The 213,988-nt window shown below is 42.6% G+C and overlaps 2 protein-coding genes across 13 annotated transcripts; one reads left to right on the forward strand and one right to left on the reverse strand.

Moving 5' to 3' along the window:
- Positions 1 to 18,721: 18,721 nt before the first annotated feature.
- Positions 18,722 to 112,682, forward strand: R3HCC1L (R3H domain and coiled-coil containing 1 like). Of its 9 annotated transcripts, XM_081268712.1 has the most exons (10): positions 18,742 to 18,807; positions 41,136 to 41,198; positions 52,162 to 52,288; positions 74,568 to 74,660; positions 77,124 to 78,926; positions 94,297 to 94,472; positions 99,592 to 99,662; positions 101,425 to 101,520; positions 101,967 to 102,107; positions 111,883 to 112,682. In XM_081268712.1, exons 5-10 carry the CDS (start codon positions 77,139 to 77,141, stop codon positions 111,948 to 111,950), a joined length of 2,340 nt encoding a protein of 779 aa, XP_081124838.1. In that variant the 5' UTR covers positions 18,742 to 18,807; positions 41,136 to 41,198; positions 52,162 to 52,288; positions 74,568 to 74,660; positions 77,124 to 77,138; the 3' UTR covers positions 111,951 to 112,682. The 9 variants fall into 9 exon arrangements, 8 of the variants coding, with proteins under 8 accessions (XP_081124837.1, XP_081124842.1, XP_081124844.1 ...); XM_081268711.1 differs by lacking the exon at positions 41,136 to 41,198 and having other exon boundaries at positions 18,722 to 18,807; XM_081268715.1 differs by lacking the exon at positions 52,162 to 52,288 and having other exon boundaries at positions 18,752 to 18,807.
- LOXL4 (lysyl oxidase like 4) lies at positions 23,821 to 133,845 on the reverse strand. 4 transcript variants are annotated; one of them, XM_081268722.1, is made up of 16 exons: positions 133,484 to 133,845; positions 129,325 to 129,623; positions 128,517 to 128,695; positions 127,454 to 127,659; positions 125,765 to 125,803; positions 125,415 to 125,634; positions 124,704 to 124,890; positions 124,384 to 124,538; positions 123,506 to 123,673; positions 122,293 to 122,455; positions 119,876 to 120,119; positions 118,689 to 118,804; positions 118,110 to 118,246; positions 117,635 to 117,746; positions 110,737 to 110,817; positions 23,821 to 23,918 (listed from the first exon to the last, which is right to left on the reverse strand). In XM_081268722.1, exons 2-15 carry the CDS (start codon positions 129,602 to 129,604, stop codon positions 110,768 to 110,770), a joined length of 2,256 nt encoding a protein of 751 aa, XP_081124848.1. In that variant the 5' UTR covers positions 129,605 to 129,623; positions 133,484 to 133,845; the 3' UTR covers positions 23,821 to 23,918; positions 110,737 to 110,767. The 4 variants fall into 4 exon arrangements, with proteins under 4 accessions (XP_081124848.1, XP_081124847.1, XP_081124845.1 ...); XM_081268721.1 differs by lacking the exon at positions 23,821 to 23,918 and having other exon boundaries at positions 109,752 to 110,817; XM_081268719.1 differs by lacking the exons at positions 23,821 to 23,918; positions 110,737 to 110,817 and adding an exon at positions 112,809 to 115,641 and having other exon boundaries at positions 133,484 to 133,843.
- Between the last annotated feature and the right edge of the window lie 80,143 nt (positions 133,846 to 213,988).

A 213,988-nucleotide genomic window follows, 5' to 3' on the forward strand; every position in this document is an offset into this window, starting at 1 on the left:
ATAGCCCAATGACCTGAGGATTTTTTTTGATTGGTTTGGTTTGGTATTGGGGATCGAACCCCGAGATGCTTGCCACTGAGCTACAGCCCAAGCCCCTGCTCCCAGCTTTTAATGTCTATTTTTTTTTTTAATTTTAAGACAGGGTCTCGCTTAAGGCCTTGCTAAGTTTCTGAGGCTGGTCTTGAACTTGTGATCCTCCTGACTTAGCCTCCCTCATGGCTGGGGTTATAGGTGGTGCCACACAGCCAGATTTGGGCTTGTGTCTTTTACTAACTAGCTGGACAGCCTAAAACAAGTCTTTAAAAATTTTTCTGGGAATGTATTCCTTTTTTACCTGGTAAACACTTGGGCTGGGGTGCAATGTTTCTTAAAGTGTGACCCTCAGAACACCAGCATCAAATTCACCTGAGTGGCTGTAAAAGATACAAATTCCCTGGACAAAAGTGACAAGTAGAAAGGCGAAGTGAGTCTCGGGAGGTCAAGGGTCATACGTTTTCTCTCATACGTGGAAACCAGAGAGTAAAAAAGGAAAAGGTGCGGGTGGATATCTTGAAAATCGAAAGTTGGTCAGCAGAGGAAAGGGACCAAGGGTGGGAGGCGGGGAGGGAGGGGGGAGTGCTGGGGGGCGATATTGCCAAATTATATTTCTACATTGTGTGTTGTGCACACGTGGGGATATGTAACAACAAACCCCATCAGTTTGTACAACTATAGTGCACCAATAAAAAAAAAAGTGGGAAAAATGGACAAGTGAGTAGTCCAGGCATATTTTGCCCTAACAGAAGTCTCTAAAGAGAAAGGTAAAGGGTTTGTAGTCCACGGTCAGGAGCCTGGGCCATAGGTCTGGGGCCATGCTGCAGCCGTATGCCTGTCCACCTGCGGGCCTTTCTCTCATCCCTGCTCCTTCTCTCCCTTTCTTTTTTTCCTTTCTCTGCTTCTCTTTCCCTTTCCTTTCCTCCTCCCCCTCCCTACCTATCCAATTCCTTCCTTTTCCCCATTACTCTATCTTTTCTCTCCCTTCCTTCTATCTTTTCCATCCCCCAATCCCATGGCATCTGGGTAAATACACCATCATCTGCACATTCATCTGCACTTACTAATATACTTTTCTATACCACCAGGTCTTTCAGGCTCCCTCCTTCAGATGGAAACGTTTCCTGCTCAGAACTCTCACAGCACTCTGAACTTCTCTCACGCCATTAATCATACTTTGCCATGTAATATTTCTAGGACTGCTCTATTGTGCGCCCCTGAAGAAAAAGGCTATTTTATTCATCTCTACGTGCCTCCTTCTACGGGGCCGAGCATGGCGCCTTGCATGTGATGATAATATTTTACATCAATGTGGTACGTATGAGTTTAAGAAGTATTGTCACAATCATTAGAGAAAAGCAGACACTAAGTGTTTTCTGAATGGATCAGTGAGTGAATTCCTCACTGTCTCATCTCCTGTCCAGGAGGTAGGGTTGTGCAGAAGTAAGGGCACTGACCTTGGAGTTAGAGGCCTAAATTTGAAGCCTTGTTCCACCACTTTTTTGGGGGATTGAACTCAGGGGCACTTGATCACTGAGCCAAATCCCCAGCCCTATTTTGTATTTTATTGAGAGACAGGGTCTCACTAAGTTGCTTAGTGCCCCACTTTTGCTGAGGCTGGCTTTGAACTTGTGATCCTCCTGCCTCAGCCTCTTGAGCTGTTGGGATTACAGGTGTGCCTTGTTCTACCTCTTAATAGCTGGTGGTTTGGAACAAATTATTGAACCTCTCTGAACCATGATTTTATCTATAAAGTAGACATGAAATACCTTCTTTTCAGGGTCTGTGGTAATTAGCTGTTATTACCTGTGAAAATGCCTGGCCCATAGAAGATTATTTAAAAATAATTGCTAAATGGAATTATTTCCTTCTCCCCAAACTTCACCTCCATTAAAATGTACCTTTAAGGACAAACACTGGCCTTTCTAATTCTTTTTCTCCAGATTTTATGCTGTGCCTTGGTACACAGCATACAAAGTGGGCAGAATACATTTTGTGGACTCAAAAATAGCCAATGTCATAAGGTGAAGCAAGTATGGAAAACATTAAAACTGAAAAGAACAAACTGTATTATTTGTCAGAATTATTTGTTGCAAGGTTCAATTCAAACCAGCTTAAGGGGAGAAGGTGGAAAGAAAGAATTTATTGACTCTCATAATTTGGAAGTACTGGAACAGATCTGGCTTTAGGCACAGATGCATCCAGGAGTTAAATACTGAAGTTTGGCTGCTATTTCTTTGTCTCCAGCTCTGGGTCATCACTGTGGCTTCATTCTCTGGCATGTTCTCTTCAGCTGGTGGGAAGGATAGTTGGCTGGTTAAAAGGGAAAGTTCCTTTCTATCTTTTCATCTATGCACAAATCTCATGGGAGGATTCTCATCAACCCTGCTTGAGTGCTATGCCCACATTCAAGCTAGTAAGTGGGTGCAAGGGGTATAGATTGTAGTACTATGGTTTAGTCAGCATGGGTCCCATGCCAGTGGGCATGATGCAGTGGTGGACAGCCACTCAGACCTCAAGGAATGAGGGAGAAGTAGTTCCTTCAGAAGAAGGGGTCCTGGCACACAGAACTAACTCGTTCGGTGCATAAGTAGAAAATAACACTCCTTTTCCTGTGAGATCCTTCTATTAGTTTCATGGTGCTATTACAAAATGCCTGAGGTAATTTAACTTTTAAAGAGAAAAGTTTTATTTATCTCATGATTCTGGAGGTTCCAGATCCAGAGACTCCCTTAGTTTTGGGCCTCTAGTGGAGGGACACATGATAAAGCAAACTGTTTACACCATGATTCAAAATGGAAAGAGGAAGAGGAGGAGCTTGAGATCCCACAATCCTCTTCAAAGTCATGCCCCTAATAACCTAAGGATCTCCCACTGACCCCCACCTCCTGAAGATTCCACCACCTCCCAATAGTGCTACCCTGGGAATCAAGTCTTGAACACTTGAGACTTTGGGGACATTCGACACTTAAACAATCACAATGCCTTATAAGGCAACTGCCTACTCTGTGTGATTTGGTAGGCCCAGCTTCTCTTACTCATGAATTCATTCGTTTAAAATAAATCCCTTTTCAGTGTCTCCTAATTCTCAGACCAAGACTTGGGGTAAAGGCATCCTGAAGACAAACACAGACTTCCTCCCAAGAACTTCAGCCAAGGAAGGCTCAAAACCCTGTAACTACTCGGACTGCCACCATTCCTAAAGTCCCCTCTACTAAATAGGGTTCTAAATAGATTCCTTTTGTTTCGAGACACAATTTCCAGAAGATCCTGATTCCAGCATATTGCTGGGCAGAGCTTCACTTTATTGTGTTATCACCCATTTGGCACAATAGGTTGTCAGCTGCCCTGGCCTCTCCCAGAAGATCATAGCATCAGACTCAGATGAAGGAGGTGGAAAAGTAACTCCCTTCAGAAGCCTGTGCCCAGTTCTGGCACTGGCACAAGGGTAAAATCGGGGCTTGGGCTTTGTTTCTGTTTTTGTATTTTTAAAAACTTATTAATTGTGGTGAGATACACATGACATAACATTAATCATTTTAAACCATTTTTAAGGGTATAGTTCAATAGTGTGAAGTATGCTGACATTGCTGTGCAACCAATCTCCAGAACCTTTTCATCTTGCAAGACTGAAACTCTACTCCCGTGAAATAACAGTTCCCCACTCCTCCCTCCTTCTCTCCCTTGAACCCCTGGCAACCACCATTCTACCTCTGTCTCTATGAATTTAACTACTGTGGGTACCTCCTATAAGTGGAATCGTAATAGTGTTTGCCTTTCAGTGACTGGCTTATTTCACTTCAAATAATGTCCTCAAGGTTCATCCATGGTGTAGCATTTGTCAGAATTTCCTTCCTTGTCAAGGATGAGTGACATTCCATTGCTCATGTACACCACACTGTGTTGTATCCATTCATCTGTCAATGGATACTTGGGTTGCTCCACATTTGGGATATTATGAGTAATGCTGCTATACTCGTGGTGGGGGGAAGATCAGGGTTTTTAAACTGTATTTTATTTATTATTATTATTTTGTATATGGTGCTGAGGATGGAACCCAGTGCCTCACACATGCTAGGAAAACACTCTACCACTGAGCTACAATCCCAGCCCAGAAGATCAGTTTTGATGGCAGAAGCCTGAGTACTCTAGAGTGCTCAGCAGAATTCAGATAAGGCTGGGACCTCACAGGACCCCCCAACAGACAATCCCTGAGTTAGGAGAGCTCAGGGTACCCTCTTCTGGGGTAGACTGGGATTAGAGGAGGAGACAGTTTCCTGGGCCTGAGGGAGTATCCATGCACAGGGGAGAGGATCTGAGAGGAAGAGAAATGCCAAACTTTATCTAGTTTACAATTTGTCCAGCGCTGGGCCTGATTTCACACTTTGTTGACCAATCTTTGGAATTCTTGTCAGGTCGTTAGAGGTGACTTCCAAACTCTAACATTGCACTAATTACATTGGGAAAGGTCTTTGCTCTTTCTTTAAGACCCACCTCCTTCCTTTGCTGAACCTTTCATCAAAGCACCCCTCCCCCAAATGCTGTCACCAGCCCCATCCCTCTCTTCCCCCAGCAAAGCTTGGCCTCCCGCCTCTACCATCTCCCAGCCCTAATTTCACTTCTCTTTACAAGCATCACCTATGTCAGGCTGGCTAGTTTTACTTGTTTATCATTTGTCCACAGCAGACTGAGGTGAGAGGCCAGCTTCATCCAAGTGCCCAGCTGTTCCCAGCACTGAAGAGGTTGACACTCAGTGCAGTAAAGGACAGTGACATGGATTGAACTGAGGCTGCTCACTGGTACCCAGCATAAGTAGACTGTTAGCTGGAGGCTGAGCCAAATAGAAGCAGAGTGTCCAGGGGACTTTGAAATGGCTGCTGAAGACAAGGGAATTGCTTGTTGGAACTAGGAGACCCAGGAGCAGGTTTCACGGTACAGTAGATCAATACTGTTCCTTCTAAGGAAACAAACAGAATCAATGCCAGCTGCCCAGGTCTCAAAGCAGATCTGAAAGCCACAGGGCCCATGGACAAAAGCGCCATGCTGTCTTTGTAGAATACAACCATCTGTACCTGTATGGGAGACAGAAGACACTTGATTGAATTTCATACCAACAACTGTACCTGGACCACCAAAGGCCCAATGTGCAAGCATACAGCCACAGAGGAACATAGGATCCAACAGTTGAAAGGGTGCTTAGATATTGCACACCGCATTCCCTGCTGTCGTTTTCTGCTCCTCTAACCATAGCAGACATCACTCATTGACACCTACACGCTTGCTTGCTGAGCACAGATGCAGGTTCCAGACATTCTCACCACTGTGTCAGGCGGTGAAGAGTCATGCTTGGCCTTCAGTGTGAAAACTCGCTGCCTTTCCAGATCTAATTCAATCTAACATCATTCCAGAAGGATTCCTCTCTATGGCTTTCTGGAGAGTGGCTCTGAAGGTTTTGCTGTTGAATAGCTCAAATTGTTCAACCTCCAATTCAATTAAAACACATTGTGTTCCTGTCATTGGAAAGGCCCTGGGCTGGGTGCTGAGAGGGCACTTCCTTAAGTGGGACAGAAACCTTCCTCCTTGTAATTCCTTCCCATTGGTCCTACATGTGCCTTCTGGACAGCACTTAAGGCCCGCCCTATGCACCTGACAGCCCTTTCCAATACCTGAAGGTGACTCTGGTGGCTTCTACCCCCTCCCACCTTTGTCTTTCTTTTTCCTAGAGGAAGTCTTTGAAGTGGTTCCAATGGCTCCTTATAGTATTTGGTTCTCAGGCTCTCTGGTTAGCCTCCAGACCTATGGTCTTGACCCAAAATGTCCATATTCCCTGAAACTGGAGGACACAGAATGCACACAGTGCTTCATCTGTGATTTAACAGATTAGCACATGGGGACCTTTATGTGAGTCTTGAAGAAGAAAAGAGTTTACTGAGTTGACAGGGTACATCAAGACCTTTCTAGGCAGGGAGAAGTCTGGAAGTGTGGCTGTGACTTGTTTGGGCTGGAGTACACAAATTCTTACATGAACAAAGTCCTATTGTATTAAACAGTTTAAAAACTGTTCCAAGAATTATAGAAGCTCAGAGTTACAAGGATACTTAAAAGCATGATCACCCATCTAATGATTGAATAATCAGGCTACATCATTTCCTAGTAAAATATTAGGAGTCTTGAGTATCTTCTATAATGGGGAACTCAGTTCACTTGAAGGCAGGCCATTCAACTTTTTTGACTCCGCTGTTTGTAACTTCCTCCATTGGAGTCAAAACCTGCCTTGTTGCAATGTTAGTCATTTTTTCAGAGTTATTGGACATTTCACTTGCTCAGCACTATTCTAGGCATTGTGGTGGGGGAACATGAGTGCTCTATAAGGGTCATCGAGGTGGAGGAACAGGATAAATAAGCTCAGACTTTTGTCTCCAAAGAGCTTACACTCCAGTGAGGCAACCCACCCCCAAACAAACAAACAAACAAACAGATAAATAAATGAAACAAATGCTATAATCAAGATGTGCTAAATAATGTGTTAGAATAGAGAAAAAGTTATTTACCTCCCCTGAAGAGATCAGAGATGACCTGTTCTCATGTCTATGCAGCAGCCAGAGTTCTGTCTTTAAAGATCAAATCAGATACATTACTTCCTGCTTCAGGGCTTCTCACCACACTCAGAAATGAACCTGAGTTCCTGATAGTGGCCTATGGGACCCTGCACAACCTGGCATCTGGCCACCTCTCGTCGCTCATGTGAACTTTTGGATCTCTTCATGCTATCCTGCTATCCTGTCTATCTAGCAGATTCCTAACTTGGGGTTTTACACTGGCTCCTTCCCTTGGGCCTCCCCATGGCTTCCCCCTTCATACCACTCAGTCTCAGCTGCACAGAGAGACCTCAAGTCCCCCTATCCCATGACTCATTGCTTGTTATCCACTGACCCTTCTTTACTTACCTGCTAGCATCCATCACTACCTAGACCTTAATACTTATTTATTATTTGTCAGTCTCTTGGTAGAACATGAGCTTAAGAAAGCAAGAATGTTGTCTGTTTTGTTCACTGTTGTGTCCTCAGTGCCCAGCACATAACAAGGACCCAACAAATATCGGTGGAGTGAACGAATGAGTTGATCTTTTTGATAACCTATTCTAGAATACTAGCAGCAGTGGACATTAACATCCAGTATACTTTGTAGTTTCGAGAAAACTACAAAGTAGTTGAAAATGAGCCCAAATAGTTTGAAATCTTATGGAATTTCCTTTTTTTAAAAATGATTTCTCAGTGATTCTGATTGTGGCTCTAAGATCTGCAAGTTTTTTCCAGTTATCTGGGAGATTTTCTACATAGGCCGAGATGCCGACAAATTGCACGCACAGAGGATTCTCATCTAGCAAGAGGTTTCATTTTCAAGTCAGCGTGTGGAGGTAAAATTGACATATCACCAGAATTTTCCTTGAACATCCCTAGCATCACAACAGATAACTGATTCTGTACTCGGGCACCCAGGGAATTGCTTTATTTGCATTAGGAGCTCTGTGGTGTAAAAAATACGAATCCCTGAACACCTGACTCGCTCTTAGCCTGGCTAGGTGCTTTTTCTATGGGAGACGTTTGGGAAGTAAGGCTGAGAGAGCAGCAATTTACATCCTTTGGTATAGCCAAGTGGTTTTGAGTGTGGGCACTGGAGCTAGACTGTCTAATTTTGAATCCCAGCTCGAACACTTACTTACAGGCTGAGTGATTACAGGCAAGTTACTCACCGCTCTGTACCCATTTCCTCATCTGTGAAGTGGGATAATAATAGCACCTGCCTCAAAGGGTAATATTGAGACCAAACTCCTCAAAGTATATGAGTTCCTAAGAATAGCACCTAGCACACAGTAAGAATTTCCATCAGCATTGGCAAGCATTATATCCCATCTCATGTCCATGCTGGGGTGTACACTCTGTGGGTGGAAAGTCAGGCAGAATGTACTAGGTTAGCTCCATTGTAATTGCTTGCTTGTTTTCTCTCCTCCTTTTTATTTCTCTATTTCCCCAAATGCCAAGAGTTGGGTTTGTATGATGTGACCTTGCCATAAGTTGCTCAGGTGTTTTTCCTCTGATGGACTTTTATGCATTCTTATATTATCATATGGTTTCTAGTTTGAACACCTTTCTAAAGATGGAGGAAGATGAGAAAAAAAAATGAACACGGACTAGTTAGATCTCTTCATCTGTGACACACACATTGCCACATTTTCCACCAACAGTGGGTTTGGCCTTTTCTGGATGGCCTCCTCCCTCTGTGGCTATTGAGACCTTTGGCTGCATCTAGCTCTACCTGGGGCACTGGTTCACGCTCTGGCTTCAGCCGTTGGACACTTTTCTTATAGATTCATGCTCTTCCCTTTCTTTTAATACCAAGAAAGTAAAAAAGTCAGGAGGAAGGGCAACACTGCAGAAAATGCGTGAAAAATGGCCAGCCAGGCTTTTCTTTCTTTCTTTCTTTCTTTTTATGTGAAGAACAGAAAAGAGCGAGGCCTGAGAAGTTGGCATGAGGAGAAAGGAGCATTTGCTGTTATATACAGCAGAAGCTGCTGTCCTGCTCCAGGTGATGAATTCCCCAGAGCTGCTGGAGATGCACAGGCCTCTCAGGGGCAGCCTGCCTGGCGTTCGAGCTGACTGCCAGAGGGTATGAGCCAAGTTTTGGCCACATCTTGAAAGTTCAGTTATTACAGGTATTTGTTTTCCTTCTAAGCCCTGGCACAGAATCCCTTGTTCCTGAGCTGATATTGAAATTAGTGAAAGAAATGTTACATAAGGCTCAATACATACCAGATATTATTAATATCATTCTTTGGCTTCATATCTGACTTATTCATTCATCAATGCATTCATTCAACAAATATTTTCTGAGAATTTATATTCCGGGCATAATGCAAAACATTAAGGATAAAAAGGTGAAGTCACTGCAGTCTTCTGTCTGGAGTAGTTCATGTCGAGGGAGAAGGAGAGGCACAGATAACTCTCCTCCAGGTAAGTCACCTCCTGTGCAGTGCCCCCAGAAGCAGTTACAAGCAGTTATTCCAGGAATAACCTGTAGAGGAGTGAGAAGCTGAGACAGGGAAGGAAAGGAAACCCACACAAGTATGTTAGCCAGCAGATTATTGCTCTGGGTGACTGGGGTGCAGTAGGATTGGGGGGTCACTCAGATGCAGCAAAGAAGCTCTCTCAGGGTGAGAATCTGAGGGATTTGCTCATTAACTCCAACCTCTGGCCTTCCCTGACCTCTGGATCAGCATGTGGTTGGCCACAGGCAGCAGAAAGTCATGGGTGAATAGGTGACACTGGTGCCAAGAGAATGTGGCAAGAGTACTGAGTGTCTGTTCCATGCACAGAGCATTATGGAAGCCTTGAAGGGGAGCTCGCAGCTCAACCTGGCTGAGTCCAAGAGGTCTTCCTGGAAGAGGTGACTGTGGAGCAGTCCCCTGAGGAATACCTTACTCCAGAGTTCAGTGATGGATGACACAGGGACAGAGACCCTGATGTCTGGCCACACTAAAGATTTCAGACTGTGAGTTCTGGCAAAGGTTAATAACATGTCTACTGATTACCCTACCTGTGGGGGTCAGGAGGTTGACAGCAGGACAAAAACTCAGATGGCTAACAGATCCTTACAAAGCTGTCCTCCACAACACTGGGGGGGGGGGAGAGAGAGAGAGAGAGAGAGAGAGAGAGAGAGAGAGAGAGAGAGAGAGAGAACAGCCAACAGTGAGCCTGTGTTTGCTCATCATAAAGAAACCCAAGGACTTTTCTGGGTTTGCCCATGACCCACTCTAGGTTTCTGTCTATTTGTGGATTAGGTGCTTCCTCAGATCATCCTTCCTTCCAGGGCCACTGTCCTGCAGCCCTGCCCCACCCCCAGATATCAGTGGTACTTATCCTCCCTCACCAGCACCACCTTCCAATTAGACCAAGGATGTGGCAATCCGGCTGCCCAGAATTGCTCCCCCCACCTTCAGCTTGCCCTGAGCAGAGTTCAGATTGCACATTTCCCGACACTCAGAAAGACCCATTAATATTTAGCATGTTACATTTCCAAAGCACTTTGCTAACACAAATTGATCTTTTCAGCACCCCCTTGTGAGGCACTTCAGTACTGCTACCCCTACTGAGTAAGGCTTCAAGAAGATAAGCTACTTAGGCTGGGGCGATGGCTGGTGAGCAATGGATCCCGATTAGAACCAAAGGTCGATGACACCAATTGTCTGAGTCTCCAGACAGAACTCTAGAGTGGCCACGACACCCCTCCCTGAGCAGGATGTCCTGGAACAAATCCAACCCTCAGAAGGTTTAAATAGAACAGGTTTGTCATCTTTAAGATTGAACTGCTTACAAACCAGCTACCATTTATGGAACATTTATTGTGTACCAGGAGCTGAGCACTTTACATGAATTGTTTCATTTAATTCTCATGATCTTGCCTATCTTCTGTGATGTCACTATTATTTTTTGCATCAGAAAACTAAGGCACAGAGAGATTAAGTAACTTGCTTAAAGTTGCTCAGCTAGTAATTAGTAGAAGTAGGCTTTAAACCCAGGCTATTCAACTTTGGACATCTTAACTATTGTGAACCAGCTTGGGTGTGGGTAGGGGAACAAGGTCAAGTGGAGTTACTCTTTCTGAAGTTCTGCTTGCTTACTCCCAGGCAATTCATCATATGCTTTGCAAGATTATTTCTGGAGGTAAAGGTATTAGGGAGGGGGGAAGCTGCCTGCAAAAGTGTTCTTGAAGAATGAGAGTGTAAACTAGAGCTGTTGGTTTCTTGATTTCCTCTGATTTTTCCTTTGCCTGTCCATTCTCAGCCCTCTCTGAAAAGTCAGAGAGAGGAACAGTTCATCCAGTAAACAAGTGTGGGGTCCAGACGACGTGCATCGTATTTAATGACGACACTCGTTGTGGTGGGGTAGAGACACATAAGTAATTATGATTAGTGGGGAGCAATGTAACCAAGGGTTATGAGCGCTCACTGAGGAAGGAGGAGGGAGGAAGGAGGAGGGAGGAAGGAGGAGAGAAGAGGAAGGAGCAACTTGTTAGTCCAGGGAAGTTGGAGAAGTTTTGTAGAGGCGACATCAGTTGGATCCTGATGGAGGTGGAAGAAGGGAAGGAAGAGAGAACACCAGCAAAGGAAGGGAAGTGTGAAATAACATGGTCTGGAGACCAGCAAGAAGTCCTGTCTGCCTGCAGTGGTGCTTCTTGATTTCTTGGGGTCAGTAGGTCAGTGTGGGGCCCTGCAGTCCTGGAAGAGGGACTGGGTTATAAATTCTATGGTACCCCTGAAAATGTAACTCTTGTGAAGGTCTAGCTAAATTCTCATTTTGGGATTCTGCAGTTGAATAGAGTAAGCAATTGTCTAATAGATATTTAACAAGTTTTTACTCTATGCAAGGTACTGTCCTAGGAGCTCTTAATAGGGAATCATACCTTTTTGAATGCTATGGGGGCATGGGAAAGGGCTGGACAGAGGGACTGTATCCTGAGAAGGAATGCTGAAGGTCAGTCTACCACTCCCTCAAGGGAAAGAAGAATTAGCATTGAAATAAAAAATGTCTATTTGTTCCTTAGGCATATCTATCCCTTATGAGCAAAACTTTGCACAATGTATACCTCCATTTCCTTTTATCTCCTTATAGTTTTCCAAACCATTTCCCACCCACCATATAACTTGGCATTTATTCACAGTTGCCTGATGAGGTAGATGGTCTTGGTGGATCTCCATTTTACAAATGAGGAAATTGAGTTTAAGTGAATCATCTAGGATAATATGCATTATAATAGAAGTTTTGGGGGCCCTGGTCTCAAGTTTGTTCCCTTACACATACCACCTTGCTTTTCAACTCCTTCTAGGTGCTCAGCACAGCCTCTGATAAATGCTGGAGGCCTCTGAAGCACCCTGGAGTAGGAGGTGTGGCTCGCTGTACATCGTAAGTAGGCGTCCAGGGTGTCACAACCAGGGCATAGATAATGCCATGTTGGAGTCAAAATGTCCTGAGTACTTATCAATTACAGCTCTCCGGAGCCAAGTTATTTTCAGATGATGCAGAATAAATGTGGGCATAATATCACCAAGCCCTTCCCTCCAAGTGGGTATTGTGGCATTGGAGAGTTTTGCCATATAAGCCTTAAGATCAAGAGGCAGGTGAACAGCTTGGTGAAGAAAAGCTAATCACAAGGGTGTGGGTGTGCAGTGGTGTGGTGGTGGGTGCTGGCACCACCCATGCTTTTAACTCAGAGCCCAGAGATTCAGTTAAAATAATGCTGCTGTTATATCCTTTCTATGGTTGGCTTCAGTTAGAGCTGGAGAGTCCTCTGGGTTCCTACGTTAGGTTTTGGAGTCATTTCCACGAGTCAGAGTTCCACTTTTCTTCATGAATTAAATGGGAACCATCTATTGATGCTCTTTCCTCCTATTGTCCTAAAAAGATTCCAGTGGATGCCTGAAACCCATGCAATTCTAAATAGAAGCACATACTGATGCTAGTCACCAGGGAAGAGGCCAATGCTCAAAAGCCCAGTAAAATCTGGATCCTCTGTGCTTAGGAGTTGAAAGTCACAAAAGGAAAGAATCCTCAAGTTAGAAGGCACCAATCAGGACTCTCGTTTCCCAGGGGAAAATTTATTTAGTCCTTTCCTGGTAACATATTCTCCTCCATCTTCCATACCCTATGGGTAATTATGGTATTATGTTGGGAGAATATTGAAACTCATAGGAGATTGTGAAATGCCCCTCACAGGGCTCTTTATATGTTTTTCTCCTATTTACCTTATATATGCCCCATCTCTTAGACATGCCTTGTTCCAACTGCTCATTTGAAACCTAGACTAGAGATAACCATGTCCTAATCACTGAGCAGATAGGCAACAGGGAAACCCCTGAGTCTGAGAACCAGATGGCTCCTATGAGTCATCCTAGGACTTCATGGGGTCACACTATCTAACATGGAGGACATGGCATCAGGAACATCTTAGAGGAACTTAGAGGTGATATCATATAGTAGTTGGAAGTTCAGATGCTGGAACTAGATTGTCTTGGTTTAAATCTTAGGTTTGTCACTTATTAGCAGCATAGCTTTGGGCATGATATGCTATCTGGACCTTATTTTCTTCCAGTGTAAAATGATGGCACATGTGAGTCTGATCAGAGGATTGACCCAGATCAAGCATGTAAAGGGTTTAGCACAGCTCTCACACACATTAAACACTTGTTAACTGCTGCTGTTGTTATTATCATTATTAGTAGTACTGGGGATTGAACCCAGGGGCGCTTAACCACTAAGGCACATCTCTCCAGCCCTTTTTATTTTTTGATACAGGGCCTTGCTAAGTTTCTGAGGCAAGCTTTGAATTTGTGATCCTCCTGACTTAGCCTCCTGAGCTGCTGGGATTTTAGGTGTAGGCCACCACGCCCAGCTAAATGCTCTTCTTTCCTATTGTCCTAAAAAAAGGTTAAAGGAAGAGGATTAAAGGAAGAGGACTTCTGAGCTGGGAAGGGTGACACGTGTCTGTAATCCCAGCTACTTGGGAGGCTGAAGCAGGAAGATCAAATGTTCAAGGCCAACCTGGGCAACCTTAGTGAGATTCTGTCTCAGAATAAAAAATGAAAAGGGCTGGGGATGTAGCCCAGTGGTGGAGTATCCCTGAGCTCCATCCCTGTACTGCTAAACAAACAAACAAACACCTTTCCTCTTTCAGGGTGTTTTTTCCTTGTCCTTATGTCCTTGACCTCCATCCCTGACTCCCTAGCTTCCACTTCTGGAGCCAGATGTTTCAATATCCCATCCTTCTGGTTGGTAACAAAAGAAAAGCAGCTTGCATATCAGTGGTTTTTGTCTCATTTTATTTTTTTGATATTGTTTACAGAGTCCCCTTAAACCAATATACTACAGCTGATTTTCATCCAAAAGCTAAGGGCTCTTTAAACCAGCCATTCCTTATTTGTTCTGTTTTTTTTTTTTTTTAAATCAAGGTCTTTTGGTTTCATGTTCCCTTATTGTATTTTGCAAGGCACCAAGCACATATTGGATACTATGTAAATGTAAAATACTCTAACAATAGTAACCAAGACAGATGAGAAACTCAAGGAAGCAAAGTCACCATTTTGAATTTAGCTTTTTATTGATGGGCTGAATGATTTGGGAGAGACAATGTGGCTCCAAGACTAAAGAGACCTCAGGGATTCAAAGGGCGAAGGTTTGAATTTCAGTCAAAAGAGATGCTCTGGTGACCCTAGGCAAGTAGCTTCCTTCCCCTGGAACTCAGATTCTCCACATGAATACTGGTTTTGATGCCACAAAACCATCTCCCAGGGATGTTAAATTAAGCTGGGGCCACCCCATGTGGTTACACAGGCTGCCCTGAGCAAGGACACTAGCTGGGGGGTAGGTGGGGGATGGAGTGGGATCCACACTCTGCTCATCAGTCTGCACTCTGCATGTTCCTCTGAAGGAGGGGGTGCTTTTTCCTAATTTGCACAATAGTGCTATGTAGGCTGATAGAGGCACTGTATTAAATATAATTTGACAGTGATGGGGCACAGAGATTGGCATAGTGAACGGATAAAATCATTCAACACAGCTATTTAGTATCTACTAGGTGCCAGGCCCAATTCTAAGAGCTAAAGTTAGGGAGAAGGATATAACCAATTACTGTTTGGGGGTCCTAGTCTTTCACCAGTCCATCCCCCACTATATTCAATCCTGTTGATTCAATATGCCAGACCCACACACTTTTCTCCATCCTACTGCAGAACTTTGTTTTATTCCTACTTACTCTGGTCCTCCAAACATTGTATTAAAATGCGAATCAGATGATATCACTCCCTTGTTTATATAACCCCCTTTGGTGCCTATAATTTAATTTAGGGTCCTCATCATGGCCTCAAGGATGTGTATACCTAGCCCTATGTACCTCTTCAAATCATCCAGACCAAGTAACCCACACTCTTTCCAAAACTGACCAGCTCTTTATAGTATATTGGTTTAAATCAAGGTCTTTTGGTATGATTCTTTTGGCTGGAACACTCTTTTTTTTTTTTTGGTTCTCCCATTCACCATCTCTTCCTCATCCTTCAGTGTTTAGTGGAAAGGTCACCTCCTCAGAGAAGCTTTCCTGGATGACCTTGTTTAAGTAGTGTAGCAGTCTATGTCCACCACAATTCATTGCCAAGACCCACCCCAGCTAAAATTGAAAGTATAGAGTTATTACTTCATATTTTTTTACTTCTCTGCTAGATTATAAACTCCACTATGGAAGGGACCATATTTGTTAGTTCGTACTGTGTAGCCCCTCAGCACTCTGCTTAGTCTCTGATTTACAGTGATAAATGCCAATAATATTTGCTAAATGAAGTTGATGAATGGAATGCATCTAAGAGGGGTGTGGTCATGACAAAGGCAGTGGTGTGCTGGTAAAGCAACTCTCCAAAAACAAACAAAACGCTCCCATATGTCATTTGCTGATATACCATTATAGCTGCTCTCAAGCTACCAATGGTTTAAAAGCTGACTTGAGAAATTTCTGAATCTCACAGCTGGCTCTGAAGTAGTCTACTCTGGAAGTGAGGTCATCAAAGGTCAGCATACTGACCTCACCAGTTCATGGGTTGGGGAATGCTAAGCAAAGATTTCCTGGAGGGAGTGATACTTAATCTGTGTTTTGAAGGATCTGTGGGGTTTTTTGGCTCAAGCTGGATATATCTTTTTTTTCTCTTTTTCCTTTTTAAAAATTTTTTATTTTTGGTACTGAGGATTGGAGCCACATCTCCACACCTTTTTATTTTTTATTTTGAGACACGGTTGCTTAGGGCCTTACTTAGTTGCTGAGACTGGCTTTGAACTTGGAATCTTCCTACCTCAGCCTCCTGAGTTGCTGAAATTACAGGTGTGTGACACTATCCATCCCACCCCCAGGCTGGCCTAAACTGGCTAACACAGCACACATTCAGCAGTATCTGGTTCCCCCACTAAGGCCTCTTCTGCTTGCCTGGAAATTATTACACAACTCAGTTCAATCCTCTTAAAATCCCCTCATGTGGCTGGTATTCTGCTGGGTTTGTCTTGAATCCCAAAAAGGAGAATTGGGCAGGACAGAAGTTAGTCAAGGAAGAAGGGGGAGGATTTTCCAAATAGAGGGACAGCTGTATAAAGCTAAAAGAGCTGCACAATCTGCATATATGTGGGGTGGGGGATGTGGGGTGGGGCAGTGATTAAGTTCTTGATAGGCTTTGTTTGATAGGATGAGGGACATATATTAATTCCCAACCTGGGCTGGGGCTTGTGACAGACAGAAGGGGAAAGGGACTGATTACATTTCCTTCATAATTCTTATTACACCTGATAATTGTATTTTTTGGTGTTGTTTGGTATACGGTCATTTAATGGACCTTTTTTTAAAGTTGTAGATGGACACACTACCTTTATTTTATTTATTTATTTTTATGTGGTGCTGGGGATCCAACTCAGTGCCTCACACATGGTAGGCAAGCACTCTACCACTGAGCCACAACCCTGCCCCCATGGTATAGGATCATTTGATTAATATCTCTCTCTCTTGCAAAAAAAAAATGTAAATTCACAAGTGCAGGGACCATTCCTTATGTTATTTTCTCAGTACCAGTGCTGGTACATAGTAAGTAATAAAATACATTCTTATTGAGGCTGGGGCTGTGACTCAGCGGTATCGAATTTACCTTGAACTTGTGAGGTACTGGGTTTGATCCTCAGTACCACATGTAAATAAATAAAAGTCTATCAACAGAGGCTGGGGATGTGGCTCAGTGGTAGAGCGCTTGCCTCACACATGTAAGGCCCTGAGTTCGATCCTCAGCACCACAAAAAAATAAACAAACAAAATAAAGGCTAAAAATAACTGCCAAACTTTAAAGAAAAAGTCTATCAACAACTAAAAATATTTAAAAAATATATTCTTGTTGAATGATTAAATCACCTGGAAAACTTTTAAAAAATGTCCATGGTCACCCAACTTACAATAAGATCTGATGTAAATCCTCATTTCCTGAGTCTTCCACCCCACAATACGAGAGGGAGTGGTGGGTCTGGGATTCATATTTTGTAAAAGCCATTCAAGGTATTCACCTTCATTTCTTTTCTCAATCTCAATCGAATGAAGCCCTTTAAAGGATTTTACCACAAATGTGACCTGATTAAATTTACTATTTACGTAAAATGGCTTAAGGGAAGTAGGGAGTGATACCGCTGTTGACCGGTGACGAGTCCTTGCTTCCCCGATGTTGAAGAATAACACCAAAGAAGCACGCCGAGGCAAGGTCAGAGTAGAAATTAGAAGTTTATTAAAGGACAGCAGAAAAGACTTCTCCCGGAGGAAGAAGGGGACCCAAGAGGTGGAATCCGTGGAAGTGCAGTTGTCTCCCCTTTTTATAGTTTTGCTGATGAAGGGGGAAGGGTTGGGACACAGGTGGGCCAAACAAGTAATCTGGGCAGGAAGGACTTCATTATCACTTCTTTGGGATGGGCTATCTCCAAATCTGTTGGGGGCTGTTATAGGGTGGACTTTGGCCTAGGGCCTTTCCGGGACTTCATTAACATTCCATGAGTTGTCCTGTGTTTTCCCTGAGTCATTCCCAGCATGGCCTCCATTTTAGATTTCACTCGGTATTAGACCCGATTTACCTAACTACACTGACTACCTAACTTTAAATCTGGCTTCAGGAGGACCCTATAGAGGTTGCCAGAGCAGTAAGGAAGTTCACCAAGTAATCAGCCAAGAAATGGTGCGGGTGGGAATTAAATCACTGGCATTTTGTGTGAAGAGGGAACAGATTCAAGAGTGAGAATAAGGGAACTAGAACAATGGAATCTACTCAAATCGGTGACCATCTGTACAAGGGTGGAAGAGGAAGAGAGAGAGAGATAAATCCGGGAAGAGGGGCAGTAGTTCACTTTATAAGTTTTGTTTGTTTTGGGGTGCTGGGGCTTGAACCGAGGGCCTCATACATGATATACGAGTGCTCTATCATGGAGCTACATCTCCAGCCCCCAATTTTCAAGTACTTTGTAGATGCCTGTGAGAGTCGTCTAGGAAGTTGGAAGTACAACTTTGAGCTCAGGAGAGAAGGGGTAGGAATCTCCCCTCCCTCACCCCAGTATCAAGAGCTCAGGAGAACACCAACATTTAAAAGATGAATTAGGAAAGGAATTCTTGAAAGATATTGAGTTGGATGCCTTGAAAGGAAAAGGCAAATCTGGACAGTATTACAGAAAATAAGCGATAACGTCCATTAACGTCAAATGACTAAGGTTTAAGTTGAGCCTGGAAATACCTCCGGTAAATTGGCAACAGGGACTGACAGCGACAAAGGACATTTTCTACGGGGGCGGAAGCTGCAGGGCAGAATGGAGTACGCCCTGGGAGGAAATCGAGACACCGAGTGTATATTATTTTTTCAAGAAACTTGGCTGTGAACATGAGAGAAAACGTACAATCGAGGGGGACGGGCACAGATGTGAGCCGGTTTACAGATGAGGGCAACTAGGGAGGCTTCTAAGGACAGGAGCGTAAACACTCTCCCGCCCCCGTGATTTGCCAGCCCCGTCCACGTGACCCAACGAAGTGGGCGTGGCCAGGCCTCGCACGGACTACAGCCACCAGAAGGCCTCGCGGCGCGGGGGCGGTGCTGAGACCTGGAGCGCGCTCCCACGGCGCGAGCGGAAGAGCCTGAGCTTCGGGAAGGCGGCGGAAGCGGAGAGCCACTGCGTCCCGGTAACCACGAGCCCCACTTCCCCTCGACCCCTTCGCACTCCAAGCTGGGGCTCGTTGACTCCACTTTTCCCCTCGCAGCCCGGGACGCGACTTTGTTTTTGTCTTGTGTTTGTTACCGGTATTTTCTTCCTCACGTGACGTGCAGGTCCGGCCCCCGCCCGGGGCGGAGGTTACTGAGAAACTCTTGCCCTTCGACCCTGCTGGGCCCTGGGTCGACCGAAACCCTCTGGGGAACCTTTCTGCCTTTTCAGGGGCCACATACCCGCTTTGGGGCCTCACCCTAAGCGCTCCCAGCGTGTGGGTCGTCCCTCTCCCGCGTTTCAACAGGTAGTGAGCTGGGGTGTGTGGCGTCCCCCGCAGAGCTGTGGGGGCGTGGGCGGCCTAGGCAACCCCGCGACCACCTGGGGCTACCGGTGATTTCCACGCCGCGAGCCTTGTGACAGGGTCCGGGGCTATGGGCTGGGAGTGAACGGTTTGTAAGGGAGGATGCACTTCCTTCTCTTGTGGGGCTGCCCTGGGAAAACTGTAGTCCTGTCGTCCAAGTTTTCTGCACCTGTACAGCTGCCTCTGTGTTGTCTAAGAGTAGGAGCTTTGGGTTTGGAGTCTGATGTCACGGGAGGAGTCTGGGTCTGTTGCTTACTGGACCTGTGGTCTTTTGTTGTACAATGTTTCCTGTCGCCTCGTTTTCTTTATCTGAAAAATGGGAACAGTAATCTTTCTTCCTTGTTCAGCCTTCCAGGATTTTGGGGTTCAGCAGAAGGTGATATACGTGCGAAAACTTTGGGCTATAAATTATAGCATGTTTAAGAAATTTACAGTATAATTCAGTTTCCAGTTCAGGTCAGTTAAATTTTAAGAACTACATCTTTATGAAGTAGAGGAGTTAATAAATCGAGGGAGAGTCTCTTTGGAAACTAATATGAACCACACAAATGGTCTTGTGCTAGGTTCCCAGTGAAGAAGTGACATTAGGGCCTTACCACCTGTGGAGTCAATTTTAAACTTCATCTGGATTTTTAAGGCCCACGGGGATTTGAACTTCCCTCTCTCCAGTGCGCACACAAGTATCTGCCCCTCTTGGTCTTTTAATCTTTATCAACACCACACAGGTACCAGCATCTGAGAAAGCACTTAAAGATCCACAAGTATGGTGTTGAACCAATGACCAATCTCTAGCAATTCTTGTGTCTTTTGCCCCTGCTGCTACTCATGCACTAAATCTAGCTCTGCTTCTTTTTTTGGCAGGAACAAGGCGGGGGTGCCAGGAATTGAACTTGGGGGGAGGGCACTTGACCACTGAGCCACTCCCCAGCCCTATTTTATATTTTATTTAGAGACAGGGTGTCACTGAGTTGCTTAGGGCCTCCGTTTTTTTGATGAGGCTGGCTTTGAACTTTCCATCCTCCTGCTTCAGCCTCCCAAACTGCTCCTGGCTGTAACTCTGCTTCTAACACAGTCCCATTAATCTGTGTGCCTATTATTCTAAATATTGTTATTTTCACCTGTCATTGGTGTATGTGCTAGGAGTTTCCTTAGAGTTAAATTCAGAATATCAATAGCCAATATTTCAGTCAGTTTTCTGACTATTGAACTCTGAGACTTAAGCAGGTTGCTCATTGACTTATTTTTTTTCCCCTCTTGTAGAGAATAGAGATTTTGCAGTCAATTCTAAAAGGGTTTTGGGTTGTAGTAATTAGATATGTTAGCTTGTATTTGTTCCAAAATTATTGATTGGAAAATACTTGAATATAGGTCAGAAAACACAGGATGGCAGTAAAGTGCTTTAGAACCGTGTACAAAGTAGAACAAATATAAGTTCAAATCCCAGTGTTGTGACTTACCAGTTTTCAACTTGTATGAATTAGTTGACCTCTCTGAGACTGTTTACTCGTTTTTAAAACAGGGGTGATAACATTTGCTTCATAATGTGTCTGTAAGGATTAAATGAGGTGTATCTTTTAAGGGTTTAGTAATAAATTCTTATTATTTTGTTGCTGCTTTTATTAATTATTATGATAATAAGAAATGATGAAAACTTTAGGTATTTTCTGGAGAATAATTATCCCTAACCTACAGACTTAAAAAAAAGTACTTTTAATAGCTAGTGCAGTGGTACTTGTTTGTAACCTCAGCAGCTGGGGAGGCTAAGGCAGGAGAATCGGAAGTTCAAGACCAGCCTTAGCAAGACCCTGTCTCAAAATAAAAAGTACAAAGGACTGGGGATGTAGCTCAGTGGTAGAGCACCCCTGGGTTCAATCCCCAATACTGGCAACAAAACAAAACAACACAACTACCACCACCATCACTACCAACAACAAAAACTTCTAAATAGGGTATTTAGATTGTAGGCTTTTTTTTTTTTTGCAGTGTTATTTTATATAAAAAGAATTATAGGGGTTAGGGGTGTAACTCAGTGATAAGGTGCATGAAGCCCTGGGTTCATTCCCCCCCCCCCACTTTTAAAGACTTCTTTAATGCTGTTGTGAAAAAGTTTTTGGGCTGTGTTGTGATTTCTATGTTTTTAGAGATTCCAAATGTTGCTTTGTACATACTTAGTTGAAATTGGACTGGTGTTTCATTTATGATCTGTAGTGAGAATGCACTTCTGTGCTTGTAGCAGAACAATAACATTTGTGACTCAGATATTGACTACGGTAGAATTTTATAGAACGTTTTTTCTATAAAAACTTTTATTATTTATTTTTTTAAGTTAGGCTATTTGACTTTAAATGGGTAGAGGTTTTTTTTTTTTTTTTTTTTTTTTTTTTTTTAAATTTGGCATTAGGAATTAAACCTAGAGTGTTCTACCTCTGAGCTACATGCTCAGCCCTTTTTAAAAATTTTTTTTTTGAGACAGGATCTCATTATATTGCCCAGGCTGGCCTTGAACTCATGATCCTCCTGCCTCAGCCTCTTGTGTATGAATACTGGTGTATGTCATGGTGCCCAGTGACCTCATTTTGTAAAAGTGGAAACTTAGTGTCTGCTGTTGCTGTTGGCATGGAAGTGTATAATTATAAGGAGTTAGTTTAGAGAAATCAGAGAGGAAAACTTTATAGAGAAAAATGATTTGTTGGTTAAGGCAAAGTCTTAGGGTTAAGAATTGAAATATGTACTTTTACTTTCTTCAAGTGCTGCAATGGAATCAGCAGAAGCCTGTAGATTTAGATGTTCAAGAAGTCTTTGTTCTTTTTTTTTTATTTTTTTTTTTATTTCTGTATCCCCTGGCTATATTCTTTTTCAGTTTCAGTTTAGTTATGAATTAGCAAGAAAACTTTTTTCCACAGCAGAATTTATAAAAAGCTATGACAATAGACAGTCATTTTCATTAGAATCTACTTTGTGTGCTATAATGTGTTTTTTTTTAAACTATTTTTTTTAAAGAGAGTGAGAGAGGGAGAAGGAGAGGGAGGGAGGGAGGGAGGGAGAGAGAGAGAGAAATTTTTTTTAATATTTATTTTTTAGTTATTGGCGGACACAACATCTTTGTTTTTATGTGGTGTTGAGGATCGAACCCAGAGTCTCACGTTTGAGGCGATTGTTCTACCACTGAGCCACATCTACCCCAGCCTATCTAATGTGTTATTTTTTCCTTAGTTTTAAAACACTTTTGCTCTTTGACTCGTTTTTACTTACAAGGAATTTGGAAGGTAGACTTCATTCTCAACTGCAGAATCTGAGTAGGCATAATGAATTTTCAGTAATGACTGTGCTAGAGAGTTCTGAATAGGTGCATTCTCTTGATATCCTATGTCACTGAGGCACAGGATTCAGGAGAGGCCACACTGTATTGTGAAAATAAATTAAGCTTTGAAGTCAGTATGAGACTAGGTACTGCTGAAGTAGTACTGAAGATCATTTTGAATTCCACTTCTCATCATCTATAAGATGGAAGCATGGCTGAAAAAATTTGAGATTATTTGAACTAGGCATATTCTAGTTAAACTTGGTAAAAAAATAGGGATTGTTATTACTATTTTAAAGTCACAGATTTTGGTAATGCTTCACAAGATTAGTGTTTACCCAAGATTAAGGTTGTTGACTGTGACTGTGGAACATGAAATACTGAAAAGCTAATTGGCCAGCATTGAATCTGTGACCTTGTCCTCATTATTTTCATGAGCTAACTATTCACAAATATCTCACCAATAAATTAATTAAATGAAATGAATAAATGAAGAGGCTGGTTTATTTTTTATTTTCAGCTTGCAGCTCATTAGTCATAAGAAAATTAACTAGGGTTAAGGGAGTACAAGTATAGATTTTTAATTAATTTATTAAGACTAACCCTCATACTGTGTGTAAAACTGGTGACCTACAGGATGATCTTTGACAGCTGCTAACTAGAACTATAAGTTGTTGAGTTATGTTTGTTACAGACTTCCTACCTATAGGAGAAATGAGAAGAAATAGAAGTAGGCTATTCATGTGTTGAAAGAGTACCCTACACCTCTATGCTACCTACCTAAAATGTGCTTTAGAGTTCTCTATTAATGAGCCCAGGAGGATGGATGAAGCTTGAGTGACTCCTGAGAATTTAACTGAATTACAGAGAAATTCCAGTTGTCAAGCATTAGGTAGGGGTAAAGTATAGTGTGTTGCTCAGCAGCAGTACTCTTGCATTTGAATAGAATTTTTCTCCTCTATCAATAAAACATAGACCAGTTTCTTGTTTGGTGTGTATTACTCATTGCCATGCTAGTCTGTATAGTTTCGCATTCTTCAAATTCATTCTTAATTTTATTAATATTTGTTGTTCCTCTTGTTTGTTTGTCTCTTTTAATGCCAAACCTGGCAGATTTGGGACAAGGGATAAAAACAGAAGCAAAGAAGTATTGTTAGAAACAACAGGTTCTGGTGTCTAGTATTGTGAAATTTCCAAATAATATGGGCTTACCTATGAACATGATATGAATTTCTGGAATAGGAAAGTGGCTGACAGTCAAAAACAGGCCAAGGGTCTGGGGCTGGGGCTGGGGCTGGGGCTCGGGCTCGGGCTCGGGCTCGGGCTCGGGCTCGGGCTCGGGCTCGGGCTCGGGCTCGGGCTCGGGCTCAGCGGTAGTGCACTTGCCTGGCATGTGTGAGGCATTGGGTTTGATTATCAGCACCACCTATAAAGAAATAAAATAAAGGTCTATGAACAACTAGAAAAATATTTTTAAAAATGTGGGCCAAAGATGTATAGCATTCCTTAATATCAAATTTGCTTCTTAGAAAAGAGTCTGAATGTGTTAATTTTTTTTTAAAGAGAGAGTGAGAGAGGAGAGAGAGAGAGAGAATTTTTAATATTTATTTTTTAGTTCTTGGCAGACACAACATCTTTGTTGGTATGTGGTGCTAAGGATCGAACCCAGGCCGCACGCATGCCAGGCGAGCGCGCTACCACTTGAGCCACATCCCCAGCCCTGAATGTGTTAATATTGGCTATATTTGGGCTGTTTCAAGTTGTTTGTGATGGAACATTAGAAGAGTAATAAAGAAGGGAAGCACTTGGCTTTAAATCCTCTCAAATTTATACTGGTGGTCCTGTTTCCATTTCTTAACTATAAAATAGGGATAATACTAACTCTTACTTCTAAAAATTAAAGGAAAAAGTAAACAATAAGGATGTCTTGAAAGTGGGGTGGGTAACTGTAGGGGAAAGAAAGAAAGGTAGATTCCAAAAACACTGTCATACAGAAAAAAAACACCGTCATACAGAAACGGAAAAATCAGAAACATTGAGTGCAACAGTTTCATAGGTAGTTAGAAAGTAAGGTGATCAGATGTAAAGAGAAGGGTGGATTTAGAAGCTCAGGGTAAGAAATTAAAAACTGAAAGAAAATGAATGAGGGAAAAGCAGGAAGGTTTGATCAAGAGAGAGAGCGTATTCATTTGGTTTTGGTTATAAGAGGAGAACTTGTAAATACTTATAGTTAGGAAAGAAAAGCGGATATTAATAGTAAATCAAGTAAAATGCTTATGCAGTTTTTATTACACTATCATTTTCCCTTTAATATTAAACTTGTATATTCAACATGCAACTACCAAACCAGATTTTTACAGTCCTGTTAACTACTTATTTGACCCCTCATAGTATATTTTTAATACATTTAAAGAAAAATAAGTCAGTGTTATTTCCTTTTTGAAATGATTTTTCTCAAAATCTAATACATGCTCACTATAGAAAACTTGGAAAATATAGAAAGCTTTAAAGGATAACAACAGAAAATACTCTTAATCTCATAATGTAAACATAAAATAACAAGTCCCACCTTTTCAATGTTTTCCTCCAATCTTCCCCCTCCCCTCACCAGGTGTTTACTAAAGTTGTGCTGTTTATAAGTCCAAAATTATACTATAAATTAACCATTTATGGTAGAGTTATCTTTACATATCTATTTTGGCACTTATATACTTTCATAAATATTTGTATAACTCTTTATTTCCTCTCCCTATATTGTAAACTATGTAATCCATCCTATGTCTTATACTTTTAGCATAGTATTGCATATAATAGGTTCTTAGAATATACTTGAGATGAATTATTAAGCCCTCTAAGTAGAATTATCCTAGTAACAGGCTGCCCAATTGATAAAAGCTTGATATTTAGGGAGTTATGTATGTTTTAATATGAAGCCGTTGAACTAGAATAAGGGTGCTTTTTCTGGTTAGATGTTTTTTTTGTAGCAAGCCATGCTAATACAACATATTAATGCAAAGCAACTGTTTTATTTTGCTTTTGGATTTTGTCAAGAATCAGGACACTGTGGAGATGCTGTACTTAATTAAGCCTTAACTGGGTAAGATGGAAAGCTGGTTCTGACTTGATAACTGGGAGCTAGAATCTTGTGGCTTCTTTACTGACATGTCTGGTGGTTGATGTTGGCAGATCTCTCCGCAAAGGCTTGGTGATAGCTTTTTTCCCAGAGTAAGCACCCTGAGAGAACCAGGTGGAAGCTGCATTACCTTTTTTTTTTTTTTTTTTTTTTTGGTGGGGTGTACTAGGGATTGGACCCTGGGACACTTAAATATTGAGCCACATCCACAGCATTCTTCCCATTTTAAAAATGTTTTTTTGAGACAGGGTCTTGCTAAATTGCTATGGCTTTGCTAAGTTTCTGAGGCTGACTTTGAACTTGTGATCCTCCTGCTTCAGCCTCCCTAGCTGTTGGGATTACAGGTGTGCACCACTGTGCCTTGCTTGCATTGCCTTTTTTGAGCTAGGCTTGGAAGTCATAATAGTGTCTGTCACAACTTGGCAGATCCAAGGAGAGCAGCAGTTACATGGAATCTGCTTCTTGTGGGAGAAGTACCCAATTAACCTGTAATCTCACCTCTTAGAATTGACTAGTTTCAGATGTATAGTTTTTTATTTATGATTCCTAAATTATACTGTTTTGAAAATGGAAAATCTTTTTTAACAATTTTGAGGCTAACTCAGATGGTAGCAAAAGCCAATCTGTACTATGGTAAGGCTATTCATGGTGTTTATCCTTTGTAGTATAACAATTCATACTTTCACAGAAATGTTAATATTATTTTGTTTTTGCTGGTTCTGGAGATGTAATCCAATGCCTGGGCAAGTGCCACTAAGCTACATCCTGAGATTTTAATGTGTTTAATTACAAAGTGTTTTCTACACCCTGGTTGGATGTGATCCAATAGATGACAGTACTTCTGTTGAGATTCATATGGTGATAACAGTGTTTGAGAAAGGTGGTCTTGGTGGTTATGTGTGTGAAATAACCTCAAGCAGGAATACCTGAAAGTGTTTAGTAGTTGTGTCATTGATAGTGAGTAACATTGGAAAAGGGCCTCAGATAGGTGTAGGAGAAAGATAATGAGTTCAATTTCTAATGTTAAATGCCAGGTATTATATAACTTAAGTGGTTTAAAAAATCTGGTGCTTTAAACATTAATTAATCTCAATGAGTGCTGTCCCTTTTAATCTGTTTTTGAGGTGACACATTTATTCTAGCAAATAAATGTTCTGTGGAATTTGTCTTTTGGAACTACTTTTAGAAACAGTAGAGCCATTTAAGAAAATCAGTCTCATTACCTGATGGTCCTGTTCCTTTTCTCCCAAAGAGTATTATTTTGCTTGACCACCTATCTTATTTCCATACTTCTACCTAAGTGATTATTGGCAGTTTCTAAAAATTAATCTGCAAAGACATAAAATTTATTACCATGGAGGATAGTTAAATGATTATTGCAGTTGCTGAAGATAGTAAAAAGTCTTAAGCTGTGTTAGCATCTTTGAACAAGGTTGCTAGTTATGTGCACTGGCTAAAGGGTGTGTTGTAGGAGCCAGGTTTTAATGATCTCTTTAGTACATTAGTTGTGTATCTTGAGCAAGTAATTTGGGTCTCATTTTCTTTATTTGTAAAATGGGGATGGTGATAATACTTTTGTATTGTGGAATTGTGAGGACTAGTTCTTAGATTTAGAACAATGTTTGGTATTTATACCTATTTATTACCACCACAACTGTTGCTACTATTGCTACCACTACCATTTCATCTGTTTATTTCTCTCGTTTTAAAAATCAGCTGTATTCCTTTATATTATTTTTTTTTCATGTCGGTAGAATGATAGGCTGTTGGAGGTAAAATTGGAGCTCCGATGATCAGAGATATGGTCTTTTTTAAAAGACTATTTTGTCGTAGAGGTTGGTGGGAGAAGAGAAGACTAAGGATGGAGTATTCAGAAATACTCACAGTCGGGGAGTGGGAAGCAGAAAAGGAGCCTACAAAGGAACAGAGGTTGTTTAGAGAAAGAAAACGAGGAGTGTATAGTAACATAGAGGTTAAATTAATTAGGATTAATTTGATTGCAACCAAGTAGCAGAGACTTAAACAGAATAGAAGTTTATTTCTCTTGTGGTGAAGAGTTCCAGCAAGTCAGTTTAGGGCTGGTATGGTTTGCCATGGATTCTGTCCTTTTCCAAAGTCTCTTTAGGGTCTACTAGAGCTCTAGCCATTTCATCCACATTCCATCCATCAGAAAGGAGAAAAAGAACACATCTGCCTCCCTTAAAAAATATTTCCTGTGAAATAAATAAATAAATGAATAAATAGTGTGTGTGTGTGTGTGTGTGTGTGTATCTTATATAATAAATACACACAACTTTTGTTCATATTCCATTGGTGAAATTTAATTACATAGCCATAGCTTGGACAATTTGGGAAATGTATACTTTATTTGAATGGTCAGTGCCTGGGAATAAAGAATAGGAATACTCAGATAAGTGTAGCTAGAAGAGGAATACAGGGTAGATAATAGTTCATTGTCTTTAGGACAGTTTAATTCATTATTGGTAATTCTCAATAGAACTTCTGTAATTTTGAAATTGAGTACAAATTTATTCTTAAATTGCATCAATAGTACAGGTGAAACATCCCTAATATGAAACTCCGAAATCTGAAACACTTCTGGTCCCAAGCATTTTAGATAAGGGACACTCAACCAGTGGGTTGTTTTTAGGGTATAATCTCTTTATGAGTCCTGTGTGTATGTGTGTGTACATATGTGTATATTTCCATTTAACAATGTTGAACAAAATTACTTCACATGGCAACAATGTGAAAAATTGATGATAAGTAAGCCTCTGGTATCCCTCTTCGGTTGATTTAAAGCCTGCAATTTTTACTCAGTCCTCCATTCATTCTCCAATTTGGTTGGTTTTTGGCCAATGTTTTTAATCCATCTCTGTCTTTTTATATTACTTCTGTCACTGCTGTTAATCGTATTTCCCAAAATAGTTAAATGAGTAAATTTAATTAAATGTGTTATTTGCACTGTCTCCTGATCATTAATGAATTTGTAAGTAAGGTCAGACTTAGTCTTCATAGTATTACAGTTACTGAATTGTATCCATTAAAGTGGTACTTAAATTTTATTTTATTTTTAAGGCTTCTGTATTTTGTGTTTATACGTTTTCAATGTTAGAAATATGAAGCTCTTCCAACAAAAAGATAACATTTTCCTTAGAATTTTTTGTCACTTTCATCTGAAAATGTTATAACAAGTTTGAGTGAAAAATCCTTTTTTTAAGATAAAAAGAAGAGGGGCTGCGGTTGTGGCTCAGTGGTGGAGCGCTCGTCTAGCATGTGTGAGGCACTTGGTTCGATCCTCAGCACCACATAAAAAAATAAACAAAATGAAGGTATTGTGTCCATCTACAACTAAAAAAGAAATCTTAAAAAAAAGATTATATATTGCTATTTGACTTTTGTTTTTTTGAAATGATTTTCTAAATTCTTTTATCAGTAGACATAGTTTATAATAGACGTAATTTAAAAAGTAAAATAGTAAAAAAAAAAAAAAGAATTCATAACAAAATACAGGGAGTAGTTTTTTCTACCTTCCCTATTTTCTCTAGTCCCTAAAGGTAGCCACTCTCAACTTCTTAAGCTGTTTCTTCTGGCATTACATATCTCTGCATTTTAAAATAATGTTTTTATAATGCTGTCTTGTAATTTACTTATTTATTCATTATGTATTGCGTTTTCATTATGGCATAGAAAGTTTCACTCTCTTAAATAACAATTTCCACTGTTACCTTGGCCCTAGCCTCCCAATTTGTTTTTTTTTTTTTTTTAACTGTTAAATGGACACAGTATCTTTAATGTGGTGCTGAGGATCGAATCCAGTGCCTTACTTGTGCGAGGCAGATGCTCTACCACTGAGCTGCAGCCCCAGCCCCTAATTTAGTTTTATTATAATGTTTGGTTAAAAGAAATAGTTAATGTTATATTTATACTATCATGCTTGTACAAATATTATTTGCTGATAATCCTTTTTTTTTTTTTTTTGGTACCAGGGATTGAACCCAGGGCCACTTTACCACTGAACCACATCCCCAGTCCATTTTGTTTCTTATTTTGAGACAGGGTCTCACTAAGTTGCAAAGTTGCTGAGGCTGCCCTTGAACTTGTGATCCTGCTTCATTCAGCCTCTTGAACCACTGAGATTACAGGTGTGTGCCACCATGTCTGGTCAAGACTAGAATATTCTTATGTGAAATTATACTATGTGATCATTATTATTTTAATAAGTAAAGGTGAAGTAATAATACGGTACTCAAATGTAGTAACTAAACATCGGTCTCTAGACAGGGCATTGCTGTAGAAAAGGAAGACTGTCACATTTTTCTTGATTGTGAGCTATCGCTTGAATTTCTAAAAGTAATTTTTGGAAAAAACACAAAAATCTTGTTTATTATATTAATACTAGAAAATACTGAGCTTGAGGAAGAAAATGAGAATCACTTTAATTCCATATCTAGAGGTAACCACTGTTAATAGTGTAGTGTATATTTCTAGTAATTTTCTATGTCTTTACCTGTGTATTCGTACATGTATATTTAAAAGGGACATACTACATTTATTTTTCTTATTCCCCCTTCTATTTTTTTCACCATAAAAGTATATATTTTTTGAGAATTTTGTTTTGCACAGAATCCTAAGGGATTATATTTTCATTAACAACATCTGACAAGTGCTATTTATTTGATTGTATCTTTTGTGCCGTGCACTGTGCTGATATTTTTGTTTTTTAAACAGTTTTATTATGTTGACATTATTTCAGACTATAGAAAAAAGTCTAAGAATGGTAGGTAGAATTCACCCAGATATCCCAAATGTTAGCATTTTAGTGTATTTCTTTTCTCCCTTTTATAATGTAGGTGTATACAGCTAGGTGGTGTTAAATGATGGGGATACATTCTGAGACATGCATCCATAGGTGATTTAGTCATTGTGTATACATTATAGAGTACTTACATAAACCTAAATGGTATAGGTCAATCACTTGATGTTAACTATTGAAGCAATCAAAAGACATGGTAAACTTAATGAATGAGGTTGCTGCCTATATAATTTGCCGTGTTTTACAGTAAAGTTTTTTAAGAATGTACTCTAAAATGACGAAAAGTATAGTAAATATACTACATATGTATGTACCATATATAATATAGTAAACCAGTAACAGTTGTTGATAATCATCATCACATAGCACATTCTGCACATAATTGTGCACTATACTTTTGTACAACTGGCAGCCCAGTAGGTTTGTTTACACCAACATCACCACAAACACACAACGCTGACACTAAGTGATAGGAATTTTTCAGTTCCATTTTTATCTTATAGGACTACTGTCCTATATGCAGTCTGTGGTTGACCATAACATCATTATGTAGTACATGACTGTTGCTTGTGAAAGAAAGATATAGACCTTTTCCCCTACTTTATGCCTAAATCTTTCAGCATGCATTTTCTAAAAACAGGGACATTTTTATGTAATGCTGTCAAAATCAGTAAATTAACATTGATTTAGTAATAATAATTTAATTGTTATTATAATCCACAGACTTGTTTACATTTTACCCATGGTGCCAATAATGTACTTGAGAATAAAAGGAAATTCCAGATCATGGAGTGTATTCATTTTTTATTATTTCTGTAAATCTAGAGCAGTTCCTCAGTCTTTGTTTTTTCATGACATGGATGTTTTTGAAGAGTGCAGGCTAATTGTTTTGTAGAATGTATCTAGTTTGGGTTTATCTGATATTTTCTCATAATTAGATTCAAGTTATCCAGTTTTGTCAGGAATACCACAAAACTAGTATTGTGCTTCTCAGGGCATAAGCTCAGGAGGTCCAAAATCTTGAAATATTGGTAATGTAATCTTGGATCACTTCATTAAGGTTGAATCTCCCAGGCTTTTCATGATAAAGTTACAGTTTTTCCTTTCATAATTTTTTCCCAGTTGTTTGGTATCGGGAATTGAATCCAGGGATGCTTAACCACTGAGCCACATCCCCAGCCCTTTTTATTTTATTTTTTAAATTATGAAACTGGGTCTTGCTAAGATGCTTAGGTCCTTGCTGTTTCTGAGCCTGGCTTTTAACCTGTGATCCTCCTGTCTCAGCCTCCCTGCTGCTGGGATTAACAGGCATGCACCACCACGCCTAATTCCTTTTGTAAATCTTTTTTTTTGTGTGTGGCAAAATGTATATGACAAAATTTATTTTCATATTTTAACCATTTTTAAACATATAGTTCAGTGGCATTACATTCCCTTTGTAATCTCAAAATATCTCAGGAAACATACATTGAGATTTCATAAAATATCTTGCTACTCTTGATTTTAATATCTATTGATGAGGTCTGCTTGAATAATTTTCAAAATGGTTCCTAAATGGTGATTTTCTGATTGTATCATTCTTTCTCATTTATTTATAATAGTACTATATTTATTTTTTTACTCTTTCTCTGATTTGGCCATTTGGAGCCCCTTCAACTGATTCCTGTCTCCATTTGATATGCCAGTCAGTCATTCTTTAAGCACTTCTTGCTTCCACAAGAGGTATTTTAGGGTCACATTTGCACTCTCCCAGGCACAGCCCTGGAATGAGTGCTTTCTTAAAGGATCCCTTGTTCCTTTTGAGTAATGAATAGCTTTGTAAGCTATAGTCTAAATTCTGAAAATCTTAGCTGCTACTGGATATCATTGCTTCAAAGCCCTCTCAGCAGACACCTAGGAAATACATGTATGTGATTTGTGTGTGTTTATATACACACCCATAGAACTTTTCTTGTCTACTAAATGCAGTGAGTTTATACTGATACCTTTGATTTTGATCTAACAAACACTAGGATTTTATTTTGTCTTCCCCTTCTTTCATATTTATGGCTCCATCCAACAGTGAAAAATTTTTGCTTATTGGTTCAATCCTAGAATGTAAAAAAATAGTTTAAGAATTGCTAACTCCTACCATTATTTAAAGGTACCTAGTAAGTAGAGTTCAGTTTGGTTATAGTTTTTATTTTCTTTAGCTTAGGGCATATAGTCCAACCCTTCATTGTATAGTAGGGTAGCTACTTTTACAACATGGATTGAAATGTGTTCTAAGTGTAAAATATGCATTGGATTTTGAAAACTTGTTACAAAACAAGGAGTGTGAACTCTGTCTTTAATATTATAATCTTTTTTGCAAACTGATTGTTCTAGTAAGACCAGTTTTCCTCAGTGATTTTGAGATTTCACCTTTATCTTATGTACAATTTTTGTATGATCTATTTCTGGACTTTTTATTATTTTCTCACTGTTGCTTTTATAGAGGTTTAATAGTATATAAAATTTTTAATGTTTTCCTGATTATCCTTACATGGTTATTTTCCTGTTAAATTTTGTTATCACCTTGTCTGTCTCCATTTAAAAAAAAGTTTTCCAGTATTTTTATTTAATTTGCTGACTTGATGATATTGAATTATTCTGAGTTTTCTATTCAGTAACAAGAAATATCTGTTTGCCCAAATCTACTTTTGTGTATTTTAGGAATGTTTTAAGTTTTCTTCATTTTGTTTTTGTACACTTCTTGTTAAACTCTCCATTTTAAAAAAACTCAGTAATGATTTTTATCATGTCAGCATTTATAGAGCTATGTCATTCCTTTTATTGTCTGTAGTTTCCTGTGGTCTGTATATACCATAATGTATTCAACTTTGCTCATGTCAGTGGACCTTAAATTTGCTTATAATTTTTCACTATTGTAAATAGCCCTGGAATAAGTATCTATATACAAGTTCTTTTATTTCATTAGATTACATTCCTTGAAGGAGAATTGCCTGGTCAAATGCCCTTTGATTTTAAAGTTTCTGAAGCATTGCTAAAGTATCTCCTTCCCTTCCCTTCCATTCATTCAAAGCAGGTAGATACAGATTAAATTTTAAATGGCAGGAGTGCCCAAATAGTGGATTTTTTTTTTCATCTGAATGGTGTTGAATACAAATGGCAGAAAGGTAAAAAATTTCATTGACTGTTTTATATATTTAATGTCCAGATACAATGTGTGTTATATAAAAGAGACCACTTATTGATTACCTTGCATGTATTAAATCTAGGTGCCTTTTTTTTTGAGAGAGAGAGAGAGAGAGAGAGAGAGAGAGAGAGAGAGAGAGAGAGAGAATTTTTTTTTAATATTTATTTTTCAGTTTTTGGTGGACACAACATCTTTATGTGGTGCTGAGGATCGAACCCAGCGCCCCGCGCATGCCAGGCGAGCGCGTTACCGCTTGAGCCACATCCCCAGCCCCTAGGTACCTTTAATCCTACAAATTCACCTAACATTTAGACAAAACTCAGATACTCCACATGTTTAGCACTCAGATGTAGACATATCTCTAGATATAGATACATAATATCAAGCATACTACAACCTAAAATAACAGTTGCTTATTTAACAAAAGAGTTATAAAGTGATCATTTAAAAGCCTTTAAACACATCTAAAATGCTTTCTATAGTAATAAAATGTATACCTACACTAACAGTGTACTTGAACCTCATTCTGTTGGCATCATCAAAACAAGATGTCACCATTCATTTTTTTTTTTTTACCTGAAAAATAGGCAAGGATAAAACCATCTTTATTTTTCATTTCTTTGCTAACTGATGAGGTTTGTTTTTTTGCCCAACTAGCCTATGTGTTGGAACTATAGATGACAGGGTATAGTTGAACATCTTTTTGTGTTTTCAGTCATTTATACTATTGTGTTTCTTATCTGTTTTGATGACAGAAGTAATTTCTGATCAGTTTCTAGATCAGTCCTTAGATGTCATTTCCTGTTCTGTTTTGTTAATGAGCTTCTAAAAAGTATTTGTTTTCATTATACATTCTATGGTAATCACTATTAAACTATTAAACTCTTAGTACTTACAAAATTAGAAAATGAAAATTAAATGCCCATTTGTCAAAAGAAATACTGTATATTTATATAAAAGTAACTTTTGCTGTTATTATATCCAGATGAGGCTGCTGTCTGAGGGAATTTTGTACAATTTGCCTTCACACAGAGTCTGTTTGCATGGTGTAGACTTTTTTTATTCAAAACATCAATGTGGCAAATTAGTAGTCTATACTTAGGCACATTTTATAGAAATGTGTTTATTTAAACATTTGCTTACATTTTGTTACTTCAGTGTTATCTAGTTACTCCGGTGTAAAACAAGTTTGAAAGTGTTAATTTCCTGAAAGACTTAGGATCTTTTGAAGATTTTCTTTCTTCTGTTGTCTTTGTCTTTCTTAATTTTGGTGTTTGTTGTGGAGATAGTAAAAATTGGTTAAATTTTGGAATTAGTTTTCAGAGTTAATTACTAGCTTTGTCGGTTTACTCTCTTTCCATTGTAACAATTGAGCTTATTAAACTCTAACTTTCCTATAATTCACATAGGGAACAGCAAAGATGCAGTTTTATTGTAGGGATTACAATAAAATAAATGTTATAGGGATTTAATTAATTTATTCAGAAAGAATAGGTGATCATTTAAATCTTCAGTAAAATATAGGAGTAAAAAAACAATTAGATAACTGTTTTTGATTTTTATATTACCCTGTAGGTATTTATTTTCAGTCAACATTTTTTCTTTTAAAGACAGTCAATATGACTTGCTGTTTTGTGAGAGGTTTTCTTACCCATTCTCTGATATTTTCAGTATTTTCCAGCTTCTGACTCTTGTATGTTGCCAGTGGCAACTGGGAAGCTGATGTACAGGGTGAAGGCTTTAGTGGTAATCAGAGGGTCAGTCACAGCAACTGTCAGAAGAATAATTGTACTCATGTGCTGCTGAAGCACATGGCAAAAATTGAATGGAAATTGTAATAACATGATACTGGTGATTTGCAGAATTCATTTTAAATTGTTTAGCACAGCTAGATATGGTGAGAAATAAATGTTGATGTTGAGACCCGAGTTTAAACAGTGTTCTCAAAAAGAATACAAGGTTAAGTAGTCATGGGCACAGATAAAAGGGGGACATAAATTTCTCCTTTGTTAAGTTTTTTTGGGTAGTTTTTTGCTTTGGTTAGCACCAGAAAGCTATCTTCAGACATTTCTAAATGTTATGCTTGGCTCATATAAGTAGATGCATGGGATTTCATTGTACATAACTGAAATAGCCTAGATCTCAGAGCAAACCAAAGTGAGTTTTTTTTTTTTAACTTATGTTTTGTTGTATGTGGACACAATAGCTTTATTTTATTTTTATGTGGTGCTGAAGATCGAACCTAGTGCCTCATGCATGCTAGGCAAGCGCTCTATCTCTGAGCCCCAGCACCAAAGTGAGTTTTAATCTAGGTTATTTAAAATCTCCTTGTACCTGTCTTATTAGGAGTATTATTTTTTTTTAAGAAGCTAATTTGCAACTAGCCATAAAGAGTGACATTGTGTCCAGGAAAATGCTATACTCACACACTGTACTGTCCCACAAGAGTACTTCTTAAGTCCCCAAACACAGTGCTGACAATCTGTGGCAGCCTATGAATTGTTGAATAGCAGTTGGGGAAGGTGGACAGCAGGGTAAAGTGATTGTAAGTTAAAGAGGAGATGGGAAAGGGAAGAAATGAGAAAAGAGCAGGGCAACTCTTAGGTTTTGTGGGCAGTTTGAATGCAAGCTATTCTAGTTGTTAAGATCTGCTGATAAAACTGAAACAAAACATGCAGAGGTGTTTGGAGGCATAAATACTTATCATTTCAAGATGTTATTGTTTAATTCTGTTATCAAAACTGTAAGGTAAGATTAGATGGAATTAAAAATTTTGGCCAAGTGCTGTGGCACATACCTGTGATCCCAGCGGCCAGGCTTAGAAATTTAATGAGGCCTTAAGTAACTCAATGAGACCCTGTCCCTAAATTAACATTTCAAAAGGCTGGGGATGTGGCTTAGTAGTTAAACATCCCTGGGTTCAATCCTTGGTGCCAAAATTAAAAAAAAAATTATTTTGAAGAGACTAGAAATATTACTTTGTACCAGGGAATGAAACTATAAAGGGTTGGGGTAATGGAATTGGGTCTTCTCCAGGAATTATTGTAGTGATATTAAGGACAGTCTCTAGAATATCTACATCCCAAATGATTGACTAGGTTTTTATCTCAGGCAAATGTATCTTATGTATTTATACATCTTTTGATTTGATTTATAAACATATATGTACATTTACCACCAGCTGGTTTCATTTCAGAAATATATGACCAACTAGAGCCATCTGTGTCAGACATCAAGGAATAAATTTCTGGCTTATTATTTGAATTACGTAGAATAATTTAATCTAGGGCAAGTTATGATTCTGATCTTTCTCGGATTTTAAGGATGATTATACAAAGTACAAGTTGAACACTCAAAAAGTTTTTCATTTCAGATTTCAAAATTTTGAATTACGGGTACTCAGACTTTATTTAAGTCTAAGTAAATATTCCAGAATCCCCAAACTCTGAAATCTGAAACTTTCTGATTCCAAGCATTTCAGCTAAGAGAAACTCAACTAGTAAATGTATTTGATTGTTTCCTAAGTATAAATGTGGAATTAGGTTTGGGACCCATTGTTTTTGACCCCATTCCTTCTGTTAATTCTATTACTAGTTTTAGGTTAAATATGTTACTGTTTGTTCATTGATGAAATTGGATTTAAGTAATCATGAGAAGAGGTTTTAGTCAAGGATACTTGTTATCTCCTCTACATCATTGATACATACTGAAAAAGATACCAGGGCTAAATGGAAAGGCAAATGTAGTGATAAAGGAAAGGTGTAGACACTGTAATAACTTCTCAGGACTTACCTGTAGAGTCTAGACTCAATTCTCCACCTTATCCTAGTGTTAAAGGCCTTCCAGGCTGAATATAATCTTTCTGACAATGAACCTTTGGCTTTACCGAAACTAGTTTTATGGACTAAGTGTTTGTGCAACCCCTCCTTTCATAAGTTGAAATCTAATCCTTAATGTATTGGTATTTTGGAGGCAAGGCCTTTGGGAAGTAATTGGATCATGAGAATAAAGCCCCTATGAATGGGATTAATGACCTTATATGATGGTGCCAAAGAGCTGTCTCACTTACTTTCTCCCTTGTGAGGATATAAGTAGGAGTTAGCTATCTGCAAATTATAATAGGGCTCTCACCAGAACCTGACCATGGTGGCTCTCTGTTCTTTGACCACCAGCTGCTATAACTGAGAAATTTCTGTTGTTGATAAGCTACATACTGATACTTTTTGATAACATCTTGAACTGAAATAAAAGTTTCTATTAACTATTTTCAAAATAATGCTTTCTAACTTACTGCTTCTTCACATACTCAGCCTCTTTTTTTCTATATCAATTCTGTCTGAATGTCAGCTTCTGTAGTTCTGGCCTCAATACCATTGCTTCATGACATTTTCCTTAACCATTTCAGACCTTTAGTGATATCTCTGTCCTCTGGTTTTCTGTCATTTACTGTTTTTCTTGTTTACTTGGCAATTACAATAACAACAACAACTACTACTACCTTTCTGTTTTTAAAGTATCTTTTCTTTTAGATATATCTTAAGTGGGAAAACTTCATTTTTATTCATGTATTGTTTGATGTGAGAAAAAGCCATTACATATTATTAGCTCATATCAAATTTAACATTTATCTTTCTTTTTGAGTCATAAGAATAATAGACTAGAAAGCAATTTAAAAGTTTGAGCAGTAGATCATAACTTCTTTTTTTTATATTAACAATTTTTAATCTGTTATAATTCAATGTTTTGTATATCACCTGTGTTTAAAAAAAGGTTGAAGCATTTAAAGTGCTATTAGACAGTAAAAGTTTTAAATGTTTTTTTAATTTATTTTTTGAATTTTTTTTATTGGTTGTTTAAAACATTACAAAGCTCATGATATATCATCTTTCATACATTTGACTCAATTGGGTCTTGAACTCCCATTTTTACCCCAAATACAAATTGCAGAATCACATCGGTTACACACTCACATTTTTACATAATGGCATATTAGTGACTGTTGTATTCTGCTACCTTTCCTATCCCCTACTATCCCCCCTCCCCTCCCCTCCCATCATCCCTCTTTACCTCATCTGCTGTTGTTCAATTCTCTCCCTTGTTTCCCCCCCATTTCCCCTCACATCCTCTTCTATGTAATTTTGTGTAACATTGAGGGTCTCCTACCATTTCCATATGCTTTCCCTTCTCTCTCCCTTTCTCTCCCACCACTCGTCTTTTTTTAATGTTAATCTTTTCCTCATGCTCTTCCTCCCTGTTCTGTTCTTAGTTGCTCAATTTATATCAAAGAAGACATTTGGCATTTGGTTTTTAAGGATTGGCTAGCTTCACTTAGCATAATCTGCTCTAATGCCATCCATTTCCCTGCAAATTCTATGATTTTGTCATTTTTTATTGCTGCGTAGTACTCCATTGTGTATAGATGCCACATTTTTTTTATCCATTCATCTATTGAAGGGCATCTGGGTTGGTTCCACAGTCTAGCTATTGTGAATTGTGCTGCTATGAACATCGATGTGGCAGTATCCCTGTAGTATGCTCTTTTAAGGTCCTCAGGGAATAGTCCGAGGAGGGCGATAGCTGGGTCAAATGGTGGTTCCATTCCCAGCTTTCCCAGGTATCTTCATACTGCTTTCCAAATTGGCCTTACCAATTTGCAGTCCCACCAACAGTGTACAAGTGTACCCTTTTCCCCACGTCCTCGCCAACACTTATTGTTGTTTGACTTCATAATGGCTGCCAATCTTACTGGAGTGAGATGGTATCTTAGGGTGGTTTTGATTTGCATTTCTCTGACTGCTAGAGATGGTGAGCATTTTTTCATGTACTTGTTGATTGATTGTATGTCCTCCTCTGTGAAGTGTCTGTTCAGGTCCTTGGCCCATTTGTTGATTGGGTTATTTGTTATCTTATTGTTTAATTTTTTGAGTTCTTTGTATATTCTGGATATTAGGGCTCTATCTGAAGTGTGAGGGGTAAAAATTTGTTCCCAGGATGTAGGCTGTCTATTTACCTCTCTTATTGTTTCCTCTTGCTGAGAAAAAACTTTTTAGTTTAAGTAAGTCCCATTTATTTATTCTTGTTATTAACTCTTGGGCTATGGGCGTCATATTAAGGAATTTGGAGCCCGACCCCACAGTATGAGGATATTGTGAATGGAGTGTTTTTCCTCATTTCCATTTCAGAAGTTTTGTTGCTGATATACAGGAATGCCTTTGATTTATGCGTGTTGATTTTAAATCCTGCCACTTTGCTGAATTCATTTATTAACTCTAGCAGTTTCTTTGTAGACCCCTTTGGGTCTGTTAAATATATTATCATGTCATCCGCAAATAGCGATAATTTAAGTTCTTCTTTTCCTATTTTTATGCCTTTAATTTCTTTTGTCTAATTGCTCTGGCTAGTATTTCCAGAACTAAATTGAATAGAAGTGGTGATAGAGGGCATCCCTGTCTTGTTCCAGATTTTAGAGGGAATGCCTTCAGTTTTTCTCCACTTAGGATGATGCTAGCCTGAGGTTTAGCATATATAGCTTTTACAATGTTGAGGTAAGTTCCTGTTATCCCTAGTTTTTCTAGTGTTTTGAACATAAAGGGATGCTGTACTTTGTCAAATGCTTTTTCTGCATCTGTCGAGATGATCATATGGTTCTTGTCTTTAAGTCTATTGATGTGGTGAATAGTATTTATTGATTTCCGTATATTGAACCAGCCTTGCATCCCAGGGATGAATCCTACTTGATCATGGTGCACAATTTTTTTGATATGCTTTTGTATTCGATTCGCCAGGATTTTATTGAGAATTTTTGCATCCAAGTTCATTAGAGATATTGGTCTGTAGTTTTCTTTCTTTGAAGTGTCTTTGTCTGGTTTCTTGATCAGGGTGATGTTGGCCTCATAGAATGAATTTGGAAGAGCTCCTTCTTTTTCTATTTCTTGAAATAGCTTGAAAAGTATTGGTATTAAGTATTGGTATTAACCTTTGAAGGTTTTGTAAAACTCCTCTGTATACCCATCCGGTCCAGGGCTTTTTTTGGTTGGTAGTCTTTTGATGGCTTCTTCAATTTCTTCCTTTGTTATTGGTCTGTTTAAATTGTGTGTGTCTTCCTGACTCAATCTGGGCAGATCATATGACTTAAGAAATTTATTGATATCTTCACTATCTTCTATTTTATTGGAATATAGGGTTTCAAAATACTTTCTAATTATCTTCTGTATTTCTGTAGTGTCTGTTGTGATATTGCCTTTTTCATCCCATATGTTAGTAATTTGAGTTCTCTCTCTTCTTCTCTTCGTTAGCATGGCTGAGGGCCTGTTGATCTTATTTATTTTTTCAAAGAACCAATTTTTAGTTTTTTCAATTGTTTCAATGGTTTTTTTGTTTCAATTTTGTTGATTTCTCCTCTGATTTTAATTATTTCTTGTCTTCTACTACATTTGCTGTTGTTTTGCTCTTCCTTTTCTAGGTTTTTGAGGTGTAGTGTGAGTTCATTTATTTGTTGGTTTTTTCTTTTTTTGAGGAAAGAACTCCAAGAAATGAATTTCCCTCTTAAAACTGCTTTCATTGTGTAACATAGATTCCGGTATGTTGTGTCTGTATTGTCATTTGTCTCTATGAATTTTTTTATCTCCTCCTTTATGTCTTCTGTAACCCATTGATCATTCAGTAACATTGTTCATTTTCCATGTGATGTAGGATTTTTCCTTCCTTCTTTTATCATTGATTTCCAGTTTCATTCCATTATGATCAGATATGGTGCATGGTATTATCTCCACGCCTTTATATTTACTAAGAGTTGCCCTATGGCATAATATATGGTCTGTCTTTGAGTAGGATCCACGTGCTGCTGAGATGAACGTGTATCCACTTGATGATGGTTGATATATTCTATATATGTCGGTTAAGTCTAGGTTATTGATTGTGCTATTGAGTTCAATAGTTTCTTTATTCAGCTTTTGTCTAGAGGATCTGTCTAATGGTGAGAGTGGTGTGTTGAAGTCACCCATAATTATTGTGTTGTAGTTGACTCTTGAACTTGCGGAGAGTTTGTTTTATGAACGTTGCAGCTCCATTGTTTGGTGCATACAAATTGATAATTGTTATGTCTTGTTGGTGGATGGTTCCTTTTATCAGTATATAGTGTCCTTCTTCATCCCTTTTGATTAACTTAGGTTTGAAGTTGATTTTATTCGATATGAGTATGGCCACTCCTGCCTGCTTCCGAGGGCCATGTGAGTGATATGATTTTTCCCAACCTTTTACCTTCAGCCTATGTATGTCTTTTCCTATCATGAGTCTCCTGAAGGCAGCATATTGTTGGATTTGTTTTTTGATCCAGGTTACTAGCCTATGTCTCTTGATTGGTGAGTTTAGGTCATTAACATTTAAGGTTACAATTGAAATATGATTTGTACTTCCAGTCATGTTTGTTTATTTATTTATTTTAGTTTGGCTAGTTTTTACTTTTTGGTTATTTTCCTCCCCCTTTACTGAGATACCTCCTGCTGTTAGTTTTGGGCACTATTTTTCAATTCCTCTTCTTGTAGTATTTTGCTCAAAATGCTTTGCAGTGCTGGTTTTCTGGCTGCGAATTCTTTTAGCTTTTGTTTATCGTGAAAGATTTTAATTTCATTGTCAAATCTGAGGCTTAATTTTGCTGGATACAGTATTCTTGGTTGGAATCCATTATTTTTCAGCGTTTGTTTTTCAGCGTTTGAAATACATTGTTCCAGGATCTTCTCGCTTTCAAAGTCTGTGAAAAATCAGTCGTTAACCTAATTGGTTTACCCCTGAATGTAATCTGCCTCCTTTCTCTCGTAGCTTTTAATATTCTCTTCTTGTTCTGTATGTTGGCTATCTTCATAATTATATGTCTTGGAGTTGGTCTATTACGGTTTTGAATGTTTGGGGTCCTGTAGGCTTCCGGGATTTGGCAATCCATTCCATCTTCCATCTCTGGGAAGTTTTCTAGAATTATTTCATTTAATAGGTTCCCCATTCCTTTGGTTTGATTCTCTATGCCTTCTTCTATCCCGATGACTCTCAAATTTGGTTTTTTTATGACATCCTATATCTCTTGAATAGATTGCTCATGGGATTTAAGCATCTTTTCTGTGTTGACTATATTCTTTTCAAGTTGATAAACTTTGTCTTCATTATCTGATGTTCTGACTTCTACTTGATCTAGTCTATTCGTAATATTCTCGTTTGAGTTTTTAATTTGGTTTATAGTTTCCTGCATTTCTAGGATTACTGTTTGATTTTTTTTTTTTAAGATCTCTATGTCCTGGTAAAGCTCGTTCTTTGCCATTTGAATTTGTTTGTTTAATTCATTTTCAAAATTTACTTTTATTGCTTGGACTTGCTGTCTCATGTCTTCTCTAATATTCCTTTCCATCTGAGTTAGGTATGCCTTGAGTTCTTTCCCTATCCCTGTTTCCGATGCTTCTAGGTCCTCCTGTAGATTTAAGTTGTCCTGCATTGTTTGTACTCCTTTTTTCCCTTGTTTTTTTCATGATGTTCACGCTATTTTCCAGCTCTATTTGATTGCTGTGTTTCTGCTCTCTTCTATAAATTTGTTTTGGTTTTTTATGTTTCTGTTGTCTCTCCTTTGTGTTGGTAGACTATGCTTGCTAAAGTGGATTCCGCTGGGAAGGAATTCCGACGGCCGAGCTTCAGTGATGTCACCTCTTTGCTATGGTGGGCCCCAGGCTCCTTACTGGGGTGTTCCAATGGAGGGGTGGGACTGGACTGTCTCTGGTTGGTTTTAGCTCCCGGTTGCTGGCGGCTGGGCGGTCTCCAGCCACCCAGTCGCGCTGGCAGCCGGTGGGCGATCGGTCGCCTGCGGGCAGGTGGACTCCAGCCGCCCAGTCACAGCGGCAACGGGCTGGCTGTCGCTGGTGGGCGGGCGATCTCTAGCCGCCCAGTCGCAGGGGCAATGGGCCGGCTGTTGCTGGTGGGCGGGCAATCTCTAGCTGCCCAATCGCTCGGTCAGTCGCTGGCGGGGGGCGGACTCCAGCCGCCCAGCTGCCCAGTCGCGCGGGCCTGGCCTCTAGTCCCTTGGTTTCTCTTGCTAGTCCTGGTTTCTCCTGCTAGACCAGATTTTCCCTGAGTGATGCCTCTCGGCAGTTCAAACTGTACTCTGGGCCTGTCGTTTGTTGGGCGTAGAGGGTGGCTATTGAGACACCCCCCCACACTCTATTGTTTTGATTTTTTTCCGCTTGCCCCTTCCCCGCGCTGGCAATACAGGTTTCGTTTTCCCCGCTGATGGGAGGAGGAGTTGAACGTCGGGTGTCTCTAGTTTTCCCCGTGTCTTTATGCAGGCTTGCTCTGATAATCCCACCCCTGAGAGCCTAGGAAAGATTTTATGCGAATTCCCCACTGTATGGGAGATGAGCTGAGTAACATCCACCTGTTTTATTGTTGCAATCTGTCGGAGAGTGGTGATGGTTACTTCAGCTCTCCAAGATGGTGGCCGCTGGTTTCCTTGGTGGAGTTTCCGTTGTGGGGGATAGAACTGTCCCGCTTCCTTCCCCGTCGGAAATCCCGAACTCAGCCTGGGGCTCCGTGAGTGCTCAGGCGGCAGGATTCCACAGAATCTGCAGCAATCTCCCTGCTTGCTGGTCGCTACTCAGCGGCTCCCTGCTGTCTGTAGCCGCGGGGCAGGCCGGGTGGATCAGTCAGCCCGGATCTCCGGTCGCACAGTTGGCTCGTGTATGAGACTCAATTACCGGACCTCGGTGCTGGAAATCCTTCCTCTAGGTTTCGGTGCACCCCCATTTTGCTGTAATTTCCTAACAAGATAGTTTTTTGTCGTTCTAACTCGTTATTCACCCGCGCAGTGGTGCGGTACACGGGGTGTGATGCACTCTATTTGCAGCCATCTTGGGAATCCGATCATAACTTCTTTGAAAGCCTTTTGCAGTCTGCTATATAGGCTTGCTGATCCTTAAAGTAACATAGCTCTGAAAATGTTATTTATTCTAAGGTAATTTTTATTGAAACTCTTAATTAGCAAATTTCAAACTATAGAAGCTATTATCATTAACTTCCTAATGTTTTCTTTGCCTGCCTTGAAGTGTAACTTGCTTTTTTGGTTTATTTTTCACTGGGAAACATATTGCTGATATATAGACTCTATATAGTTATTCCTTTTTGTTGCTAGTTCACTTTGGTGTTTAATATTCTCTGCTATTGTTTTACTTAATAGTTTTTAGAAGGTATGCATTCTAGTCTAATGTAGTAGTTATATCAGGGACTTTTAACTGTTAATTAACATTTGGAAGCTCTGGGATCTTAAGTAATATAATTTTCAGTTTTCTCATCTGTGAAGTTCGAATAATAATAGATACCCCTTAGTATTATACTTGGGATCAAACAAGATAATATACATATATACACATACATACGTATAGGTGTTTAGACACTAAGCACAGATTAAGTGTAATAGTCTTTAACTTTTAAAATTTTCTCAGTGGTTTATTAGCTTTAGTCTGCATCTTAAAGAGAGGAAAAAAATCAAATAGTAATGTATATCTTGGTTGAGGTATAGTCCCCAAGGCCTTATCCATTTAATCTCCTTTATTGTCAACTATAGTCTGTCAGTTTAACTCAGGAAAGGCCCAGGAGAGAAACTAATTTCAAATAACTCTAAAATACAGACTACCCTTCCGATGTTTAGTTAGGGGAAGAAGTTTTATGAGGATTTTCTTTTCTTTGATCCCTACCAGCAGATACACACACACACACACACACACACAGCAGAAAGCAGGCTTTTCCCTATACCTTTTTATTATATATTATATTGCTATTGTTCAGTTATATTAAGGCTTTGATCTTACTGCCTTTAGTGATAATCAATAATAGGTGCTAACATTAAACATGGAATAGTTAACTTGGTGAACCATGGGGTTCCCATGTCATTGGATTGTGAAAGAGATTAAGCTGCAACCTGTTTCCTAGCCTCTAAAGTGTGAAATCAGTTGGTGTTAATTCATGGTGACTATATATATCCAGTTGAGTGTAAAATAAGTTTGGGGCATTAATTGTGTTATGTTTTGAGAATAACTTTTTAATGCTATAATTTGTGTATTTTAGGACTCCCAAGATCCTCCTGGAATTGTGTATCCTTTATACACTCATATTATACTCATATATAATATGAGTATCTTGTCCAGATACTCATATTTTTCATGAAATGTTTCTTCCCATTGTGTAGGCTACATTTTTTTGTCCAACTGCATGCAGAGGCACAAAGGTTATAAATGCTCAAGGAAAGCTAATATTTAATACTATAATTTTTCTGTATAATATTGCATGTAAAAAAAACCATTTGCAGTTGGTGTTTGATGTACAAATGTCTTCTAAGACTCAGATTTGAAAGTATATATTGTACTTTAAGGTTTCTATTACTCTAAGAACTGTGCTGTCAGTTCCACTGGTTGTTATTCCCATGTTCACATGTGCCTCTAGATGATTTCAAATGCTTGGGGAAGTTGCAGGGAAGAAGTATATAAATTATTCTCTTGGGGAATAATAGAAGAGAGGGAGATCCTTTCCTGACACCTGGTGAGGTTCTTTACCATATGGCTTTGAGGTGAGGCAAGGTGAATGAGGAAGTTTCAGAGACGATAGTGAATTATTATTGTCAGCACTTTAAGTCTAGAAGGTTATTGGAAATTGATATGCTATGAAAGCTTTAAAGTTCTTTCATTTTTATTCTGGTTGGTTTTCTCATTTTACTGAAGCAATCTTTGAGCTCTCTTCAGTTGCTTTACGTTTACACAGATTCTAAGCGAATTGCAAATATTTACGAAATTAATACATTATTGTGAGACAGAATGTACTATGTTAGACCATCAGACATTCTAGCATAGTAGTTAAGTGTGGGGACTTTTTGAAATCCTAACAAAAGATCACCCACTTAGAAGAAGCTGGGTGATCTTGAGTTATTTAAGCTTCCTAATTCTCATCTGTAAAATTGGGATAATACTAGTTACCTCATAATATTTAGTTGGAATCAAATGAGATAGTATATATATGGTATTTAGCACAGTCCCTGTGACATAGTAAGCATTCATTAAATATTAGCTGATTATTATTTTTTATTTTCCTTCTACTACTCTTATTGTTACTATTCTACTACTATTTGACTTCTGTTTAGGGCTTAAACCTTAATGAACCAAAAAAAATATAACTGGACATGGTTCACAAGAACAGATTTTGAAAACTATGTTATTATTCTTTTAGGCATGGGTTAATAGTCCTTTCTTAACCAAACTAGAATCTCAAAATAGCTTTTCTAAATGAAAGTTAGGGATCTTTGTATTGATTTAAGATAGCTGTGCAAATGAATATAAAAATTGATTATTCTAAAATGTATTTGGTTAATGCAAATAAAACAGCCTTTCTGTGAACTCTTATGGATTATATTGAAATAAGACTTCAAAACAGTCATTGCTTTTTTTTTTTTTTTAAAGGTGGAGGGGAGGGAATCTTTTTTGTAGATGGACACAACACAATGCCTTTATTTTTTATTTTTTATGTGGTGCTAAGAATCGAACCCGGGTCCCGCCCGTGCTAGGTGAGTACTCTACCACTGAGCCACAATCCCAGCCCCGAGAAATGATTTTCTTCTGGTGCTAAGAATAGTTGTGGTAGAGGTTTTGTCCAGTGTATGAAACATATTTTTGTGGGAATGAGATGGAAAAGTCATCCTGATCATTTACACTAATGGAGATGAGCATTAGTGTGGATAATATATTTGAATTTGATGTGCATTATGTGATTATTTTTGTAGCACAATTAACTTCCTGATTAAACTTTACTCAGCATATATCCTGATCATATACTGGGTAGAAACTGAGTGATATAGCTATAATGGTGACAACATTACTGATTTAGTTTAGATAGGTGATCTGGATTCAGGTCTCAGTTTCCAGTCAAATAAGTGTAAGTCTTAGATACACTCCCCAACCAGTTTTCTCATCTTTAAGATGAGGAGGTGATACAGCATGATTTTTGAAGGTTCTTAGCTATAAGACTGTAAAATCTGAATGGAGGTAGGTTGGGAATGAGGAAATATAGCAGTGACACGTTCTGGCCACCAGAGGATGAAATCCAGTCAGTCATCTTGTGTTGTATTGTTGGCATTCTTGGAAATGAAGAGGACACATTGCTTCCCTGTCCATTTAGGCTAAGTCAACACTACTTGCATTCAGTATCTTTTTTTTTTTCCTTTTCTTTTTCAACCTTCTGGATAGGACTGGGGCAAATAAAGGAAAAGAGAAGAGTAGTGGTTTCTAATGATCCCGGCTTCACTGACATCTGGTTTTGTTCTCTAAGATGGTGAATGACTATCAGATAACCTATGTGCAACTTCAGTGGGAAGCCCAGTAGTTTAGGTGACCATATTTAATTATTTGTAGCACTCTTGTCACGCATATAAACACATAAGCACTTCTCAACTATCATTATCCACCCTCTCTGAAATCCCAGGATGAAGACAAAATGTCTAAGAAATACAGTAGAATGAGACAGTATTTGTAATTGTAATCTTAAATTTCAGCTTTCTTTGCTATTTAATATCTCTGTAACCATGAAGAGTAAAACCTTGGATCCTTGGTATTCTTATCTGAAAAATTAGGATGTTGTGGCCTATACTATCCCTTCCAGTAGTCTACGGATACTGCAAAAAATTCTTTGATATTTATAAGGGGAATTCTTTTTCTTAAATACAGAACTATAATAAAAAAATGGTTACTCCCCCCACCCCCACTCGTTTTTGCAGTAATGGGGATTGAACCCAGGGCTGCTGTATCACTGAGCTACGTCCCAGCCTTTTTTATTTTTTATTGTGAGACAGTGTCTCATTAAGTTGCCTAGGCTGGCCTCAAACTTGTGATCTTCCTGCCTCAGTCTCCTGAGTCACTGGGATTACAATCATGAACCACTGGGCCCTGCTAAAGAAGGATCTTTTAAACATAGCATATTATTTCTGTTTTGACAGAAACAGATACAGATGTTGTTAAGGCATAAATGTTAAAACATTAACATTTATTAACAACAAGAAGAAAGACTGTTGCTATTCCATTGAATCATTTTTCTTACCCCACAAATATAAAGGTTCTCTACTTATAGGTTTAGGGTAGCAGTAGTTTAGTCAAGAGAATGTTTTCTCTTGATATGTGGATGCTAATTCACGATAAGGGGGGTGGCTATGGAAGAATAGAGTTTCTTTGAATTAGGCAGAGAGGAATGAAGGGAGGGGAGGGGATTTGGTGCTAGGAAGGATAGTAGAATGAATTGGACAATATTGCCATATGTGCATATATGACTGCATGACTGGTGTGATTCTACATTATGTAAAACCAGAAGAATGAGAAGTTAAACTCCATTTATGTGTGATGTGCCAGACTTCATTCAACTGTCATATATAACTAATTAGAACAAATTAAAAAAAAAACAAAAACGAGTTGGTCAATACTAGGAACCAAGCTGACCTGATTGGGATGTAGGAGATAAGGAAGCATTTAGAGGAGGTCTTTATTTGGGAATAAGTGAGCATAGAAAAAGAGAGAGTATGTGGGTACTAGGAGTTCATATCACAGTATCCATTTCTTCTAGCCACACCAATGGAAATAACTTTGATAGAGTCTAAGTTGTCTGAGAGCTCAGGATAGCATGGAAGGAACAAAGAAAGGCATGGAGTCTAATACAGATGAGATGACTAGAAAAAGGCAAAGCAAAGGGACATAAGAATGTGCTTTGGAAAGTAGGCAAGGATTAGTACTTACACTGATATGTACTCAGGGAAGTAAAAGTGAACTAGATAGAAACAGGATTTTAGCATTATGTATAGAAGACAGATTTTTTTCCCCTTTTTTGTACCAAGGATTGAACCCAGGAGCACTTTACCACTAAGCCACATCCTCAGCCCTTTTTAATATTTTATTAGAGACAGGGTCTCGCCAAGTTGCTTAGGCTGGCTTTGAAATTGGGGTCCTCCTGTCTCAGCCTCCTGAGCTGCTGGGATTACAGGTATACACCACCAGGCTGGGCCAGTTGATAGAATTTAATTGTCCTGTTTTTAATCACCATCCTTGGTGTTGGTAGACAGGACTCTATATATGTTTGAGGACAATGATATATCACTGGGAAACTCAAGGTGGTTTGATAATTCTAATAGCATCACACTCCACTGGATACACATACTCACAGATCTGCTTACCAGTACTGTAGAGTTCATTCCCAGAAACGAACTGGCTAGTAAAAAATTTGGCAAACAAGCTAGCTTTTCAAGTACTGCTAGGAATGGAGCCCAGCTGTTCCCTTTGGGCTTTAAGCTGTTGGAATTCATTGTGTTAGCAGCTAGAAAGAATGAAACTGTAACATGTTTAGCCTAGTTCATGACAGCAAAGCAGAGGTGTTAGGGTTTCTGTTCTAGAGGTTTACACTGCAAGTAACTTAACCTGATTGTGTGTCTTAATATTACTGGGCTTCTGACCGCTGAAATATGGCTTGGATCGATGGTGGTTTGGAGAAAGTAGAAAGAGGGCTATCCATCATTTAGAGGCTCCATAGAAGCTGGCTGATAATGCTGCTTTCACCAAGCAGCCATCTGTCCATCCATCCATCAGTAGGATGAAATGAGATTTAGCGGAACAGGCAGCCGTAACTCTGAGACACTTTCTAACCAACAATTGCAGCCCTGGCCTGAGTCTCACCACAAAGCACAGCACTGGGGTTTGGCGGGATGTGGCAGCAAGCAGTCTCCTTCCCGTCACTGCCAGCCTAGAGTGTATTCAATATGAAGCCATTGGCCAGCCTTACTTCCCATACAGAAATTTGGCTATACTTTTGATGATGAGTAGACAGTAACTCTCTTTCAACTCCAGACTGTTTAACAAGTTGAGCAGACCTTTTTGATGTTAATATTTTTTTAACACTTGTAGATATTTCTGCTGGCAATTCCCTAGTCATCATGGTAATAAGGATGATGTTGAATTAAATTCAAAGATAATTCATTGATTTTATTTTATACAGGTTCTTTTTATTCTTAAATTAAAATTTCTGCCTATATTCATAGGTGGTAAAAATTGAATTTTCATCCTTATTTCTTTCTACATTAATGGTGCTAATGTGAAAGGAAAGAAAGTATGGATAGGAAAATGGGTAAAAGATTAAAAGCAAGAACCTAGGTGATCCCTAAAGTGGATTATCAAGCTGTGAATAGATGAATAATAACTATATCTTTATGGTTCCTCTACTTTTCCTATAACTGAACATTTTGAGAGACCCTGTTGGTCAAAATAGCACTTTGTACTCATGTTGACTATCCTGGTATCTTTCCTAGGCATGAACAGTTTCCTTGACTGTTTTCTTACAATGGTCACTTCAGACCTCAGCTCCTGCTCTTTGTTCTGAAGCCTTGGTTTTCACCTCAGATTGAGGGAGGGGTTAAGGGAGCCTAATGTACCGGAGATGCCTCGGAAATGAGAGCCTTGGATGAATTCCTGGGCCTATTGATCCACCGGCAGTTTATGCATCCTGACATTCATAATCTCAGTAGGCTGCTGATGTTCCTGATTAATGGGCCCAGGGGCTGTCCATCCGTCACTTCACATTAATTACTGAAGAGGTGTTTTTCCAGTGATTTACCTGACAGTGGGCTGTGATAAATACCTCTAAGCAGAGTGGGCAGTGATTAATCACAGGGCTATACCCCTCCCCCCACTTTTCCTTTCCCCTAACCACAGGCCAGCATTGGGACCTGACCAAAGAGTGCCCCCTCCCCATAAGCTATCTATCTCCATAATTGCTTGTGGATGCATATTTATTGGGGCATGAGACCTGGCAGATAGCATTTAAGAGTTTGTGCCAAAGATGATGAAAAATAAATCTTTCCAGTAGGAAGAGTAACTAACATGTTTTTACATGGGGCAGATAAGTATATAAGAGCTGCCTTTATGTTACCTTTAAAATTTTGGGAGGAATATTGTCTTCTTACTATGTCTGTACTTAGTGCTGTGGTAGTTATGTTGCAGGCTTTAAAAAGAGGAGACAGTACAACTTTTGTCTTTGATATTTGTAGTCTATTCAGGGAGAAAATGAACAAATAGAATGTAGACTATTTCAAGATATTGGTAAAATCTGAGGAGGACTGGAATAGAACTCTAGGGTTTCATTTTTTTGTGGCCTTAGAAGATGAAATTTAGTTAAATATTTAGCTATTTTATTATTTTCCATGTGTCAGTTAATAATTTCAACTTCAGAAATTGGAAGATAAGTTTAATGTAGCTGCAGATCTCAGCAAAAACCAATGCCATTTGCCTCAGTTTCTCAAAGTATGAACTTTCCAGAGATTTGTTGAATTAATTTTTGCATTAATGTTTCTCTGAGTATATATTTAGTAATTGTGTTCACAAGGATACAAGGAACACATGAGGAATTATGTCTGTTTTCAAGAAACTTATAGAGTATGAGATAATATTCATAAATGCAACTTTTTTTTTTTTAAGATGGGGTTGTATTTCTGTTTTTCCCAGATTAATCCTGAATTACTGGACTCAATTGATCTTTTTCTACATCAGCCTCCTGAGTAGCTGGGACCATAGGTGTGCATCATCATCATCATGCCTGGCTATAAATGCAACACTTAAACAACAGTATAAGGTGCCGCAGTCTTGGCTGGGCACAGAATCACGAGCCACCACAGCTTTGTAGATTCAAACAGCAATTCTTTATTCCCGAACTCACACCGGCCTCCACACACGTTCTGGGGCAATCCCAGTTCTGCTGCCACCCAATTCACCTACTCCACGAGGCTTATTCCCCAAAATGCTCTCTGAATCTCACGAGAGTTCAACAGGAGCTTAGGCAGCAGGAACGCCCTAATTCCAGCAGCAATAATCCTCAACATCGAACTTCCCTAAAATCCAAGGTCTTAAACTGGGAACGCCTTAAACTTGTCTTAAACCGGGAACGCCCTAAACCCAAGGATTGGGATACTTCCTCAAACTGCAGGATACACCCTAATCCTGGATCCACCCTCGTCCTTGGGCAGGGTCACCTAACATGCAATGTCAACAGCGAAATTAACATGGGGTACGCTGGCAAGGAAATTTCCTACTTGGTAATGGCCCTCAGCATAAGGTAGTATCTAATGACATGAATACCACAGATAATGAATGTATCTGAATTCACAGAAGGATGAAAGCAGTGTATCTTCAAATGGTTATAGGAAAAAGCCAAATTTGATATACGTCTTTTGAATGAATAGTAACTAGGGCTGTTTAAAATGAGATAATTCTAGGGGGATATTTCAGATGTTGAATGAAAGAGGCTGGGAGGCCATCCTGCTTAGAATGGAGAATTTTATTTGTGAGTAGCAGGAATCTGATTGAAACAGTACATTGACACCAAGTCATGGTGAACTTTAAATTCCTTATTTTATATCTTGTAGGTTCTGGTGAATCACTAAGGGGTGCAGGTGTGTGTATGCTAGAGTTTGACTAGAGAGCTTACGCATGCTAGGCAAGCATATTTCTGACTACTGTACCTTCACCCTGCCAGAGGGATTTTCTTAATGTCTCCTCTACCGCCACCTTTATGTCTTCCTGCTGAACTTGCATCTTAAAGAGGGTATTTCTCCATGCGCTAGCTCTTCTCCCAAGTAGGTGTTTGTTGATACCATTGGTATGGTTCAGTCTTCGTTTTAGGTAGGTGTCTTACTTTCCCTTGGAACTCACTTGAGACTTTTTTAGTGGTTCTTTAAGGGTAGAGGACTTTGGTTTGGTTGGTTTTGTTTCATTTCCCTTAATCAACTACAGTAGGTCTTTGTGTTTTTCCTGAGGGCAATAGCATTTACTGCCTTTTTTCCCTCATCACTTAAGACTTTTCCTATAGGAGAGGTGGGCAAGAAGAATCCAGGTAGGTCTTGGTATTTTTCCCAAAGGAACTTCCATTCTCTTCCAAATGTACCATCGTCGTTTTTTTCAGACTGCATTGAGGTCTTTGGAGAAGATTCCTATGGGTGAATGAGAATCCTATTGTTTCTGTGGTTACCAAGGGTTTTATATTGTCATAGTAGCCCATGTTTGGCCTGTAGTAATTTTATAATAATTTTAATTTTGATTAAAATTCTTCTGACTGACTTGTATGATATCCATTGTTTACTATAGGTAAGGAAGTGTCCTCATGTCCCATCTTTCCTTTGAGAAGTCTTGTCTTTCCTTAAATTTGAGGTAGTTGTTTGCCCTTAAAATTATAGGTATATTGCCGTGAAATGTGTAAAAATCACAAAATTTCCTGAACCCAGCAAGAAACTAAGGGTTCAGGAAATTTTGTGATTTTGCACATTATCCACCCACCATTCATTCGTTTAGTAGTGCAGAAGATTAAATAGTTAAGTAATTTACTAATTTTACCAAAGTATTGATAAGAACTGCAATAGGAGTATATAGAAGAATATATATAATCTTAAATAATTAATGTTATGGTTTGGATCTGGAATGTCCTCCATAGACTTAGGTGTTAATAGTTGGTGCCCAGTTGGTTCTTTGGGAGGTGGCTACTAACTGGAAGGTGTCGATCACTGGTGGTATATCCTTGAAGGATCCATTTTTTTGCTTTCTTCCCTCCCCAGTTCCTGGCAGCTGTGAGATAAGCAGCACCTGCTCCACCTTGCATTCTTCACTGGGTAATGTTATACTTCACCAAAGGCCCAAAGTGACAGGACCAAGTAATCATGGTGTGAAATCACCAGCCAAAAATAAAATCTTTCCTAAGTTGATTTTCTCAGGAAATTTGTGAGAGAGAGAATAGAGATTAGTAAAGATGGGAAGTTGTAGGAAAGTAAAATAGGTAGAAGGAAGAGACCATGTGGTGGCTAATATGTAAAACAAACAAACAAAAACCCTGCAAAACAGACATGGAGAGTTTGAGAAGCTGAAAGATGCCCACTATGGCTAAATGGTATACAAGGACAGAAGTGACAGAAAGTGTAAGAGTGGAGAAAATTGACCAGAGCCAGGGTAAAACAAGTCTTGTAAACCATGTTAAGAGGTTGATTGTTATAAAATTATAGGGGAGACGTTGAATGGTTTTTAGGGAGGGGGATAGCTAAGCAGGGAATTATTTTTAAATGGTCATTCTGGATGCAAGGTGAGGAGTGATGGAAAGGAAGCCAAGACAGAGAGATGGCCTATTACCACAATATAGGGATTTGTATGTGTTGGTTTAACCTGGAGCAGTGACATTAGGGATAGGGAGAATTAACCCAGGTTAAAGAGATATTTAGGTATGACGGTCAGTAGAACTTGTCCATTGATTGAATATGGAGGTCAAGGGAGAAGGAAGACTTGCAGTGTACTCAGTAAAAGTCTTGGTATGTTGCTTCAGTTTTCCTTTCTTCCTTGAGAGAGAGACTAGAATAAAAACGTCCTTGGTTGACTTCACCATTCATGACCCATGGTTCAAAATTTATTGAGGTTTTGGGTGGAAGTAAGTCAGAAAAGGAAAACAAAACATTTAAATAATTTGTAAAGTCATTTGAATACAGGTCTTTTGCCTGATTATCTTTCAGTGTTGAGAAAAACAGAAGACAGTTTGGTTCTTTCAGTTTTGATGTTTAGCCACTTGGCTTGTAAACATATAAAATCTGGAAAATGGCTTCCTTACCCTTTTTGAACAAAAATAGCATAAAATTGATCTTTTCAAATAGCTATTCCATTTAGATAGATACTTAACACATTTAATCACATAACTTCCTTGTTTTTCCCAGATGGTTTTATTCAGCATTTGGTGTGGTGAATATTACATAAATGTTTACAACCTGTGTTTGAGAGTTCTAGTCTTCCAAAACTCCAGTCACCTAAGATCATGACCACTGCCACTGACAGCTGTGACAAGTTTTATACAGAACACAGCTGTGGATGCCAGCAGTATTTTTATGGTGTGGGGGGGTCAAAATACAATTTTCAGAAAACGAAATGTCAGTTATAAACAGCCCTCAGTGGTCAAGATGGGGAAATGTTTAGAACTTAAGAAGATGAACGATTTTCTCAGTGATAGAGTTAGAAACAAATATGGTATTTTGTTTCAATATTAGGTGGTTATGAGTGAGAAAATTTAAGAGTTGCTTTGCTGAGGGTGTACTATAAGATAGAATTGTGAGTAGTTACTAGCATGGATGTTATATTAGAACTGTATGGGTATCAGTTGTGATTTCTGTACTTATTAACTATATGTGTGTCCTCCTCATCTGTAAAATGGTGGCAGTAATAATGTTCCTGAAGGAGTAATTTTGATGGTTAAATGAGATGATGTTCATGAGCACTTACCCTAGTGCTTCATTCACTGAATTCTTTGGTGCAACACAAATTTAAATGATATTGCCATGTTTCCTGAATCCACAAGATCTTTATATGCTCAGAAACAGTCGAAGTCTTAGTGCTTTTGAGCATTTCTCATAACTAGAATATGTCTATATATTACCCATCTATAAAAATATGTGGTGTTTTAAAAATACAGAGTATTATTTCTTTGATGGTGGCATAAAATTGTGATTTTCAAGAGTGAATCAGGCATTGATTAGGGAAATCCTTTAAATCTGGATCTGGTTTAGTTTTATTATTATCATTAGTGTGCACCTAAGGTCTCTTTCTGTAAATTTTTTTTTAAAACACCTGTCATATCTGCTTTAGTAGGAAAATAGTTAATGAGTTGAGTCAAAGAAATAACACAATAGAATTTTTAAATTTATTAAAGAATATACAGACCTTTAAAAAATGTACATACAGTCTAAAAAGGAGCAAAAATTTGATACTGCTTTTGTTAAACACATTGCTTCGTACTCATTTGTTTACTGAATGTATAGTTACAGCCATTCATGTGTCAGGAAGGGGCCAACTATTGAGAATGTAAAAATCATAAGATATTTTATTTGCTTTCAAGGAACTCAAGGGATAATTGGGAGTCAGGCCAATATTTTGTTATGTCAGCAGGGAACAGAGAAGACCTAACCTACATATACTCAAGGAATATTTGTTGAAAACCACTATACCCAAGTATTCTATAAGTAGTCAAAGATTGTTTGGGACTTCATCTCAGAAGGAGCAGTGCCAATGTCTTGGCTTGGCACAGAATCACGAGCCACCACACAGCTTTGTAGATTCAAACAGCAATCTTTATTCCCGAACTCACACCGGCCTCTACACACACGTTCTGGGGCAATCCCGTTCTCCTCCGCCCCATTCCCCTACTCCACGAGGCCTTTTTTCCCAATACTTTCTTAATCTCAAGAGAACTCAACGGGAACTCAGGCAGCAGGAATGCCCTATTCCCAGCAGCAATAATCTTCACCTCTAACTTCCCTAAAACCCATATTGTCTTAAACTGGGAACGCCCTAAACCCAGGGAGCGGGATACTTCCTCAAACTTCAGGATACACCCTAATCCTGGATCCACCCTCGTCCTTGAGCAGGGTCACCTTTCTCAAACACACATGCAATGTCAACAGCGAAATTCCAAGGCAAGTCCATTTAACATGGGGTACGCTGGCAAGGAAATTTCGATGCGTCATTCCTACTTGGCAATGGCCCTCAGCAGAGCAGTCTTAAATATCTTTGGTAAATAGTCTTCAAATGGCAATGGAAAGTCTAGGGTTTCGATTCAGAATAGGATAGGCATGCTATAATCTTCCCTAAGACTGGACCTCTGAATCTTGGCACAGTGGCACATGCCTGTATTTCCAGGCATGTACCACTGGACAGGCTGAGGTAGGAAGGTCGCAGGTTAAAGGTCAGCAATTTCCTTTGTCTCAAAGTAAGAAAGGGCTGGGGATATTGTTCAGTTGTAAGGCACCCCTGAATTCAACCTCCAGTACCCCCTGCCCCAAAGGGCTAAACCCCTGAAAACTTCTGATCAGCATTTGTTTACTCAGTGGTGTTTCTCTGGCTTTCCACTCGTGGCTCAGTCATGTCTCTTAGAACAGCTTTTAAAGATGTGAAAGGGGAGAAATTAGGACTTCTGATCACCTAGGTTGCCGCAGTCCAGCTGCAGCAGAATAACCTGGGGGGGGGGGACACGAACAACTTGTGTACATTGATACAGCAGGAGTGGGAGCCATTTATTGTAGGACAGGAGGGGTATATATGCATTACACACAGCTTATCTTAATTAACATAAACTAGATACAGCAGTCAACTAATAGGGAATCTCCACACTTAATGGCTCGCTGGCGTTACTTCACAAACCACTCCCTCTTGCAAAATGCCAGGCGCCATCTTGACTTGTTTACACACCCTAACACTAGGTATCAACTAGTTGATGTAGTTACTCCTCACTCTTGTTTTTCCAGAGAATTGCCAAAGGTATTAAAGTAAAGGGTACTCAACAAACTGTTATTTATACATTGCCATAATGCATTTAGGAACACAAACATGGGTATCAAATTGTCAGTATTAGAATCGAGATAATCCTCTGCCATATTCTACCACTTCAGCTCTGGACATGTTATTTAATATCCTCTGGTAACTCTGTTTCCTCAATTGTAGAATTAGAATAGTAATAATACCACCTCATAGTGTTTTCGGGAGGATAAAATGATACTGTTTTGAATGCAACCAAGATCATCAAGTGAGCAAATAAAATCTGGTTAAGTGGCAAAAATAGGTATCATAAAGTTAATATGTTAAAGTTCACATAATTTGCTGAAATAAGAAATCCCTCAGATTCTCACATAGAAGCCTTTTATTTTATATAATTTGAACATACTGGAATTTGCATTAGATTGAGAAAAGTAGATTGCTACTTGGCCTTTTGGTTAAGATAAAATATAGATTGAGAAAAAATAGAAATGCTTAGAGTAACAAGAAATTACAGGTGGTAAAGAGAAAAAAATGATAAAAATTAGGTATTATTCTAAAAAATAGTAATATTTTTACTATTTTTACTGGTCAAGGTGGAGCACACCTATAATCCTAGCTACTTGGGAGGCTGAGGCAGAAGGATCCTGAGTTTGAGGGCAGTTTGGGTAACAGTAAGACAGCCCCCTGTCCAATCTCAAAAGTAAAAAAAAGGAAAAATACAAAATCCATAATGGTATCTAGTATAAGGGGTAAGGGCAGCTTTTTGCAGTGAATAATGCCTGGAGCATTACTTTATAAGTGGACCGGTTTGGCAGTTTGCATAGAGCTGTTGAGTTTTCGTTTTGCTTTCTATTTATTAATCTACTTCTTGCATGCCTTTGAGAAAAGTCTGTGAAAGGATTTTAAGAGTGTCTATCTCACTTATTTCTCCTCAGTCCAGATATGTTAAAGAGAAGGCCTAGAGTAATTTCTTCTACTACAGACTTAACATTACAGATTATTGTCTTATTCTGTTAATTTAAATTGTATGTAGTACATGTTTTGTACAATCTGGTTTGAAGAGAAGTGAGAATTATTTTGTGTCTTCAAGTGTGAAAGTGTAAGTACATTTATGAAAGAATGCATTAAGAAAACTGCAGCATAGTCGGTTATGGTTCATTAGCAGATTTTATAGATTTTAAAATACGAAGGCATTTCTCTGTTGTCCAACAATAATTTTTTATATTTTATATAACACACAAGTGTTTCTTTGTTATGTTTTGGTTGTGTGCCCCCCCTCCAGTACTGGGAATAGAACCCTTGGGTACACTACCACTGAGCTATACTTAGCCTCTTTTTGTTGTTGTTGTTAGATATACATGACAGTAGAGTGTATTTTGACATATCATACATACATGGAGTATAACTTCCCATTCTTGTGGTTGTACCTGATGGTGAATTATACTGGTTGGGTATTTATGTATGAACATAGGAAAGTTATGTGCGATTCATTCTACCGTCTTTCCTATTCCCATCCCCTCTCTCTAGCCTCTTTTTATTTTAAGAGAGAATCTTACTTAGTATCCATATCTGGCCTCACATTTGCTGTCTTCCTCCCTTAATTTCCCAAGTAGCTGGGATTACAGGCATGTGCTACTACAATCAGCTTGGAAGGAGATTGGTTACTTGCAAATACTATGTAACTGGGAGTGGAATGCCTTGAGAGTGTAGAAGCACTGAATGTATACCTAATTTTATTATTGTGCTAAAGAATAATTCTGATCAGTTGATAAAATCTGATTTTTTTTTACTCATGTGTAACTTTCCCTTGTATTTACAACTAGAATTCCATATCATTTGAAATAGAGAATAACTTCTGTGTCTATTGTATAAGTTTTTCACTTGAAGATGCTATTGGTAGTATTTTTTAAACTCTGTAAGTGAAATCATTTTAATGAATTGATTTTAAATATTAAGAATTTTAAATTTAAAAAATGAAATAAAGTAAATAAGAAATAAAGAGTAATGCATATATTGAGGGTAAGTATTTATTTCATGGACCACATCAAACTGAAAACCTTTTGCTCAGCAGAGGAAACAGTTATAAGAGTGAAAACACAACCTGCAGAATGGGAGAATATATTTGTAAACCATTTATCAGATAAGGGGTTAATATCCTGAATATGTAGGAACTCCTACAACTTAATAATAACAAACAGCTCAATTAAAATATGGGCAATGGATTCGAATAAACATTTCTCCACAGAAAATACTCAGATGACCAACAATTACATGAAAAGATGCTCAGCATCACTAATCATTCAAGGAAATGTAGATCAAAACCCCAGTGAGATATCATTTTACACCTGTTAGGATAACCACTATTAAACAAACAAAAAACCCAGAAAATAAGAAAAGTTAGGAAAGATGTGGAAAACTGGAACCCTTGCATTGTTGGTGGGATTGTAAAATGGTGCAGCTATTATAAACAGTGTAGAAATCATTCAAAATATTAAAAACAGTAGTATGTGATTCAGTGATCCCACTTTTGAGTAAGTTTCACAAAAGGATTGAAAACAGCATCTGGAAGAGATGTCTGCAGCCCCATATTCATTGAAGCATTAGTCACAGTAACCAAAATATGGAAGGAACCTAAATGTCCATCACCTAAGAATGGATAAAGTAAAGAATGCATTTTGGAATATTATTCAGCTTTAAAAAAGAAGGAATTACTATTAGGCTACATCATGGTTGAACCTTGAGGACATTAATATGTTAAGTGAAGTAAGACAATCACAAAAAAAGAAATGCTACCTGATTCTACTGATATGACATAGCTAAAGAAGTCAAACTCATAAAACAAAGCAGAGTGGTGGTTGCTAAGGCCTACAGGAAGGTAGAAACAAGGGGTGGCTGGTCAGTGAGTATAGAGTTGCAAGATGAAAAAGTTCTAGGCTGGGTGTGTTGGTGCATGCCTGTAATCCCAGAGCCTACAGAGGCCGAGGCAGGAGGATTGCAAGTTCAAAGACAGACTCAGCAACTTAGTGAAGCCCTGTCTCAAAATTAAAAAGTAAAAAAGGGGATGTGGCTGATTGGTTAAGTGACCCTGGGTTCAATCCCCAGTACCAAAAATAAAAAAGAAAAAGAAAAAGTTCTAGAGATACGTTGTACAACAGAGTGCACATAGTTAAAAGTACTGTACTATATGGTTAAAAAATCAAGAGAAAATTTATTATGTATTTTTAACCATGGTTTTGAAAATATAAAAATCATTAGAAGTGTATATGACAAAATGTTATCATTGTTCTTATCTCTGAAAGGTGAGATCACACATTTAAAAAATTTTTAGATTTATTGTGTAAACCTTTTATACTGAGAAAAAAATACAAAAACATCCTTACTTTTTATTAGCTTTATACTGCTTTAATTTTTTTTCTTAAAAATTTCCTCTTTTTGTAGACCTTTGATATGGGTTTTGTATAGAGAAACACTATTTTTTCTATTAGGGGATCTTATTTCTTAAGTAATAAATAGCCCATAGTGATGAAGAAAAAGAACTTGGTGGGCTGGGGCTGGGGCTCAGCAGTAGTGCTCTTGCCTGGCGTGAGGCACTGGGTTTGATTCTCAGCATCGCATGTAAATAAAAGTCTATCAACATCTAAAAATATATTTTTAAAAAACTTGGTAATGTAGTTCAGTTAACAGAACACTAAGCACTGTATAAATGTTTACCAACATTAACTGCTACATTCGCAAGGGTGCCTAGTACTCCGAAGACATATATTGCTGCTAAAGAAGTATATGTGCCTTACTGATTGAATTCAAATGACTAAAGAACTATTTTGCAGAGGCTTTAATCCTGAACTTTTCTAAATCAAAAATAACTTTTAAATGGATTTTGAATATGTGGGCTTTATTGATGTACAAATAATGAAGCTAAAAGTGCTTTTATTGGCCCTCTGGGGAGTAATTGAATGGTACAGAATATCATATTTATGTAATATGCCCCTCATGTTTCTAAAAAATGATGAAGCAGATATTGTTAGAATTTCTAATCTCATAGTTGGTAACTTTATGTTCTAGGATTTAAAACCTGTTTATGCCTTTCTTATAATTAACCTCCCATCCCCCATTTGCATCACCAGTTTCTTCCTCCCCATTGGATCATTTTTCCTTACCTCATACTTGTTTCCTAGCCCTTTCCAGTGAGATGTTTATCTCCCTAACTCCACTGAAGCTATTCCAATGTTACTAACAACTTCTATCCTGCCAAATCCAGTAGAGATTTTTCTGTTCTTCCTACTTGACCTTTTACCAACCTTTAAAGTAGTTGTTACTGTTGCCTTTTAAAAAGTATTTTGTGTACTTTCCATTTGGCATCTTACATGCTCCTGTTTACTTTCTCTGTGTGTGTTTATTCAGTCTTCTTTGATGGTAGTACCTCCTCTTCCTCTTTACTTCTAGGTGTTGGAGTCCCTCTCAACCCTAAGCACCAGTGGCTCTTTTTGTCTCCAATGCTTACACCTCCCATCAGCTCTTCAGAATTATATGCTAATTGCTTCCTTAACAACTATACCAGAATGTCCAGTAGGCAAATTTAACATGTCCAAATCAAAACCCTTGGTTCCTCTTTTTTTCTTTCCTTGTTCAGTCTTCCCCCATTTTAATAAAATTTAATAAATATTATAATAAAATATAATAAATATTATCACCCAAATTAATCATACCAAAAATCTCAGAGTGATTCGTTTCTTCTCTTCATACCCACAATGAATTCACCAAGTTTTATTTGTTTTGGTTTTAGAATCTTCATTAATTTGACTACTACTTATAACTTCCTATGTGTCTATCCTAAATATGGTACAATAACTTCCTAACATTTCCCTTATCCCCCTATAACTTACTTGTTATTAGAATGATCTTCAGTTAGATCATGTCAGTTCTCTTGCTGAAACCTCTGAGTAATTTCCCAACACATTGATAATAAAATCCAAGGCTCTTGCCTACAAAATCCTACTTTTTTAAAAAATTTGTTCTTCTTAAGTATATATGACATTGCAAGTATTTTGACATATTATACATACATGGAGTACAACTTACTCTAACTAGGATCCTATTGTGGTTGTATACAATGTGATTTTTTATCAGTCATGTATTCATATATGAACACAGGAAAGTTATGTCCCATTCATTCTACTGTCTTTCTTATTCTCATCCCCTCTCCTTTCCCTTCATTCCTCTTTGTCTAATGCAATGAACTTCTATACTTCTGTTCCCCACCCCTTTATTGTGTATTAGCATATTGAGTACTGCATATCAGAGAGAATATTCTGCCTTTGTTTTTTTGGGATTGGCTTATTTCACTTAGCATGATAGCCTCCAGTTCCGTCCATTTACTGACAAATGCCATAATTCTTCTTTATGGCTGAGTAATATTCCATTTTGTATATATACCACATTTTCTTTATTTATGTGTTGAGGGATACCTAGGTTGGTTCCATAGTTTAGCTATTAGAGTTGAGGTGCTATAAACATTGATGTGGCCGCATCACTGTAGTATGCTGATTTTAAGTCCTTTGGGTATATACCAAGGAGTGGCATAACTGGGTCAAATGGTGGTTCCATTCCAAGTTTAGGAATGTTTGTACTTCTTTCCAGAGAGATTGTATCAATTTGCAGTCCCATCAGCAATTTATGAGTGTACCTTTCTCCCCGCACCCTCACCAACATTTATTTGTATTCTTGATAATTGCCATTCTCAGTGGAGAGAGATGAAATCTCACTGTAGTTTTAATTTCCATTTCTCTAATTGTTAGAGATGTTGAACATTTTTTCATATATTTGTTAACTATTTGTATTTCTTCTGTAAAGTGTCTGTTCAGTTCCTTTGCCCATTTATTGATTGGGTTATTTATTTATTTTTGATGTCAAGGTTTTGAGTTCTTTATATATCCTGGAGATGACTTTCTATCTGAGGTGCAGGGAGGGAAGAACAGTGGAATTTTTTTTTGAGGATATGGCTATAATTTAAAAGCATTTAATTATCTTAGTGTAGAATGCAGAAGTCTTTTGGTTTGCTTTTGTTATACAATATATTTTACATTTAATTGTAAATATATTGAATTTCCTTTAAGACACTTTCATTTCCTTACAAGTGGGCATTTATACTGATGAACCAGGCATCTCTTAATTTTGCTGGTTTGTAATTAGACCAATGAGGATAAAGAATGCTCTTGAGGCCTGGGGTTGTGGCTCAGGGGTAGAGTGTTTGTCTACCATGTCCAAGGTCCTGGGTTTGATCCTCAGCACCACATAAAAATAAATAAAATAAAGGTATTGTGTCTAACTACAACTAAAAAATAAATATTTTTTTAAAAAGAATGTTCTTGATAGTATAGTAAAACAAAAACAAAACCTATTTATTTATTTATCTGTTGTTTTTGGTACTGGGACTTGAACCAAGGGAAACTTGACACTGAGCTACATCCCCCGCCCTTTTTTTTTTTTATTTTTATTTATTTTTATTTTGAGACAAGGTCTCATTAAGTTAGGGCCTCACTAAATTGATGAGGCTGGCCTTGAGTTTGAAAAGTTGCTGGGATTACAAGGGTGTGCCTAGCATGGAAGTTGCTTTCTTTTTCTAAATCTAAGGCACTCCACTATTTCAGATAATAAGCTCAAAACCCTCACTTTCAGGGGGAGAAAAAGTTACATTGGAAAAAAATGCTCCTAAATTTGTTGAGGACAACTTTTATCTCATGGGAGTGTTGTCGAATTGGTCTTTTGGATTTATGAAGCATTAAAGACTTTTTTGAAACCTTTAAAAAATCATTATGAATTTAGGGAACATTAAAGTGTTTAGAGATAAGCTTGTCTATCTATATATATGCTTATGCTTTGGTTGATTTTCTGATTTGGTGTATTCCCATGTTTTTGAGGCCAACAAGACGAGGAAAAGCAGATTGTGTTTGTTCCTGTGGCATCAGGGATACAGCAAGATCTTAGTGTTATAATATTAGAAATGTAACGTGGGCCACAAATGTGAACCACATATGTAATTTTAAATTTTCTAGAAACCATTTTTAAAAGTACATAAGTAAACAGATGAAGTTAAAATTTTAATGTTTTATTTGACCTAGTATATCCAGAATTGTATCATTTCAATATATAAAAATGAGATTTTTAAATCCCCCCCCCCCCCGTTTTTTTTGTACCAAGTCTTTAAAATCCAGGTATGCTTCATATGCACAGCACATCTCAGTTCAGGCCATCTACATTTCCAGTGCTCAGTAGCTGCTTGTGGATAGTATATTCAACAGTGTAGTCCTAGATCATTCTTAGACCAAGAAGTAGAGATTGCTCAGCATTCTGAAATATTTTAGGGTAATTTCCATCATCGGGTATTGTGTGCTGCTGGTTTTATTATGCTGTCAGGTACATTAAAAAGTTCCCCTCCTTTCTCCACTCATCATTTCTCTACTTACAGTAATTTTACCCAATAAAGATCTGTTTATCAGTGTTCATTGCTTTTGCTTTCTCTTGTATCAGTTTACTGTAATGTCCTAGTTTACCAAAATAAATTGTCTATAAATTTTAGTGATTTTTGTTTTTAATTGCAAAATTAGTCCATGTTAGTTGTAAAAAAATTAAACAATACTGTGATAAAGGTAGTATAAAAAATAGTAATCCTTGGGCTGGGGCTATATCTCAGTGGCAGAGCACTTGCCTAGCATGTGAGGCACTTGGTATGATCCTTAGCATAAAAATAAACAAATAAAGGCATGCTGTCCATTTACAACTACAACATTTTTTTAAAAATAGTAACTCTTTAAAATTATTTTTTCCTCATTCATTTATTGCTCTCCAAGTTATAACCCCTGTTAGCAGTTGAAATAATCTTTTTCTCCTTAGGAATGTACATTTATGAGAAACTCTTGCCAGTTGAGAAAATTGGTACTTGGAAAACATTTCTTAAAAATTGGCCTATTTAAAAGTGGAGACTAATGTTTTTTGATTATTAGCTTTAGAAAAAAAATTTATTAGAGATGACCTTCAGAAATGGAAACATTTATTTTACCATATAGTTCACAAAATGTAGGTTGTAGTTGTAGCTGTGCTGATTCTCAGAATTAATAAAGAATGGGGCCTGGGGGTTGTGGCTCAGTGGGTACAGTGTGTGCTTAGCATTTGTGAAGCTCTGGATTTAATCCCCTGGGTGAATAAAAGAATGATATGATATTTTCTGGGCATAATTTTTCCAATAAAATTGGTGATAGTCTGATAGCATACTTTATTTTGTCTTCAGTTTTCCTAGCATTCATCATATGGACCAAGCTAGTGCATCAGTTTTTTCAAAAGTGTTAAAGGATTTACCAGTTTCTCAAGAGATTTTCTTAATCCCTTGTTATTTCCTTTTTTTTCTTGATTCCTGTTGTAGCTTATTCTGTTGAATTTCCCCTTTTAGCTGTGAGATGAGTATCTTTTTCAGTATTTTCATAGTCTTCATGAAATTTCACATTCTTTTCAGGATTGAATTTTCATGTTACAATTGGTTGCATTGAATTTACTTTGTATTATTACATGTTTACAACATTGATCTATTATTGGGAGAAGGATGGATAAAGCTAGGATATATAAGCAAGTAGATGTTAGTGTCCAGTAATGGATTTTACAAGCAGCCAGTACACGTTGTAATATTTTAAGTACTTTTGACTCCCTTGGAAACTTAAAACTTATGGAATTCAATTGCCTACTGAATAGCTAACTTCTATAGAGACTTTACCATGCCTGACAAATTTTTATACATGTACAATCTTATTTAATCTGCTTGAAATACGTTTTTTTATTCTCATTTTATGTTTTGAGTAAACTTGAGGCTTAGTAACTTACACCACACCTGATTACTTTTCTTTTTTAAATTGGTGCATTATAGTTGTCATGATGGTGGGATTTGTTTTTATGTATTAGTATGTGCATACAATATAACAATACGGTTTGGCCAGTATTACTCCACAGCACTTCTTAGCCCCAGCCCCTTTCCTCTGTTCTACTGATGATACTGGTGTTGAGTCAGGTTGGAATCCCATTTCAAGATTGAACACCCAAGAAACGCTGAGGCAAGAGCAAAAGTTTTATTTGAAAGATAGAACACACAGAGAGACTCCTGCAGAAGAGGGGACCCAAGGTGTTGCCTGAGAGAGTGGAGATGTCCTGCCCCTTTTATATATTTTTGATTTCCTTTGTTCTCTCTCCACCCATCCTGCCTATTTGACCCAAAAGATAAGAGTGACCTAAGAGCAGGAATGAAGCCACCCACAGGTACAGGCGGGAAGGGAGCCAACCAGAGGCTACTCGTTAACAACCCCTTGCAGGGAGAAACTGTTCTCTGGAGACATGTAACCTTGGCAATGGATTGGAGGAGGAGAAGAGTTCTGAAGGTATTAGTACTTTATTTTCTCTTGGATCAGCCCTCATCTTCCTGACCCAATCATTCATTACCTACACTGACTGTCCTTTTGCCCCAGCCTCACAGATCTCCCTTTGCTTTTTTTTTTTTTTTTTTATTGGTTGTTCACAACATTACAAAGCTCTTGACATATCATATTTCATACATTAGATTGAAGTGGGTTATGAACTCCCAATTTTACCCCAAATGCAGATTGCAGAATCACGTCGGTTACACATCCACAATTTTACATAATGCCCTATTAGTAATTGTTGTATTCTGCTACCTTTCCTATCCCCTACTATCCCCCCTCCCCTCCTCTCCCATCTTCTCTCTCTACCCCATCTACTGTAATTCATTTCTCTCCTTGTTTATTTTCCCATTCCCCTCACAACCTCTTATATGTAATTTTGTATAGCAATGAGGGTCTCCCTTCATTTCCATGCAATTTCCCTTTTCTCTCCCTTTCCCTCCCATCTCATGTCTCTGTTTAATGTTAATCTTTTCTTCCTGCTCTTCCTCCCTGCTCTGTTCATAGTTGCTCTCATTATATCAAAGAAGACATTTGTTATTTGTTTTTTAGGGATTGGCTGGCTTCACTAAGCATAATCTGCTCTAGTGCCATCCATTTCCCTGCAAATTCTATGATTTTGTCATTTTTTATTGCTGCATAGTACTCCATTGTGTATAGATGCCACATTTTTTTTATCCATTCATCTATTGAAGGGCATCTGGGTTGGTTCCACAGTCTAGCTATTGTGAATTGTGCTGCTATGAACATCGATGTGGCAGTATCCCTGTAGCATGCTCTTTTAAGGTCTTCAGGGAATAGTCCGAGAAGGGCAATAGCAGGGTCAAATGGTGGTTCCATTCCCAGCTTTCCCAGGAATCTCCAAACTGCTTTCCAAATTGGCTGCACCAATTTGCAGTCCCACCAGCAATGTACAAGTGTACCCTTTTCTCCACATCCTCGCCAGCACTTGTTGTTGTTTGACTTCATAGTGGCTGCCAATCTTACTGGAGTGAGATGGTATCTTAGGGTGGTTTTGATTTGCATTTCTCTGACTGCTAGAGATGGTGAGCATTTTTTCATGTACTTGTTGATTGATTGTATATCCTCCTCTGAGAAGTGTCTGTTCAGGTCCTTGGCCCATTTGTTGATTGGGTTATTTGTTTTCTTATTGTCTAATTTTTTGAGTTCTTTGTATACTCTGGATATTAGGGCTGTATCTGAAGTGTGAGGAGTAAAAATTTGTTCCCAGGATGTAGGCTCCCTATTTACCTCTCTTATTGTTTCTCTTGCTGAGAAAAAACTTTTTAGTTTAAGTAAGTCCCATTTGTTGATTCTTGTTATTAACTCTTGTGCTATGGGTGTCCTATTAAGGAATTTGGAGCCCAACCCCACAATATGTAGATCTGAGCCAACTTTTTCTTCTATCAGACGCAGAGTCTCTGATTTGATATCAAGCTCCTTGATCCATTTTGAGTTAACTTTTGTGCATGGCGAGAGAAAGGGATTCAGTTTCATTTTGTTGCATATGGATTTCCAGTTTTCCCAACACCATTTGTTGAAGATGCTATCCTTCCTCAGGTAAAAGTACCTGATAACATAACTTTTAAAAATCACATAAAAGTTTGGCAAAATTAGGAGGAGAGGTCAAATCCACAAACAGTAGATAGTTAATTAAGGATATGATTTGAATAATACTTTTTTTTTTTTTTTTTTTGGTGGTGCTAAAGATGGAACCCCAGGGACTTGTGCATGCTAGCTAGGCAAATGTTCTGCCACACTGTTAAACCCCTACACAGTACTTTAGCTCATTTATATGATTTTTTTTAAGACAAAGATGAGATATTGACCAAAATTAACCATTTACTAGACCATGAAAACAAAAGTCAACAAATTTTAAAGATCTGGTCTCATTTAGACTACAGTGTAATCAACTTGGAAATCAAGTTAATATATACAAAAAAAAAATCAGAATTAACAAGAAACAGTGAAATGTCTTAGTGCCCAGATTGTGATTTTAAAATAACTATTTTTCACTGAAATGAAACAGGGCTTTGTGAAATGACTGATTCCAACTTTTAGTAATCTTACATAAGATGTCATACTGGAAAGCATGAAACTATAAAAAAAAAACCCAAAACACTGGGGGTTATGTCAGAATTGAAGGGGCTGCCATTAGCCAAAGATAGTTAATGGATTGAAACAGAGCAAATATGTAAAAATCCATAAGGGATTTTTTGTTGTTGTTATTTGCTTTGTTTTGTTAAGACAAAATAATTATATTTTTCATCTTTGGAGGATTCCAAATGACCAGTTCATTCAGAAACTGCTTAAGAAACATTCTGTCTTACCTATATAAGATCTACCTTTGAGTCACAAAATAGTTTATGAAAGTTCATTCTGAAATCCCAGCTAACATATCCAGAAAGTGGGAGTTCATAACCCACTTCAATCTAATGTCATAAGTTTGTAAAACCTGATGAAATATCTGTCATAAGTTTGTAAAACCTGATGAAATAGTCTATCTTGGCATTTTTTTTTCTTTTCTTTCCTTTTTTTTAAAAATCAGCATTTTTCATCAAAGGTTGCTAAAACTTTTAGGTGAAAGGTTGGTGGGCAGTTTTATAATGGTAGTTCAGGCTAACAGTGCCTGGGTCAACTGATCAATGTTAGCATTACAAAAAGGAGACAATCAGGTTTTGTGCTCCCTGATGTGATACAATAGGAAGTTTATAGCACCAGCTATGAAGAATGCTTGCTATAAAAACATTGAATCCAAGTCCAATTAAGCTTCTAGGATCAAACACCACTTTTCTAAAAGTACAGAAACTGTAAGAACTTAATTTAAAAACACCATGAACATGCAGTCATCAAAATTCAGAATGTGGGACATTAGAACAAATAACATTTTCTTAAGTGTCAGTACTGGAAAATACAATAGATTGGTGGACATCAGTAGATTGAAAGGTCAGAGCAACCTGTAGTTCCTTTTGGATCCTGATTTTAAAAAAACTGAGCTTTCAAAAAAATAATGAGAGGCAATTGGTAGAATTTGAATGCTGGATATACGACACTAGAAAGAATTCTTTCTTTTTTAAAAAGGTGAAATTTGGTATTCTAATTTGGTTGTATTTTTAAAACTTTTATTAAATATATATACTGAAATATTTAAAGGTGAAATGAAATAATATCTGGGAATTACTTAAAATAATACAGTAGTTGAGAAGTGTGCATAGATAAAATGAAGAAACATTAACTGTAATTTGAACCTGGGTGATGGGTGTTTGGCAGTTCATTGTAATATTTTCTCTATTTTATGTTTGAAAATCTTTTGTAATACAAATAAAAGTAGCAATTACAAATAACTTTGGGTTATAGCCAGTGAAATCACTGACTGAAGAAGGTAATAAAACATAAATAGAATAATCCTAAGGAAAACTGAAGGAAGAAAATAAATATGAGAACAGAAATTAATGAAGTAGAAAAATAAATAGTAGAGATGATCTATAGAACCCAAATTTGGCCCTTTGAAAGATTTATAGGAGAGATTTCTGGCAGGATTGATCAAATACAAAAGAATGAAAATACAAATGAATACTATTAAGAACCAAAATAGAGAACATAATGGCAACTATAGCAAAGATAAAGCAATATATAGCAAGGAAGGACTGTGAGCAACTTTTGTATCAATTAATGTAAAAACTTAGGTCAAAAGGCAAATTTTCTAGAAAAACAGATTTGCCAAACTAGGTCAAGAAGAAAAACTTATCTTTGACATTAAAAATGAGTCATTTTTAAACATCTTCACCAAAAATGTTTCCACGACAGTGCTGCATGTGAGTTCTGCTCACATGGAACAGTAAGCCTTGCTTTACATATAAATACTTAACTAATTTCCTATGTCTTGCAGGAACTTTGATAACCCAATTATGTCATATTCAATAGGAGGAAAAAATCATAGACCAATCATAGACTTGAGTATAGTGTAAAATCCTCAGTCTTGACAAGCCAAATAAACAGCCAGACATTTTTCCTAGCATTGAATGCTCCATGTTTTCCCATTGTTTTGAGATGCCACATTTATTATAAAATGAGTTCCCGTATAGATTTTTGTCCATTTCTGAGGCTTGTGCTTAGATTCTTCTGTTGAATCTTACATTCAAGATAGATTGGTATTTTAATAATGAGAATTGTAATGGTCTGGTAGTATATACTTTATATAAATATCTTTATATTGCATAGTTTGTTGCAAACTATTTTAAAGATGATGTCATCGATAGAACTCAATGTGTACGTCATTTGAGGTATTTCTTTATCCTAAAATTTTTAAAAATATTTTTTTTAAACTTTTTTAAGCTAGTTTTATTAATTAATTTATTTGAGAGAGAGAGAGAGAATATAATATTTATTTTTTGGTTTCGGCAGACACAACATCTTTGTTGGTATGTGGTGCTGAGGATCGAACCCGGGCCGCACGCATGCCAGGCGAGCGCGCTACCGCTTGAGCCACATCCCCAGCCCCTTTTAAAATAATTTAAACAAATTTAAGTTGATGAAGCTTAAAGATATCTTCTGAAAATAGATTTGAAGTAAATATATTGCCTAAATATTTCCCTTGCCTTTATATTTTGTTTATTAATATGTATAAATTAATTGTGTCTTGATTCCTCCTCAAAGGAATTTGAGATGACTTTAAAAAGTGACAGAGGAGTAAATACTACCAGATATGCAGATATCTGGAATGGATTAATCTTTACATTTGAACACCAAACTAAATTTTTATTTTTTGTAGAAAAGAGAGCAGAATGAGACACATTCTTGATCTACACAAGGGACCGCATAACTTTGGGAGACATGCTTTTATTCTTTGTTGTTATAAATGGAACACTGGATGATATTTGCCTTACTTTTGATTTTGTAAAAGTTAGAAAATATTTTCCAGGTAGACATTTCTTGTATTGACCAGCCATGGAGAGCTGAGGTTATAACAATGAATCTTAGCATCCATTATAAGTAAATTTTTCTAAAAATTTTATTTATTTTAGTTGTAGGTGGGCACAGTACCTTTAATTTGCTTGTTTATTTTTATGTGGTGCTGAGGTTTGAACCCATTGCCTCACATGTGCTAGGCAAACATTCTACAACTCCAGCCCTTATGGTTTACTTTTGTTTTCAGAATAAGGCCTAGGACTGACTGGTAAATGTAGAGGGACTGCTGGATTTGGAAAAATCATTATTTTGCAACCATCATAATAAAGATTGGATTAGATAAAAATCATCAGATTTAGCATATGGAGTGCTAACTGTAGGGGGATATTTTGATGAAAAAACAGGATATTTGCTTGCTTTGGAAGTGCCACCCCACAGACTGCTTGTTTTCTTACAAGGGAGAAAATGCACAGTAATTTAAGAAATTGGACAACACTGTGACTGGATGATAAAAGTTAAGAGCATCATTGAAGGACAGATGGAAATCATGTGTCTCCAGATGTGATTCCCTGAGTACATATCACCACCTTTGTAGTGTTCTAGTTGAGTATATATAATCTCGGGTTTATCATGGGACATAAGACAAACCTTAAGTGAATAATGTTTTCAAAAAGGGTGGATAGGGGAGCTGTTATTCCAAAATGTCAGTGTCCTAACAGGCTATGGAAATGTTCCCAGAGTATAGGAGGCTAGAGGCTTGAAAATTAGTGTAGCACCTAACCCTAAACTGTATTCTGTATTGGAGAGGGAAATATGCAATAGAAGATATACTTATATTTGATGCAGTAACATTGTATTACATCTGTTTTTTATTAGAACTTTCAATGTTAAATTTGTTGACCTTGATAACTGTATCGTGGTTATAAAAGAGGATATTCCTATTTATAACAAATCACTGTGAAGTATGTAGGGCAAAGGCCCACGATATCTATACTTTGCCATTAAGAATGTTGAGAAGAAAAAAAAATGGCTTTGGTGGAAAGAGGAAGAATGCGTCATAAAAATTTCAACAAAATTTCTTGCAAAAGAAATTTATAAAAATTCAACAAAGCTGTAATAAATTGACAATATCTTTAAAGTCCACAAGATGGTGATACTTCTCCTTTTTTTGTGTCTGTAAGTTATGAAAAAAATGGTCACATCTAGTGGTATATTGGAGTTATCTCCTACTGGCCTGAGAGCTGATAGTTAAAATTTTAGGAAATTTGCACAGATTGTTAAACACAGCTATTATTAAAAATTAACTACATAGGTTTACAATTAAACATTTTATTTTTAAGGGAATAAATACCTAAAACTCATTACTTCTGCATTTTATTTTGATCTGTGCTCTTGAAGTTATTATGTATCTTGTATCGCTGTGGTTGATAATCCTGTATAATAATGTGATTTTATACATCTTTTCCCAACTCCATGTTCAATGATGTCATATCAGTAGCTTGAAAGTAAGCCATATTAAGAATATTTACAGTGCAGACAATGGCAAACACCATAAATCAGGGCTTGATTTATTATTCATTGATTGTCTAGACTTAAAGTGACGGAGAAAATGCTACTAATATAAATGTATCATATCTTTACTATATTGTGAAGAGCTCAAAAATCTGAGGATATATTCTTCCATTATTCAGAAACAATTATGCATCTTAACAAAGAAGTCACATTGTTGACATAATTGACATAGATAAAAATATCAGCCAGTACTCCAAAATACCCTGGGTGAGTTGGTTGATAATTTACCAACCCACTGCTGATCCTGGCACAGTTGAATTCAGTGTTTTGGTAGAAAATAGACAATATTGAATTAGACGGCTGTTCAGCTTTATGAGCATTAAGAAAAAAAGTTTGAGTTTTGAAAGCCATTAGTCATAGCACATAATAATAATTTTAAAATATATAATTTGAAGCCTTTGGTAGGTCTGTTGCAGATTTGAAATAGAATCAAAGAATTTAGGGTTTGATGAATGCTTAAAATTTATCTAGAGCACTTGTCTATAATTATAGATAGAAATTCTGTGTCTTATGTTTGATCATTCATTTATGCTTTATTTAAGTTCTTCTAAAAACAACTCATTATCTGATAATAGCATTGAAGAACTTTAGAAGTAGAGTATTTTCTTATATTGAATTAACCTTTTGTTTTCCTTTAATTTATTCCAGTGGGTTCTGGCACGGAGTTCTGGAGAATCATACAAGTATAGAAATATATAGAAGAGAAATTTTGGCTCTTCCACAGAGCAACCAATTCTTCAGGTATAAAGTTAACTGTAATGTTTTTTTATTTAGTTCTTTAAATCATATTTTTGTACTCTGTAATCAAAGACCATGTTGATTTTTTAAATGTCCTCTTTGCAATTTTTGGTTTTTCTTGGTCTTGTGGACAAAATAGAAGTCTTTAAGTATTTCTTTGTGTAAATTGTACCAAAGACAACTCTTCTGTGCTGTTTTTTTTTTTTTTAAACCCTAAAACAGATTATTGTGTCTGTTGTGTTTTGCCTTCATACTGCCTTCAGCATAGCATTTCAATTTATAGGAATGAGAGTGAATTATAATTTTCTCATTTTTGGTATTTATGAATCCCATCAGTTTTGTGTCAGTTGTGTATTTTATAAATATTTAGTATGTATTGTCTGCATCCATATTGGTAAAATATTGACTCTCAAGGGCTGTGGTCCTCCTTTAAATAACATCCTGCACATTTATTTTTACCCATTATCATTACTGTATTTAATCAGTTGTGAGCCCACTTACTAGTTCTATTACATAGTCTACAATGTACCGTTTTATCCAGAAGTGCGTCAGTGTTTTGTACTGGGAATCCAAACCACAACCTGAGGGATATATTCTATGATCAAGTTAAATATTAGGGATCTAATATTGAATAGGATTCATTAGCCTTTCTATCCCTCTTCCTTCTCTTTCTTTTGAAATATATGTTATAAAATATTAACAGTGGGTTCATATGTGTGTGTAGGGGTGTTTCTTTGATAATATAAAGTACTTCTCTCTGCTCTGGACAAACTGATACCTTCCCACTTCAGAGCATTATTTTGAAGATTAAAGAATAACTCAACATGAAATTACCTAGCATGATTCCTTATATTTATAAAGTTTATTTAATCTTTGTTTAATTTCTTGTTCAGTTCTCTTGATCAGCCATGGTAGCAATTCCAGGCAGTTTTTACTAGTGTGAGTTGTCTCATAATTTTATTATTCTCCACCCTTCTTCTTTTTACCTGGATCTGTTTTATTATGCTGGAAACAAAGATTTGTAGTAGGTCTCTTGACTAAATAGTGCTATGGGCTATGTTTTTTTTTTTTTTTTTAATCTGAAATATTGGGACATGGAAGTGCTTCAAATTTCAGAGCTTTTCGGATTCTTAAATGTTTGTATTGTCTTTATTGGTTAACCATCACTAACTGAAAAATCTGAAATCCTAAACGCTTCAAAATCCAAAACCGAGTTGCTGAAACTCAATAGGTTTAAAATTTTGGAGCATTTTGAACTTTTTAGGATTGAAGATGCTTAACCTTTAATAGAATAATAGTACCTTTCCCCCTTTATTTATTTGTTTGTTTTTTTATTTGTAGTGCTAGGAATTGAACCTTTTCTAGCCTTGCATCTGCTAGAAAAATACTCCACCACTGAGCTACATCCCTAACCCTTTCTTTTCTTCTTTTCCTTTTGAAATAGAATTTTTGCTAAAATGCCCAGACTGGCCTCCAACTCACCATCTTCCTGCCACAGCATCCTGAGAGACTGGGATTACAGTTGTATGCCACCCACCTTGACATATTTTTACTTTTAATTGACACAGAGGAATTGTACATATTTTGGAGGGAAGGTGTGAGATTTCAGTACGTATATACAATATGTAATGATCAAGTCAGGGTAATTGAATGCCCTTCTCTTTTCTGCAGTCTTTTTCTTTCTACAGAATTATAGTTCAAATTGGGCTGGTAGCACAAGCCTCTAATCTCAGTGACTTGGGAGGCTGAGGCAGAAAGTTTGCAAGTTTGAGGCTGGCCTCAACAATTTAGTGAGACCCTGTCTCAAAATCTTAAATAAAATGAAAAGAACCAGAATGTAGCTCAGTGGTAAAGTGCCCTGGATTCAATCCCCAGTACCAAAACAAAACAAAACAAAAACAAACAAACAAAAAAAAACAGGTCAAAAGCCATTTCTTGTAGGAAATGTTCCCTCATTTGTTGTTTATCTTATAGCTGACATTCAAGTTACTCTTTAAAATTATTTTTTATTTATTTGACAAATATGGCTTTTTGGTATCATTCTTGAGTATACTCTTCAAAATAAAAGTCTAAGCTCCTAGAATATGAAAATGGTTGTGTTTATAAGTATTTGATAGGTGGCAGTTACTGATTCATATATCTTTTTTTAAATTCAGCTTAAGACAAAACTACTTGTTAAAAACATAGAGAAGAATTTGGAAGGTAGAGCTCAATGGTTCAGAGATTGAATACAAAAAAAGGGTATTTGTATAGAATTCATGATCTCATGAGAATTTTTTTTTTAATATCCTTAGTGGTACACCTGATAGCATTAATTATTTTATGGCAGGTTTTATTTTATTTTTTTAAACTTGAGGATTTCTACAGGATGGATTACTAGGTCCTCTACCTAATCTTTTAGAATCTCTAAGTTCAATACATTGTAATTAGTTTTTGGTAATTAAATCACTCTCTTTTTTCTTTCAGATTGAAGTTGGTACCATGCAGCAAGAAACAGAGAGATGTAGAGTTCGAGCCAAAAGGCCTGACATGGCACTTTATGTACCTAAAGCTCGAAGGGGTACAGTGCTCCTCAATACATGTGATAAGGAAAAAAGCCATGGTCCTTCTAATTCTGTGATAAAAGAAGAACAGAGAGAAGTTTGTCTGTCCCAAAAGGAGATCTTTGGAGACAAACCTGGAGCTCAACAATTAAGTATTAATCCTGATAGAAAGGAGCATAGTTATAGGGAAGGAAGAAAATCTTCAACAAAAAGAAAAGATACATACCTTCAAAAAAGGAAAAAAGATAAGGTTTGTACTAAGAGAGGAGCCACAGAATCCAGTGAAGTATTATCCCCAGAACATCAGCAAAGAGTTCCAAATACAGAGATTATACCCACTTCCCCTTTACAAAGACAACCAAAGAGCGTGGAGTGTTTGGAGGTTCAAACTACAGTTGTGACAGGACATGAAGGGATACTTCTATCACAGTCTTGTTCAGAAATCACCGAGGCTCAGGTTCTAAAACAACCATTCCAGAATGTAGACTTATGTAACTTCAGTAGACTTGAATCAAGTGGGGAAACTTTTGAAGGCAGAGATTCAGAAAGCGGAATTGAAACTGATGCCAAAGTTGTAGAGATACTATCCCAGTTTCCTAGAGTTTTTACTACTCTATTGAAACCTGAGAATATGAGTATACCAGTAAAACTAAGCTCTGATTCAGAAATTGTACTAGAAGGTTTGCAAACATCAGATGGAATGCTGAAGCTCAGCAATGGAAGCATCCCTACTGTTCCTGGAAGTCCAGATGATGTCATTGATCAAACTTGTATAGACTTTGAAGTTGAGAATATAGGAGATAAAGCCAATGGTACAAATTTCATCTTGTGTCAGAAAGGTATAGATTCCATTCCTGAGACTGTGGGTCTCATCTCTCATAAAATGACTATGGCCAGCAAGTCAGATAGCACAAATGGCATTATGGATCCAGCAGTGATTAGAGAGTATGAGAAGAATAATGTCACTGCTGATGAGTTATGTGTAAAGTGTGAACCTTCTGATACAGTTGTCCTTACTCATGAAACAGATACAGATAATGGATCCAAGAGTATAGGTGATATTACCAGTAAGTCTTGTATGATGGACACTACAGGTGCCATACATGATTATATAACTGTAAGCAGCCCTTGTGTAGTTGGAGTTACACTACCTGATGAAACTTGTAGCAATACAAATAGTTTCTCAAAATATATAGATATAAGTTCAGATGCATCCCCTTTTCATGCTAAAAGTGAGAGTGACTCAGAAAATTTCAGCAGCCTGACTGCTTGCTCTGATATTTATGTTGAGAGTATTTCATCTAGTTTTACAGAGTCAACAGGAAAGTTGATAGAGAGCTTGTCAGATTGTGCTTCCTCCTTACCTATAAAGAAGATTACTGGTAGTAATTGTAACATTTTTTTGGACTCTGAACTCAGTTTGTCAAATGGGACAAAAGTACTTTTAGAGAATGCCTTGGGCAATGATCTGGATAGTATTGGTGATATAACAGAGGCATTACATGAACTAAGAACTGCTGAAGAGTTCAAAACAAAAGAGCAGGATGACTCAGAGAATATAGGCTTTGGTGTATCAGTTCCTGGTGGAGAATCATCTATGGAAACATCCATGGATTTTAACGTAACTGAAACTTCTCAGATAGAGGGAAATACTGCTACTGAAGAGAGCTGGGAATCTATGTTTAACGATGATGGTGATTGCGTGGATCCACGTCTTCTACAAGAGGTATGTTTAATTGAAATTGCTTGATTCTCCGACACTATAAATTGGATAAAACCTAGATTTGGAGATTTTTTAAAAATTGCTTCTAATTAGTTATACATGACAGTAGAAAGCATTTTGACATATTATACATAAATGGAGTATAACTGCTGCTTCTGGTTGTACATGATGTAGAATCACACGAGTCATATAATCATATATGCACTTAGGGTAATAATGTCCAGTTCATTCTACTATCCTTCTTGCTCACATGCTTCCTCCCCTCTCTTCCTCCCCTCTGTCTATTCCAAAGTACCTGTTTCTTCCCTACCCCCCTACCGCCTTAATTATGAATTAGCATCCACATATCAGAGAAAACATTCAGCCTTTGTTTTTTGGGGGGGATTGGCTTATTTCACTTAGCACAATATTCTCTAGTTTCATCCATTTACTGGCAAATAACATAATTTTATTCTTCTTAAAGGCTGGCTGATAGTCCATTGTGTATATACATATACCTCATTTTCTTTGTCCATTCTTCTGTTGAAGGGCACCTAGGTTAGTTCCATAGTTTAGCTGTTGTGAGTTGAGCTGTTATAAACATTGAAGTGGCTGCGTCACTGAAGTCTGCTGATTTTAAATCCTTTGGGTATAAATCAAGGAGTAGGATAGCTGGGTCAAATAGTGGTTCCATTCCAAGTTTTGTAAGGAATGTTCATACTGCTTTCCGTAATGGTTGCACCAATTTGCAGTTCCACTAGCAACGTATTGAATATACCTTTTTTCCCCACATCCTCACCAGCATTTCTTCTTTTTTTTTTTTCATGATGACAGTGTAGGATATTATCTCTCTTTTTTTTTTTAAGCATTTATTCTTGCTTGTATTCTTGATAGATGCCATTCTGACTGGAGTAAGATGAAATCTTAGAGTGTTTTTTATTTACATTTCTTTGGAGGTAATTTTGATAAGACATTTGTGTGTGTTGACACATTCATTCACATTCAATTTAATGTTTTCTGCAGTAACCTAATAGGATTGTATATTGAGAAAAGAGTATCTTGATAGATATTTAAAATTTAACACACAGAATTGAGCTGTATTTGTAATAGCCAACTTCTAAGAGATCTTACTGCATAAACAGAATAATGGATTCAAGCTGTGCATTTAGGAAAGACAGGGAAACTTTCAGTGAGATTTTGGGTGTGTATTTTACATGAACTCATTTGGGGGAAGGAGAATTACAACTGTTATTCATATTTATCTTTTAGTGGATGTTGGAATGTTGTTAGACACTTTGAAGGAAAGGAAGTAGAGAAGGGAAGGGTAAAAATAGTAAAACCACTTCTTTTTTTTCTTATTGTGGGTTCACATAACCTTTGCCGGGAGGGGATAAAATGATTTCCCTGTAACATTCCCACTTATATAAATGAAGACATTTTGCAGAGGGGCACTCAGGAGCACTTGACTACTGAGCTACTTCCCCAACCCTATTTCATATTTTATTTAGAGACAGGTCTCACTGAATTGCTGAGGGCCTCACTGGATTGCTGAGGTTGGCTTTCAGCCTCCCAAGCTGCTGGGTTTACAGGTGTGTGCCGTTGTACACGCCAATGAAAACATTTAAGCTTAGAGATCATACCTTTAGGAAAGGCAGAATCAAGACTTCAGTCTAGTTCTGTCTTAAATCCATCATTTACATTCTTTCTACCAGATCATTTCTCCACCTGAAGGGTTTTGTTTGAACTATTCCAAAGAGACTTTTACATTCTAAGTGATGATCCTTTTGTCTGAGAATTAAACTAGAAAAGTATGTAAGTATAGAAAAATTACCATTTGCCTGTGAAAGAGCCACATGAAACTAAAGAGGCCAACTTGTTGAACAGAACTGACCAAGCAGTCCCAGCTCATTCTTTTGACATTTTAAAAATGTCATTCAAAAGAATGTCCTGTGTTACCTATTGGTCAGATAATAGAGACCATGTCATCCTAAGGATACTGAAAATGACCAGACCACCATAACAATCTTGAGATCACTCTATATCCTTCTCATACCTACCCCTCAGCAAATTTCTTTTAAAAGAAGAGCTGGAGATTCCCAAAATGTATCTCTCATTCTTGAGATGGTCCAAGTTCTCTCTTGAATGTGTATTTACTTTTTAAAATAAACATGTATTCTGACTGGTGCTACATAGCTAAGACCTCTGCTAGTCCTGAGTTGAGTTCCCCCCTTCTCTCTGGGAACTCTTTGGACTCTTCTCCGAAGACAACTTTTCTTCCATGTTATCTTGTGAGAGTTAGAAAATCACTGTTAGGCAGACTTTTGAGATCCAAATCAGGTAAAAAAAAAATACCAATAATGGAGGAAGTTGGGTGAATATAGAGAAGTTATTAAAGGTCAAAGCATTGGGAGAGGACTTAGTTAAGAAAGGAAGCAGTGTTGACAAAAGGGCTTCCTGAGTAGAGAGCACATGTATATATAGGAGAGAAGGAACACCTTCCTGCATTAGAAAGGCATGGCATGCAGAGCATTTTACACATTTTTTATTCAGCAAATATTTATTGAACAGATGGAGATAATAGGGCAGAACTTGGGCTCTCTTTTTTTTTTTTTAGGGGCTTGAAATTACTTGTATACTAGAGGGAAGAGATCAGATGTACAACTCAGTTTTTCAGGTCTAGGTGAAAAAAATAATTTAGGTAACAACTCAGTACTTAAGGAGCATAATAATAGTTAGAGAGAACATTGTCATGACTTAAAGCTGGGAATGGCATGAAAACAGAGTATGTAGCATTTGAAAATGAAGATAGCCAGTGCCTGGATGTCTTTGGAGATGGAGTGAAGTTTCTGTTGAGGGATGAGGATGGATGAAAGCAGAAAAGAGGGAGTTGGGTAGACTGCAGGTAGCACATCCAGTTCCAAACTGGGTTCTCTTCTGCTTTGAGTTTTAGAAAATGTAATAATAGTAATGTTATTAAAAGATGTCACAGATCCATTAACATTGATAGCTCTTTGGTGAGTTTTACTCTTAGTTTATTATTTATATTGTTCCATATATACTAGAGTGCCTACATTAAAATTTTCCAAAACTTAAGAAGTTTGCGCAATTTTCCCAGCTGGCCTATGTTTTTCTTGATAATGGCTAAACTATGGAGTCATATCTAATACTTCTAATAGGTGGGAAGTTATACTGTAGAGTATGTTGTGGCAACTATTGTAAAGCAATTTCCTGTGATATTTGAACTTCTAAAACTGACAAAGGGGGATAGAGCTTAGTTAAGCCATTATTAAACTCCCTAAACTAAAACTCTGGATCAGAGGCTCTAGAGATCACCCATATCTCTTAAAGCCGTGATATGGAATGCTCAGAAAGTTAAGTTGGTAATTGATAAAGGAGATGTTGTTGACATGACTTCTTTTAACCCTCCAAAAACTTGGTACAGGATCACAGGAATTTATTGTTCCATAGAGAAAACTTTGATAGTCCTTGCCACTTCCAGTATTGACCAGCAGATATATTGGTGGGAGAGTTTGTGGGGGTACCAGTAACACTATCAACTGATGATCAGTATTAGCATCTGGCTCCTTATTAGCTAAACATATTGACTTGAGTTTATTTTATTAATTATTTAGTTAATTAATTAATTTTGAGTTTTTAGATAGAGGTACTACTGTACTTTAAAGGCTTCCATTTGGAAAAATCCTTTTGTTACTGAAAACCACTAACATTGTGTAACCATGGGGAAGAAAAGTAAAGTAATAGTACTCATTCCCTACCCATCTTTCTTTTCTATGTGTACTTACATTCTCATGCCCACTTTCTCTATCTTCTGCAAAAGTGTCCATTTTTAAGTGGAAAACCCAAAATAGGAAAAATTGGTAACCCAATCACTTAAAGCAAATTATATGAAATACAAAAGGAGGAAAGCCCTTTGTATACCCTCCCCTGGAGGCCTTTATAAGTAGTTGGCATCTGATTGCTTTTCAGCTGAATAGCAAATACTGAGCACTTAAGAGTTTGACGAACTATAAATTGTAAACAACAACAACAAAACCCTATACTAAAGGCATTGTGCTACATGCCAGCCTTTCCTCTAAAGGTGTTTATATTATTTGAAGAGACAATATATAACCAAATAAAGATTTGTGTCCACCAAAACTAAAAAAAAATAAAATAAATTTTTTTTTAAAGGATGTACTAAAACTGTTTGGTTGTCTGATGAGTGACATAAATAGCAGCTCCAAAAGGAGATTAAATCCCCCCAGGATAATAAACTGGTTGGCATAGTTTCATGTTGGTGACACCATAGAGTTAACCCATTGAGTCACAAGCTTTCAATTCTGTGAACATAATAATTGTTTCTAATTTACCACAAGTGTATATTTGTTGCTTAGTTTAAGTTTTTACAGATGTTGCCTATCTAGGATGATGGAAAAAATTGGATTAATAAAAAAGAGATTATGATTGTAATTCTCATTCTGTATTTTTTTGTGTTCCTAATTTTTTTTAAACTAATAGACTATTTTTGCACAATTTTGTTTACAGGAAAAATGAATAAAGTATGCAGTTTCAGTGTATCTTACTTTCAGTTCATTTTAATAGGTTCATAGTTCACATTTTTATAAAAATTTTTGAATTGATATACAATTGACTGCCTAAGTGTGGGGATTTATGGACTTATCTTCCAGATCCTGTGTATTTTAATGAAGTCACTTGGGCCATCCAGTGAAAAATCTGATTGATTCTTGCATTCTGTTATTCAATCCATTAGTGAATGATAGCTCGATCTCTGGTTCATATAGAAAGAGAACATTAAGAAGATTCCATTGTTTTGTTTTGTTTTTTAAAGCTAAGTGACTGCTAAAAATAAAAACCTACCTTTTGAACTATTAGATTTGTTTCATAATATTTTTTCTTCTGAGTCAGCATACACGTCTGCATTTTAATTCTAGTTCCCTTTTAAAACTAAAGAAAAGTCAACAGTTTGGGGCCTATATTGTCAACACAATGGAGGCTTTTATTTAAGGATCCTTTTCTGAAGCTTCAGAGATTGTTGGTGTGCTTTGTCCTGTCTTTAGCATTGCTTTTGTTTCAGTGAACTCCATGAGATGTGGTATGTGGACCATAGTTGGGGCAGGTGGAAGAGGAATAATAAATGATGTAACTCATAATGTTTATTCTATTTAATTTATTACCTATTTCATGACAATAGTGGGGAGGGAGAAGGCTAGGGTCTATATAGAAAACCAGAATATATGCCCTACCCTGGTCAGGAAAAAACAGACAACAGCAGTTCTCACCAAAAATTAAAGATTTGCTCATGTTAAAAACTTTGGTTAAAGGCAAAAACATATTTTTGGGAGACTTAAATCTTATCTACACTTTGATTTGAATTAATTTTATCATTTTGTATCATAAGATACTAATATGCTGGTTATTCTGTTGGCAGGGATTTCAAAAAGAGTGCTGAAAGGGAAAGGAGGACCCAGGTTTTTAGGCCTGACTGCTAAAATGGATAGCCAACAGTCTAAATACACTCAAATTCAGAATTCTTGTTTGTTGTGATGATTGGGGTTGGAGTGTGGGAAGATATAAGTTTACAATAAGGCCTAGAGTCAGTACAGAGGGAATGTAAGTACTATTCAGTGTAGATTGGCCAGAGGCTGAGATTATTAAAGAAAAACCCAAAGGATACCCAGATATACAGGATACCAGGCTTAAAACAGCAAGACTAAATTTCTGATCCTTCAGATTGTGGGTCATGCTATTATATTTCTTACCTGGGTCAAGAATGGCTTCCTTCTTAAACCAGTGGGTCTGAGTCTGCTATTGAAGGTCAGAGGTACATATCTACTACCTGTTGCTGAGAAGGATAGATAGCAAGGGACTAATACTTTCTTAAGTAATTAAGAAGGATAAATCTGTTAAGAGAAAACAGGCCCGCATATGAGGCCTTTATAGGTAGCTCAAGGTAGCATAAGGAAAAAGTGGATCAGGGCCTACAGAAATCAAGCAAGGAACAGAATGACAATAAATTCCATCTTTGTCTGCTTTGCAATTTTTCTTATGTCTTATAGACAGCTTTTGTCACTGAATATCCTATCAGTTACTTGAGTAAAACCAGCAGGACTAGTTTGTAAGATTCAAACTTTTTAGCATTCCTGTGTTTGATTTCATTTTACTGTTCCAGCCTACTCTAGTCTTACCATTCTTCTTCATCAGTAATATATCTTCATCTAGTCCTTTCAAGTATTTTGGGAAGAGGAAGAAAAAAGCAGATGTTTTTCTGCCTTCTCAGTCTTTCTCTTAATTTTAAATATAATCTATTCTACTATTGTGTTTATACGGTTAGTGAATATGTACAGCGTCTTGCCAAGAATGCCAAGGTTGGTCTGCCATGTTAACCTGTCTGAATAGGAGCCAGGTCCAAATTCATGTTGGTTCAGTATATTTACTTGGTCTCTTTTTGTAATTCATTTACCATATACTATCATTCATGTTAAAGGACTAGTCTCTCAAATTTGACTTCTGGCACTAGGATCAGTAAATGATTATCTGAAACATTTGGGACAGTCAGTATACATGTGTCAGTATTGTAGCTCTTTTCTTCTTGTTTCCTATTTGTTTTTTCTGATTCTCTCACTTTCCCCTTTCTTGCCTATGCCTTTGTCCCAAGCCTTGAGAATAACCTACTGATGATAATCAGAGATATTGTTGATGACTATTCTAGAGACATCTCTAGGTGACATGTGGTATGACACGTGGTCAGAAATTTTATGAAGCTGAAGTTTGCATTTCTGACCTTGGTTTCTTGATAAGGTCGGTAGAAACATAGCCTAGATATATTAGATAATTTTATTTGCACATAGGGATAAACATTGGAGACCTTATCTACTTTTACACTTAAAATATAAAATATTAGAGTAGAAATGCCTGAATTTATCCCCTATTGAAAAGGATTTATTTTCATAGCAGTATAAGACTAGATATATAACTTATGCCAAACATTATACACTATAGTATCACAGTCTGTTTTAGGGAACTTCTTTTTAGGGAACGTTTTTGAATTTAGGTCATGAAAAAGTTGAAAAGATTTAAAATATTTTTTCTTTTAAATAAGTTATGTTATTTCCCTGTTTGCCAAAGATAAGAAAGTTAAATGAGTAAAATTTATTCACAATATTAATATAAACAAACATGAGAAATTCTTGGTAGTTATTCTCAATATTAATTATTATTCTCAATAATAATAATCCAAAAGCTTCCATGTTTTGGTTTATAATTAAGTGTTCTCTAGCCAAAATTTTATCAAAGTTTATAGTAATTTATAAAATTTAAAATGAATTTTCTTCAATAGAAAATTGTTAATTAGCAGGCAGGTAAGTAGTCACAAGTATAGAAGAAATAAATAGAAATAAAGGGATGGAATAAGCTAAGCTACATAATTGATTGTATGGGTTAATTCCATATAAATAGTACTTTTGAATCAGCTGTATTGATTTTATAACTACCAACTTATGATCAAGTCTCACTGTCCTTATCCCTGATGCCTCTCATATTTAAATTGGTATAGCCATGACTGTAGTTTTTTTAAAACTGAGTTTAATTAAAAGTACTCACAAAGTGTTCTATTCCTACCTTCTAAGATGTGAGCCAGCAGCATTTTAAGTTATACCATTTAAAACTATGAGGGTTAGGAACCAAAACTTTATATTGTGTTAGAGATGAGACTGCACAAGACTTTAAAAAAATGGAATGTTAGTATTAAAAGTAATTTCTGAACTGTAAGATCCAACTGTCCCACTTCTGGATATGTATCAAAAGGAAATGACATCATATCGAAGAGATACCTGCACATCCATGTTGTTAATTGCTGCACCATTCACAATACTAAGATATAGAGTCAGCCTAGATGTCTATCAACAGATAAATGAATAAAAGGAATTATACACTATCCATGGGATATTATTCAGCCATAAGAATGATATCCTTTCATAAGTCAGACATGGAAAGACAATGTGTGTTCTTTCTCAAATATGGTTGCTAAAATAAATTTGGTCTGAATGTAGACCAATGATTACTAGAGGCTGAGAAAGCAGGGGAGAGGAAATAAAGGGAGGTTGAATAACAGGTGCCAAAAACACAGTTAGATAGAAGTAGTAAGTTTTAGTGTTCCACAACATAGTGGGTGACTAATTTATAATAAACTATTACATATTTTATGAATAACTAGAGATTGAAGACTCCAAACACAAAGTAATAAGGAGATAGAAATGTTAATTACACTGATTTGTTCAGTACACATTGTATTCCTGTATTGAAAGATCACCCTGTACTTGATAAGTATGTACGATTGCTGTGTGTTAATCAAAATATATATTTAAATGTTTAAGATGATGGAAGTGTTAATTTGATTTTATTATTAAACATTGTATACATATGTTATTATTAAACATTGCGTACATATGTCAAATTATCACACTGCATCTCATAAGTAGGTACGATTAAAATAATTTTTAAAACAAAAGCCATTTCTGAGAATAAGTCTCATTAGTACCACAAGACTATAAATTTCCTTTTGTGGGAGAACTGCTGAGGATTGAAACCAGGGGTGCTTTACCACTGAGCCACATCCCCAGCCTCTTTATTTATTTATTTATTTATTTATTAGAGGAGAGAGAGAGAGAATTTTTTTAATATTTATTTTTCAGTTTTTGGTGGACACAACATCTTTTTTTTATTTTTATGTAGTGCTGAGGATCAAACCCAGCGCCCCACGCATGCCAGGCGAGCGTGCTACTGCTTGAGCCACATCCCCAGCCCATATTTATTTATTTTTTTGAGACAGGGTCTCACCAAGTTGTTTAAGACCTTGCTGAGTTCCTGAGGCTGGCTTTGAACTTGCAGTCCTCCTGCCTCAGCCTCCCAAATTGCTGGGATTATAGGAGTGTGCCATTGTACTCAGCTAAGACTATAAATTTCTTAACCATTGTTTAAGGGGTCTACTCTAGCCTATAATCTAACTGGCCCCCTCTTATTTTATAGATTAGGTAACTCAGAAAGATTATACTTACCCAGCTAAGGGTTGGTTAGATGTCAGAATTGGTACTAGAATCCATGCCTCCTAGTTTCTATCCCTGGAAGCTTTCCAAGTCTTTGAGCTTATGCCACTACCTGACAGTTCTTAGCCAGTCAACAGATATTAAGTATCTGTTCCGTGCCTGGCTGTGATCTTGGTGTTGTTAGAAGTAAAAGAAAACAATGTTTAAGGAGCTTATGGTCTTGTGTAGCTCATGAGACTCATTCTCAGAAAGGACTAGAAAAAAATAAAGTAGTATTCTGTTTCATTGTATTGAAAATGCTGTTGATTGTGAAATGCACCATTATTTTATATGTATCATTATGAAAAAAAATTTTAGACATAGTACTTTTCCCTAAAGTTTTTGATTTTATACATACTGAAAAAATTTTTAGGCTTAATTGGACATAAATTTTTATCCTGTATCTCTTTTATATACATCCAAAGGTGAATATAGTAAAATGATCATAGTTGCTCTCATTATATCAAACTATGATCATTTTACTATATTCAGGGAGGAAGAGTAGGAAGAAAAGAGTAACACTAAACAGAGACATGAGATGGGAGGGAAAGGGAGAGAAAAGGGAAATTGCATGGAAATGAAGGGAGACCCTCATTGCTATACAAAATTACATATAAGAGGTTGTGAGGGGAATGGGAAAATAAACAAGGAGAAAAATGAATTACAGTAGATGGGGTAGAGAGAGAAGATGGGAGGGGAGGGGAGGGGGGATAGTAGGGGATAGGAAAGGTAGCAGAATACAACAATTACTAATAGGGCATTATGTAAAATTGTGGATGTGTAACCGACGTGATTCTGCAATCTGCATTTGGGGTAAAATTGGGAGTTCATAACCCACTTCAATCTAATGTATGAAATATGATATGTCAAGAGCTTTGTAATGTTGTGAACAACCAATAAAAAAAAAAAAGTAAAATGATTAAGATTTTGCTAAGTCAGTGCTGGGGTCACTGGTTGGCACAGCAGTCCTGTGCAGGATGTTTGTTGTCAGTATCACTTATTCTGTCTCCCAGAGGAGATGCAAAAGTAAGGCTCAAAATAATCCAGCTGGTTGAACTTGGGACCCCTGCTGGGAAAGAGGAGCTCCAGACATGAGAATGTCTCCTGGGTACCTGCGTTTGGCACTCCATGGGCACTTTTTCCTGATGTAGGTATCAGCCTTTCTTTAGTCTATTTAATCATTAAATTTGTTGGTGATATATTAAAAAAAAAAAAGATTTTGCTAAAACTTCCTGTTCACTGTCTACCTCTTTATAATAATTTCTTGATTGAGTCATTGACGCTTTTTTCATCCAGTATCATTCACTGTGCTATCAAGGACTTTGACGCATCATTTCTTAAAAAGACTACATAAAAGAATGAGGGTCATCATTGCTGGGATTATGAATCACCTTTGCACTTACAACTATTTTTACATCTGGAATTTCCTTCCACACTGCTGACCATTGTCTGCTGGTTTTGGTACAGGTGCTTTTGATGCTTAATGCATGTGTGTAGGCAAGCAGTAATAATACGTGTGATTATAAGATATATTTCAATGTCAGGAATGTTAAAATGTGAAGAAAGGTGCATCTTAGAACTGATAAGATATATATCCAATAGGAAAAGAAGAAACCCTAGGGACTGGGATTGTAGCTCAGTGGTAGAGCGCTTCCCTGGCATGTGTGAGGCACTGCATATAAATAAATAAAGTAAAGGTGCATCAACAACTAAAAGAAATATTAAAAAAAAAAAAGAAGAAGAAACCCTAAGTTAGAGTTGATAGGGAAAACCTCAAGAGGAGGTAAAAATTAAGGCTGGGTCTTGGGAAAGGAAGGATCATGAGGAGAAAAGGCATTCCAGGCTGTGAGAAAAACTTATAAAACACAAAATACTCCTGGATAGATCCTCCATTGACACTATCAGAAGTTTAGATTATTTGTTATTTGGATTTTCTTCATGATTTATTTAACAGAGCAATTAAATTTATTGGCAAAGGTAAAGAAAAGAGTATCATTTTCCCCAAAATTTCAGAGTGTTATTCAAAAATCATTTTAAAAATGTGTTGTATAAATCAAATCCTTATCGACAAAGAGCTCTTGATAGATTCAGTCTTGTTAAGTAGGCATTTGGATAATTAGTTAACTTAGGTCATATGTGTTTATTCATTCCATAGATATATATTGAGTATTTAGTTTGTGCAAGATTATGTGTGTGGTAGAGAAATATAGAGCTAGAGATATGTCCCTTATGATTGAATTATAGAGTCAGAATGTTGGTGAAGTCAGAATGTTGTTCTGTTTAACATGAGTAGTTGGAATCATATTATGGGAGCTTTAGTACAGCATTGAAGACTTGGGGGGAAGCTTAATCTGAAATCTATTCTATGGTCAATATGCTGTCTAGAATATAAGTTAGAAAAAAATTGGTTGTCTTTTCAGTTTTGCCACTGATATTTTTCTTTCCTTTCCTTCATCTCTTCCATAACAGTTTGTATCCATAGGTCTTTATCAGAGGGAATTAGTTATCACAAATGTTGTTACAGTCACTACTTTTGATTGTCTTCTATAATGACATTTTGATATGATATTGAAGTAGTACTAGATAAACAGAGGACTAGAGTTGATATTCAAACATTGTCAGTAATTTGGTTTGTAACTTTAAGGGTATCCTTTAATCTCTCTATGATCCAGTGTTCCCTCTGTGTAGATCAGGATAATTATAATAGCCAATCCAACATGCCCATCTGACAGACATAAAGATAACCTTATTCCAAAATAATGTAGTGTTTTTATCTATGGGGAAAATAATTCAGGACATTTTGTTTTCCTTTTATATCTTAATGAACAAGGAATTAAACAAAAACTTAAAAAGTTCAATGATCCATGCCTCAGTGACTTTGTATTCTCCCCCATTATTTTCCCTCCACTACATACCCGCAAATAGAAATCAGGGCAATTATGTCGTGTCATAATTGAAGACTTATAGTCTTCAAGGCCTTACTTTGAGAAAGTTAATTTAGTTGAATGGTTTTGTGTAAGTTAGTTATACATATGAGTAATACTTGGCCATCATTGATGTTTTATAAATAGAAAGACCACTGGTAAAAATCCTAAAATGTTTGTGATTCATGACTCAAAATGATTTATTCTGAGTCTTTTGCAAACTTCTCCTTGGTCTGTAATAGATACATCACAATGAATCATTCTAAACCTCTCACCTCTATTGTTGCTCTATCAAACATTCCTTAGCCATAATAATGGATATGAGTGTGTGTGTGTATGTGTAACTTACAGTATGAAGGTTTCACCTTGATTGTATGAAATATTGTCTCATGTAACAATGTTTTAGTTGTCTATAGTAGAATAGTAGAAGCTATAAATGTGAACCACGTGTATAATTTTGAATTTTCTAGTAGCCATATTAGAAAAAAATAAAAACAAATAGGTGGAATTAATATATTTTAATCTAATATGTCCAAAATATCATTTCAACATGTGATCAGCATAAGAAATTATTAGTAAGATATATTTTGCATTTTTTGCATTAAATCTTTGAAATCTGATTTATATTTTGTACTTAAAGCACATCTCCATTTGGATTGCATGGCCACTTGTGCCAGGCAGCTACTGTATTAGACCGTCCAGGCCTACTACAAAAATATCTATACAATCAGTACCTCAGATCTCAGAACCTTTCCTTGAAGTTCTACACTACCATACCTAGGCATTCTATGTCAGTGGTCCAACCTTCCCATCCCTTTTCACAGTCTCGCTCTGATCCTCACTTCCATCTTCACACCATTTTATCCTCTGAGATTTCCCTCCTTTTATGCCACATATTCCTCTTTCCTCCTCTCTATCAGATTCGCTTGCATGTTTTGCTGAGATCCTTAGGATAAAAAGTGCTCTTAACAGTTTGACCTCCTACCTCCGCATACACACACACACACACACACACACACACACACACACGTTACCAGTAGAAATGTAAACCGCTCCTGATAATATCCATACCTTGGGGGAAATGAAAAGTTCTTTCTCCTGTTAGGAAAAGTTAGGAGTCCCTGGTGATAAATAGTTTGTGTTATAGGAAAAACTTGCCAGAGGTATGTAACTTTTAGGCTTCCTGTTCATTGTTTCATGAAATGTACAATAAGAATTACGTATTTGCTATTTTTAACATATTCTTTTTAATCAGCCTTTGGATCCAGAGAGCTCAGTATTTACCTCCGAAATGAAATGTAGGTGTACAAATTTAATATTGTTGACCAAGTTAGAGTAAGGAACCATGATGATTTTCTTGCCAGATTTTGTTTTCCTTCCTCTTGGTAATCCGTTCTTAGGATTAGTATTTCCAAAGTATTTTATAGTCTGCTTTGTACCTTTCAGATTGTACTATTACAAATGCTCAAATATGCAGTGCTTTTTTTGGTTTGGTTTCTGCAAAATAACTCAAAAAGTCAATGCCAGCAGTCAAAAAAATAAAATGAAGACAACAGTTGCATTTATAGTAGAATCAAAAAGAATAAAATACTTAGAAATAAATTTAACAAAAGAAGTATAACACTTATACTAGGAAAGCTAGAAAACATTATTGAAAAAAATTTAAGAGTGCCTAAATTAACAGAAAGTCATCCATGTTCATCTCTTCCTATTGTTAAGATACTTCCCCAATTGGATAATATGTTCAATGCAGTCCTAGCTACCCATTTTTGCAGAAATTAATAACCCGATCCTCAAATTCCTATGGAAATACAAGAGGCCCCAAGTAGCCAACATGGTTTTAAAAAGGAACAAAGTTGTAATACTTCAATTTTTTTATTTTAAAATTTGATATAAAGCTATGATAATAAAGATAGGGTGGCACTGGCATAAGGATTGACGAGTGACTGCAGACTCATCTTGTCTGTGGAGCTCTGAATTCTAAAATGTTAACACTAGCTGCCCCAGACTTAAGAATTTGTTGAAAGTTTAGCTGATACCCTTTTGTCCACTTTTATGATGGTTATTTCTTTCCATGGTCTGCCAAAGGGAAAACTATTTGTGTTTTCTGTTTCTCCTTGGAAGAACTTGTCATTCTATGAATTTCAGTTCCCTTGGTTGTCTGGCAAACAGCTGTCTTGTGAACTCAAGAAAAAAAATAATTTTATAGAACAGTTGGTCTTTTTTTCTTATTACAGTGGAAGGAACTGTCTTTTCCTGCCTCTACCTCTTAAGTAGAGTGGAACTAACATCAGGTGCTTAGGATGTGGTAGAGTTGGCACTTTAAAACTTGTTTAAAATAGATTCATTTTTTTGAATGCTAAGCAGTATGGTAAGTATTTACTACATCATCTCATTTAGTGCATATACTTGTCTATGAAGTGTAGATAATATTGTTATTCTCATTTTTTAGATGTAAAACTGAGGCTAAGCAGAGAAAAGGAACTGGAATTACAGAAATAAATACTTTTATTGGTATTGTCTAATTCATATTTTTCTTCCTTCCTCCCTAATAAAATAAATCTATTTTTCACTTCTCCAAGATGAGAAGATGTATCCTTAGCATTGTAAGTTCTCATTTTCCTTATTTGATTAGAAAAGAGGTACAGCCTAAAAGAGGGAAAACTTGAAGGGAGCTAGTTAGAATTTTGATTAACAAAGAGCAGATACCCTAAGTAGTTGCATCTAGGTCTTATAACAAGTGAGTGAGCAGTGATTGTCATGATCTTACTACCACTTCCTCCTTTTCCTTTCCCCTTCTGTTTTAGTGTGAAATAATTAATAGCCTTCAGGTTGGTGTATGTGTGTGTGTGTGACAGAGTTTTAATAGGATAGTAGAATTTTAGATACTTTACATTATCATTACCTCCTTCACTAGCCCACTGTTGTGAGAAATCCCTTAGGTAACTCTTAAGGTAGAAATTTTTAGTATAATTACTTATATTAATTACATTTGTCTTAACAAATTCCTTTCTTTGTGGTACTGGGAACTAAACCGAGGGCCTTGTATGGTAGATAAACACTATCACTGATCTACATCCCCAGCCCCTGGATGAGTTTGCTTACATACTGGTTGATAGGTACAAGTTTCGTGCATTGTTCATCTGCTGGAATTTCAACACCTTTTCAGCTATCCCATGTTTGTAACATAAACTAGATGGTAAACATCTGGTCATTATTGTATTATGAATAACATTAATACAGAGACAGTGTGAAAGGTTAAAGAATGGAAACTTGGAGACAGGGAATCAGGATTGTTTATATATAGGAGGATGTTTTATAATACCTTGATTTGATGTCAGCAGTAACTTATATGCTTCTTCCTTCTAGTTATCAGGGAATATGAAGAACAGGGAAAGCATCCAGGAACCTAGATTTGATTATTACAACCATGAAGTTCCTGATATTGATCTCAGTGAATGTGAGTTTCCACATGTCATTGAAATTTATGACTTCCCCCAAGAATTTCGTACAGAAGACCTTCTCCGGGTTTTCTGCAGTTACCAGTAAGTATTTGCTAGTGATTACAGATATTAGGGAAAGTGGGATGAAGTCTTTTTAATGTGTCTTCTGAACAATCATCTTGTTTTCATATTCCCTTTTGTTTATTTTAGCATCAGATTTTTTTATTTTATTATCCATGTCCATTAGAAATCTTTTATTTCCAACTACTACTCTTCTAAGTTCTTTAAAAATGCCAGGTTGCTTTTCTAAACTATATTTTATCATTTTAGAAAATCATCATCATTGACTTCTGAAACTGTCTTCATGGTACATATATCCCATTTATTTTTATTGTAATTTTGATATATTTGGATTTATGTCCAAATATATATCTTATATTTACTTACCATTTTTTTCAATGTGTTTACTTATCCTTTTTCTTTTTAGCCTTCTTTTGGATTGAGTAGGTATTTTTTATACCCCCTACCCCCTTTTTTTAATGATAATCAGTTTCTATTCTTGGTTACTTTAGATTATAAAATACATGTTTAATTTATCAGTGGCTAAAGCAAATTTTCTGCCCTCCATCTAAACACTATAAGAACTTTTGATTTGATTTCCCACTTCTCCCTTCCTCAACTTATTACAACTGTTTAATTCCTTTTTGTTTTTTCTCTAAGTTCTATTTGACATTGTTTTTATTTTATATATCAGCATTTAGATTTATCTCCTTATGGTATCATTTGTATCTTCCATCCGAAATTATTAACTTCTTGAAAGATATTTTGGCTGGATATAGAATTCTACATTGTCAATTTATTTTTCTCTCAGAAATTTGAAGATGTTCTACTGTCTTCTGACTTCCTCTTAATGATAAGTCAGCTGACATTTTGACAACTGTCACTTCTGCTTGTGATTTTTCTTTTCCCTTTGTATGCTCTTAAAAGTGAGGCACTAAGCAACTTGGTGAGACCCTGTCTCTAGATTAAAAAAATACAGAATAGGGCTGGATTCAGTGGTTGAGTGCCCCTAAATTCAATCCCTGGTTCCTACCGCCCCTACTCTGCCAAAAAAAGAGTTTCTCTTTATTTTTGTTATTCTTCATCTTTACTGTGATGTAGGTTTCTTTTTATTTATCCTGAGTTTATATTATTTGGACTTATTTAATCAGTGGATTAGTGTTTTTCATTTATTTTGGAGAACTTTTGGAGTAGAAATCATCTCTTCAAATATTACCTTTACTCCAGTCTTTCGTTTACTTCCTCTAACATGCTGCCAATTACATATATATTAGACCTTCTCATTTAATCCTTATGTTCCTTCTTTCATATGTTCTTTGTTGCATTCTGAATAATTTCTTTAGTTTTAGTTTCCAGTTCACTCATTTTTTTTCAGTTATGCTTTAATTGCTATTTAGTACATCCATTATGTTTTAAAATTTCATTTATTATTTTTTCCAGTTCTCAAAATTTTTCATTTTTTTAAATCTACATGGCATTTTTAAAATTTGCTTTTTTGATTGATTGATTGCAGTTCTGGGGGGTTGAATCTAGGGCCTCACAAACTGAGCTACATCCCCAGACCTTTTTATTTTTTGTTTTGAGACCAGAGTTTTATCTAGACTGGCCTCTTCCTGCTTCAGCATCCTGGGTTGCTGGGATTACAGACATACATTATCATACCCGGTTGCATCTTCATTTTTTCATAGTTTGTTTTCTCCAAATTCTTCCAATTTTTTTTTCATTTTAAGTAAATTAAACATAATATATTAAGTACGTAAATGTTCTGAAGTGTTTTTTAACCTGAAGTTTGACATGTAGTTTTACTTTACCTGAAGTCCTTTTAGTTCAATTTTTGTTATCTTTCTTTGGTGGTACTGGGGATTGAACCTGGATCTTGCTTATGCTAGGCAAGTTCTCTACCACTGAACTATACCCATAGCCCCTGTTTTAGTATCTTTTGTTTCTGCAAATCTTTGCTCACAATGACTTTATTTTCTTTTTTTCTTTCTTTTTTTCTTTTTTTTTGCAGGGGGGCATGTGTCTTAGTTATTTTTTACTGTATGCTAATAATTCTTAGAATTTTATTTATGGGAATTGAGGCCTACAATGAAAGAAGAGGATTTCTCCTGAGAAGGATGTGTTTTTTCCTGCCAAGTGCCAAGGACACTTGGAGACCTCTAAATTAAATTATTGATTTGAGGTTTTTCTGGCCACTTAGAAATAGTCAAATGGAGAATGTTTTTTAAAAATTGTTATATGTCACAATTATTTTAATTTAATACATAAATTCCATTTATGGAATTCACTCACTTGCCAGTCTTTTGATGTGGTTCCAACCCCCCACCCGCCAGCCTTTTAAGTCATTGATGTGTTGATAAAAGAGTTCTTTCCTTTAAGTTACTCTCATAATGCCTCATCTGCAATTTATAATTTGATTTCTTTAAAGTGAAGCAAGAACTTTATATCTTCATAGTTACCTAAGTGCGTATTCTTTATAGACTAAACTTTCTTTTATAACTCTTTTTACCCAAACATAATTGATAATAGTTTTTTTTCCTTAGTGACTTTACCTTTCTTTAGTCTTCAAAAGCATTCAGCAGTTTTTATAGATATAACTATTCTTAACATTCATATTATATAGATTTATTATAATTTAAATTATGTGATGAAAATATTAAGTCTAGCTGAGAACATTTTTGCTAACTCTTGATATGTGTATAGTTGATATATTTATAGGAGAAGATAGCTGGGAGAGATAATGTATACTTGTAATCCCAGCTACTCAGGAGTCTGAGGCAGGAGAATTGCAAGTTTGGGGCTAGCCTGGGCATCATCGATTGTCTCATAAAAGATAAAATACAGTAAATAGGGTTGGGGATGTAGCTCAGAGGTAGAGTGCTTGCCTACCACATGAAAGACTGGGATTCAATCCCTAGTACTATAAAAGTGGGGCTGGGGGGACATGAGGGAGAAGATAAAGGAGTCAGAAGTATACCTCTGTACATCTAGCTTACAAGAAAAAAAATACGTTGTAGGAATAAAGAGGTAATCCAGGAAAAAAGTTATTGTGATAAAGATGGTCAAGGTCTTAAGAAAAGTCAATATCAAGAAGTAAACACTTTAATATTTCAGTACTCATATGTGTCAAGACTGTTGTCTGATGTTATAAATTTAAAATTAAATTTATTTACATCTAGAATTCATAAGATTATACATTAGGGTAAAGTACCTAAGACTTTATTAAAGGACTCGATAGTAAATATTTTAGGTGATGCTATATTGTTTCTTTACAAGCAGCCATACACAATATGTAAACAAGTGAATGTAGCTGTAAAATATAAAATAAAACTTTGGTTTTTACATAAAATTATAGAATGCACAAAACCGGCAAGCAGCTACATGCTTGTTTAATCAGTTAAACTTGGCTGGGGGCGATCTCTGGTTCTGTAACTGAAAGAAAGAAGGGATCAATGGATCCTGCGGGACAGTTACTCTCTGGCATAAACCTGACTCTAAATGGGTAGTGTAGGTCAGTCAATTTAATTGATTGCAATCATGTTAAGACCCAGTATCAGAAGTCAATGAAAGTCCAAATTAGAACTACCTTAGGTTGTCATTAATAGTAACAGTTTGTAAAACCAAGGATCATTTTGTTGATGTCTAGAATTTCCTCAAAAATAATTAATTTCTGTGAATTGAATTCTTTCCTTTGTTTTGTTTCTTCCTAATCTTACCTATAAAACCATTTTTTCTGTCAAATTCAAAATTATTCCCCCCAAAGAGAAGAATTTTAAGGATTATGAAATCTCAAAGTCTGAAAGGCCCTTCAAAATTCATCTGTTTTGTAAACTATCTTATAGTATAGATTTACTATTGAACTTTTTCAATTTTCAACCCTTGTGATCATTTTATGCCATAGTTAATCTTACCTTTATTCAGGAAATTCTCTGACTAATCTTCAAAGCATTCTTTATTCATTTTCCCTTAAAGGATTTTTTTTTGACTCATTAAAGAAGGAAAATATTTAAGCAATTTTTTTTATATTTTCATAAAAATTTTTTAAAAGGGGTCATGGTGCAAATGCCTCAGATACCAGAGCCAACTTCATATTTTCATTACTATCTTCATCAGTGTTAATAATCTTTCTGATGATCATTGCTATTAATAATAATAATGTACATCATTCATTTATAAGATGCCCACTGAGTGCTATACACCACGTTCTTGGTTTTGTCAGGGATGATCTCATTTCCGTTTTCACAACTCAGTGACAAAGATACTGCATTTACATTTACAGATGAGCAGACCTAGCCTCGAGAGATGGTCCATGGTCTCAAGGTGGAAACATTGAATCTATTTATGCTTGACCCTCAAAACCCATATTCTTTCCAATGAACCTTTATTGATTCTACAAACAGCTTCTAGATGAAAAAAATATGAAGTGTATGTCATCATTTTGATATTCTTTGTGTGCACTATGTAGGTCTGTTCCAAAATAAAAGTACTTTTCTAGTATGTAAATGTTCATTCTTTTGATTGTAACCTGGTTTGATATTTCTTACCATGATTTCTTTTTTCTCCATTTTTCTGATGTTGCCACCATCTTTCCTATATTCTTTCTTACCTCCCTTCTACAAGTAAAAAGATAATTTATAAGCTATATGATTATAGCTGTCTTTTTGCCCATTACTTCCTTATTTTAGAATTTTAATGACATCTTGCATAATACCCTCCTCTGCCTACCACTTGTGGCAGAGTTTATATTTGCATTAAATCTAGGTGACCTTCTGACTACGTCTTCCTCCTCTTATATTATTCTACCTTTCCTGCTTGCTCTTTACATCTTTTCTCATTCTTTCCCCATAAGAACAGCTCCTATAAATAGGGCATTAAATACTTTAACTCCCCAAGAGACTTGTGAGGATTAATTAGTTGATGTCTATAAAATGGCTGGGGATGTAAAATACTCTGAGATAATTCTTTATGATGGTATTATTGCTTTTAAAATTCAATGGCTTCTTCTGTCCTCCAAACTATTTTTTTGTCATTATCTCCATTCCACCTGTGTTCTCATTGAGTGTTTCTTTCTCATAAAATGTTTTATACAACTCTATTTGAAAGATGTTTTACAAAAGGAAAATTTATTTTAAGAAATAATTTTTTGTTGTTGTTGTTACAGAAAGAAAGGATTTGATATTAAATGGGTGGATGATACACATGCCCTAGGAGTATTCTCCAGTCCAATTACAGGTATTCATACCCAGTCCATTTCAGTGTTCCTTTTTTAAAAACTTCATATATGACAGCAGAATGGCATTACAAATCTTATTACACATATAGAGCACAATTTTTCATATATCTGGTTGTATACAAAATATATTCACACCAATTTGTGTCTTCATACATGTACTTTGGATAATAATGATCATCACATTCCACCATCATTTCTAACCCCATGCCTCCTCCCTTCCCCTCCCACCCCTCTGCCCTATCTAGAGTTGTCTATTCCTCCCATTCTCCCTCTATGAATCAGCCTCCTTATATCAAAGAATACATTAGCATTTGGTTATTTGGGATTGGCTAACTTCACTTAGCATTATCTTCTCTAACTCCACCCATTTACCTGCAAATGCCATGATTTTATTCTCTTTAATTGCTAAGTAATATTCCATTATGTATATATGCCACATTTTTTTAAATCCATCTACTGAAGGCATCTAGGTTGGTTCCACAGTTTAGCTATTGTGAATTGTGCTGCTATAAACATTGATGTGGCTGTGTCTCTGTAGTATGCTATTTTTAAGTCCTTTGGGTGTAGACCGAGAAGAGGGATAGCTGGGTCAAATGGTGGTTCCATTCCCAATTTTCCAAGAAATCTCCATACTGCTTTCCATATTGACTGTACCAATTTGCAGTCCCACCAACAGTGTATGAGTGTACCTTTTCCCCCACATCCTCACCAACACTGATTGTTGTTTGTCAATAGCTGCCATTCTGACAGGAGTGAGATGAAATCTTAAGAGTGGTTTTGATTTGCATTTCTCTAATTGCTAGAGATATTGAACATTTTTTCATATGTTTATTGTTTGATTGTACATTATCATCTGAGAAGTGTCTGTTAGGTCCTTGGCCCATTTATTGATTGGGTTATTTGTGTTTTTTTGATGTCAGTGTTCCATTCTTATTGTCCATTTTCATCTGCTACTTTTTTTTTATTTCTCTATTCCAACCAGTTGGTATTTTACTCAGCCAGCTCCTATAGATAACAGAATTGATAAAGATTTTTAAGGCATACCTGTTTTCCCCCTATCTCTTTTCACCTTATTCAGTGGTATTTGGAGAGATGGTCAACTCCTTCCAGGGTTACTTCACATAGTGCATGAACAGATTACAGATTGAGATTTAAGAAGACAGTGGCACTGAATCTTATAGTATTTATTTATTTTTCTCAGACAAATGAATTTGAAGTATCCCTTTAACTTATCCAGTGAGAAACTTTAATACCTACTTTTTGGATATGTGATTAGACCTTTGCACATGTGTCATGGAGTTCATGTTAGGTTTGATGCAGAAACATTCAGAGAAGTTAGAGATGTTGGAAGGCTGGTTCATGTCTGGACCACCTAGATCATGAGCTCAAAAACTTATTTTATAAAATAAGTAATAATAGTAAACTAAATTATAGGCATTGTGAGGCAGAAAGTTTTTGTCACTACTTAACTCTGCTGTTGTAGCAAGAAAAAGCAGCAACAAACAATATGCAAACAGATGGGCATGCCTCTGTTTCATAAAATTTTATTGACAAAAACAGGTGGGTTGCCTGGATTTGGTCATAGAGCCATAGTTTATGTAAAGTTAATTCTTTACAGATTGTGTATATCTTATATGTATTTTTTGCTTTGAAGAAAAAAAGTAACATCTATGAAATACATTCTAAGAACTAGTCCTAAATTTCCTTCTGTATCGCTTCACTTCACATCTTCTTCTTCTTTATATTTATTCCTCCTTACAGCTCGTGATGCTCTGGGTATTAAACATACGATGGTGAAGATCAGGCCCCTGTCACAGGCCACAAGAGCAGCCAAAGCCAAAGCTAGAGCTTATGCTGGTGAGCTTTTAATTCTGAATGCTTTCCTTGGTGATGGTGATGTTATTCTTTCCAGCCAAGTATGCCATCCAGAGTTCTAAAGAAATTACTTCTATTTTTCATGTTAAAGAAAGTATAATTAAGGACAAAAGAAAACCACTATGTTGGAAATATGCCATCTGAATGGTAACTTGGAGAATGGGAGATACTTCCTGAAAGCAATGCAGCAACCAGTTTCTGATGTCAACCTTAACTAGTTTATGTCTGTTTTAGCTGTTTGATAGTCACTGTAAGAAATTATGTTAATGCAGATAGTGAAACCAAGATTGTGCTTTGCCATGTTAATTTCCTCTGTCATCTGCTTGATGCTAGTATATTTTGTGTGTTAATAACTGAGTTAAATCACATGGTGCTGCAGTTCTTTCTTTTCCTTACTCCCTCCTACTTCCTCCCTTTCTCCCATTTAGAGTTCCTGCAGCCAGCAAAGGAGCGACCTGAGACTTCAGCAGCCCTAGCCAGAAGGTTAGTTATCAGTGCTCTTGGGGTCCGAAGCAAACAGAGCAAAACAGAACGGGAAGCAGAGCTAAAGAAACTGCAAGCAGCCCGAGGTGAGCTAAGGCAATAGTGTTCTTCTCTAGTCCCCTTACAGTTCACTGTAAGGCATGTGTGGGGTTTTGTTTGTTTTGTCATTTCCATTTTCTAGAAGCCTCTCACATGTAGAGAAATTGTTTTCAAGCCTTATATTCAGGAGGAAGATTTTTAGGATCAAGATTTGTTTCCTATTTCATACACCAAGGCACCCTAATCCATGTTCCTACTGTTGTTTTCCAAGAGATTGTTTAGCTCATTCTTGGCTTTTTCCTACAGTTTTTGCTCCAAACTCAGAAAACTTTTCCTCTGAAGACATTTCAGTTACCCAGACAGAAAAACGTGTTTGCCATGGTTTCATTGGACTGTAATTGCCATGAAATCACCATGCTATTATCACATGGCTTCAGTCTTAGGTAAAAGACAAATTAAGGAAAAATCAGCAATCAACATTGGTAGTAATATGTGTAAGAGGAAGTTTTGTCTTTTTAAGGTCATCCTGAGTGGTTCAATTAGAGGACATCTAGATTCACCTGTCTTCTAATGATTTTCTGGTACCTAAGATTTCTCAGAAAATATTTTCCCTGATCCATAAGAAGGATTTTTCTTATAGTTTGGAGTTGAGGTTAAAATGCATCTCCTCTTTATAGGCTTTTGAATTGTATGTAAAGACTTAGGCCTTGGGTTTGGCACTTAAGTACTTTTTATCAACCTTCAGGCTTTAGACACTTTCATTGCCTTAGCTCCAGATCTGTGGAATCTGTGGAGGCAATTTATTCTGAAAATTCCACTTACTGAAAAGTAACTTCATTTTTCCATTAAATGAATTGAAGTTTCAGACTGCTTGTTTATTGCCAGTCTTAACAAGGCCATTAATACTTCCTGTCCACTCTGCTTTGGTGATAGCAGGCAGCTCGAAGACTCTCAGCTGCACTGGCCAGATAACCAGTGATAGAGTGTGTCATGGCAGGTGCTAGAGTTTCAGAGTTGAACTGAAATAATTTTTGAAACCTTAATGATTATAATGAGGCAGTTTTAATTTTGACCCCCAATACATTGTTCACTCCAAGGTTTCTTACAAACTATTGAAACAGGAGAAGAATCCCCCTAGTTTTTATATATGACAATAATAGAACTAGATTAAAGAAGAGTGTGCAGTGTCCTAAACCCTGTATTAATTGGTTATCTCTGAGGAAAATGACTTCTGCATGATAACTACATCTATCTCAGAAGATGAGTATAGGGTAACAACAGTGGTATCTGAAGAAGGAGATAGTAATCCTTTAGCAATGTACCATGCTTCTGTCACTGTAGTATTACCTGTATCTCTACAAATATTGCAGCATTTGTTTCACATAGATATCATTGTATTTCCCTTTAGTTCTCTATAGGCACATCAGCATGCAACTCCATTGGAAGCATTTGTTTTTAAATGCCTTGCTTTACAAAGGACATTTCAGTGATGATTTAAAAATGAGATTGTTGGTTAAATACCCTGTTGCTTTTCTAAAGAAGGTCTTTGTTTGTGATAGGTTCCTCCTATCTATTGATAACAGGGGCTTTATGGATTTAGAGGACTCTTACTTTATTTTGCTTCAGAGCTCTCCTATTCTTTATGTCTGAGAACATGCATATGGAAAATTTTCTGGTGAGTCTCTCTTTGGCATCTTTCTGTATTGAGCCAATACTCATGTACTTGTCTACATGGCTTCTTACTTAATTTCTTATTTTTCCCTATGAAAATTAAAAATAAACCTTGATTAGGTATTAAGCAGAACCTATATTCTTGTTCTCAGTGAAATCAGTTCAACACAGTGGATAACATTATCCTGGAATCAGATTGCTTGGGTCCATGCTTTAACTCTGACATTTATTAACTGTGACCTAAGGCAAAATACTCTCTGGAGGCCTCTGTTTCCTCTTCCATAAAGTGGAAATCAAATGAGATAATCCATGAAAAGTACTTAGTCATCTTCGAAAACTATAGAAATTCTCACTGCTATATCGGTAGGTCTATAATAAGTATGTGATAAATATTAGTTGCTGCTGTTTTTATTAATAATAGTAGCATTGTCATTATATAATGAATCCAGGGTACATTTCAGTACATGATTTTTTTTGTCATTACTCTTCTTATTTTAAAATTTCTATAATGCTCTATCACCTCCATTTGCCATTCACTGAGCACCTACCCTGTGCCAAGCATCATCCTTAGAATTAGAAGGCATAGTTTGATTCCTCTTCTCTTTAAGACTTAAAAATCTAGTGAAGACATGTGTCTTGAGTAAGGAAGAAAATATGGACTACTTTCAGATATTTGAAGCAATTGTTTCTCCTCTCATTGCTTTCTTCTTTTTTCTCTTCTTCTACTGTGTTGGGGTTGGACCTCTCAGAGCCTTGCATGTATACTAGGCAAGCATTCTACCATTGAATTATACCTCCAGTTTTCCTGTCGTTTCAAAATTAAAAGGGGTGTGTGTGTGTGTTTTGTTTTTTTAATGAAAAGGGACTGGAAATTCAAGACAGTCGGTATAACTTGTTGTGATGGTATTGTTTCATGATAATTTTGTGATAAGTGATATTATCTTCAGTTTAGAACTGGCTTTGAGAAGGTAAGTAACTGACTAAGTCACCACCTGGTAAAATGAGAGACTTTAATATAGGTCTTGTTAATTAAAACCCACTGTACCTATAATACTATAATCCCTTTTGAAGAACTTTTAGGACAATTGACATTTTTTTTCTCCCAGGGGGAAAAAAATTACACACAAAAACATACATAATTCTCTGGAGACTTAAAACATTCATTTGTATCTAAACATTATATATAAATGTTTTTAGTCCCCAGAGAATTTTATATAACCAGTCTTGTTTTTAGTTATCTCTAGTAGTGGTTAGCAGTTTTGCTGTTAGAAAAATCTTCCTTTGGTCTGACTTAAAGATTGCATGGTAGTTTAGTTTAAACCAGTTTCCTCTACTTTTTTCCTTGGTAGAAATATAGAACATCTGCACACCATTGTGTTTGAACAACCTGTAAATATAAAGGCTAAGGGCAGCTCATTTAAGAATGAGGGAATCTGGATTCTAATAAAGATTTTCCCATTAACTAGCTGTGTGGCCATAGGCAACTCAGTTATGCCTCTCTTTGCCCCACTTTCCAATAAAGTGAAAGTAATGCTTTCCCTACCTTACCAGGGGGAATTTTTTAAGTACAACAGAAGTTAAAATATGTAAAAATGGGGTTAGGTTTGTACCTCAGTGGCAGAGTAATTGCCTCGCACATGTGAGGCACTGGGTTGGAGCCTCAGCACCACGTGAAAATAAATAAACAAAATAAAGATTGTGTCCATATATAACTAAAAAATTTTTTTTAAACTATGTAAAAATGTTTAGCAAGGTACTTTACAAATTTAAGATACTGTTCTTTCAAATGACTAATGAGAATTTAATATTCTAAATAAGAGCCAAGTAATGACAATTAGTATTATGTGCTACTGCTCCTCATCCACTACACATGACAATATTGCTGATCGGTCATTATATTGTTTCTTGGTGAGTATTGAAATGACCACTTCCAGTTGTTCAGAATTAGCATGGTGTAGGTACTTTCATTAATACTATGTAATACTCTTCCAGCTTTATATCTCCTACATGGAAGAGTTCTGTTGCCTAGGATATAAAAAGATAATTCAACGTATTCACTGACTGAATAATGACATTGGTTACCTCAGTTTTTCTTCATAAATCTTGTGGTTTTACTCTGAACTCGTAAGTCCTCTATATTTTTCTTTTCTAAAATCCAGAGTTAAACACTGCATATGAAATCCTCCTAATGAATGAGTTTGAAATTTGTCATTTTGAGTTTTAAATGTTTTTCCTGCTAGTATTTTCCACCCTACTTGGATTTTTCTTACCCTTTTAATGAGAAAGCTATGCCTTGAAGAACAGATTCATAAATATAAGCTACTTCTGAAAGAATTGAAGAAAAGGGAAATACCCAAATCATTTAAAGTACACCACATTGTGCATATTAGGAGGAAGAGAGCTTTAGTAGTACATAGTCTCTGAACATGAGAAAAGTATCTTTTTACTTTGGCAGAGTGCATAACAAATCAGAGCTACCCTAAGAGTGGAAAATGAAAGGTATAGATCATCCTTGAGTGTTTTATGTTTGACTTAATCATGTTTTAAACAACTGATTCATACTGAATGATAAAAAAAAAACATATTTTAAAATAAGATGGAACTCAGGAATATATGTAAAATTTTTCCATGTTCACTTATCCAAACATTTGATACCTACCTCAAAACAAGCTGCCCTCTCATTTTCAAAGCCTGCTATAATTTTACTTTATAATTTTCATTTTACTCTTAGGGGAGATGATTAATTAGTACTAAAAGACCATATTTTGGTTCACAAAACTAAAAGGATAAACAGTTGATCACCTAGTTTGATTAATTAAATCATTAAGGACCTTAAAACCATCTTTCTATTAAGTCAACTGTAATAAAACAAATTTAGGCACAGTTGCTACTTTCTGAAAACCTTTGTAGGCATTCCATTATTCTGCCTTCAAGGACAGTGCTGTGATGTTGACTCCTAACTAACCTTCAGGTACTTTTCTTGGTGTCTTTTTTTTTCTCTTGTCTGAAGTTTGTTTTGTTTCTAACTGTATTTTTTAATGTGATTTTTTTTTTTTCCCTGAGAGGCAGTGTTTTCCAATTTTTTGGTGTCAGTTGCTGTTTAATAAACTTACTTTCTAAATTCCAGAATCCAGTGCCTCCTTATGAGATCTGAATGATAATTTCTAGTATACTGATGATCATATAAATACTTGGTATATTTAAAATCTAAAATCTTGCTAAAGTTAAAAAGTTACTTAGAAGAGCCAGGTGTGGTGGCAGATGCCTGTAATCCCAGCAAAATTTGGGAGACTGATGCAGGAGGATCACATGTTAGGCCAGCCTCAGCAATATAATGAGGCCCTAAACAGCTTAGTGAGACCCTGTCTCAAAATAAAAAGGGCTGTGGGCATGGTTTAGTAGTTAAGCACCCCTGGGTTTAATTTCCAGTACCCCCAAAATGGGTTACTTTGATTACTTCTCCTTGATGTACCAAGTTTATCACTCCATCCAAGAAGGCAATCAAATTCTTTTTTTTTTTAATTTTTTTTTTTATTGGTTGTTCACAACATTACAAAGCTCTTGACATATCATATTTCATACATTAGATTGAAGTGGGTTATGAACCCCCAATTTTACCCCAAATGCAGATTGCAGAATCACGTCGGTTACACATCCACAATTTTACATAATGCCCTATTAGTAATTGTTGTATTCTGCTACCTTTCCTATCCCCTACTATCCCCCCTCCCCTCCCCTCCCATCTTCTCTCTCTACCCCATCTACTGTAATTCATTTCTCTCCTTGTTTATTTTCCCATTCCCCTCACAACCTCTTATATGTAATTTTGTATAGCAATGAGGGTCTCCCTTCATTTCCATGCAATTTCCCTTTTCTCTCCCTTTCCCTCCCATCTCATGTCTCTGTTTAATGTTAATCTTTTCTTCCTGCTCTTCCTCCCTGCTCTGTTCATAGTTGCTCTCATTATATCAAAGAAGACATTTGTTATTTGTTTTTTAGGGATTGGCTGGCTTCACTAAGCATAATCTGCTCTAGTGCCATCCATTTCCCTGCAAATTCTATGATTTTGTCATTTTTTATTGCTGCATAGTACTCCATTGTGTATAGATGCCACATTTTTTTTATCCATTCATCTATTGAAGGGCATCTGGGTTGGTTCCACAGTCTAGCTATTGTGAATTGTGCTGCTATGAACATCGATGTGGCAGTATCCCTGTAGCATGCTCTTTTAAGGTCTTCAGGGAATAGTCCGAGAAGGGCAATAGCAGGGTCAAATGGTGGTTCCATTCCCAGCTTTCCCAGGAATCTCCAAACTGCTTTCCAAATTGGCTGCACCAATTTGCAGTCCCACCAGCAATGTACAAGTGTACCCTTTTCTCCACATCCTCGCCAGCACTTGTTGTTGTTTGACTTCATAGTGGCTGCCAATCTTACTGGAGTGAGATGGTATCTTAGGGTGGTTTTGATTTGCATTTCTCTGACTGCTAGAGATGGTGAGCATTTTTTCGTGTACTTGTTGATTGATTGTATATCCTCCTCTGAGAAGTGTCTGTTCAGGTCCTTGGCCCATTTGTTGATTGGGTTATTTGTTTTCTTATTGTCTAATTTTTTGAGTTCTTTGTATACTCTGGATATTAGGGCTGTATCTGAAGTGTGAGGAGTAAAAATTTGTTCCCAGGATGTAGGCTCCCTATTTACCTCTCTTTGCTGAGAAAAAACTTTAGTTTAAGTAAGTCCCATTTGTTGATTCTAGTTATTAACTCTTGTGCTATGGGTGTCCTATTAAGGAATTTGGAGCCCGACCCCACAATATATAGATCTGAGCCAACTTTTTCTTCTATCAGACGCAGAGTCTCTGATTTGATATCAAGCTCCTTGATCCATTTTGAGTTAACTTTTGTGCATGGCGAGAGAAAGGGATTCAGTTTCATTTTGTTGCATATGGATTTCCAGTTTTCCCAGCACTATTAGTTGAAGATGCTATCCTTCCTCCATTGGCAATCAAATTCTTATACAAAAAGCATATTGATTTTTACTTTGTAGGTGGCTGCAAATGAATTTTGTGAGAATTTATCTTAGGTTTAGAAGTAATTTTTGAAAGTCTTTACAATTCTTTTCTTTATTTAAAAAAAAAAAAATGACACCAAACTGGCCCTTTTCAATCTTCAGTGCTTTCCATTCCCTCAGTGAGAAGCAGTTAACTGACCACTCATACTTTCAGTCAATTCATTTAATACAGTAATTTGTCAGTTTATTATACTACAGAATAAAAGTGTTCAGGGCCACGTTTATCTGAACGTTTTAGGTTTATCATTTCCTGTTTATCTTCTATTCTCCCATAGTTACTTGCCCTTATGATTGCTGTTGGGCTTTGTTTACTTCTTTTAATTATTAGAGGTAAAGTTAATCACTTTGTTTCATGTAGTCTGTCAGCTGTTATCTGCTTTCTTTTCTCTTTAATGAAGGGACAATATGTTTATCTTTCTGTCAGTACATTTTTTCATATATTTCCCTCTTTCTTTTTAGTGGAAAGTATGCTGGTTAAAATAAGGACCTGGGTTCCAGTTTCAGTTCTTAACTTATTATATAACCTTAGACAAGTCACTTAAGTTCCCCAAGTGTCTTGTTTCCTCACCTTAAAAATTAAGAAATTACTTTTATTATCCAACCTGTAGTTTTCTATGCTATTCATATTCTGCACTTCTAAATTTATGCCTGACATTTTCACTGTTTGCTTGTCCGTTTGTCTTCCTCTGTTGCTAGTTTTCTCATATTGTTTACCACCCGGATTTCCTCTTACATTTACATATATTTGGTAATACAGAGCTAGATTTTTATTGTAAAGCATTAGTGTGGGACTTGTTTTAGAATTCTGAACTTTCCAGATTTAGAAAGGTAATATAATCTCTAAAACATGTTTCATAACATCAAAGTAAAACATATTAACATTTATTTTTTTTCTATTTTTTTTATTATTTCTTACATAAATGACAATAGTGGAATGCATTACAATCATAATTATCTATTTACAGCACAGTTTTTTGTATCTGTGTATATAAAGTATGTTCACACCAAATTATGCCATTATACATGAGCTCTCTTATTATTATTGCATTACAATTCTTAATACACTTTTATACCACAATTTATCATATCTCTGTTTGTATGTAAGGTATGTTGACACCAAATTCACATTAACATTTCTATAGCAGTGTGTGACTCTATGTTAAGTGAAATATATAAGAACAGCCTCGCCTCATATCGTTTCAGGTTAGATTTGCGATCATTGAATTTTAATCCATACTTTTTTACAAAAGCAAAACAAAACACACCACTTTTTTTTTTTCTGAACTGTTTTGATTTTGGAATTGTGGATTATGGGCCATATTTTTCTGCTGTTCCTGGGTATCTTTTCTTTAACTCTCATATTACCTTTCCGACTTGTTTCCTACCTTATTGAAAAATCTGAGTTCTGATAATTCAGGTTTCTGGTTTCTTCACTTTTCTTTGGAATCTAGAACTAGTTTTTTAGTTTAATTTTTTTTAGTTGATTTGGTCCAGGTCTGCTTTTTCCTTTAGATCTCCTCCTAACTTTCCATGTTTATAAAAATCGAAACTACACTGCCTTCCCAAGAAATCCTGGAATCGTGAGCAAGCCAGTTATCCTTCATGCTGGCTCCTGGAGAATCTCAACCCAATTCAAATCTGTCTTATAGCCTAGTCCCAGGCTACTCACTGTATTAACTAACCAGCTTTTGGTTCACAGTTTGCAGAAACCTTTTTTTTTTTTTTTTTTTTTTTGCCTCTTATAACTTTGTTGCTGTATTCAAATTATGCCACAAGATGGTGCCCAAATAGCAGGGAATTTCTTTCTCATTTCCAAGTACCAGGCGGTTTCCTGACCAACTTTTTGGCCTTAAAGTACAGTCACATATAGTTCAGGAATTTTGTAAAAGCTTCTGCTGATTTGGAAAGGTATGTTCAAATACCAAGTGTTACACTCACCTTGATTTCTGCAATCCACTTGGTTCATGACTTACTTGCAAAGTCTTACTTTTAAGACATTATCAATCTGGAACAGTAGACCTTGAAAAGAAGCATTTAGGCTTATCATGCATCTTATAGTGTCAAGATAAATGGCCAAAAAATTAGAACTTGTGTTGTGACACCTTATAAAGGTATCATTTATATTATGTTTTTGTTGTTGCTGTTTTTGGAGATGGGATCTTGCTATGTTACCCAGACTGGTCTCCAGCTTCTGGGCTCACATAATCTTCCCATCTCAGCCTCCCAAGTAATTGGGATTAACAGGCACATGCCACTGTATTTTCTCAGGTCTTGGTGAAAGATTTATATGAAAAACCAAATTTCTGTATTAAAAATTAAAGATGGATTACCCATATTTTTAAGTTTTCGGTGGACACAACATCTTTGTATGTGGTGCTGAGGATCGAACTCGGGCCGCACGCATGCCAGGCGAGCGCGCTACCGCTTGAGCCACATCTCCAGCCCCTGGCTCCTGGAAGTATTGTGCAAAATAATGAAATTTGATTTGCCTCTAAAATATGTTTTCAGTAAGGTGGTAATAGGGAGATCTGAGTAAAGCCAAGTCACTACTGTTTCCATTTGAGCAACAGAGTAGAAGGAGAATATTAAAAACATTATTGATTCCTGTTGAAATGTTAATGAAGATCAGTACACTCATAGGAATGATAGAGAATTGTATTAAAGCACTGAACACAATTGAAAAGTAGAATTAAAATAAATACATATAAGCAAGACTAGAATCTTGATCCTGCTAGGTTCTAACTTATTTCATATACTTCAAGTTGCTATTTTCCCAGATCTCCCTCTTTTGACTATATAAAAGCCTTACAGTGAGGCTAGGAGTGAAGTTCAGTGATAGAGTAAGTGCTTAGCATGTGCAAGGCTTTGGGTTTGATCCCCAGCATTGCAAAAACAAATATAAAACAATGTTGTTTTCACTTACAAAGTGTTTGATAAGTTAAAGACATTAACTTCAGCAAGGTAAAAGGTGATTGTGAAATCCCCATGAATCATGATTAAAATTTGCCTTGTACTTTAGATTAAGTGAGAGTCACTAGTTGTATGAAGTATACTACCACGTTTAACATTGCCCTTTATTTACAGAGAGAAAGCGGTTGGAAGCCAAGCAACGGGAAGACATTTGGGAAGGTAGAGACCAGTCTGCAGTTTGAACATCACACAATGAAAGAGCTAATTCCATGAATCAAAAAGTGTTTTCATAGTCTTCAGATAGGAGGATCCTTCCAGAGCTGTGTACATGCAGATGTGCATGTTAAAGAAAGAGAAAAAGTGATCAAGACAAAGAGTGGGTATATAGAGAGAAGATAAACTCCTGTCTTCGCTCCTAAATGCAGTTCTTTGGAAGTGCCCTACTGTAGTGTATATAAAAGGGAGCCATCTGTTGGGAAGAAATATGGAAGATGTGACTTCCAAAAGTCCTCTAAACAGGGCAAGTTATACTAGTGTGGGTCACACTTCCTAAAATGTCTAAAGCAAATGCAAAACAGAAAAGAGGATTCAAACCTGCAATGATGGGAGATTTAGGCCTTGCAAAGATGGAGCATTCTTTAGTACCTCACAGAGCTAAGAACAGCAATATCAGGGGGCAAGTAGGAAACACTTAATACAAAGAGACAGAACAGTGTCTGCTGTAGTTGACATACACAGAATCTACACTCTCAGTTCCAGAACTCTAAAATTGGTGAACTGCAGCAGATGTGGGTATTTGGACTCCAGAGTTTGTACTGAGCTCAGTGCCTGGGGCTGCTCCAGCTGCATAGCAGCCAGGGGGCTTGCCAGCTTCATTCCTCATCATAAGCCAGTCTTGGGGAGCTGTGTACCAGTTTCATTTTAAGCAGTAATGTGTTGTAAGAGAGATATTAAAGGCCATTTTATGACACATATCACTCTGGTATTTATCAGTTTTGTCTTTCCCACAAAGAAACAGGAGAGCAGCTCTCCTCTTACCTTCATGCCTATAATGAGTTAAATGAATCTGTTTCTTTAATTGAATCCCCATGAGTAGAGAGCTGATCATCTGTCTGCCCCAGAATATATTCCCACAGTGACTATCCTAGATTGACATGTGGTAGTTCCTCTCCCCTTCTTGACCTCCTAGTATAACCCTTTGCGCGCGCGCGTGCACACACACACACACACACACACAACCTCTTGCCTTTTCCCATCTCTCAAATCTGACATCCTGCAGAAAACATCTGGCACACAGCATGTGCTTGGTATGATCTTATCAGCCTGTGCCAGAGGTACTTGGCAAGCAGCACCAGACCATCCATTACAGGGACGATCAGCCAGTTTGAAATAAACACCTCTAAGCAGTGTGAGATTTCCTAAAGGACACAGACAGGTCAGAGCCATCAACTCTAGCTTTATCTCAGTGGTTCTGGAAAGTAGTTCTACACTGAAGAAATGGTAGTGCTAGGTGGGCCTTAAAGTGCTGAAGTGGCAAGAAGTGGTGTCCTGTGCTATTGAAGCAGAAGCCACTTTTTTTTTTAAGTACCCATGACAGTAACAGATTGTTAACATTGCCTAGAACTATCTAAATCCTAGGATCACCTGAAATTTATAGTAGAGAAGTACATTCCCTCTGAAGAATGTGCTGAGGTTTCTAGTACTTTAGTTCCTCTCAAGACCAAAGTGTGCTATTGTAGGAGTCTTCTGAGGTTTTGGTTCTGTCTGGAATTTGGTGGTTGGTATTCTGTGAACATTCCTCATCTAGTTATAAGTCATGCCAGCCACCAGTCTTCCTATGCCTTTCCCTTTCAACTCAGAGGTGTAACAGCACAGCCCTTGTATGGCTTTTTCCAGGAATTAGAACCAGCTGCACCTATCAAATGTGTGATGTGGGCAGCAAGACTGAGACCAGAGCTAGTGGCTGTCTGCCTGGCCAGCGTTTTCCGGCCTTCTTGGAAACTAGATCTGGCAAGAAGCAAAGGGTAACCTCCCTGCCTGAATCTAGTCATCAGTCACCACATGCTCCCCCACTAGCTGCACATTCTTTCACAGGCCATTAGCTGCATGCGTGAGTATAATGTTGTTACTGTTTGGGAGATGTTTGCCTGATCCAACAGGAAATCAGTCCTTCCCTTGTTTACCTAAACTACCACACCAAAATATAATGCTCCCTCTGCCTAATGAAGGAGATGAGGGAGTCAAGAAGAGCTGGTAGGTAAGAGGAAGGAAGAAAGCACTTCTTTGTATTCACTGAGAGTACCTCAGAACTTATCCTACTTGACTCTCTATAAAGGGGTAGAGCTGGTGATGGGGGAGGGGAGTCATAAATCTGTTTTGTCTGCTACAATGTTGACAGTTTTGGAACTTGACCTTGCTCCTACCTTGTGTCCCTTAACCTTTCTGACCCCTGCCCCAACCTTTTATACCTCATTAATCTTTTAGCATTGAGCCTGGGGAAGGAAACTTTGAAGGAGACAGGTTGACATCTGGTTAGAGAAACATACTGGGGCTGTCATGAAATGTGTGCCCTTTGCATTCTTGTCCTTAGTACAGTGGGAGGTTAAGGGGTAAGAGTTAGTATGCTAGGAACTACATAATCACAGCTGGTCTGGTCTTTGGAGCAGTCCACAATGAGCAAACTTTATTGGCATTAGGAGTGTCAGAACTATAAAGATCATCTCTTTTAAGTGTGTGTCAGTGGAGAAAAGATGAAGAATCATGTCCAGGAAGACCTTGGTATTTTTATACCACCTGAGCAACAGCATACTGGAGCCACATCAAGCAGGGATGGTGGCCTTTCCCAGGTTTAGTCCTTCACTAAATTAAATGATTCCCCTTCTGATTTCTCCATTCTTGTGTCCCTTACCCTACCAGACCTATCTTCATGTTTCTATAGAGAGTGGCTTGACTTTTCTTTTCATTACAAAAATGTATTTGATGCAGAGTTGACTTGGTTGAGACCTGAAATTTAGGCCAATCCTGAGATGCATGGTGATCCTGAGAGAAAATGGATTGTCTGCCAAGTGTAAGACACATTTCTCTCCTTGGCAGAGACCCTGATAAGAGACTGGGGTCCATATACTTCAGCAGTCTTTCTTTGATCTTCTCTTGCTGTTCTGCAGGAAGGCCCCATCTGGGCTCTTCTGTGAAACTTGTCTTTTCTCAAATACTCAATAATTGGTGATGTTGACCCATCAGTAGATAATGGGATGCCTGAGGCCTGAGATTGCAGGAGTATTACAAACAGCCTTATATGCAATAAGATAAAGGTAACACACTAAGGAGCAGATGTGAGAGGCAAGTTCTAAATAAGGACAGATAAAGCAAGGGACTGCATTCACCAACTTCTCTGCAAGTTGTGATTTTGACAGTTATGTTGCATTGAGCTTCTAGCAGAGAACTAATCCCACTTGCATATTTTGGTCCTCTGTCTTTTGCTCTTTGAGGACATTTACAAAGCACTGTTTATGCGGAGGTCTGGGCCATAGTTCACCTCTAAGAATCTGAGAGTTTCTGAATCCAGGAACCCTGTGGCAAATTTCAGTAAAGATTGGGTCTCCTTATGAAGAGGAGCTTAGATGACCAAAGCCTGGAGGTCCTATTATGTATGCCACAGGAGACAGACCCAGAACCATCCTGAGGGAGCGATACCATCCTGGTTTGGTGATCTTGCCATCAAAATGTTTCCTGAGCAAGTTCTTGGTGCCCCTTGACACTGGGCCCCTTTCCTTGTAGGTCAGAGCTCTGTAAAGGGCATGGCTCCAATAAGCTGAGGTATTTGACGTGTGTGGGCAGCAGCTGGGAGTGTGCAGTGATGACTTCAGATGAGGTTGTTCCTAAGTCGCTGTTCCTGTTCCAGGGAAAGCTCTGCATTGGCTCTGTATGAATCTCCTGTGGGCAAAAGGAAAATAGCTAAGTAGCCAACCTTGCCGCAGTCTCTCATTCCCTGACAACCTCACACAGATCCATTCTGTCCAGCTCGTCCTTTTCTTCACTTGTGAGCATAGACATGAAGTGTCATTTGCTAGGAACAGACCCTGGCCAGGAAATCAAGGCTGTTGAGTGGAAGGGGCTGTGCTGGTTCTTCCTTTGCTGCCTACCCAGATTCATTCTGTGCCTTTTGTTCTCTCTGAGCTCCAGGGAACTGATCCCCAGAAATTGTATGACAGTGGCTACCTTATCCTTTCTGGCTGAGATGTGTTAACAATTGCAGGAAGTCAAGAGAAGAGGCGTCAAAACATTTCCTCTCTGTCCAGGTTTACCCTGTAACTCTAGTAATGGCTGTGAATGCACACACCCCTTAGCAAATATAGGCATTTCAAATCTTTAAGATGGAAGGGCTCTTTAGGTCCATGGATCTAGCTTTCAGTTGGCTCTGGGATGTCTCTTCCCCCTTCAAGCCTAGAGGGGTAACAGTTCTCCCACTCATATTATCTCAATATCCCTGTCTTCTTTAGTCCTATGCACACTTCTATAAATAGTTTTTTTGTTACATAATTTCAGGCCCATTTGGTGTGCCCTCTGTTTTCTGCAAGGACTCTAATGGGTCTCTAATCATTAGCAAAAAGAACCTACAAGATGCATTGTTTTTCTTTGCTTTTTCAATGCTCTGGATCCCTTGTAGTCTGATTATGGAGAATCTGCTATCTATATGCACAGTCGTGGACTCCAGTTCCTGATTCCTCTCACCTTGTTTCATTATAATGTCAGCAAAAATCTACTTTATCACCAAATCCAAAACCTTCAGCTATTCTTCCTCTTCTCATTCTACTTCTCATCTATTGCCAGTTATTTTTTAAAACCAAGTGATCTTTTTATTCCCTTGACCAAAATTTGTCAGTGATAAATAGAAGCCCACAGGATAAAGTCCATTCTCTAAGAACTACCATAACCAGAGGGAACTTTAGTAGGGTGGAAGTTCATGGCCCTGTTTAACAAAAGAGAAAATTCAGGTTGAGATTTCTCATTTCCTACAGCTAGAAACAGATGAGATTGGATTTGAAACCCAGTGAAGATGTCTGAAACCAAATCATATGCTCCTCCTATTCCCGTTTGTGTCTTTTGTCCCTCCTTTCATACCCTGCTCAAATATACTTCCTCTTTGAAACCTTTTCTAGCCCCCGACTCTTTGCTTACTCTGATTTAGTTCATGCCTGTTTGAGGGTACTTGCCAGTCTTGGGATCATCCATTTGTATGTCTGCACACCCTACTTGACATTAAGCTCCTGCATCTTAAAGTGTCTGACAGTGCTTTTAGCACTGTAGTAGGTCTTAATGTTGACTGAAGAAACAACTCGGCGCCACCCACCCTGTAAATTCTAATATGGCTGAATGCACACACCCCTTAGCAAATACAGGCATTTCAAAACTTTAAGATGGAAGGACTCTACAAAAAACAAGTACAGAGACCACCACCTCCTCACGACCTCTTCCTTTGTGTGATACTACTAGTCCTGTAAATGTCCCTGTTCTCCTTGATCCTCTTACAAGTGGGTATGATTTCAGTTGGGAATAGTAATGCACACCAAGGGGATCTGCTTTTGCCTGTGAGGCAGTCAAGCTTAGAATGGAGGCAAGCCAGGAAGGCCAGGGGAAAAGGAACATACTGGAAAAGAAAATCCTGATGTGGTTTGAGGAACAGAAGGAAGGATTCTGTGACAGTTCTTAAGGCAAATAGGGATGTAGAAGTAGTTATTGGGTGAGGTGGATGGTCTGATCAATTCTAGAAATCCACTGTAACAGTGTCACAGGAAATTTGTCTTTGTCCCATCCCTCCATCCCTGGCCATTTACACACCCACATAAGTCACACTTGGGAATACAATTAGAGTCTTTCCAGCTTCCCAAGCCTACACAAGACTGGGGCCACAGTGCCTCAGACTTACCTGTGTGGCAGTTGTGCAGCCAGACCCTCTGCCCGTCATACTTGCAGCGGCAGCGCATCATGTTGTTGGAGAAGTCTGACTCTGCCACCTCATTTGTGGGGTTCACAACCACCTGGAGTGAGACGGGGACAGATGAAAATGAGTGATTTGATTTCTGAGTTGACATGTAAGATCCCTTACATCATATATAATAATATTTTTTAAAGTTTACCCTTAAGAATCACCCCAGGCAGTAGGCATTAATGTCCCCATTTTATAGATGGAAACTCAGAATTGCCAAATGTCCATTGACTCAGAACTAAAACCCAGGGTCTTGGGATTCCCATTGAATGTTCTTTTCTCCCAGCACAGCTGCAGCTATGGGCCTTTTGGAGACTACAAAGGGGAACACTTTGCTATCATCTGGTCTCAGGGTGCGATTTGTAACTTCTATAGGAAACAGGGCTCCTGTGGAGATTTCCCCAAGCATCCTTACCTGGAAGATATAGTCCCCTGGGCCCACATCTGTGATATCCACCCATTGGCAATCAATGTCATGCCGGTAAGTGTCCCAGCAGCCTACAGTCACTCCCTGTTCCCCAAAGTTGGCACATGCATAGCGCCGTTGAAGTCCTGTGAGAAAGGATACACAGTCACTGAGGCACTGGGTAGGTACTTGTGACCCAGCACCATGCTAGGTCTTTCACGTACTTAAGCCTCCCACAAATTTCCAGTTTAGTGCAGACATGCTCAGTTCACAGATTGAGTTTGTAAGTAGGAGACAGTCCCTGCCCTCAGAGAGCTCAGGAGACTACAACTATTATCTAAGATAAAAAGTGTTAACTCTTTTTAAAGTGGTACAAAGTGAGATCGGAATTCAGAGGAAATCGACCTTTCACCTAAGATTTCATAAGGTAAGAAATTGACCTTTTTAAATTTCTTTGAGTGCTGTTGCCAAGCCAGTACCTGAGGCTGTTGAACAGGGCAGAGAAGACCTGACCCCACAGGAGCTAAGGAATTCATAAGGAGTGTAACCGGAGAACATGCTGGTAGATGCTGATGGGAAACCACATACCTGTGGGGCAGTTTGTGTCTTCTAGACAGAAGCTGGCCTTGTGCCCCTCAGCCACCTTGGAGCCATTGAGTGTAAGTAGGTCATAGTGGGTGAAGACCTCGATGCTGTGGTAATGCCTGCAGAAGACAGAGCTGTCAGCCCGACAGCAATAGGAGAGGGTCTCCTCTGAAAGGGTTAGCAGGAGAGATTGAGGGACTGGGCCCCATCATTACCCAGAAAGCAAAGTTATAATAGCAGGTTGTGCCCTTCTGCCTCCCAAACTCAAGGTCAGTATGACCCACAGCCCACTTTGCTAGCACCCCTGACAGGGAGCAAGGCACAGCTGTCTGCATTACCAGGCTCTTAACTCACATAAGGCAGGGTAAAAGCTGCCCTTGTAGCCTCTAGGAGGCTGTAGCCTGGCTGCAGGGCCTGAAGCAGAGGTGGAAGGAAGGAGCACCTGACCCAAGGACCAGCCTAGGAGCCAATTGGCTGCTGGGGAGGGAGCTTATTCTGCTCTGTCAGCCTGGGACCAAATTGCTACCATAGTTTCCAATCTAGTTATAATGACAACTCTGTCGGTGCTCCAGGGAAAGGTGCTTATTATCTCAGGCAAGGCCAAGTCCCAAAGTCATTGTCCATTGCTCTCAGCTTTCCTTTACCCATGTCTGCGTCCTAAAGAAAAATACTTATTTTTTAAATTTTTTTTTCCCATTATGCCTTTGTCAGAGGCATTGTCTTGCTCTCTGTTCTGGAGGCTCCTGATAGGAAAGAATGCTCCTTTGTCTTCTTTTTTAGCACCAAACTGTTCATGCTATTCTTTGGAGGCCTGGCCTTGTTGCCTTGCTGCTGTAGGAACCAACAATCTGTTTTCACAGAGCTAGCATCCTATTTTAGGCCTCCAGTGTTCTGTGGGTTCCTAACTTCTGTCTTCTAAAATACAAAGCCTAAGATCCAACACAGAAAAATTGCATAATACCATGATAGCAGAGACCAACCACAGCAGTGACTTTCTTTGGGATGTCACTGTGGGAAACAGGCTCCATGACCACCATTAACATAGGTCTCACTGAAGAAAGAGACATGGGGCAGGTGAATGCTACTGGGATCACTATATTGCCCCTGGAGCAAGGAAGACTTATCCAGAGTGCACATCTTACCCAGGCAAGTTTGCCCCCTCTAGAGCCAAGACACAGGTTGGCACCAACCTGTGGCACTGGTGCCAAATCCAGCTGTGGCGTCCAGTCTTGGGACGAAAGTCAGCCCTGCCTAGGTTGTAGATCTGTGAGGAGAAGCGCAACAGGCGCCGGTGTCCATATGGCCAGTCCATGTGGTCGGCTGACTGTGAGAGGCAGTTCTCCTCATGGGCACAGTATAGCAGGCTGAGTGGGCGGTCCTCCAGGTAGGCTGTCTCCTGCACCAGCTGAGCATTCATCACTAGGTCTGGAGCACCTGAAGTGGCAGAGAGTTGAGGCAGGAGGCCAGGGGTAGGAAGGCAACAGGTCTTGCTCCCCAGCATGAGCACAAGCTTCCCCCAGATCAAGCTCTCTGGGAGAATCCCAGAAAAGAGTGCAGTTCAGCCAGGAGATGAGAATTCTACTAAGAAAAGGAATAATCCATCAACTTAACCTGGGAGGTAGTTCCAGGGTCATGATTAAGGTTGCCAGCTCTGGAGCCAGGCCACCAAGGTTCATTCTTGACTTGACTTCTGACTCTGCCTTTTCCCAGTTCTATGACTGCTTAACCTTTTTGTGTTATCATTTTTGTCATCTTCAAGATGGAGAAAATGTAATATTAATGTGGTACCTGTAAGTTGCTTAGGTGGTTGTTTACCACAGTAAACACTCAATAGATGTAAGATGGTGTTTTTTGTAAAATGCTTTTCAGTCTATAAAGTGCTTTTATGTAGCTTAGTGCGTACAGTCCTTTCAAAAAGCTCTACAGATACCTAACCTGCTTACTTTAACCAAGTCACTGTCCCTGGGCCTCAGTTCCTTAGTGTCAGAGACCAAGGAGGGCAAGCTGGAAGGGAGAATTAGACAAGGTTGTCCAAGCTCACTCCTGAACTCTGCCATTCCAGTCTATGTTGCTGAAGTTCTGAGCCTGTTTCCTCGAGGGCTCCTACTCCAGCCTAATTGCTACCAGGGTATTCCCTGTGCTGCTTCTGAGGCATCCAGGCATTCTGGTGCTTCTCCATAGGGGAAAATCCGACACACTGGTGCCTGTGTCTTTCAGCTTTGTGCCCTTTATTCCTCTCCTGTTCCAGGGGCTTTACCCTCCTTTGAAGCCACATGCCTCTACCATTGCTGTCCCTTACGTGTCAGTACAGAAATGTGCAGATCTATAGCTGTTGCTGCGCAACATCGAAGGAGAAAATTGCTCTTAGTGTTCCGTCATACATTCGGTCATACAAGCACACAGCTGCAGCTTAAACAGAGGCATCCTCCACGTGAGCCCATGTGCTGATGAGAGTGAGCTCTTTTCACTGACTCATTTCAGTGGCTGGATTTGGAGGATGCTTTGCTACATAATGCCTGTACTATCACTAAAAATGTTCCTGAAATTCCTAGAGTGTATTTTGGAGAGAGCCAGGATATACTCACTGACAAATTCCAGAGTTCCTGAGGCAAAGGAGAACTTTCAGAGGCAATAAGAAGAGAGGGTAAAGCAAAAACATGGGAAAAGTCATAGAGAAGAGACAGGGATGGCCAGAGGCTGCCTATTGGCTGTCTGCCCAGCTTCCATTAGCTGTTAGGAAGCATCTGTGAGAGCTGCCATTGGAGGCAGAAGAGGGAAGGCGCCAAGGTTTCTAGGAAGGGGAGTTGAGTAAGCAACCCCAGCATGCTATGAGTCCTAGCATGCTGTGGGGACCCGCTCTGATGCCCTGTCACTCTGCAGGGGAGAGTGTAATGGATGGGCCTAGTGCTTTCCCCCAGGGTACACTGCACAGAGAGGAAGCCTAGAGCTCCCTGACAGAGGTTAAGGATATCTTGGGGTTAAGTTTGGCAGGGAAAAAGGACAAGTGGCCACCTTGGCACAGGCATTGTTGGCAGTTGTCAAACAGAGATGCTGCTACCCTGAGAATCTGGGTTTGTGGGGCAGACATTTGCCAAAAAGTAGTCTTTCTTGTCCTTAAGCCATTTGGTTAAATCCCATAGCTCAGGAAGAGAACACATACCTAAAGCTTTAGGCTGCAGTATACCTCATATTTATATATCCTCTGCAATGGCTTCCAAACTTTTTTCTTACAAACAAGAAATATATTTTATGTTGTAACCTAATACTCACTTACATAGTGCCAAGAAAAAGCAACACAACTCTTAAGTGTAATGTACTCTCATGTTTTCTACTGTTTCAGTTTTTGAAATCTCTTGGTCATAACCCCAAATTGAAAAACTCTCCTCTTTTTCCTTATGCTGTCCCATCTTGTTTTATTTCTCATAGTAGCTGCACAAGGTGGGCAGGGCAGGTTTTGTATCCTGATGTGACCCATGGTTTGGCCACACAGAAGTGGTAGTCCCACTCCTTGTCCCTGCTGCCAGGCAGCTGAACCAGCCCTCCAGGCCCTCCCTGAGGGGAGCAGAGGCCCACCCATCCAGGCTCCTTGAGCCCCTCCCTTGCTCACTGTTTGTGCAGGAGACTCCAGCTGAGAAGCGCCCAGTGCCGTGGGAGCAGTGCACAGGCCCATGCCTCTGACACTGCTGCAGGGCCAGCTCTGTGCCTGAGCAGTGCACTCCACTCATGACCACTTCTCTGGCTTCAGGCGTCCCCCGCCAGTACCATGTGTCCTAAGGAAACAGCCCACATTACCCGGTCAGAGTAGAGAGATGCCTTGGGAGTCATCTCCTCTGAGGCCCATCTGAGGCTTAGACCTCTTCATCCCACTACTCCCACCAAGGAGGTCCCTGCCTGGGCCTGAAAATCTTCATTGATGAACCCTACCCCTGGGACAGTCTATGACCACTCTGATATTAGAAGTTTCTTCCATGTGTGGAGACAAAAACCCACTGCCTGTGGCTTCCATCTTACTGCTCCTATCCCTCTCCCAGGTGGCAGTTCTTCACCATCTGAAGAGGATTGAGTTGTTCCCCTCCTCCTCATACAACTGCTATGTTCCCATTTCTCCTGTTGTTCCTCACAGCCCGCTGTGGGTTGTGATCAGGGCTGTGCCCAGTTCTCGGCATGAAGTCTACACAGGCCTTGCCCAGCAGGCTAGAATGAGGGCAGCCAGGCCTGTATCCTCTGTTTGTTTCCTTATGGTCTTTGATTCTGCTGTTTCTCCCAGACTGCCACATCCTGGTTCAGTCCAACATTATTTCAGTCCAACATCATTATCTCCCTTCATTCAGCTTAGTCTCCACTCCAGCTGTTTTTCAAACAGCAAAGGAAGAAAGCTTTTAAAAATCTGTAGGATTTAGGCTGCTAATGGTCTTGCCCCTGCTGTCTCCACCCTTAAACCTCCCTTGAGAGCCACTCTGCAACCTCTGGCCCCTGGTTTCCTCAACTGAATCAATCAAGCTTTCTCTGGCCACAGGGCTTTTGCACGCACTGTTTATTTTTCTTCCCCCTCATCTGCTAACTTCTACTCATATTTCCTACAGATGAAACTTTGTATCTGGGTATGTGAATATTTTACTAATGATAGCCTCTTTCATAGGATTTTTGTCTTGTTCACTACAGTATTCCCAGCACCCAGCATTGCATCAGCCCATAGTTTCATTTAATAATTAAATGTTGAATGAAAGAATGAAGGGCCAGCAGCCCTAACACAGGAAGTTTTGGTCCTCTCCATCCAGGAGGCTGAGAATTTATAGGGAAGGAGCAAGACAGGGACCTACCTTGATAGCAAAGTTGGCAAAACCCAGGCCAAGCTGTCGGCAGGCCACCATGGCTTCAGTGAGACCCCAGTGATCACTGCACACGGTGCCCCAACGTAGGACACCATTCACCTCCACCTGCACCTCCACCACGCCCTCTTCTGCGCTTCGTCCACCTGCCAAGCGCACCTGCAGTGGTCAGAGGCATGTGAGGGATGGGACAGCCTGGGGAGCAGAGAACAGAGGACTGCAAGCAGGGGGCCCTGCTCAGGCCAGCTCACGTGCAGCCTTAAACCAGACACTCTCACTCTAGGCTTGTCTCCTCTGTAAAGTGAGCACCGTTTAATGGATAGTCCCTAATGTCCTTGCCTACTAAGCAATCTGACTCAAAAGTGCCTGACAGGAGCTCCTGCCACGGAACTTGCCCTCCTCCTATCTCTAAAATCCTACCATGGTGATGCACAGTTTGCAAAGGGCTTTCATTTCTACTGCATATGTACAGCAGCCAAGAGTTGACCTCATTTTATGAAACACCAGCCATGTGCCCACAGTCCCCCTCAGTTTGACTTAAGTGTCTGGCACAGCCTCCACTACCACTCCCCAGTGCCTGTGGCCTGTGGTTCTCACCCTCAGACACCTTTTGCAGATTCACAAGGAACCTGAGAGGGTAGGTGAGAGAGTACAGACACACCTGCAGAGCCCCTGTGTCCCTCTGACACCTCTGAGGGGTTGTGATAGAGAGCATTCTCCAGGCTGGCTCCAATAGGGCAGGGGGACTGCACACAGCTGAAGCCCTGGCTGCTGCTCCTGAGTCCCTCCCCACTCGCTCAAGGTTGGTATCCTGGGATTCCCTAGGTTTCCCAGATCCCTGCCTGGCCACATGCTCAGCCTGAACTCACCTGATTCTGGAAGCCCATGTCAGGGATGTTACACCTGACGGCAGCATCATTCTCATGTTGACAGCCATTCTGGGACCCTTCCAGGGCGAGGCAGTCACTGAGGGTCTGCTCATATCCCCTGCAGTGCACCTCACTAAGGTGGATGGGCCCCAATCCTGGGTGGGGTAAGAGATACTGTGTGAGGCTCCATCTCTGTGACCTCACACTGTGGCTGTCCCTCCACAGAAGAAGAGAACTTCTGGGCATTGACACCCCAGGGACTTCAAGAGAGGAACAAGGCCCTCCCACCCCCTCACCCCCTGGAAGGCCTTCTCACTTACCTTGGCCCAGCTGGGCCCCAAAGAGGGCCTCCCGTGCAGAGCCAAAGCCAAGCTGACGACATAAAACGCTGGCAGAGATGAGGTTCCACCTGTGGTCACAGACTGTGCCCCACTGCCGGTTCACCAGCACCTCCACCCGGCCCTCGCCCACCTGGGCTCCAGAGCGCAGGCGCACCTTCAGCTCCTGCTGGGAGAAAACTGGCTTCAGGGAAGGCAGCCAGAGGGACTAAGCCACCAATGTGGGACACCAGGGCAAGGCTCCTTCAAGCTCTAAGAGCCAGAGCCAGGGCCGGGAGTTACTGACTGCCCACAGCCATCATCTTGAAGAAGCCGTGTTTCTCGACCTCCACTTCAATACAAGTTACCACCACGACCTCATCAAGGAGACAGTCCCAGTGTGGTGCTAGTATGTGTGTGACACCTCTAGGTTTTTTCCTACATTTTATAATAAAGGGCAGGTTCAATACCTCCAGCCCTCAGAGGGCCCTAACTACAATTTAATTACTGTTTTTACGGTTACCTTCTATTCTTGGCAAGTGATGTCAACTTGCCGTTTATGTACGGTTATAAATGATCTCTTTTAGATAACTTCCAAGGTTCTCCGTTCTCTGATTCAGTTTCTCCTCTTGATCTAGTTCCTCTTTCCTGTCCCCTCCAGGCAGAGTCCTGCCTTTGCCTCTAGGTCAGGGTACAGAGTCCCTTGGGGCTCACCTCTGCCCGGGACTCCTTGCGCCAGGGCTTCACCTTGGGCGATCGAAAGCGGGGCCCCGCCACACAGCTGACCACCGCGTGCATACCACCTGGGCAGGCCGGCTGCAGCTTGCCTCGTCGTGGGGCCACCTGCACCTGGCAGTTGGCCAGGTGGGGCTCTGTCCCCAGGCAGTCAACCCGGTGGATCCAGAAGGAATTCTTACTGGTCAGGCCCTTCAGCCTGGAGGACAAGGGAGATGTGGGTGGAGGAGGGCTTGAGCAGAGGCTGAGGAGAGGGCAGGGGAGGGGGCGGGAAGGAAGCCCTGGGTGCCGCATCCATTTGCATGCTCCCTGAGGGTTCCACTCCTCACCTAGACTTGGGATCCTTCATCTTCAGATTCCAGATTTTTCTGTGGTGGAGAAAACAGACAGGAGGTGGAGGAAGTATGGAAATCCTACTCTCTTGCTACCACTATGGTTCCTCATAGTTGCCATTAAGTTTGCACTGGACTTCACAGTGTGTAAACTTCACAAATATTATCTCAGTGCTGAGCTTCACAGCAGCCTTGATAAGACAGCATCTCACAAATAACAATGATCCCGTTTTATAGGGAAGGCAGGCAGGGTTCTGGGGCTTGTCCTGAAGTGGGGTATGTACTGACTAGGCAATTCAAACCTGCTCTCCCCAATCCAGATGAAGGGGATCCTTTGGGGAGTACCCTAAGAGGAGTGATATGGGGACAGGCACAAGTCATAAGACTTGCTGCGGGTGGGAGAACTGCCACCCAGAGACACCCAAGCTATAATCAGGGCTGCTCTCCTCGTGGGTGGCAGGTGAGTCAGCAGGACCAAACTGTGTAATTACCAGGCAGTGGGGGACCAGGGGCCTGCACCCCATCAACCCAAGGATGGAACCACATGGATACCCACCACCCTTCTTTCTTTAGGACCAGGACCATCTAAGCCAGAGATACAAGGACAGAACAAGGGACATGAAACTGCTTCATTGAAGTGTGACAAACTGGAGTGGTTGAGGGCAAATGACTTGGAGATACCAAGGGAGATTTCTCCCTCCATGAGAAACCAGGCTTTCACTGATGTGGAGCCAGTGGGGCTGTGACTGTGTCCTTATTTATTGGGCTGACACAATCTGCTGTGACAGTTTAGTCACATTTCTTTTTTTGTTTTTTTGGTGGCGGGGGTACTAGGGATTGAACTCAGGGGCACTCGACCGCTGAGCCACATCCCCAGCCCTATTTTTATTTTAGTTAGAGACAGGGGCTCCCTGAGTAGCTTAATGCCTCGCAGTTGATGAGGCTGGCTCTGAACTTGTGATCCTCCTGCCTCAGCCTCCCCAGTTGCTAGGATTACAAGCATACGCTCCTGTGCCCAGCCTGGTTTGGTCACATTTCTAACAGAATACTTTTGTCTCCTCTCCCAAAACCCACCTACCACATACCTTGCTGACATACAACAAAATTAAGCCTGGCTTGGACCAGAGTTGAGAGGATTCAGTGGGACAAAGTTGAAACAATTCAGTGGAATGATAATGGAGGCCCAGATGCTCTGCCCAAGGCCCCATGGCTAGTTTCTGGTAGAGATTCGACCAGAATGCATTTCATCTACACTTGCGGGTAAAATTGTATCTTCAGTAAAATCCATCCTTTAATCAGGGACACAGTTTTACATACAGTTGTTTTCATTGTGGGGCATTCTATACCATAGTCAATTCTTTTTATATGATTGCCAAACATAAATTTGTTTTCTGGCCATGTCTATGTATTTCTCAGGATCTTAGGGTTTGTATTTGAGAATTTTCTTAATTATTCCGAAGGGATCTTTAACTGAAGATCCTTAACCCTTTTCCTCAGTTGGGCTATTTTCCTCCTGATCCCAACATGTGCAAGGTCCTGCCGACACCCATCCCTATCAGTCCATCCCCACAGCCCTCACTGTACCCTGCACAGTCCCACTGCCACACACACACACCCATGTACACACATTCACATAGCACACGTGTATACACCCAGCCTGGCTCCACAATCTCACCACCTTCCTACCTGTAATAGAGGCTGTTGACAGGCACCTGGCTGGGGAAGCCCAGCATACCGCACACCACCCTGCTGTTGTTCATGGTCCAGCTCTGGTCACACACCTGCCGCCAGTGGCCCTCGTACCGTACTTCCACGGCTCCCTCAGTCACCGGGCTGTGCCTCTTGGCACTAGCGAGGATGGGCTTGAGCCGCACCTCCTCCAGCCGCTGGCCCTGCAGTGTGCATAGTCACCATGAGATGGGCCCCGGATTCCTGGGCCTCCTGCTGGGCTGCTGCAGGTCTTCCCTCAGGGGAGCCAGGCTTAGAGCTCTTACAGGACCATCCCCCATGTCCCTTATAGGTCAGGCCTGGAAACCGAGGCTCAGAGGGTGGGAGGTATTCGCTGACGGCCACATAGTGAGTAGGAGCAGAACCTCAGTTTCACTAGGCCCTTTTCCGCCTTTCCAATTCGTTAAATTGGAGAGACCAGGTGGATGTGCCCTCCCTGGCAGCAGGCCAGGAGCCCTTGGGGATTGGGAGGCTTCTGCTGGGCATGGAGGGGCCTTCTTCATGCTACCCTAGGAAGAGCTGAGATGGGCACAGCACAGCTGCTTAAACTGGCAGGATCCTTTGGCCCACAAGTCCCACCACCCAAGCCCTGGGGTGACTTGGACCAGTGCAGAGCCCCCTAACCCCATTGTAGTCTAGCTGCCCTCAGGCAGAGGCTGCCTGGCAGCAGATGGTGGGGCCAGAGCCCTGCCCTGCCCTGTTGTTTGGCTTGGGTTGTTTTTAGCTCACGGTTGTTTTTGCTGGGAAGAGGCAGCAATTGTGGCCAGGCCTTGTGGGTGAAACAGCCCCTCGCTCCCCTGCACCTCCCTCATGGGGAGCAGCTTCTGGGAATCCCAGCAGGCCTGGCCTCTGATCCCCAGGCTGCCCTGCATCAAACTGGGCACCTGCTATGGGTCAGAGCCTCAGGGACACTGTTCAGCCCACTTCTGCCCCATCTCTTTCTCCTCCTCCAGGCTCATCTTTCAGACGGCTCTCCATCTTGGATCCAGCCCTCAGCTCAGGCCCTGAAGAGCCTCCTTACCTGGGGCCCAAGGGCATTGGAGACCCTCTCAGAGAAGTAGCCTCGCTGGCGCTGGGGGTGGCATACCACCCCGACATCTTCTGAATGGCTGCAGTCACTGACACCCCAGCCATTAGATGCACACTGGTCCAGGGAGTTCTCAGTTCCCATACAGCGCACATTGTCCAGCCAGATCGGGCCTATGGGGAAGGGGAGGGGCAAAGTTCACGGATAGACTCAGAGAGGTTGGTCACAGCTCTGTTTCCTACATGGGATCCACACTTATCAAGTCTCCTCTTCCAAACCCTGAGAGAAAAGTGTGGGGAGAAGGGCTGGGGATATAGCTCAGTGGTGGAGCTATTGCCTAGCATGCATGAGGCCCTGGGTTCTATCTGAAAAGAAAAATGGGGGAGCAGGGCAGCTGGCTTTCCTTTGGTCTTAGTATCAACAGCTCTGCCTACTGCCTTCTCTTGGTGTCAGACCCATAGAATCTCTTTTTGGAAACTGGCAAGTAGTCTAGTAACTAGGCCGACTTGTTCACTCCTCATCCATCCAGTCATCCATTCAATAGTGTTTGCTAAGCACCCCTGTGTGCCAGTCACCACATTCAAGGAACTGAGAGCTCAGTGATGGTGACAGTGGCACCTTATCACAAGGGGGAATGCCAGGGTCATCTGCAGCTGGGACATTCAGGTCATGACTCACAGAGGAGGCCATTTGAGCTGAGCATTAAAGGATAGGGTGACACCAGGTACATCAGTGAGTGCAGCCCCTGTGAGACACCTGCTACGATATCCTTGTCATCCTGTGGGGCAGCGCCATCACTTACCCTCCCCTTGGCCATATTTGGCACTGTGGGCCCAGGTCAAGGCAGACTCAAAGCCCAGCTGGCGGCAGGCCACTGTGGCCTCCTGAAGCGCAAAGTCATCATCACACACGGTGCCCCACTGGCCCTGGTGCAGCACCTCCAGGCGGCCCTCCTCTGGCCTGCTCCCTGGGCCCACCAGCCGGAGCTTCTTGGTGCCCAGTGACTGTGGCCTGCAGGGAGGGGTCTGGCCTAACAGCAGCAACAGCAGAAACAGGGATATGGTGGCTGGTGGGGACCACATCCTGGTGACGTCAGGGTACCTAGGGGATGAGTAAACAATGATCACCAATTCCACCCCAAACCCTGGGCCTCTTCAGCATTGGTAGCAGGTAGAGAAGGGGCTTTGCCTTGGAGTGGTGGGGATGCCCTCAGGGCAATAATGTCTACCCTTTGATGTTCACAGCATCCGGATCAAAGGTATCAAATGCCACCTTCCCCACAGAAGGGGAATGTTGGGGAGGAAAGGGTTATTAGAGGAGTCAAGTTCTCCCCCACTTTGCAGTGTGGCTTGGCCAAGTCTCTTAAACTGTTTAGGCCCTGATTTTTTATTTTCTAAACTGAGGAGATTGAGCCAAATATTGTCTGCTCTCTCCTGCAGCATGGATAGCCTGTGACACCCATCAGTCACAGCTCCAGCTCCATCCAGGTGTATCATTCCTTCATCCATGCCACAAACACTCTTGGAGTGCTTCAGGCCAGTTATTAGGCCAATACTGAGACAAAGAAATGAAGACATGAAATACCCTGCTGAACCTCTCCATGCAGAGAAGAGGAATCAGGGGTCAGAGGAGTAAGAGATCTCCCAGGTGGGAAAAAGGGCATTCCAGGTAGAAAGAACAGGATGAGTAAAGGAGGGAAGAAGAAAAGAGGTGAATTCATGCAAGAGCAGGGAGTGCCCGTCTTTTCCCCAGACTCTACAGTGTTGTGGGCTTGGAGGGGCAAGGAAGGAGGGGCAGGCCAGGTCCAGATGCTCAAGGGCCTCATGGACCATGCACAGGGTTTGTGCTTCATCCTTTGGGGCAGCGCCATCACTGTAGGAAACGAGGGGCCAGATGAGGATTTAGGAAGGGAACATCAGAGAGAGGGCCCTTGTGTCCATGAGGCTGGAATGAGATGCTATTTGAGTCCTCAGAGTGAATGAGCTGGGTCCTGGGACCAGAGGAGAGAACAGGGCAAACAGGAGAGTCATGACTTTTAGAGCTGCCAGAGACTCCCAGAGCCACCAGTGCTGCCACTCCTCCACCCTAGGTTTTATGCTGATGAAGAGCTGAGGCCCATCAGGAAGAGAGGCTGGAGAGGCTGGTCCCTGGCTCTCTGCCCAGTACTTGTGTCTTAGAGGTGGTTCTGATGTGATGGCATCTTCCTTGGCACTGCTGTTCTTGGGGATCACGCCGTTCATCTAAGCAGGAAGTGTCTCAGGCCCCTGCCACTCTTGTCACCACAGCTGAGAGTCACTCCTTATTCCTCCATCATTCAATGCAGGACTAGGTGGAGTGGGCTACAAATATACGGGATAAGCTCAGGGAAGGAAGCTTCAGGGGAATAGGGACTTTGTGTTATGTCCCCAGAGCCCAGAATAGTGCCAGGTACATAGGTGACACTCAAAACTAATTGTAGTTGCATGGATGGGAGGTAACATGTCACAGGATAAGTGGGTCGATTTCTCATGCCTCTGAAAAATAGGGATAATAACATTACCTGCCACATTGGATTTTTGTGAAGATTAATGAATAAAGACTTGAAGCCCTCTGAAGAGCAGTGGACTACAATTACCAGCTACTTTAATAGCTACAACAGAACCTTTGGTCTCCATCTTTGGAATCTCATCCCATCTTTGTACAAAGAAGGAAATGAAGGCCACGTCTTCTGTCAACTGCAACATTCTCTGGAACATTCTCTGCAATATTCTCCAGGTTTGCCCCTGTCCCCTCCAAGCTCAGTACTGGCCAGATCTTCCTCCCTCCACCCTGGGGGGCAGCTGCCTCCCTCCTCTCACCACAGTAGCCTCTTCCCACTGTCCCCTCCTGCACGTCCTCTTCCAGACTTAAACACTGTTTTCTTCATGTCGCTCTCCACACAGGAACCCTGGAGGCTCTCCACTGGCGATCACCTCCAGCTTCCCTTCTCTGCTTTCCCCGCTCTCTGCTTCCCTGATGAGGAGGTAGATGCCAGAGACTGAGCCACTCTACAGTCACTACAGGAGTGACACTCTCCAAATGACAAGAGAGGATGGGTTAGGACCCTCATCTGTTAGGACACACTGGGTCTGGGCTGACAGATGACCTTGCCTCTCTCACTACCCCCAGGAATCAGGATGCTCCTGACTCTGCCACCGAACTGCTGTGTATTCTGTTTTCTTCTGAGTCTCTGCTGCAACATCTCTAAAATAAGGGGGTAGTACTAGGGGGAGACATGCTTTGATGGGGTCTAGGGTATCCTGGGCAGATCTGTTGTTTGGGCTGTGGCTAAAGTCCCTACAGCACAGAGGACATCTTATCAGAGGCTGTGGACAGTCCAGGTCACCAGGACTGCTTCAGGACTCTGGATTCTGGCCAGGGCAGCTCCCTTCCCTGCAAGCTGCAAGAAAGTGAATGGGTACCAGTATGAGCTAGAGTCAGCTACAGGGACAGCTTCTCCTCTCAGCTGTCCCATCTACTACAGCATCCCTATAGCTTTTGCTCCCACCAAACTTATCTTCTCACCCTTCCCAGGATATAACCTCCAGCTCTCAGCTGACACATAGCTCCTTCTATTTGGAGTGCACTTTCCCTCTCTCAGATTGTCAAACTCCCACACACCTTCAACACCAGGCTCAAATGCTATTCCCTCCATTAAGCCTTCTCACCCCCCAGCTTCCTAGCACTTGGTGAGTTTGCTCTGTGACTCCCCAAGTAATCTCCACATATCTGTTTCCCCAGCTCTGAGCACACAGCAGAGGAGTAGGCTGAGAATTAGCCCTTAGAAAGGGAGGCAGCCTCAACAGTGGTTCTCTTCCCAAGTGAAGGAGCAGGGGACAAAGGAGAGGAAGGAAGGTGAGGGAGAAAGGAGAGGAAGAAGGGAGGGAAGGATAATAATAATAATAATAATACATTTATTGTATATGCCTCTCCATTTTACAGATAAGTAGTTGAGGCTCAGAGAAGTGAAATAACTTGCCCAGCCAGGATTTAAACCCAGCAGCCTGGCTAGAAGTCAGGGCTCTGAAAACCAACAAAGAGATGGATGTTGGAGGAGGAGGTGGAAGAGGGCAGGCAGGCATGAAGCTGAATGAAATTACACCCTGCTGCTGGTTGATTTATGACCCAGGCCATGATGTGAGGGCACTGGGGAGGGTGCCAGCACTGAGTGCCACCAAGTGAGAGATCCAGGACCCTGCCAGCTCAAGGCAAAGAGGCACCTGCTCCAGGTGCTGCCAGGGCATGCTGGCACCTGGTCTCACCTTGCCCAGGTAGAGAAAGCTGGAAGAGGGCAAATGCCCAAGGGGATGCAGGAGAGCAGGAGGGTGCTGTCCTAGGAACACCAGTTTTGGAATGCCTCCCAGTCCCTTCTCTGTGGCTCTCTATGGTGGGGCTTTCCCTCTGGATCCTATACCCTTCCTGGGAATCCATCTCTGTGGGCCTGAAGTAGTACCAGCAAATGAGCCCTGAATTTCCCCTGCAGCCCTGGGAAAGAGGGGTTGAAGTCTTCTGACCCTTCTTCCATTCCTTGTCCCCTCTCACCTCCCAGCATAGTCAACCTGTAGTTGCAGGGCACAGTTCTGCCTCTTAGTCTCCCAAGTCACAACAGTGACATCTGAACTCACCTTGCCCATCTGAACCCCCTTCGGTGAAAAGGCAGAGGAAGTGTTACACACCTCGGGTTCAAAAGCTAGACACTAGACACGCAGGCACCCCAGGGGCCAGGCGCACCACCCACGCGGGCCTTGAGCCAACCTCCCCAAGTTGGTCACTTGTCCAACTGGAAGAAGGCTGTGAGAGACTGGGGACGAGGCAGACAGTCCGACGGACTGGGGACCACCAGCCCCCCAGAGGCCTGCAGAATCAGGATAGACAGAAGGATGGACAGACAGCACAGCAAGAGGCAGACCCCGGGGCTGGGGGCCAGGCCAGCGCGAGCTCACCAGCTGGATCGAAGACGGTCAGGGGCTGGGCTGGGCCGGGCGCCGCGACCAGCAGCGAGCGGGCCTCCCGGGCCCTGGGGGCCTTTTATCCGCCGGAGCCTGCAGCCGGCCCCCAGCCCCAGCCGGCCGCGGGGGAGGCCGCAGGCCCCGCCCCGGGCGCCGCGGTGTGCGCCCCGCCCGGCCGGCCCTCTGCCAGGCGCGCGGCTCGGCTCGGCCCAGGCCAGCAAGTCCCGGCTGAGCGCGGGCCGGGCGGTCGCTTCCCCGGGACGCGGGCACGCGCTGCGGCGGGAGGGAAGGGGCGCTCTGGGACCCGGGAGAGGGCGGCGTTGGCGTTGGCTGGAGGAGCCTCAGGGGCCCCTGAGTCCCCCTCCAGGCGCAGTTTCCCAGCTGTCAAACTGGGTGATGGTGCCCACCCGCGAGGCTGCCACCTAAAACCCCAGCACAGTGCCCCTCTCGTGGCAGGTCTGGCTCCAGTGCGCCGGTTAGGACGACGTAGGCGGCCTTGTGCAGGCTCGGTTCAAATGAAGTCGGGCGCTTCCGTGCTCTTTTTCAGTAACAGGTGGCCTCTTCATTGCCCGGTCCCCAGTTTATTGAATATACCAGGGGTGAAGCACTATTGTTTCTGTTGTGCAGCTGGGAACACTGAGCCCCAGGAGACCCGACTTGCTCTCCCAGGCTATAAACAGTAAATGGAAGAACTTGAATCCTCAGTACACCTTAACAAAGCTGAATGATGTGGTCCTGGCCCTATCAGGCTCTTGGAGACGGGTGCAAGAGGAGGGTCGGGTGAGGTGGGGTGGCGGAATGAAACAAATGTAGAAATGGATGAGAGAGGCAGTCCCACCATATGCATGAGCATCTAGGTGCCCAGGTTCTTTCCTATAGTCCTGGTACCCTCAGTGCCTCTGTGACACCATCTGTAAAATGGGTAGAGGTTTGCCACCTCTCAGATTCCTGGCTAGGCCCAAGCAGTCCAGCCTGGTTCCCCCTCTCACCCCCACCTTGCCTGAGTGTCCTTCCAAAGGCTCATTCATCCAGCAGACCTTTATTGATTTTCTCCTATGTGCTAGACAGGGCACTGGAGGGTAGATGCTAGAAGGGGGCTTCCTAGTCTGGTGGGGGGAGGCAGATGTGCAAACAAGTGCTGTTGAAAGACAGAGTGTGATGAGGGCCCTGTGGCCAGGTGGACCTCAGTGATCCCTGGGTGATGGCCAAGTCATGCTCACTCTGCTGCCCGGGCCTGTGGTCCACCCCTGACTGCTCATGTCTAGGATGTCCCCCCAGTGCCCCTGCCCCGCCCCAGCTGGGCCCAAAACATTCCCTGTGATGAATCAACAGGAAAGAATGCTCCCAGCCTTGGGTCAGTGGCAGCAGCAGCAGCCCAGCTCCTCCCCCAGGGACAATGAAGCAGCTGTGGCCTGGGGTGCCAGGTATGCCTCGCTCCCTCCCTGTGCCCAGCCACCTCTAATGTTGAGCCAGGAGCAACACGGAGGTCTGGGAAACGTGGGCTCCGCCTGTTGCCAATCACCCACCCAGGCCCAGTTTCTCAGAACTAAAAATACCCTGGAGCCCAGGGGCTGGAACCAGGGAGAGCCCAGGGAATGAATGGATGCTGCCCGGAAGTCCTTTAACTCATAAGACTGGGCAGAAGCCAGGGCTGTGGAGAGGTGGAGGGGGTTTTTTAAAGGGTTTGCTGTGAGCCCCTTTCCTTGAGAAGCAAGGTCATAGGCCAAGCCCCATGACCGACTAGTGGTGGGATTATTTTCAGTCATCATCTCATCCTTAAATACTGTTGCCGTGATGGTCAAACAGGACAACTCAAATCATCTCAGCTGGCTTTGATTTAATCGAATCCACTGTGTACTCCTTCGTGCCAGTCTGCTCATAGGACCCCAGCATAGCACCCTAGACCCTCTTTTTATATACAGGTCTGTGCCCATATAAATGGGGCCCTTGACCTTCTTATTAACCCTAAACTCAGATTTGCTCACAAGGCCTGGCTCATAGCAAGTGCTTAATCAGCACTCATGGAATGAACAGTCCGGCCGTGCGCCGGTCTCTGAGCTGGTCTTGGGGGAGACACAAACAAGCCAGTTGTAATCATGCTCTGTCCTTGGGGAATTTGCTGAGTAGTAGGGGAGACACACCCACAATCAACCCGCAAAAGAAGGCATCAGTGACATCCTAAGGGCTGGGAGGTGAAGAGTGCTCTCTGTACCCTCTCACTTAACCATCACTTTCACTGCAAATGATGAAATGGGCATAAAGGGATTCAGTCACACAGCTAAAGTCACACAGCTGTTATCTGCAGAGGGTGGTGAGCGGGAAAGTGCAATAGAGGCACGGGTTGCAAGAGGACAGAAGAAGGAAGAGTGGAAAAAGCATCTTGTGCCTGGAAGGATCCATCTGATTCCCAGATAGTCAGGTGACTAGGTGGATGGTAGGAAATAAAGTTCGCTTTCAAAGCTGGTCCCAAGGGACCTTGGCAGTGAGCAGTACTGTCTATCCAGTCCCCAACCCAGGGACAGGAGCTAACATGAATCTCTTGGCCACAGGATTCTCAACAGCCCCTTGCCCCAAATCAGGACTGTATTGTCCTTGCAAATGTTAAGGTCAGAACATTCTGCAGGATCCTCTCCTGTGGGGGATCTGGGAGAGTAGCCTGTGCCCAGGAGGTAGACCACTTCCTCCTCTGCAGCCTGCAAGACTCCCTTCCTTTGAGGCTTAGTACAGAAGAAATTGTACAGGTTGGGCACTGGGGGACTCAAATTCTAGCTCTGACTGTGTGGCCTCGGGCAAGTCATTTTACCGAGGCAGGTACTATCTCCTACATCCATTGTTCTGCCTTCATGTCCCTGTCCCTCTGACGTCCAGTGCCATGACAATGGCCTTGGAACTGCTTTCCTTTCTTCCCTGCACTTTCTGTGCCTGACTTCATTGGACATTTCAGGGTCTTCCTAACATATTGTCCTGCCCTAGCTTGAGACCCTTCAGTAGTGCATGCCTGCCCCAGGATCCGGGGATTCACTGCTGCCTGAAGGTTGGGAGCTGAGAGGACTTGAAGAGGTGGAGGGTGGTGGAGAAAGGAGGGAAGACCTAGCAAGGCCAGGGAGGCTAGCTGACCTGGGAGATGGTCCCTGGGTAAGAAAGGAGACAGGTGTTGTCTGTAGGAAGGGGAGGAGATTGGGGGTAGAGCCGAGGTGGTTAAATAGAAATTTTAGGAAGTCTTGCTTTGTGACATGCAATGTTACCTTCTCCCTTCTTCCTCTGGAAAGTTTTTGAAAAGTCTCCAGTACTCAATATGATTTGGAGCCGAGCAGGCTCACACCAACATGTAGGGCCCAGGGCAAGAGTCAAAGGAGGCCTTATTCTATGCATTTGTCTAAGCATTTACAAATAATAAGATCAGAATCTTTATTAAAAAAAGCATGGCCTACCTTCCTACTTTGGCAAATATAATTTTGACCTGAGCTTTCGGGTCTGAATTCAGAACTCTGCACCCCTTGGCGTGGGACACTGAGGGTCTGGGATTTAACTCCTCAGACCGTGTCTTTGGTGGCAGGGAGTCAGAGAGGCATGGGGAGGCATGTAGAAGCTGTCAGTCTTTAAAGGCAGGGAACAGGACTCAGGCTCCCCGACCCTGCACTTCCGCTCCACATCTGGGATTCCCAGGGCAAATGCCGGAATTTCTCACAGATGTTTGGACTTTCAGTTTGATTCACCACCAACAATGTAATGCTCATCTTTCCCCCCAGAGCCTTTTCCTGTCCCTTCAGAAAGATATGTCTTTTCTTTCCTTCCCTCCCCACCCCCATTTCTCATATTTAACTCCTTGTGTGAGAAAGCTTGCTGCCTCCCTAGCTGCCACCCTCATCAGCCCTTCCTCCTCTCTCCCCAAACCCCTTCCCACCTCCCTCCTCCTTTCCTCCCCTCCTCTCCCTCTTAGCCACACACCCTCCTTAAATTCCAGTTCCTCTCCAGTCCCCTTAGTAATGTCTTCCTCCTCCCTGTCCCTGCCCAGTGTCACCTGCAACCTCCTGATTCTCTGTCTCAGCAGCTACACACAGGCGCAATGCTTGGACACGCTTCTGTTCAGGTAAATTAAAGTCATAAGTCCTGGGGAGAAATGAGACTGAATAAAGACAGCGCCGTAGCCTAGAAGCCCCTGAGGTCCCTTCAGGACCTCACAAAAGCCTATGCTGACCTTCTCACCGGCTAGTAATTGAGCCCCTTTTCCCTCAAGCAGCACCAGACAAATTAAAAGACATTTCTTATTCCACGGCGCTTTCCTGAGCCTTTGACAGCAACAGTGATAGTAATTGCAGTGCTTCTTCCAGTCTCTCATGAGGTCCACAAGCCTTAGTGGGCTAGCCTGGGAACCTCAAAACCTGCATGATGTCTCTCCTAGTCCAGGGTCTTGCTTCTTCTCAGCCCCTTTGGGGAAATCATTGGGAACAAAGCTAAATAGAACACTTATGTGTTAGAGTCGCTCACTCCCAGCACTGGATCAAGGGAGAATTACTTCTGGAATTAATTGACATATTCAGTGGGAAATAGGAGCTCAGTCTCAGAGCTATTGATTAAAGACAGCCACATCTAACCTTAACTCAGACATCTTCAGTTTTATATCCTCTTGCATTGGATTCTGTTGATCTAGACTTTTGCAAATGTTCTGAAGATTCTTTGTGAGGTATTAGTTTTATCTTCCCAGCTAGAATTAAAATTGTTTGAACGTTGGGACTAATAGATTCCAAAGGGTTAATTTGTCCAGCCTCCGGTCAGTCTCCAGGAACCAGGAGGGGGCAGCAATGAGCTGTTTGGGTAGGAAATTTCCATGACCTGGCTTGCTAGGGTGGGGTAGGGAAGAACCCGCCAGGACTGATGTCAAGGGAGACCCCTGGGCCTAATGGGCCTGTGCAGACGATACTAGACAGAGCAGGAGGCACACCTGGCAATCCCACATTCTAGTCCAGCTGTTCTCGGAGTGTGGTCCTGGACCAGCAACATCAGCATCACTTGGGTTGTGTTAGAAGTACCAATTACCGGGATCCACCCCAGATCCACTAAATCAGAAACTCTGGGGACAGGGCCCAGCATCCATGTTTAAACAAGTCTTCCAGATAATTCAAACGTCTGCTGACACTGGAGAACTGATTCTCTAGGTCACACCCTTGGAAAATGTTTGCTCTGACAGAATCTAGAGCCTTGCAGATGCCATTTTCCTAGGAATCCCAGAATTGTCTGGTAGGCTCAGCCCTCTTGGGGGTCCTCTTAAGTTCTGGGAGGCCTCCTCCATATATGACGGGCTGAGTCTTTGGGAATCACAGCCTTCTATATCCCAGTTATCCCCAAATGGATTTCAATCTCTTCGTGGTGGATTGGGTAGGCCATACTGTCCTACTTGGAGGTCTACAAGGACCTCCATGACCCCAAGGAGTCTGTCACATGGTGGTGGGGAGTCCTCATTATTGTCCTCAGGAGGCCCTACCTTTGCTGGGCCAGGGACGGGAAGTCTAGGATCTTGTGGGATCTTCCTGAATGATGGGAAATTCAACATCTATTCGACACCATAGGTATTAGTACTGTTGTGGACATCAGGCTAAAGTCTGAGTGCATTTTGGAGACCAGTTGGCCAATTGGTACCCGGTGCCATAGACGCCCACCAGCTCTGCTCAGGCAGAAGTTACCTGGAGCCTGTTCCAAAGGCTCCCCTTCCCCCTTGGAGTTGGTCCTTGTTTTCCTAACTCACAGGTGACCCAGAGTTGTTGAAATAATTCTTAGTTCCCACCATAGTGGATATCCCGGTAGTCAAAGAAGAGTTAAATAGCTTCAAGGTTGTTGATTATTTTCATAAAAGGAAACTGCCCAAGAAAGGACAAGAAAAGCTTAATTTCCTAGCCATTAACTGAAAACCACTTTTCTCAGGACAGCTTGACCTCTAATGTGTTGCCTGAATTATCCAGAAAAAAAAATGTAGATAAACCATGTCTCTTTTTAGCATTGAGTGCTAGTAAACAAGGTGGGAGAGAAGGAATTCCACAAACATATCAGTAGAAACTTCACTTCTGAGGGTAAATAATTTCCTCCCTTCATTACCAATTAATGAGCATAAGCTCTGCCCACCAGCCCTCTTTGAATTACTGTCACTGTGATCAGGTGGTGTGATGGGAACTTCATGTAACGCCTTTGGCAAGGATTTATCAATCAGAGCTAATGGGTCAGTGTGCCTCATTCAAGGTGGGGTGTTGTCCTGTACTCAGTCCTGGGCATGGGTCCATCACTTGTAAAGAGAGCACTTTGCTAGGCACTGTGGGGACACAAAGAGGGAAAGACTCAGTTCCTGCCCTCAGTGTATGTCATTTTGATTGTGAACTCTGCTCATAGGGTTATATGAAAAATATGAATCACAAAAGCCAATAGCATCTGTTTGTATAGGTGAGGTCATTCATTTACTTATTCATACCACAGATATTTATTGAGCATCTATTAATTATGTAATCACATTGGGGACCTAAAAAAGAAAATGTAACCCAAGTTTCCCAGAGTCTAGGGTGCTGCTGGGGTCACATGAATGATAATGGCCATGCTTTCCGGGTTCTTCTTTCTATTATTCCAATAGCACTTCCAGCACCATGCCCCACCCCAATCAGGTCCTCACCAAGGTTAACCTATGAGTTTTCAGGGATGATCAACATGTACCCATAAACAGGCTGTGCACCGCGGTTAGATTGTAGCACCTTCCACCATCTACCACTGCCACTTGGTACCCTCCCTTCCTGCCATCAATGTTTATTATCCAGGAAGCTTCTTGGACAAACTTTTCAAATCTTTGGGGCTCATGTCCACTGGAAAAAAAAGAGAGGGGGGGATCAGGGGGTGAGAAAAAGCCAAGTTCCAGGCCAGAGGGACCAGCTCATGATGCTCCAGCAGTTGCCACCTCTCCAGGCACAACATGGTACCACCTGCTTCAGGAGGGAGAGAAATGCCCCCCACCATGCTGCCGAGTGCCACCTGCACTCTGTTCTGCCCTGCAGGGCCTACGGCCCATCTTCACCAATATCACATAGCCTGATAGCTTTATATGAAGTCTTACATCACATAACATGAGCCCTCTGACTTGGTTCTTTTTCAAAGCTGCTTTGTTTATTGTATTTCCACACACGTTTTATAATCAGCTTGTTAATTTCTACCAAAAAAATAAGCCTGCTGGGATCTTAATTGGGATTCCACTGAATTAATAGATCAGATGACTTTTTAAGAAAATTGGGCCTTTGACGCATGAACAAAGTATCATTCTCCATTTATTTTGGCCTTTAACGATGTATTTAATCTGTGATTTGAAGTTTTCAGCATAAGGATCCCACACATGACAAGATTTTGTTAGATTTATGCCTTGTTTCATTCTTAATATTGGCAGATTGCGTCTTCTCTCCTTTTTACTTGGTGGGTCAGATCTTGATGAGGATGTTGAGCTGAGGACTTGGAGAGGCATCTATTTGGTGGGTGGGATCACCTCCATGGGAAGTTCTCTTCCCCACTAAGGGCCAAGGGAGGTTTTGCCAGCCCAGAGGGCTCAGGTGAATCTAACACATCCACCGTATGTCCCATCCTAGGTCTTAGCATCCACTCCTTCCCTCCCAGGGTCGCGACTTCAGCATAAGAAATCTATTGAAACTCTGTGGCCGCCCTTGTGATTAAATCCTGTGACTCATTTTCAGCAGTCTGTCATATGGCTGCAGGGGATTTGGGTCTCTTTAAATGCTTCCAGAATTTACTCAGGTACATAGCAGAAGTAAATAATCCAGTTCTAGAATCCCACCCTGAGGTGTGCTGCCTAGCCCCACTTTTGGTACCAATGAGATGAGTTGGAAGGCAAGGTCCAAGACAAGTCAGGGATGAAAACTGTTCACCTGGGAGGTCATCCCAGGGAGCAGAAGAAAAGACGGAGAAGGATAACCCAAGTAAGGGAGAGAAGCCAACAGAAGACCAGACACCAGGTGGTCCCCACAGTGAGCAATGGCTCTATCTAACGAGGACCTAAGAACCCCCTCATAACAGATAGGAGTCTGGGGCGTTTGTTTATCAACTCTCCCTCCATTTGTGTCCTGTATTGTGGAGGGTTGCCCATGGGGCTTTACCCACACCTGGGTTATAGTCTGGAATATAGAAGGGATCTGCCAGGCCTCCATGAATGTGAAATCTGGGTGCCTTGGCAGCCATATCCATAGTCTTTGAGTATATTTTGACCTTGTGCCATGACCCCTACCATTGTGCCTAGGTTTCTCCTAACCTGATCCCAACTGTGCTGGCCTCTTAATTAAGCAGGTTTCCTCTAGTGTTGTTTCTCTCCCATGAGATGAAACCTGCTTTTGTGGGGTGTTGATACCCTGCCTTCCTCTAAGAAGGGGTAAGGAGAGGAGGGGGAGGCAGAAACAGATCTGATTGCGGGTACCAGCTGGACCAGTCAAGTGAGTGAGTAGTGGCCCTAAATAGGAGATGTCCAAGTCTTAACTATTGGATTCTGTGAAGGTGACTTTATCTGATAAGAGGGCTTTCGCAGATGCAATTAAGTTAAGGATCTTGAGATGAGTTCATTTTGGATTTTAGGATGAGCTCTAAATCCACTGATTAGTGTCTTTATAAAATAAAGGAGAGAGAGAGATTAAGACACATGGACATAAGGGAGGAGCCCACGTGAAAACAGAACCAGAGAGCTAAGTGATGCTGCCATAAGATTAAGAACACCAGCCGAGCACAGTGATGCACACCTGTAATCCCAGGAGGATCCTGAGGCAGGAGGATCGAAAGTTCAAGGCCAGCCTCAGCAACTTTGCAAGACCCTTTCTCAAAGTGAAAAATAAAAAGGGCTGGGGATGTGGCTCAGGGGTTAAGCACCCCTGGGTTCAATCCCCAGTACTTTAACAAAAGGAGGAGGAGGAGGAGGAGGAGGAGGAGGAGGAGGAGGAGAAAGAGAAGAAGAAGAAGAAGAGGAGGAGGAGGAGAAGGAGAAGAAGAAGAGGAGGAGGAGGAGGAGGAGGAAGAGGAGGAGGAGGAGGAGGAAGAGGAAGAGGAAGAAGAAGAAGAAGAAGAAGAAGAAGAAGAAGAAGAAGAAGAAGAAGAAGAAGAAGAAGAAGAAGAAAGATTAAGAACTCTTAGAGTTACCAGAAGCTGGAGGAAATAAGGAAGGATTCTTCCTTGGAGCCTTCAGACAGAACGTAGCCCTGCTGAAACCTTGACTTTGGACCTCTGACCTCCAGTCTGTGAGAGAATACGTTTCTGTTGTTTTAAGCCACCCAGTTTGTCGTAATTTCTTGTGACAGCCCTGGGAAACTAGGACAACACCACAGAGGGCAACTTGTGCTGTGAGAGGCTCCAGTTCCCCTGATGAGCAGCCACCTCATTGCTGTTACCTCAGGTTGCGGGGAGACGTCACTCCTGTGGTCTGCCCTCTGCTGACCTCATGGACTTCAGCCCTAGGCATCTGGAACTTGGCCATCTCTGAAGTCTTTATATCCTCTTAGTTTTGCTTTGGCCCTCAGGGCTCCCCACCTAGTTCCCCAAGTGGCTTAGTTGCTGGGTCCAGCTTTGCCCAAAGACACAGCCTCATTACCAGGCGTCCCTCGGGTCCTTCCCAGTAGGAGCCTTTGTAGTGACGTGGGTGGATCCGGTAGCTTGTCTTGTTTGGGAACAATGGGACCCCAGCTTTGGTTAACTGAAACAAAAAAAGAAATTTACTGGAAGGATATAGGAAAAGCTGAATAAGTGTCTGGTTATTAGCCAGAATGAAAAGCAAGTGAGTGAGCCAGGCTGCTGCTGGCCAAGTGCCTCAGCTGGTCCCACTCAGATGGAATCCCCAGCCGGGGAAGGCCTAGGCGGGCCAGGCCTCGCTCAGGGCCAAGGGGGATGGAAGTGGGAAGAGGACACGCTGACAGTCCTCAAGATACCCTGAAATGGGAGGGGGAGGTCCTCAAGGGGAGAGCGAGGTGCAGGTACCAGGAAGAGGGGAAGGACACCAGGACAACAGTTGCCCAGCAAGGGACGAGAGAGCCTGTTCTTGGCTCAGTGAAATCTTGCCCTGTTCTTGCTTCCCACAGGGACCAGGGAGGACCAGAGATTTTTTTTTTAATAACTTTAGAGGATGCTTTCAATCAGTGATGAGCAATAATTAGACTGTGATCATTCTATTTTAGGCCTCACTTAATCAATTGCAATTGCCTCTGCTGTCTCCTGGTATTGATTATAGTGTTTCTTGTTCTGAAATCTTAAAGCACCCTCCTGAGACGCCGCCACTGCCACTGTGGCTGTCATACATGTGTCAATGCCCTGCGCTGAAGTAGACCTTTCCATGTGGATGCGCGGGATCCTTCCTCATCTTAATTGTTTCTCAAGACAGAACAGAATAGCAGCTCCTTCTATGACTAATCTGAACCTAAGCGGGAAGGAGCGCCTCAGTTAATGGGGCATACAGCTGTTCCCAGGTGGGAAGGATTGGGTTGGCTGCTCCGGATGCCCTTTCTGAGAGGACACAGGCTCCGGTCTAGAGATTGGCCGTGAACTCTTGTGAGGATGAGAATTGAGGAGAGGTGACCCTGGCCAGACACCAAGCACTCCATCCACCCACAATCATCATGGTGGGCCACAGCGGCTCAGGCCTGGCCTGGTGCCAAGGTGGCAAGGAGGACCTTGAGCAGCATCAGGCAGTGTGGAAAAGGGAGCAAGGGCTTAGAGGTCAAGGTAAGGAGGCAAGCTGCCGTGGTCCTCAACCTGGTTGTACAAATTCAAACAGGCCCAAGCCTCAGTCCTCCCCCAGGTTCATTCTATCAGAATCTCTGCAGTGGGGCTCCCGACATCTGTATTTTTAAGGTCCCAGGGGTTTGTGGTTAAAGCAGAGAGCCTGGGCTTTGATGGCTCTGGGATGTTCCCTATGTTGTCTGTCTCTATGTATTTATAGGGAGAGGAACGCATTGCTTTCATCAGATTCTCAGAGTCCCATGGCTCTGCAGAGGACACACAGCTCTGAAGCAGAGGAGACAGAAGACCAGCTGGGGCCAAGGAGGCGGACTTAGACTTTGGTGATTCTGATGCTAGTGTCCCCCACTCCACACACACACACACCAGCACTTCTGTTGCTGCCCCAAGAAACTGTCCACCCTCCCTCAGCTGAGCAACCAGGTGGCCCACCCCTAGCCTTCAGGGGAACTGGGCAGGGTGACTCCTCTGTCAGCTGCATAAAACCAGCTGTAGAGAGGGAGAATGACAAGATTGGGAAGTGAATATGAGGGAACTAGGGACTTACCCCAGGCTTTTATCACCCCAAATGTAGGTGGCAGGAGCCACTTCCCAACCCTGTAAGTCAGTGGTTCTCAGAATGTGATTTTCTATATTGGCCACTTCGGCATTGCAGGAAATTTTTCTGGAAATGCCAGTTATGGGGTCCCTCCCACGACCTCCTAAATCAGAAACTCTGACAGGATTCAGCAGCTGAGTTCTAACAAAGTCCCCACAGGAAGGGGTCTCACGCCCACTGGAGTTTAGACCATGGCTGTCAGCGGGTGGGCCTTCTTGTCTACGGATAGATTTTTCCTAGGGTAGCCGAGGGTCTGGGTGAGCCCATCAAGCAGGCTGATCCAACTCAGTGCCAAGAGCTGAGAGCCAACCAGTAAAGGCTGAGAGTTGAAATGCTGTAGAGGCCTGTGGCTGGACAAGAAGAAGAACTGGATTAGAGAACACAGAGGCTGAGGCAGGAAGCAAGCTTTGTGTCTCCGTGTAGATAGTTTTAGCAGTCAGCTAAGGAAAGTTGTCTAGATTAGGGCTGGAGATGTAATCAGCAAGCAGGTTTGTCACCCAGGGAAAGTGCAAAGAGATGGAGAAGGGAATCTGAGTCCTTTAGGATCCTCTGCACTGAGATAGTCCTCTATGGTGGCCTCTGATGTCCACAGCCCATGGCAGTTCCTGCCCTTGAGGAGCTGAGCCTTGAATGGGAAAGATGAAATCTGCACACAGTTGAGCTGTAACCTGCTTGAAGAGTTCAGTGTATGGGGCTGGAGACAGGCTTGCAGCGAGGGGAGGGTACAGAGTGGTCTCTTGGGAGTGACTGTGCAGGGGACTTGAAGAGTAGCTTGTCTACACTGAGGGACTCACCCAGGAGCAGAGAGTTCTGGAGTATAAGATCGATAGAGGGCCCCAGGGGAGGGAATGCCAGAAAGGCAGGTCCACTTCTAAATGGAGTGAGCACCTGTGCTGGGGAGGCGTTGGGGCCCTGCCTAAATTGCAGGGTTAATGGATACATCAAATGGTGGGTTAGGAAGAGCAATCTGGTAATACAAACTGGAGATACCTGGATGAGGGAGAACAGCTGGGAAGTCACCCGAGGTATGAAGCAATAAAGCCCCTCAATAAGATATAGGCAAGTTAGAGATGCTCATGTCTGAGCACCTCTGGTATGGTGTGCCAGCGAAGTGCTCTCCACCCTCCATGGACAATTGCACGGCTGTTTGCTCCCTTCTCTGGAGCCAGGTAGCCCAATTCCTTAGTCCAGTTCCTGGGTATGGAAGTGCTTCCAAAGATATTTACAAAGAAATATGGTAAATATTTCTTTGTAATATTTACAAAGGAAAAGGCAGAGAAAACGTTTCTCGGTAGAGAAGTAATTAGATAACCCACGGCATAGCCCTGTTATGGAATATGGTGCAACAGAGAAAAAGAATAAGGAAAACATGAAATGGTCTCCAGGCATATTATAAAGTAAAAAAATAAATCAAGTACAGGGCTGGGGACATACTCAGTGGTAGAGTGCTTACCTAGTATGTGTCCTGGGTTTGATTCCTAGAGAAAGTGCCACTCCACATGCAGCTAGAAGGACACCATTTATGCAAAAACTCAAATTATTTATGAGTGTGCAGATGCATTTTTAAAAAGTTCTAGAAAGATGCACAAGCAGTGATTGACAGGGCTTCCCTCCAGAGAAGAAAGTGAGATTGGGGAAGGGGCCGGGGAAGGGAGAGGAGGAAATTCACTTCTAAAAGAATGCTTTATACTTTGTTTTTGTGTTTGTTTTACTTACTTTTTTAGACATCTAACATACATTCCTATGTTACTTGCATAATTAAAATGACTTTTAAAAATTAAAGAGTAGTCTTGAAATGGGTGGAAGGAGAGCTATAATCATTCGTTTTATTGTGTAGTTGGGAGAATGGTGGCAGCGGTTATGCCTGGCCAGGAGGAAGGTGAGAAGAGAATTAACTCCATATCAGGGATCGGCCCCAGTGCACACCATAATCCCCAGGGGCTGCTGAAAATGCAGATTCCCAGATCCCTCTAAAGTAGGGTGTCCGAGCGCAGCCCAGGCTCAGCATGGTAACCAGCCGCCCTGGATTCTGGTGCCAGCTCTCCCTGAAAGCACCTGCAACAGCTCGTCAAACTGCTTCCCTCCCGCAGCTCAGAGCAAGAACGCCCAGCCCCAGGCTTGCTGGGTCACAGGGCAGGAAACTTCCCTCCATTCATGTAAAGCAAGAGGTGGGAGAGGCTGGCAGGAGTGCTGCCTGGCAGCCCTTCCTCTGAACGTGCTCACCAGGGGTTTTAACAGCATCCTTAAAACCGCCACTCAGTGCATTGAGCCGAACGCCACTGCTCCTCTTGGGGACCTTCATTTATTGAGGGATGAAGGTAACAACTCAGTCCTCCCTGATCAGTTTTAAAAAGAGACCTAATCTACCCAAATCATCCATCCCAAATTCATTTTGAATTCTAAGCAAGTAGGGGGAACCAGCATTAATTAAATATTTAACTCATGTCCATTAAGGCTAGAATATTGGTTTTAGTTCAAATTTATGACATGGTTGTATTTTTTATAGCTACCCATATATTACCCATATAGGCTATTGGTTCCCTTCATATAATAAAGTGTTCAGTATATTTATGCCCATTTTATAGGATTTGGAGCATAACTTGAGTATTTTAAGTGATTATAGAGACATTCAGTTTTTGCTTTTATGACATTGTTGGTTGTAACGGTGATAAATTTGCTGTTGAGTCACTGCTGATCAGGCCATAGCCACCAATTATAACCCCATGCCTGTGGGAAACTGGGACTGCTTTACAGCCATCCATTTTATTATGTAGCTTTCAGGAATCTGTTGAGGGAAATGTGAGGCCATTAGTACATTTACAGGGGAGGGGTGCAGGGCCGAATGCCCTCTGACCTCTCGTGGCCAACACAATGTCCAGAATCAAGGTTCTGAGATTTAAGGCATGAGTTTTACGATTCCTTGTAGAATAGAGGGGGTGTGAGTGACGTGTTCAGCCTTCCAGAAGCCCTCCACCTGCCCGGAGTGACTTGCACCAGCAAGGAGGAACTCTAGAATTTCTGGTTTGCAACCAACAAAGCTGATGTTGAAGCTATAGTTCCGTGATAGAACTTGGACAGAACTGGGCCTTCCTTACTTCCAGTCTTATTTAGCCTCAGAGTAGCCCCACGAGGGAGCACTCCTATTATCCCCATTTACAGAACAGAAAAGTGAGGTCTGGTGAAACTGAATAACTTGTCTGCAGTTACCAGGCCCGAAGGTGGTGCAGCTTTGAATGAGATCTAACTGATCCCAAGCCCAGCTCTCCATTGGTGGCCTGGGAAACTCATTGTAGAATGGGAGAGGGAGGGTTAGATCACAGAGACCCAAACCTGGGGAGAAGAGGAAGGGCAGAAGACAGGAGTGATCCAGGGCCGTGAGAACCAATGTATTTGGCCTTTTTTGCCAGAATGGAGCGCTATCCTCTGAGTCCGAATATTCCCTAGTCCATAAGTCTGAGCTACTGGAAACTTCTCTATTGTGAAATAAAGCATGACTCCAAAGTATCTTCCTCACCTCAGAGGTTTCTTTTTCTCCAGTGTGGCCTGGAGGTGGCCTCCTGTGAGTGTAAGCTTTATTTAGAGCGTTTTCTGGCACTCCCCAAACCCTGACGTTGCAACAATTGAAATATCACAAATGGCCTTACCTAACCTGCTGGGATCAATCCTAGCAGAAACTTGAGCCTCAGAGAAGCAGAAGCACCTGCCCACAGGCACATGGCAGTGTCCCCGCTAAGCCCCCGGGCTCCTGAGTCCCAGCCCAGTCCCTTCTCCCCATCCTCAATGTCCCACCATGTCCCCTGAAGCCCTCACCCGAGGTGCTCTCTGCCCCAGGCTCGCCTGGTATTTGGGGGAAGGCCCCCCTAGCCACAATCACTCTGCGGCACCATTTAACTCATCCCTGGACTCAGGTTGGTCTTGGTTCCTGGGTTCCCACCTTCCACCTTGGAGGGAAGGTAACTTTGTCATCAGGTGAAAGTCAGAAAGAGAATGTCTGCTGGGGAGAATGCAAAATGGCGAAGCTCCTCTGGAAAACTGGTGATTTCCTGTGTAGTTCAACACACACATACCTACGATCTGGCTCACTCCTGGGTATTTTCCCTAAAGAAATAAAAACCTATGTTCACAAAAAAACCTGCACATGAAGATTTCTAGCAGCTCTATTCATAATCACACACACTAAATAAATAAATAAATAAATAAATAAATAAATAAATAAAACACACCCTCGATCCAACCGAAATGTCTTTCAACAGGTGAATGAAGTGTTGGTGCAGCTATGCAGTGGAATGCTCCTTGGTTACACGCAGAACAAACTACTGAAAAGTTCAACGACCTGGGTGAATTTCAAAGGCATTGTGTGCAGTGAGAGGGGCCAGCCTCAAGGGCTAGAGACTGGATTCCAGACCTAGGACCTTCTGGAAAAGGCAAAACCACAGTGAGGGAGAACAGATGAGAGGGTGCCGGGGGACTAGGGATGGGACATGGTGTTACTACAAAGAGCGGCATGAGGTTTTGGGGGTGTTGGGACTGCCTGTATCCTCACTGTGGGTATGTGAATCTGCTCAGTGGAGAGCGCTTGCCTAGGTTTAATCCCCAGCACTGGAAAAATAAAACCTAAAATTATTCAGCAAAAATAAAATAAAGTTCAATAAAAACCAAAAAGGACAGGATCCATCCCTGCTAGAACAATCTAGCTCTGACAGTATCAGGAAGAGGTGCTTCATGAGGAGGACCAGCTGTTGTAGACCCCCCTTTCTGCTGTCCAGACCAGCAGGACAAAGCCTGGTGAAGGCTCCAGTCCTGGCATGGCACCGGTGCATCCTAAGCTGTCACCTCCAGCCTGGAGAAATGTGCATCTTCTCCTCTGGACCCAGCTTGGAAAGCTCCAAGGCTTTTTCTTGACTTCTTTGAGACTGGCCAAGAAATTCCAAAGCCCTTTTCCCTTCAGATGCTGGGGAACAGATGGCTGGTTCTGGGGACAGAGGTGTTACTCACACATGGTTGCTCTTTGGAGCTATGCTCCACTTCCTAGGATTCCAGAGAAAGGAAGCCCAACCTCCACTTCCACCCCAAATCATTCATCAACCAGAATTACTCCACCCTGCTACTAGGAAAGTCTCCAGATTCGAATTAGCCTGAGTTGGCCAAGCTAGCTGGGAGCCCATGGGCCACGGGCACGAATAATGGGAGGGTGCCGGGAAGAGATGCCCAGGGGTGACAGCTCCCAGGGTGATGATGCCAATGTTGAAAGTACCTCTGGCCCAGCCTGGGCTGCAAACTGTTTCTAAGTCTGAGTCCCGATGACCCACATGTCATAGGATCACATTAGGAGGCAGGAGGAGAAAAGGCTGGGTGGTGACTTGAACCATCTACAGTTCCAAGGGAACTCAGAAGGGCAGCTGGTGGCATGAGTGACTAGCAAGGTCTTGGGCAGAGCTGGGCCATCCTGGGTGGGTCTGGGCTGTTGGCCTCAGCTGCCAGTACTTTTCCCACTTACTCATCAAGCTCAAAAACAACTCCACCCACTTGTGGTGAACTCGGCCTGCATTTTTCACCTTTGGGCTCTCAAATCAGGGAAGAAATATCAGCCCAGGAGGAAGGTTTTGGCCAAGTTCAAAGGGAAGGACTTGGAGAGTGGAAAGTCCTTTGAAACCTGGCTTGGATGCTGACTGCCTGACCTAGATTTTTTGGGGTTTTGTTTCAAAAAATACGCTTTAGAGCTCAAAGACCCGGTGTCATGTTGACGTGGGCGTGACAGAGTTGCAGGGAAAACTCAAACCAAAGGACAGCTGGAGCTTCACTCAGGATAAACCTCAGGCCTGAGTCAGGCCAGACTCCAAAGGTCAGCCTGCGATGGCAGTCATGTGGTGCCTCTGGGGACACCTGCAGGAGGTGAGACTTGAGCCCATCCCGAGACCCTGGCTGGCTCTTCTGGGGACAGCTCCTGTCCCAACAGGAGGTCTCTCTCCCCTGTCTCTGTTTTTTGGGGATGTCTTAGTTTCCCCAGACATGGAAGCTGAAACCTAGGAAGTGACCCCAAAATCACCCATCGAGGCCGCTCCTCCAGATGACATTTCTGCAATCAGGTCAAAAACAACACGCAGGTAGGTACTTCCCAGACTCCACTCCTTCGGAAACAGAGGCAGCAAAAAGCGGGCCAGGACAACATTTTGCACACCACTCTCTGCTGGCATTTCTATGACAAGGAAAAGAACTGCCATCCTTTCTTCTGCTAGCTTAGCAAGTCCCTTCCAGCAAGGATGACACCTGGTCTCAGGCATACCTGAGTGACTTCCTCCCAGCTGACTCCCTCATCCCCTATAGACGGAAGAAACAGTGGGAGGAAATGCTGAGGATGAAAGGGACAGCTCTCAGGCCGGTCTTTCTCGGGTTCCTGCTGAGCACCCACTGCCATGAGAAGCCTGGGTCACCCCCAAATTCAGTGAACTTGCAGCTCCATGGGTCCCAAAGCATCCCATGGAAGCCAACTCCAGCCCAGCCTCACCTTCCACCCCTGGGCTTGCTCGATTCTCCTTCACTTTTCATGGGGCCTGAGGCTGTCAAACAGCCTGGTGACAACATCTCTCATCCCCAACCCATTGTTCTGTACTCTACTTTGTGGTACAGGGCCAGGACTCTGCAAGCCACATGTTCCTTTGGCCAGCCGTTTCCTGTTAGGTCCTGCCAATGGGGAGGCTAGAAGGAGACAAGAATGCAGGAGGCGGGAGCTGGGCCTTGCTCCTTCCTGAATCTCTTGTTGCTTCTGGTAAACTCACCCCCCCCCCCACCCTGCCCCCGTCCTTCATCTGGGCAGCAGAAGGCAGTCCCAGACTGTAGCTTTTCTGCATACTTCTAGAATCAACCTCCCGGCGTCCCTTTAGATGTGCCAGCCAAGCAGCACCCCTCCTTGGAAGTTTGGGTCCCAGTTCCTGCCCCCCAGGGAGCTGCTCTTCCAAACTGCTGGGTTCTGGGAATCCCAGCCCTTCCCTGTCTTCCGGCCCTGGGGTTGGTGGCTGATTTTTGCAGGTAACCACCCTGTCATCTCAGTGTGTCCTTATTCTTTTTCATTTCTCTCCTCCTTTCTTTTGTATTGAGGATTGAACCCAGGGCTGTTTTATATCCCCAGTCCTTTCTCTTTATTTTTTAATTTTTTAAAAATGTTTTATTTAGAGACAGGGTTTTGCTAACTTTCCCATGCTGGCCTCAGATCTGTGACCCTCCTGCCCCAGCTTCTGGAGTCACTGGGTTTACAGGTGTGAACCACCGTACCTGGCTTCCTTTTTCTTCATTCCCTCCTTTTTTCCTTCTTGCCATCCAAAACCAGTTTAACAAATCCTCTAGGTTAAATTCTCTCTGTTAAAATAACTGCAATGGTTTCTGTTTTCTGGACCAGGCACCAGCTAATACACACCCCACAGCTGCCAACCAGGATATAAGGAAGCTATAATTTACTATCTGTTTTCCATCCCTCCAAGAAGTAGGTGGTGGTAAGCTTACCCAGTTACCTCACCATGTTGAGGCCATTCCAGCCCAAAGCAAAACTCCCTGATATTTTGGTTAGCCTATGCAACCTGATCACAGGCAAAGTTATGGATCCCCTTCTGTATTTAGAAGAAGTGAGAACTTTTGGCGGGGACCCTGGAGATCACTGGAGGAAAGGAAGCAAGTGTCTGACCTCAGGTCTCTAGGCAATTTCCAACTTCCATGGCTCCCTCTTAGGTTGCCACCCTGCCCCTGGGACCCACCTCCCTCCTCCTAACCAGTTATCAGTGCAGGGTCCTGTGGTGTCTTGGGGTCCCTCAGAACCTAGACCAAGAGCAAGAGAGATTCCAGCACACACAGAAGCTGGGCTTGAGCTTTTCCAAGCTTGGTAACACCACCATCCACAGAGTCTCAGAGCTGGAAGAGAATCCAGAGATCAACTGTCCCCACCCTGCCATTTTACTGATGGAGAAAGCAAGGCCCAGAGTGGGTGAGCATCTTGTCCAAAGTCCCACAGCTGTTAGAAACAAACTGTGACTAAGGCCAAATTCTGTCTCTGGAGAGCTCCCAGCTCTTCCTTCTGGCCACACAGAGATTACATGGTCTCCAAGTCTGAGGTCAGTTGAGGTCAGTCTGTTTCTGCCCAGTGTCCTCCTTCCTGAGAAATCAGCAGAGTTCTCTGCTAAATCCTGGCTTAACTCTTCCAGTCCCCTCAAGCTCTTTCTTACTCTCTACTTAAGCTCCAGCTTCCTGATTCTCTGCCTGTCCTACCTGCCACCAGCCCCAAAGCCCTTCCGGCTGTCTGAGGGGACAGGGGGCTCTCACTTTCCCATTACCAATGAACCCTTAGCAATTAGTCCTGACTGCAGGATTTTGTAAACCATGGCTTAATGTAGAGCATACTCCTGCTCCATGGACACTGGTTTAGCTGCCTTTCCCTAAAACACCGTTTTTCTCTGACTGCAGCCTCCTGGGTACCTTTCTTCTGGGTGTCCTTGGGAAGACGGGGCAACATCTGTCCAGACACAACAGTTCTTCTGCTCCGTCTGACTTGCTCCCCAAACCATTTCCTGCACGAGCTTGTAGTGCAGAATAAAGGGAAGGCATGGTTTCCCTCCGAATAGTGACAGTAGAGTCTGTTCTTAGAAATCACACCTAAAGACTCCGTCCTCATCACAGCACAATAGAACCTCCACTTGGGTTTGTGGTTCAAGACTGTTTACCCTGGTTCAGGGACTAAATCAAAACCACCTGTAAAACTGCTTCAAAATAAACTCCTGTCCCTTCCACTGGGCTTGCAGACATAGTCCTGGGGGGTGGGACGTGAGGTCTAAGGATCTTTATATTTAAAAAATCACTTTCCTGATGATTCTGTTGAGCAAAGTTGGGAAACACTGACTTCACAGATAACACAGGAGGCCTTGAGACTGTTAGCACATTTGGGTGGATGCAGGGGAGGGTCTGGAGTGTCCAGAGAATGAGCTTCTGCAACTAAACACTTTGAGGCTGAGCATTTGTCCTGGAGTAGGCTGTGTGGAGACATATTCTGGGCTCAGATCTTTTTGACTAGTCCTACTTGGGCAGGAGTTTCTCTTGCAGGGTCGTACCACCTCTGAGACATAGGCTGAGGAACCAGGAGACCTGTTCACTCTGACATCTTCCTGGATGACTTTGGGACTTGCATGTGCCTTTAAGGGCTTCTGTGCAAATATGATGTCTGTGAAATCTGCCCCACAGTTATGGAATGACGCTTGTAGGTCCCACTCTGACAATCCCTATTACTTTCTATTTTTTGGAAAGTTCAGTGAAAAGAAAAATACGCTGAAAAACCTGTGACTAAAGTAATTCTGCCTCTATCACTCCTGAAGTCTTATCATCTATCTATCCTCTAGCTAGCCATTTACTGTCTCTCTCGTGTGTCTATCATATAACTACTTAAGAACTTCTTTGCAACAACAAACATTTAAAAGTTGTTTGCATTGGAAGTCCAAGTGACTCTATTGGATGTGAGTTCATCATGTCTTCTTGGTTTGCCCAAGAATGGCACCTCCCTGTGAATGGCACAGGGCATTCACACGCCCTGTAAATGGCACCTCCCTGTTCAGTCTCCATATCCTGGCTGGGGGATCTGTCCCCCGTCTGACTGTTGAATCAGGGGTGATTCCAAACAGGTCAATTCAAATTTTATCTTCCAAAAAATTGGAGTTGGGACTAATAAAATGGAGCCAATCTGGTCAAGTATCTATTCTGGATCTACATGGGCAGGTGGGACAGAGGGACAACCAGCCTACAGAGGAAATAAGGAGACTCCATAGAAGAGAAGAGACAGTTCAGGATCCTGGTAAGTTTACAGCTCCCAGTCTGCAACCCTGCCCAGCTGTGTGGCAGTTCATGCTCTTGGCTTCCATGAGACACCACCATGTCCTGGAGCACAAACCCTGTTATTATTATTATTATTATTCATAAGCTCACTTCCTTTTTCTGTTTCTTGCAACCATTGAGTCCTAACTCAAAAATGGAGAATATGAGTCACCAATCCAGATATTGACTGGTGATAGGAGCATCCTAGTCACAGCTCACATGGATATTAATATTAGGCACTTGTTCATGAGCACCTACTATGTGCTAGACACAAGATAAGTATTTTATACTTCCAACTTTTAAAATTTCTGCAACAAACCTAAAATATAAGTGTTATTATCTCATGTTCAAGAGCAGGGAGCTGAGATTAAGAAAAAGAGATAATTTTTTCAACTCATATATTGAGGGGGTAGAACTGAATTTCAAACCCAAAGAAATGTCCCCTCTTTCAACGATGCTACACTACTTTTTTTTTCATGTGCTGTAAAACTGAAGAAGATGTAGACCCTGACAGGCTGTTAATATTAAATGTAACTGGATTCGAAGACAAAAATCTAGGAAAGCAGAGGTATCGGACCCAGCTCAAACCTGAGGGTCCACTGGGTCAGAGACTCCAAGCAGAGGCTGTCCAGTACCCTGGAGAGCTCCCAAGGAACACCACAGACTAAACCTGTTTGCCCAACTAGCAGCTCAGCCCTCTGATGACCCTCTGATGTTGAAGGCTGGTCTCTGGCATACTCAGGAAAGCTCATCCCTGGGACCCTAAGGACTCTCCTGGAGCATCCTCTGTAGCCTGTACCCCAGCCTACCCACTGTGAGTTTTTCCCACCTCAGCTTTATGGGAGGGAATGCTGATGTAGGGTGCCTGTGCTTTCATCTCCAAAGAGTTGAAAATAACTTAAGCAATCTCTTTCAGGCTCGCCCACCTTTTCATAGATGAAGTGACAGGCAAATGTGATCCGTTCATCACGCCAAGCTTCCTTAGGCAATGTGAAACCAAACTGGCTGCTTTGCATAATAAAAGGTTAAAATTATGAGCCACACAGGGAACAAATAAAGCTTGATCATTCGGGCTCGAAATCTGTGACTGAACACCCTTGCCGTTGCCTTTCACATTTGCTCCATCGTTACACGTCTGCCCTCCACTACGGCTGTTTATTTTTAAGCTGTGTTTCCCCAAAATAGACATTAATAATTTTCCTGCAGCTTCCCTGGCGGTACCCTGTGCATCGACCAGGAGCAACAATATTTCCCTGACCTTACGCACTGGGGTTTTCTTTGACACCACAAATGGATCTTTGACTCGGTATTTAAGTTGGCTATTTGTGGGAAGCGTTGACCAGTTCAGGTTTCCTTAATAAGTTCTTCATGACTGCTTTTGAGATGACGTTAATGAAAGCATTCTGAATATCAGTGGGCAGGTAATGAACACAGGGTGAGGGCTCAGAGAGAGGGCGCGGCGGGTGGCGGAGGGGAAGTGTGGGCAAAGCTGTCTTTCTGGCTCCTAATGGAAGGTGAAGGTGAATTTGAGATCCCTCTTCCCTCCATGTCTCCCTTTCCTGCCTCCATTTGGAGACAGTTGGTGGAGAGAATCCAGGAGTATAATAGTTCTGTCCCCAACCTGGGTAGCAAAATAAGACTGAGTCTGCTCTCCTGCAAGAGAAGCGAGCTAGGGTTCTCCTTTCCATGCTTAGAGAGAGACCTGGGGGGAAGGTCTTGATGCTTGTTGAATGCACTTGGCTTTTCTCTCTCCTTATTGCTGTCCTTACAGTCCCCCACCCCCATGCTGGCCCCTGGCACTGCACATCCATGCTGCTGGGAGCAGCTCCCAGCCTCCTGGCCTTTCCAGTCAGAGGTGGACCTAGGCTCCCACCCCTATCCTGGGGCCGTTTCCTGGGACTGCAGAGGGTGAAGGAGGCTCCGGGGACCTTGCTCAGGCACTCTGTGGGTTGTCCATTCCAGGCTGAGCCAGCTATTCAAGAAATGGAAGGGGAGAATCCAAGTTCTCCATGGAACCATAGTGGATCAGAGACGAAGCAGAAAGAAGCAGTGCCACCCATCTAGGCCACTACACCCCACTGTGCAGATGGTGCACAGTACCACCCGGGAGGTCCATTCATATCTCATACACAGTAGGTCTGCAGAAGAGTTGTGACAGATTCCTGGCAACCAGGTATCCTCCACTAACAAAATCAATAGATTACAACCTTGTTTCAACACCCGGGAGTGAAGTGTGTTGCACAGAGATGCTGTACAGGCTGGAGTGGTTCTCCACTGGGAACCCCATACATTTTGAGAGAATTTCTGCATCATGCCTGAAGTCAATATTAGTCAGCTGGTTGTGTTGGGATCTAGTCATGTGAGATTAAACTGGTTTCTAAAACTTCCATCGAGGGTAAGAAGAACGGGAGCCATAGATGTGGCGGCTGTGTGTTCTGGAAACAGTCACGTGACTGCTTGAGCCTCCACTGATCCTCTGAGGACTGCAGCGGGCTGTGGTCCAGTGACTCTATGTCCTGGGGGCATTAGGAGGCGCAGGCATGAAAACAATGCGCACGTGCTCTGAAATCTGGGATTTGGAGTTGTTTAAATACTTTGGCCCCATAATATACACAGGGCTAGAGCAGGGGCCAGACCACTCCATCCACCCCTGCAAACAGTAGTTCCATTTCATCCTTCTACACATTCCAGAGCTGCTGGAATAACAGTCTGCTCTTCAGAAGGCCATTCAGTAACTTTGGCCCTGGCTGGCCCCTCTGACTCTTTCCGTAAGAAAATAAGCAGGGAGGCAACTCTGGCAGTAAACAGCGGGACCAGGGGCCAACCAGGCAGCTGTGAGGGGCACTGGGGGCCAGGTGTGGAGCTCTTCCTCTGGGCAACAGACAGTCCTGCTGAGCAGCCAACTGGAGCATCGCTCAGGGAGGTCACGGGGAGGTCAGGAGCCGTGCCTTGGACTCACCATGGACTCAGGGAGTGTCTTGACTCTGGGCCTTAGTTCTCCAGAAGGTCAGGGAGAGGTGAACTCTGAGGGTCCTGGCCACTTGGATAGGTGTGGTTCTGGGCAGCTCACCTCCTGGCCCAGTTGCAGGTGCCCGGGAATGGGATGGCTCACATGTGGGTTTGTGTCCACCTTGGCCCTGGTCTGGGAGCTGCAGCTCTCAGGCCACCCCCAGGCAGCTTGGTTGGAAGAAAATGCATTCCTTTCCCATCTGGAATCTGGGCATGTCCCAGCCCAGCGCCATGGCCCCCGCTCCCAGACAGCTGGTCTCCCAGCTGGAGCACAGAGGTGCCAGAGCAGCAAAACCAGTCATGCCGTTGATTTGAGAGGGAGACTTCGAGGTCGCGTGTGTTCTTCCCTCCCCGGAGAAGCTGCTCCCTGTAGCCAAACATCTCAGCTCAAGGGAGTGCAAAGCTGATAAAAATAGACTTCCGTCACAGTGGCAGGAATGGGAAGAGGGGACAAGTCCCATTCCTTCCTGAAAAATCAGAACAGGCTCCGAGCTCCACCCCAGGGGTCGGGGGCAATTGCTCCTTGCCCTCCTGCCTCTCCGGAACCACTGACTAGTGTCCTGCCCCAGCTTTGTCTCTCAAAGAAGGACAGGGGAGTTTGAAGGAGGGCTTATGTCATCATTTAACAGAGAAGGAGAGCTTTGATGTCAAGAAGATCACATTTGGCCAGGTAATAATAATAACCAGGTTTATTACCAGGCAATCCTGGTAATGGATAGTGGTAATAACCCACTGGTATTCAGCACTGGCTATACACCAGGCACTGTCACGTGCGTTATTTCACTTAGTTCTCATAGCAAAAGTATCAGGGTTATAGTGTCATAGTCAGTTTGGGATGCCATAGGAGAACCACACTGGGGTGGGGATTGGGGGTGTTAAGCAACAGAAAGGGGGCTGGAGGCTGAAAGTCTAAATGAGGGTGCCAGCATGGCTGGTTCTAGTGAGGGCACTCTTCCAGATCAGACTCCTGATTAGACTCCTGCTTCTCATCATATCCCTACATGGTAGAATGTGTGTGTGTGTGTGTGTGAGAGAGAGAGAGAGGTGGGGGAGGGGGAGAAAGGAAGCTCTCTGGGGTCCCCTTTATAGGAACTAATCCTGTCCACCCTCATGACCTCAAGACCCTTTTAATCGCCTCTCCAAGGCCCTACTTCCTAATACTATCACATGCGGATTAGGACTTCAACAGAAAAATTAGGGGTGGAGGGAGGGGACACAAACACTCATTCATGTTACCACCTCCATTTCTCAGACAAGAGACTGAAGCTCCAAGAGAGTCAGTAACTTGCCTGAAGCTACCCAGCTGGTCTGTATTCATGCCAGGATCCCAACTCTGTGCCTACCCAACCATCAAGTCCACGTGCTCAGCTACGGGGTCATGTGGGCAATGGACCTGTCTGTGGATCCAAGCTGATGGGAGTTTGCCCAGCTAGGGACCCTGGGGAGGAGGCACAGTGATAGGTGTTGGTGGCTCAGATGGATGTTCAGTACCGAAGATGTTCAATACAGGGGATGACTATGGGCCCGGCAGATGTGCCCCAGTGTCTGGAGCCTGGGGAGTTGGGGAATGCTGTGCAGTTGGCCCCTGTTCAGGTGGCCTGCAGGAGGGCAGGTCATCCCCGGGGAGGGATGCGAGTGAGGAGACACCAGACTCACCCTCAAGGGTTCTTCTGACGCCTTTAGAAATTTCTACAGGTTTGTAACCCCAGGACTGCCCCATGAGCCTCTTGGGAAGGGCCTTGGGAGTTGGTCTTGTGCAAGCTGCTTGGATGATTCTGATTCAGATGTCTTGGGGACCATATTTCAGGAAGCTTCTCCATGAGTCAGAGGTGGACCCAACAGCTCCCAACTGCTCAGAAAATTGGCAACAGGGTAAGCAGTCAAGTCACCAGACATGAGGTGAGGGCCAGGTGCCACCAGGATAGACACTGGGCCTCTGAGGAAAACCCCCACTTTGACAGAGTGAGGTTCCCAGATATCTCCATGTGGGGTTGAGTTAGGATTCAAGCTTGAAGTGATGGGAATGGGAAGGATCTTGTAATTCCTCAGTTTAAAAGTTTAGAGGTCTCCCACACCCTAGAATAAATCTAAACCCCTTCCAAGGCCCTCACACTCTGCATGATGGAGTCCTTTGCTACTTCTCTGGCCCAGCCCACTCCAGCCTCCTCATCCTTGAAGGCTCCCACTTCGGAGCATCTGAACATACTAGTCCTTCTGTCCTAAGGAGCTTCCTCTCACCTTCAGTGGGGATGGAACTCAGGGCCTCCCGCATGCTAGGGGAGCACGCTACAACTCAGCCACCTCCCCAGCCCTTCCTCTCGTTTCAACAGTCTCTTCTCTTGGTTCTAAGGGAGGGACTCACCGAGGCTTTGGACACCTATCTGAGGCAGGTGCCCTCACGCTCTACCCCACAATTATTTTCTGTCTCAGATCCCTGCTGCTTTCTCTCATAGGTCTCACCAGTCTCTGTGACATTTTGCACACCCCACCCACTGCCCAGGGCTCTCAGTGGGCCCTCAGCTCCGTGAGGTAGGAGGAACAGGCCATCAGTCCTGCTTACCTCTACAGCCCCTGAACCTTCCACTTTGCTCACACCTGATCAGCATTTGGGGTGGTGGGAGACAAGAGAAAACTACAGGGCTTCAGAAATATCCAGAAACTTTCTGAAATGTTTTCCGTGATATTAATTTACTCTGCATTCATGGAAAGTAGAGAAAAAATTCATTTCACCTCTGATGCTGTTGTCTCTGTCTGATAGAGATGGGGGTGGGGGAGTACTGTGCTCTTGCTGGTGCTTGAAAACATAAAGTAATAAATACAGCAGCCGCTGACAGGTTACCCTTCCCTAAGGCTTTGCTGCAAATGTCACCTCCCCCAGAAAGACCTTCCTGATCACCGCCTTCCTTAGCCAGTCAGATGATTAGCCACCTGCATTTTTGTTGGTGGTGCTGGGGATTGAGCCCAGGGGTGCTCTACTACTGAGCTACATCCCCAGACAGTTATGTTTTATTTCAAGACAGGGTCTCATTAAGTTGCCAAGGCTAGCCTAAAATTCATAATTCATGATTCTTCTGCCTCAGCCTCCTGAGTTGCTGGGATCACAGTTGGGCACCACCTCACCTGGCTCCCCCCTGCATTTTTGCTGCACCTTTGGCATGCCTTCTGAGATGCTGATCACATACTGCCTGGATTGTGCCCAGCCGGTGTGTGCTTGTCTTCTGTGACAAGTGGGCATATCTGGCTCGTTAGGATCCTTTTGATTGTCAGTGACAGAATCTCAGGTCAAACTGGTGTAACCCATTAGGAATATATTTAGGAAGAAAGGCGGAGCTGGGGCTGGGCAAGCCGCGTGGAGAATCATCCAGCGGCCGGACACGGACAACAGCTCTGATGACAGCCTTCTCTCCTCTCTCCCCCCACTTTCCTACCTCCATCTTTTCCTACCCCCAATTACCCCATCTCCTGGCTCTTCTCTTTCTATAAGAAATTTATTCTCTTCCTTTGAAGCATTTCCTTTATGTAGTAAGGCATATGATTGCTTCCAGTCTCAGACTTATCATATCCCTGGTTACTGTTCATGCAGGATAAGCCTCTCGCCCATCGTCCTGTATCAAGTTGCATGGAAATGTCCTGATTGGCCTTGCGTGGCTCATATGCCAGCCCTTTGGCCAGGCCTTGAGAATGCAAAGGGGGATGAAGACTTGACATGTCCACCCTTGAGCCAGGGCAGAGGCCACTGTGATTGGCAACCTTACTAGACCCACATGATTAGGGAAGGGAAGAGTAGGTTGCCAAAAGAAAGGGGCATGGAAGTTAAGCATAATAGAATTTTACTAAACTAGCTTATATGTCTCTATTTTTAGAGTGTTTATGTGTTACACATGGAATAAGACCTTTCCCTATGCTATTTCTAATTCCTTTAAATAGATAATCAAGGTGGAAATTATGTATCTTATTTTTTTAAAGTTGAGGAAACTAAGTTCAGAGAGGTTAAGTAGCTTACCCAAACCACATAACTAGTAAATGGCTAGTCCATGATTCAAGGTGTGTTTATCCATAAGGCCCAGTCTTGTGCAGGCCTCTATTATTCCTGGTGATAGAGATGGTCTAATACTAGAAGTAAACTGATAGATAATCTCATATATTCACACTCTGGGATTGTATCAGTCAGGACAGATTTGGTTAAGATACAGTAACAAACAGCCCTCAAATCTCAGTGACTTAAGACTAAAATGTTTTCTTTCTTGCTTAGCCAACATGTCCATTATGGGTCAGCAAAAGAACCTGCTCATAATAGTAGCTCAGGGAGCCGGCTGATGGAACAGCCACCATCTCAAATGTTGCCAGTCACTGCCAGAGGGAAAAGGAGTTCTGAAGGATCTGGAAACTTCCATGCACAACTCTTTGGCCAGAAAGAGTTATCATATCCCAAAAAGGTCTGGGGATGTAGCTCAGTAGTAGAGCACCCCTGGGTTCAATCCCCAGCACCACCAACAAAAGTGCAGGTGGCTATTCACATACTCTCATCCAAGCATAGGGGCCCCCAAAGTGCAAATCTACCATGCAACCCACAAAGAGGAAATGCAAAAAAAAAAATTAGAGAACAACACTAATGACTTTAAAAAAATCATATTGTAACTTTTATGTAGTATAAAGTAGTTTTTAAATATAAGAATTTTATTTTAAGTCAATATGTTATTTAAAAGTACACAAGAAAATTTATTTTAATTATTCATTATATCCATAATATATAAAGATGAATTGGGGCATTTCCCTATTAAGTGAGCAATAAGTATTTGATTTACTTTAACTTAATCATGAAGACTTTTTGGCAAATCTTAACTTGATATATTATGGTTCACTGAGGACCAAATGTATTTTTTTAAGTGCAGATTGGGGTGATAAGTTGCAGCAAACAAACAAAGAAACAACAACAACAACAAAACCAGCTTTTAACTTTAGACAGGGCAAAGAGGATGGAGGGGGAGGGAGGGGGCCTAGGGATAGGAAAGTTGGTGGAATGAGATGGACACCATTACCCTAAGTACATGTATAAAGACACAAATGGTGTGACTGTACTTTGGGTACCACCAGAGACACGAGAAACTGTGCTCTATATGTGTACTATGAATTGAAATGCATTCTGCTGTCATATATAACAAATTAGAATAGATTAAAAAACTACTTTTCAAATTTCATATCTGGAGCTGTTGATTTTTTGTTTGTTTTTGTTTTGAAAAACCAACAGGTTTTTTCTTTTTAATGTAAATGGTGTTTTTCCATTGGATATGGAGATTAAAGGGAAAGTTTGAAAACCCTGTTTACAAGCCTTTCTTAAAACCGAATTATGGGAATAGTTTATCTTTATTCTTAATAAATAAAAAGGCCAAATTGGCTCTAATTGCTGTTGTGTTTTCCTTTTTTAGAATTGGTTTATGGGGTACTAGGAACATTTTTAGAATTATTCTATTTTTTATGTTCCTCATTAACTTGGTATTGTATTTCCATCTCAGTTTTCCTTATGTTTCTTGTCTTAAACCAATGGCCCATACCGGGTGTAAATTAAACTGACTATGACTCAACATAAAAAGAATTTAATATTGCGTGATAGTGAAATTCACCAGGATGCTTAGCGGTGTTTGGCCAAGTGGTGAACTCATGGGCTAGAGACTGAGTCACGGCCAAACTTACCTGGTCTCACTCTTGCCCACAGAAGTGTGCTCAAGGCTGGCTTCAGAGCACTCCTTCTTCAGTTGGAAAAAGTGATTATTTCTTTATTGATTTAGAAAAGAAATGAAAACAAACTATCTTTGCCTTTAAGCACCGGGGGATGCTTTGCAAGATCATCAGGAGCCCTTGGGAATCACCAACAAAAACCCGGGAAGTGCTTCCCAGTACCACTTTCCATCAGGCTGAAGGCACCAGGGGCACATCTGGAGCTCAGTTATCTGGCAGATTACAGCCTCCTGGCTTCCAGCCCAGTGCACTGCACGGAGGCAGAGATGCTTGTTATTTGTAGATAATTGTTGATATTGCTTGATATTTGGAGGGAGCAAAGAAAATAAAGAGGGAAAGACCCAATACCTCTTCTTGAGTCTATTCTGCTTCCCAGTTTACAAGGAAGTGGGCTGCATTGCCCAGGTTTGGATTGTGTCTGCCCAGCTCAGGGAATGAGAGGGGAGGTTGGGTCAGAAGGACCAGGCTGGGCTGAAAAGAGAGGCAGACATCCCCACCACCAGTGTGTGAGCTCCCGGGCTGTGCCCTCCCTCGCCACGAAGAGCTGAGATAATGAAGATAGAACAAGTTCACCGAAGGGCAGCAGAAGCCATCCAGGAGACATGACTTACGGGAGGAGAGTTTAATTGGTTTAGCCTAAAAAGCCCATTACGCTCTCTGCTGGACACGATAATGCTATAAATATCCGCAAGATGACAACAAGGGAGAGGGTGAAATCCATCTCACTGGGTACGACTGTAGGACCCGGCGAGGAGGGAGCACAAAGTCTGCTGGGGGTCTGGGCCTGTTTCAGGTGCTTAGAGACCTTTGCAGTCAAAATCCTCTGTTCAATAAAAGCAGATGTGGAATTCTGCTACTTGGAACATATTGACAGCTGTGTGTTTCTCATTGAAGTGAAGATTGGGCCAGGACTCCTCTCTACACCCTTCCCCTGCACATCAGCCCCACCGCCCAGCCACCTGCTCCGGGTTTAGCGTGGTTCCCAGTTCTGACAGCCCAAGCTGGAGAGAGAAAGTTGGAGCTGGAGAGGAGGGCACACAGAAAGGGCCATGGGACACAGACAGAAGCAGGGCCACGGGTGGAAAGGGGTCTTGGATGAGATTCAGCTGTGAGACAGTCCCAGTCAAGCCTCAAGAAGAACTGAGCTCCCTGGGTCCTGAGCTGCAGCTCACCAACAGCTGTGCTCTTGGGTGCAGGAATTGGTGAGTCTGTGGGGCCTCTCAGGAGTCAGGAGAGGAGCTCAGCTTCCGGAGAGCATCTCTCTCTTTTTTGGGGTACCAGGGATTGAATTCAGGGGCACTCAACCACTGAGCCACATCCCCAGCCCAATTTTGTATTTTATTCAGAGACCTGGGCTCACTGAGATGCTTAGGGCCTCACTGTTGTGGAGGCTGGCTTTGAACTCACCACCCTCCTGTCTCAGCCTCCTGAGCTGCTGGGATTACAGTTGTGCACCGCCGTGCCCAGCCCAGGGAGCATCTCTTTTTGAGTGTGCAGTGGCAGGACGTGAGGGAGAAGGAAAGGGGAGAATCTTCCGGGCTTGGGGGCTGCTCAGAGGAAGCAGGTGGTGAGGCCGAGCATCCTAGACCCAGAGTGTAAAACTCTGAGCTCCAGACCCAGCCCCCTAGTGAGTGTGCCACATGACCTCAGGTGGCTGGCTCTCAATTTCCTTATCAGAAACATAAGGCTGGGTAAGAACAGGGAGAGGAGTGGGGGGATAAGCAAGTGGACTCCCAGACCAGACTGTCAGGATTCAAAAGCCAGGTGGTGGTCCTGGGTAAAACCACTTACCTTCTCTGTGCTTTGGTTTCTGAAATGGGGACGGCAGCTCCATATTAAGGATTAAAGTGCTCCATGCAAAGGGTTTAGAAGAGTGCCTGGGGCATTTAAGTGCCAGCTCTGGTTATTTCATCACATAAGTAATTGGGTTCCCAGAATCTTTTCAGCTCAGCGGTGGGTCAAGGGTTTTCTGTAGAAAAAGGAACATGTCACATGGGAGAGAGAGAGCAGGGAAGGGGACAGAGGAGAACTACTCCTATCCTCGAGGCCATCTGGTCTTACCCTGTGTGCGCATTTGTTCATTCATTCATTCACTTGACACTTCTGAAGCACGTGTCTTCCACAGGCCACGGGCGGCTAAAGGTTGGGGCCGATCCTGCCTCTATGGAGCTTGTGACTGAGGGGGACAATGGGTGATCAAAACCCACCCAGAATGCTCACTGCTTTTAGAGGTGCAGCTATGGGGCACAGGGCAGGGGAAAGGGGTCAGGAAGAGTTTTCCAGAGGATGTGAGGTTTAGGTGGAGAAAGGAGGGAGACATAGGGGCTGGCCGGGGAGCAGGTGGAAAGGGGCTGAGGATGAGCATTCTAGGAAGGACAGTAGTATGTGCAAAGGCCCAGAGGCCAGATAGAGAAGCTCACACTGGGAAGCCTGAGGTCTTCAGGCAGTACGGAGAGATGAGGCTAGAGAGGTGGGCGGACCTCAGAGGCCACACGAAGGTGTGTGAGTTTTATCCTGGAGGCAATGGGGAGCCACAGAGAGTGTTAGGTTGGAGAGTGGCATGACCATTTTGGTGTTTTAGAAAGACCCTCTGATGTCCATTTGGGAGTGGATGGGAGGAACAGAGCTGTGGATGGAGCTGTTGGAATCATCTCAGCAAGGGAATCAAAGAGCAGGACAGACTCAAGAGGCATTTCAGGGGTAGAACAAGCAAGGCTACGTGATAGTGTGGATGCAGGAGAAGAGCCCATGCTTCCTGCCTGGGTGGCCCATGGTCCTGGAGACAGGGAACTTGGGACATGAGGAAGTGGGACCAAGGATACTGTCACTTGTTTTGTGCTTTAGAAGAGATGCTGGGCCTCTAGCATTGCCCTGTAAGGGTAAGGGCTGCAGAGCTCCTCCAGGGCCTAGAAGGGAAGCTGATGATAGACACTATGGCTTCGTGTTTCTGATTTACACACGAGTGCATCTGGTTATGATGCAGCTTAATAAGGGCACTTTGCAGATGAGGAAATGGTTCCACGAGGCCAACTGATCGGCCTTAGGTGTGGAAGCCATCCGAGTCCTGCAGAGATGAGGTTCTCAAGGTACAAGTCTCATCCCAAGTCCCAGGCTGAGCGGGGCTGACCCAGGAGCTGGTGCTGGGAAGGCAGGCCTCAGAGTGGCCCTGGGGAGAGCCACACATTCTGTAAAACTGCTTGCAGAGAAGTGTGCACAGGTGGGTTTTAGCTCACAGGGTCCGTGACCCTCAACTCTAAGAACACAGACCTGGCTGAAGGAATGTCCCGGGACTAGCTGCTTCGGCTTCAGTCTGGGTCAAGGGCAGGGGATGAGGAGGGTACAGGGTTACAAGTGTGGGACTCTGTGCTCCCAGGTCATAGGCACATCATCAGGTGACTCGACGGCAACAAATATTCATTAAATGTGCACTGAGATGGGCCACTAGGGGCTGGGGACACAGGAGAGCAAGGAAGTTCTGGTCTATTTGTACTGGTTGGGGAGCTCCTTTCAGACCACTCCCCACCCCCACTCTGTCCCTTCCCAGGGGCAGTCAGCAAAGGAGGGTCTAGCACCTTCTCTCCCTAGCCCTGTAGTTTGGGAGCAAAGTCCTGAGGGACAAACATGGGGGAGTGTTGGGGGAGAGGAGGGAGAATGGGGCCCCAGCTGCCTCCCAGCTCCCCAGAAAGGCTTCCTGCGTGTGTTTGTGTGTGTGTGTGTGTGTGTGTGTGTGTGTGTCTGTGTGCATCCTACTCAGAGGGAGGGAAGTGGCCCACTCAGGGTTCTTGGAGGGCCCCCCTATACCTGGTGATGCCTTCTGCCTTTCTCCACCTAAACCTCACATCCTCTGGAAATATTTGATGATGTGCCTATGACCTGGCTCCTGGCAGTCAGGGCAGAGAGGTGGGGTGTTTTCTGGTGTTGCTTGGGAAAGTGATGGAAGTGAGAGAGAAAGAGGGGGACAGGAGTGTGACCCAGCAGCAGAGAAAGGCCCCGGGAGCCCCGTGCTCCTGTAAAGGCAGGAGGCTCCCCTCCCTGACCACTCCAACACCCCAGCTGTGCAGCTACGCGAACAGACGTGGGCAGCACTTTGGGGTGAGTACAGGATCATCCCTCACCTCCTTCTGTGTGACCATCAACCTGACTCTGCTCTGAACATCTCCCAGTTTGCCAAGGAGGCTGTTAGACGCAGGGAGGCCAGTTCATTCGTTCCCCTGCAGCCAGGAAGGGGTTCCCTCGGGAATCCCACACACAGTTCAGTTCTCATGGTGGCATTTGTCCCGTTAGCCCTGCTCCTCCTCCCTTCTCCCTCTCCCCCCCACCCTGCCCTACTCCAGTGCAGTGCTGGCCCCCAGGGTCTTCCGTGGACTGCTGCCCTGGGTGCCTGCCCATTGCAGAGGCTACTGGGCTGGCCTGTTACCAGGCCTCTCCTGCCCTCTTATGGCGGCCCATGACCAGTCTCTGATAGGAGCCTTCCCAGGGCCTCAGGCCTATGCGTACAGCCTAGGGAAGCTGGGCTTGGCAATGACCCTGGCAAGGGTGTCCGGGGCTGTGGCTCCAAGATGCCAGACAGTAGGCTCAACTCCACCCAGAGCTGGGACAACTCCCTCCCCAGGGACCACCTGGTGGGTGACTTTTATATTCTCTCTCCACCAGGAAACGAAGATGTCTCCAAGATTCCCTCCTTTGTTGGCTGTTGTCAGAGGACATGAGTGATGGACCCTCCTATGCTGTGGTTCCTTATATTTCTCACCTCCCAATTTCCTTCCTCAAACTCTGTTTAGCCTTATGCTCTCCTTCCTCATGCTCCAGTTAATCCCAGGACTGGACAGTCCCCAGTCTCTGCTTCCCTTGAAGGGCTGGCTCCTGTTCCAGCCCTCTCCACAACAGCAGACCCCCTCCCTGATAAGACACAGTTACACTGAATACAACTGCTGATGGGAGAAGCCACCCAGACCCCAGGACTCACACCCAGGTGTGAATTCCTTAGCAGGAGCCTCCTGCACCTGACACTGAAGTCTTCCTTTCTCATCATTATCATTTTATCAATAAGACAAGTAATTGTCTTATTCGGCTGCTGCATAATCCTTATGATAATTTAGCAGCTGTGTGATTCATCGTGGTATGTACTGGGGTTCTTAGTTGGGGTATAGGGTTCTTAGTTGGGTGTAGGAGAGATGACACCCAACTGCCATTCAACCACGGGAACTCTGTTCTTACCCTTCTCATGGCCTCATTGATTATCATGGTGGTTGAAACACAGCGGGACAGCGGGTGTTTTAGGAAAGATTTTATCTGGCAAAAATTCCGTACTTTTAAAACACTTAGAAATCATGGAGGTAGATTCACAAATATGTGCATGACCAAATGTACGGTTTCAAAGATGATTTTGTGTATGTAGACGTCCTCCTCCTCCCCCTCTCCCCTCCCCTCCCTGCTTCCTTCTCCTCTTCCTCCTCCTCCTCCTCTCCTCTGTCTCCTCCTCCGTCTCCTCCTTCTTTTTTCTTGTGGGACTTGGGATGGAACCCAAGGGTGCTCTACCATGAGTCACATCCCAAGTCTTTTTTTTGTTTTGTTTTTATTTTGAGACAGGATCTCACTAAATTGTTTAGGGCCTTGCTAAGTTGCTGAGACTGGCCTTGAACTTTTGATCCTCCTGCCTCAGCCTCCCAAGTCACTGGGATTACAGGCCCATGCCACTACTCCTAGTTTAGACTTTTTTCTTTTAAAAGTATTTCCTCGTCATTTCCCCCCCTCCCCGCCCCCCAGCATCACAGTTCTCTAGGGAATGCATTTTCCATGTCCCTTCTATTAGAACAGGATTCCCAAGAGTCAGGGAATCCTGGGTCCTGCCCCTCTCAAAGCCTGGCAAAGTGTCTTGTACACAGTAGGTACTCACTTGTGGAGTCAAATGTAAAGTTTGCTCCATGGGTAACTCTGACATGTCTAGGTTGGATGGGCAAGTTCAAGTTCAGAGTTTCTCAGCACATCAGGGAAGAGCAGAGGTTCTGCTACTGAATTTGTGTTGGCAGGACGGCGCCAGGACCACCTCCTCACCTCTGGGCCCGGTCTCTGGGGGGGGTCAGAGAGTGGTTGCTGAGGGAAGGGTTTTATAATGACTCTGGGATGAAATAGGCACCGTTGGCCCACTCCTGGGCTCAGGACAGGACCCAGGTGGGGGGTGTTCCCCTTTCAACCTTGTCCCATGCCCTCCACTGCCACTGTCTCATTCAATCCCCGTCCCAGAAATGACTCCCACCAGAATCTTCAGTGGAGTCTTTACTGGGGAGAGATATGCTAGGGGTACCCAGGCATGGCATCTAGTACTTGGGTGGCTTTTCAAGGAAAAGGCAGCCTGGTGTACGTGGAAGAGCTCTGGACTTGCAGGGGACTCAGGTCTGGACCCTAGCCCTACCATTGCTAAGCTGTGTGACTTTAGATAGATCCCTTAGCTTCTCTGGCTCAATGTTTTCTGCATGTCAAAATGACGCTATCACAAGCCACTCCACCAGGGTCGGTGACATTGCAGGCAGAGCACACTAGGATCAGCTAACCACGGGAAGCCTAAGTGACTCCATCTCTCTTCTTTCTCTTCCTGAACAATTGCCCGTCTCACCTTCATTTCCAAATAGTAATTGACCCTTGAGAAACACTCCCTTTTCTTTCTTTGCCTCTTTCCCTCATTCTCCAACATGTTCTCTGGGTCCTACTTCCGGTTGCATAGCTCATGGCCCTGTGTGGGGACAGGGATACTCTATAGCACCTGGTGCCAGGCTTGGCGTGTAGTATGTGCTCAGTGGAAGTCACTTTGGTGGCTGGGCAAATCCGCAGAATCTCCAGGAAGGAGGTGACAGTTGAGGTGCTCCTTGAAGAGTGGCCAGGACTGGGTGAGCTTCATCGTGCATCAGCAACCTGAGTCCACTGCGATGGCCCTGAGGGGCACTGTGAGTGAGTGTCTGCCTGGTTCCTGGCCTCCACCTGCCAAGTCCTGGCAAAGGTCCACCCAGGTCTGTTTGAAGTCCCTGGGCTGTTCCTGAGTGGCCTGCTGGTGAAGCCCCTTGGCTGTGGTTGGAGAGACAACCCTGGTCCCATCTGTGGGCCATTTCATTCCTGCCTCAAGTCATGGCCACAGGAAGGTACCCCACAGCCAGCTCCAGGCAGTGGGCAGCAGTGGATCAAGACCCAGAAGACCTTTAGGATCTGACACAACCTCATTTATTGATGACCTCACAGCGGCACAGCCAGGCTGGAGACAGGGCCCGAGACCAGATGCCCTTCGCCAGCACCATGAGCCAAGGGGACCCCAGGAGTGGCCTGCTTAGGTGTGGCTCTGAGTCCCCGTGAGCTCTTGCTCACCCACTGGACAGAACACACAGGAGAGAAGCACAGGCCTAGGAACGGAGACTCGGTGTCTGGAGCTCACAGCTGGCGGCCTGGGGGAGGAGAGCCGAAGCCCCTGGAGCCTCAGTTTGTTCAAGTATAAGGCAGCAAGTCGGAGCGGCAGGTCGCCACAGTGTCTTCCAGTGTGACACTTGATCGCTTTCTGTGGGGAGTGGAATTGGAGGCAGCTCTAATTTCCTTCATTGTGAACTCCTAAGTCAGGGATCATGTGAAGTACCATCCAAACTGGAGCGCTTCTGAGGGTAACAGGGAGTTTTAGTTACAAATTTGCAGGGGCCACAGGTATGACCCAGGCTGACTGGAGTGCACGGTTCCTGAGTCCTAAGCTGTAGGTGAAGAATGAATATGGGGTCTAGCTTAAGCCGCAGGCACCCACGGGTGCCCCTCGCAAATGCCCTGTAGGGTTTGCTCCCAGGGCCAAGGCGGCAGGGGTATTAGTAACACCAAGGTCCACCCTGCTCCTCCCCCTCCCCCTTAGGATGGGGGATGTTGCAGGATCCAAGACAGAGAGAGGAGCCTCCTCCCGGGGGTCGTCCACGTGACACATCTGATCTGCCACCAGGCTTCTTCCAGAAACAACAGTTAGCAGCTGTCTTTGAGTGGCAGAATGCTATGCGGTCTTTACTATCTTGTCAATCTGCTGTAGGCTGTTTGATCATTTTTGACATTCTTAGGAGGCAGGCATCAAGATTCCCATTTTATGGAGAGGAAACTGAGGCTCAAAAACATTAGATTGTTCCAAATCCCACAACTACCCACTGGCCGAGTGGGGACTCTGGGCCAGGCACATGTAGCCTGCCTCTCTGTCCCTCCAGCCTCCACCCCTCTTGGCAGACTGGGGGCTGTGGGCTGCACAGCCCAAGCTTAGGTGCTCTGAACAGGAAGCAGCCTGGTGAGGAGGGCTGTGAATGATTTGCTCAAACCTCAGGCCAAGTACTAGGCCCACTGTGGCTTTGACTTGGTGTGAATGCCCTCCCACAGGGAGGGGGCCTCTGCATGCTGCACTGGCTCTGCCAGGACATCACTTCTGGGATTCTGAAAAGATGTGTGACTTCACTGTCACTGGAGCCAACGCTTGAGAATCTTCCTTGGTATTTGCTGTGGAAGGTTGGAAGGTTTGCATTTCCCCTCTCTGCCAGGATCCTTCCCCAGCCTTGTAGGCTGAACTAGTCTCTGTCCTTGGTCAGGTTAGAAGTATAACCAAGGAAAGGAATTCCTATTGAGTAAGGGCCTACTATGCATCCCTTCTGTCACTTCCATCATTAAATCCTCAGCAGGAGCCTAGGAAGGAATGAAGCTCATGTTCCAGATGAGAAAATAGAGTCTGCGACTTGCCGAGGTCACCCACTGGGGAAGGTAGGACCTGGGTCTTGAGCTCCTGTGGCCGATGGCTTTTCCTTTGCCTGTTAATAAAGGCCGTAGATCCCAGGGAGCAGCTCTCAGAAGCCAGAAATATCCAGGGCAGGAATTTAAGTCACATTCAGGCAAAGATAGAAACTGCTCCAAAAAACCAAGAACATGTGGGGCATTGGAATCTCCTTCTAGAATTCCAAGGACAAGGACCTTGGAAAGCTCTGACAAACACCCAGAAAGGGGCTTTAGAATTCAATTAAAGTCAGCAAACTTTCATTGCTGCCACCCTGAGCCAGGTGCTTTGGGGGGAGCAAAGATGAGGAACCCGGGTTACTGCCTTTGTGGAACTCTCTGGGTGGGGCTGGGGCACTTCTGACATCACCACCCTCTGGACTCTTCTAGATAACCTGCTTTGGCATTTTCAAAGGCCTTTGAAGGAAGGACAGTGGTTTGATTTCCTTCAGTCCAAGTTCCCTGAGCTTATTTGACCATGGGTCCCCCTTCCCCAGCGCCCTCTTGCTCCTGGTAGTTATTTCTTAGCACCTTTGGAATAGTTCATGGAGTCCAGTTTGGCCTGTGGGCAGCCTCATGGGGGGCCTAGCAGGCTGATGGACACATCCTCATCTTTCAGTAACCACAAGGTTCTGTGGTTGGGGGTCGTCAGTATTTCTCTTTGCTCTTAGGTAGAAAAAGTGTCTGCTAATGCCGGGGCTTAGCTGGGGCTGCTTTCTGAAAAGGGTGTCTTTCCAGACTGGAGGATTCTCAGGCCATTCAGCCTTCGGGCGAAGGGGTCCCTCGGGTCACCAAACAAGCGTCTGGGGCATGTGAGTCCGTGAGTCCAGGCATGGCTTTCCTAACATATGCAAGAGCACAGTTTCCAGCAGGGTGTTGACACAGCCTGAATTTTAATAAGAAGAACATACTGGAAAACAACAGAGGAGGGACCATTTGCCTCCAGCAAGGGGGGCTTGGTCCACAGCCCTGCTTTCATCTCTCCTGAGGTCACCCTACCCACCAGCCAGACTGTAGGCATTTATTTGCAGGCTGGGGGTGGGGGGAGGGCAGCTGTTTACAACAACACTCAAGCTGTGCCTTATAACTGTGGCCCTTCTCCAAGGTGACACGTAGCTAGGGCTGTTTACCCAGCACGGCAGTGCAAGGAAGTCACTTAACTTGCCAGGCCTGTGGCAAAATTAAATGCCTTCATGGGTGTGGTGATATTTTTCCTTAGTTGGGAAATAGCCTGGCACAGTGACAGAGAGGATACTCTCTTGTGTCCTGCCCTGGGGCTGTCACATAAGCTTTCTGAGCCTTGGGCTCTTCTGCGGACAGGGATATTTCCACCTTGGAAGGTCCCACTTGGGGAATTTAAAGACCCCCTGGGCTCTGTTCTTAGGATTGGATTGTCATGAGTATGTGACAATGCTTTGTAAACTGTAAAGTGCTATGCAGATGGAAAGGATTCTAACTAAACCTTAACAAGTGCTCATTGTTTGCTAGTGGGTTCTGAATGCATTATCTCACTTAAGACTCACATTAACCCTAAGAGAGAAGATATAATTCTCCCCATTTTACAGATGAGGAAGCTGAGGCCTAGCCAAGTTAAGTGGCTTGCTAAAGTTACCTGTGAGGCACTGGGATTTCTGCCCAGGTCTGTTTTTCTTTAGAGCTCCGGACCTCAATTCTTCTATTTTTTGCTAGGAAAAAGTATTCTCCACTGGGAGGGGAGGTGCAAGAAGGGCACAGGCCTCTAGGGGCTCCAGATTTTTTCCTGGGGTCTTTCTGTCAGGTGTCCCTGAGAGAGGCATGGGGAGTGAAGAACAGCCTTCTCACGCTGGCCCCTGCAGGCAATGGTCCTTCCCTGCCTCCTGGTGATGGAGGTGGGGGTGTCGGGTAAAGAAATCACTAGTGGTAGGGATATTTGTTTTCATCTTATTTCACCTTCACGACAGCTATGAGAGAGGGACAGCAGAACACTGCATTTCACAGAGAAACGGAGGCATGGGAAAGGTCATGCAACACCCACCATGCAGCGAGCAAGCTTCAGAGCCGAGACCCAAACCCAAGAGGATTGGCCCCAGAGCCCATCTCCCTCTACATCATGTCGGTGTTTTGGGTCCCTGGAAGGGCCCAAGGGGAATGATGTGGCTGGTCCAGGCCTGGAGAGGAAGAGGTGGGCCCTTTCATACTTACATCACACGAATCCTCATAATAGAGGGGACTTTGCCCACTTGCTTTTGCCGAGGGGCACAGGCAGGTAGAAAGAAGAAAGGGGGACATGTGTTAATAGGGAACCACGTCACCCGTCTGACCCCTTGATGGCTGCACCCCTCAGTCTTTGCAGAGACTTTCTTCTTGGCTTCTAGCCACTTCCCTGTTCAGAATCTACACCCTGTTATTCACTGCTCATGGCCACATGCCCCTCGCTGATACGCTGTAGCACACAAGGGCCCAGGCCCAGGACCTCACAGGGAAGGTCAGGGCACAGTTCGGAGGTGTGGCTGGAAGAGCCAGGCTGGGAAGAAGCCGCTAGGGGAGTGATGGTGTGGAGGTGTCTGCACAGGCTGAGCCCGGGGATGCGGAGAGAAGTCATTCACTTACCTACTTGTTCCTCTTAGCACATTTTATTAAACATCTACTGTGTGCCGGGCACTGTCGTTGATGCTTAGGGTGAAGAACAGGGACTGGGGAGCTTATTGGGCTGAATTCGAATTCCACCCTGGGCAAGTCACTAACCCTCCCTGTGAAATGAGTGTCCTCGTTTCAGAACTGGAGCTGGCAGCAGCACCCAGCTCCTGGGGCTGTGATGAGCTTATGTATATTAAATACTCAGGACAGTGCGTGGCACATGGTAAGAGCAGAATAAATGGTGGCTATTAGTGCTATTATCGTCTCTGTCCTTGGGAGTTCACTGGCGAGACACAGACATTAAAGGAAGCAGATAATCTCCTAATGACTCGGGCCAGGAAGTGAGGCCACGGTCCTCCGAGTGATGGGGTCAGAATTCCTGTCTCCCCTCTCTGTGGGGGTCACTCTGGGCTTCTTCTGGATCCAGAGTCCAGCAGCAAATAGTCTCTCTGCCTGGGTCCCCCAGGGGTGGGGCCCAACCAGCACAGCACCCCAACCTTTGCTGGCGATTGATTTCACCTTTTGAAAAGAAAGAAAAACTTGTAGGATTGGAAGGAAGGCTGAGGCCCCTCTACAATTCTACACTGCAGACAAGAAACAATGAGGTGGAAAATCCAAATGGCCCAAATGCAGACATAAAATTGAGAAGTTTAGCGAATTAACGGCATGATGACAAGCCGCACGTGAAGTGAGCATCCCTGGGCAGGTGATAAGAATTTTGGAAGCAACAAAGCAGAAAGGGATGGGGGGGTGAAGTGGGGTAAAGTGGGTCCCTCAACCCTGGCCCAGGGCAGCTCCTCTGGGGGAGGGGTCTGAACAGCTGTATAGATTTAGGTCAGTTCACCTGAAAGACTCACCCAGAGGCAGAGCCGTCCCTAAGCATCACCTGCTTCATTGACTTCATGGTCCTAGGGGTGATATTGTTCTTAAGGATGAAATTCTCAGCTTTGATCAAACCTGTGGCCATCTTACTCTCTGATCCGACTTACAGAAATAAATTTGAATTTTGTCTTTACTATTGTCAACTTTGTACCCCAAAGGGTCACCGCTAGGAGCTACCTTTGAAAAACACATTTTTTTTTTTAATTGAAGTATCATCTTGGAGTGGTTTAGTCTGGTAGAGGCCCTCCTTTGGGAGGTGAACTGGGCTGGATTTAGGATGAGACAGGACTGAAGCCAAATAGTGACTCTTAGGTCTGTCTGCTGGTGGGTCCATTCCTTGTGGTGCTACTGACAGAGTCAAGGGACAATCTTGTCCCTGCGGCGATGCTGAATTGTAATCATGGGCAAGAATTGGATGAGGAATGAGAACCACAGAGGAGGGGTAATGTGAGTGAACTAGCATCATCCAAGTGCTGAGATTTCCTGCTAGGATGGTCTTGTCTTGGTGGGCAGAACGGCTTGGATGGCCCTCCCTTCCATACATGTCTACACCTTCACCCCTGGAACCTGTGAATGTGACCTTATTTAGAAAAGGGTCTTTGCAGATATGATAAATTAAGGATATTAATGTGTGATCATCCTAGGTTATGTAAGAGGGCTCCCAGTCCTGCCATGAGATAGGAGAGAAGGTGGCCCTGTGAGGACAAAGGCAGAACCCGTAGGGATGACATTAAAGGCCGAGGAACGGGTGGGGCCACCCGAAAGTGGGGGAGGAGACAGCTGCCCCACCCCTCCATGGAGGAGTGCAGTCCTACTGACACCTTGATTTCCACCCGGTGAGGGAGATTTTGGATTTCTGGTCTCCGGAACTGTGAGAGAATAATTTTTTTTCTCTCTCTTTTTTTTTAACCCTAAATGTGGGATAATTTGTTATGTAAACATGCAGTGGGTCTAGAAGAAGTTAAGTGGTGAAAACATCAGTTGAAAAGCTGAATCCATGAAGATGGTAAACAGGCAGGAACTTTTGAGGCAGAGGGGCCAGGGTGGGCTGTTGAGGGAAAGGTGGGAGGAGACATTTAGAGCCTCTTGTCTTCACCCTCCAGCAGAATAAGCTCAGGCCAGGGATGAGTCACCCTGGATGACCTGGGTGAGCCCCTTCCTGGGTGACCTTCCCTTCTCCATCCTTCTAATTATGCTCCCTGGCTCTTCATGGTCAGTCACAAGGACGAGACATGCCCAGGTGACTTAAGGAGGCATGAGAACATGAGGTCACAGTGACATCCCCTCAACAGCAGCCAGGTCCCATTGGAATCCAGTACTTCAGCCAGATGTCCTAGGAGCTGCAGGGCTTCAGCACGGTGCTGGTGGCTCTCGGGGAGCTGTCCAGGTCTGGGCAGTTGGAAGTGGCTTTCTGAACCCTCGAGGACTGGATTCCTACTCACAACTGTCAGTCATTTTCCACAATCCATAATTTTTTCCCCTTAAGCTCTGATACGTACTGGGCAGCCTTAGGAGGTAACAGCATGAATGAGCAAATGCTAAGAAGTCTCACACAGCCAACCTCAGCTTGGTGTTTGTTTTTTTTTTTCCTCTTCTAGGACACGTGTGTTTGTGGTTGTGATATTATATTGCACACATTAATACAGTCATATTTTCTGCTAGTAAAATTGTTCCTGGCTCATATAATGGGATTACATATATCAGTATTTCATGGTGTTCCGCAAAAAGCCCCATAACTTCCAGGTGCTCAGCCACATGGACAAGTTTGAGAACCACTGATCTATAATGAAGGGTAAAATCATTGAACACATAAGTAAGCAGGATGTTTGAAAGCAGCCATTTGTCACTAATCTATCAGCATTCTGGGAGATTGTATAGGCAATCTGATAAATGTAAGTTATTCGAATTTTTCAAAAAAGAATTTGATTACACTTCATTTCTAATAGGGTTGACACAAAATATGCCTTAGAACTCTCTTGGCCAGAAAATCAGATTCATTACATCATGAGTCAAACATAATCTCATTATGTCGTGGCCACCCTTGGATTTGTCTGTCCCAACTTGGCCATGCAAATAGAAGTTGTATGTGTGAAGGCCACATCACAGATCTTGGCTCCAGGTGCCAGAATTCATGTGGCCCACCTTTCATTCAGTTGCCTTGGGGGGCCTCCCAAGAGAAAGGTCCATTCTGGGACCAGGGCCATTGTCTCCCTGACTGAATTGCATCCTACTGAGCATGAAAACAGAGGGGACTTAGAATCCCTGAGAACGTCTCTCTGCAGTTATTGACAGGAGAACATTCTTCGAAGGCCAAGAAGCCTGGGTGCTGGCCTTCTGTCAGAAGACCTTGTTCTGCCTCTCAACTCAGCAATGGACTCTCCACAACTGCAATGTATGTACTGCTTGGCCACTGGACATCCCCAAGCCAGGGACAGTTTGGAGAAGTTTGCTGAAGAAGTTTGTGATTTGGGATAAGAAGACAGTAAAATAGTTACTATACAGTAATAACAGGATCCCTTTAATAATAATATGGTACTATCATAAGAAAAGGACCGGAAGGAAGAAAATGTTTATAAAAAGCAAGAAAGCAAGGGATACACTTTAGACCTGAAAAAGATGACTTTAAATCAATCAGAGGAGTATATTACAAGAGCACAAACAGAAACCTGAGCTAGAGGTGGGTGGGAAGCTTAAACAGAATCCCTCTTCAGCGAAACTACAACTGGCTCTTAAAGGAAATGGTGAGTGTGGGGGACATACTGTGCATCCACCAATAGTTTATTCAGACCCTTCCATATACTGTCCTAGGCCCTGCAAAAACAGCTGCTTGGAAGAGAGGTCTTGCCCTTTAAGGAACAAATTCTTTGGTGGGTGATCTAGTAAGACGGTGGTGATTGCAACACCAGGTGACCAGGGCTGTGGTGGGAAACCCAAGGTCCCAGTGAGAAGGGTCATCTACCCCAGATCAGGGGAGTGGGGGCATCCCTGTGATCACTGGGAGACAAGGAACCCAGGCTTACTCAGCCCTGGGTGGCAGCTCCCACCCTGGGACACACCATCTCTCGTCCCCGACCCCCCTTTGCTACCAGGAGCACAAATGGTTTTGAAAGCACGTTAATGACTGGACCCATTCATAATGTAGCTGCTGCAGCCCCAGCCACCCAGACAACGGGCAATATGATGGAGTCGACCCTATTATAAATATTTGATCTTCTAAAACAGTGTGACCGTAAATATTATTTGCTGCCCTGAAAAGCTTCAACCTCATAGTTTAATTTCCCATATTAGGAGGCTAATGAAGAGGATTCCAGAGTGGACTCTCTGGGGACAGGGCTTACTGGCAGGCTCCCGCTCATCTGTGGGGAAGAGGGTGAGTGCAGGGCAGGTGGTGCCAGCTCAGGGAAGGAGACGGATGGGCCAGGAATGGGGGTGCTCAGATACAGGTGGGCGAGCTTATGCTGCACATCCAAGTGGGGAGACTCTTCTAGGGGCTCCCTGGGGGTGGCAGAGCAGGGAGTCTGTATATCATCCTGGCTCCTGGAGAGATGCTAAACCATCTAGATGAGGAGCAGGTACTTGGAGGCAGCTCTGCTTCTGATTCACTGGGTGACCTCGAGTTTGGAACAAAGTCATCTCACCTGCAAAACACAGTGAATGCTGGCCTCCCTTCCTGCTTGAGCTGTGGAAGGAGCTCAGGAAGGGCTGGCTGCGAGCACCCCTTGGTTCCCTCCCTGGAGCAAGTGGGCTCCTGCCATAGCTGAAGGTGCTGCTGCTGCCAACTGTCCCTACCCCTTGCCTTTGTTTTTGAACATGACCCCTTTAGCAGGGCCACTGGGGCCTTCCTGGGCTGGCTCTTACCCTCTCCTCCATCCTGTCCTCCCTGCTGCTGGTACGGACTCCAGGGCACAGTTTGTGGCTATCTATGGTGGCCACATGGTCCTCTTTACTCTGATCTTGCAGAATTTGTTAGCCCCCTCCTTCTCCACACAGCCATCAGCATCTGGTGAGCAAGGATGGAGCCTCACTCACCTCTTAGCTCCAGGGCCGGCAGAGTGCTGGGTGCCTGGGGGTTATTGTTGAATGAATGAATGTATCATAGAGATTTATGATCTCAAAGGACTTTCATGCCCCATGTGCCATTTATTCCATTGAAGTTCCCGGGAGCATGGTGATGCTTCTCAGAGGCCCAGGGAAGCTAAGTGACTTGTCTGGAGTCACTCAGCAAGTTAGAAGCATGATAATGGCTGGGCTCAGGGAATCCTCAAGGAATTACAGAATATTCTTGGGCCTGGGTTGTCTGAGCCCACTCAGGCCATATCTTTCTGATTCTGGCTGATTTGCAAGCTGAAGGCTCCTTCCAGAAGCATCAGTCCTGGGCCCGGGCAGTTGGGGGGGAGGTGGGGGTAGAGGGTGCTTCCTGCAGCTAGAAGCCCTCAAGAGTCCCCATTAGACCCTGCACAATGCTCTTGAGCTCACTCTCAGTCCCATGTAAAGAAGAGGAAACCGAGGCCCTTAGATAATGGATCGCCTGCTCAAGGTCACACAGCTGCTCAGTGGTAGAACATGGCCAGAAACACAGGCTCTTAACCACTGCTCATTTCCCTGGGTCTTTGACACGGAGATCATGCCAGGGCCTAAAACAAATCCAGCCCCCAGGATGGCTGGTGCCGATGATTTAAAGGGCCTAGCAGTGCTTAATCTTCCTGCCGGGCTCCCTCATTTTAGAAAATGTTGAGATTTAAGAGCTCGTAAAACTGAGCTATAACATGTCCTGCCAAGAGCTCTGTACAGGGCTCTCTATCCTGGGCTGCCCCTGGCCCAGGGGTCCCAATCTTGTCCCAAGTCACCCTGAGACATTTCTGTAGTCAATTAAAGCTGCTGGGCTCCTCCCATCCTCAAGGGGACTGTCAGGCTCTTATGTCCTTCCCAGAGCTAGTATGACATGCCAAGTGGCCCTGTGTGTGGCGACTGATGGGATTTGTACCTTGCTCAGGATTCCAGCAGCAGCAGCAATGCTGGGTGCAGCATGGTCACAAAAGCAAATGAGCACCGATGGGCATCTGTTCAAGGAGCACCTTCCCGTGGCCACAGCCCGACACTCAGGCCCATGGAAGCAACTCTGTCCACCAGCAGTGCCCTCCCCCTCCCGCCCTTAATCTGTGTCAGTGACAACTTTCCTGTGGTTAGAACCCCCCTTCCAAAGTCAAGAGCTAATGTCCCCAACATCTACATTCTCCAGCCAGGCCGCCAACACCTAGCATGATCCTTTCCTCTAGGAGGTATCTAATCACTGTGTATTAGATGGAAGGACCGATGGATAGAAGGAGGGCTGGGAGACAGGAAAGGAAAGACAGTGTATGGGGATTATTAAAACATCCCCATTTCTTTCTGGATCCACATCTTTTTCAATGTGGCCTTTCAGCTCCTTGTATGAAGTGGGAGAAGGTCTTTCCCCTTACCCCTTAAAAACTTAGGTTGCACCTGTGACTTCCTTTGGCTGACGGAATATAGTGGAAATAAATATGGACTAGTTCCAAGGCAAGGCCTCAAGACCTCTTGGAACCTCTGCTTGTTCTTTTGGAACACTGTGGAGCGCCAAAGGAGGAGGCGTGAGCTGGCTTGGTGATGAGATACGTGGCCTAGTTATGCTATCACCCGTGTGGGTGAGGGGCCTTGAGCTGCCCATCCTCTCAGCTCACCAGCAGATACAAGAGTGAGCTGAGCCAAGGTCAGCCATGCCTGGCTTAGATCTGCCCTACTGAACCACAGTCCCATGAGTGACAATGAATGTTTGTGGCTTTTAAACCACTGAACTATATGTGGCGATGTGTATGTTATGTTGTTATGTTGCAGTAGCTAACCGATACAAAGTAGAAACCTGGCCAAGCTCTGCTCTCCAGACCCTGCCCAGCCCTACAGCCCTACTGCTTCAACTTCAAGAGGTCTTTTCCTTCTCTCTTATGTCCTATGCCCTCCTCCTGCCTTCCTAGCCAGAGCCTTCCACCCATGTTTGAACTTTCTCCTAAGCCCATACCCAAGATATTGTGCAAGCCCCTTCAATTAAGTTCAGGACTCCTTTTATTAAAAGACCTCACACCAGATACTATGGAGATGGAGGGAAATAACCCAGCTCTTGCCTACAATGAACTTAGTACTAGTAACAGCACCGTGAGCGGTAACTGATATCTGCACGGTCTTTTATTTGCACAATATTTGAAGAGCTCTTCCCATGTATCATAGATTTGAACCTGTGATTTAGGGGATGAAGCAGATCTGATGCAGATTTAGCTATGGCTGAGTGCTGACTCTAGACACAGTACCACAGTAGACGCTGGTGAAATGTGACTGTCACGGGGTCCCTGTAAAGACTCACTGTTGAGCCCCCTCCCTGTTTCCCTGCTTGGTAGAGGAAATGGAGATGCCAAACCAAAGACTACAAGGGAAAAATTGCAAAGAACAACCTGTAGGTTTAAAAAATCAATTTTGCAAGTGTAGGTTAAGGAAGCCATGGCTTGGCTAGGTCCCCGGGGAAAAGATCTCGCGGTTGTGGCTGTCAGTGCTATGGAACAGCCAATGCAGTTTTAGGTTACAGAATGAGCACTATGGGATCATGTCACTGGGTGAGCGCTCCCTGGGCACGTCTCAGTCAAGGCCTTGGAGGTCCAGAGGCCCAGACTGGTGTATTTACAGAGCAAGAGTAGTCGGGGGGAAGCACAGGACAGAGAGGAGCTGGTGAACAGTCCAGAGTGAGGGAATTTGGGAGGCTGAGCCTGCAGAAGAGGAGACTGAAGAGAGATGGAAGAGGGGCTTCCAACAAATGAAAATCCCGTTATGTCCAGGAAGGCCGCACTTTCCCACTGTTGGCCAAGGGCAAGAAGGAATAGGGTGAGGAGTGAGGCTGGAAAGGGACTCCTTTCAGTTCAACTCAAGCAGCGACTTTCTCATATCTGGGCCCCTCTAGCAGAGCAGGCCTCCCTGAATGGCTCAGGATCCGCCCAGTGTCCATGGCTGGGTAGGAGCGGGCTCCATGACTTCTTAGGGCTCTTTCACCTCCACGGTCCTGCAAAGAGTTCCACAAAAGTGTCCCCCAAGGCTCCTGGTGTCCTGCCACATTCTTTTGGAAAGACCGCTGAAAAGGCTAGTTGGAAGAAGGCCCCCGTCGACACTCTGGACTCTGCAGGCTGCTGAGAACACTGAGAAGTGGCCCTTGCCACGAGGACAGGCACTGACTTTTCCGTAGGGACTTATAGAAAGATTTCATCTATATGAAAGCCATAGGTCTGTGTGAGGACAGTGTGGCTGTAATCACATACCTCTATGGCATCTATATAAATGTGATGTGTAATATACAATTCTGCTCTGAAGAGGCAGGCCCCTCTTTCCATCAGGTCAAGTGACTCATCTTTCCTAATTAAAGGGTGAAGGAGTACGAAGCCACGGTGTCAACCAGAGAGGCAGGGAGGAGACGGAGCACCAAAGGTCATGGGCAACAGTGTGCAGCCTGGAGACAGGGGCCGGGGGAGGGGACGAGGCTTCTGATGTGCTACTTTGGGACGATGATGTTGTTGATGACAATAGTGATCCTAGTTGACATTTACTGAGTACATATTCTCAAGGGCTATGCTTCACATAGATCATCCATTTAAACCTCACAACAATCTAGTGCCATAGGTGCTCTTGTATAAGAGCAATTAAAGCACAGAGAATTTAAGTAACTTAGCCAAGTTCACACAGCCAAGAAGTGGCAGAGTTTGCATTTGAACCTTGGTGGTCTGATGCAGGCTTGCACCCTTAGCCTCTTCCGGGTCACATCTTCTCTGTCTCTGTGCCCGTCCAGCTGTTTTTCAGTCATCTGCAGTCCCTAGGGGGTGAGAGCATCAAGATACACTTCAAGAGCACCAAGCAATCCCACCACCTCAATATATTGATTCCTCCTCTGGAGTGAGACAGGAGAGAAAGATGAGTTCTGCCTGGTGGCATAAATTAGCTCCATGCCCTTGGGCTTTGTGTCGCCTCCTTGCCATTCAGGTGGCCCACCCGCCTGCCGCAGGGCTTTTGTTTTGGAGCGATTCATGAGCAGCACGTGTCATGGCGAGTGCCGGGACAACAGCTTCCACTTTGGGCCTGGACAAATGGCAGAATAGAGCAGAGGGCAACGCGATTTACAAGGAATCTCAGCAGCCAGGCAACGGGCAATAAACCAGAAAATCGCAGAGCAAACTCGGTGGAGCATGAGCTAAATGAATTGCAGGATTTGTGAACCAATTTACGCCCATCAGAGGAGGTGTGAGAGGCACCCACCGAAGGAGGCTCCAAAAGTCAGGGCCAAAGGACTGTGAGACTGTCACCTCCAGCAGACTTGTGGAAGGGCATCGAGGACATCCAGTCCCTGCTGAGGCATAGCAGCTGGCAATGGCCCCTGGGGGGCATTGCTGAGCAGAGCTTGAGCCTGTCTCTCTGGGAGGCTCTAGGGTGTCAGGTGGGGGGAAAGGTGTGCATGGAGTGAGACTTCTCCTTGCTCCCAGGGAATCAGTAAAAGACAACCAAAGTGCTATTACCAGAAATGGAGCCCACCTTTGGTATCCATCCCAAGAAGCAAATTTCTTTCTTTCTTTCTTTCTTTCTTTCTTTCTTTCTTTCTTTCTTTCTTTCTTTCTTTCTTTCTTTCTTTCTTTTTTTTTTTTTTATTGGTACCAGGGATTGAACCCAGGGGTGTTTAGTCACTGAGCCATGTCCCCAGTCCTTTTTTCATTTTTCATTTTGAGACAGGTTCTCGATAAGTTGCTGAGGCTGGCTTTGAACTCTGGATCCTCCTGCCTCAGCCTCCCAAGCTGCTGGGATTAAGGGTATGCACCATCCCCCCTGGCCCAAGGAGCACATTTCTTAAAACACGGGCACCATTGCTCACGTGAAACATCTCATCAGGATATGGAAGGGGCTTGTGAGGGTGTGGAACATTAACAGAGGCAAGGGCTCCTTCTCAGCAGGTTAACAGTGGCGCTGTCTGCTCACAACAGAGTCCCCTCTTGGGAGTCTCTAGGAGGGACAACTTCACCTGTCCCGGGAGACTGTGTAGTGAGGAGGGCCCAGAGTGGTAGTTTCTCCTGATATGAACATATCCACCTGGCTCAACAAAAGCCCCTCAAGGTCATTCAAAGGCAAATGTATCACTTCTGATCACACAGATTCCTCAACGCGTCTGGTTCAGTGTCGCTGGCACATGGTCTCAGGTGAATGAGTTAGCACACTACTCACAATACGTGTGCGAGATACAGAATTTGTGTGAGGGGACATCATCTCAGGTTCAACTGAACACAGCCCTGTAGAAATATTTTAATAAGGGGACCATGTTAGCTGGCTTTATGTCACTACCTAATTAACTTATAAAGAGAGAGGGCTCACGGTTTTAGAGGTTCCATCCACCGTCAGGAGCACCCATTGCTTTTAGGCCTCCAGTGGGGGTACCAGACAGCAAATGTGAGGGGGCATGGTGGGGCAAACTGCCACCTCATGTCCAGGAAGAAAAGAGGAAGGGCACCCCGGGAACTAAGGGCATCCCGGGAGTACCACTCCTAAGGGTTCCACCGCTGGCCCATGGTACCACTCTGGGGAACAAGTCCTTAACATTGGGTCTTCAGGGACATTCCACACAAACTATAGCAGGGACCAGTGGGCTGTCCCAGCATTGTCCCCCTTGCTGATACTCCTGGGAAGTGAGCAGTAAAATATCAGATTGTAAAAGAACAGACCTCAGTTTCCCCATCTGTAAAATGAGGGAGTTGGAAACAAAGTTCTCTAGGCCAGGCCAGCCCTGCCTTGCCACAGGTTGGTGATTTTCAGCCGTAGTGGGGAGCTCAGACTTTGCCCTAGAGAGGCAGCAGGATCCAGGCTTCCATAAGCCACACAGAGTTCCCCCCAGAAGCTTCTGGAAAATCACCCCAATTATCTCATGGCTCCTGCTTCAAGTTCTCCAGTCTCATTGGCCACAGAAGGGCTCCCCAAGGCTTTGCTACTGCTCAGCAGGATGCAGCACAGGGGATCTGCAGGTTCCTGCCCCCAATTCCTGTCTAGGAAGCCACCTGCAATGGAGCAGGTGGGTTCCTTGTGGAGGAGGGAACAATGGCAAAGATGGCAGGTACCAGGAATTCAGGGCCTGCTTCCTGGCTCTGAACACAGAGAAGGAGAGAGAGCCCAGCCACACTTGGAATTGCTTTGTCTGCTCACCTAGTTGGTGGAACACAGAGTGATTCATCCGCTTGAGGCAAATACAGGCAGCAGCAAGGTGTGGGCCCTGGAGTGGGCTCAACTGGTGCATATTCTTTCTCCACAGGGCTTTGGGACATGGGTAAATGCTTGAGCACATAAGACTCCTTGTGGATACGGCAATGATAACAATAACTGCCACATAATTCAAGGGGTACCTGAAATAATGCCCATCGGCACTTAGCAAAGGGCCTATTGTGCTGTTAGCACATGCTCACTTAAGTACTGGTTATTTTTAGAGTCTAGAATCCAAATTCCAGGGCCTAAGTGGGTACACATTTCATACCTACTCATTATTAGGACCCCCCAGAGATTCTAGTCCCATGGGACAAGCTGGAGGATGAAGACTATCCCTGAACTGTGATCCTTGGGACAGGCTGGGACTGCAAAAGGAGTGGAGTCTCATTTCTAGGGGAAATTAGTTGAATGGTCTCACTAATCAGGGCCAAAAGGATAAGGTCAAGAATCAGAACCAGATCTTTCAGGAAGACTGTTAGAGAGTGTGTCAGTCAGATTTCGCCGTGTAACAAACAACCACAGCATTTCAGCAGCAGGCAACACTAAGTATTTGCTTTACTGGAATGTAAGAGTCATCTGTGGACATTCTGTTTCATAAGGACCCCAGGCTGGAGGAGCAGCAGCTCCCCAGTGGAAAACCTGCTCATGGCTTTGGCAGAAGCCCAAGGGAACAAGCTGAATCAGTTCACCAGTTCTCTTAAGGTTTAGGCTTATGGGGCATATACATTTTATCCAATTCCATTGACCAAAGCAAGTCACAGAGCCAAGCTTGAAGTCAAGAAGCAGGGAAGTGTGTTCTGTCCATGTTGAGGGCACAGCAAGGTGTAATTTCAGGGAGGGCTGAAGAATTATGGTCTTTAATTTGATCTATCACTTGAAGAGCAGGCCCCAATGAGAGGGGCTTTTTAGACAGCTGAGAGATCTCCAAGGGGGCATACACCAAAGCGGGCAGACATACACAGAGGAAGTTCATGGTGGAGCTTACGTGGGTAGGGAATGTTAAGTGGCTGACCTGCTACAGGAGAAGGCAGAGTCCACTCCCACGGGTCCCAGGGCCCTGACAAAAAGCCCTGCTATCTAAGACCTCTCTGTTTTCCTCTATCAATTGCCGAGTGCTGGTATAAAGGTGGAGTGGGCTCTCACTCTTGCAGGGAAATGAACCACTGTTGCCTCAGAAAGAGGGTGCATTTGGTCAGAGACACTTACCAGGACTCACTTGCACAGGAAAATGACTAAATGACACCAATATATGGCAATCTCTTCTTTAAAAAACCCTATTCCTCTCTGACAAGCCTAATGTTCCCAAGTGCATCTTATAATAGCTCCTTGGGTGCAGTTGCCTGGAAATACCAGGAGGGAATCTGGGATTAATGAAGGGAATTATTAAGTGTTCAGGCAGGCGTGACTTTAAAGAGATGACTTGGGGTCAAGGCGATAGTTATTTACTATTTGTATTCCTCCTAACTTCCAAACAAATTGGAGATGACTGACAATTAAAAATGTAAGCCCCAGGACAGCAAGATTAAAGACAAAATATCCACAGTCATATGGATGAAGGGAGGAAATGATTAAACCAGAAACCTAGCAGAAGATAGTTACTGCAATTGCGCATTAAATTGAGCTAAAGCGAAAGGAGAAATATGATGAGTTATTGGATAAAAGAAAGGATAGCCATTTGTCAGGAGGGCCAAACTTTTCTCTGACACTCTCTGTGAGCACAAATTTATCATTAGAATCTCAATAGAAGGGACAGAGAAGGCACATAATAGACGCTTTCTTTAAAGACTTTTGCAGAAGATGCAGAAACATTCCTCAGACAGTCGTTTATTATATCGACCCTGGATAAGAGCTGCGGACTTAGGGATGAACCCTGCTAGATTTAATACAGCCCCAGCTAATGGCTTATGGATTGTTACAGCGGCAGGCCGCCTTCAAAGTGTTCAGAAGTCCAGCGCTGGCGTCGGCCGTGAAAGCCTTGGAGAGGTACATGGCTCTCTTCCTGGGATCCAGGCCGAGAAAGGACTCTGGGGCCAGAGACCACGTGATTATGTCCTCCTGGAAGCGTAAGAGCCAGGTGAGGCAGCATCCTGGGTGGGTGGAGGGTGGGAAAGCCCTCCATAGAGGAAGAGCTAGTCTGCCAAGTGGAGTATGACCATATGATTTCATTGATATGAATAAAACATGTGCCAAGGAAGAAGGAAAGAAAAGGTGTCACCAAAGTTCACGGTGGTGATCTTGGGGCGGTGGGGATTTGGAAGGGGTTTTTGTTGTTGTTTTTGCCTTAACTTTTCATATCTTCTGCAGTGACTTGGTAAAATTTTATAAATAGGAAAAAAAAAAAAGAAAAAGAAAAAAAAAAGAGGTTCTTATGCCATCCTGAGGATGCAATCCATGGTTCTTGACCCTTTCCAAGCCGACAGGAATCAGACTTGGAGGATGGGGATCAGACTTGGAGGACGGGAGCCCCCTTTTCGTTCCTGTATCTGCCTCCCTCACACGCTTCCCCATCTAACCCCACCTTTCTGAATTGTGTCAATTAATCACATGCCATTCATTTCACGGCAGCGGCGACCTGCTGAACATAGGAACGTCTTGCCTCGTTGGCACCTCTCCTCTGGTGGCAAAAGCCTCGAAAGCCTGCAGCCTCCTGCTACATTCCTTCTCCATACGGGAACGCATTCTAAAGAAATAATCACAGCTCCACGTGAAGCCGGGGCTGTAACACATTGCTCACAGCATCATCTAAATGGGAAAATGTGGGAACCACCTAAATATTCACCCCTGGCCATCTAGATGCACACACTGGTCTCTGGGAAGGCAGTGCCTCCATCACGAAAGACGGCTTGGGAGGGCTCCAGGGCCGGGCTCCTGCTTTATGGCCTGGTAGACAAAAAGTGCAGGTTGAAAAGTTTGTGCACAAGACTGTTCTATTTTTTGAAAAAAGAAAAAAAAATGCATCTATCATTAGGGTTACAGGCAACTTTCTTTCTACTCCTTCTTCGGGTCTTCTCTGTGTTTACTGAAGTTTCAAGTATGAACTATGTATTTCTTTGGTACTAAGAAAAAAAGAAAACAAACCCCGCAGTTCTGTGTTCTGGAGGAAAACTGGAGGGACACCATTAGTGTTGGGGATCTTCAGGGAGCTTATTGGAAAGAGACTTGCCCTGGTTTTAGGAACTGGGTTGAAAGAGGGCATCTCCAGGTCATTTGTCTCCTAAGCCCTTTCCCTTTGGTCCCTCCCTGAGTTAGAAGCAATTGGTATGACAGCACAGAGTCCCCCTATCTATCCTTCTCCCCTCGCTCTCCCCGGCTCACAGACACAATCGTGAAGGATTAGCTGCGGGATGATTATGGGGCTCGTTCTGAGACACTGGCTCCTGGGTGATGCACCCTACCCGGATGTGAAAAATGACAGGAGGCAAGAACAAGAACAATTGCCGCCCCTGACATCAGGCTGGCTTTTAAAAAATGACACATTCTTCTCAGGATAAAGCAGTTTCTAAGAGACAAGGACCCCAAGCAGTGCCCCTGTGTCTAGTGTATACACTCCATGAGATTTATTTGGCTTTTTGCTATCAAGTTCAGCCCTTGAAAAATTCATCTCAGTCCAATTTCTTACTATGTTGCTCCTCTTTGCAGACAGGCTAAGACATGGGGACATTTTTCCTCTTGGTTTCTCTAGCTTATGAGCTCTGAGATGTGAAGGGACGTGTCTTCAAGGGAGAAGAATACATTTTAGCACATCACAAATGTTGCCTGGACTTTGTGCTGTGAGATTAGGGATGTCTGGTTGAAATAAAGACAGGCAGAAAAAAAATATCATTTGACTGAAGGAAAGAAATGACAGGCTATTGGAGAGGCCTGAATCAAGCTGGCCAAATGGTTCATTGTCTGTTAGGATAGTTCTTAAAATATAGCCCAGGGATGCAGGTGGGACTGAAAAAATTTCTCTATGCAATTGTTTTTCCTGTTTTTTGTTTTTGTTTTTTGATACCTGGAAGTAAACCCAGAGGCATTTAACCACTGCGTCACATCCCCAGCCCTTTTTACTTTTTATTTTGAGACAGGGTCTCACTAAGTTGCTTAGGGCTTCACTAAATTGCTAAGGCTGGCCTTGGAATTGCAATCCTCCTGCTTCTTCCTCCTGAGTTGCTGGGATTACAGGCATGCACCACCATGCCCAGCTCTCCACGTGTTTTACAGAAAGCAAAGGAAACAAGGATAGATTGAGGTCTCCCAGATGCAGTATGTTTTGCATAGCTCACCAAGCCTTATGCACCATAGGAAGTACCGATAGGAGAAGAGACCAAAGTTCCGAAGAGTGGAGTAATTTTCCTTAAGCCACACAGCTAGAACATAAAGGAGACAGAATTTGAGCCCAGAACTCTGATTTCCAAAAATGACCCCTTAATATTCCACCATGATGATCTCCTCCAGTGCCAATATTTGTTATTAATAAATTATGAAAATTGATCAGGACAGTGCTTTTGCCTTGGCACAGTCAAAGACCCCCAACTGTTTGCCAGAGGCACTTAATTTAAAAATTTTAAGTACTTTCTATTTCGGGCATGGATCAGTTGTTTGCTTTTGAGATTGTAAGCAAAGGGTTACTTTCTAGTGTCTGACTGAAGCAGTACCAGATTCTCATTCTTGTGAGAGATTTAAAAATGCATTTTATTTTGCCTTTTTTTTTTTTGCAATGCTCAGCAGAAGAGGGGGACATGCTTGGTTCACTGAAGTGGATAATGGAAGGAATTTTCCAGAGCCTCTGCTATGATGTTGAAGAAGAGCTCTCTCCCTGGTGTCAAGAGTCTGGGGGGCACTGAGAGCAACTTCAGGAAGTGGTTGTTTTATAAAATTTAAAAATAATTTATTTTGAAATACTTTCAAACTTATAGGAATGTGGCAAGAAGAAGTTCAAGAGCTCCTCTTGTCCCTTGCTCACATCCCCAAAGGTCAGTGGTTTACCTTATCCACGATCATTATTGTTTTTCTGAACAATTTGAGAACAGTTCGCAGGCTGGGTATCCCAGAGTGTGTGCTTCCCTAAACCAAGGACACTCTCCTAGCAGACAGCTGCAAAGCCTCCACATCAGGAAGTGACAAGGACACAGGACCATCCAATTCAGACTTATTCAAAACTTGCCACAGCCTCATAAACATCTGCCTGCCTTGCTCCTCCCCCTCCTCCCTCTCCCCACCCTTTCTTGTTCAAGATCCAATCTGGGATCATATTTCGCTTTTGCGTGTCATGTTTCTCTGTTTTCTCTCAATATGGAACAGTCCCTCAGTCTTTCCCCATGTTTCTTGACTTTGACAGTTTTTATTTATTATTTATTTATTTAGGTCCTGAGGATTAAACCCAGGGGAATCTTTACCACTGAGTTACATCCTTAGCCCTTTTGATTTTTTATTTGAGTAAGGGCCTTTCTCAGTTGCTGAAGGTTGCCCCAAGTTGCTGAGGCCAGACTTGAAGCTGGAATCCTCCTGCCTCAGCCTCCTGAGTCGCTGGAATTGTCAGTATGCACCACTGTACCGGGCACAGTTTCTCAGTGGGTTTGTCTAGGGCTTCCTCAGGCCTAGCCTCAGGCCAGGAATTTGGACAGGAAAACCACAGAAAAAAGGCTGGGCTCTTGTCAGTGCATCTCATCAGGGGCTCATGCGGTCGACCCACCGTTTTCGCCCCTCATGATGTAAACCTGATCATCTGTCTGGACAAAGTGTCTGCCAGGCGTCTCTACTGGGAACTCACCAATTCCCCCTTGGTGACTAACAAGCCCTCTGTCAGAGGTCCTCTGAGGCTATGCAATATCCTCATCCAACTCCCAGCCTGAGCATCCATCGATGCCTTTACCCACAACCCAATAAGGGTGGCCACGTGGTGACAATTGATTCCCATCATTCTTTCCGCATTTCTTCACTGACACTATGGTAAAGAGGAGCTACCCTATGACTTACTTCTAGCCACCTCCTACCTATCCTGTCAGTGCAGACCGTGGGGTTGCCATCCACTCACACCCTCTGTTTGGTGCTCACTTATTCCCGATTTGGCTGAGTGAGTCCATTCATGCTGGCTCCTATGTCCTTTTGACAGCTGTCTGTCATCCTTTGACACAAAGAATGTCAACGAGTTTTCTGGAACAACATGGGGTTTTACCCTCATTTTGTACTTTCCCTGCCTCGGGAAGCAGCCGTTTCTCGGAGGAGCTCTGGTTCATTTTAATGAAGGGTGTTTAAAACCAAATACACCCTGGGGTGTGCCTGTTTTCAGGGCCTCTTGCCAGACAGAGCCAGGAATCACGTGTGTGTGTGTGTATTACATATCTGTGTGTGTCTGTCATTGACCCGCCCATCGCATCCTGTCACCTCTGGATTCTCTCTTTCCATTCTCAATGATAAAATCACTGGCTCCAGTCGGCCTGGATTTATTGACTTCTCTGCCCAGCCCCCTTATGTCACAAACATCCTGACAATGCCCACAGATGCCCAGGTCCCGCCCCGCCACACCCATCTCAGCCCATTGAGGCTTCCTGGGCCCTGGCCACCAGCCAGCTCCTTGGCCTTGCTGCCTCTGAGCCCGAGGCCATTGCTACCTACAACGGAAGGGAAGAAAGAGGAAGCAGGAAAAGCGAAGCAGAGTGACCTGGGGATTGACCGCCTTCTGCAGGGTCTTTCTGTCTTGGTTTCCTCTGTAGTTAACACATTCTGAAGTCACCTTTTCAGGCCACCAGGCTCATTCTCAGACAATGACAAAATGATGAACCACTTTTTATTCCAAAGGGCTCCCTACTGCTCCGTGCTTGCAGGTTATTGGAAGGGGGCAGCCAAAGCATGGGTTGACCAGCCACCATTTCGATCTTTTCTAGTAAGAGCTTGAGCTGGGAGTGGCAGTGACTTAAGGCAGTGAAGCAGGGGCTTGAGCAGAGAGCCTGGCCTAAGAAGCCCTTCAGCATACTGGTGGGTGGTCCAGCAGGGGCCTATCTGCAGAGAGAACTGAGGCAAGGAGCACAGGATGGATCCAGCTTTTGCAGGACCTGATGCTTATACATCTTGGGGATCCTTTTGAAGAAAAATAATGGAAAAGTGAGTGCCTTAGTTCATTTTCTATTGCTATAACCGAACACCACAGGCTGGGTAATTTATAAAGAATAAAGGTTTATTCAGCACATGTTTCTGGAGGCCAGGATTTTGAGGGACTGCATCCAATGATGCTGGTGGGGACTCTGCAGAGTCTCTGTAAGGCATCTAATGGCAAAAGACCCAGCCTCAGACAAAAAGAAACTAGAATAGCAGACCCACTCTCAAAATAATCCATTAATCCACGAATAACCTAATCATGACCTAATCACCTCTTCAAGTTCCCACCATGTCTTAACACTTCACAACAGGGATTACATTTCAACTTGCATTTCACTGGGGACACTCATGCCACAACAATGAGTATATAAGCCCACAGACTTTAGATGTCCCTTACCCTTTCCGTATTGAAATTAGCCCAAGTAGCTTTCTACTTCCTGCACCCAGAAGTCAGCCCTCTGAGCACAGGGCACCAATGAGGAACAAACTGGCTGCTTTTCTTTCTCTCGATTCTGAAGGCTAACTCCTTTCAACATTTTTGTCCCTGAAAAATGTTCCTTTTAAGCAGACCACTGAATTGCCAGATAAGAGTTTGGGATTTTACAGCCATAAATAAGGAAGAATCAGAAGTTATAGTTTTGGCATTGCTATTCTAGGTTCTTTTTGTCTGATTCACACAGATGCCCTCTAAATCAAGTGTCTGGGTGTCCTTCAGCACTGCTGTTAGTTCAAGATTACTGGGGAGCTTTACATGCAGTTCCAAAGAACTGTGGAGTCCAAATCAGAAAAAGTTTGCACACCCACCAGCAGCAGACGCTTTTTTGTAGAAGTGAAAGTTAACCCCTTCTGCAGCAGGCGATGGACCCCAGGGCACTAGTCGACTGCTAATGAGAGGGTTACCGGTTTGCCAACAGGGGGCAGTGTAAGCTGGAGATCCCCCTGCCACCCACTTCCTCATTCTTGCTAACATGGCAGGGTCGCAGAGGGAGGGCTCCCTCCTGCTTACTTCCCCTCTCCCTGCGGCCTTGATAATCCAAGAGTTGTAAGTGATTTGGAGACTTTTTATGAAGGCTATTACACATAACTGATGTCAAAAAAGAAGAAAAATCAGCTAGGGGTGGTGGCACACGCCTGTACTCCCAGTGATTTGGGAGGCTGAGGCAGAAGGATCGCAAGTCAGAGCCAGCCTCAGCAACTTAGTGAGGCCCTAAGCAATTTTTGCAAGACCCAGCCTCAAAATCAAAAATAAAAAGAGCTGGGGATGTGGCTCAGTGGCTGAGTGCCCATGGGCTCAATCCCTGGTAAACCCCCTCCCAAAAAAAAAGAAAAGAAAAAGAAAAATATCACGGAGTGGGAGTGTGGAGTGCTGGAGGGATCTTTTCACTGTCGAGACAGTTCCTGGCTTAAATTCAAACTGCACTCTAAGCAAGTTACCTAACTTTCCTAAACACTGGGTCCCTCTTCTGTAAAATGGATGCAAAATCAACACCTAAAGCTCTTTGTAAATGGCAAATACAACAACGCAACGGCAGCTGACAGTATGTATGGGGCTCCTGCCATCTCAGTCAGTCCTTGCAACCATCTGAGTCAGGCACTATTTTTGTTTCATTTTACAGAGAGGAAAACCGAGAGTTTAGGTGATTTCCCCAATGTCGCTTAACTAATGAATTATTTTTTTTGTTACATCAGAATAAATTGGAGGATAGCAGTGCCTCACCCAAGGTCATGGCGTCCTTCTGATTAAGGGATACTTGTTTTGGGAAATTTGCTGCAAGTTTTTTTTTTTTTTTCCCACTAAGGCAGGGAGCAGAGTCGGAGAAAACTTGGTGACTTCTTGAGTGTGGGTGGCCCAAGCCTGTGGTCCAGGAAAAGGAAGAAAAGCTTCTCACTCCTCCTTGGGCAGGGCGGGGGCACAGGGACCAGACAGGTGCAGGGCTCTGAGATGCATTTTTTGGGGGGCGGGGAGTGGAGTACCCTTTCCGTGCATGAGCTCAGAAGGCAGCACCAGCTGTGTGGATGGTTGGCAACCTCAATTTACCCAGAGAAGTGACCCCAGAGAGGGGCACAAATAATCCACCATCCTCCAACAGGATGCGGCTGGTAGCCAAATGCACTTCTGTTTGAAGCACAGCAGTGACTCCCAAATTCTAATGGCTACATTATAATTAAGTGGCATCAACCGTTTTATAATTTAAGACCCACAGGTTTTGACTAATTCTTGGAACAATCCAGTGATCCCCTAAAAATGAGTGTCTTATAAAGAGATATTGTTTGGGGGAATATCTGAGCCCTCCAAAGAATATTTGCCTAGGGACACTCCCAGCTCAGTCACATGGCCATTTAGCCACAAAGCCAGAACTAAATGCCTCTTTGGACTTATGAGCTTGGGCTGTGGGTTTGTTTTGAAGTGGGTCCCGTCCCAACTCCACCACCCACTCACTGAGGGAATGTGGAAACGACTGATTGCCTAGACACCTCGTTTCCTCCTAGGCTGGATGAGGATGAGCTGAGATAATGTGTCACCTGGCTTGGCTGGCGTGATGCTGCAGATGAGCTGATCCTGCACCTGCTGCTCTTTCTGTGGCTCAGGAATAATATGGCTCCTCCAGTTCTTTTGGAATAGTCTCCCCATAACCAGATTTGTTGAGATGTAACTGATGCGTCCAATACCACCCCCACTGAATTGTGCAATTCGATGGGTTTTGACATGGGCACACACCTGTGAAACCATCATCACAATCAGGACAATGAACAGATTCCCACCTCCACACGCACAAGTGTCCTTGTGTCCTTTGTACTCCATCCTTCATATCCCCTTCTTGTCCCCTCATGAATGCTGATTGACTTTCAGTCACTGTAGATTGGCTTGTATTTTCCAGAATTTTTATAAATGCCACATGCACTTGGTTTTGGTCTGGCTTCTTTGACTCAGCATAATTATTTTGAGATTCATCTATCCTATCTGTTACTGACCTGACCTTTTAAAATATTATTTTCCAACACATGATGGACAAAGCATTTCCTTGAGAGAGTCTCGGGCCAAGGGGGTTCTTCTTCAGGGTCGTGGCTGGTGTTACTAGTTATGGGCTTGCAGCTGCCTGGGGTTCCTGACATGCATTTTGAGCACTTTGATACTCCCATAGATGGTTCCAAAGCCACAGTACTTACCAGAGAGCATCCCAGGATCTCGCAACAGCTTTTCCTAATTGCCCCTGCCCAGACCCCATCCCCAGGGCTTCATAGGTCTGAGGTGTGACCTCGTTTAAAACAATTAATACCTTAGTACCTCTAATTAAAAAAATAACCTTTTCAGTGGACACTAAAGCAAAATAAGGGAATCAGACAGCACCTGATGGTCAGAGTCACATTCCTGGCAGGAGTAGGCTGCTCAGTGTGGCCTGAAATACCCCGTAAGACAATTGAGGTCCATAGTGTGATTATGGTACGGGTTGAGCATCCCTAATCCAAAATCCAAAATCTAAAATCCAAAATCCAAAATGCCTCCAAATCTGAAACTTTCTGAGCACAAATGAACCACCAATGGAAAATTCCACACCTGACCCCATGTGACTGGTTACAAGCATGCTAAAAATATTGTATAAAATTTCCTTCAGGATATGTCTCTAAGATATATGCAAAACACACATGAATTTCATGTTCAGACTTGGGTCCTGTCTCCATCCAAGATATTTTATTATGCATATACACATATTCCCAAATCTGAAAATAATCTGAAATTCATATTTGGTCCCAAGCATTTTGGATCAGGGACGCTCAACCTGTGCCTACAGGTTTAAGGATCTCACATGCAAACAAGGCTTCTTCCTGGGTTTATTTCAGTCTTCTAAACACAAATGACCAGAGAGCCACTTCGTGTTGGGCATCAGGAAATACACAAGGGCGTGCCATCACCTGCCCGCACACACGGTTCCAGAAAACCACACTCAAGGGGGCGCGGAAATCAATATCGAAAATGAGACACTCGAGTTACCACAAAGAGCTATTTTTGCTTATTCCAAATTGCTCTGTTTCTCTAAAAAGCTATTTTCAGTCAGCCACTTCCCTGGCTATGTATAGGGATGGCTCGGCAATTTAAACCCAAGTGGGAAGAGAAAAGAAATCTGCAAATAGGCTCTCACCCCAGGGATAAATCTGGGGCAATTGAAAAGGTGGTGAGAGTCCATTCGTTCCCCAAATATCCAGCCTCTTCAAATTTCCACACATGGGTTGGAAACCATCAAGAAATAAATATCCATGGATGTTGGAGGGTCACTTTCTAGTAAGTGCTCAGGGTTTAAAAATAGGGATTTAAAAGGCAACGTCTCCGCTGTGTCTGGGGGCTGCTCCCTGTGCGTCCTGCTCAGCCACGAGGGACCGGGTTTAGACAGCAGGTGAGGGGAGCGTGGGTTTATTTTTAAAGGTTTCTGGTTTTCTGGTGGTTGCCAGGGAGAGTGTGGGGAAGACAGCAGCGCGGCCATGGGAAGGTGGCCCCACACATGGGTCCAGTGAGTCACTCAGCAGTTATTTACTAGTCCTACTGCCCCAAAATACACAGAATCTGCCCACTTGGCTCTGTCCCCCTATCTCGTCTGCCCTTGTTTTCCACCTTGGCCAGGGGGACTTCCCTTTTCACTTGGGCTCCTCTAGTCCGTCCTCCATCCTCGCAGCCAGAGAGAGACTTTTAAAAGTGCCGATAGGGCTGAACCACAGCCTGATTAATATATAGATGTATCTTAAAGAGCCTGGGGAGGGGTGAACAGAGACCTGAATGTTTTGACCATGCCTGCTTCCATGTGGTTTTGAATTCTATACAGTGAGCTTGTGTTTCTTTCATAATTTAAAAAGAATCCCAAATGTGTAATGTGGTCCTTACCCTCCAGGAGCTCTTAATCTTGCAGTAGGGTCCCAGGTGCTAAAAATTCTAGGGGTTACATCTGTTCATTTTTGCATTGAGGAGCAGAGGTTATGGTCACTAAGTGGAAATTACTAGAGAAAGGAACATTCAGGGAGAGGTGCTGTTGAGCCCAGATGCCTGGAGATGGACGGGTGGGCTGCACTGGCAGGGACCAATGGTCAGTGCAGGGTCTAGGCTTGGGTGGGGAGTGGTGGCAGGGATGCAGGGTGTCAGGGAGGGGACTTGCATGCAGTTCTGTGACTGATGTGATATCCTGCCAGGAACATGTTTTTATCCCAATTGCTCAGGGGATATTCTCCAAGGGACCTAGTCACTCTCTGCTTCCCCCTTTCCCACCTTTAGCCTTCATCAGGCAAATACAGTCCCAGAAGGTAGGAACAGCAGCTGTGGAATTCCACATGCAGTCCAATTAGATATTAAGAGTAGAAGGAGGGGCTGGGGCTGGGGCTCAGTGGTAGAGCGCTTGTCTTGCACATGTGAGGCACTGGGTTCGATCCTCAGCACCACATAAAAATAAACAAATAAAATAAAGGCATGTTGTACATCTATAACTACCAAAAAATTTAAAAAATTAGAATCTTATTTAAAAAAAAAAAAGAGTAGAAGGAGGATGAGTCTCCAGGGAAAGTGGCCAGACATACAGGGACAGTCAGCACAGGCCTTTCCAGCTAACCTTGACCTCCAGTCTTTACCCCTAGGGCCACTTCATGTGGAGCTCAACTCCAGGACATGCTTGTCTGTCCACTTTCCAGAGGTAGCTTGCTTTCTCCCGACCCAGCTCATTCCCTCAGGCACAGTGCCACTTCCTGAAGTAGCTCATTGTTTGACTTCTGAAGGGAAGTCACACCTCTGTCCCAAGGGATGACATATCCTCCAAGCTGTCATTATTCTTATCGCGGAATAAATAGAGATATTGGTCTGATTGGACAAGCACTTTATGGAGCCCACCTTGTTCCCTGCACTCTCTCAGACATTTACAAATTGGTTGAAGCATGTTTTTATTTTTTCCACCACCTCAAGGCCAGACCATTTCTCTTTTTAATATACAGACCATGCCTTGCACAGAGTAAGTGCCAATAAATATTTGTTGAATTGATTTTCCTGTTCATAGACATGGCAGAAAGACCCTCCTGATTTCTGTGCATAATTCTTTTACACAGCTATTTTTGAATTCCTATCTCGTGGGTCCTGGTCCCATCAGCCAGCATGGGGAAAGTCTCAGGTTCTGAGCTGAGCATTACCTGAGTCAACAAAAACAGAGGCAACCCAAGACTGAGTAGAGATTGCAGTGGGGAGAGGAGCCCAGAGGTGGTAAAAAGAGAATAAAACCAGTCTCATGTGAATGGGGGACAAATATGAGCCAGAGGCAGGAAGCCAAGGTAAGAGGTTGAAGGTGTATGAGATAAGAAAGAGAAGAACAAAGCAGGATGGCATGATGGGTTCAAGACCAAGCTGGTAAACAATCATGGCGGCCAAGTCAGCCATCCTGGGCTTGCATCCTGGTGTTGTGGTGGATGCCACTTTGGACAACTCACTTTGTTCCACAGAGCCAAATCATCAGTGGAGAAGCAAGGTGGCTCATAGTTATTTTGAGAATTAAATGAGGGAGCTAATATTTGAGAAAGCAGTGCAAATTAAAGAATTCCTTACAAGTATTCTTCAGCCTTCTCAGTATCTTCACACTTGATGGGATCATAGGGTTCATTTGGACGATTCCTGTCATGCTATAGACCAGAAAACCAGCTCAGAGGGCTAAAGTCACACATGACTAAAGAACAAATCAAGTGCTATCTATTATGGTTTGGAGGTAAGGTGTCTCCTAAAAGCTCACATGTGAGACGATGAGAGAAGGTTCAGTGTAGAAATTATTAGGTTGTGAGAATCTTAATCCAATTAGTGAATTAATCCCCAGATAGGGATTAACTGAGTGGTAATTGAGTGATAAGGGGTGGCTGGAGGAGGTGGGAACTGGGGTGTGGCTTTAGGGTATATATTTGTATCAGGCAAATGGAGACCGCTCTCTGTGCTTCCTGATCACCATGTGAGTTGGTTCCCTCTGCCTTGAAGTTCTGCCTCACCTCCAACCCTGAGGAATGGAGCCAGCCTTGTATGGACTTAGATCACTGAAACTGTGAGCCCTCCAATAAACTTCCTCCTCTCTAATTGTGCTGGTCGGGTCTTTTAGTCACAGCAGTGAAAAAGCTGACTAAAGCACCATCCAACACATCAAAGGTTGTCTGAATTGGACAACCTGGCTTCTATTTTCACTTTGTTCTTTTACTTCTCTGGTTTTTATTTCACTTTCATTTTGAGGACAAGTCATGCTGGTCACTATTGAAAATTCGGTGTAAGTATTGAGGACATGGCAAGATGCTCACTCAACTGCCTCTGGGCCCTTATAATAAGGATTACCATGGCTCAGACCCCTTGAATCTCTGCTGTTGCAACCAGGCTACTTTGGAAAGGACGACCTTCTGCAGGTCAGGGTGGGAGGGAGAGAGATGAATAGCCTCAGCTCTCTTCTGTGGAGCAGCATCAAATGACTCTCCTATGCAAAGTTAATTTCCTTCAATTTTATGTGGTTACTTGTAGGCAGTCTGCTTCTTGCCACTCCTCTGTTTACTCTGCTGTCTTTGACCAGGGCTTGCACCCCCTCGAGCTTTCCTGTTTGGCCTTGTTCTAGGTAACTGGATAGTGCCTACAAGCACCAGGGATGGGCACATACAGCATAAGGAGGTGACACCGTGGAATGATGAAAGGACTCATGAGAGGATGACTAAGAAACCCTACAAAAGATGGGTACATTCTTTTGGGGGGTTGTCCTTTCATGAGCAAACAGAGGAGGAACAAAGTTGCCGAGAGTCCTAATGAGGACTGAGCATCCAGGGGAGGGCTTCAGTCAAGGAGGCAGAAAGAAGCATTTTTTGCCACCTCGTTGAGCAGACTTCCCAACACTGCCGCCTCCTTAATTGCTGGGAGAAGCCTCATTCTGCAGGTCCCCAAAGCCCTCATGACCTACTGGCTCAGTGTGGTTGCTCTCCCACAGCTGTGCCCTGTGACCCCCTGCATGGGGCTTCCCACCTGCACTGGCCTTGTCTTTCCACCACCAAATCCTGGCTATTAACTGAGGGGTGACCTGCCCTTCCCAGATGTCACCTCTGCACTTCTCACATGGAAAACAGCCCCTGCGCTGTGGCAGAGTCTCCTGATGCTGGCTGGGCTCTTCCTGCTTCCCTGCGTCAAGGTGGGGTCCTTCCTAGGAGGTGGGAGATGACAGTAAGTTGCAAGGTATGTTTTTCAAACCACAAAGAGTGTACATGTTACACACCAGCAGACATCACTGCTGGTGACAGAACTAGAGCAGGCCTGGGAAACAAGGACAAGCCACCGGCAATCTCATTAATTTGCACAGCAAGGCTCTGTGAACAGACTGCTGATGTCAGAGAACAGTGTTCCCCATGTTCACTGGTGGGGGGGATTTTCAGTTTCCTCATTTTCAAAACAGGCTTAATAGTCAAAATAATGCACATCCAATTTGCTTTACAAGGTCCTTGTGTGCCTCAGAGAACACAAAGCCCTAAAAATCTTATTTCTTGAAAAATTATACTTGCATACAAGATTATCAGTTCCATAATTGGAAATTGTCTTGTTCAAAATAAGTGCTCACTAGACTTCAGAGCTGCAGACGTATTGTGAAATGTTATTATTTCATAGCATTTCCTACTTGGTATTCACATTTGTTTGCCTGTTCAATACCCACCTCTTCCATTAGACTATAAGCCCTATGAGATCAGGAACTGTCCGTGGTACTCAGAACTATATTCCTTGTACCTTGAGGAGTCTTGGCATAAAGAATGCTCATTCAGTGGTTTTGAGGAAATGGATGGGAGATTTATGACTCAGAAGAAAGCAATGTCAGGAGCAGTTAATATGGGCCTAGTTCTGGTGGGTGCGATCTGTTTAACTAGAATTTGCTGCTGGTTTAGAAATAAACTGTATCTTAGAAAGTGACTAGCTCCTTAGAGACTGAAATGTGGAAGGGAACACTGGGCATGGATAACAGATAAGGGACTCTGTGAATTTTGAGCAGGGAGAGAAGATTCATTCTCAATGTCTTCTAAAGGACTGACTCCATTTGTGTTACCCCAGAATGTGGAACTGGGACTGAAAGAAGCTGGGGTTTATGTCAGTCAAAGATATTTTAAAAATAAAATAAGCTGCCTCAGGAGGAGATGAGTTTCTTGTGGGGGGCAGATGTTCAAGAAGAGATGGGATGAATTCATGGTGCTAATGTTGTACACAGACTGAAGAACTATGGTGTTGCACAAGGTAGATGGTCTCATGGTCCCATTTAACCATAACCTGCAGGGTTCTGGAGGCAAAGTCCAAAATAAATCAATAAGTATGAATGCGAAGTGGGTAGGAAAAGGAGAGGGAGGAGTTGGAAAGCTCTGCCATTTTGCTTCCTTAAAGATCCTTTCCATTCTCGGTCCAAGGCCCCCTCAGGGGACCTCAGTCATGTTCAGCACCCATCTCAGGACAACTCCTGACCTAGATGCTCCTTCAGTCAGGCCTAGGCTTCTCCCTGGACACATGGCCTGGGGTTAGCCCTCAGCTCATCACCCCAGTCTTCAGTAGGGTGTTCTTTGGTGTAGGGAAGACACTAGTTGCTAGGAGCGCTTCATGCATGACCTCAAGATGCATATGTGGAGTAGGAATTGGCAGCCCTCTGTTAAGGACTGCACTTTTGTCTCTGCCTCCCCCCATACCAGTTCACTGAAACCCTACCCTCAGTGTGGCTGTGTGTAGAAAGGGGGGCTGTAAGGAAGTAATTAAGGTTAAGTGAGGTCATAAGTGTGGGGACCTAACCTGGTAGCATTGTGTCCTTATAAGAAGAGACATCCATCTCTCTCTCCCAAGCACACACTAAGGAAAGGCCATGTTGAGGACATAGGAAGAAGGCAGCCACTGTTAGCCACGAGGGCAGCCCATGCCAGGAGCTGGCTCAACCAGCCTCCAGAACTGTGAGAAAGTGATGGTATTCTGCTATGGCAGCACATGCAGATGAAGACCCCTTCTAGCAGGAGGAGACATGCTTTGAAGGTCCATTCTGCTGCTGACTGACCGAGGAGGCTCGGACAGGTTATTTCTCCTCTCAGAGCCTGACAGCTATTATAAGAATCAAATGAGAAATTTGGGGTGTCTGCAGCACAGTAAGACACCTACGAAATGTAGGATTTAAGGAGGCAAGACTATCTCTCTCTGTGTGATCACTTGAATTCAACCAACCAACAAACAGTAACAGCCTTAAGGTAAACCCCATCCCCCATGAAGGCTGCTTCCTCTGGACATTGAACTTGAAGGTCCCACTTGTTTTTCAATTACCTTTCAGGTTGGTAGCAGAACACTGATCTCCTGACAGCACCAGCATCTCCTAAGTCTCCTGTGTCACATCCAAGAACAAAGTCTATGCTCTTCTCCATGGAATTTTAGGATCACACTAAGGGAATCAACCAGTCTGATGAACATTTGAGTCCTTCTGCCCTCCTGGGACTGGCAGACACAGGTGACAATTCCACATGCAAAATCCCAATTAACAATGGGTCCTCGGGGGCCATAATTCACACCCTGAGACTTCTCTGTGAAGGGAAGCTGGAGGTCCCCCACAGAGGAGCCAACCTACCTGGAAGTCCCATGAGCCAAAATTGCCAGCCCGTTAGATCCAATCAGCGGCAGGCAGAGATTTAGAGCTTATCTCCAAACATCCTGACTGGCAATGTCAGTTCCAGACAAACAGCAGGAGAGGGGCCTCCGTGCCAAATTACAGGCCTTGCTTCTGAAGAGCAGCTGCCCTGGGTGTTCGCCTGGAGCACTTCTCAGCGTGTAGCCCCTCCAGTGTGTGCACATCTGGACTTGCAACTAAGAGGGACAGGTCTACATTTTTCTTGCCGTTGAAATATGGCTCCCGGGGGACCCTGCAGGTTGGGCCAACACAGACACTTCCTGTATCCTGACCTCAAACAAGCCACATTCTCCAGGAGAACAGAAGGGAAAGTCTGTACGCTGCTGTCAGTTAAGCATTCCGGCCTCCTTGCCTCGTGCTGAGAGGAGACTTTAAACATATCACTGCCTGGCCTGAGCTTAGGGGAGAAGGAAGCAGGAAATGTGATTAACATGTAACTATAAAATGTTGCAGCCATAAAAAAAGAAGGGAGAGAAGTTATGCATAAGTAATGGCTGCATGAATGGCCACATCAAGCTACCTCACAGAGCCCCATCTCACTAAACGGCAGTCATCTTGCTCCACCGACAAACAACATTTCAAAATTAGTGACATTCTGCCCGGAGCCACACTAAGGAACTGCACCAGAAATCCTGACCACAGTCTCAAACATCCTTGCATTTGATTTTAAAAAATGCAATACACCCTGCAGGGAGAATGTCGGGGGTTGGCGCTCCTCGGCAGGGTCATGATCAGGTGTGAGGTGTTACAACTAATTTGTTTCCAAGGTAAAGAAATCATGCTGTGAAGGAAAGAGGAAAAACAAAAAGGAAAACATATTGGACATTATTCCTCCAGTAAACATCATCTCACTTGTATTCTCAAGTGATGTTCCAACTGGGAGAGAAAGAAATTGTTAAAGAACAAAGACAGCAACAGTGAGCGGCCAGCAAGCCAGGATCCCTTGCTCACCTTGTGCCTTGTGAGGGAACCTGCCCCAGGGATGAGACCCACAAGTGGCTTGGGGTGGCAAAGAGTCTGGGGATTTTATGTTCCTGAGAGGAGAGTTTCACTGTTAACTAAGGATTCAAGTTTACAGCCTGGATAGGGTGGGATGAATCCATAAGTCCATACTGTGAATGCATAAGTCTGCCCGTGATGAGTTCAAATAATCTCCTTTTTTCACTGTTCAAGAGAATCTTCCTTTAGGTCCAATGTGTTATTGTTGTTCACAGTCTATGGTCCTTTCTCAGAACTGGTTAGAATCAGAAGGCATGAAATACAGCAGGCAGGTTTGATATCTTGGAGGCAAAATCTCCTGCAAGTAGAAAGTTCTTTACAGAGTGGAGTAGTTGATGGGGAATTGAGGGAGGCATCCCAGGAGCCTGTTCTGAACAGCATCACTGCTGTGGTGTTCAGAGGAGACTGAGACTCGCAGCAGCTACATGCATCGAACTGCCCCTTCCTGTGCACACGTTCCAGGCTCCTGTGTGTCACTCCTACCGACAGCTGCTCCACCCTGCCCTCCCCAACACACATGCACTGTGTGTCTCGACGCCTTCAGCAAGATTCAGGGAAGAGGAAAGTCACTCAGGGAGAGTCCCAGGCCATCAGGTTATTTACCGAGTAACCACAGCTCTCCCTGCGTCTACAGGCCTGGCCCTGGAAGGTAGCAGAGGAGTTTGGTTGTTGTTGGTGGCCACAGGCTGTGACTTGTGGGGAGGGACTGAGCTCATGAGTACAACCCCCCATGAAAGTCATGTCTTAAAAGATGTAGTATGAGCCATGGGAATCTCTCCCAGTGAGAATGAGAAAATGCCCATGTCTGTCCAAATCCAGAGAGAAGCCATCAGTTATGAAGAGTTTATCAGATTTGCAGAAAACTGCAATGATCAAGATGTCCCTTGTATGCCTCACCCAATGGCTAATGGTACAACTCCAGTGCAAAATCAGAACCAGGACATGGACACTGGGTCAGTGTGTGTCCTGGGCCATTTCCTAACATATGTAGATCTGTGTAGCCACCACTGTGAGCATATCCTGCCACTACAAAGAATACAGTTGCTCCTTTTATTGGGTCCTCAGGGTGTTCCAGGTACAATACTAAGTGTGATCTTGTTCTATCAAATAGGGTCCATAACTGTCTCCACTTCACACCTCAGAAGATAGAACTCCAGATGGCCTCATTTCTCACCGTGTTTCAGTTGGTAAGTGGCAGAGAGCTTGATCAGTAGTCCTGGTGTCTCCGTCACATAGCCAAACACACCATGCCAAGCCAGGGTGCTAAGAACCAGGATGAGATTCCAGGAAGTACGGGCAGCCAAGAGAAGCATATAGGCTTAGGAAGGAGTGGGGAGGTGTCAGGTGGGGCCACGTTACTCAAAGGTGTTCACAAGCAAGTCAGGTCACACAAGAAGTGTCCATTTGGATCTGAGATGAAGTGTTTGAAGATGGACTTGTCTGTGGCAGCTTGCAAAAGTCAGGGGGTCTGCTGTCTGCAGAGGAGACACCTCCAGATTTTGCTATGGTTGGAGGAAAGGGCAGAGCAGAATTGCAGGCAACTGTAAGAGGACACCCCCATTAGAGGAGAACTTTGGCTACAGACAAGCATATAGAGGGGCTGTGGCCCCATTTCTTCTCCCATTTGTCCCCTGCAAAGAAGAGAAGAACTGGAGCCCAGAAACGTAGGCTAAAGAAGGAAGATACTCCTCCTTTTCACAAGTAACAAACAGTTGGCCAAAAGTCTACCCTTGCAGGCCCTCCCACTGCGGGGGTGGCGATGTACAAGGAGCAATGCTTCAGGAATTCAGTTTGGCAGATCCGTACAAGTCTACAACAAGTTCCACGGGGTAGGATTGCATCTCACATCTCTCTTGGCATTTGCTGGCGATGACTGATGAAAGGAGCAGGCACCTCGACACTGCAGGTGCCTGCCCTGTGCTTCCCACCATGCTCCTCACCAGCGGGAAACCTGGGGGAGTCTCTGAACCTCAGTTTCCCTGGTTGGGAAATAGGGGTGGTAATAACAAAACCTCCTTCCTGGGGTGGCTGGGAGGATTCTCTGGGAACAGCCAGGTTTTGAAAATTGTATTGCCCTCTCGAATGTTTGTTAACATTGCCACGGTGCCACGTGAGAGGCGGAGGTCATAGGAAGGAAGAGCGGGGAACACGGACTGACAAAGTGGGGCAAGTTGAAACCAAGCCATTGAGGAGCTAATAAGAAGTTAATGGGAGCAATTTCCAGATCTGTCAACAAACACGGGCATGACCAAAACTAGAACCCAATTTAGGGGTGGCCTCTAAGAAGCTGCTGATGGAAGAGGAAATGGGGGGTTTAGAAGCAGAAATATCACCCAGGGACACAGAAGCCCTGCGGGGGAAGTGCCACTTCCAGAATGGATAAGCTTATTAAAGAATTTTTTTTGCTGGTGATTGCCTCATTGTCTGAAGAGGAGCAGAGCAGAAGAGAGACAGCAGATGTGGGCCAAGTGGCAGTGGTAGGTGACCCCACCCTCCCCTGCTGGAGTGGGCCCAGTTTCCCCTGATGATACCATATTATATTGGTAAGAATTTTCACTTGAGAGCAGGGCACATGTCTTATTAGGCTGCATTACTGTTAGTGGTGGGAGCCAATGGAATGATTCCAGATACCAGTATGTTGCTGGGAGAAGGCTGGAGCCCCATGACCTCAAAGAAAGAAGCCACAGGTCCTCTAGGGAGACGGTTGACCAGGCCCAGGGCTTCCAGCAAGTCAGGCCTGGCTTCTGAGCCCAGAGCTACTGCCTACCAACCGCACCTCCATGGACAGGGTCCTTGCCTTCTCCAACAAACTATGCCAGTCTCAACCATAAACTGGGAATGGTGTTGCCCCCGCTTGGAGGATGATAATGAAGGTCACCTGCGAGAGCAGGTGACGTGCCCAGGGGCACATTCAAGATGCCTCCATAAGCTTTTCTTTTCCAGTGCATGAAGGGCCACCAAGATGAGAGGCAGATAGAATCAAGTTCACAGCTGCCTAGACTGTCCCTGACATTGTCACTTAGACATCAAAGCAAAAAAAAAAAAAAAAAAAAGCACTGCCTCATTCCCCTTTCTCTTACTCTCATTTTGTCAAGTCCAAGGGTGCCTTTGGTGCCTTTTACAAAACAGGAAAGGCCAAACCCCTTTAAGGAAATACCAAGTGCCAGGAAAATGCCGAGGTGGGTGTGCAGAGGACTTAGCAGCCTCTTCAGGCCCTGTCCCTGGCCCCATCTGTTCCTGACACTGCCTACATCCTCTCTGGGGGCCTTGGTGGCTTCCTCCCTGTATGTAACATTTGCCCAGCTCTCCTGGCGGGACTCTTTCTTTTGGCGCCCTTCTTCCCCATCCTGCTTTAGCTGTCCCAGAAGCCTCGACTCCCTCCTGGATATCCATTTCCTCCATCTCCAGGGAGGTTGTGCTGATTCACAACGAGGGCCGGCTCCTCCATTGAGGAGGCTTCACCCTGGGAAAGTGTGCAGCCCAGGAGCCCAGAAGGTGTGTGTGGAGGTGTGTAGGGTGTGAGGTGTGTGTAGGTGTGCGGTGTGTGCAGGCCAGCTCACATCTTCAGGAGCAATAGCTTTGCCTCTCTCCCTAGGGGACCTGCACCCCCAACCCCACAGACACATACTCTGGGGCTGTCACGAGAAGATGAAATACCAGATGTGGGAGTCAAGGGGCCCCCTCTGGTAGCCTCCACTTTTTAGCTCAGGTCAAGGACAAAGTTCCTGTGGGCTGAGGCCATGCAGGTCATCAACCTGTCAGAGGTCCCGCCACCAGCCCTGCTCCCCCAGGGCACAGATTCCTGTTCCGACAAATGTGACCAAAGACTTGGCTGTGGTGAGCTCAGCATTTTATTCCCTTGTTCTGACATATTGGTAATATTGGCATTTGAGCTGTGAGATCCCATTAGCTCTCCCCTGACCCTGGGGCTTTAAATTTTCCACTGAATTCATTTTAACCAACATTTATTGGGCTGTGTATAAAGCTACCAGCTCAGCAGAGAAAGCAGAGAACTGGCCTCATGGGAACCTGAGCTCGTGGTGCATCAGGAGCAGACCTGTGAGCCAGGCTTGTGGTAGGTGTGGGCCACCCCAGGATGGCGAACGAACGAGCAGCATGCTAGAGGGGGGCATGGGGGATGGGGAGGAGACTCACTCTTTGGAGCCAGGAGCCAGGAGCCAGGACTGTGGGTGTGCAGCTGTCTAGGGAGAACTATAGAAGGAGCTGGGATTTGATGTGAACAGAGAAAAGGTCTTCAGACAGAGGGGACCTCATGGGAGGGGCATGGAGGAGCAGGTCTGGGCAGAGCCTGTGGCAGGCAGTGAGGACGGGCTGGGGAGACGGCTGGCCTAGACACAAAGGGCATTGACTCCTACCTGAATCTGAAGGCCAAGGTCCAAGGTTGGGCTGGGGGAGTCAAGGATCTGTGACTCCAATGGTGTGCAAATGTCCAATGTATATTTCATCAGGGTCTCAATGAGATCCAGAGCCTTCACTGCTGATGGAGACCATGGGAGACCCATCAGGGTCTCACTGTCAATGGTGATCAAACCAGAGCCAGTCTCATTTCAGCTGTCCCTTCACCTCTTTATCACCCCTACTTTGATGCTTATCTTAGGTGTCTTATAATTCCAACTGGAAATAGTAGGTGTGTTTCCAAATATCCAGCAAAAAGTATTCACATTTCCTTAATTGTCTCATGACTTTAAAAAAACAAAACAAAACAGTTGGTTCATTTGATTTAGAATCCATATGAAACCCATACATTGCTTTTTAAAATCCCTTTTAATTCATAGCTGCCCATCTCTCTCTCTTCTCTCTCTCTCTCTCTCCTTGTCATTTTGTTGTTGTTGTTGTTGAAGAAATCTGGTCATTTGTTCCGCCATTCACACAGTCTGGATCTTGGGGGATGTGTGTTCATGGTATCATTTAACACGCCGCTCTATCTATTTCCTGTAGATTGGGAGTTTGAACTACAGATGTCATCCGATTCAGGTTTGATTCTTCACACTTTTTTCCTCCTAAGACTACTTCAGGAGGTTCATAACATCTGATCGTCTCCCTTTGTTGCCATCAGAGTGATTTAAGCTGGGAAAAGAAGTGTGGGCATTCCAGAAAGTTCTGTGTATGCTGTGGAGTCTGAGTGGAGGCAGGGAGACCCGGAGGCAGGAAGGTGTCTGGTCTAGGACAGCTGCAGCCTCCAGGCTCACTAATTAGCCTGTGTAAGCGAGGGATGCTGGTGTGCCTGGCTCTGTAGAAGGCCACCGGAGATGCAGGCATCTCTCTAAGCCAAAGCTTGTGTCCTGGAGGCACTTGTCAGCCACATGGGTCCAGGAAGTAGCTAAATGCAGCAAAATAAATGAGGCACTCTGCCTTGGATCCATTTGCTTTCCTGTGTCTGCCCGAAGCTTTGCTAGGTGAATTGGGTTTTCAGTATGTTGGTCCTCCCTAGAAACATAACATGCTCAGGGGTTAGGAGGTGGGATGGAGGTGACTACAGCACAGAGCCCCAACCCCTGGCCCTATGGTTTGGTATGTGTGTTTAAAAAGAGAAAAACGGTAGCTGTTTTGAATGGCCAATGCTAAAATTGTGAAAAAGCCCCAGATTTCAAAATCTCTCCCTCTCCAAAAGGTACAAGGAACCAAATGTTTGAAAATGGTTTTAATTCTCTTTAAGGGCCAAAAATATTGCCCTTGTCTCTTGGCCCATCAGCTAGTTAGTTTCTGACTGTTTTTGAAATCCAGCAGGGGAAGAGAGGGAGAGGTGGATTACACTTCTTTTTGGAATGAGTACGCATAAAAGTATCCAGTAATGTAATTTTTGAATGTGTAACTAGACTTATTTTCTAATAGTCTTGAGTCATAAGATTAGACATTAATTTTAGAAAGCATTTTGAGTCCAAGATGTAATAAAATCATATTTGATGCTGTGAAATATTTTGAAGTGTGTTTTTAAAAGAAAATAATATATTTTGGAGGACTATTAAGGAGCTCAGCTATTCAAAATAAACTATAAAATGCAAATAAAAATGTATTGGGTTATATTTTGAATTTCGGCTCATTGCCTTAGAGATGTGCTTTAGCAACAAGGATTACTGAGCCACACAGATCCCGCTGGGCCTGTCTGCTATAGGCATCTACAACCCAAGTCCTGCAGCAGGATCTACTGCAAACTAATGCTGGTGACACCTTTGTATGTGTTTCTGAGTGTTTTGAGGAAGCTCATTTTTAAAATGACCAGGCTAGCTGGGTGCGGTGGCACACGGCTATAATCCTAGCTACCCCAGAGGCTGAGGCAGGAGGATTGCAAGTTCAAGGTCAGTCTGAGCAACTTAGCAAGACCTGGGGATATAGCTCAGAGACAGGGGGACCCTGGTTTCAGTCCCTAGTACCTTCGGGGTGGAGAGAGATCAGGTGGAGGTGGCACGGAGAGCAGAGTAGAGGAGGTCCAGCCCTAGCGTGCACGTCCGGAAGCCATTATACAGCAGTTGGGAAGGAGAAAGACTCTGAGGGCTGCTGAACCAGGGTTTTTAAGTTGACTACCATTCCTGGCTGGGTGACCTTGGGTGGGCTGAGTGAGTCTTTGCCCCCCATGCCCCAGAGCTTCTTGGGAGTAAATTAAGTCCATTGGGATGGCAGGTGTCTTTGGAGCCCTGGGAAGTGGTTCTTAAGGTCGCGACCATCACTATGTGCTTTCCTAAGGGGTTTGAAAGCATGGAGAGCCTGAGATGAGCATCTTCCAAAGGGATCAGGGTGTCACCCAGAAAAGTCACAAATGCCTGGTTTCTGGGCACTCTAGGCCCTGGGTTGACCATTCACATAGGAACAAAAGATGTGGAAACAATATTCAGAGAAGAAGTTCCCTTCTCCGACAGCCTGGAGCTGCAGAAGACAAAGCTTTTGTTGAGAAAGAAGCTCCCCAGCTTGATCAGAAGAAAAATATCAACCTTGGTCTGATGACTCCAATACCAAAGCTTTGAGGTAAACTGGGACATCAGGAGGCTTGAAGAATGCACGAGTGTCACAAAAGCACATCATGGGATCCGTGGAGATGGTGTTCATACTCATCTGGGAAGCCATTGATAAAATACGGAACTTTCTAGAACATTGGCGTTTCTCATTCCCTTTTACCCTGAGCCAACCATTTAATGTAGGAAATTGCTATCCCTGTTTTACAGATGAGAATACAATAATACCAACATAAATAAAATGTGGTATAACTAATGAGCAGCAGAGAGGCTCTTGCATCTCCAAGTCGGGTTTTTACCAGCACATAACACTGGAAGTGACAGATTTGTGTAGGAAACGGACTGTTAAACTAGTAAGTAGATGGGGGAGGCTCTGGAGGAAAATGCTTGATCTTAACAGTGCAAAACATTGTGCTTTGTGCCCAGTCTATTATTTCTCTCACTTGACCTGATAATTTCTGTGTGTATGCGTGCATATGTGCCTATGCAGATAAAAATATATCATGCATTTAAAAGTGTATGTCCAATCCAAACAAATAAAATAAAATAAAATAAAATAAAATAAAATAAAATAAACACCTACCAGCCAGCTCAAAAACCAGATCATTGCCAGTACTTTAGCTTCTCTTGTAAGCCCTCACTAGCTGAATACCCCTTCTTCCTTCCAAAGGTAATTCTGAATTTTATGTTAAGCAGTCCTTACTTTCCTCTGTATCTATTGTTTTCAGAGTCTTCTGGGTGTTTGCTTGTTTGTTTGCTCATAGTGGCCAGCATATTTGTAGTTGGGAGGATTCTAGACCAGACTAACAAAACTTCTCAGTTTTCTGGGTGAGAAATTCAGACAAAAATGGATAATACCTGCCTCTCTTCTCCTCTGAACCACCCCAAGTAACGTGAACTCCAGGCGTTCCACTGTATCTAAAAACAAATGCCATTAGTCATGGACTATTAGAGATCAAAAGGACTTTAAATATCATCTAGGAAGAGTTATCCGAGTGAAATTCTGGCTGAGAACACAGGAGGAGGAGCCCCCTCCCCATCAGAACCTCTGGGGGCCGGCAGAAAAGGCTCCTGCCTGAAAGCCTGCTGGAAGGGGGGGGGGTGGGGGTGAGGCAATGGTTAATTATCATCCTAGCCCCCATAAAAATGCTGTTTTCAAGTTCAGTGGAAAGGGATGTGGGCAGAAGCAGGTGGAGGTGGAGAGCACTGAGCACAATATGCTCACAGCAACCAAGATGCTAGGACCCCATCCAGTCTGGCTTTGGGCTTTGCTCCACGTTTTAAGCTAGAGCCAGGCCCTGGTCTTAGAGCTGCCTGTTGACATCCTGAGGCCTGATCACAGCCCAGGGACCAATAGGTCCCTCTGGGGAAGGCTCAGTGGCCTGTGCATGGCCCCGGTGACCCTTCTTTGCACACACAGCTTGGGGCAGATGCACAACAGGGGAGGCTTGTTCAGCCCCGAACTCGCCAGCTGACTTGGAGCCAGCCTGATGTAGCCAGGGTTTCCGACTTCACCTCAACCACCCTCAGCCTGGTCACAAACTCAGTGCCCTCTTTATCCCCAAATGAAAGGGGATGGTTTTCTCGCTTGGGGCCCAGGTGCCCCGTGTTTACTTTTCTTTGAAGAGCGTATTTCTGGGCGTGTCCTTTTTTTTTTTTCTTCACAAAGTAACTAGAACAATGCCCCTTTAAAGGCCAAGGGAGGCTCAGGGATCCTTCTCTAGTTCCGTCTTCTTCCCCGGGATAAACAGCTGCCCTCAGCTTTATGAATTCCTTCCTTGGTCTTGCTGGTCTTAGGAGCTATTTTTAATTGACCTGTACCTCATGATCTGTCCATCAAAGCACCACTAAAAGTGTCCCATGTGTATATAACTCACCATTAATTATTGAGTCAAGGCCTTGCCCTGAATGTCACCCGTGTGCTGGCTACTGATGAGAGCAAGAGGGTGAAGGGGAGGGACGAAGGGGTTCTGGTAAGGGATGGGGACTAGGAGGTGGAAGACGGGCTTGGCTTTAGCAGAGGAAGGAGACACAGAAGATGAAAGAGGAGAGGAGAGAAATTGAGAAGGAGGAGTTGGAGGTGGAGGTAACAAGCAGGGAGATGGCCAGGGACTAGAACTGAACGAAAGAAAATGAGAGAAAGATCCACACGTCACGTCCTACCCCAGAGCCTCTGCATGTTTTCTTATGTAATCCTTACAACACACAGATGACAACACACAGGTGACATTCTTGTTTTCCATGCTTCCTGGTGAAGAGATGGAGTTTTCAGAAAGGTTAATCGGCTCATCGGATATTCCTCAGCTACGAGGCAGCAGAGACTGGA

The sequence above is a fragment of the Spermophilus citellus genome, assembly GCF_964194105.1.
Source record: "Spermophilus citellus genome assembly, chromosome: 15".
Taxonomy (NCBI): Eukaryota; Metazoa; Chordata; class Mammalia; order Rodentia; family Sciuridae; genus Spermophilus; species Spermophilus citellus.

Bases quoted from the DNA above. Each gene is read 5' to 3' on its own strand.
- R3HCC1L (XM_081268711.1), top strand. From the start codon at position 77,139: ATGCAGCAAGAAACAGAGAGATGTAGAGTTCGAGCCAAAAGGCCTGAC. The intron at 94,473-99,591 runs GTAAGTATTTGC...TTGTTGTTACAG, and splicing joins CGGGTTTTCTGCAGTTACCA to AAAGAAAGGATTTGATATTA. The intron at 102,108-111,882 runs GTGAGCTAAGGC...CTTTATTTACAG, and splicing joins GAAACTGCAAGCAGCCCGAG to AGAGAAAGCGGTTGGAAGCC.
- LOXL4 (XM_081268719.1), bottom strand. From the start codon at position 129,604: ATGTGGTCCCCACCAGCCACCATATCCCTGTTTCTGCTGTTGCTGCTG. The intron at 125,635-125,764 runs GTGAGGAGTGGA...CTTGTCCTCCAG, and splicing joins ATGAAGGATCCCAAGTCTAG to GCTGAAGGGCCTGACCAGTA. The intron at 124,891-125,414 runs GTGAGCCCCAAG...GTTTTCTCCCAG, and splicing joins GCAAGGAGTCCCGGGCAGAG to CAGGAGCTGAAGGTGCGCCT.